General features: G+C 43.8%; 1 protein-coding gene and 1 long non-coding RNA gene across 5 annotated transcripts; one reads left to right on the forward strand and one right to left on the reverse strand.

Annotated features, from left to right (window-relative positions):
- Window positions 1-32079: 32079 nt before the first annotated feature.
- Window positions 32080-37666, forward strand: LOC118250197 (uncharacterized). The gene is made up of 3 exons (XR_004779355.2): window positions 32080-32482; window positions 35088-35200; window positions 36737-37666. It is a non-coding gene; the product is annotated as an uncharacterized LOC118250197 (long non-coding RNA).
- A 23461-nt stretch (window positions 37667-61127) lies between these two features.
- ETV6 (ETS variant transcription factor 6) lies at window positions 61128-207711 on the reverse strand. Of its 4 annotated transcripts, none has more exons than XM_035551068.2 (8): window positions 207386-207711; window positions 160947-161076; window positions 103304-103468; window positions 99382-99516; window positions 93992-94534; window positions 68832-68974; window positions 65943-66043; window positions 61128-62525 (listed from the first exon to the last, which is right to left on the reverse strand). In XM_035551068.2, the coding sequence occupies exons 1-8, from the start codon at window positions 207416-207418 to the stop codon at window positions 62420-62422; spliced, it is 1356 nt and encodes a 451-aa protein (XP_035406961.1). In that variant the 5' UTR covers window positions 207419-207711; the 3' UTR covers window positions 61128-62419. The 4 variants fall into 4 exon arrangements, with proteins under 4 accessions (XP_035406961.1, XP_035406960.1, XP_035406962.1 ...); XM_035551067.2 differs by having other exon boundaries at window positions 160893-161076; window positions 207386-207694; XM_035551069.2 differs by lacking the exon at window positions 207386-207711 and adding an exon at window positions 205174-205363 and having other exon boundaries at window positions 160893-161076.
- Window positions 207712-239152: the final 31441 nt, after the last annotated feature.

A 239152-nucleotide genomic window follows, 5' to 3' on the forward strand; every position in this document is an offset into this window, starting at 1 on the left:
TTGACCCAAACCTTAGCAGTTGAGACAAAAAGAAGATTAGGATACATTCACAGAGGTCACACAGCACATCAGAGTCAGAAAAAGTACAGTCTCCCCAGGTCTAGACTATTTTCTGGTACCTCTGTCCTACCTACAGCAGAGCAGAGTTGATTACCGTGTGAATGAGGAAAGCTGCTGGAAGCTGCTGGACTGCTATCCCTAAGTGCAGCCCCATGGCTACATGACAAATAGCATCTTTTACCACTATACTCAGATATAGTGGACAATAATTTGACAATTAAAAGTGGCCTTTCCTCTTACAAACTCCATATGGGCACTCTGAGCATTAATGAACCATTACATTTCTCATTCCTTTCTCCTCAGAGAGGAAATCACTGGGGTTTTCCCCTTCTTCCCCACTGACAAACCAGTTCTAGCACTGCCCATCTGCAGCTTTAAGGATCTCTATACCACTTTTAATGAGAACAAGGCCATCAAATTCCAAACTGAGTAACTTAACTAAATTTATTTTATTTTATTTTATTTTATTTTTATTTTATTTTATTTATTTATTTTTTGTCCTAAAGCCAGTGCTGTGATCTGCTAAGGATTTTAATTAAATATGGTGTGGTGATTCAAGGCGGGACTGTTCTCAGCTGCCCGTTGTTCCCTCTGGTGGAAGGAACTGGAAAAAGGCTGGGAAGATGAGTGGCAGTTTGGATGCTCCACTTCAGGAAAGTGGGTCTGGGCTCATTCAGGGAATGTCAAGGTAGAATCCCTGGGAATCAACTAAGAAGCAGAAAGATGCTCAGGAGATCTAGCTGATTTATAAAAATAAGGTATGAGAACTCAGGAGCACACCATCCCATTGTGGAGGAAGACAAAGAATTTTGCAACAATCCTTTTATGCTCCAACAAAAGACAACTTATAAAAGCATTACTTAGGTACTTACAGACTCAGAAAGCTACAACCCAGCTTGAGCTAAAGCTAGAAGTGAGCATTAAAGGTAACAAGAACACTTGCTGCTTGCAAAAGGGAATTGAAAGAACATGGTTCCACTGATGGATGCAGTAGACAACCTAGAAACAGATAATACAGAAAGGCAGAAGCACTCAAAACCATTTTTGCATCATTTTTTCACAGTCAGAGCCTGTTCCCAGACTTCTATGTGTATCAGTACAGTTAGGGAAGGAGAGGAAAAAAGCTTATATATATGATAAACCCATCTTCTGTGGCATAATTGACCACACAGATAGCCGGGTTCTTTAAGGATCAATAACTTCTACTACTTTGTTGAGGCAATAACTTCAACACCCTTTATTGAGGACGTAACTTCAACCTCAACTCTTTACTGAGGACAGGCTCCCTTCTTATGCCATTAGCTCTACAGCAGTACTTTTCCACTAACTATTCATTGGTTAACAACTTTGCCCAGCAACAGCATACACTTAGCAAATTCCATGTCTTAAGGGCTGGAGAACAAGTAGTTTGAGACAGCAAGGCATCTCCTGATTCACCCTTCTTTGTTCCTTCTAAACTCTTTACATTCCTCATGGCCTCATCATTAAGAGTCCGATGTTACCACCAACCATGGGGCTTGTCCACCCCCATGGCCACACTCCCACATCTCCCTGTTCTTTATTAACAAAGAAAGCATGATTAACACAAACAAAGAAAACACAATTAGCACAAATCAAAACACAGAGAAAAACTAACAGACTTTGTAACCACATCCCTGGGAGAGGCAGGCACTGAGTGCTGCCCAGCTGGGGGACTCTGGCTACCCCTCCAGCTCCTGGAATCCTTGTTTGTGGGTCCTGCATGTGCCAGTGGGACCCTCCCACATGTTGCATTTTGGTTGAGCTGGAGTCCAAATCGCTGAGGAGAGTGCTGTGGTCATGTTAAGGCAGAAGCTGAGATGGACGACCGGACCCATCTTGGTGCTGACACCCATCTTGGACTGGCTCCTGTTGAAACACAAGCGTAACCTCGGCCCCAGGTTATCAGAGAGTAGGGCCCTTCCCAATAAAGTATAGTAGGGCCCTTCCCAATAAAGTATAGTGATTACAATGCTTGTGAATTGGAGGACCTTCGTCTGTCCATCAATTTAAAAAATTAAGAACATAGCATGCTTTAGCTATCCTTTCCTGGGGGGTCATACCCATACTCCCCCTTTTTTGTTTTTGAAGCATAGCTTTTAGGGTACCATGGGCCCGTTTGTGAGAAACACTCTGTTGCCAGTAACATAGGCTCAGGCAAGGATCTCAGTGAAGTAGCATTTTTATTCGCGATTGCAATGGTGGGCATCCCGCAAGCAGGAGCACACCTACTAGTCACATAGTACAGTTTATATACTTTCTTTCTCGATGACATCCTCCCCTCGTGGGAGGACGTGCTCCAGGTGCTGGAGCTGAAGCCCCCCTGCGGCCTGTGGAAAGGCACCTGGTGGAGCAGGCTGTACCCCAAACCCCACCCCCTCACAGCCCATGGTGTACCGCAGTGGAGTCCATGCAGGAGCAGGTGATAGGGGAGGGGTCCCCAGGGGATCCCAAGCCAGACCAACCCACTCCTGATGAATAGATCCCACGGCACAGACCCACACCTGGAGCAGCTCCCAAAGAGCCACTGCCCGTGGAGAAACCCACACAGGACCAGCCCAGGCAGGTCAGCACCCCATGGAAGGGACCTCACACCAGAGCAGGGGAGAGAGCGACTCTGAAGGAGCGGTAGAAACAATGCACCATGGACCGACTGCAGCCCCACTCCTCCCCAGCTCTCCTCCTGATCACTCCCCTTTCTTCCCCTGTAAACAACATACTTAGTATATACATAATTCCCCCCCCAAGAGTATAAGTTAGTGTGGGAATAGAAATGTTGTTTTTGCAGTGTTACGTTGTTTAGAAGGAAGGAATGTGATATTGAGATATGCTTACAGTGATAAGAAAGCTCAGCAGGTGACCTCGTAAATGCAGACAACCAGACTCCTTAGAGCAATCAGGTGAAAATCACTATGTTAAGTCAAGCCAGATAAGGGGAGAAAACATTACCACCTCAAAAACAGGCCGGCAACTGAAGGCCAGGCATTGTCTGTGAAGCATCAGATAGATTGTGAACCTGGATTACCCACTCCAGTGGGGAAACAGGGGAGGGTCCTGTCATCAAAAAGTATATAAACTGTGTTTTGGAACTAGTAGGTGCGCTCTCCTGCTTGTGGGGCGCCCGCCATTGCAATCGCGAATAAATTACTACTTCACTGAGATCCTCGCCTGAGCCTAAGTTATTGGCTACGGAGTGTTTCTCACAATTTGGGGGCTCGTCCGGGAGCCAGTCACCTACCGGGGAGCCCCACCGCTGCAGCAGCAGGAAGGCATGCCCTGCTGATTTCAGTGGTCCTGTGCATCGACGGTGGCGGCTCTGCGGAGAGCTGACAGAGGGCCCGAGACTGATTAAAGAGGCAGGATCCGTGAAGTATTGGGGAAAGGAAGAAGGTAGGCACTCCGGGTTTTAAGAATTGATCCGGTAACTCTGTGCACAGACCAAGGTAAGAAATATTAAGTATTGCCTTGGGGGTCGGGTGAGACTCTGTGTGATGTGTGATTGAGACGTACTTTTGTACGAAGCGAGTGTGGAGTCCTGATCCGTGGTTCCGTAGCTCTGCGAGGGGCGCGGCCGGAGATGGACGAAGTGTGAGATAAGGGAGAGAAAGGAAGAGTCTCGGGAAATTTGGTGTACGGTAAGCCCTCGCACAGGGAAGTGCTTGGCAGTACACCAGGGAAATTTGGTGTGCGGTAGTCCTTGCACGGGGAAGTGCTTGGTAGTACACCCCCATTTTCCAGAACAGGAAAAATGGGAAATATGAGTTCCAGGGGACAGGGAGATATCCCTGGGGGAGTGCCTACCAAAAGTTCTTCCTGAAGAATTATAAGAAATTGGAAAAAGAATCTCAAAATTAGAGGAGATGATAAAAGAAAAAAAATGGTTAAATATTTTGTATTAGTCTGGACAAAAGAACCAATTAAGGAAACAGCAGTATTTTGGCCAAAATACAGGTCTGATGAAAATTCAGGCTTTAAATTTATATGTAAACAATAAGATTGATTCCTTTTTCGGAGAAGGAGCCAAGTTATGCTCCCTATAATCCTAATATTGTACCGGTGGCAGCAGCAGTCGCTCCAGGAAGGGAGACAGGGACTGCAGTTAACACCGTCCCTAGAGAAGAGCGTACTCTAGGCTCTGGCAAGAATTAGAACAAGGTAGAAGAGGTACTGAGAATTTTGCCTTCCCTGATACTAACAGTACTAACACTGTGTGTCCTCTTAAGTGAACTTCCCCCCTCCTTACCAGCAGAGAGGTTAGGAGTTTTAAGGAGATGAAGTCTTTAATTGAGGACCCCAACAGGCTAGCTGAACTATTAGACCAGTTCCTAGGACCTAACTTATACTCTTGGGGGGGGGGCGGAATTATGTATATAAATATGTTGTTTGCAGGGAAAGAAATGGGAATGATCAGGAGGAGAGCTGCTATACAAAAATGGGAAAGAGCTCATCCTCCAGGACCAGGGGTAATACCGGCAGGGCAGAAATAACCACTTGCCAATCCTGGCTGGAATAATAATAGTGTGCAACACAGAAACCATATGAGAGACTTGGGGTCAGAATGAGAAAGTACTTGGGGATGAATCCTGAGGACCCGGTATCCCAAGGGCTCTTGAAAGTTCATTTTGCGATTAAAGCCTGGCAAGATACACAGAAAATGCTCCAGAAGGTGGGGGGATGTAGTGAACAGTCACTGGGGGGCCCTCCTGCGGGAGGCCCTGAAGGTGTGTGTCAGAAGGGGAGATGGGAAGGAAAAGCAGAGAGTGAAACTAATGGTATCGACAGTGTAGCAGGTAGTCAGGCAGAGGGTTGGAGAAAGAGGAAGAAAATCTTCAGGGGGAGTCAGGGCCAGGATGGAAAGGAGAGGAAGAGAGATGAAGGAATGACAGGCAAGGAAAGTACCTGTGTTGCGGCCTGAATCCTAGCAGGGACAGGCTTTGATGGGATGTTTTAAGCGTGGCCAGGCTGGCCACTTCAGGTAGGAATATCTGGAGTGGAAGAAGGAGGAGAGAAGGAAAGTGGGATGAAATATGTTATACTGATATGTTGTTTCAGCATCCTGGAGGGAGAAAGGTATGGAATTAAGTTGGCCAATGACTGAGACTTTGGTGAAAGTACAGGCTGGAGAACGATAAAAAGTGTTAAAAAGGGTTATAGAAGGTGTTAAAGGTGTGGTATGTAACGTTTGACAGAGCTGTTTTTTGAATGAGTTGGGAAAGTTGAATGAGCAGGGAAAGAGGATGTAGGCATTGTCTAAGTAACAGTCTAGAAGTTTTGGTATATTTGCTGTGGTGTTTGGTCAGTTTCCCAAGTATCGAGAAGGGGGGGGGACAGGGGGGCGGCCTGCTCCACCAGGGGCCTCTCCACAGGCCGCAGGGGGCTTCAGCTCCAGTGCCTGGAGCGCCTCCACCCCCTCCTTCTGTGCTGACTTTGGTGTCTGCGGGGAGGTTTCTCACTCCTCTCTCTCCCAGCTGCTGTTGAGCAGCAGGTTTTTGTTTGTTCGTTTGTTTTCGTGGATGTGCTCTCACAGAGGCACGGACTGTGTCGCTCATGGCTTGTCTCTGGGCAGCGGTGGGCCCCTTTGGGGCCGGATGAAATTGTCCCTTATCTGCCACGGGGCGGTTTCTGGATTCTCCTCGTGGGGGCTGCCACTGCAGCCCCCCCAGAACCTTGCCATCGAACCCAATACACTGGGGCAGCTAGGTCATTACTGGCCTGTAAAGTATCAGGGATTCAATTAACTAATGAAACCCTAAAAAGTGATGGGGGTAGAAGGGACTGGGATAACAGTGCCACCTTTGGGGGATACCAGGCTGAGACTAGGGGATAAAATGATCACTGGGCAATTATTGTATGTACCCAAGGCAGGGACTAACTTGTTGGGAAGGGATTTGATGATGAAATTGGGCATTCGAATAGTAAAGTGTTAGACTGGAATAACAGTGTTATTAATGGAGTGCTCTCAGGCCCTGAGAGCAAAGATATATTCACTTCTGACTGGAAAGACCCTGAAATGGGGGCGGAAGCAACAATCCATATGGACAGTTTTACCTCAGGGGTTTACAGGGCCACCGATTTATTTGGGCAAAGTTCTAGAACAGATTTTGGAGCAATTATAACCTCCAAAGGAGGAATTACTGTTACAAATATGTGGATGATCTTTTATTGTCAGGACAGGAGAAAACAGTTGTGAAGGAAGCTACTAACAACCTATTCAACTTTCTGGGAAAGCAGGGCTTGGGAGTATTGAAAAATAAATTACAATATGTAGAAAGAGAAGTCAGGTATTTAAGACATCTAATGTCTGAGGGAAAACGGGGAATAAATCCAGAGAGGATTCAGGGAATTGTTGAAAAATAAGAAAGAACTAAAAAGTTTTAAGAGAGATTTTTTTTTTTTAAGGAATCAGGAGCCACGAAGTCTGAGGGAAAATGGATACTCCCTGATGGGAGAGAAATGCTGAATAAAGCACCAATGAGGCAAATATGATGTTTTACACCAAGAGAGTCATTGGGAGGTGCAAGCAATGTTTGATGTTGTGCTAAGAAAGTATGTCTGTGTAGGAATATACACTTTAGTGAAGCAAATATGCAGAGGATGTACCATATGTCAAAAGGCAAATAAAAAGGTGTCCTGGTTTCAGGTAGGACAGAGTTAATTTTCCTCCTAGTAGCTGGCAGGGTGCTATGTTTTGGATTAGAATGAGAAGAGCGCTGATAACATGCTGATGTTTTAATTGTTGTAAAGCAGTGCTTACACCAAGCCAAGGACTTTTCAGCTTCTCGCTCTGTCCTGCTAGCGAGCAGGCTAGGGATGCAGCAGGAGCTGGGAGGGGACAGACCCAGGACAGCTGACCCAAACTGGCCAAAGGGGTATTCCATACCATCTGACGTCATGCTGAACAATATATAGGGGTGGCTAGCCGGGGTGGTGGGGGGGGCCGGCTGCTCGGGGATAGGCTGGGCATCGGTCAACGGGTGGTGAGCAATTGCATTGTGCATCACTTATTTCGTACACATTATTATTATTATTATTATTATTGTTATTCTTTTCCCTGTCTTAATAAACTGTCTTTATCTCAACTCACAGACTTCACTTTCCCGTTTCTCTCCCCCATCCCGGAGAGGGAGGGGGGAGGGTGAGCGAACGGCTGTGTGGTGTTTGGCTGCCAGCGGGGCTAAACCACAACAGTCCATTTGGCGCCCAACGTGGGGCTCGAAGGGTTGAGGTATCGACAGATTTGACCAGAGAGTGTTAAACTAAAATTGGTATAAGTATTCGACCTGCTTAATAGTTGCTAGTCACAATGTTGATTGCCTTAATCTCAAGTCTGCTGTGCCTGTTTCCCAAATTGAGTTTTATAGCACGTTACTTTCTGTATGTGCTCCCTGTCGTGCTGTTTATCCTTTCCGGGCCCTGGTTTAAGATTGTTATGGTACTGTGTGGTGTAACAATGGCTTATGAAATGATGAGATTTCTGGTCATGACTCTAACCTGGTATTTGTACTCAGCACTGTCGTCGACTCTATACTTCGGAAACCATATCTCAGAAACTATTAGCAATTACACCTATTGCCTTTTTTCATCAGGGAGTCAATCTGTGGAGGGGACAGGGGAAGATATTTTTTCCTACCTGTTCACTCTCCCTTCCTCCTTCACCACCCTCTTATCCCCCAAGCTAGTTACGGTAGCTCTCCAAGATGTTGAATATCCTTGGGATACTCAGACCAGCATGTTCTTGTTGTTATGTCTCCTGAATACACTTCAGGTTTTGTTTAAGGTTAAACAACTACTTAGGAATCTCATCCGGAGATCTGTCTTGAGGCGGGATATTTGCGAGTGGCAGGGAGTGTGGGAGGATATGGGCAGGTTTCTAGAGCAGTGGGCACCTCCAGTGTTTTGGACATTCACCCCTGAACAACTGCAAAATCCTAAAAAACTGGTAGAATGCTTGAAAAAAAGGTGTCATGACTCTGGCAGTTCCAAAGTGACACAAATCACTGTGGCGTGCTGGGGTCTGGCTTGTGCCTATCCAGCTGCAATTGATGCTACTATCAACCTAGTGACAGACTCCGCAGCCGTCCCGGCTCCAGCTCCCGCAGCCGTTCCAGCCCCTGCAGCTGCTCCAGCTCCTGCAGCCGCTCCCACTCCTGTGGCTGGGTCAGAGAAACGAACTGTAGCAGTGCAAGTTGCCCCTGCAGAGGATACTCCAACCCCTGTGGCAGACCCTGTGGCTGGGTCAGAGAAACGAACTGTAGCAGTGCAAGTTGCCCCTGCAGAGGGTATTCCAACCCCTGTGGCAGACCCTGTGGCTGGGTCGGAGAGGCAAGCTGTAGCAGTGCAAGTTGCCCCTGTAGAAAAGGTGAAAAAATGGTATAGAAACTCAGGTCGTTTAGAACGCAGAAGGTCTTCTGCTAAGTCTGGGTGTGGAGAAGATGAGGCTGGGCCATCAAGTGTGCAGGAGGATGAAGATGAGGATGGAGGATGTCAGAAAATCAACAGTAACTACCCGAACCCTATACCAGCGTGAGCTACGAGATGTGCGAAAAGATTTTGGTCGCTGTATAGGTGAACAGCTTGTCACCTGGCTGCTCCGGTGCTGGGACGCTGGAGCCAATGGTGTGGAATTAGAGGGCAGGGAAGCCAGGTGGTTGGGATCCCTTGCTAGAGATGCAAGCATTGACAAAGCAATTGGAGATGGAGCACGATCTCACAGCCTCTGGAGGCGTCTTCTGTTAGCTGTGAAGGGAAGGTATCCCTACAAGGAAGAACTTGTATGTCTACCAGTCAAGTGGACCACCATGGAGAAGGGAATTCAGTACCTGAGGGAATTAGCCGTACGGGAAGTAATTTATAAGGACCTAGACGACGCACAAACATCCACAGATCCAGATGAAGTCAAGTGTACTCGACCCATGTGGCGGAAGTTTGTACGGAATGCACCATCATCATGGGCCAGCTCATTGGCAATAATAACCTGGAAAGACGGTGAAGATCCCACAGTGGGTGACATGGCTAAACAACTCCGGGAGTATGAAGGAAATCTCTCCTCTTCCCTACAGGCCTGTGTCTCGGCTGTGGAGAAACTCTCTGAAGAGTTCCACCAACTTAAAGAGAATTTATCTTCCCCCCCACCTGAACAAACCAGTGGCCACCAACTAAAAGAGAATACTTCGGAGAAACTTTCTGAAGAGGTCCACCAACTTAAAGAGAATTTATTTTCCCCCCCACCTGAACGAACCAGTGGCCACCAACTAAAAGAGAATACTTTGGAGAAACTTTTTGAAGAGGTCCACCAACTTAAAGAGAGTGTATTTTCTTCCCCACCTGTACAAACCAGCATCTCGGCTATTAGGGGTAAACGTGCATCCGTGCAAAGAAGACAATATGGTGGGTACACACCCTGCACCACCCTGTGGTTTTACCTACGTGACCATGGCGAGGACATCAGAAAATGGGATGGAAAATCTACTGAGACCCTAGAGGCACGGGTACGTGAGTTGCAGAAGAAAACAATCGGGAGAAAGGGGCTCTCTGAAAAGTTTGCTGCTCCAACTTCCAGCAGGCAGTCTTTTAAATACAGAAACGAAGATTCTGACCAGGACTAGAGGGGCCCTGCCTCCAGCCAGGGGGAGGAAAGGGACAACCGAGTTTATTGGACTGTGTGGATTCGATGGCCTGGCACGTCTGACGCACAGAAGTATAAGGCTTTAGTAGACACCGGTGCACAATGTACTCTAATGCCATCAAGCTGTAAAGGGCCAGAGCCCATCTGTATTTATGGTGTGACAGGGGGATCCCAGCAGTTAACTGTATTGGAAGCTGAAGTGAGTCTAACCGGAAATGAGTGGCAAAAGCACCGTATTGTGACTGGCCCGGATGCTCCGTGCATCCTTGGCATAGACTATCTTAGAAGAGGATATTTCAAGGACCCAAAAGGGTTCCGCTGGGCTTTTGGCATAGCTGCCTTAGAGACAGAGGACATTAAACAGTTGTCTACCTTGCCCGGTCTCTCAGAGGACCCTTCTGTTGTGGGGTTGCTGAGGGCTGAAGAACAGCAAGTGCCAATCGCTACCACAACTGCGCACCGGCGGCAATATTGCACCAACCGAGACTCCCTGATTCCCATCCACGAGCTAATTCGTCAACTGGAGAGCCAAGGAGTGATCAGCAAGACCCATTCACCTTTTAATAGTCCCATATGGCCAGTGCGAAAGTCTAATGGTGAGTGGAGACTAACAGTGGACTATCGTGGCCTGAACGAAGTCACGCCACCACTGAGTGCTGCAGTGCCGGACATGCTAGAACTACAGTACGAACTGGAATCAAAGGCAGCCAAGTGGTATGCCACAATTGATATTGCTAATGCATTTTTCTCCATCCCTCTAGCAGCAGAGTGCAGGCCACAGTTTGCTTTCACTTGGAGGGGAGTCCAATATACTTGGAATCGGCTGCCCCAGGGGTGGAAACATAGCCCTACCATTTGCCATGGACTGATCCAGTCTGCGCTGGAGCAGGGGGAGGCTCCTGAACACCTGCAGTACATTGATGACATCATTGTGTGGGGTGACACTGCAGAGGAAGTTTTCGAGAGAGGGAAGAAAATAGTCCAAATCCTTCTGAAGGCCGGTTTTGCCATAAAACAAAATAAAGTTAAAGAACCTGCATGAGAGATCCAGTTTTTAGGAATAAAATGGCAAGATGGACGTCGTCAAATCCCAATGGATGTGATCAACAAAATAACAGCTATGTCTCCACCAACTAGCAAAAAGGAAACACAAACTTTCCTAGGTGTCGTGGGGTTTTGGAGAATGCATATTCCAAATTACAGTCTGATTGTAAACCCGCTCTACCAAGTAACTTGTAAGAAGAATGCTTTTGAATGGGGCCCTGAGCAACGACAAGCCTTTGAACAAATTAAACAGGAAATAGTTCATGCAGTAGCCCTTGGGCCAGTCCGAACAGGACCAGATGTAAAGAATGTGCTCTACACCGCAGCCGGGGAGAATGGTCCCACCTGGAGCCTCTGGCAGAAAGAACCTGGGGAAACTCAAGGTCGACCCCTGGGGTTTTGGAGTCGGGGATACAGAGGATCTGAGGCCTGCTGTACTCCAACCGAAAAGGAGATATTGGCAGCACATGAGGGAGTTCGATCTGCTTCGGAAGTGGTCGGTACTGAAGCGCAGCTCCTCCTGGCACCCCGACTGCCGGTACTGGGTTGGATGTTCAAAGGAAGGGTCCTCTCTACACATCACGCAACTGATGCTACATGGAGCAAGTGGGTTGCACTGATTACTCAGCGGGCTCAAATAGGAAACCCCAGTCGCCCAGGAATCCTGGAAGTGATTATGGACTGGCCAGAAGGCAAGTACTTTGGGATATCATCAGAGGAGGAGGTGGTCCGTGCTGAAGAAGCCCCACCGTACAACAAACTACCAGAAAATGAGAAGAAATACGCCCTGTTCACTGATGGGTCCTGTCGTATTGTGGGAAAGCATCGGAGATGGAAAGCTGCTGTATGGAGTCCTACATGACGAGTTGCAGAAGCTGCTGAGGGAGAAGGTGAATCGAGTCAGTTTGCAGAAGTGAAAGCCATTCAGCTGGCCTTAGATATTGCTGAACGAGAAAAGTGGCCAGTTCTCTATCTCTATACTGATTCATGGATGGTAGCAAATGCCCTGTGGGGGTGGTTACAGCAATGGAAGAAGAACAACTGGGAGTGCAGGGGCAAACCCATCTGGGCTGCTGCATTGTGGCAAGATATTGCTGCCCGGGTAGAGAACCTGGTTGTAAAGGTATGCCATGTAGATGCTCATGTGCCCAAGAATCGGGCTACTGAAGAACATCAAAACAACCAGCAGGTGGATCAGGCTGCTAAGATTGAAGTGGCTTAGGTGGACCTGGACTGGCAACATAAAGGTGAATTATTTATAGCCCGATGGGCCCATGACACCTCAGGCCATCAAGGTAGAGATGCAACATACAGATGGGCTCGTGATCGAGGGGTGGACCTGACCATGGACACTATAGCACAGGTTATTCATGATTGTGAAACATGTGCTGCAATCAAGCAAGCCAAACGGTCAAAGCCTCTCTGGTATGGAGGACGATGGCTGAAATACAAATATGGAGAGGCCTGGCAGATTGATTACATCACACTCCCCCAAACCCGCAACGGCAAGCGCCACGTACTTATAATGGTGGAAGCAACCACCGGATGGCTGGAAACATATCCTGTGCCCCATGCCACCGCCCGGAACGCTATCCTGGGCAATGGACTGTTGTGGTTTAGCCCCGCTGGCAGCCAAACACCACACAGCCGTTCGCTCACCCTCCCCCCTCCCTCTCCGGGATGGGGGAGAGAAACGGGAAAGTGAAGTCTGTGAGTTGAGATAAAGACAGTTTATTAAGACAGGGAAAAGAGTAACAATAACAATAATAATAATAATAATAATGTGTACGAAATAAGTGATGCACAATGCAATTGCTCACCACCCGTTGACCATGCCCAGCCTATCCCCGAGCAGCCGGTCCCCCCCACCACCCCGGCTAGCCACCCCTATATATTGTTCAGCATGACGTCAGATGGTATGGAATACCCTTTTGGCCAGTGTGGGTCAGCTGTCCTGGGTCTGTCCCCTCCCAGCTCCTGCTGCATCCCTAGCCTGCTCGCTAGCAGGACAGAGCGAGAAGCTGAAAAGTCCTTGGCTTGGTGTAAGCACTGCTTTACAACAATTAAAACATCAGCATGTTATCAGCGCTCTTCTCATTCTAATCCAAAACATAGCACCCTGCCAGCTACTAGGAGGAAAATTAACTCTGTCCTACCTGAAACCAGGACAAAAGGTCATCCGTAACTCACCTAGAGGGGGACGGGAGCCAGGGATTCGACCTTTCCAAAGTATACAGGTAGACTTTACTGAGTTACCTAAAGCAGGAAGACTTAAGTACTTGTTTGTCCTAATTGACCACGTGACTGGATGGGTGTAAGCTTTCCCCTCCGTATCTGCCACTGCAAACACGGTGACTAAGGTATCACTGGAGGAAATAGCCCCTAGATATGGGATAGCTGAAAACATTGATTCAGATCAAGGAAGTCATTTCACTTCACAAGTACTGCAAGGGTTAATGCAGGCCTTAGAGATTGAGTGGGATTTTTACACCCCCTGGCACCCCTCCTCTTCTGGGAAGGTAAAGTGAATGAACCAGACATTAAAGAAGCAATTAACTAAATTAGTGTTAGAAACCCAACTTCCTTGGGTAAAATGCTTACCTTTAGCACTCCTCCAGGTTCAAACAGCACCAAGAAACGATATAGGAATTTCACCGTATGAGATGCTGTTCGGATTACCCTATCTGGGCAGAAGGGATGAGATACCACAGTTCGAAACAAGAGAGTTTTCTTAAGAACTGTATTCTGGGGTTGTCCTCTTCTTTGTCATCTCTCAGGACCCGTGGGAAATTGGGTCCTGATTCAGACCTGGAAAAGATCAACTCTGGCCTGAATGGGAAGGACACTTCCAAGTACTACTAACCACTGAAACAGCCAAAGGAACTGCGGAAAAAGGTTGGACTCACTATACTTGAGTGAAGGCATCCGTTGACCCTAGTACCTGGGAAGCTGTTCCTACAGAAGACTTGTTGGAAGCTGAAATTGAAGAGAAAAAAATCTCATACTGGACTCTGAGCTGGATAAAAGCTTACAATTGTAAACTAACCTTTTATTTTCACAGGTAGCTAATGAGTGTGACTTGTGCTTGAGAAAAAGGACAGACCTATAGTGAATTGAAGTGCTCCCAAGGGGGGTTTGTTATAGTAGTAGTGTACATCTTATTCTTTGTATTGATAATTATTTGGAAACCTAAGGTTTAAAAATAATGACAGGGAAAAATCAATTATTAATTTTGTTTTTAGTGATTGTAGGCCTCAGAGAAAGCCTTGGTCAATTGGCAACTTGGAAAAGGTATGACCAGATAATAGTAAGACGGGATACCCCATAAAAATATGGGTGAATGTGACAGAGGGTTATGTACCACAATCTGTCATGTTTGATGCTTGTGAGGTGTTAGCTTGTGGAGATTTCAATGCCCAACGACAATTGAGCAGAGAGAACAAATAACTGGGAGAGACCCAACAGCCAGATTGAGAATAGCTGTATGGAAACGATCCTCTATTTCCACCAGAGAAAGGGAGAAACTCAAGGAGAAAACAGGAGAGAAAACAGGAGGCCCTCTTTGAAATGAGGCAGTTGTCACAGTTAAAGAAATAAAAGATCTTAGGCAAACATTTGAGATTGAAACAGGGTATGGGGATGTGAATGCCTGGATAGAATGGGTCAAATATACTGTCCAGAGTCTCAACCATAGCAATTGCTATGCTTGTGTCTCAGGATGACCGATTGCCCAGATAGTGCCCTGCCCATTGAGGTGGACCAAGGATTCCCAGGGGATGCGATGTATGATTGCATTGTACCAAGAGAAGACTGCCTGGGGAAATGAGGCCTGTAAGTCCCTCTCTTTGCTGTTCCCTTCCTTGCGTGATAGCAATATCAGGATTCCCCCTGTATTCTCTACAGCTATAGGTAACCATACAGCTTGCCTCTCACGGCAGGGTGTGAGTGCTACCTGGCATCTGGGAGAATTTGCCTTGTGCACGAGGACCCTGAATGCTACCAAGGACTTGATGGGAAACTGCTCAAGACTTGAGATCCCCAGGGCAGATCTCTGGTGGTACTGTGGAGGGAAGATCTTACGGTCCACCCTACCATCTAACTGGGGAGGCACTTGTGCACTTGTTCAATTAGCTATACCCTTCACCCTGGCATTTGAAAGAGAAATATCACAAATACCCAGAACAAGTAAAAGAGGCTTAGGAATATCATTTGATGATAGAGTATACATAGATTCTATTGGGGTGCCTAGAGGAGTTCCTGATGAACATAAAGCCAGGAATCAAATTGCTGCAGGGTTTAAGTCACTGTTCTGGTGGGTAACAACTAATAAAAATGTGGATTGGATTAATTATATCTATTATAATCAGCAGAGATTCATAAACTATACAAGAGATGCGATAAGAGGAATCGCTGAACAACTAGATGCCACCAGCAAAATGGCTTGGGAAAACAGAATAGCATTAGATATGATTCTTGCGGAGAAAGGTGGTGTGTGCGTGATGCTGGGCAACCATTGTTGTACTTTTATCCCTAACAATACTGCCCCGGATTGCACAGTAACTAGAGCATTGCAAGGGCTTAGCACCCTTGCCAATGAATTGGCAGAAAACTCAGGAGCAGACACTTCCATCAGAGGATGGTTGGAATCTTGGTTTGGTAAATGGAAAGGGATGGTAGTGTCCATATTTACATCCTTGATTGTAGTAGCAGGACTTTTGACAGCCATTGGTTGTTGCATTATCCCCTGTGTAAGGGGACTTGTCCAGCAGTTAATTGAAACTGCACTTTTGAAACAAATGACCATGGATCCACCACCCTACTCAGATAAGATGATGATATTAGAGGAAATGGAAAGCAAAGAAAGTGAAGAAGAGGAAGACATCTACCAAATTACACCTTAGAGAAAAATTTTGCAAAAATCAACAAATTATAAAAAGAGAAAAGGGGGGAATTGTGGGAATAGAAATGTTGTTTTTGCAGTGTTACGTTGTTTAGAAGGAAGGAATGTGATATTGAGATATGCTTACAGTGATAAGAAAGCTCAGCAGGTGACCTCGTAAATGCAGACAACCAGACTCCTTAGAGCAATCAGGTGAAAATCACTATGTTAAGTCAAGCCAGATAAGGGGAGAAAACATTACCACCTCAAAAACAGGCCGGCAACTGAAGGCCAGGCATTGTCTGTGAAGCATCAGATAGATTGTGAACCTGGATTACCCACTCCAGTGGGGAAACAGGGGAGGGTCCTGTCATCAAAAAGTATATAAACTGTGTTTTGGAACTAGTAGGTGCGCTCTCCTGCTTGTGGGGCGCCCGCCATTGCAATCGCGAATAAATTACTACTTCACTGAGATCCTCGCCTGAGCCTAAGTTATTGGCTACGGAGTGTTTCTCACATTAGGCCCTAGGAACTGGTCTAATTGTTCAGCTAGCCTGATGGGGTCCTCAATTAAAGGCTTCATCTCCTTCTTAAAACTCCTAACCTCTCTGCTGGTACGGAGGGGAGGAGTTCACCTAAGAGGATACACAGTTAGTGTTAGTACTGTTAGTAACAGGGAAGGCAAAATTCTCAATATCTCTTATACCTTGTTCTAATTCTTACCAGAGCCTAGAGTGCGCTCCTCTAGGGACAGCGTTACTTGCAGTCCCTGTCTCCCTTCCTGGAGCGACTGCTGCTGCCACCGGTACAATATTAGGATTATAGGGAGCATAACTTGGCTCCTTCTCCGAAAAAGGAATCAATCTTATTGTTTACATATAAATTTAAAGCCTGAATTTTCATCAGACCTGTATTTTGGCCAAAATACTGCTGTTTCCTTAATTGGTTCTTTTGTCCAGACTGATACACAATATTTAACCATTTTCTTCTTTTATCATCTCCTCTAATTTTGGGATTCTTTTTCCAATTTCTTATCATTCTTCCAGAAGGACTGTCGGTAGGCACTCCCCCAGGGATATCTCCCTGTTCCCTGGAACCCATATTTTCCCATTTTTCCCAGCGCTTGTCAGGGTGCTGCTACAGAAACTTACCTCCTGCAGGGTGCTGACTTGTGGAAATCAGACTCTATAACCTTGGAATGGTTATAAAGCAGGTATGTTTATTCAGTGCTGCACACACATGCCGGATGCAAAGGGGATAGCTCCACCTAACTTGCGCACCAACAGCTACTGGCAGTGTGCTTATATAAGTGGGACAAATACATATTCATTTCATTTGCTCTAAGTCTCTTGTATATTCATCAAGTCTCGGAAGAATCATTAACGTAGGTTATGCATTCTGGTGGTCTTTTGTTGAAATCCAGAAGTCTTCCTGCTGCTTATCTTCAGATAAGCAGACTTCAGCAGTCAAGCCAGTTCTTGCAGGTTCCATTATCTATACATACAGTCTTTTATTCCCTTATCTTTGGGTCGTTAACATACAGTTGTGCTAGATAAGACCTAGGAATCACCATCCTTTATCTTGTTCCCTGTCTCAATACCACATACTAACATTCCGATTCTGGAAAATGGGGGTGTACTGCCAAGCACTTTCCCATGCAAGGGGTACCGCACACCTATGGGTTTACCAGATTCCCTGGTGTACTGCCAAGCACTTCACCATGCAAGCGGTACCGCACACCAAATTTCCTGAGACTCTTCCTTTCTCTCCCTTATCTCACACTTCGTCCATCTCCGGCCTTGCCCCTCGCAGAGCTACGGAACCACGGATCAGGACTCCACACTCGCTTCGTACAGAAGTACGTCTCAATCACATGTCACACAGAGTCTCACCCGACCCCCAAGGCAATACTTAATATTTCTTACCTTGGTCTGTGCACAGAGTTACCGGATCAATTCTCGAACCTGGAGTGCCTACCTTCTTCCCTTCCCCAGTACTTCATGGATCCTGCCCTTTTAATCAGTCTCGGGTCCTTAGTCCTGGGCCCTCTTATTCGCAATTGCAATGGCGGGCATCCCACAAGCAGGAGCACACCTACTAGTCACATAGTACAGTTTATATACTTTATTTCACGGCGACTGGGACCCTCCCCTGTTTCCCCATTGACTTGGTAGTCCAGGTTCACAATCTATCCAATGTGTCACAGATAATACATGGCTTTCAGTTGCCAGCCTGTTATTTTTCAAATTTCTTTTGACTTTTTTTACTCTTTGAGGTGGTAATATTTCTTCCCTTATCTGGCTTGACTTGATACTGTGAATTTCACCTAATTTGCACTAAGGAGTCTGGTTGTCTGCATTTTACAAGTTTGTCTGGTAAGCTTTCTTATCACTGCAAGCATATCTCAATACCACATTCCTTCCCTCTAAACAATGTAACATCTCTAGAAAAAAACTCTTTCTTACACAGTCACATACACCCAGTAAATGCTTTTCTGTTGAATATCAATTTAGTACTTGTCTTTCTTACCCCTCCTGGCACCCATACATTGGGCATTCCCAAGAAGCAGCATGTCTGGTACTTCCTGTGCTTATGTTACCAATTCTGGTGCAAAAACAACATTTTTGTTCCCACACATTCAATAATTGCTTGACCTGTGGGAGAATGGGGCATACCCGTCAGATGTTGGATGCCCCACTGTAGAAAAAAAATGGGTTGCATGGGCCACATATCCTGGCCCATTATCTGTTTGAATCATTTTTGGCACTCCCAATGTTGTGAAAACTGACAGAAAATGTTTACACACATCTTTTGCTTTTTCTCCTGCATGGACAGATGCAAAAATACAGGCAGAAAAGGTATCGATTGAAACATAAACATAGCAAAATTTTCTGAATTCTGGCAAATGTATAACATAAAAAACGGTCCTTTAAGTCTATTACTATTAGTATCCATGACTGGGGGAGCATAGTTGGAGATGGTAATCCCAGTTGAAGTGCTCCCGTATCTTCCATGACTTCATTAATTTTTCTCAGATCATGTAATAGTCTCCACTTTCCATTCCTTTTCTTGATTACAAACACCGGAGAGTTCCAGGGCTAGTCGTGGGAACAATATGTCTCGCTTTAAGTTGTTAAGCAACTCGGCCTTTGGGCCTTATGTATCCTATTCCTCCCAGATCGAAGGGAAACAGATCCGGCTCCTTTTCAGGACCTTTAGGGCCTGGTTCAAAAGGAACGTCCAGGTCATCAGGGGGCATAACAGCAAAGGCCTGCGATGCCAGTACCGTCAGATAGGTGGATGAGCCCACAGCTCCCTCACTATCTGTCAAACCAGATGTTTCTGATTGTGGTTTCACATGGCTCGTTAAGGCCTCAGAGATCACTCGCCAGGCGCCGAGCAATCCAGCTTCAACCTTGTCATTTTTAGTAGCAGAGTCCCAAAGCTTGACCTCAGTTTGGTCCCATGTTTCAGGATCATAAACTGTCTGATTCGTAATAAAGGGAATAAGCTGGAAGGTTACCAGGACATTCTTTTTTTCTAAGGACATATAATTCCCCATGGTGCGCAACTGCTTACCTTCAGCCAGTGAGGGGCAGTTGTGTGCGCGGGTCAGCTTCTCTCAGCTTGAGCTTCCTTTCAGCTTGGGTGCGCTTCCCTTCAGCGACTTTCAGTATGAGCTTCCTTCCAGCTCGGGTGCGCTTCTTTTCAGCATGGGGTCCACTTCTGTGAGTCGTTTGCTGAGTTCGGCCAAACCTATCTTCATGAGGTGATCAGTGTCCCTGTTCCTGTCCTGGTCCCTGTTCTGTTAGCCTGCCCTGTGAGTGCCTGCCTGAACTGTGCTGTCTGTAGCTATCTTCTGTCCTGTCTCCTGTATAGACCTTGGACCTATGTTACAGCCTTGTCTCTGCTACCGTCTCCTCACTAGGCTTCCTGGATGGACCCTGGAGCTAGTTCATCATGTCACCTGGCTGGGGGCTGCTAATGGACACTGTTCAGATCCTGTGGGACTGTGCTTACGATGGGGGTGCAGGGGTGAGGTCATTGCCTATGCTGTGGTTACCCATAGCTCCTAGTTTGTCCTTTCTTGAGGAGCAGTTTCCTTCCCTAACCCTTGTCACTCCTTGATGTCTCATGGACCTTCAGTATTAAGCTGGGCGCCTCAACGTAAGATGGAAAGATGTGGACCTGTTCGAGCAGGTCCAGAGGAGGGCGATGAGGATGATCAGAAGGCTGGAGCACCTCTCCTATAAAAACAGGCTGAGGGAGTTAAGGTTATTTAGACTAGAGAAGAGAAGGCCCTGGGGAGATCTTATAGTTGTCTTCCTGTGCAGGGGGGATGGAACTAGGTGTTCTTTAGGGTTCCTTCCAACTCAAACCATTCTGTGATTCTCTTACCTCTGTTTTCAAGGCTAGAAGTGAGCAATTATAATATATACTCAGACCTTTAGCACAAGGAATAAACCTGTACCTGACAGAACATTTGACACTAATAGCCTTTGACTGACTGAATGTATCTACTAGAAAAACACGTTTCTGGGGTTTCTTTGCTTCAGCTATTTCCCTTGTTTAAATCTAAGGTAACGCTCAAATCATGTTGGATTCCTATCTGCAAATTTTAAGGCTTACTTAATGAATGACTATATTACAGATTTCAAATTATATTTATTACAGGAATATTTCTGTTTGTTTAAATCTTGTAGTTTTGTTATAGCTTATCTTACAGTTAAACATACACACACACACTCAGTATCTATTGCAGCAGTTGAGCACTGGAGCACTTCTCTTTTCTTTAATATGTGTCTTAGAAAGCCAGAAGGGAGAGTCACAGAGACAAATGAAGAAACAATCACTCCTCCAGAAGACGGTAAGATACCCATACCCTGAAACCTCCTTATCTTCTCTCTAGTATGACTATCTTCAAAAGTGATTTTATTCATGGAGAGAGCCCAGGACAGCAACCCAATGTTTTTCTCTCTTCATATGAAGTTTTGCTTTGTAAATGCTCCTTTTTCATAACGACTTGCAATGTGATGGGCTAGACACTGGTCTTGTGAGGACTCTGGAGAAATGGGACAATGTGTTCTGCAGAGACACAACCTTTAGAAGCTGAATTGCCTCCCAGGCCATTGCAGCTTGCTATCCCAGACCTGCAGCAACTGCCTGTCTTATTTACATAGGAGTTGCAAGTGTCCTAATTATCCTCAAGCCTGGAGTGTTTATTTAGGTGCCACATCAGAACTGTGGGCAGAAACTCATCTGGTCTTTCTTCTCCTGATGTTTGATTTACAGCCTAGAATTAAGTTTATCCATAGCTGGATAAGGCTGGGTCCAAAGACATACCAAGCTTTAGGCACCATGGATTTTAAATCATGTTTTAGAAAAATGAAATTCATGACTGAATAATGATGTCAAAAATATTTCACTACTGTGAACACAGTTTACACAAACATATACTCACAAATTCCCCCTCTATTGCTTGGGAAAAAATAAATAAATCACACAGTAACAAGTCAGTCATAGATGTGAAGAAAATCACAAGGGAGTCATTCCAAATGGTAGAATGGTTAGCCTATTATTTTTGCCTTTCTAGAGTATGCTGCCCTTCTGACACCAAAAAACAACTCAGCAAGCCAAAAAGTACCTGGCCTGCTAGAGTGGGAGAGCAGGATGGTCTTTATACTTGTATACCAGCAGTCTTGTACTGGTTTCTTGAACATAACCTAGAAGTGGCAATACCAGCCATGCTTTTGCATCCTATTGCTGTATCATAGCACTTTTTCATTTCCAGTTTCATTACTGCACCATTGTCTCAACAGAGAATGTTTGACATATCAACCTTACTACAAGGTAATGCTATGTGGAGCCTCTCCTGAGAAATGGGTGACCTGAAACAGAAGATAACAGTAGAGTTATTACTGCAAATGTTATGCATGTTTTAAGATAGGAGGTAAGAATATTACTACTGTTAAAAAGCAGGAAAAGCTGAGAGGCAGAAATAATTATGCTGGAATTTAGTTAGGCCTATCTTCAAAGTTCAAAAAAGGGGAATTTAAGAATTTAAATCATCAGAATCTTTGACTTCACTAAAAGATGGCACTTGCAGCCAGGGAGTCACACCCCTATATCCTTTTTCTTCATACAGACACAGCAGGGTATTAGCTCAGCACTGCCTTGCAGAGTGAAATCTCCTGAACTGCCACCCTGGCTCCCTGTGGTAGGCAGATGCGCCTTGCTGGCTTCCATTCAGCAACTGTCAGACGACAAGTGGTGCAGGAAGGCTTCTCAATTTCTGAGGGAAGACTCTTTCTTTGGCATTGAAGATTAGACTTTCCTTTGTCAATGCTGTGTGTTATGCAGCCAGATATCCTCATCTGACAGGGCTTTGCTTAATATGTCAGGTTGTTGGTAAAATTCTTAGAAATACCTGTATCACTTTCAAGTGCTTTCACTCACCATTTCCCAAGGTGACACAGATTCTTTGATGGCTCACTGAGTATCAGAAGGACTCGATAAAAGCTGGGACTTCAGCTCCCAAGGATTTGTTCAATTTTCTATGACAGCACAGCAAACTAGCATGTATTATATGTTACTGCAGTATGTTACCAGTGCCTGCTTGAGCTGGTTTAATCTACCATCTAAATTATTCTCTATTATTCTGCTGCAAATTCTTCTGTGCCTGCTGTAAAGCTGTACTACATGCATCAGCTTGAGTGGTTTGGTGAATTTACTCACTGTATCCAAACAGTTTGTAACCTCACAGCAGCAGAGGCAGGTGAATTACACAAGTAGGGCAGTGTGAAGGGATTTGTGATGTTGCTGAGATGAGGCAAGAGAGAGATGGGTGACAGAGATGCACAAAAAGTCTTTACCATTTATGTTATATTGCCTCCACCTTGAATTAGGGGGAAAGCCTGAACCTGTCACAGGAGAATGACAGAAGTACCAGCTTGTGCCAGGAAATAAATTAGCACTTTTTCCATTCGGGTGATGGAGAGGGAGGCCAAATGTACAGCACTGTGAGAGAAATGTAGGTGCCCTGATGCAGTGGTAGACTAAAGATGGTAATTCCCAGAACACAAAGCCAGAGCACGATGTACCCACTGTGTTGGTGCACAGTAAAAGACAACACGCCTGTGGCTTATTTGCTATTCGGATGTAGAGGAGCAGAGAAGATGTCGGGAGTCCCCTCTGGCCCTGTCAGTAGCCCCAACTCGAGCAGCATCCCCTGTCCTTGGGCGGCCCCCTCCCGCAGCAGCCCCCTCCCGCAGCAGCCCCCCGCTCCTCGGGGGCCAGCCGCCATCCTGCCATCCGTCCTCCGGCCGGCCGCAGCCAGGGCTGCTGCCACCCTGCCTGGCCCGGCGGCTTGGGGACGCGGGGCCTCCATTTCCCCGGGCCGCCACAGCCCAGCCGCCAGCGGCGCCAGGTGGCGCCATGGCGACGTCTAGCGGCATGGCGGGCGGCGGGGCGGGCCGCGGCGGCCTCTGCCGGGCCCTGGGGCCGCAGGGTGGCGGGTGGGAGAGGGCAGGTTAGAATTTGGAGCTGTTCATGAGGGGCAGGGGGAGCGGCTGTGTGCTGCTTCTCTGCCCCACTGACCTCCCTACGCTGGGGTGACAAACGGGGTGCTGGTTGCTTGTGGCTGGGGTGGCCTGGTGGGTGGTAGTGGCAGGATGCGGGTGTTGTGTGTGATGTCACGCGTGCTCAAAGTCACATCTCCAAAGTCCTAACCCCACCAGGAAAATACTAAGAAATAGGACTTTTCCCTCTCTGATTTCACATTGGTTCGAAACTGGTGGAGGAAAAGAGTATATCTGAAAAAAATACCCGTATGGTGGGTCTATTTTCAGAGAACAGACTCTACTTTTGATGCTTTTTGCCACTGGGAAGGAAAGTGCAGGTGATTTCATTTTTTGTCTTCACTGGAAAGAAAATTTCACCATGTTTTTTTGTGTGTGTCTAACCACAATCTTTCCAGCGTTCTGCTCCTGCTCTTGCACGCTATGGTTGTGGTTGTCATTACTTGCTGTCTGTTCAGGTCTTGTGCTTTGCTGTTTTGTTACTGAATTTAGTTTGAAGCCTCACACCACTTAATTCCTAGGATTAAATTCCACCTTCAGAGGTGTACATGCTGTCTCAAAAAATAAATAAATAAATAAATAAATAAATCAGGGGTGATTCAACCAAGCTGGAAGACTTTATCAGTTGCTGAAACATAAAGTACCTTAGTTTTGGTGGAGCACATAGAAGAGCAGAGCACAGGCCCAGAGAGGCTTAAGTACTTCCCTCTCAGCCCACCACCACATGTGGCTTTCCTTCATTTTTACCAGAGGTTTCTGTAATGCCATATTGGTGAAGTGTCCTATGTCAGCTCATTTCAAAACATTTTGATCTTGCTCTGAAGTGTTTATGTGACACGGTTTCCTCCACCATACAGAATCTGATCAGTGTTCGCTTGAAGCGAAGTGTCTAGCAGCACAAGCTGAGTGATGAATATTGTATCTCTCAATGTCTGCCTATGCTCTAATTTCAGTTCAGTCCGATGGTGTCGCTGCCACCAAGAGGAGCAGCCCACTCCTTGCCTTCCACCCCTCACTTGCTGGTACTGCTGTTCATGCACAACAAGCAGGAGATCAGTGATCAGATCCAGCTGAGATCCAGGGAAAAAAAAAAAGGATGGGGGGCATGGGGATGATGTTAGTTTTCAGTGGGAGCAACTACCTGCTCAAAACACTTAAATCAGCACAACAAAGGGCTTGGCCTGGGCACAGGAACAAACAGCATGGGCAAGGAGGGTACACAGTGTTTACATCTGCTAAAACTGCTACTGAAAACTTGTGTGTCAAAGGATACCCCTAGGACCCTTGGCATTAAAGTTGTTGAGACATAATCTTCCACACCTAGACACTTCTGGGCTTATTGTCTGAGTTAGAAATGGAGGAACTGGTAGCGGTGATAGCAACAGACATTTACATAGTAGTTTATTTTTTTCTTCCTTTTTTTTCCCTTGAAATATATACTTGCAACCCTTCTAACTTTAAAAAGAAAAAGGAAAAGAAAGGAAGAAAGAAAGGAAGAAAGGAAGGAAGGAAGAGAAAGAAAGAAAAAGAAAGAAAGAAAGAGAGAGAAAGAGAGAAAGAGAGAAAAGGAAAGAAAGAAAGAAAGAAAGAAAGAAAGAAAGAAAGAAAGAAAGAAAGAAAGAAAGAAAGAAAGACCCCAAACCAAAAACACCAAACATGTCAGCTTTTAAAATATGGCCATTCTATTCCTGGATTGTTTTTCTAGTGCTGCACCATTAAATGGAGAAGTCTTTTCCACTTCCCTTTCCCCTCTCCCCTTCCTGCAGCAATATGCAGATGGACCTTAAAGAGAGAGAGAGGGGAAAGGTGCCCTGTTGATTCTTGTGAAGATGTTGCTTTTGTTCTTTTTTTGTTGTTTTTGCTGGATTATAAGACGAAAACAGATGTTTCTTCTCTTTATAACACAAAGTATGGCCTGTCTAAACATAAGAAGATCAGCACTTCTGCACACAGTGCTGAGTTTCATCTGAGGCTGGAGTCACAGTCAGAAAACAAATGCCATCAGACATCTTTATCATGAGACAATTGTGTTTTGTTAGATACTTTAATGAAATCTGCACACACTCCCACAATAACACGTTTCAGAATTTAGTTGGCTTTTGTTTCCATTACAAATTTATAATTTCCAAGATTCTCTAAAATTCTTGAGTGTATGACAAAAGAGAGGACAGGGGGACATATGTGTTTGTCCGCCTGCCATTCTTTTCTGCATGCAAAACAAATGCACACACATCTGTTTCAGAAAAAATACTTTGCAAGATATTTATCTAACAGCCAGCGGTTCACATGTAGGGAATAATTTTGCAGGAGATTAAATGCTTTATGTCATGAGTGAAAATATAAAGAGTATGAAAGTAGAACAGTACACTTTGCTTTTTAACCCAGGTAATGTTTGTTGCTGAGCTTTAGTAACAATCATTTTTAAGTTGGGATTCCCTCTTTTCACACATTTATCATACAGCAGTTGTGGCTGCCTGAAATAGAAAAGAGCTCTCCTTTGGCAGACAGAAGTACCAGAATGGGCACTGGGTTCATGAATAGGAATGCTGAGGACATGTGGATATTGGCAGATGGGAAACACCGAGTATCAATTGGCAAGAATCATCAGTGCACTTGTAGGAAAAGTCCAGGTCAAATTAATACAGTAATTTGATCAGTTATACAGAAGTTAAACCTTGAAAGCATTCACACTAATGGCCAATCGTGTTTCTTACTTAGCAATTGCATTTCTCCACAAGATGTTCCTGAAAGTTTGCAGGGAAATAGCTTTGGGTTTTGTTTAGAACTAATTTTGCTAACCAAAATAACCTTTATGCTTTTCTTGTGCTTCTGTGTAAGTCTGGAAAATCTTGACTGCTAAGCATCAGATGGGTTAATGCAATAACATTTCAAAATGGCTGATACTGGCCAGGTGCTACTCAGACTAGTGCTCAGTACCAGTGTACCTCTCTCCTCATTTCTGCATTTTTTGGAGCAGCCATATGGTCCCAGAGGCCAAACAGTGGAAGCTAATTTACTGCCCAAGGCATCTGCTCCTTGGCACACTCTATGGGCATCTGCATAGGTGGCTCTGCATAGCTTTTCTTTCTGGCATGTGCTTGGGTACCTGGGGACTCAGGGGGGGACCTGCTTTTCTGTTGCTGTTGTTGTTGTTTTTTTATTTGTTTGTTTGGTTTGGTTTGGTTTGGTTTTGGTTTTCTGGATCATCCTAAATAAACTGAGAGGCATTTTCTTTATAAGGAATTGGCTGTGCATCCCATATGTCCCTCTGTTGTTCATGCTGGGATAATCTGCACTGAAACAGGATCTTCGTTTCCTGCACCCCTGTCTCCCTCCCTGTGCACAGGCTGAAGTCATAACCCTCTCTGTGCGTCCTTAACATCGGTTACTCTAGAAGCAGTTGTGTTTTTGTAGACAGCTGTTTATAATTTCAGGTCTATGAGGGAATTAGTGACAAATTTAAAGAAACAAAGCTACTTGGTAGACTCTACCCTATTCACTGGAATGAAGCAATGAAAGTTTGGGGAAAATAAAACAGCTGGAAGGCAGGGAGACATCGCAAGAAATGGGTAGCTGCAAAATGAACCTTATAAGGGAATAGCTGCTTGGCCTCACCAAATTTAGAGGGCTGGGTCTAGGAAGGCATATTAGGTGATTGTGTTGTGCACCAGTATGAGACAGGAAGCAAGATGAAGCACTCTTGCAGCTCTTGTAATAAGCTACGAGGTGGATAAACTATGTGCTATCTGTATTTTTTTTAAGAGCAGAAAAAAAAAAAGCCTACCTCCACCCCCCTGCTGTCATTCAGCAGCAGGATGGGTTACACGTGGGTTTAGACAGAGGAAAGATTGCCTTACAGCCTCCTGTTGAAGGCAGACCAGTTTTGACTTGGGAATTTTTTGCTACTTAATTTATTGCTGGTTTACCCAAATCAGTGATCAAAAGTTTCTTTTGGGGTGGAGGAGGGAAGAAAACACAAGCAATTAAATGAACACTTACATAAGCTCCTTTCCTGCCCCTTTCACAGGCTCATCCTCCAACAAATACCTTCCTAGGCTGAACTCCCCTTGTTTTCTCTGCAGGTTACCCTCAGTCCCTCCCAGTCTGTTCAATGAGGTGACAGGGGCATGGGACGCTGGAGTTGTGTTTGTAAAGGTTTTTATCCTCTGATCTTTGCTTCTTAGTGAGTGCTCCTTCAGGCTTCCTGGTACTGCTGCTCCAGCATGGAACCTCTGTGGGCTGCAGCCTCCCAGGGTTGTTCCCTCTCCTGTGTGGGTTGTCGTCTTCCAGGAGTGTATCTCCAGCTGTGTCCCCAATAGTATCTCCTTCCACATTCCCCTCCATTTCTCCTAGTGTGCTGTTTCACATATCTCTTCACACATCTTCTTCATGTTTCCTCCATGTCTCTTCATATATCTCCATATGTCTCTTTACGTATCTCCAAACTCACCTCCTCACCTAACTCCTCTCCTAATGGCTGCTGTTCATTCTTAAATACATTTGAGCGGAGGTGCCACGTGCTCCTTTGGCTGGAGTTTTGGCTCACTGTGGGCTGTTCCCATCTGTTTCAAAGCCACGGGAGGCAGCTATGACTGACCCAGGACTGATTGTGGCCTTCTCCCACACAGGTCACCCCCAAGGCCCCTGCCACCAAAAACCTGCCAGTTTTACCAAATATACTGCCTTTCCCCCTTTTTTTCTCTGATCACAACAACCTGCTCAGCTCTTGCAGTGCACTGTGAGCTTCTGTCTCAAGGTTATCCCAGGTTTTACTTGGAAGGAGCACTACTTTTAAATATTGGTGGTTATCTGGTATGAATTACATAGATGGAGAAAAATGTAGGTTTTTTCCTTATTAAGATCCTGTTCCTGGAACCACATGATTAAACTTCCACTATGTTTTTAATGTAAACTCATAACCCTTGCTTAAAAAGAAAATCTTGAAAATGTAAACTGCAGAAGGCAAATATAGAAAGAAATATTATGGGAATTATTTTTGTCTCTTAGCTTTTGGAGCCGGTTCATAATGTGTAAGCCCTAAGGGTTTGCAATGCCATGGAAGGAGCTGCTTCTCTGTTGTGTCCATATCTGCAAAACTATAATAACCTCTATAATTCTTTTGTGTTACATCCCTACCAAATATGTTAGTTTACATTTCAGCACATTTTTGTCTGCTTAGGTCACAGCCTACGGTGCTCTACAAAACACTAGTTGAGCGGATACATGCACAGTGATAGGAATGGACTGGCTGCAAACCATGGTCTGCAGTGGTGATGAAAAACTTGCATTTAAAGAAGAACTGTCACTGACATTGCCCTTTATAGAGAATATCATGGGAAATGAAAATGCTCAGAGTCTCTGAAACTAATCTCTGAATCTCTGAAACTCTCTCTTAATTTTGGGTCTCTTCTGCAAGACATTTTTCCTAAGAAATATCTAGTTCTGCTTTTTCCCCCATAACTCTATTTTTACCTTTCTTCAGTAAGTTCAAAATTTTCTTAATATGCCTGCCTCAAGGATAACTCAGCTGTATCTCACTCACAGAGATATCACTCATTTCAGTCATGTAGTTTAACTTCAAGACAGACAAACCTATCATCCTTTAATGCTAAAAGCTATTTACATCAGAAACGGTGGATCAGGAAACTAATCTCCATTCCAGGAATGACCACTGCTGTACTTTAAACTTCCTGCAAGCATGGAGATGAGTCTGTTAAACCCATGTTTTGGCCTTGAGATTTTTGTCAGGTATTGGGGCCTTGACCATCCAAACAGTGCACACCTAAAGTTTACATGCTGTAGCAGCATGTGTAAACGTAGTCCTGTATTTAAAGAGGAGACCTGCACCAGGCTGTTTACTACTGCTCCTTTTTGGTAAAGAGAAAACCACTGTGGCTTAGCTTGGGGTTTTGCAGGAGCACATCAGCACCAGGGTAAGGCTTCATGAATGACCGTGAAGCCTACCTGAGTAATGCATTCAGATCTCCAGTATGTAAAGAGGATGTACAGGAAAGATGGGGAGGGACTCTTCATCAGGGAGTGTCATGATAGGACAAGGGTTAATGGTTTTAAACTAAAAGACGGGATTACTTTAGATTAGTTATTAAGGTGAAATTCTTTCCTCTGAGGATGGTGAGGCACAGGCACAGGGTGCCCAGAGAAGCTGTGGATGCTCTATCCCTGGAGGTGTTCAAGGCGAGGTTGGATGGGGCTTTGGGCAACCTGGTCTGGTGGGAGGTGTCCCTGCCCATGGCAGGGGGTTGGAACTGGATGGGCTTTAAGGTTCCTTCCAACCCCAACCATTCTGTGATTCTATGATGTTGTCAGATTTTCCCTGCTTTTCCTCAGGGGATTGTTAAGACTATACCTTTAGAAGCAGCCAAGGATAATTTGTTTTAATTTTTTCACTGTTTAAAGCTAACCTGAAGTGACATTTACTTTTTACAGGGATGTGGCAGCCTTACCTTGTGTCTCTTAGGTTCCTTGGCCTCAGCCTCTGTATGCTTTTGAACAGCAATGCAATTCTGGACAAATTGTCCAACTGCGAGATGAATAGGCCCACACTATACTGGATGATGAACTGACTGGACAGTAGAGCCCTAAGGGCTGTCGTGACTGGGGCTGCATCTGTAGGGCAGCCAGTCACTAACGTTGTTTCCCAAGGTTCAATTCTAGGGCCAGTTCCATTCAACCTCTTTACCAGTTATCTGGATGCAGGAGTTGAAGTCATCCTTAACAAGTTTGCTGCTACTACTAAACAGAGAGGTGCTGTTGACGCTCTGGAGGGACAAGAGGCCTTGCAGAGGGCTCTAGATAGACTGTGGCATTGGGCAATCATCACTGGCGTGAAGTTCACCAAGGGTAAATGCCGGGTGCTGCACCTGGACACAGGCACAGACTGGGAGGCAAGTGGCTGGGGAGCAGCTCAGCAGACAGGGACCTGGGGGTGCTGGTCAGCAGCAGGCTCAGCACGAGGCAGCAGCGTGCCCTGGCAGCCATGGGGCAAACTGCATTTTGGGGTACATTAAACACAGCACAGCTAGAAGGTCAACAGAGGTGATTCTCCTGCTATATTAATGTTGGCGCAGCCTTATCTTGAATATTGTGTGCAGTCTGGGCTCCACAATATGAAAAAGACATTAAGGCCCTTGAAAGTGTCCAGGGGATGTCAACAAAGCTGGTACGAGGGCTGGCAGGCATGTCCTGTGAGGAGAGGCTGAGGACACTTGGGTTGCCCAGTCTGGAGAAAAGGAGCCGAGAGGTGACCTCCCTGCTCCCTGCAGCTCCCTGAGGAGGGGAGTGCAGAGGGAGGTGCCAGTTTCTGCTCCCTGTCATCGATGGTAGGGATCGATGGTAGGGAACAGCACAAAGCTGTGCCAGGAGAGTGTCAGACTGGACATTAGGAAAATACTCTTTACTGTGAAGGTGGTCAGACCCTGGAATGGGCTTCCCAGTGAGGTGGCTGATGCCCCATGCCTGTCAGTGCTCAAGAGGCATTTTGACAATGCCCTCAGTGATAGGCTTTAACTTTTGGAAGTGATCAGGCAGCTGGACTCGATCCTTGCAAGTCCCTTCTAACTGAACTGTTCTAATGTCTAACCCCTTCCTGCAGATATGAGGGAAGATTTGGGAAAATAAATGTGGAGGGATGGAGAAGGGCAGCTGGATCAGAATTCGGCTAAGTTGCTGTAAGACAGGTTTGAACTGGCTTCCACAGATTTACCGAGTGTGATACATCTGTGTAGTTCCTTTGGAAGTACAGAGGGGGAAGTGGAGCTGGAGACTTAAGCCTGAAGCCAGAAGCCATGTGCTGTGTGCAAGTAAGCATGTTGTGCTTTTAAAGGGTGGAGGAACCACCTTGAAAGGTTGCTTAGGAAGATGCAGGTGTCCAGGGCTAAATTTGCTACCCCGGTCAGCTCTAAATGCCTTTTAGCTTGAACTATGTTCTTAATTTGAGACATTTGATTTGACATGGTTTAATGAATCCATGTGTCCCCAGTCTGCAGTAAACCTAATTCAAAACAGTACAACTCTGAGGTATAAACAAGACCTACAAGAAAAAAAAATCTCAATTGATTATGTTATTTCTGAGTCTTCAGTCAGGCAGCAATTATTTCCTTTATGTAGTAGGTGTGGTCCGCTGCAGAACTGCAAATCAGCAGAAAAGGTTTTTCCAACAGTAAGACTGAAGGAGGCCATACTCTACCCCATTCTGTGCTCTTACAAACAGATCACCAGTTCCAACTTCTGGAGTCAGTTGGATATGGAAAATAATCTGGGTGCTCATTTAGAAAGAAAAGAGTGTGCAGAGGCATGCTTTGGAAATTTTGGAAAGTTGAAGTCAGACTTACAACTTCTGAAGCCCTGATTCATGGTTCCTGAACGTGTGGGATTACTGATGTGGTAAAAGATTTGAACCTTGAAGCATGAAAGGCAGGTCACATCCTGGGGGACTCTGTGATGAGGCATGTCTTGCTTGTTCAGCCTGCTGGAAGCCCAGAAGCTCTACATTCCCAATGTGTGTATGTGTGTGTGTGTGTGTGGAACAGGGGCAAGTCCCCATTTTGTTAGTCCTTTTTTGGGCACCTTGATGTCTACTACATCTACTAGAGCATCCGTTTCTACTTCATTCTTCCTCACCACCCATCTTCTGTGTAGACCTTGTAGCAATATGCTGTTACTTTCTCCCTGACCTGGGACCCAGCTGCAAATGCTAACAAGCTCTTCTATTCTCTTGTTAATCTCCAGACTGTTCCCAAGCAGTATTCATCAGAGAAGGACTTTATTTCTAGGGGCGGGGAAGTGACTAACCCAAGATCAAACAGCAGGGCAGTAGCAGAGGCAGGAACTGAAATCAAGCCTTCTGACTCAAGTTTCTCTTGGCCACAGCCTCTGGGTTACATGGCAGAACTCATCAGTGCTGTAAGTTTCAGCAGTTGCTGAAACAAAACCTAATTTTCTTTCCCAGTGATATCGTATCTGTGTCATCCTGTTCTCTGCCTACTCGGAAGCAGCTCCTCAGCATTTGACTTTAAAAAGGGAAGGCAAGCAGGAGATGTGTCTAAGTGGTTGCACTCTTTTGATCGATGAGAGAGGTGAGCCAGAATGTGTTCCAGTGACCTCCTGCTATATAAAAGCTTGGCCTGCCTGACAGGACTTCTGGCTGCTGAGTAGCTGTGAGTCACAGCCTTTACTGCTTGGATTTGATGTGGATTTTTACATCAGACGCTGCGGAAACGAGGTGGCCTCTCAAATATTTGCATTGCTTGGCAAGCTAAGGTAAACGGGGGTGGATTCAGGAAGTTCTGGCAAGGGCAAGCACAGCTGGTGTTAAGGTCTTTGCAGGGCTCCTTTGTGTGTGTGCGTGTGTGTGTGTGTTTGTAGGAAAATAGTGAGGCCCCTTGATTTTTTTCCAGCCAGGGTTCCTGGGAAAGGATGAGTAATCTGGAGATTTCCTGTGAGTTCTGGAGTAAAAGAAAAAAACACATCGCCTTTTGGGGGAATCTTCTTGGATCTTCCACCATCTCAGTTTTCCCCTGAGCAGCGCAGAAAGGCTCTCCCCTGGAACCAGCCCCGCTCCATTTATTTCTGTTCATTTGCCAGTGGACGCTGCTGAAGAGCAATGTAAGACATGCCATGTCAACACTGCTCTTTGTCGTTGTCTACCTGGGAAGCTCAGGGTCTGAGCTCCTTATACTGTGCTGGGGGCTTCGGGAGCTAAACTGAGGGCAGGAGGCCAGTGGGCATGGTGTGCCTGGATGGGAATGCTGAGAGCACTCCCCTTTCACTCCTGAGAGCATCAGGTCTCAGAGGGAGGCTGTGAGGTGTTTTGTACAGCACCTAGAATGGCTGGGTTCTGGTTCACGTCTAGTCAGCTGGGTGCTGCTGCAGTTCAACTGAATAAATAGCAATGACAAGAGAGATGTGGGGGTTTCCTGTTGGCTGAGGAAGAAAGGAGTGAGGTTCCTCAACTCTGAGCTTATTACTATTTCTTATTTGACCTGCAATGCTGCCTGCAGATTGCCTTCAGGGACAAGGGCTCTGTTGTGCAAGGCACATGCATGCAGCAAAGGCAGAGCCATTCCTCACCCTAGAAACAGGCATTCTCCAAGTGAGCTGAGCTGCTGGAGCTCTTTGAGAGCAGGGATGCTGAGATGGTACAGGGGCTGGAGGGTGAAGTGGTGGGTGTTGCTGCAACAGAGAGCCCTGCATAAGCAGTTCAGACATCAGGTGTATGTCTGAAGTACCCACTTGTTATTTCTAGACGCTCATCACCACTAGCCACAAACTTCTATAACTAGTATTTCTCGATGTGTGCTTAGCCATTTGATTTTCTGAGTGCTTTACAAATATTATGTAATTAGGAAAATAACGCTGTTTGCACAGGCAATTGCAAAACCACATGTTCAAAATTCATCCTTTGGAAATGTAGTCCTAACTGAAATTTACTTATCTGCTTCTTACACTGCCAGCTGCTCTTCCCAAAATGATTTTTAATCCCCCCAGCCCCATAAATGACTGTGGTGATGATAATTAAAGGAATACAGCTTGGGCAGATAAACTGCTCACCTCTGCATTGTAAAATAAGTGGGAAGTAAGGGGTTGATAGGGAATACGCTTTTTGGATTCTGGTGCCAGTCTGTTTTCTAAATATTTAATATAGGAGAACGGGTGCGAAACAGCCACATCCTCCAGTGCCTGATCTCCACATGCTGATAGAACTGTGGGCTAATAAGCAGTTCACGTAGCAGCTTTGCTTTCTGGCAAGGCTCAGTGCTGTGGCAGTCTGGGGCCAGGGAAGGATTTATCCTTATGACTTCCTGTACAAGGTGCGAGCCCTTGGCACAAGACTTATCGCCCTACCCAAATCCAGGGATTCTTTTTCTTTTTTTTCTTTTTTTTCTCTCTCCGCCCCCCCCCCCCCCCCAAAAGGTTAAGTGGTTCCCACGGGGTGCAAGAAAGTGTTATTGAAAGCAGCAGGTCCACTTTTGAATATTGCACTTCTGGTAAATCTCTGATCCAGCATCTAGTGGTTAACCACTGATACAGGAAATGACATTTAACGTTTTATCACTCAGCCAGAAATGGAAGAACAAGGCAAGTCTGTATGTGGTGAAGATGGATCATTGCCTGCTACCTTCCCCTTAAAGGCACATCATTCCTTTTAAAAGGAAATGTTTTTCAAGCAGACTGAAAACCTGGAAAACAAATCCCTTTCCCCCCTACCAACCCAGCCAGGAGGTTTTGACTGTTAAAACAGGGGTGATGGAGTTCTAACCAACTGCAGTCCTCTTTCCTGCTCTTCTTCTGTGTCTTGGGAAGTGCAGCACAGGCCGGCAGCAGCAGGCAGGGAAGGTGGGGCTTTCAGCAGGTGGCACTCGCTGCTTTGCATCAGGCTCAGCTGCTCCTTGGCACGGCGTGTGGCCTTGGGTGGGGGCTGCTGTCAGCAAACACGCTCAAGAGACGAAGGAAAAAAAAGAAAACAACAAAAAAATATTCATCAGAATACAGGGCCGGAACTTCAGTGCTGGTATGAATTGTGGTTTATTGATTTCAGTGTAACTGCATTGGTTTACAGCAACGAGCACCTGCCCGCTGTCAGCGCAGGCTAACCGCAGCGATGGTGCTTGCTGTTTGACCTGCTCAGCCTTACTCTGCTGACAAGGAGTATACTCAGGAAGAGAGCAAGCAAGACCCAGAATTAAATTATATGTCCCAATCCAACCAGATCCGAAGAGGCTGCTGAGTCTGCCTATGCATATCCTAACAATGTCAAATGTTTTCATTGTATGTACTGAGGGGAAAAAAAAAAAAAAGCGATGAGGCACTTTCCTGCTGCAAATAGGATGTGTGGACAAATGCATTGGTTTTTTACCTGTTCCAGGGGCTCTTCTCACCTAACGAGACAGCACAGGATGTTTTCCAAAGAGCTTTGCAGACTGCCAAAACTTCCCTGAAAGTGAGTACAGAAATCCACTGGAAAGCAGCATATTAAAGGTAGGTCAGCCCTCCTGATCTGTGGAGCTGCAGAACACAGTTTTCATGTGCTCTTGAGCCACAAGAAGCTTCAACAAGGCTGTGGGTGGTGGAGGCAGCAGAGACCTCCATGAGAAGTTCAAAGGCTACGGATGAGGGCAGCTCTCTAGAAATCCTGCTGCTCTCAGGCTTGGCTGGAATTGAAGCTGGAAGATGGGGCAAGCACTTGGATGTCATAAAGCTGGCTTGGTCACACCCACAGCAATGATCTTGGACCACATTAGCCAAAACCTACTAGTGAAGCCCTCCTGTAGTTTAAGCACCAGCTTCCTGAATCTGCTTGAGAGCCATCCTTGCAAAATTACGAGTAGATTGGGCAGAGGAAATCAAAATATCTGTGACCTAGAGACAAGCTCAGATCTATTGTGTACTGGCATGAATCTGAAATGGAGAGCAAGGATCTGCAGTAAAATGATCACTGGGCATTATTAAAAAGAAGGAAAAGAGTGAAGTGTCTTTCCAGCTGTCAGCACACTTGCTGTTCAGTTAGATTGTCACTTCTTCAGCCTGCTAATTTTCCTTTTCAGTTACAGAAACTTGCTTGAATGCAGAATGTAAAATGAGAAAGCTGTGGGAACTGCTTGGAGAGTACAGATGAGGCCCTGTAGGAACACATGTGCATCAGCCACAAAGAGCGAAGATGCACGTGCATTTAAGGATCCGGATTCTTAGCCCTTAATGCTGCATGTCTTTGATAGCATTATGATGTATTTTGCACACCAGAAAGACCATCCTGTGTAGAAAAATCTCTTCTCTCCAGCCTTGCAAAGCAGTTGGGCACTGGTCCTGCCAGAAAGTCTGTAGAGACTTGAGCAGACCTTTGGCCTCTCTGAATGTTTGCCAGCCAACAGCAACTGGCATGATCAGGGCCTTGAGCTACACCTTGGGAAGTGCTGCTATTTATCTCTGCACTTGATTGCACCCAATTACTTGCTAAGAACACGTTCTTTGAAAAAAGATCTGGAGCTGGATCCTTCTCTCATTGCGACTCTGCCAGCAGCCGTCCCCAAAGCTATTTTTAATCAGACAAGCTTCCCTGTCCCTGCCAAAAAAACTCGTAACAATTAATAACAATAAAATGAAGGTAGCCTGGATAAATGAGTTGCACTTGCTCTATAAATCAGCAGCAAAGGCAGCTAGGGAAGATCAGCGCTGCATCGCTAATACGCTGTCCTCCCTTTCGCTGTAGCCTGGGTCTCCCGCTTCACTCTTGGTCCCTCCACTTTGTGGTTCCGCCAGTCCCCGTGCTGCCTGTGGCAGGTAGATCAGCAGATGGGCACAGGCACCTCGGCACAGCGTGTTGCTTTGATCCATCTCATTGCGGATGTGAGATGGGTGTGAATGATCCCGCTTACGTGCCCGTCACGTTGCGCTACTAAGTTCATTAATTCTGGGAGCTGCAGTACTACAAAGAGCTGCACCCACAGCAGGCTTGGTGGTTAGGTTAGGTCTCTGCACTGTCATGTTGCAGCCTCTTGTGTGATTATTTGCCTGCAGGCATGTGTGTCCCTGTGCTGTGATCCTGTCAGGAGTTAAGCTGTGTTGGGCTGGATCAGAGCGTGGACAGGAGGCCTCCAAGGACACACGGCCGAAGCCATTTCAGGCAGCGATCCCATTAAACAGGACCTGGTATGTGCCCTCCGCCTGGGCACAAACTGCTATTGCTTTGCTCACGGGTGGTAAGAAAGCATTCCCTGATAATTTTATTGAAAAAAAAAAGGAAAAGAGAAAAGCATAGAGGCGCAAGTCTGGGGATACTGTCCTGGCCATATCCCAGGCTGGGTATCTGCACATGGTTTGCTTCCGCATAGACTTCTTCTGGGGATTCCTGCTGGACAACATATTTCTCCTCAACCCTAGCTCCAGACTGTTTGATAACATTGCGGTTTGGTTTTTATGCCTTATGCCAGTGGTGGAGGCCCTCCGCTAATGGGTATCTGCACCATTTGAAAGGTTTTGTGAGGACAAACAAATAGCAAATAGAAAAAGAAGAGGAAAAGATAGGAAAGAAGGAACTGAGTTTCCTTCTTTCAGCTCCACCACCTCCAGCACAACAAACCGAGTCTCCTGGGAGTGTGTGGATGCTCCACAGTCAGCAAGGATGACTTACCCATGGAGTGGCATCATTGCCATGTGACGCATATTTCCTTGGGGGAAATCAAAAAAAAAGTGGTGACATTTCTGAACTTGCGGCTGGTGGTGGCCAGGAGAGCCTCATACAAGCCTGGCCTCTGCTGGGCTTTGAGACTTGCATAGCTAAAAACAAACAGAAGAAGATGCATATGTTTTACTTCAATGCTTATACACGTGGATCTCGCTTCCCACAGAAATACGTAAATAAATAAATAGATTAATAATAAATGAATAAATTTAATCGTTAAAGCCACTACTTTTTGCTTCCTTCTGGAGAATAATTGCCAATGTGATGTTCACAGGACCCTGACAGCTGATGAAGTCAAGGTGGGTAGCAAGCTATGGCTTTTGGTGTTCATCAAATAGGCCTGTGTAAGGCAAAACAAAGCAGAAAAGATCGCCCGATGCCTGCTGGCTGTGGAAGCAGCTAACCTCGAAAAGTCTGCACACAGAAAACTCTCATTGTGTTCTCCTATCCAGGGTCTTCTATTGTAATCCATGACACAAGTGTAGACCTGTTTCAGGCAGTGGTTTTAACTTCTTTAAGCAAGTGAGTATCAAAATATTTTCCACTGGAAGTACATTGTTGTGAATATGAAAACTGAGGCATTGCTGGACCTTGCTGAAGTTACCCACGGACCTTCCCCAGCCTCAGCCACCAAGTTAGGGTATGGTTGCACTGTGGGTGCTGGCCTGAAGAAACCGACCTGCTGATCTGCTGGCATGTGGCCATGTGGACCTCCCTGCTACCAAGGTGTTTCATGAGCATCTCAGCACTGCATTGTCACTTCTACACTGCTAGCAGGAAGAAAACGAGTGTAAAGCCAGTTTGAGTATACATGGGCATTTGAAAATGGCACTGTAGTCATACTAAGCATGTGCCTTGCTCTGTGCCTGTGGATAATCTCACCTTAAATGTACCACTTGTTTGCATGACATAAAGTAACACATAAATGGTTTTCAGGCCTGAGATCAGGCTGAGATCAGCTCCTGCCATCAGGTATCAGATTCACACCGTCCCCATTCAGAGTAGCCCCAGGTGGTCATCTCAGCCACACAGTCAATGCCAGCCAGCAGCACAGACACCGAGACTGGGCTGTGGCAACAGGCTGGCATGGGGCGTGAGTAGTCACATAACACAGGGTTTGGTGACGAATTCAAGCTGACTTGACATGTTCTGAAGACAACACCCATTTTTTATTCCATAACTTTGTATTGTAAATTTATGGAAATGAGCTCCATCAACTCGAGCATCCTTATGCTGTTGTAACGGCAGCTTTGGTAGGGATGGCAGTGATTTGCCCATGCAAAACAGAATAAGCAGCACTTTAATGAAATCTGTAGATGTTGACTGCTGTCACTTGCAGTCAGGATGCATTCATTTAAACAGTTTGTGGGCCCTTTATGTTTTGTAAACAAGCAGAGCAGTAGAGGAATACTGTAGCTAGATCCTGTGTATTGAGTGTAGTCATTGCAAGTATTTGGGTGTTCTGATGCCTGTGTGGTTTGTGTATGCATACTTTTTAATGTTTTTTTTTCTTTTTTTTTTTCAGAAAGTAAAAGACACAACAATGCTACACTGGGAAAGGTTGTGAACACCCTTGCAGACAGGATAGTGATATGAAGTAAAGAGAGATTAAAGAATGGGTGGAAAACAACAATACAAGTTCCAACTTGGAAAAATGCAAACTGGAGAAAAACAACATGAAACTCAAATATGCAACAGGAGTAAATAGCATTGAAGAGATCTAGGTGTGATAATGGCTAGATGATTGGAAGTGATATTTCTGAAGCTGCAGAAGTGGGCAACGTGTGGGAAGGCACCCTCTTACATGTGGGAAGGCAGAGCGTGTGGCAGATTGACCTGAGCCCTGAGTTTTAGGCAGACAGAGGTGTACAGGAGGGGATTCAAGAAAGCAACCCCCCCAAAAGGGGGAGACTGTTTGTGAATAAGTTAGCCCATAATTTTTCTGCATAAAGTAGTCAAATGATGAAAAGAAGGGAATCTGGTAACTGTTGCCAGTGTTAGAAAGACATAAATGCTTAATAGTATTTACTTAAGACTGTATGCAGGGGGATAATAAGGAGTAATGGTAGTGCACTGAGAAAGGGAACATTTAACTGAATATCAAAGATCTCCTTGATGGAGAGATGTGCAATGCCTTGCAAGGAAGTGGTGGAAACTTCATCCCTTGGGGACAACTAACACTTGACCACACAAAGCACTAGGAAGTTTATTAGAGGAAATGACTGCACTGGATAGGCGGGGGAAGTATGATACAAAAGATCACTTTCAATTTATCTGAATGTATGATATGAACGGAAAAATATGTACCAGGATGTTTGTGATTTCCACATTCAACAGTTTCAAGCTGCCTTCCATTTATAGTGATGATAGACTAATTTATTCCCAGGTTGTTCTTTTTCCATTTCACCAACTTTACCTTTCCTAATTCATGCTCTGGAGTCATAACCTTAAAGTACGGAGGGAATGGGAGTTTTTTTCTTGGAATAAGTAACAATTTTGATGGAAATTCTAGCTTCCTGCCTGGATAACGTCAAAAAACAAAACAAAACAAAACAAAAACAAACAAACAAAACAGAAACAAAACAAACAAACAAACAAAAACAGAGCAGAAGGTTGTCCTCTTGAATTTGTAGGTGTCACCTGAGTGGCGTGCTCCTTCTTCACTGGCTTGGGAGGAAACTCAGTGTTCTCCATGGAGGTGCATGGCTTTTAGAAGTGCCATCATGGGTATGTGAACCATTTGCATGAATTTCCGTTGTTATTTAACCGGAATGCTTAAAAGTACTGGTGTCCAAACAAAGGGGCAACACAAAGATACACACAAACCAAAAATGTTCACAGCCACCATGTTTTTAAAAACATGAACCAGTGCTTCCCTGTCCCATTGGGCTCTCCTGGCTGATGGAGCTACAGCAAGCAAAGCTTTCCTGTGGGCTCAGAGGACTTTCATTGCTGCCTAGATATTCTGAGATCAGGCAGTCAAATCATAGTTTCAGAGCAACAGGAACTTATGAGAGAGAGGGGAAAACATATAAATGTATGTATGTGCTGGAAACTCAGCCCCACTGCTGAGCAGCTTCTTGAGTGGTGTCCCATTGCTGCAGCTCTGGTTTAACCCTGTGCTCATTAGCCTTGACAGGTTCTCTTGACAGTGTGCCCTCTCTATAATCTAAAGCTGTGCTTGGAAGATAAGGGCTTTGTGTACTGGTTATAAACAGTGAGGCTGGAGTGGAAGTTCACAGGGCTGGAAGTCAAAGAGCAGCTTTGCTGCTACATTGAGAAAGCCTCATAAAGGGTGAGGTCTCCCTCCCTCTGTGCATTCAGAGCAGTTTCTCCTCCAATCTCTTGCTGGGTGCCCACCTCTGCAAGACCTTGTGCTGAATGTGTTTTGTTGTTTTATTCTTGAGTCACTTCGGATGCATCGTCCTCTGCAAAATGCTTTGTACCTTTGACAAAGAAAGGTGCTTGTATACCATTGCTGAAAGGAAGGAAAGATAGTAGGTGGGGAGGAAAAACACTTACTTTACGAAACCTTTAAGAATCCTGGTGGTTTTTTTCTCAGAGCAAATACTGGTTGTCTTTTGAAATGTCCATATTTTCCATGATCTTTGTCTTCTTGCATCTCTTGGCTCTTAATTGGTTTGGAAAATTCCAATGTTTATTCACTACTGAAACATTCAGAGCCCTCCCAGCACCCTTCTTGTTCTGTGTATTGTCAGATCTTGGGGAAAATCTGGACTTGGGGGGGGGGGGTTCTTTTTCATTCAAAAAAAAAAAAAAAGAAAGAAAAGAAAAAAAAAGAAGGAAAAAAAAAGAAAAAAGAAAGAAGAAAAAAGAAAAAAGAAAGAAGAAAAAAGAAAAAAAGAAAAAAGAAAGAAGAAAAAAGAAAGAAGAAAAAAGAAAAAAAGAAAAAAGAAAAAAGAAAAAGAAAAACCTAACATTTCCTGAGGAACCTCTTCTGCTTGGGTGAGATGACAAGAGTTGCAAGTGGTTCTCAGTAAAGCATAGGGGGTGGTTTTGGCCAGTTCAAAAAAAAATATATATATATAGCTTGGGCTTGGCAAGTGAATATTATCTAACAGTCATGGAAGTCATCTAAAGAAATTATAATGAGAATAAAGGCGTCAACTCTGAAAGGGTGCATAGCCTTTGAGCTCCCTAGTCCTTTGTCCTCAAGCCTTGTTTTTGTCCCATATTAATATTCTTTTTCACTCACCCAAATCCTTGGGGGTTTCAGTGGGCTTGTCAAGACAAACAACGTGAAAAATATGGGAACCTAGAGAATAGGTTCCCCAGCAGTATCCTGTCTGGAGCAATATTTTATGGCCCTGAAGCAGATGCAGTGTCTTATTATGTTCAGCTCTGTTCTCAGTGAACACATACCGTTTCTAGAGCAGCTGTAGCCCAGGACCTGGTGGGACATAAGAAATAAAGCAGAGGAAATATTAGAGGTATACCCAGGTGCACAGATGGTCTGTGGAGGTCCTCAGGGTGGAAATTAAAGTAGCAAGCTGTTCGTCTTTGGTTCAGCTGTCTCACTGGACTCTGGCATCCAGGCTGTTTTCCATTCTTGGGGCTTCTTCTGTCATTGTCTCTCAAATATAACATCTCTTGTCTGTGAGACAACACAATGAAAACCTAGACTTGGGCCCTTGGTATTGACACCATTCACTACTGTGGAATCTCTTGCTGTATCCTGGGTGCCTGCAGCAGTGACCCTCTCAAGCCTTGGTCCTAAAACCTCCCTACTACAGCTTGTTGCTCTGCCCACCACACCAGTTGTCCCTCTGCTTCTTTCTGCTGGATGACTCCTCCTCACTTTTACTTTCTAGGTTTTTCAGGAGTCGGCTGGCACTGCCCTCCTTATCTAACAGATCCATCCCACACTGCACTTTTCCAAACATGGCCCAGCTCTCACAGTCAAGTGACCCTCCTTGGGTGGGAGACACTCCTAGCAAGCATCTGCAAAGACATTTTTCTCTCCTTTGAACCTCTGAAGAGTCACCGCGTTCCTCAGCCTACCAGGTACACCAGCAGCTGGGGCTGCTTGGTCACTGGCTCTGAGCTTGCTTGTGTTACTGATACCTTGTCCTTCCCTCTTTCCTTTGCATGGGCCTAAACAAAAGTGAGATCATGCAGAGGATATTCATGTGGCTTCATTAATTTCATGCTACTAAATTAGGTGACTGAGTTAGGCTTCCTACAGAGGCAATAAAGACAGACAACATCTAATAAACATCCCAAGCTCTTCTACACTTTTCCATTGACCGCATCAGGAGCTTACATATCTAACTTAAGTACTAGAAATATCCCCCTGAGTCTCCTTCCCCTTATTCTTTGTTAGTATGTCTAGAGGCATAAAGTGTTGGGGAATTATCTGCATAACAGAGAAAGAAAGGTTGGTGCTGATATAAAGAGGGCAAAGAGGAGAGGAACTGAGGGGAGCTGAGAAAGAGGAGATTGGGATGATGTGAATAGGAAAGCGAAACCAGGAGGTGAGATGAGGGAGTGAGAAGCATGAAGAAATCCCAAGGCAGAAATGAACTTAAGAGGCAGAGGTGAAGGAAAGTTAGAGAAGGAAAAGTGACAGTGAAGGAGAAGAGGAGAAGAGAGCAGCAGGAGGAAGTATGGTGTGTAACAGAAGTGTTTGCAAGCTGGCAGGCAAGTAAAAGCCACCATGAAAGAAAGATGTATTTGAAATGAAACCAAATAGGAGCTTGGGAAAGAAGGGCCACAGGAGATGTTAAAAATCTTGAGGAGAAGATCCTAAAGAGAGACAAATTCAGTGCAGCAAAGTGGCTGGGTTCAGGAAACAAACACTGATATTTTAAGGAATGACACTGTGCCAGAGGAAGGTTTATTTGAACCCAGCAACAGAAATGTTCAGAAAGGGGAAAAAATATTTGCAGCAATAAGTGTGGGACAAACTAGCACAGCAAAGGCACTAAAGGAAGAGTAGGCTCAGAGAGCAAGGGTCTCAGCTTGTTGTCTTGGAGTCTTTCCAGGGAGCAGGTTGGGCCCTGGGGCATTTAAAACGACTATTACACAGAACTTTAGCCAAAAACCATTCTCACAACATCTATGTAAAAATTACCTATCTTCAAAGCCGTTCTGGAGATGTATGTATGCAGCTCCATTCCTGCCAATCCCTGTATTATAAAGTCCTAGATGATTACTGCTCTCCCTGGAGTCTGACTTGGATTTGTGCTCTCCAAGTACACAAATGTTGGCTGCTTGGGTTGCACCTTGCAAATGCAGGTAGCTCCACTGACCTACAAAGCACTGCAGCTTAACTCCAAGTGAAACAGGTGCAGAGCGGGTTGTCACAGAGCTAGACCTAAGGTGGCTCCCTGGAGAAGGTTTTGCATAAATGTTCCCTGTGTGGGGCACACGGAACACAACAGTTTCCAGCCATGCTTCTTTAATTCATGAGTTTTTGTCCGGTGGTTTTGGAAGGTTGTTCCCTTCCGGACTGTTATGGCCCTTTCTTTCCTCCATCCAGCAGCACTCCTTCCTCCTAAAGAATGACCACGATGCCTCTGAAGGCAAATAAAGCACAGGACAGGTTTGGCAGAACCTTTCAAAAGAAAAATATTCCCTCGCCGTCTGAGTGGTTGTGAATAATGATCTCTGTAGCATATTTAGTTCAGACTTCAAAGCCTTTGTCACTGAGGCTGTGTCAAAGCTGATTTGAAACACAGACTGACATCAGCGAAAGAGCTCACAGCATATACAGTTCTTGCCCAGAACAGATTGACAGAGTACCTGTAACCACCTGGGTTAAGCTGCTTTTTGGAAATGATTAGATTTCCTCTCTTAACACCCTCTCCTGGCCTTCCGTCTACAGTACCACCTTCAAAGCAAAGCATGGTTTTAACGCTGCAGCACAAGCAAAGGGTGCAACGGTGCTGAGCGGCTGCAAAAACACCCAGAGGCCCCCGGGCACTGCCATCCTGGTGCAGCACCGGCACTGACCCTGCACCGCATTCCTGAGGGCTGCAGCAGGCTTGCCTGCCTATCGAGCTGCGTTTGATGAACATCAGAGTGTAAAACAAGATGAGATGAAATCTTCTGGGCTTCTTTTCTGTACCCCACCCTCTGTAAAGTGCTCAGCCGCTCGCCCTTCCTCCTCCGCGTGTGGAAGGAGCTGTTGTGGTTAAACCTTCTCTAAACCAAAGATACAAACTGCTCAGATGTCAGGGTGATGAACATGAAACAAAAAGCACATGAAAGCAACCACCCAGCAATCCTGCCAGTGTTGGAGGAAGCCCAGTTGTTTTTAGGCTAACTACATGGGCATGACATTGCCCTTTCCAAACTCTGGCAATGAATTTTCCTTCCCCACGACAAGCACAGCCGCCTCCATCCATACATGCCAAACGAAACCCCACAGGGAAGTGCTGCAGTCAGTGCAGAACTTTCTGGAGTCCACCTTGCTCCAAGAAAATCAGGAAGTGTTACTAAATCTATTTTTTTTTTTTGTTTTTGGCCACAGACTGATGGCATGTTGTCTAAATTCCCCTCTGTTTCCTGCAGCTTTCTGATGGAGGGTTGGTAAGCGCTGATCATGAGCACCCCAGGTTAGTGGTCCAAAAGTGCACAGGCATCACCAAGCACAATCAGCACCAACCTCACAGCATGGAGAAAACCCATGGTCAAAATGGGGCTCCTTGTTAAGCTCTGGGGCAATCTGCTCTTGGCAAAACCGTGTGGTGTCTCCTCAAGAATGACTGCTTTTGTACTCATGTATTTATGTGCACATAGAGATGGCCCACAGGGAGTGTGGAGCAGTTCTAGTACTTTGAGGTTGCCCAGAGAGGTTGTGGAGTCTCCATCCTTGGAGATCTTAAAAATCGGTCTGGACATGATCCTGCTTTAGGTGGCCCTACTTGAGCAGCGGCTTGGACCAAATGACCTCGCTTTTAAACTCAACCATTCTCTGCTTCTAGGCTCTTGGAGAAATGCCTCAAAACAGATGATAAACAAAAAACAAAAGAGAGAACAGAGGTCAACAGGCAGCCTCCAAAATTGTAAGATGGTCTTGGCTGGATTTTTTTAGAGCTAGAAGATGGATTGGGTCCTGCCAAGAGCTGCTGAGACTGAACCCTACATTCGATTCAGTGCACACCTCAGACAAGGGGTGCCAACCCAGATCTTTGAAAAATCCTCTGAACCTGTGTGCCTCCAATTCTGGGTGCCAGCAACCTGGTTTTGCAGAGGCACTGTGTTGGTTTTTTGATCTCAGTAGGAGTTCTGGGTGCATAATATTCATGCAAATCAGGCTGTGGGTATCTGAAGTCAGGCAGCCAAAAACACAGGCGCCCCAAATTTCCAGGCCTCTTATTATGTAAATGCAGCTCAAAAATCTTTCTGTATTTCAGTTTCCCATGTTGATAAAGCTGTGACTCCAGTATGTTCCTCAAACAGAGCCTGGGAAGATAGTGAAGTGATCACCCAGCAGGAGAAAAAAGCATGTCAGCAAGTTATACCCATATTTAATATATTATTGACTAGAAAATGAGGATCAAAAGACCTCAGTTTTACTCCTGGCTCTCCTTGCTCATCATAAGTCCCTAAACATACCGGGTATTTCTCTCTGGTCCCAGTTGTCCAGAACAAAAGTACATTTCTTGAAGAAGTGCTATGAGCTGGTCTTAAGGTTTGCAAAACCCAGGGAAGAGGTGATCAAATTTTTGCTGACTTTGCTAATTTGGTAAAGGGAATGTTTTGGGAAGAAGTACTCTTTCAAGTCAAAGAAAATCAGGATTTTTTCCTCTAGAAAAATATTTTTTTTTAAATCTTATTTGTTATCTTGAAATGTTCTACTTGATCCGTAGTGGTATATTCTCCTTCTTACTCCTTTAATATCTTCTTTTTATAAATTCAGGTCAATTTTAAAATGAAAATTTCCACCCTGAAGTTTCCATTTGACATTTCTGGAACAAATAATTTTGGGGTATGCCAGACTAAAGTTTTTCAATACTATAAAAAAAATCCCCCCATTTATTTTTTCAACTGGAAATATTTGTTTCATTTGACCTGCATTTGCAAATCTTGTCAGCCTCTCTGAAATTCCATTTTTTTCTGGCATATATGATATTCACAAAAATATTTCAGCCAGCTGAAGCCAAGCAGAGGATTTTAGTCTCGTTTAGCTGGTTAGTGATTTGCAAACTGGACAGCAGCCTGCAGCCTGGCAGCCCACTTGCCAAATTGTTCTTTATTTCTGCAGAGCAAACTTCTAGGAACTCCAGTGAGTAACCAGGGCCTTTCTTTATTAAGCACCACACATATGTGTAAAGCCAAGATTACCCATGCTGTACAGAGCACTTGTTTGTGCCAAGTAACAGAATCAGATGGAACAAGAAGGTGTTTGTGTGCTGCAAATGAACGAGAAGCTCCTGCTGGAAAGGCAGTCAAGTGAGGAAGGGCCTTGTCCCAAGTCATTGAAAGCAACAGGATGCTAAGGAGGAGAGACCGGGAGGTAACACAAGCTAGGTTTGGGGGCTGGCTTGCTGTTTTGTTCTGCAGAGAACAGGCAGCAAGACGGACGTCAAAACACAATTAATTAAATGCCCCTATTGCAGTTTTGTTTCTGTGGCATTTCTGAAGCAGGAAGTACAAATGAACATTGAGGGTGGTGGTGGTGGGGAGTTTCCAAAGTGCTTTTGGGGGTCCACAGCGTGCCTGTTGGGAAGCCTGGGTATCAGACAGCCCAGCTGGTTCCTCCAGCCAGCTGTGCCACACCCCGAGCAGCTCTGGCAGCTGGGCAACACCTGTGCTGCCCAAAGAGGGGCAGAAGAACCCACCTCACATTCTCTGATATGCCACCAAAGCTGCAGCACCGCCGCAGAGCGCTTGTGCTTGTGCAGCTCCCCCCAGCCGCCCCACCTCTGCTTCTCCTGGTGGAAACAGCTCCATGGGAAAGTTTCCATGGTGGATGGCATTGGCAGGCAGGCACCCCGTGGCCCCGGGCACGGCAGCACACAAGGAAGGAAGGAGCCAACGGACCTGTTCTGGCAGGCTGCAGAGGGGAGAGGGCTTGCAAGCACCTCAGCTGCACCGCTGTCCTCACCTGGGGTGAAACCCATCCCACAGCAGACAGAGCTCTGGAGCATGTGCTGGGCTGTCCTGGCTCTATGTGGCCCCAGCCCCATGTGGTGACCAGGAGGCCATTCCCCTTCCCCTTCCCCAGCACTTCCCAAAAGAGCAGCAAGGAGAGGCAGGGTAACCCCAGGCGTCGCAGTCCCTCGTGAGCACAGAGCTGCTCCCAGCATGGTGTCCCCAGAAGAGGGGCACCCACTCTGCAATGGGTGGATCCGGCTCTCGGGATGAGGGCTGCCGCTGTGGATCATTTCGGAGGTTGCAACACGGAGCTGGGCTACAAGGAAGCCAAGCTCACCACAGCGTGTCCTCCTCTGCCCCACAATGCTGTCTGTTTCCCTCCAGGCACTGCGCGAGAAAGTGAGCATGTATTTAATTGCCGTGTTGGCACAACATCCAGATGTTTTGAATACTTGTGTGGATTCCTCCTTGTTTGTGATGTGGTTAGGGTTGCTGGCAGCGAGGTGTGGAGTTTTCTTCGTTGTGTCAGAGGGGAGAAAGTGATAACCTGCTGTGATAGATGGGTGTCTGTGCTCGCTGCAGCCGTGCTGGGTAGGAGTGCCTTGGTGCTGGAGGAGCTCAGGACCCCAGAGGCCCCTTGGCAAGGTGCACATGGCAGCCCATGGGTGAAGGTTTCTGGCTCAGCCCCTCCGCCATGGGATGGAGATGGAGGGGGATGAGCAGAGAGTAAGGGTTTCTGCCCTGCTCATCTCCACTGCATCCCAGATGCAGCTCTTGAACAAAAATCTTGCACATATTTTATCTCAAACAAAAACTGACTTTGGTTGGGACACCGGAGTCAAATATCCTGAGGCTGCTGGGTGCAGAGCTGGAGTTAAGCTTCACCTCTCTGGCCTTATCTCCAGCTGGACCTAGACAAACGACTTCCCCATGAAACAAAATTAAGCTCCTGATAGAAATTTTTGCAGCAACTGTCTGATAAGTGCCATGCACTGACCTTAGGTAGGCTCTCATCCTTACACCTTCTGCATTTCTGCTTCTGCATGCCATGGTGATAATGGATGTTGTGGTTCCCTTCTTGGGTCAGGCATTTGATTAGTGTCAATCTGGTTTCATTCTTGCTGTGCCAGTTTATCACACTGGGTTATAGGGCCCTGCTTCCTGGGAGGGTGCTCTGGGGAACAACACAGTGGTGTTCACAGCAGCAGAAGTTGTTGCAAACCTGGGCTGTATTTTCTGTAATCTCCTTCTGTGGTGACTGCATACAGCTGTAACTCAAAAACCTCTTACTGCTTGTATGTTTGTCTCCTTGATTGAATAAACATCTCTTGAGCATCCTTTTCTCCCTTGCTGAGGCTGGAAGAACAGCTTTGCATCTGTGGCTATAGCTATCGCACCAGTAGGGCTCCTCACCTTATCAGCTGATCCAGTTCCCTGAAAACCAGTCTAAAGATCATGCGGGAGGTGTTTGATGGTGGTGGTTGTGTGTGTGTGTTTTGTTTTTGTTTTTTTTTTTTTTCCAGAAAAATGTTTCTGCATTTTAGATATAGTCTAAGGGCCCACACAAAGAAATATTTTCTAATTGTTCCTGATGCAATATGTTTGGCAGTGAGAAAAAATGTGGGTGGGGAGTACAGCACCTATTGCAATATCCTTCTCACCTCCTCACAGGGGGAGGGAAGAGAACAAAAACAATTTGTCTTTGGCAGGCATTTATGTTTTTCTGTAGGACTCAGAACAGGAGAATGAAGTTGTGGAATGTTAATGCAAGCAAAGGTCTGCACACCTAGTGTAATATCTGTGCAAGGGTGCAAAAAAGCTAAGCAGCCTGCGGGGCTAAATTAAATTAACCTGTGATATATTTAGGGGAAGAAACAGAGCAGAGGGACCAGCAGCCAGGACAATTTAGTTGCAAAGTGACTGACTGTGAGCAAGGCTAAACCAGTCTGGGAGAAAGGCTCAGGCCGGGGTCTGGTGGTCTCTGGGTGGTGTGGCTCAGCTGCCAGTGTGCTGCTGGCACCAGCAAGCGGTCATGCTCGGGGGATTTCTGGGGGCAGCTGCCACATGAGGTTGTGGCAACGGGAGCTCCTCATGTGATGCCAGATGGCAAAACCGAACCCCACAAAATCCCCTCACTGCTGTTCTTGGACTTTACCACGCAGCCAAGGGCCAGAAGGTTTCAAGGGAAGGGGGAATTGCTCAGGGGCAATTGGGGACATTAGGAAAGTACCCGTGGCCTCTGCGAGCAGAGCTTGCAACATCCATCGCCTTCCCCTAGCTCACATTCACTGAGGCTGTGAAGATCAAAACAGTGGTGGGAGCTGGCAAGCAAATATCCTGGGGATTTTAGAGCCTGGGAATTACAACAATCTTGTGTGGAGGTGGTTACTTCTGTGGCCAACTCCTGATCCAAGACGAAAGGGCTGGTTTTCGCAGGGTGCTGGAAGTGTGCGTTGCAGTGCCAAGACAGCAGCGTGGAGACTGTGATGTGTTTTGGGTAATCAGATGGAACATGCACTGAAGTGAACTCTCTTTCTGGCGGGTTTTTATCTTGAAAAGGATGGGGTTTCTCTCTAAAGCCGACACTAGGGTGGTCTTGCCACAGGAGACCACCACGGAGGGCAGCGGCACTGTCTGGGAAGACTTGGTGCTCCTGCTGCGTGCAGGAGTAGCGCCTGTGGAAGGAGGCAGTGTCTGGCCACGGGAATGGGGCCTCCCCGTGCCAAGTGTGGGAGTGCCCTGTGCTGCTTCTCCTGCCTTCAGTGCTCCTCTGCCCTGCTCCTCTGTGCGCATGAATGCTCAGCATGGGGCTGTTTTGAAGGACATCAGCCAGCTGCCTGCATCTGCTTGGACAGCAGGACAGACACTAGCTTTATTATCCTGCAATGTGCAAAGGAATTCAGTTTTCCAGCCTGGTTTGCTCGGAAGTGAGGTGCTGTGGAGCTGCACTGGCTAGGGACAGGTGGCGAGACGACAAGAAACACAAAGGAAACAGCAGCATGGAGCTCCATGGGAAGCAGACAGTGAGCTGGCCCATGAGGGGATCCAGCTGGGCTGTGGTTTTCCAGTCACTTTAAGCAGACCGAAGTTTTTCCCATTTCCCACTTTGGGATGCAAATTCCCACTGCCCATCTTGCAACAGCATTAGCATTTGTGCAGTCGGGCAGTGAGTCAGATGGGGGCACTGAAGTGGCTAAAACCCATTCTTTTCTTTCTGTTTGGGTAATTTTTGCCTAGGTCAGTTTGCTTAGTGGTTGCAAAAGGGCTGGTGCTGGCACGAGGAGGACGATGGGAAGGTGGGAGGACCTGGGTTTACCAGAATAATATCTATGGCTAAAGATGTGGGAGAGAGGTCCCTTGCTCTCAGTCAGGGTAAGTCAGGTTCTGTTGGCTGGTCCAGAGAATTGGTCATGGGAGCTGTCAGAGCTGGGAAGCTGTTTTTTTGCAATATTTTTGAGCTTTTTTCCCTTGTTATCCTCAGTTGCAGCTGCGTGTGCTTCTCGTGTCTGCAGCTGCTCCTAGAAGCAGCATGTTGTCTCCTGCTGGTTTGCAACAACTCATGCTTGCTGGTGGGTTGGCACCTCTTCCTTTGTGCTCAGGTGCATCCATTCCTTTATTAGGATGGATTTACCATGTTATGGTCTTGCTTTTGTTGCACTTTAAGATGCTCTTATTCTCCACAGATGGAAAAGGTGGCCTACATGCTTAGGGACATTGCCTATGTCCATGCCTCGTGATTTATATTCAGTTTTACTTCGTTTCTGCATTCATAAAATTTAAATTACAACCAAATAGTTTTTCTCGATTGGTCATGTCATTACTACAGCAGCTGGGATATTCTATGAAGCTGGAGTTAACACCTCCTGGTTTGAGTCCCTGCGCAGGATATGGGGCAGATGCTGCCGCTGAGGAACAAACTCCTTGGGGAAGCTGGGCTTAGTGACAGAACATATTACTGGCCCTCATTCATAGCACAAGGCCTGTGATTTTTTTGTAGCTTCCTAGAGATGCTGTAAACATTGCTGTGAGATGGGAAATAAAAGAACAAAAGATGATTTTGTGGATTGGAAATTGCTCTCTTATTACATACAGACCTCATGTGGCTCAGACCCGCAAGAGGCTTCTGTCTTCAGTAAAAAGTATTGAAGTGGAAAAAAATAGGAGTGAGCGGAAGATTCTCATTTTCTCAGGCTAGAACTGCTTAAGTGGCTCTTGAAGAGGTGAATCAATTGTTTTCCCTTTGCTTTTCTGGCACTAATGAGCTCAATACAAATAACCTTGTGCACGACCAACAGGTGGGGAGGCATTGGACCTCGTTGCACTCCCCACCACAGCAGCAGCTACAGCTGCTTGGGAAACACTGACAACACTTCTTTTTTGCTTTTGTTCTGAAAAATGACTTCTCAACCCAAGATGTGAGGTTTGGTTGACACTTTTTAGATGACAGATGAAAAAGGGCAGAGATGAGACTCTTCCTTTTTTTTTTTTTTAAACAAAAGCCAGGAGGAAAACAGTTGTTTTGAATTTAAAGAAAATGTTTTCATTTGGAAAATGAATAATTTCCTGAAGGAGTTACAACTAAATGAAAAATGTCCCCTTCTTTCTAAAATTCTCTCAGATAAATATTTATTCTTTCCCAATCGGCGTCTCACACTCGTAGCTCTGTGGTTTGCTTTCCAGCAGGGACCAGGCATCTCTCACTCCATCGCTTCTCGTGCTGCGCACGTCTCTGGCTTAGGCCATAGGTGCTGCGATTAAGGCACACCCCCAACCCTTCTGCCGATGGCCTGGAGATGAGATGAGCGATGATGACAAAGTATGAGCCCAAAGCAATGCACCACTTCTTCTGTAAATGTCACCTCAAACTGTCTGTTGGGTTGCACCTGTCATGAAGATGAAAAGGTGCCTTTATCCTCTTGCTAGTGTCACCTGCACTTCCTAAACCAAGATATTTTATGTGGTTATTTCCCTAGTTGGACAGCTGCTACTCCATTGATGTTGGATGAAACTGTGTTTGCCTCAGGAGGCACGGTGCCCATGCCATGCAGCGGAGGAGTCACAGGGTGGCAGGCTCAGATGGACCTGCCAGATGGAGACCCTTCCTACAGACACCGCTTTGGGCTGCTGGAGGCTTCTTTAAAATGCCTTTCAGGCATCCTGCCTGGGCAGGTCACCAGTGCCACTTGGGAAAGGGAGACACCAAAGGCTGAGCCTAGTCACAGGGCCCCTGGGAGGGTTTGGGCAGATCTGATGGGGACACTGCTGACCCTTGCTGCAGTCAGGAGTTGAGTGCCATCTGATAGCTTTTACTTCTTGAGCATGTAATGATTTGACACAAACAGCAGATAAACGCATAGGAAACATGAGGCTAACTGGGTGAGATTTGGTTTCCTGAATGCAGGCATCATGGTTGTCCTAAGATGTTGCTCCTGGCTCCTCCCAAAAGAGTGCACATCTCCAGCAGATCCCACCACACCTTTCCAAATATTTTGGGTATCTCAGGGGGCGCTTGTCACTTGTGTCCTGCTCTGTCCTCTATCCATGAAGACCAGCCCTTGCGCTATGGCTTTCAGTGGGAGTCCCTCACCCAAACCTTTGTACTCCACTGAGCATTGCATGCTTTGTGCTCATTCCTCCACCCAAGCTCCTAAAAAGAAGTAAAGAAGTCTGCACCTGCAAGTGGCAGGGGCTTTACATTGGGCAAGGAAAACTCTGCTAGATCAATTTAGAAAGAGCAGTACAAGGTAAGGTTAATAACATGCACAAATAAAGAAGCGATGGATTTAGGAGCCTAAATGAACAGTTGGATTTCCAAATGAAAAAACTGGTGGCTTCTGTTGAATTCAGTAAAAACTGTGTGTAATCAGTCCTTTTGGAAATCAAGCCATATATTCTTATGTCTTGAGATGGACTTTGCTTAATTTTATGAAGCCTTACTCTTTTGCAATTGAGACTTATCCTTTGGTGTGAAAACATTTCTAATGAAACTCTTCTGATTGGAAAACACATGACTTGATAGCCCTAGACGCATCAGTCCAAGATAATTGTGTTTGAACCTAATTTTATGTGTTCAGTTCATCTGTGCTGGGAGCTGATGGATGTCAGTACCGAATCCAGGTCTCTGCAAAGAACCATCAAAACAAAACAAAATTGTTTTTGACTGTGGGGTGGTAACTGGCTTGGTTGAGAAGGTGCTGTGGGGGTTAAGTTTTGTTTTTGTATCAAACCCTCTGGTTTTCCTGGGAAGTCTATTTTCTGTGGACACTGCTTGGGTCTCTGTATCGCACAGATTTATACAGCCCTAATTTCCATTGGCTTTACCAGAGCAAAGGTGTCGATTCATGCATGAAATTGTTAACACTGGAACAGAAGATCTAGCTATCCTGATTTCTTCCTGTTCTGTATAATGTTGAGGAAATTTGAGGACTGAGTTAGACTATTTCAACTGAATGTTGGGTGAAGTCCTGGCCATGTGAGGTTCAGTTGCCTGTTAATTATTCCTACTTGCTGATGCCACTAAATTTTTAGGAGCAAACTGGGATGTGAGACAGAGAGGAATATGAAGAGGAAGAAATCTTTGCCTGTGAGACAGCATGTTCCTAAGAGTATTCACAAACACTAAGAACATTTTGAAAAGAAATAAGGAAACAGACAGCCTCTTCTGCTGATATATTTGCTACTCTATTTGCAGGCATTTGCCCAAGGGTTGTTTCCAGATCAGAGGAAAACCTCACACCTCATCTGGAGGCTTGGAACAAGCATGGTTTTGGGGTTACCTGTGCTCTCAGGGACCAAAATAGGACCTCAGTGTGGGCTTTCCTTTTGCCTTTCTGCTTCATGTCAGCCGGTTTCAAGGAGACTGCCTTTGCAGCCTTTCCTACAGGAGCAGCCCAGCAGCACCCCAAGAATAAAGCATAGCTGCATCCTGCAGCTCACCACCTTGGAAGCAGTGCCTCTGGGAGACTAATGTATAATGGAGTTTCAGTTCCTTCCTTGCATTTCAAGCATTTTTAGTTGGAATAGAAGAGCTTGAATTGCACTGATTGCAGTCGGTAAGGATCTTAGTGTATGGGTGGGAATACTGTGGTTTACAGGAAGCAAAAGAATAAGAACGAATACAGGAAGAATAAGAAAAAAAAAGCCTAATGATTGGAAATGGTGTTGAGATAGAGTTAAATCAAAAGGAAGTCAAAGATTTTAACACTAGGGATGATTAACCTTAGATGCAAGTGGGGTGGAGTCCTCATTCTTAGGTCTTTGAATGGAGAGTGGTTCATATCCTGCAAGCGTGCACTAGCCAAGCAAGTTACTGACTTTGGCCATCAAGTCCAAAAAAAATGGTCTCTGGTGCATAGGACATGTGGTGACCACCACTCCCTGCTTTCAGCTTTGTGCTTTGTCCAGACTGTCTTTCATATTCCTTCCTTGCCTCAGCTTTCATCTGCCCCGTCTGCTTCTTTTCCTTGCTTTCATCTGAGGGGTCACACATTCACGTCTTTACGGAGCCCAGGGGAAACAATACCTGCTTTGTTTGAACTGTCTTCACTCCAGTTCCTTCCCTTTACCTTGTCAAATACCAGGAAGGGCTCACTTGAAAACTTTGTCCATTTAGCAGAGCTTGGCTTCACATCAACAACCCCGGGCTAACAGCGTTTATCAGGTGGCACTAGATCAATTCTAATTCCTGAACAGTTATCACTCTTCCTGTTGCGGCTGTTCTCCAACACTTTGAGAAGCTGGGAAACTTTATGCACAGGTGTTTGCAGGAGGCAGAAAGATTGATGTGTCCCTGAAGGTTTTACAACTGATCGTATCAGTCATAACGACCTCTGTTGTCTTAGGCGAAGGCTCCATGTTTTCTTTGTTCCCTAAATGTTGGTTGTAGTACCCGGGAGCCTGTTCAGTGCAGCCACAGATGCATGGTCTGCCTGGAGTCACGTCGGTGTCCCAGCCTGGCTCCTGTGCTGGTACATCTCAGAGCTCTACCAAGGCTGGTGGAGCCACGCACACACTTCCACTGACAAACGGACAATGTTGAAGTAAACATGCATTGCCCCAGTTCTCTATAGCGGTTGCCAGATCTGTATTTTTATTATCATTTGTATGCTTAGCCTGTCTGACAGGAATCACAACAAGGAATCCCATGTCCTGCACAGTGAACCATCATATGCAGCCTAAGCCTTACCCTTCAGCAGGTCATCTAGCCAGATGCACATGGAGGGTGAAGACCTGGTCAAGAAGCACACTGGTTGCCAGCTTATAGCAATCAGTGGTGGAAAGCAGTCATTAAGCAACATTAATGATGTCCTTATGAGCAAATGAGGGCTGTTAAAGCAGGGATAGAAGATTATTGCCACAAGGGAGAAAGAAAAAAAGCCATTTCACTGATGTATCCAGCTCCAGCTGAGCAAGCTGGTGTGTGGCAGACGTCTATCTGTGTAGGGAGAGCTGGCTGCTGAGCACCCACATCTTCCCTCTCCTTTCCTTCAGGCAATGAGGTGAAGAAAGTGTGGACTGAAGAGAAGAAGGTGGAAAGACAGGCTCTTTCTCTTTTTCTGCTTTGGCTGCAAAGCAGCATAATTTCTGAGTAGTCTGGGAAAACAGGTAGGAACATCATGAACATCCATGCTGTTGCAGCGCTGCCCTGTGTGGCACAGAGGCTGTGCCAAGGGACTAGTGCAAAAACGTTGTGTAAGGACAATTTAGCAGCCTTCATGCAGTCCTGGGCTCTGCACAACTGAGAATGGACACTGAGGGGGGCTGGTAGGAAATCCTTCTTCCCTTGTTCCCCTCCATTTCCCCTCCATTTCCAAGTGCTGATGAAGGTGATTCTTCTTCCAGTCCAGCTGAGGAGATGCTCAGCCACGTACACCTCTCAGAGCAGCACCAAGCAAGCACACCACATTACCGTTGATGGTGTCACTGAAGAGAGACTTATTGAAGTATTTGTCTATATTGGAAATATTCCCCTATTAGGTTGGTTTAATTTGGCACTGTTTCCATCTCTGCTGTGCTTTGCATGGAGTGAGAAGGGATGCTGCTGTCTGAAGCAGACCTGAACAAAATGATGCCCAGGGTAAGTCCAGCACAGCAGGCACAGCCCAGGGTGAATGAGAGTCCAGCATGGAGCAGCACATCCACGTGGCCCTTTCCAATTTTAATATTTACACTACTTTTCACAGGTGGCTTTTTCTGGATTGCTTGGAAGCAGTGTGGGTTTAAAACTGAGATCAGGATTGTCTGAATCACTTTTGGTCTTTGTGGGGGAAAACAAGCGTGCTTGCTTGCTTGCTTGCTGGTGCCTCACAGGTGGAGTCTCATCTGGGAGCAATGAGAAAGTTCCTGCCAAGTATTACTTTAAAATAGGTTTCTACATAATCAAAAAAATGCTGCAGTCAGTACCTCACTGGCAGCCTTGATAAGTCCTGGGTGCACATAGACAGCAACTGAGGTCCTCTGCCACCCTTGCAAAGTCTCTCCTGGTCGGCACTGGGAGGTGTTACGAAGGGACTTGGCACTGTGGAGCCAGCAGTAGCTGTGGTCTGCAAACGCATGCATCACCTGTGATCCCCTTGCTGGTATTGGCTCGGTAGCTTTCCTTTAGAGAGGAATCAGTGTTGAAAACAGAAGGCAAAAAATGTACTGAGCACATGCTGCTGGGCCTCTCCTGTGCTGCAGCCTCCAAAGGGTGTTCTCTAAGATCTCTGGCTTCAAGAGGCAGCATCAAGCCTATTGCTGAAGGGAGTGATAACCAAAATCACCAAGAACTTCCATACGCCTTCAACCTGCAGTGTTTGCCATTGTTTAGAATGCACAGAAAGCTGAGATAGTGTGTAGGATACATTTATTTCCTCTTCCAAAATGAAGGGAAATGGCCTGAAGGGACAGAATTGTGGAGCAACACACTGTTTCCTTCTCGCGTGATGTCTTAGTTCAGAGGGGTTTGTTTAGCACTTAGTCCTTTGCCTCATGGTTTAAAAACAACAATGAAAGGACAACAAGAAGAAATACTGAACAAGAAGCAGCTGGGTAGATAACCCACAGATCAGCCAGATTATCATGGGTTCATCCCAAGCCATAGCTGGGATCTGAATGACTTCAACCCACCACAAATTGCTCCTACCACAAGGAGCACCAGATGTGGCCAATGTGCCGCAGCTGGGACTCACTGACCAGAGGTATTTGTTGTGACACGTGGTGGTTGTGACCGCACTGCCATAAGCGCAAATAATCCCACTCGGCAGGGGAAAAGCAGTCCCGCAGGGAGTGATGGACAGCAGCAAGAAGGGCATGACGCATCACCTTGCTGTCCCCTCAGCATCCAGGACCTGGTGGCATCAAAGCTCCTGTGTCTCACCTGCTTAAGGGTGAAGACAGGATAATGAGGATGCTCTTTTTTGCAACAGCAGCAGGTTAGGGGGGTTGTTTCTAGACTGGTTTGCTAAGATGAATACTGCAGAAACAATTATTTTTCTCAAATTCCTTGAGCTGGCCTATTTAGCAGGACACAAAAGCTGCAAGAGAGTCAGCACACCTTCTCATTATTTTCTATTTTTTGCTTCTGCATGGTCTCCAAGACAAGGGAAGAGAACCCCGTATCCCCATCTAGGTAATATTGGGGTGTTCTGCTGATCTCTAAGGGCAGGTGGCAAAGTAAATACTCCAAGGGACAGCATAAACTTTTCCAAAGTTTCCCAGGGAAGATCCAGGCTCTGCTTACACATGTTTGGGCATGGGAAGTCTGCGGGTTTCTCTTCCTGACTGAAAGCAGATGCTTTGTACCGCATATACTCAGGTACCATAGTTCTTAAAAAGAAAGGACCTTTTAGCAATGACTGCACCAACAAAATTTGGTATTCCCATTTTTATATTAAATCTTTTTTTATTGAGATGATGTAATTACAGGCATTTTAAAAATTATTTGCAACTCACTGGCCCTGAGAATAGGCTTTTTTGTTTTTGTTTTTGTTTTGTTACATTCGATTCAGTCCCTTAACCCCACACCTTAAAAAAAAAAAAAGCCACCATCAACAAAAAGACTAGAATTTTATTTAAAAAACAAACAACAACAAAAAAAACTCAAACTGATGCATTCTGGATTTGCACAGGGTTGCAGTCTGACAAAGAGATCTGGAGAATGCATGCATGGATTGCATGCATGCACCTGGGGATGGTGGCAGCAGCGTAGTGTTCACAGGAAGGGCCTCAGTAGTGTTCTTGGGATGGAGAGGAGGTCAAAAGGTTTCCAATGTCAAGCCAGAAAATGTTTGTGGTGGAGCTGCAGCATGTCCTACCTGACTGCTTGTGCCTTGTTCAGCCTTGCAGCAAGCTGAAGGCAACGGAGGTCCCACTGAACTGTAAGGTGTGGAGATCATTTGCTGGGCATTTCTTGGGCTCTTTCTCCCTTTTCCCGCTTGTTTTGGTGGGAAGGGCAGAAAGTTTGGCTTCTGTGCTGCTGGCAAATTCTACACTGGGAAATCAGAAGCTGGGGAGAAGAGGCAGGTGTCAGGGCTGGTGGAAAGATGATGTTGCCTTTGCTAAGCCTACACGGGCAGCCAAGTGTTCCTGTAACTCAGCATGGGAACACTCTGTTTGGGCTCCACGGATCTGCCACCGGGAAGTGAGGTAGAGGGGAATCTGCTTACTGCAGCTGCTGCAGCCTGTTTTTATTCTTAGTTATTTTTATTTTATAGTCATAGCTGATACACTTGCTGACAAGACCCCAAGGAGCAGTTCGCACCCTGCAGGTCCCTCACCACGTCCCGAGCCCCTGCAGCCTGCGCAGTTGCAGCAACACCCACGGCTCTGGTGCCCATGCTCCTCCCCACAGCACCAGGGGCAGGACCTGCCAGGATGCGCCTCTGTGGGAACAGCCTGATCCAGACCTCCAGAAAAACCTACAGCTGCAGTGGAGAGGAAGTTGTCCTAAGATGTCCTTTGTGTGTGAACTGGAAGGTAGTTCCTGACAGTCAGCAAAAATAATCTTTTTCCTTTGACTTAGATTCTACGGGTGCAAATGACTGCATTTTTGGTAAAGGTGAATATTTCCTGCACCAAATTTCCCCTACAAATTTTACCTGTGGGGCGACACGTAGAATTTCAGGACTCCTTGCTTTTTCTTGCCTTACACAGTGCTGAAGACAAACTTCTTACTAGCATACATGGTGAGCATATGAGCTTACACTGATGGATTGATTATCTCAAGTTCCCTATGTTTTCCATTGTGCACCTTGACCATAACAAAATCATGGGGCTCAGAAAGCACTTTAAATAGAAGGTTCCTATTGTCTTTTTTTTCCCCAGCATCTCTTAGTAGCTGGAGCAGGAGAAAGAAAATAATGCAGTGCATGTAGGCACCATAGCCCAAGCAGTAATGGACATAACTTGTTCAGTGCAAACTGTGCTTCTTTCTACTGCTGAACATCCTAAGAAACAGCAAGAGACTTTCTTTACATTGACAGTTCTGGTGTTACCACTTCATCTATCATTCACAATCTCCTCTGAATTATTCTTTTGACCACCCCAGGAAGACACGTCCCAATTCCCTCCACGCTACACGTTAAGTAAGAGGACACACAGCACCCTCTTCACTCCAGCTACGTAGGCACAGCCTCAACTTGGGTGCCCTTGAGCAAGGTGACTGAGCAAGGTATCACCTTGGCCCCTTGGTTTCAAGGAACATTTGGTTTCAGGCCTGTGAGCATCGGGATCCCTGTGTCTCACACCTCATGAGCTCTAAGTACTTCAGAGTCATGGCAGTGACAGGTCATCTGCTCATCTTTTCTATGCACACTCCCGCGTCTTTTCTTTTGAGGCACAGAACGTCTAGCACTTGGTGTGCTGGGACTTATAACATATTGACTATAATATAATAAAAAAATGTGGCTGGGAAAAGCTCAGGGAAAGATGTATGCTCCGTCGTTCCTCATCAGATACTGGCTCTGAAAAATCTCTCCTCATTGTACGATGCCTATCTTTGCCCTTAACAAAGCCTTTCCTTCTGAAGTTGCAACTCAATAAAGTCTTTTGTGAGCTTGGACTATCTCTATTTAAACATACAGGCCACTATTCATTGCCAAGTACTATTTTTTTTTTCTTTTGGATAGATTAACCCTCTTGTTAAGTATAGGCTAAGATCAAAAGTCATGTTAGTAGAATAGCTGATAGAAGTGCTATCATGGAAATGTACCTCTTGTTTTTTTGGTAGGAATGGATTAGATTAACCCACTATTTTTTTTCCCCATTTCTAGTACTCATGTTCCCATAAAGAGGTTCTCTGTTTTTAATGAACTGGTGTGGACTTGATTTCTTCCAGACATCATGTGATTCCTGCAGTTTCTCTGCGTATCTTCTCCCTTTGCAAGTATCATTTCTGCTGCTAGGTATTCTTCCCATTAAAAGCCCCACTGCTGATGGATGGCTGGATACCTGGACACCACAGACTTCCCTGTCATGATGGCCCAAGCAATGTGAAATGAAAAAGGCCAGTAGTTTCTCTAGTATCGGACATTAAGGGCTGCTGAGCTTCTGGCAACCAAACTAGGAGTGGCTTTTTGCCTCATGCAAAGCACCCTCATGATGCAAACCAAATCAGAGGTGTAAAAAACAGGGTACCTTGCAAAGAACAAAAACAAAACCCAAGAAAGAAACATGTATCTAGGGTTTCTTTTTTCTGGTCTTTTAAATCATGTTAAAAACAGGCAAGCTGAGACAAGATTCCTGGATGGCAAAGCTGTGGGGTGGGGAAGAGTTGTGAGAGGCATAAACAAACAAAGCCAAAATCAATTCCAAGGTATCAGTACAGCTATTTGGTCTCTAGTTCTCTACCATCAATTTTTAGATTGGTGAATCATCTACCTCTCCAGTGGCACAAAATGATCCTGGAGTAGTTTCTGAGTAGTACAAACCATATGATGGGTCCCTTTGCATTGTCCTTAAGATGTAAGGAACAGTCCTTCACCTTTCACCCCAAAATTGCTAGCAGGTATAAGAAAAAAAAATCCCTTTTGTAATTTCAGATGTTTCAGCCTTTGCTTTTTTTATCAAAGGCTTTGATCTGAAATTCTGCTTTGTGCATATATTGTGGGGTTTACGTATAAACATATATATATATGAAATGTTTCTCTCTATATACATATATATTTATATTCATCCCTGCCCCTCTCCCCCCCACTCCATTCTATCACTTCTTTGCTAGAGGGAGGGACAATGTCAACATCAGTCTATTGCAGAGGTTTGTCACATTTATTTTTCTCCTCCCTGGAGCACTTAGGTGATTGGTTTTGGTCCATATGCCCTCAGTAAATAGCCACTTGCAGGACTCATGAGCCCAAACTACGCTGGAATGCTATCCCAGCCAATACATGAAGGGTGACTCCTCTTCATTTGACAGACGTGTGTGGTAAATTCTTTTGGTAGCTTCAACACATTTCCCAGTCGCATTGATCCAAGCAAACTGGAACCCTTGAGCAAATCCCTCCTGTGTTGCTATTGTTTTATGCAGTGTTACATCATGAGACTTGCACAGAAAATAAGAGTGCTCTATTTCCATAGGAAAGCCTTCCCAAAAAAAAAGCATAATCTGATGTCTTGTCCTATGTGAGATAAGGAAAATCAAACTGCATGTTTATTAGGGGGGGAAAAAAAAAACAAATCCAAAAAAAAAAAAACAAACAAAAAAAATGAAACCAAAAAGAAAGAAAGAACTCAAGGGAGACTCTGTAGGAACAGTGAAGTAGTGCATAAGTCCAGGCTTTCTCCCCTTTACTTTTCTGCCAGCACCACTTCTGCCTGTTAGTTTGTTTTGTTAAGGTGCTTCAGGTCCTGCATGGTCTTCAAGCTAAGTGGAGACCGCAAGTACTGCTTCTGTGTTGTTGCTTCCCCTCCCAAACTGTGCCAGCCATCCAGGCAGATGTTTCTCCCGTGGACACACAGAGGCGGTGCACCAGTTCCCTTCAGCACTCATCTTCTTGGTATGTTTGTTCATCCAGTTCCTGGGACTCAAGGTGCTCGAGGCGGTCTGTTCTGCCACTCATAATCTCATCTGGGGTCTTCATGAACCTGCAAAACAGAGAAACAAGTTGATTTCCCAGCGGTCTCAGCCTTTCTCCTTATCAAGATGCTGAGTCCCCTGACCTCTACAGCTCCCCAGAATCATCTTTGCTGTATCCTCTGGTATGACTTGGTATTTCCCAGCTTTTCTCCAGCCTACTGGTATCTTTAATCCCCATACATGGAAATGAAGTAAGAAAAATCACAAGCATTTTCTCCTGCTCCCTTTTTCTAAAGTCCAAATCTGAAACAAAACCCACAGTCTTTTCCAAAGAATGATATTTACTTCTTTTTCTTCATATTGTTTGCTGTTGCCATGTAAGATGACAGTATGCCACATGTCCACTCATTTACGGAGTCTGGTGACAGAAATGTAAGTGATCTTTATTGTAAGCATATTTCAAAGCAAATCACTTGCAAGGCATGGAGAGGCAGAAGGCTACTCATTTCTGCCAGCTTGTGTGCAGGTGAGTGAAGATGAATATGAAACACCAAAAGAGCAGGTCTGGAAAAAGCCAAGGACCAAGTCAGAACAAGCTCTGGGAAATGAAAAAAGCCCTGAGAGAAAAAGCTTTTGGGCTAAGCTTTAACTGGGAAAAGGGAACTGTGCACGAAGACAATATCTTCCTGTGTGACTGTAGCGAAGTGTAATTGCAACGTAGCAGTGTCCTCTGTAAATAAATGCCACAGCTCCCAGCACTAATGTCTTCATGCAGTAAGTCTGCAGGGGGCTAGAAACAGAAACTGCCTCTGGGGAGGCATGGCAGCAGTAGGAAATGGGAAAGGACATCCACCAGCCTGCAGATCAGATCTGCAGTCTTGATCTTTGCCAGGGTGCTTTTGTGTACCACTGCATACAGACAGCACAGAAGAGCTCTGCTTTTTCTTTCTGGATTTAATGGCGCAGGAAGAGAAAATGGCACAGGAAGGATGAAATCCTAGTTTAAACACAAACCACTTTCCTAACTTGTAAGTACTTCTGGAAAAATCAGAATAGGACATGTTTATGCTGGAAGTGTTACAAAATGTTGTATTTTTTCATTAATTATGTACTGGCTAACATTCAGCAGTACAAAATGTGTTAATCAGAGGAATTTTACTTAGGTTGATGATATGCTCAGTATCCTGGCCCCAGTGAAAACAAAACCAACTGACAGGAGCCTCATTACTATCAGTGACCCAGAAAAATCACTGCTGAAGCTAATGGGCAAGATTTGCCTCCTCTTCTGCCTCTGAGGTTATAAAGTTTAGGGCTTTCAGTTTGAAATATCCAGGGCCTCTCAGCAAATGCATAGCACTGCCTGGAACTAACCTTTTGCTACCCCTTCTAATTTTGGAAATCATGTGCACATATGCATTTATGAAAAAGAAATCAGCTATGACTCACTTCTGTGTCACTCCTATTTGCATGCTGGAAGAACTCTGCTGATATAAATGGTGTTACGGTACTCAAAAACTAGCATACAGAAGTGGTGAATCAGTCCCTGGCTATCCAGTGAAAACTCACCAAAGCCTACAGGCCAGACCATGCCCTGATTTAAACCCTGTGCTTGTCCTGTTGATCCCGAGTGAAGATGAAATCAAAATGGAACAATACCACTGTCCCCCTACCTTCTGTCTGTTCTGCTTCCTAAATCACGTGGAAGATAGGCTGATAAGAACTGTACAGTATTACTTTGGGAATTCTTTCCGGTCTGTGTTTTAAGTCACGTCATGGAACTCAAAGTATTTGTAATAGCATTTGAATAAATTGAAAAGAAAAACCAACCAACCAAAAACAACAACAAAATCGAAACAAAACAAAAACCCTAACAAACAAACAAACCAAAACCAAAAATCAACCAGACCAGAACTACCTGCCAACGAAGAAACAGTATCTATGACCTCTTTTGTTGCAGAAGGCATTCTGCCCATTTATTAGAAGACCTTCTCTTACTCCATTAAACTTAAAGCTCTGTACAGATATCTGCAGATGACAACTGCCTGCATGTTGCTTATAAAGTCACATTTCCTATTTTTTTCTGTGATTGCGAGAAATGGCCAAGAAAGGCACATTAATGGCTTGATTTTCTGCAGCTGTTCTTCTTTTTCTCTTCAGATATAAATAGGTCTAAGAAAACAACATCAATAAGTTCTTATTGGGAATTGTGCAAAAAATGCTTTGTTCCCTCCCCCCAAGTTTCCAAAGGAAATGAGGTTTGTACACTCATGTTTTTTGCTGCCTGGTGACCTTTGAATCTGTTGGTCAATTCTGGGCAAATCTGACTGATGAACTGAGGTCTCCAAGGGTATTAAGTTTCTACAGTTCTGAGAAAATAGGCAGCCTGGTTGAGGAGAGATGGACTCCTGTTTTGTTTGTGCTCCCACCAAAGGAAAAGCTCCAAGATAAGCACAGGCATTATTCAGCATCACAGAATTCCCCTGGGAAATGCAATCTTCACACAAGGCCACAAAAACCCAGGCTCCTTTTGCACTGTTGCTTATGGATCAACTTTAACTTTCTGCCAAAAAAAATTAAAATAACACAGTTGATTTTGCCTGTGATTCCTTCTTCCCTCCATTATCCTTTCTCTGTCTTAAGTCTCTTTCTAAAATGGTATCGACAAGACATTCCACAGAAACCTCTTCAGCTGTAGGTAGTCTGAGTGCTAATGCAGTTCTGTTAGACATTTAAGAAAACAAACTCCAAGACTGCCTTCCTATTGATATCATTTCCAAGAACATTACTGGATCAAGACCAGTAATACAGACCAGATCCAAAGCAGCCTTTGGCCTGAGTTCAGCACTCTGTGGGTCAGACTTATACACTAGGATTCCCTGATCCTGCCTGCAGAGAACTGGAGTGCTCACACTCAGTGGTTCTGCCAGTTGCACTAAAGTTCATTCATTAACCCTCTGCTTTACACTGTTCAGAGTCCTATTGCCTAAATTCTCAGTTGTATCATCCTATCTGATGTTTTATGAACAGCTCTTGCAGGTCCCTCTCTTCCTTGAAGGCACTGCTGCCAAAGACAAGTTCATCAGCACTTCTCTTCTGCGATGTTGGTGCTCTCGAGGAAATGCCAGATTCCTGATTAGCGTTCACCAGCAGCTGTGTAAGAGTTGAACATGGACTGGATTTTCCAGGAGTTTGGCTGAGATCACAGATCATTTAGCTAAGGTCTTAAAAAATGGCACAGCCTGCTTGAAGTGAGTGAAAAGATTACTACTGACTCCACTGATCACTGAAGCAGGCTTGTATTTTTCTAAATTGGTGCAGTTGTCTTGAAAGCTGGGAAGCACTGGTCTAGACAGCTTTTACAAATGCGTGCCCATTGGCAATGATGTTAGAGCCGTGGCAATGAAGTATCACACACAGAATTCCGTCTTCCATCTTCAAAAACTAATTGTCTGTAGAAAGGAATGGCAAAGAAAAGAAAAAATTACCTGAACAAAAGCCTTTGTCCTGGCTCCTTCCGGATAATATTTAGTTTGTAGTAGTGGCGTAGGGCTCTGGACATTTTCTCATAAGTCATATTTGTTCTGTTCTGTATTTTTCAAAAGAAAAGGGAAAAATGTGTTAAGATGATTCATGAAAACCTTCCTAAGCCCCCAAAGGAATTGCAGAGCTATCACAGGTAGCTAAAATATCCAAGCCAGTACAAGAAATTACACGTTCCATTATTCTGCTGTTTGCAGGCCCATCCTGCCCCTCCAGCCCTCATCAGGAAAATTTTATGGGTCTCTTTTCATACAGTGCAATTTAAGCTAGAATGTCTACCAAAAATTCCAACTGAGGTTTTTCTATAGTTTCTTGGATCACACATAACAAAAGGCTTCAGCAACCACAAGAGGAGATATTAGATGGAGATGCTCATGCCACATGAGATGTGACAGGCCTGTTCTTAATGAAACCACCTTTTGTAAAAGCATAAGAACAGTGGCTAATAGACTGCATTTGTCAGCAATCCCTGCTAAGAGCACTGTTCCTGTGGGAATCCTCTCCATTAACTAGTTGATGCTTACTGAGCACTGTGGAGATTGAGAGCCTGTTTCTCCTCTAATTATAGGGGTGTAAATCAAATGGTCCATTAGGTTGTATACGTGCCTCTGTGACAGAGCCTCCCCTTCATTATGGGAACTGCTGACCCCACAGCCAGAGCACTGCAGAGTGACTGAGGCATGACCCCGCTTTAGCCGAGTGTCACAAGGCAACAGTGATGGGCATAGGCAGAGCTGCGTGGGGCCAGCCATCACAGTACTTGACTGGGTTGGGATAACAGGATCAGTCTCTCAGGCTATGTCTGCATGAAGACCATTTTTCTGGTACAAGAATCACTGGTTACCATGCAGGCAAAGAAACTCCAGCAGAGAGGGAACTACACTGGCAAAACCATGTTTGCATGAGTATTAAGAAGCCGCCTTGCCATAGGCAAAACAAGCCAAACTAGAAGAAGCATGTTTTTGCTCTGTGAGCCTTCATGTTAAGAGTTTGGCTTGGCACGGCTCTGTCAATCCAAGATCAGGCAGAAGTCTATAGCGTTGACCTGCCTTTATTAAATGAGACTGATCTGCCTGTCCAAAACAGCCCCTAGTAACAGACCTCCATTGCTTGCCCTGACCTCTACTCCTCTTCTAAGGAAAGCTGTATGAAGAGCTCCTGTGATAATTAAACACTAACAATGACAATGTTTTCTTTGAAAGATCTAGACCTTGCTCAATGGGAAGCCCGCTGAAATAGTTTTTGTGTTTTTTCCATTTCTATATGCTAAAAGGCCACTACTGTGTGTCCCAAGTGACTAATGGTTTGAAGTAGCTTCAGTTTCAGACAGCCAACATGAGAAACACAAGGCCTAATTATCAGCATGTAGGTGAGGCAAGGGCAGTATTACTCTTCACAGAACTCTTCATCCCATTCCCAGTGCTGCAGCCCAAAACCTCTAGGAGAGATTTAAGTCATGTCACACAAGAAAATCTTGACCATATCAAGATGTATGCTCATACACAGAATAACAGTATGGTTAAAGTTGGAAGGCACCTCTGGAGATCATTTAGTCCTACCTCTCTACTCAAAGCAGGGACAACTAGAATGGGTTGCTCAGGTCTGTGTTCAGTCTAGCTTTGAACATCTCCAAGAATCTCCAAGAATGGAGACTCCTGTCTCTCTCTGGGCAACCCATTCCAGTGTCTGATCACCTTCCTAGTAAAAATGTTCCACACCTAGGGTCATTCCTCCCCAGGTGTGGAACTCTGCAGTTCCCCTTGTTAGGTTTTATGAGATTCCCATTAACATGTTTCTGCACAATGTCCAGGTCTCTCTGCAAGGCAGCACAACCCTGTGGTGTATCAACCACTCCTTCCAGTTTTGTATCATCTGAAAACTTGCTGAGGGTGCATTCTGTCCCATCATCCAGGTCATTAATGAACATGTTAAATAGTAATGGCCCCAGAATCAATCCCTGGGATAATACCACTAGTGAATGGACTTTGTGCTGTTGATCACAAGCCTTTCAGCCTAGCAGTTCAGAGTTTTCAGTCTATTTCACTGTATTCTTGTCTTGTCCATATTTCATTAGTTTGTCTGACATTACAGGAGAGACAGCCTCAAAAGCCTTTCTTAAGTCAAGATAACCAATATCTACTGTTCTCCCTGCATCCACCAAGCTAGTCTTTTTGTTGTACAGGTTGGTCAGGTAAATCTATGTAAATCTATGTTGACTACTCATACACTCAATACGTCTATACTTCTATGTATATACACATATAGATATGAGTATGTATCTGTACTCATATAGATATATGTGTACACACTCAGCCCCATACTGCAAATATCAGTAACTGCTTTCCAGTGAACAAAGAAGAGCAACATCTTACACGGAAATACATAATCCTACAGCATTTGATGTCTGTCACAGGGCAGCAGTCTCTCCTTTTGTGAAATCTGAACAGAAAGGAAGCTTCTGCTGAGGTGTAGTACACAACTCTTTGTAGACCACATCTTACCAGAACATCCTTAGCATCAGGTTTCAGGAATAAATGATTTGCCTTGAGAGAGAAGGACCGTTAATTCTTATGTTCCTTGTAATTTTATAATTAGAAGTGTTTATAACTAAATGCCTTTAAACCAAACCAACAGGTTCTTCATGTGAAGAGTAAGCTTTAGTGCTTGAGGCCGGATGCTTTATATTTCTAATATACGTACAATGAAAGATTACGACCTTCCAGGAGTAGTTTATATGCACACGCTTCCCTTCCTTTCTCCCCTGTTTATAAGTAAATCTTGTGATGTTACGAAAGGTGATGTGCTGTAGGAGGAAAAATGCATTGCTCCCTTACCTTGTGGTTTCCCCACAGCCGGGCCAGCCCGTTGGGATCCACTATCCGAAATATTTTGGATTCCTTATCTTCCCATCGGATGAAATTTTCGTACCGGCTGTCAGAAAGCAGCTGATAAACATAATCCCAAAGCAACCTACAGTCTGTGAAGAGAGAAGAAAGAAAGTATTGATGATTTTCTTTGGAATTAATTCTGGGAACTTCAGGGTGGATTTATAGTGAAAGCACAGTGGGGAACACGGCTGAAACTGCTACTGCAATCTGAAATGCAAATGACCTGGTCGGTATTGACTAATATTTGCAAAATGTACTGGAATATACATAGTCTCTTCTGATGTGTCCTGGTCCTCCTGACACTGACTGAGCATCTTTATCAAATTACAAGCTGTGTGAAATGACCAACTGATCTTTGTTGTGTTTACTGTTGTACTGACACACATAAAACCATCACAGTTAGCCCTGATAATGTTGCAGGCTGTTTCAGGGTGGAAATCAAGAATCCTGCATCCTGCTCTCCCTACTTGAAGTTGCCCCATTCTGTGCCAGCTCAAGGGGTCTGAGGCATGGCCAATGCTATAATTTCCTTTGTAACATAGGGTTTCACTGTTAGAAATTACATAAAACAGACACCTTCTGCCATTTTTGAACTTGCTTTCTATTTTTTAAGGTTCCTGGAAAAAAAACAAACAAACAAACAAAAAAAACCCACAAGTATTATAATTACTTGAGTGCTACTGAGAGGTTAAATACTTTCTATTTGGATAATTGAATTCAAATTTCCTCTTGGCAAACACTCCTTAGGTCGCTAATTAAAGGTCTAACAGATACTTAGGTTTTAGTTTAGTGTTTTTCAGTTTCATGGCAGTCTCTTGAGACGGCGGAAGCCAAGAGCTGAGCTGCTCCTACTTCCTGCTTGCAATGTGTGTTGTGAGAAACACTCTGTAGCCAGTAACATAGGGAAAGGAACTCACTGAAGTAGCATTTTTATTCGTGATTGCAATGGTGGTCGTCCCACAAGCAGAAGCGCACCTACTAGTTCCATAACACAGTTTATATACTTTTTTTTTTTTTTTTTCGACGACCGGGACCCTCCAATTTTCCCCATTGACTGGGTTATCCAGGTTCACAATCCATCCGGTGCTTCACAAACAATACATGGCTTTCAGTTGCTGGCCTGTTATAAGTCAAATTTCTTTTGACTTTTATACTCTTTGAGGTGGTAATGTTTCTTACACAGTGATTTCCCCCTAATTGCTCTAAGGATTCTGGTTCTCTGCATTTTACAAGGTTGTCTGTTAAGCTTTCTTATCACTGCAAGCATATCTCAATACCACATTCCTTCCCTCTAAACAATGTAACTCTGTGCAAAAACATTTTTTTTCCCACAATTCCCCCCTTTTCTTCTTTATAAATTGTTGATTTTTGCAAGACTTTTCTCTAAGGTGTAATTTGGTAGGTATCTTCCTCTTCTTCACTTTCTTTGCTTTCCATCTCCTCAATATCATCATCTTATCTGAGTAAGGTGGTGGCTCCATGGTCAGTTGTTTCAATAGTGCAGTTTCAATTAACCACTGGATTAGTTCTCCTACGCAGGGCATAATGCAACAACCGATGGCTGTCAAAACTCCTGCTATTACGATCAAGGATGTAAATATGGACATTACCATCCCTTTCCATTTACCAAACCAAGATTCCAACCATCCTCTGATGGAAGTGTCTGCTCCTGAGTTTTCTGCCAATTCATTGGCAAGGGTGCTAAGCCCTTGCAATGCTCTAGTTACTGTGCCATCCAGGACAGTATTGTTGGGGATAAAAGTGCAACAACTGTTGCATCACGCACACACCTCCTTTCTCTGCGAGCATCATATCTAATGCTATTCTGTCTTCCCAAGCTATTTTGCTGGTGCCATCTCGTTGTTCAGCGATTCCTCTTATCGCATCCCTTGTATGACTTATGAATCTCTGTTGATTATAATAAATATAATTAATCCAATCCTCATTCTTATTGATTGTTACCCACCAGAACTGTGACTCAAACCCTGCAGCAATTTGATTCCTGGCTTTATGTTAATCGGGAACTCCTCTAGGCACCCCAATAGAATCTATGTACACTCCATTATCGAATGATACTCCTAAGCTTCTTTTACTTCTTCTGGGTATTTGTGATATTTCTCTTTCAAATGCCAGGGTTAAGTGTATAGCTAATTGAACAAGTGCACAAGTGCCTCCCCAATTAGATGGTAGGGTGGACCGTAAGATCTTGCCTCCACAGTACCACCGGAGATCTGCCCTGAGGGTCTCAAGTCTTGAGTAGTTTCCCATCAAGTCCTTGGTAACATTCAAGGTCCTCGTGCACAAGGCAAATTCTCCCAGATGCCAGGTAGCACTCACACCCTGCCGTGAGAGGCAAGCTGTATGGTTACCTATAGCTGTGGAGAATACACGGGGAATCCTGATATTGCTATCACGCAAGGAAGGGAATAGCAAAGAGAGAAACTTACAGGCCTCATTTCCCCAGGCAGTCTTTTCTTGGTACAATGCAATCATACATCACATCCACTGGGAGTCCTTGGTCCACCCCAATGGGAAGGGCACACTATTTGGGCAATCGGTCGTCCCAAGGCACAAGCATAGCAATTGCTATGGTTGAGACTCTGGACAGTATATTTGACCCATTCTATCCAGGCATTCACATCCCCATACCTTGTTTCAATCTCAAATGTTTGCCTAAGATCTTTTATTTCTTTAACTGTGACAACTGCTGCATTTCGAAGAGGGCCTCCTGTTCTCTCCTTGAGTTTCTCCCTATCTTTGGTGGCAATACAGGATCGTTTCCATTTAGCTATTTTCAACCTGGCTATTGGGTCTCTCCCAGTTACATCTGCTTCAAGACCATAAGTATGGTTAGTAATGTAATCAGCTTAATTGTTATAGTTATTGGATTACATTGTAGATGCTGACAATTGGGCTGAACGGTTCCTTTATATATGTTCTTTTTTTAAATTATTTTATTTTTATTTTTCTAACCTCATGAAGTCAACAGCTGACATGGGTGTATGCGACCACCCTTTATGAAAGGTCGTCCACCATACATTAGTCCATCTTGGGCAAGAGGGTCCTTCAAACATCCTGCTAGTCTTAGGTTCAGAACAGAGATATTTGTTCTCTCTGCTCAATTGTCGTTGGGCATTGAAATCTCCAGAAGCTAACACCTCACAAGCATCAAACGTGATGGATTGTGGTACATAACCCTCTGTCACATTCACCCATATTTTGATGGGGTATCCCATCTTTGCTATTATCTGGTTATGCCTTTTCCAAGTTGCCAATTAACCAAGGCCTTCTCTGAGGCCTACAATCACTAGAAACAAAATTAATAGTTGATTTTTCCCTGTCATTATTTTTAAACCTTAGGTTTCCAAATAATTATCAATACAAAGAATAAGATGTACACTACTACTAGAACAAAAAACCCTTGGGAGCACTTTGATTCCCTATAGGCCAGTCCTTTCTCTCAATCACAAGTCACACTCATTAGTTACCTGTGAAAATAAAAGGTTAGTTTACAATTGTAAGCTTTTAGCTTGCTCAGAGTCTATTATGAGATTTTTCTTTTTGATTTTAACTTTCAACACGTATTCTGTAGAAACATCTTCCCAGGTACTAGGGTTGATGGATGCTTTCACTCGAGTATAGTGAGTCCAACCTTTTTCTGCAGTTTTTACGCCTGTCTCAGTGGTTAGTAGTACTTGAAATAGTCCTTCCCATTCAGGCCAGAGTTTTGATTCTTTCCAGATCCAAATCAGGACCCAATTTCCTGGTTGATGGGGGGTGGGGGTGGTGGGGTTGAGCCAACAACCCACGGGTCCTGAGAGATGACAAAGAAGAGGACAACCCCAGAATACAGTTCTTAAGAAAACTCTCTTGTTTCGAACTGTGGTATCTCATCCCTTCTGCCCAGATGGGGTAATCCGAACAGCATCTCATACAGTGAAATTCCTATATCCTTTCTTGGTGCTGTTTGAACCTGGAGGAGTGCTAAAGGTAAGCATTTTCCCCGAAGAAGTTGGGTTTCTAACACTAATTTAGTTAATTGCTTCTTTAATGTCTGGTTCATTCACTTTACCTTCCCGGAAGAGAAGGGGTGCCAGGGGGTGTAAAAATCCCACTCAGTCTCTAAGGCCTGCATTAACCCTTGCAGTACTTGTGAAGTGAAATGACTTCCTTGATCTGAATCAATCTTTTCAACTATCCCATATCTAGGGACTATTTGCTCCAGTGATACCTTAGCCACCGTGTTCGCAGTGGCAGATACGGAGGGGAAAGCTTACACCCATCCAGTCACGTGGTCAATTAGGACAAACAAGTACTTAAGTCTCCCTAGTTTAACTCAGTACAGTCTACCTGTATACTTTGGAAAGGTTGAATCCCTGGTTCCCATCCCCCTCTAGGTGTGTTACAGATGACCTTTTTATTTACCTTTTGACATATGGTACATCCTCTGCATATTTGCTTCACTAAAGTGTGTATTCCTACACTTTCCTAGCACAACATCACACATTGCTTGCACCTCCCAATGACTCTCTTGATGTAAAACGATTAATATTTGCCTCATTGGTGCTTTATTCAGCATTTCTTTCCCATCAGGGAGTATCCATTTTCCCTCAGACTTCGTGGCTCCTGATTCCTTAAAAAAATCTCTCTCTTAAAACTTTTTAGTTTTTTCTTATTTTTCAACAATTCCCTGAATCCTCTCTGGATTTATTCCCCGTTTTCCCTCAGACATTAGATGTCTTAAATACCTGACTTCTCTTTCTACATATTGTAATTTATTTTTCAATACTCCCAAGCCCTGCTTTCCCAGAAAGTTGAATAGCTTATTAGTAGTTTCCTTCACAACTGTTTTCTCCTGTCCTGACAATAAAAGATCATCCACATATTGTAACAGTAACACCTCCCCATGAGGTTGGAAATGCTCCAAAATCTGTTCTAGAACTTGCCCAAATAAATCGGTGGCCCTGTAAACCCCTGAGGTAAAACTGTCCATCCGTATTGTTGCTGCCCCCATTTCAGGGTCTTTCCAGTCAGAGGTGAAAATATCTTTGCTCTCAGGGCCTGAGAGCACTCCATTAATAGCACTGTTATTCCAGTCTAACACTTTACTATTTGAATGCCCAATTTCATCATCAAATGCCTTCCCAACAAGTTAGTCCCAGCCTTGGGTACATACAATAATTGCCCAGCGATCATTTTATCCTCTAGTCTCAGCTTGGTATCCCCTATTCTCCCACGTGCCTGGTGACAGATCGAGGGGGAATGGGCTAAAGTTGCACCAGGGGAGGTTTAGGTTGGATATTAGGAAGAACTTCTTTACTGAAAGGGTTGTTAGGCATTGGAATAGGCTGCCCAGGGAAGTGGTTGAGTCACCATCCCTGGAGGTCTTTAAAAGACATTTAGATGTAGAGCTCAGTGATACGGTTTAGTGGAGGACTTGTTAGTGTTAGGTCAGAGGTTGGACTAATGATCTTGGAGGTCTCTTCCAACCTAGATGATTCTGTAAGTCTGTGATGATTCTGTGAGAAGTGGCACTGTTATCCCAGCCCCTTCTACCCCCATCACTTTTAGGGTTTCATTAGTTAACTTAATCCCTGATACTTTACAGGCCAGTAATGACCTAGCTGCCCCAGTGTATTGGGTTCAATGGCAAGGTTCTGGGGGGCTGCAGTGGCAGTCCCTGTGAGAAGAATCCAGAAGCTGCCCCGTGGCAGATAAGGGACAATTTCATCCGGCCCCAAAGGGGCCCACCACTGCCCAGAGCCCAGTCATGAGCAACACAGTCCGTGCCTCTGTGAGAGCACATCCACGAAAATGAAAACAAACAAACAAACAATAACCTGCTGCTCAACAGCAGCTGGGAGAGCGAGGAGCGAGAAACCTCCCCGCAGACACCATAGTCAGTGCAGAAGGAGTGGGAGGAGGCGCTCCAGGTGCCTGAGCCGAAGCCCCCCTGCGGCCTGTGGAAAGGCCCCTAGTGGAGCAGGCTGTCCTCCCCCCGATACTTGGGAAACTGACCAAACACCACAACAGCAAATATACCAAAACTTCTAGACTGTTACTTAGATAATGCCTACATCCTCTTTCCCTGCTCATTCAACTTCAAACAGCTCTGTCAAACACTACATACCACACCTTTAACACCTTCAATAACCCTTATTAACACTTCTTTTTATCTTTCTCCAGCCTGTACTTTCACCAAAGGCTCAGTCAGGGGCCAACTTAATTCCATACCTTTTTCCCTCCAGGATGCTAAAACAATGTATCAGTATACCATATTTCATCCCATTTTCCTTCTCTTCTCCTTCTTCCACTCCAGATATTCCTACCTGAAGTGGCCAGTCTGGCCACATTAAAACATCTTATCAAAGCCTGCCCCTGGTAGGATTCTGGCTGCAACACTGGTAGCTCTCCTTGCCTGCCATTCCTTCATCTCTTCCTCTCCTTTCCATCCTGGCCCTGACTCCCCCTGAAGATTTTCTTCCTCTTTCTCCAATCCTCTACCTCACTACCTGGTCCCCTCTGAAGACCACTAGTTTCGCTCTCTGCTCTTCCTTCTCATCTCCCCTCCTGACATACACCTTCACCTTCAGGGCCTCCTGCAGGAGGGCCCCCAGTGACTGTTCACTACATCCTCCCAACCTCTGGAGCCCCGCACCCCCACCCCCCCCCACCCCCCCCATGTATCTGACCAGGCTTCAACCACGAAATGAACTTTCAGGAGGCCCCGGGACTCACCCCTGAGCACTCCCCCACCCTGACCCCAAGTCTCCCACATGACCCCTGTGCTGCGCACTATCACCACTCCAGCCAGGATCGGCAAGTAGGCACCCCTGCTTTGCCAGTACTACCCCTGGTCCCGGAGGACAAGCTCTTTCCCATTCTTGTATAGCAGCTCTCCTCCTGATCACTCCACTTTCTTCCCCTGTAAACAACATACTTAGTATAGACATCATTTCCCCCCAAGAGTATAAGTTAGGCCCTAGGAACTGGTCTAATTGTTCAGCTAGCCTGATGGGGTCCTCAATTAAAGGCTTCATCTCCTTAAAACTCCTAACCTCTCTGCTGGTACGGAGGGGAGGAGTTCACCTAAGAGGATACACAGTTAGTGTTAGTACTGTTAGTAACAGGGAAGGCAAAATTCTCAATATCTCTTATACCTTGTTCTAATTCTTACCAGAGCCTAGAGTGCGCTCCTCTAGGGACAGCGTTACTTGCAGTCCCTGTCTCCCTTCCTGGAGCGACTGCTGCTGCCACCGGTACAATATTAGGATTATAGGGAGCATAACTTGGCTCCTTCTCCGAAAAAGGAATCAATCTTATTGTTTACATATAATTTTAAAGCCTGAATTTTCATCAGGCCCATATTTTGGCCAAAATACTGCTGTTTCCTTAATTGGTTCTTTTGTCCAGACTGATACACAATATTTAACCATTTTCTTCTTTTATCATCTCCTCTAATTTTGGGATTCTTTTTCCAATTTCTTATCATTCTTCCAGAAGGACTGTCGGTAGGCACTCCCCCAGGGATATCTCCCTGTTCCCTGGAACCCATATTTTCCCATTTTTTCCCAGCGCTTGTCAGGGTGCTGCTACAGAAATTTACCTCCTGCAGGGTACCACACACTAACATTCCAATTCTAGAAAATGGGGGTGTACTGCCAAGCACTTTCCCATGCAAGGGGTACCGTACACCTATGAGTTTACCAGATTCCCTGGTGTACTGCCAAGCACTTCACCATGCAAGGGGTACCGTACACCAAATTTCCCGAGACTCTTCCTTTCTCTTTCTTATCTCTCACTTGACTCACGTCTGTCTCCGGCCGTGCCCTTCGCGGTGCTACAGAACCACGGATCAGGACTCCACGCTCGCTTCGTACAGAAGTACGTCTCAATCACGTCACACAGAGTCTCACCCGACCCCCAAGGCAATACTTAATATTTCTTACCTTGGTCTGTGCACAGAGTTACCGGATCAATTCTCGAACCTGGAGTGCCTACCTTCTTCCCTTCCCCAGTACTTCATGGATCCTGCCTCTTTAATCGGTCTCGGGCCCTCTGTCAGCTCTCTGCAGAACCGCCACCATCGATGCACAGGACCATGCACAGGACCGCCGGGGCATGCCTTCCTGCTGCTGTGGCAGTGGGGCTCCCCGGTAGGTGACTGGATCCCGGACAAGCCCCCAAATTGTGAGAAACACTCTGTAGCCAATAACTTAGGCTCAGGAGAGGATCTCACTGAAGTAGCATTTTTAGCGCACCTACTAGTTCCATAACACAGTTTATATACTTTTTTTTTTTTCTCGATGACCGGGACCCTCCCCTGTTTCCCCATTGACTGGGTAGTCCAGGTTCACAATCCATCCGGTGCTTCACAAACAATACATGGCTTTCAGTTGCTGGCCTGTTATAAGTCAAATTTCTTTTGACTTTTATACTCTTTGAGGTGGTAATGTTTCTTACACAGTGATTTCCCCCTAATTGCTCTAAGGATTCTGGTTCTCTGCATTTTACAAGGTTGTCTGTTAAGCTTTCTTATCACTGCAAGTATATCTCAATACCACATTCCTTCCCTCTAAACAATGTAACTCTGTGCAAAAACAACATTTTTATTCCCACAGTGTGTATGGAATAACTGGCTCCTATGAAATATGGAAAATGAGTTGCATAGAGCTAGGTAGGTGTTCTGCTGCTGTCAAAAACAACACATTTTCTTACAGTGCAATGGCCAGATCCCTCAGATGGTCTTGTAGTTGCATTTTACTTTGAAAGCAAAACCAGTCTCTGAGACACAGCTTGTTGCAGTGGTTAAAGGACAGGTAACCAAAGGCATCTAGCTTCTAGGTGCTAAAATGAATTTTTGCCAGCCTTTCTTTTCCTTTCTGTCTCAGTTTGATATGTGTTACAACAGGGATGATGATATGTTCATCAGTATGAGAGTATGAAATGCTTTTTGAAAAGGGATATGAATAATACATTCAGTGAGTGCACCTGAAATGGTTAGGGATATTAACATTATTGATGGTATTTCCCACTTTCAAACTGTAAGAGTTATCTCTGAAATGTGTACTGACTCTAAACCCAGAGCTTAGTTTGCTGCTGCCCTTACTATAGACTTCTCCTATGGAGAACAAAGCAGTGTGTTTTGAAGAGATGATGTCTGGCAAAAAATGCAGACTTCTGTCCTAGCTAAAACCTACCACAACGGTAACCTCATCCACAGCCTCTACAAGAGGAAGCATGTAAAAGAAAGGAGGCACTCAGATTTTTTGTTTGGAAAAAACTACCGGCAGCTAGGACCAGAACAGGGCCTGAGAAATAATTTTCTCTTCTGCATTTCCTAATGACTAGCCTAGACTGGTCCCTTCTCTGTGCAGGGATGAAGAGAAAACTTCCTCTCCCCCTCCTCTCATCCCAAGTTGCATATGTAGCCCAGACACCTACCCAAGGCTGCAGATACAAAGCAGGTAGCTGGCTGAAATTAAATGCCAAACACAGCCGCTTCTAACCCCTTGTGCAGTGCTGGGCACAAGTGGCTTCAATCAACTTTCCACCAGTAATTTTTCCCATACATGCACTTAATCTCTCTGATATGCATGCATTAGAATAAATATATATATATATATTTTTTTCTAGATTCATTTGTAAAGAACAAGGGAAGGGAGATTATATTGCTTTACTGGTCTGCACCTTTTAATAACATGGGATGTGCTCAGGTAATATGGTAATAAGTGCCTTCATAAGTGGTTTCTTGACACACACGCAATTCATTCCTGAGCTCTTTCACTGAAAGGCTGTACAGAAAACATTTTTTAGTGCAGAAATCTTTTTAAAAAATCTTTAAGCATAATTTTTTCTTTTCCTTCTCCTTCATTTCCACTGGCTCTGACTCCCCCAAGGCATATTTTGCCAAATGATCACAGTTGGTAATACTGTTGCATTCCAAAAACTACCAGATTTTATTTTTCCTCCTGTGTAATCTTTGTTAACTTTAACAGTAAAACCTGAAAAGTCACGGTCAATGGTTTGTGCTGAATTCACCATTTTAGATTAGTTTTTCCCACAGATCCTCATGCTTTCTTTCTGTCAGGTTCTTCATTAAAATACTGTAAAGGTGATGCCATTCTCTAGGCCAGCAGTGAATCATTCACCAAGGCCACACAAACCATCAGTGGGCAATATGCCACCACGTGCAAAGCTTATCTGCCAACTGGTCTCCACACAGATGTGCCCAAAAGGTACCTTCCACCTCTGCAGGTAGCTAACAGGTTGCTCCACAGGTTACTGCAGTTGGATTAAGGATCGAGGGTGGCAGGAATGGTGACTTAGCCAGGAGCTGTGTCTTGAACAGTGGGGGCTGAATTAGGTCAGAGCAGTGCACTCCATGTGGATCCCAAATACTCCAGCAGCTATGAAGGCTGTCCACATAGCCATGCTCCAGGGTTTATTTCAGTATAGGAGTAACTCTGGCTTCTGCTGAGGCCTACAGGTTCCACACTGGGCTAAAAACCTGTGTTGGGCTTGATCCGGCCCCACTAAGAGGTCTGTCTTGCTGGAAGCTGTTTCAAATTGCAAAACATTCACTTAGCTGATATTAAGGAAAAAAGACACTTTTTGGTCAAGGTGTGAATTTATTAGAAATCTGAGGGGAGAGGAAAGATGTGTGGGTCTGTGGCTGAACCAGTGCTTTCAGGACTGTGCTAGGAGGTTGCTGAGGTTGTTGACGGGCATATCGTCCCAGCATGAGAGTGCTGTATGGTGGAGTCGGTGTCCCAAAGTCAGTCATTTGGGTTTCAGTGTGCCACCACTGCTAGTCCTAGAAGCAGTAGCCTTCCTTGGCATCAGAGGGAGGGGTGGCACTTCCACAGAAACATGTGAATGTCAGACTGTCATATTCCTGAATATGCAACCCATGGCAGATGTTCTCTGATTACAGTAACTTACAGCTAATATTTACATTTCTGCGTATATATCATTTGCCCAAAACTTTACTCTCATCTCATTATTTGCAATGTGCAATGTTATTTATAATCAATAGTGTATTGCTGTAACTATGCTTCAGAAAATTTCCAAGTGTATAAACACAACTTTTACTGAAGGAAATGGCTGACTCTTCATGTCTTCTGTACAGAGGCCCCTGGAAGAGTTTAAAGAACCTGATGTATCCTTAAAAATTGACTGGAACTGTACACACTATGAGCATTGCCAAGGCTGTACATTCACCTGTGTGTGACTAGCAAGTAAATTCTAGTCTAACATAATGGCTTTGGTTATTTTTCATTGGCTGTTATTATTTCCCACACACACAGCTTCTGCCCTCCCTTCACAAAACCAAGAAAGTACAAAAAAAATCAACCTGAGATGTCTGGGTGGCAAATTATTGGACTAACAACAGAGCTTCAGACTCTGAGAAGAGGTCACATTCAAGTGCAGATTTGTTTTATGTTGTTCATTTAATTTTTAGAATAGATTCAGGCTAAGCTTCAATATAAATATTCCTCAAATGAGAACACAGATCTGCATCTTGAGATCTTCATAATAAAATCCCAAGTGATCAAGGGCCTCACCCCATATTCTAAACTGACTGAGCTGCTCAGACTTGCAGAGGTATTTAGTAGGCTGGTAGAACTGCAAAAACAAGAAAACAAAACAAAACAAACAAACAAACAAAAAGCAACAACCACCCAAGTATCTTAGGCCTCTAAATCTCTGTTTGCTTCAACAAGAAAACTGAAAATTCTTGAAAATTCTGCTTGGCTCCTACAACGAATTTTAATCTAGTCTTCAAAAGCTACACTTGTCAATCAGTAAATTTAGATATATGTCTAAGTTGCAATAATTTAATGAGCTGGCATGCATCAATTCAACAATGGAAACTGTGTCTCCAGCTACTGCAAACAGGAAATAAAAAGGATTAAACAGCAGAAGCACTTTGCAGAGTACCTGCATCAGTGCCTTAATTCAAGTTTCGAATGGTAGACCTTTAGGAATGCGAACATTGGCACTCTTTTTTTTCTTTTTTTTTGTAAGTGGGTATCTTTCTCTATGATTTGCAGGGTTAAAAAAAAAAAAAAAAGGAGGTCAAAGACTACTTGATGATTCTTTGCCAGTGTAATGAATTTAGAGTATACTAGAGCCCATGTAGAGTAGACCGCAGCCTATGAAATTCAAGAAAACCTAAGAAAAGGCAGTGCTAGCAAATGCTATAAAGGAGCTTCTCCACTGGGATAGGGACACCTCCACAGAAGTCTGGTAAGAACAATACAGAAGTTGTATTCTCCAGGAAAGTCAAAACTGTTAAATGTTTTTTCAGGATGGATGGAGAAACTGAGAAAGGGACTTGTTTGCAGATGGTTGCTTTGAAAGTTTAAGTCATTTATTTGAAGACACTCTGGATGCTGTGAATGTCTCCAGGAAGCCAAAGCAGTTCCTTGTATGTCAGAAGGCCTCCAAAGGAGCAGTTTTATGGTAGGACTCTCCACAGGGTGTGTGTTGGCTAGTGTGCTATGGCAAGAAAGCACAAGGATGTTGCCGAAGCCTGGCAAGTTTACAAATGTGGGAGATTCAGTCAGGGAGTTGAGTCAGGGCTGGTACCTAAATTGTTTGGGCATGCTGCAATTTCCTGTCTTTTGGCTTATTTTAGCTTTCTTAGAAAGTAGCTATGTCTCTGTAGCACAAGGAAACAACATTTCCCCCCTAACACACACATACTTTTTGTTTAAGTGAACTCAGATTGTTGAAATGTGTACAATCTGAAGCTAAAGGGATTTATCTGAGGAGTGAGCTGGGACTGAGAGGCTTTAAGGTGATGCAGTATCAAACAACCTAGCCAAAGTGGGAAGGTGGCGAACTGTTCAAGCAATGTGGCGGGGCTTCTGAAAGCAGACATTTCCACGTCCCACCATATCCTCAGCTGTACTCCTGGGCAAGACTGAGCTATGTAATTAGCTAGGAATAAGGGCAAGCTATATCTTCATATGGAAAGGCATGGATACAACTTTCTTCCCATGGTTAATGGTTCTCGGGGGATTTTTATACTTAAGCACAAGGTAGTGATGACGTATAGAGTCGCTAGCTGGCTCTCAAAACGTCTCCCATAAGTACTGCCCTACATGTGCAAGATGCAGCAGTTTCACACTTGGGCTAGTAACAGCCACCTATCATACAGTCCCAAGCTCAGCTGAGCTAGAATAAAGCCTGGGGGCTGCCTGGCCACCCAGTCCCTGGTAGCTGCTTGGCTGCCAGGGTTGACACTAGGCACATAAACAATAGGCAGCTGCAGAGCCCTGGAGAGGGCATGGGAGAGAAGACAGGAGGAGTGGTTGGGGTTTGAGGAGCAGGAAGAAATCTCTCCCATAAACAGCAATTACTGACTGTTAAACGCCTTTGACAGCAGCAAGCTTGCCTCCTCGCCCTAGTTTTAAGCCCCCCTTTCACGTGGCAGAAGCACACAAGCCTCAGCCACTCCTCCTTGGCATGATCAAACTCAGTTTCTCTTTTACAATTTCTCAGTTTTTCTGGCTGAAAAGCTGTTTACTGCCCATGTTTACAGCACTCCTTCAGCAATGTTACAGAAAAGGGGAGACTGTAGTATTGTTGTTAAGAATCCCTTGTGACAGTCAAATAGATGCTGTGTGAGTGAAGGCATGTATTATAAAATCTTCATTTAAAATATCCTTTAAGTGTAGGGGCAGAGTCTTCTGAATATATACCTAAAGGAACACTGACATATATATACTTCCTAACGGCTATATGATGGTAATACATATATCCCTTAGACTTGAAATACCATCTCATAATGATCTATAAATTCAACATTATGTGTTTTAGGTTTCAAATATTTTGATCATTGTCCTGTCATTAGGAAATGACTTCTCTGGTATCAATTTGCCAAGGTAGACACACACGATGTTACAGTGGTCAGATAACTCTTAAATATGTGCTCTCTTAGACTCAATAATGCTGCTAACAGAATAGGCATATATATGCAAAGACCTCTTTTGTTCAGAATATAACATTCTTCTGCAATGCAATATTCTCTAAAACATACACTGCATCTGAGACCCCTGTTGTCTAAGTGAGGCCCATGGCACTGAAGTAGAGCTAACTCTCTTCACGTATCAACTACCAAAATCATCTCTTAACCACAGAAATGTTCTAAGTTCCACCCACATCTTGCCCCGAAGATCATTATATAGAATGCACTTAATCTAGCTGATGACTGACTTGGAAGCGAACATGGCTTAACAAAGAGACTATGCCAAAGTAACTTTGTCATACTCCCCTCTAACATCAGCTGATGACTTACCCCTTGCTGAGTAGGTTAGCCTAAAATTTCTCCAGCATGATATCATTTGACTTGAATGGTTCTGTGATTTCTACCAGCTGAAAAGTTTCCCCAAACTCAAGCCTCTTTTTTTTACAAGGCAGTATGTGCTTCAACTGCATTTGTTCACAGCAAAGCAAACATCATGCAAACAGCTGTTCACAACTGATGCTAATCGACAGAACTTATCGAGAACTACTTCTGGTACTCTAGTTTCTGTAAGCACACCTGAAGTGTGGCTAAGATAGTTAACATGGTGATGATCACAGTATCACAGTTATGAAGTGGTAAATTTCAGCTGACCATAGCTGCTGGGAGGATAAGGTCCCAATATCCCTTCTATTTTATCCTTCCTCCTGCTGCTTACCTTGTGCTGGCTCCAATTTTGTTAATTTCTTTGTGAGCTGACTTAATTCACTTGAACAGAAGAAAACCAACCCTGCAAAAAACACTGGCCTGTTTTCTGCCATTTGAGAGCTGTATCTGCTTTTAGGAAAATCTGGTGAATGCTACAGCCAGCACAAAGAAGGTGGCAAGACTACACTGGCAGAGTGGGCAAGGACAGGGAGGAAAGAGGGAGAGGCACAGAAGGTGCCTGAGGACTTTCAGCCTACAATCTGTGATCATTCCCCTTATTCAAGGAGGTCAGAAAGTCTCTGAAAAGAGGACACTACTTTGGGGCATCTGGATTTGTTTAAACTGCAGCCAGAACCAAAAAATCATGAAGTTGTTAATGGCTGTTCACTTGTATGGAAACAACAACAAAAAAAAGACTGGGAGAGAACTCCTGTGTCCTGACTTGTTTTAGGCTTGCCATGGAGATGAGTTCCAATTGCATTTTAACCATATCCTAAACTGTGCATCAGGCAGAGCTTTCTGGACATGCCAAAAGGACCTTCAGGCTACCAAGCTGGTACATCATGCTCACCAGGCTGGCTGATACTGTTAAGTCATTTCATGAGTATGGTGAGAACTACTTTATTAGCTTTCTTTAATCACACAAATGGAGAGGAAGGAAAAATAAAGCTGGTGAGGAGAGGGAAGACATATGGCTGGACCATATCAGATCTTCTTTATATTTGCTGAAAGCCTTTTCTGTGGCTAAAGACAGCAAAGACAGAGAGAAAGAAAGAAAGAAGTGCTACAGTAGGATTACTGCTGTGCTGAGACAGTTCTGAACAATCCATACTCAATATCTATTTAATTACATGTATTTTAGAAGACAAAACTACAAAAAAAACTAGTAAATGAATCTCATTACTAAAGGGTTAAATGGCTCTGAGCACTGGGATAGGATAAGTATCATACTGGATGAAGCTGTCCTGCTCATCACTATCTGGTAATCTGTGTCCAGGTTACCAAGGGAAAAAAGGTTTTCTTTCTATGAACGGTGTCTGCTGTTAGAAGCAGAATGGTAAGCTAGTATAGTAAAGCCAATGTTTCCATGTGAAGAAACCTTCTGACAGACAACTGTTTGTTCAGCTCTGTAAATTCAAGCTGGGGCTGAAGAAAGAGGTTGCCAGATCACACAATAAAACAGTTGTATGTTGCTTCTGTCTTGTACCCAAATGCTGAGTGGGAGACCAGGCAGAAGGAGAACAGGAACCTGAGATTGTCATGCTGTTAACAGTTGTAGAAATAACACAGAAAGATGAGGCCAAGCTCTGTCTTTGGCAGTAAGAATGTGTGAGGGGTAGGAGGCTCCAAAAGGTTCATATCCCTCATGCGACTGTGGAAAAGAGCACTCGAATCACAAAGAATATGTAATGGATGGGCCAGAGACTAGGAAGGGACAGTTTGACAGATAAAGATCTTGGAAGCTAAAGGCTACTGTAGTGAGAAATGTGATCCCTGTCCTATTCTCCTGCTCCATCCCTCTATCCCCAACAAACAGACAAGTATTTCCAGTATTAAGTTTCAAATGTTGTTCTTTACCTGCTCCACCCCAATGATAAGGGAGCACTCTTCCATTTATCTTGCTAAAGGAGTCTGCCTCTGATCCTCCTATGGCTTTTCCTCACTTTTATTGCTCATGAAGGGCAATGACAAGTAACAGCGAGAGAAATTCAACCTCTGCCTGTTTCCATGCACTTTAATATCCTCCTACAAACACCTCATATCTTGTTTGACATCAGAAAAGTGACCAAATGCTTTATAAGGATTAAAGATGAAACTTCATCTTCTGAATTCTACTTTTTGGAGGCAGATAAAAGTAGGAGTGACTTTACTACAGTAAAGTACCCAACAGGGGTAGTGATTTGTGACCTCACGAAGTGAAACACTCCAGTGTCTTCTGTTACAAGCTCAGTTGATCCTTGACTTGTGAGGTATTTGAGCTGTTGTTTTGTTTTTTCAAAAACAGAAAATCATTATTTACTGGAGACCACTGTCCAAGAACCTCACTTCTATGCTCCGTCAGAAAGCCAGTGCATGGCTGGAGGATGTGGCTCCTGCTATGTTCCCAGGAATTCCTTCCTGAAAGGACTTCTTCAAAAGCTGTAAACTTGTCAGTTCTGATGGGCCCCTCGCAGAAAACTGGAATGTGACCTCCCTGTCTTGGGGTTAAACCTCCTCATTTAGACATAGCCAAACCCTTCCCTCAACTGAGATGGAAAACAGTATGTTACAGGGACCTCATCTATATTTGGAGTCCTATCAGATTAAAGGTGTGCATTTGAATTAACATAAAATGGCATAAACTTTTGTATGCCACTTGTAACAGATCAATATTAAAACCAGTCTTAAATAAGCCTATCTCTGAAGAGAGTAAAGTGTAGTGTCAACATTAAGGTGTATTTTCCTGGTTTAACTAAGAGGGTTCAAAGTGATGCAACTACGCTTTATAGAAGAGAATCTGAATTACTGACATGACTCCAGCCTGAAGAAAGCGTGAAATATCAGGGAAAATAAAGGTAATGTTTTCATTAAAAAGCTATGTACTTCAAGTGTTTAACATCCTGCTGAACTCAGTGAAAGCTGAGGGTAGTCTGAACCCACTTACCACATCTGTCTAGCCATGACACATAGATACTACAGTACAGTAATGAGAAGGATGAAGACTAAATTAAATGGTTGAGCATTCCTATAGCTTGGTCAATCCTAACTTCTGAGTAGACCAGAACATGCCCCGGCTGCAATTTCTGCTCCTGTAACTGTGCAGCACGGAGGCAGCTGTAAAGCAAGACACCTCACAGAAAATCTGAAACTATCTATCCAAGTTATTGCCATTCAGCTATTGCTTCAGTGTCATTAGTTAAACTGGCAGGGAAGGCACACTTTCATGCTGAAATTAATTGTTAATGCCACGTTAAGATGACTCTCAAGGTTATAATGAAAACTTATCCTATGAAAATGAACTCTACGAACTTAGTTGTCATCCATACTTCAGTCTCTTTATAGTAGTCTGGATTTCCACTAAGGGCTTAAAATGGATTTGGCATATACTGCAAATCTAACTCTGTACATGACTGCAAGGACAGGTGATTTAACAAGGCCAGAAACATTATCATTGTCAATCCAATGGGAGTGACAGGACATGCCTACATCAAGAATCCCAGGTTCTTTCAAGGCTCTGATCTGTTGCCCTAATACAAAGGAGGTCAGCTACTTGGAAAGCAAGCACTGAACCCCCAACCCTTACAGCTTAGCATGCTAAAGTGAACCTGTATTTTGGCTTTCTGTAGTTTGCCAGGCTGTAACTTCTACTTGTTCAGCTGCTAAGACTGGAAGCGGGTCTTGTCACAGCTGCTCCCAAGCAAAGGCCATGCTTCACAAAAGCTCACCAGTCAGTATTATGTTGTCAGCCCTGGCTGGGATCATGTCTCATGGCGGGTGAAGATAGTCTTGGCGTGTGTAAGTAGACTCCTATACAGCACTAGCAATGATATGTGCTTTCTTAAAGAAAACAGCATACCTCTAGGGAGGCACACAACAAAAGCTAAGCCTCTGCAGCTTGGCTTGTCAGTCCTCATCCTCTGCAAAGGAGGAGAGAGCTATCATTTTCAGTTCAGATATGAATTCACCACAGTGAAACTCATGATGCAGCTCTGGAAGGGGGACAGTAACGAATCAAACAGTGATGCACATCCCTGTCTACATAGTAAGCTTGAGGGCTGGTGCACACAGGGAATCTGACTTTCTTTCCAATATCAAGTGCTACAGTAGGTCTCTGTGGATATGTCTGTCCACAGCAAGTGACTGTCTTCTAGAAGTTTTCTACTAAAGTCACTTACCAACCACCGGATGACTGTAAGAAGGAATTAGGTTCAAGCCTTTACTACTAATACCTGTTGTGCTCACTGACTTACACCTGTAGGCAATCCATAGTGCAAAAAAAAAAGACCAGAAAGGCCAAATTAGGTTCTAGAACCCAAATTACTGTCCTAGTAGTAGATGGGCACACTTTTGGGCAGGTTCTGCTTTTACATAGAAGATACAACTGCAACATTGATGTACAAGTGCCTATTATCACATAGATAATAGGCAATAGACAAAAGCAGGAGCAGATAGCTCAGTAAGGTATGTACCTGGCATCTTGAGTTTATGGCTAGCTCAGGTTGCTCTTATGATGAGAGGCGTAGCAAAGAGTAAAAGCAGGACTATCAAACTGCAGGGTCTTACTTGTTTCAGTTTTTAAGTTGGGTAATATTTTTTTTAAATAAACTGGAACCTCCAAATGTGAGGCACTGTAGCATCACAAAAGGTGTTACTAGTTATTAGAATCTGGAAGTAAATTTAACCTACAACTCTGAGTGTGGGACTGGTCAGACGGTGTCTACTGATACATTTTTTCTGCTATACAGTATAGTTCTCTCTTCCCTACTGTTTCTGATCAGTGCTGGAACTCTTGAAAACACCTTTCACCTTTCTGTGCCCTTCCTTTCTTCATATTTACCTTCTCTGTTTGGACAGTAAACTCTTTGGGGCAGGGACATCAGCACAATAGAGCCCATAGATACTACCGTACTGCAAAGGGAACAGGAAGCTGCATCCCTTATGTGAGGGCTAATAGTATTAGCTGCTGCAAAACTTTTAATTCTTACTTTGTGCTTAGTTTTTGTTTCTTACCACCCTTACTGTGCAGGCATAACTGCTCTTTGACTCCTTTCCCACCCTCCTTCCCTACTACCCAACATAAGCCATTGTATAGCAACCATGCTTCTATAGCTGTTTTGTACAGTAAGGAAAATAAATTGATGTGGTGTAACTGCATTTGTACAAAGGACTTTGCTGAAATATCAGTTAAAAAAAAGATCATCATACAACTTGACGTGGTTGTAAATCTCACAATGACAAATCTGGAGTAAATGCAGGTGCTGGGACTCCAATTCTAGTGGGTAAATTGAGGAGGAATCACCAAGTTGCAGTATTTTGAAGTGCAGTGACTTAGAACGTATAAGCTCTAAATGTTTAGTGTTATGAATCTAGTAGCTCAATCAGCTGAATTTGTTTTTCTTATCCTTCTTCAAAAGAAGCTTTCCAGCTCAACTCCAAAGTAAAAAAATAAGTATCAGTTGATTCACAGCTTTTTTAAGCACTATGTTTGTAAAAGATTCACTCAGTTAACTCCTCTTGTCTTTTCCCCTCCTACACAAGTTTTTAAGAAGTGATTACGTTTTTCAAACAAAGGTAGAGGAGAATCCTTGATCCTGTTCCTCCTCCAACCTCTCTCCACATGCAGCTCTGCAAAACTACTGTCTTTACAGAGCTTTGGGGTGAAAGACGTCCCCATGCTCAGAGCCAGCACATAGCCTACGCCCATTATAAGCACTGTTTTGTAGATTTCAGTAGAACATGAGTCATTCATGGCTGATGTGCTCTCAACAGGCAGGGGACTGCATTTTCAGTTTTGGCAATCAGATTATTTGAGAGATTGCTTATACAAACCTGTGGGTTTCATGCTATGTCCCTGTACTCTCTGGGCTTGTGGCACACCGAGGGACTGAGATGGACAGCAAGTCAGAAGCAGAGCTGGAGGGAGATCTCTTTCATGATTTTGACAGGGTAAGAATCTTGCCTATCTTCATTCCGACAGGAGTCAATAGTTTTACGGGCCAAACCAACACAGGAGTAGGCAATGTGCCTCCGTACACTTTAAGCATTACCTGGCTTTTCCTCACACTGCTAATGGGGAAGAAACAAATCTGGCAGCTCATAAAGCTAAATACAGCCTAGTTGCTAAGGTAACCCAGCTGATAAGAACTGCATACTAATAGACAACAGCAGGCACAAGAGACTCACCTGCCTTTGGATTTTTTTTCCCTCCTGAGAGCGAAGCAGAATCAAAAGTAATATGCAGGGTGGGGTTCTATAGCTATGCTCGTCCTTCCAAGCCGCTTGTACAAATTGGATAGGTCTGCCTTAGGCATACACAGGGAGAACCCAGAGCTTCATGGATTTCATCGGGTTCCAACTCCAACAGGACATGGAGCCCCTGGGAGGAATCCAGCCACACCTACCATTGCTCTCTGGCACCTCGCCTTTCCTACCTGCACAGTCATTCGGTTATTACCTGTACTGGATGAATGGCAATGCTGGAGCAAAGGGGTAGCACAATGTCTGTTCCCAAAGTTCCACTGCCAGTGGTTGCCTGGATTCATGAACAAGCTGTTCAGTCCCAGAGAGCTGGTACAGAAACACACTGGAAGCTGGAAATCACAGAAACCCGCTTGGCAATGTATTTCCCCTCACAAAAAAAAAAAAAATTTAAAAAAATTTAGAATTGTATTAGTGAGTTTTAAGTGACTGAATCAAAAGTGAGGTAATTTGCAACATATCATTAAATTCTCATGTTCCTAAGCCAACCTCTATGTGATAAAGGTTAGGATGAAACCAACCCTACCGTAGCTGCCTTTAACTGCCTCTTGCAGGGACTCCTATGTCTTCCTTTAGGTAAGTGACAGGTTTCTGGTTAGATCAACTATGCCAACCACCCATTTTCCTTCGTGCTAGTAAGCTAAAGTGGACCTTGCTATTGGAAAACGGACATTTTTGACACCTACACATAGTTTTGTGGTTAAAATCAGCCCTAGTTGGAGTCAACAACAGAGCTTCCAAGAAAAGCAATGGGTGCAGAACTTCAGCATGGCTGCAAGGACAGTTTCTGGTGGCTATGGCTCTACCACGGGTGCTGTGCATGCCTCAGTCACGCTGCGCTCAGGAAGCCTGCCAACGCAACAACCCTTGCCTATCCTTGTACCTTGGGGAAGTACCTTTTATGAGATATCAAAGTCCTAAAATGTTTGATAGCAAAACCCTCCCAGTTAGAGGTGTATGGGGAGTGGAATTTCCATTCTGCAGAAAAGCTAATTTCAAGCACCAATCTTGATCAAAACTGCAACTGAGTTTAAAAAAAAAAAAAGAGAGAGAGAGAGAGGTTTTTTCCACGGGGTAGAATTCTTTGAGATGATTCTGGGGGAACCAAGATATACCGTTTTTTTTTAGTCAGCCAGACAGAGAGCCTGCTTGCTAGAGTTCAAGTTAGGGGCTGTCTACCAACAAACACTGTTGTTGCTTTCAATTAGAAGTTCCAGTGGGAAAATTGTCTGTTACACAGTTTTGCTAAACTCCCTTTCTTAGGTACTTTTACTATTTTTAAATGATGTCATAACTAGATGACTATTGATGCCTGAGTGAGTTAGCTTAAATCTTGGCTAGTGTATTTAAAAGGGATACAAGTCTTCCTTTGGATTATCCCAATCCAACGTCCTCTAGTTCTGACAAAGTTACAGAAAGGACTTGTGTATATTGTGTTGATAAGATAGCTAAACACGGTTTTTAAAATCAACTCTAGCCACAAATGAATAATAAATGGAACCTTAATGAATAACATAAAGATACTTTATATCTCTTACTTGCTAGAGAAGTGTAAAATGGCCATAGAGCAAAAGAAAATAAGGCCTTCAATTTTAAATTCTTTGCTGTAAAAGCGAAAGTACTTTACTAGTAAAATTAGTATTTTGAGAAATGATATTACATAAAAAGGTAGGAAAGATTAACCAACCTGTTGTAGAGGTCATTATTTTGTCTGACAGGAAGTCTGGAGCTTTATTGATTGACTTTCTCAAAACAAGAGTATTCATGGATAGCACCAAGCAAAAACATTGTTTTCTTCCTCAGCACCAAATAATTTCATACTGCATTTAAAAACAGACTCTATCTACAAGTAAACAGGTTTATGAGGCTGTGAGGTATCTTAAGTCCAGGAAGAATTCCTTCTACATTTTAACATATCTGATCTTGGAATAGAACACGTTTTGGAGCTCAGCTCAATGTTTTACTCAGCAGCCCCTGGGGCTTCCCTGGTAGCTGCTTCTCATCACTGTCTCCCATGACAATCACCTGCATGCAAATGGTTAAGCCAATAGAAAGTCCAGGCTCCCTTCTCACCAGTGTAAGTAAATAAGTACTTAGCTCTGCAACTGGACTATTGGTAAGTGTTTTCATTACCCTACCCATCAGTCTTTCTCATGCATAACATGGAAATAATGCCAGTGATTTCTAAAAAGCTTTTTTCATCAATACATCTATATTGCCATATCTTCACAATGTAAGAGCCCAGTGCTGAAATTCTCATGGTCTCTCTTAAATCAAAGTGGCAAGTCATGGTTCATCAAAAGCCTCCATGTTACCTATAGCAGTGTCAGTAAAGATAAAGACACTTACTTGAAAAAAGATTTATGTTGACATACAAAAGAAATGTTCATACAATGAAATCATTTAATGTCAAGATCTCTAAATTGAAGGCTATGAGATGGTGGGAAGCAGGTAGAAAGGTGTGTGCTTTCTTTCCAGGGGACCTAAGTATGCTGCCATTGAATTCAACAGCACAGATAAAGTTGACTTCAGGTATGAAAAATGGGCTGTTTACATTTTTGGTAGTAATTCAGGTTTGGCCAGCTTTAAATAGGCTGTGAGCCTTTTATAGGATCCAGCTAGAGTTCAGAATCCAAGAGAAGCCAACCAGAATAGCACTAGCTTGTGCCTTCACAGCAACTGAGGCTTGTTGGTGTTTACAATTTAATTGGGCATGGAGTAGTGATGGAAGAACACAAATTTATCAGTAGAAATCTAAGGTGTTAGCAGGTGCCAGATAAGTAACCCCCCTACCTTTGGCCATAAAGTACTGTCCTCATCGGAAATGAACGCTCAAGTAGGCCTCAGGTCTTTTGGTATGAAATACTTCACCAGTTATTTAAGACATGCTACTGGTTGGTCTAAGCAAAGCCATTAAACTGCAAGTGGAAGCAGCTCAGGCTGTGTGTACCACTTTAAACTACTACACATATTTGCTAAGCAACTGTGTTAGGTCCAAATATCCATGGCATAAGGCACTGCTGCCCTGCAAGCAACACAGGGTTGGAGTGGATGCGAGAGTACTAGTTAGAGGGCTGGTGACATTGTACCCAGTGCACAATGTACACTGAAACCAAAGATTCCTAATTATGTAAGAAAACTCCGGGGTTTAAATTTGAAAATAGAAAACAACAATAAAACAAACAAACATATTTTTTCTTATATTCTTTCTAGTCTAGGCTTCATTGTTAGAGAATGTTTCCTTCTACAAAAAAAGAAACCAAACAAATAATCCTCCTGATCTTCCAATATTATTTCAAGGAAAGGAAAGCTTCAGTAATGAAACCTGTAGGGTACCTTCTCTGCCATAACATCAAGTATATTTCTTAACTTGCTGAAATTAGTATGGGTAATAAAAATCAAAAGGAGAGAGACAAACGTCAGTCAAGCAAGAATGCCAAAAGATTAATTTCCATAACTTATCTCTCTCTTAGGTGAAAGGATCATGATCCTTTTTGTGCTTGTTGTGTGACTAGCTGGTGAGATATGTACCTTTTGATATAATACAATAAGTCTTTAAAAATAGAAAATCTACCTCATTGAAACTGAGGCAGCATTGCATCTGGAACAATTTTAAGGCATGTAAGTACAGAAATGAACATGGTATTTTAAAATGTACCTCTGTGGACACACGTAATACCCCACAGGAACTGGGTATCACTTTAGCTTGCTGCTGACATAAATTTGTGGAACATTTTTGGGTGTGGTATGTATTTACATCTCTCAAAAGAAACTAGTTATTGGGGCATTCAGCATATTTCTGAAGTGGTTGGATTCCCCTTCCCTCTCTCCCTATCTATTTACAGTTCCCTTTCAAGTACGAAAAAAAAATCTGTAACCTCAGCTTCCTGATTCAGCTGCTGTGATGTCAGTTATTTACGATAACAAAAGTGAGACAATGACTGTGGTTTGCGTGGGACAAAGGCAACCTTGTTTCTGTAAAAAGGGACAATCCTAGTGTAAGAAGCACAGGAAAGCCTACAAAGTAGGACTCTGAGGCGTGCTTTCATTAGTCCCACCATCTCAAAGGCAACTGACAGAAGGTGTTTGCCTTTCCATAGGGCTCGAAAATAGTGTGAATGCAACTCTTGGAAAATTACCTTGGTAGGACAGGCCTTTGGAGACAGGTATCTTGGGAAATAAATGGATTGCTAGTAGGTAAAGAGGCATTAAGTGTCAGGACACAAGTGTTTCACTGTTACTAATTATGCATTCCATGGTCACAAGCATGTCACTGCATCTTTGCTTACCTGCCATGAAACTGGTTTAATCACATTTAACTGCCTAAACCACAGATGTGGTGAAACTTGCAGAATGCCAGTAATTTCTGAGGGAGGTCGCAGAGTGGCAAAAGGAAACGAGAAGCTATTAACACAGTATGAATGAAGAGTGTCAACTTTGGTGTAGCCTAGAGAATGTCACTTACCCGCTATTCTTCCTATTGGCATTGCATGGTCCTCAGGAGGGGATACAGACACCATGATGTGGTTCATGTAAGCTAACTCTTCTCGGTGGGACAAGTTGATTGGCTTTACCTCCCTGTGCAGCCCATCCTCAGACAACCTTGGAGGTTTGAAATCGGAGTGCCTGGGGTTCAGTATCAAAGGATGCATGATAGGGCTGGGCATCAGCTGGATGACCCTGGTGTTCTCCTGGCGAGGGCTCGAGGGCTTCTGGAGCACCTCAGGAGGAGGCAGGCAGTGGTTGTTCTCTACTGGGGACACTGAGAGAGGATAGGACTCCTGGTGGTTGTTCTCTTGCTGATGCCTTGACCCTAGCACCCTGTCAGCTGGGGAGAGGCGACGGATAGCGTTGTCCATAGGGGACTTCAGTGGCCACTGATCGGGGTCTGGTGATGGACGGTGGTTGTTGGTGATGGGTGATCTAGAACGATGCAACAGTTCAATGGTTGGGGTATTGTGGTGGACTGTTTCTGTGGATGGTCTTGAAGGTCTCTGGACAAAGCTATCTGTGGAGACAAACAAAAAAACAAAAAATACAGAGAGTCTATATTGTGATCAAGCTGTAGGATCTAACTGTTAAACTGCTAGCTGGGTTTACTGGGTACTGCTGTTAGCTGGAAAATGTTTTTGTTTGTGTGACTTACAGATCCCCTGAAAAATACCACATAAATGTAGATAGTTGTTACTATACTGAACAAAATCAGTACCATGAAAACAATCTCCCTCCACCACCACATATGAGTAGCTCCTGGGGAAATGTGTTAAGAGAAATCCCATTTTGAGTAGCTGACTCGAACACTTGTGAAGAAAGTAAGATCTGATCTAGCTATACTAACTGTATTTCTGTGCAACTGCTTTGAAACTTTTACCCTGTCATTCACATCTCTATGTGTGGTTCCTGTTACTGTACAATGAGCACTGCAATGTAGAGGACAGAGATAAAAAGGAAAAATGTCTCCTGGAAAATACTGAGTGATAAGTTTGGGATGCTAGAGACTTGGGTCAAGGCACAGAATCTTAGTGTGAAATATGGACTGGGTTATCCAAGAAAATTCACTGGTAGGCAGCTCTTCATGAAACACTAGCTAAATTTTATCCCTGCCTTGATTTTAAAAGAGTGTTAACAGCTTCATATGGATATTTTCAACTTGCTGTAGTTAGCTTGTGCTGCCTTGTCCCACATAAGCTCTTGTATTTCTTCAGCAGGAGCACTTCCAGTGTCACTTTTGCATGGGCATACTTCCTTGGCTGTGATTCCTAACAGTTAGGGGGGCATAAATCATGTCTCTGGATCACTGTCTTTAGATACTAATAATCCCCTCACAAAATGAAATGCTTGGCATAAACAGTGCACACTTTCACCTTAGCTAAGGCCATCAATTTTGACTGGGGAAATTACTGACAGAGAGGAAAATACCACCAGGGAGCACTGACTAACAGGTTTTTATCTGAAAAACAAAGATCAAATTTCAATGCTGTTTGTTGAAAGCCTTGGATGATAACAGAAGGAAACTGCTGGGTACATGTCAACAATTGAAACAAGTAGCTGCCTATTTGTGGCTGCCTGTTTGTTCACTCCATTTGGACTGATCCTCTGTAAAAGAATGATTCTCTTGCTTTCTTGCCAAGGCAGTGATACACGTTGAAGACCCTGTAGAGGTGCGCAGGAAATCCAGGGGCTCCTGCCATCCTGGAACTCAGGCAGGCAGCAGGAGCAGGATCAACATGTACCTAGAGAAAGGTATGAACAGGAAAAGCTCTAGTCCTGAGAAAATGCAGTGCCAGGCATTGACACAGCACCAGCCTTCATATCAACTTTTTTACCCCTAATCAACAGACTGCTCATCTAAACAAGGATACTGAAGGCTCCAGGAAAACCTAAAATTTCAGGTGGATACTACATGGCTTCAGAATACTTATTTCACATGCTTGAGGTCCCAGACAAGAAAAATACATTTGTAGAGCTATTTAAGGTACTCACAATGAAATACCTGGATGAAAAGAAACTCCAGAGCCATGTATTGTTCTTGATTAAACACAAACAGCATTAAATACAATGTGGCAAGCTAGTATGTTATAGCCAAAATGATGTGAAGATCAAAGAAAAGGAATTAATCTACGACTGCACCTACCTTTTGACAGTCATTTCTTAAAGTCTCATTTCTTTGCCACAACTGAAAGAAAGCAGAAACTATTCATACCCTTCCCCCCAAGTTGTACTCAGTGTCCTATCTTCTGCAGACTATCTGCTCCTGTCACTGTACTTTTAAATACACGGTGCTCATTCCTGGCCTGTAAGTGTATACTAGAATACTGTACTGTTTGTCCTACTTATTTGAAGTGACGTGTCTGTGGGGAGCAGCTATCCTGAAAGCAGAAAGGATTGTCTTGCTGTACTTTCCACTGAGCTCTTTGCAAACATTAGTTGGCTCTGACAAACTCCAGACAGAAGCAGACCTCTCTGTCTGATTCCAAACCATGGTGATCCTGAGCCAGGATAGGGCAAGAGGAAGAACCAGAAAAGGATTCACACCAGCATTCCCTTCCCTCCACGATCTTCACTTTTAAATACTTAACTAAAGAATCCCCTCATGGCTGAAGTTGCTGTTTACCACAAAACAACCCAAACTCAAACTCAGCTCCAAGCAGTTCCATTGCCACAAATGGCCCTGAACAGAATAAAATCCTCATCACATTCATTCCTTCACACCTCTGATGACTGTGAGCTGAGCACATATGGTGTATCATTTCCTGCAGGAATAGATTCATTCCTCAGTCTGGCTCTTCATTCTGAGCAACCAACAGTCTTTTCTTGAAGGGAAATCTGTGAAAGGGAAATCGTCGCTCAGGAAAATTGCTAACCTATCTAATCCATACAGGGATGGGTGGGGCTGCACGCACTGTGGATGTGAGCAGTCACTGCAGTGGCAGTCCCAAAGACTGGCACTCTGTGCTCACCCATAAAAGAAGTGCAGGGAATAACAGTGTAAGCTTCCTGTATGGCAACCTATCAAATGACTCAGTGCTGCATCAGAAAGACCACTGGAGATGCAGATAATTCACTCTCCATTGCTCATCCCTCTATAGGGCCAGAGACTGATGCCTGGAGGGCAGATTCCAAGACAATGCCAATGCACCTTGGAGATATCCTCAAAGGTCAACTGGTTTCAATCAAGCTCACTTTGCTTAAGTTAGTAAAAAGCCATTAGGTGTAAATGTTGATCCAGACTCAGATGATTCTGGATTAACGAACTTAAAACATTTAGAAGCAGAATCATAAATGTATTGTATAATCTATCAAGAAAGCCGGAAGGGGAAAATGAAAAAGGTCGCTGAAATAAGGACAGACTCTAAAAAAATATCTGTGAACTTTAGCCAAATTTAGCCAATTGTGCCAAACAAACACCTGACCCCCCTGCTCAGTTTGTAAATTAGGCGGGGTTAAGCTCTGCTTCTCACATTTATTCTTTTTTTGTTTAAAAAAACTAAGTTGCATTCCCTTGAGGGAAAATGGTAAACTTAATTGTGCTAGTTTCTCCCAAGTGACTTTGTGGAACAGGAAGAAAGAGGAATGTCAAAGTACATAAATAAATTCACCTGCCTATACATTTTTGGCATAAAGATTTTCTGGTTGGTCAGAGGATGTGGCAGGCAAGCTGTAGTCTTTTTTGTTTGTTTCGAAGTTCCTCTTGTACCAAAACAAAAACTATTTTTTGTTATTGTACGGAAAGTTTTAAGTAACAGCACATATCTCTCAAAAAATACAGCGGTACTATTAGCAGTCACAAAGGAGAATATCATGAAGGAGAAATGAGAATGGTTTCTTAAGCATCCTGTACTCTGTCAGAAGTTGGACTAGAATTCAAAGGGCTTATGTTTTAAGTGACATGTGAAAGACCAACTCAACATCCCAGAAATCCTCTGGGTTTTCTAGTTTGAAACTCAACACTTTTGTTCAGCTGCTCTGTATCTTTAATGCATGGGTGTCTGAGAGGGCAGCCTGTATTTCTGTTTGAAATTTAAAAAGGGAAAACTATGGGTGAATGTCAAGCTTCAGGAAAAAAGTAGAGGTTTTTATAATGGCTGCTGCAAAATGCCTATCTTGAAACATTAGGCAACTTTCTCCTGCACAGCTTTGCCAACTCAATCTCATCCTAACCTGCAGCACCCTCTTCTAATCTGAAATATTTACACAGCTTTGTGGAAACACTTTGGAGTGTCCTGATCCCACCTGCTGCTGTCCTGCTCTTGGCTTAGTCTCAAAGTTTTGTTGGTGCCCTTTGATTCTGGCTTAATCAGGCTGGCTATGGGCTCCTTGTACAGGTCTGACAGTGCCCCTGAATCTTGTTTTGCAATCCCATGTTGAATTCTGAGACAATTTGTTTATCTTTTCTCCAGTGAGCAGAGACTAGGGAGATACCCTAGCCCAATTCTGTTTTTTCATCCTCCTTATTTAAAAAAAGGAAAAACACTTATTTTTCCAACTTTTTTCCAATTAAAAAAAGAAATCTATTTGGTGTTTTCATTGAAAGGACCTCTTGAAAAGCTTAGGCTTTATATTTTTCGGGGTTTGGAGATAACCAGGAAGTTCTTTAGTGTGTTTACTTCCAGAAAATAAAAACTAAAATTTCCATTAAAGGAAACACGCTTATATTTTGATCTCCGCTGATACTGAATAAAGGAAGCCCAAATCTGCAATGCCACAAACACATATCTATTCTTTCTTCACCACCTGTGACAGGCATGGTATGTGTGGACACTACTAGAAGGCTAACTAATAAACTAAGCAAATACTTCCGATGGTAAAAATGAGAGAAAACCTGCAGGGGAAAAAAAAAAAAAAAAAAAGAACAACTTTTCTCAAAATGAATTGTTCAACCATTTCAAAAGCTGAGCAACAAGATGGGCTCAGTGCCAGGAATAACGCGCTGACAGATTGTCATCTGAAGTAACTTTGAGTTAGACATTCCTCTCTGAGTTTGCCTTTTCTCCTACTCTGCAAACAATTGCATCTAGTTGCATCTACAGGATACTAAAAGTCCATGATGCACCTTTTCTACCCAACTGAGAATGAGGAGAAATGAATCAGTGGGGTCAATAAAACTTTCTGGCATGTTTTTTTAAACTACATTTGGCATAGTTTCTAAGCAGGCTTTGGAAGCAGGACTGAATAATAGAAAATAAATGGAGAATAGTTGACTCCCTAGACCAGGTGACTGTTAACAGCTATCAAGACAAAGGGAGGAGAGTAGCTTTATTTAAATAACTTTGGAGCAAGAAAATGACATCATTCCTCACAGCCTTACTCACGTGGCCTCCATAATAATAGCTCCCATAAGAATGAGACAGTTACCTTCGTCATGGTTCTGGTGTAATAGGACCTCTGGCTGAGCATGGATTGAGTTCCCAGGGTGGAAAAAAGGTGGGAACAGCATACGAGCTTTCCTTTGCTTCAGGATATTCTGAAGGAGTTCATACAGAACATCGCCTGAAAGACAAACAGCAGGAAAAAGGAAATGAACACCTACATACTGCTGAGAAGACTCATTTAGCCATCTGATGTATGAATTCATGGCTCCTGGGTGCTATTTTCAGATGCAAACATGCCTGAAGTAAAATCCTGCAGTTGACTGTTTTGCAACATTCTTCCCTGAAAGGAAAAAAAGAAAAAGAAAAGCCACGTGTCACACCTCTGTGTATGACTGTGGAAGAATGGGAGAATGAGAAGTGTCTCTTATAATCCCAATACAGGGCCTTTTCAGGCTACATAACTGCCTGTCCGGGAGTTCAAAACCTTTACAAGCAGCAGTCAATTCAGTGTCCCACCTTCTCTCATCACAGCCTCAGTTTTTTAGCTAAAACACCTCAGGACACATAATTCTTAAATACAGGACCCATGATTATGCAGTGAGTTGCTGGGAGCAAATGCGGTGTTTTTCCCTAATTACTGACCGATTTAGGCTTCATGAGGCAAGGAGAAAGAAGATTTTGTAAAGCCTCTCCATGCAACACTGTTGCCTCAAGTGCTGAGGCAGTGTGCTACTGGCTACTCCAATCTAGGAGATAAGTTACTTTGGGGTGAACTCAGAGACTTGAAAAGAAGAGATTTAACTATCCTGAACTCCCTTGCTGTGGTGACAACTTCTGCAGATACTTGACTGCTACAGCTGCCTTAGGAACTTCTGTACATCATTCTTGGTGTCCCAGGATGGACTTCTGGAAAGCCCAAATGGGGTCCCAAAACTATTTATTTCTTGATACTAGAATCTGTATAGGGCTCACTGCAACAGGCAATATTAGAAGAGGGATATGACGCATACTAAGGAGCTTAATGCAGAGGACTTGGTGCTCTGGATAGGCAAATACCGTCTGCTAGTTGCTATTGTATCACTCTTCCACAAAAGTGTCTGCAGTAGATTCTACTACACCAAGCTGACATGACTTGATCCAAATGCTTGTTTCTTTTAGGGGTGCAAGCAGACTGTTCGTTGCTTCCCCCCCCAATTCCCTGTCACCAGAATTGTTATATCCTTCCTCAGAGGAACACTTCACTGTAGTTATCTAGGAGACCAATGTGTTAACTGCTTCCTTTGTGTCTTCTTAAGTATTACATCTCATACTGATGCCCTCCCTTCAGCAACATCTATATGAAATACCTAGGTACTTACATGTTTTGTGTAATGTAACTGATCGCACATTTCCAAGTAAAAAGGTACACAGGGTAGGAAGTCTCCCAGCTTTAATTCTGCCTCCTCACCTCTGTTTTTCATACCTCATACTATAGAGGACTAGGTTACAGCAGAAGCATATTATCTGAAAAGGAACTCCGTGAAGTTTCAACTAGGAAACCTTGGATTTTCTAGGAAAGTTTTCTCAAGTGTGTGTGGGGTTAGTAATTGTTCCTATGAGACTGTAAGCTGTGTGCCATTCAGTTGTTTCCTCTACAAACTGCCAATGTTCTACTTGTGGGGAAGTTTGGTGTCTTAGCATGAAATAGTTAAAGCTATCCTGCTTTCCACGGTTCAGCTTCCTCTATTTTTAGCATCTTGGCTGCTTTTACTGTCTCAGCAGTGACTTCAGGGCATTTTAAAGAGGTGATTGTAATACCTGAATATCTAATTAAAAACAAAGCCTCGAGAATCCAGTTACCATTTCCATGTTTAGTACATAAAAGTCTAAAAAGTGATTTTACCACATAATTTGCATCTTTGAATGCAATAGTGGCATAATCATAACTAGTGCTGTAACACTCCACGCAATAAGGTAGCAAATTTGTGCCTCTTTCAATTTGGCCCGACAGATTAGTGAAAACGTTCATACAACTGGCAGTCTTTTTCTACCTAATAAAACAGTTATATTTATGCACCACAAAGATGCAATTGTACTAGCTACGAAAGTGAGAAGTCTCTTCCCACTCTCTCCCTCCTCTGCTCTCTCCCTTTCCCTCGCCAGCACTAAACAGGAGAACAGCTGTGGGGCTGTGAGCCCACTTTATTGCTAGGACCACTGGGGGGAGTGGATGCTGTTCTACTGGTTTAACCATGAGTGGAAAGGATACAGCTTTTATGTACCTACACTCCTAAAAAACTTAAAGCTCTATGGCAAGCATTATTTCATAGTTTTTCTTCGACTTCATATGTAATGTGTAGTTTGTTTCTGGGAAACGTTTAGGTAATCTCCCTTTACCTATAGTCACTCACATTTTTAGGGACTTACTGAGATATCCTCTAAAATGCTTATTATCAGTAAGGAATATCTGGAGAAAAAGAGCAGAGAAAAAGAAAGGGTGGAGGCCATTTAAACCCGGATTTAGGTAAACAAGAGTTTAACCTTCTGCACTGAGTGTATTTAAAAGCCAGAGGCTCTTTTCTTGGAATGCTCTATCTCTAGCCTACAAACATTTCAATCCTATTCATTTCAAGAGCCATCACAGCACACAGAGGGAAGAGTAGAGGCATAACTTGTAGGCAGCAAGGCACTGGGATGATAAGAGGAGTAGCAAACAAGATACACACAAAGCTGTCCTTTACCGTCCTTACTCACTTTCAATACTCCTTTTGTCTTAAGGCAGGGTTATTTTATAATGAAATGATTCAAAATGGTGTACCAATATTAAACAGAGGATGTTTCCAGGCATCAGTTTTCACTAATGTATTATAGTGGTGATAGACATGTATGTTTGGCATCTCCTTCCATATAAATTTAGACCTCATTTAAATCACATGCCTTGAAAACTTTGTACAGAATCAATGTAAGCTATAGTTTGGGAGGCAGATTCTGCAGGAGGATGGTTGCAGGGGTGCGTTTGAGGGAGTCACCAAGCAGCTTGACGCAGAATTAGTGCCACTGCTTGTTTATCAGCGAGAGCCAAGCAGCACTAGCTGTACTTCTGTGCTGAGTGAGCCTTGTGCTAGAAGCCTCATAACAGCAGTTCTGCAACCATTTGGTCCAAATTCTTCGATAACCTACAGTGATTGAATTACAAACCTTTTTATTTAACAGGAGTACCTTGTATGGTCATAAGAAAAGCTCACAACTCTTTTTCAGTTAAACATCCCTGACAAAGGAGGGCGGAGGCTTACTCTGACTGTAAAGCTGGTGCAGACAGACCACAGGGGATATAAATACAGGCAGTCCACATAACACATTTCTAAATCTTCTTTGTGAATAAATGAAGACATAATTTGAGCAATAAGCTGATTGATTCACACACCTGTCTGTGTTCTGCCTTGGGCCAGACTCCAGCACGTGAGAGAATATGGCAAAGTAAAGTAAAGCCCACAGGGGCTGTAAAATAGAGGAAAGGTCCCCCAGGGATAAGTTTTGCAGTCACTTTTAGCAGCACATCAGCCAAGCCAACTGTGAGGCAGAATGCTAATACCAGCTTCTTAAGAGGCTGAAGCACTTGATTAACTTACTGCTGTAGTTGGGTCTGTGAAAAGATAAGCCTTTATGTGGAAGAGCTGGAAGTCATGAAGTGCTGCCAGAGAAGCTTGCCTTCTGTGGAGTTCTGCAGGGAGTTTTAATGAGAAACAGGTTGCATTTTTTTGTTTTAGAGTTGCATTCAAATTTGCCTACAATTCAGGTGTATCTGGATTTCTCTCCCACATTGTTCTTTTTGTCCTTGCCTCATTCAAGCAAGCAGCTCTGTCCCTTCTCTCCTCCCTGGCCCAGTCCACCCTAACAAACATGACTGTATCCTCCTCTGTCCCTCTCCAGATTCTGTTCCAGCTTCTTCTCTCTTTTCAGTCATTGCTTCAGTAAGAAATCCTCACCTGAATGAGGAGACCTGTATCGAAAGTCCTCTTTGGTCAGGAGCAGCAGAGCCTTGCCATTCATCTCAAAAGTGTTGCTCTCAATCGGCCTCAAGGAAAACTCCTTCTCTGCCCATCTGAGCCACTGTGCCACATCATCCCTGCTCCAGTAAACGGGCTGCAAACCTGCGGCAGGAAGAGACCGTGATTGTGTTACAAAATTGAGACAACGCATGGGAATATAGGCAAATACCAGTGAAACCCCATTTCTCCCCACACCCTAACATGCAAAGTCTCTGAGCAAGGTGTGGGAGAGGGATGCCATGGTAATGTAGGATTACACTAAGCACTGGACTGTGCAACACTTCATCAGCTTAGGCATCATGGTTTATTTTAGACATTCAGAAAAACAAGAACTGCCTCAGCATCCCCCAAAGCTTATAGGATATTACTTAATTCCAAGTGCCCACTGTGAGATGGAATTGTCCCCCACCTGCTCCTTCTAAGGTGCAGAGCAGGCAGGAGACTAAGCTGTTGGCTCCACCCATCCTTTGTGTGTGTCCTCTCCTAGAAGAGTGTCCTCTCTTCACGCCCCTCGTAAAGCAACAGATCAAGCATAACAAAGAGCAGTCAGATACAAGAGACCTCTGTACTTCCCTGCAGGTGGGTGTGGACTGTAAAGAACGGCTGCTGCACATAGCCTCTCTAACAGTGTATATGTAAGTGGGTATTGTTTAGAGAGGTGCCTTCAGATCGGCACACCCCTCCCACAGATGCAGTTAGGCTAGTAGCTCCTATTCCCACACTGGAGAGGAAAGTAAGTGCTGAGGCTCTGGCACCTTTAGTACTGCTTCATGCTGTGTCTCCTGTACAGCAGTAAGGTACCACCAGTGCAGCCCTGACCATATGAAGGTGGTACGGTGCTTTATTGTAAAGTAGCAGGTGTGGTGCATTGGGCATAGATTTTCCAGGCCTCCAAGGAGAGTCCAGCACTCCATTTCCCCCAAACAGCCCATGCAGCACATACAGCCCGGAGTTTAGCCACAGGGGCCCAACCAAGTTACCATGAAAGTCAAAGATCTTTTGCTAGCCACATTCATTGGGCCCAGGCAGAGAGATATGGGAGGTGTGATAATTCAAGATCTGTTTTACAGTCAGAATAAGACCAGCTTCCTCCTGGAGAGAAGACATCACAGTGAAGAGCTGTTTATACCTAGGTAGACAGATTATCTCCAATCCACTGGGAGATAAAAGCTTTCTTTCCTTTTCCCCCTCATGAGATGACTCATTGTTTAACTTGTTACAATGTGTTGCGTAGAAATGAAAGCTTCACACTGTGCATAAGAACATAAAATTTGCCATATCTGATCAGATCTCTGGTACACAGCCTCTGGCAGGGGCTAATACCTTATGCTTCAGAGGAAGATGAACCTCCCTTCCTCATATTGCACCTGGCTGATTGTATGCTGCACATGGGAAGAAATTTCCTTCCTGGCACACCACTCTATGAAATCTGATTACCCTCATCTTACTGAGTCCTAAAAGAAATCTGGGAGATTCGTACTGTTTTACTGTTTTGTTTTGCCCTTTTTTTTTTTTAACTGCTTTAACAGATAGGCAACCCTGTTTTCTGTTTTAGCAAGAGTGAATTGCATTCTACTGCTATGCCAGATTCCCAGACACAGACTTTGGAAAGTCCCAGCACCACAGCTGCACAAAGAACTGAATCTGAGCTGGAGCAGGCATGGAGATCAAGCCTGAAAAAGCGTCAGGGCCGATCTGAGAAAGGGATGTCTTCATGGCAGCTGCAAGAGTTTCCACCAGCTTCCAACTACCCCTGTAGCACAGTGCCACACAGACATAAGAAGTAGCATTTGCTTATTTATGAAGGACTTAAATTCTCTCCCCTCATATTGAATTGGGATCTGATTGCTGAGGTCAGAGTTTTCTGTAGGTCCTTTCTTTTCGAAGGGAGTGCAGTCAGGTGTAGATCTGCTCAGAGACATACGAACTGTCATCTAAAATGCCAAACTTATTCCTGCAGAAAACACACTGCAGATCCCAGTCTACTGCTGGACAGGATGTACATTGACTGCAGCTAGGTAAAGCAGACAGAAGTTAAATGCAATGCAGCCAGAGCACAACTTGTGAAAGGTATAAAAAACATCTGGGAAGAGCTTGAAATGCTCGTGCATGGCTTCTGCCTCTATCTTCCCCCTTTACCATGCCATGCAAGCAGTAAGTTGCCTAAAGGAATGCTGTAATGTAGAAATCTAGCTGGAGTTTTGATGCGCTCTTCACAAGATGAGGCAAGAAACAAAACATTGCTGGGAAAATCAGGCTGCAGTGAGCAGAGCTGTATGATAACTTAACCTGCATGCTCCCTTACTGATAACAACATAATAAATAAATCACTCCCTGTACAAACATCAATCCTGACTTCCTATGTGCTGGTTGACAGTATACTTTTGCATTCGTTCAATTAATTTAAAAGTACCATGTCTAACAGAGCTTCGACTGATCAGCGCTAGACACCAAACAGCCTACAGAGGCTGGTCTGAGCCAGGTGTGCTGTGCTGGCAACTCAGAAAGAAAACACAACACTTCACAGTGCCCATCAGGTCTCTGCTGGGTTTCAGCAGCATCTCTGTAGCTTGTGAGAAGGGGAGACAGAGTCTTCATGGGAAAAAAAAAAAAAAAGAAAAAAAAAAAAAAAAAAAGGAAGCCAAAAAACGTTATGTCCTAGGACCACCTGGCTTCTGGTTACTGAAAATGAGCATGCAGCCTTTCTAATTCAGTTTGGCTAGCGCTAAAGTGAGTGGGTGGAGGAGCTATATCTCTCCACCCATGGGGTGATACCATAATTCAATGCTTGCATTGTGTTTTGAAGATATGAAGTGCTATAAAATATGTTATCTGCTTTTCCCTGGATGGATTGCCACTTCTCTCATTTCCTTCTCTCCCTGCCATGTCACCTTCCTGGGAAGTTGGTTTCTCCACAAAGCCCTCTGTAGTTGCCTGTCCCCACTGCATGCCCATTTGCTTTGTGAGGCTGAATCAGTTCAGTCACAGGAGGCTTTCCTCAGGGTGCACACCAGCGCTGCCGAAAGTGCTTCAGAAACTGCCATTCATAAATAATTCTTTCAAGTGCAGTACTGCATTTGCTAAACTTGCATGCCACCTTCTTTGCCCTTTCTTAAAAAGAAGCTGTTGGTATCGTGAAAACAAGGGCATGAGAGGGTTGGCTTTGCAGCTGAACAGATTTTACAGCACAGCATAAATGGCTATCAGTAGGTCCTGAAAATGCTTTTCTACACTCTCCATGAAAGAAAACTAATCCTGCTTATACAATTTTTTCTTTTTTGGATGCTGTTTTTTATTTTTCCCTCTCCATCTTCTCTTTTATTGTCATACCCACGGTGGAGGAAAATGGACTCTGTTATCTCTCCAGTTTTCTTCTCTGTGAAAGCTAACAGCATTGTCTTGAACTAACAAAGATATTTACCAAGCAGAATAAAGTGAGCAAAGAGAGTGCTGTGCTACAAAATGAGGACGGGGTTTTGCCTGCTGGACTGACTGGTGAAATCAGCGGGAAGGCTTTGCTGCTTTCAGTAGGTGCTGATCAGGCACAGCGGACTCTGCCTCTCTGCCAGCCTGCCCCCTCGGTAGCCAGAGTGGCCATGGACTGCAGAGGGTGAATTTTGCCTTGGAAGTCAACCTGGCACTGCTCCCATCTCTGCCAGTGCTCTACTAGTTCAAATCTGGCAAGCGTTCCCAACCTCAGTCTCCCTCTCTGTGTAAAAATAAACACTAACAAAAAGTTCTTGAACTCACCAACTGAAAGCAGATTAAAAAGAGCCACGTAAACTGTCAAAATCTGTCTCTGAGAGATCCCAGCATAGTTTCTAGTTTGTCTTCCATCAGCTTCCAAGCACTATCACCAGTATAGTAAACTACAGTAATTTACAGATGTGCTTATGATTTGATAGCTTCATATGCACTAAACAGGGAGCTAAATTCCTGCTCCCCTTTCTAATGCTGCAGGCTGGAGCACTTAGTAGTCTACTGGTGTCTTAGTAGATGATCTACTTCTGTTGCTTGTTCCTCACCTGAAGTCCTGCTTCTAACACCTGTTACATCAGCCAGCTTATAAATGCCAAGAGTGATCAATTTTCACACTCCAGGGGCACTGGCTGATAACCATCTGGACTGCAGAAGAAATCTCTGTTCCTTTACATTCTTGGAGAGCAAAAACAAGTACAAAGGAGAGGGGCTGATGGGTTAATTTACACCTTCTTCTTCGAGTAGGCAGTAAAATTGTTTACATATGTTCAAGCATTTATGCACGCACGCACACACACAGAGCACTTCACTTGCACACACACACACCAGAACGTACTGGTGTGTTGAAGAGGAGTTTAAGTTGATGGTCTCTAAAGGCTTCACTCCTGTTTTTACAGTGAGCCCCTCAGGAAACTTAAGCACGGTCAGGCTTTGAGGCTGGAACGCAGTGCTCTGACCACCTGGACCAGCCTTTGGCACACAAAACTGCAGTGTCAGCCAGCAATATTTGCAACAGGCCATAGACTCCTGGTGGGGTTACAACTTTGTTTTTTAAAAAGATGTGACTGACCTTGAACCTTGCGATGCACTCACGTTTAGCAACTCCTTTCCTTTGGAAAAGAAGGTATGTATTTTATGGTATGAGTTGCTATGTACAATACACGTAGCAGATACGTCTGAAATGTGAAGTGCAATGTACTGTAGGCTGTTTTCACCTTGACTCATTTGGAACAATCTGAAGACGCAAATCCAGTGCAAGATGTCATGTACAGTATAACTGAGAGCTGCTGTTACGCTTTAGTTTCAATATGAGGACACGGCCACACTACAGCCTGCATGACGGAAACAGCACTCGCAGTGAGTTTCGTGTATCTTCTTGTTCCACTTCAGCCCTCCATCCTCTACGCCTGGCTGCCTGGCAGGCAGAATGAGGAGGTGAGAAGGGGGTAAAGACAGACCTCTCCTTTATCCCTGCTTTCTGGAGGGCAGATAGAATTGTTCTCACTCCCACGCCCAAAGCTACTTAGCACAGTTGGGCAAACAGCAAAGCGGCCAGCGCATGCAAATCTGCAGCTGATCTCTGAACACCCAGGGACAGATGCATCCTCACGCTGGCAGCATCAGGCAGCCTGGCTCCAACTATAGGACAATGCTTGAGCCTTTACTGGGAAAACAACTCGGGAAAAGCTCAGAAGACTCAAAAGTCTGCTACCAACTAGCTCTTTTGGAACTGAAGCTCTCTTTTTTGTTATTAATTAAATAAATTCTTCCATGATACCCATAAAGCATAACATGCTGTTCTGCATAAACTGGCGCATGTGAAACAAGACAGAGGCATGGGCATGTGTTTTTCTCTTCATTTCTGTGCAAAGGCAACACAGTCTGGAAGAAAGGCATATGATTAGGTTCTGATCCTTCTCCCAGGCTCTGTGAATGAGACTTTTTAAAGGTCCTCTCCTTCTGTCTTATTTCTTTGTTTGGAAAGCTAGAGTACTAAAAAGCACAGAGGTGTCATGCCAGTTAACATCTGAAGTGCACTGAAAGTGCAAAGTGCTGCACAGCAGCTTTGAGTGAGTCCTGCTTGATATTCCTGCAGTGCTGTCCTTGCTGCTGCCTGGTTCCCCTAGTGCTCAGAGGCACTGATGCTTGATGTAAGCCAGGGGCCCTGCTCTGAACCTGGCAGCACAAACTGTGAGATACTGCTCCCTGAGATGGGCTGCAGCAGTGAGTTCAACAGCTGAGAGCTGATTACGCTGGAGGAAGTTTCAAGTTAAATCACGAGCTGGGCGCTGAGGTCCTCCTGAGAGTGCAATTTTATGCTGTATTTTCTGATTTTCTATTGCAAGTGCCTTCCCTTTGCTAGCAGTGCTGCCAGGCTCCCACCCAGAAAGTGGTCAGCAGCCCTTTAGGCCTTCCTGGACTATGGATGGTAAAGGCAGGAAGATGAAGGACTCTGCTTCCCGGGGAATTTTTTCTAATTCCTCAGAGCTGGGGAGCAGGTGACAGACATCTGGGGCATGCTTAGCTATCCCCATGCAGGTGGGAGCCTAAATAAGTGTCCTTGAGCTGGCCCACATGTGGATGATGCAGCGGAGAGGCAGTAGCCAGTTGCTGCTGCTGGCCCACGGAGACTGCTTCATCCTACAGTAAAAGGCTGGCTCTGTAGTTTGGAGGCCCAGAGATAAGCAAAGATATAAAAACAGGGAAAGGTTAATCCTGGCTAATCCTCAGGGAGAATTATCTGGGAGGCAAGTACAAACTGGTACAAGGGAGATGGATGGCAGCAGAAGAAAATGTGCCTTTACAGACCTTGGTCAGGAAAAAAGCGATTGGATAGGGAACAGAGGACTTGTGTGACGGGCAGGAACGGAGACCCTGGTGGGTCTTGCGTGTCCTTTAAAAAGGTATAAAACTGCCTGTAATCAGAATGACAAGGCTTAGGGAAGCTTCCCACACTGCTGGGAACAGAGGGTGAAACAGCTTTTTTCAATAGTAATCTGAAATAAAAGGAATAGGCTCATGTCTCCTGCTGTCCTGTTGAACAGGGTGTTGGAGACGGAGCACAATTAGACGCAATGCTTTGTGCTGAGTACCTGCTTTGGGGCCCCTGTGTATGCAGACATGCTACAGAAACAAGCCTTGTGAAGCACTGGGACAGATTCCTTCCATGCTGATTTTGCTAGCATTGTGCCCCGTGACCCAGCCTTTCTTTTCCCACTGTCTGTACAGAGACTTGCAAAGTTGACACACCCTAATCCCTTAGGGCTCCAGGGTCATAAAATAAATAAAATTGCTTTTCTAATGCAGCCTTTGGAAAGCCTGTAAGAAACATATTGATTGGAAAATGCTTGATTAGAATGATCAAGCGCTGAGCTCTCATACAGGGAAATAAATCTTTTCAATTCCCCACACCCAGTGCCAAGCTCAGCTTCCTGGAAGCAACTATGGCCCTTTCTGGAACTGAAGTGAAAATCCCATGTTCCATCACCTCTCTGACCTGCTGACATTACACACAGTTTGCATTTGCTGATCAAATGCACAAGCAGGACTCTAAATTAGCTTGCTGGGTTGAGATAGCTTGCTGATTAATGATGGCAGATGAAGTCACCGGTACAAAAACCCCACAAAGTCTGAAGTCAGTTTAAGTGCGAAAGGAGAGACGAAAGGCCACACTCTGCAGAATATAACACGAAGAACATATTCTCACTCTATAGCCAAACCTTTTCTTCACAGATACAGGTTAGTAAAGTAAGTAACTCCCCTATGCAAAATTACTCAGCTATGTCTAAGATCCTCTGCCCCAACAACAGCCAGAAAAGTCCCTGAACAACGCAGACCAATTCCTGAAGTCCTTACAGTTGTAACTGATGTCAGAATAAAGCTTCAAGTGCAGCCACAGTCATTTAACGTGGCCAGTTGTGCTGCACTTCTTGTAACTGAAATCAGTATTTGAGCCACAGTGGCTGCCCCACTCCTTTCTGTTTCCACCTGCATCATCTGGAGTTTGCTTGCAGAAAAAGCAGACCTTAGGATTTAGTGCTCTTTCCTCTGTAAGCTGCCCCTATATGGGATCAGCCACAGAAAATGTTACAATACAGGAGCAGCCTACCTGCTGTGGACAGGCAGTTTGCAGCCTGGATGGAGAATTCATGCAGGATGCCCTCCTCTTTCCTGGGGCAGATCAGTCTAGATAAATGGTGCTGATATGCATGCTGAAGAGGCCACTGTTCTAAGTTCTGGAAGGAAAAAGCTACCAGCCAAAGAAGCAAGCATCCAAAGGGGTGATGAAAAGACCAGCCTGTTTTCTAGGCATTCATTCCATGAGCCATGTCCAAGAGTTTTCAAGAACTGTGCAGAACAGTTCCAGCTTCCTTTCATGCTGTTTGCAAAAACCTTCTTAGAAGCCCAGCAAGAGCGCTCCTTCCAGGGGAGGATGAAGGCTGGCTTTTTGCATCTGGGCACCACATTCAGGGAAGGCCAGAGCGTGACAGTGAGTCAGTGAGTTGCTGACAGCACAACGCTGTTCGGCTGACTGCACCCGCTACCGGAGTTACCACACGCAGCAAAGAACTTGCCTGGGTCCAAGATGACCCCTCTCTTTGCTCTTCTCATGACCACAGCTGGAGAGGGCAGGTGACCATGGGATTCCTACCAGAGCAGCTCATGCAACAGAAACAGCTGGCTGGGGGATGGGGAATGGGGAAATGTTGGCTTGGATCTGATCCCAGTCATAGTCCTAATCCACTCCTGACTCCTTCTCAACCAATTCTTGGCTGTTTTCCACAGAGCAGACATTGCTTTCCTACTGCTCCCTTCCAAAAGGAGCTGAAAGAAATGTCTTCTGTTGCTTTTTTTCCTTGTATGTGCAAAAACTATATCCTAAACAAAACTAGCTGAGCCCTGACACTGACATGGGTTAGCTAGCTCAAAAGACCACACTGCAAGAAGCAAGTGGTTTTGCAAGCAAAAATCACGGAGATTATAAAAAAAATCATTTATTTCTCAGAAAACCTTCACTGTTTCAAAACAATTCATCGTAATCTAGGTCAAAATTCAGACCTAAACACTCTTCACAGTTTTCCTATACTGAATACGGTCACTGCTGCATCCGTGAATTACTACTATTAGTAATGCTTGCACATTTACACTACACAGTGCCTTACAACTGCAGACAGATTAGATTGTTATGGCTTTTATAGATGGGAGGTACAAAATCATTGGACACCTGCCCATACACCAAATCTATTATAGTAGAAATTGAATCTAGGAACTATATTTTGCTCCTTTTTACAACTGGACAACTACAGAGCATCTTTACACCCTTAGTTAACACCCACATTTCCTTCCTACTTCTTGTGGAGCTTACTCAGGGTGTCCTGGCAACAGTAATTTTAACTTCAAATAATGCCCCCCCCCCCAAAAAAAAAAAATATTATAATGGATTGTTAATGTTTTTGTTTTTTTTTTAACACAATATAGCCTTGATCCCTGCCTAGGGTGTTGAAAATTTGTAAGCAATTAGAAATAAATAGATCTTGCTAGTCTTGACCTACATATGGTTTTACTTAAGTCTTTTGCCTGCTGCCTGCTGCGCAGTGGAGAGGGGTGCTAAAGCTATGACCATGCTTAGTAGTATTACTGGTGATGGAACTGAAAGCCCTGATTTTGGGTATCCCATCAGCGCTCCACAAAGATATGAAAAACTGATGAAATAGTTGCTAGTTACCATCAATGCAGCTGCTAAAATTAAGGTGGTTCTTTCAGCAATTTATCAGTTTAACCTCATACCGGCTAGACCACCTTGATCTTCCAAATGGCTGCAAACTTATAGGTGATTATACCATTTCAGAAGAGAGGTCAGGAAGTCCTTTTTGCACAGCTGAATCAAGTGGAAAGTTTTGAAATCTCAGTTTCACATGCCAGCAAAACACCACCACCAACATAGCAAGACACTGTAATCCTCCTGTATTAAGAAGCTGCTTTCTTCTCACAAGGAGATTTTGTTCTCAGAGGCTCACATCCTGATGAAGCTGGGTCCCTTTCCCTTGAGGAATTTTGGCTGGGACTTTGTTTCCTAACTCAGCCATGATTGTGAGAGCTGGGGAGGGGGGAGTGTATACACAAAGAGTATTTTTTCCAGGCTGTTTCCAGGGAACGTGAGGCCAGCTCCGCTACAGAACAGTCTATGCTGTGACAGCAAGATGTCACACGCTGGCTTCCTCAGCACTGGGGCTCCAAGCCTTGTGAGGTGCAGCTGCATTCGTGCTGCTACTGGGAAAGCAGAGTTTGGCAGTGCAGCCAGATCCATGGCATGCTTTGCCTGTAACCATTGAGCAAACCAGTGTAAAGGAAATTTTACCACCAGCATGTGGTCAGAGCATGTTATACATTTACTTCAAACGGTTTCACTTTTGGACCTCTGTCTCTGTCCATACAGGCATTCTCCTTCAGGCTCCTAATCCAGGAGGGCTATAAAAGCCTGCTTTGATCCACCAGTGTATTAGTTCTTCTGTGCTTTATGGAAAGACCTGCCTTCAGGTGACATTAAATATTAAAGAACTGGGGGAAATGGTTAAAATTACAGCTCTAGAGACTGCACGCTATATGTACTCGGTTTTGAACTGTATCTTGGGGGTTGCAGGTAAAAGCCTGCTCTTAGTGTGCTGCAGACATTTTCTGCTCCCAAGATGCTGCAAACCAGAGCTCTGACATTGTTAAAAACATTCAGATTTAGCTTCACTTGTTGATGGTTCCTTAATGAACCAAATCCGTGCAGCTCTTGCAAACTGTCAGTCATTTCTCTAAGACGACATTGCTGTCCTAGAGGAAGGTCAGGTACTTAAAACAACAACTGTAGATGCTGGGAGTCCTCTTCCACGCCCAGGGGGATGCGAAGGCCACCGAGATGGACTCCAAACTGCACTACAACACATTTCCCATACAGAAGAAGTAACTGCATTGCATTTGCATGGGGCCCTTTATCTCTACCCTTCCAATATAACCTGTGCACAGAAAGGCTTCTTGTACTAAGGTACTTGTGCTTGAAATACATTGATAATGAGAACAAATTAAGTGTGTGCTCTTTGATTATCAGATGATAAATTATCATGATTATCTTTGCTGCAGCTTGAGAATTGCTTCCTCTTCAGGGTTTAACTCCTGCTTGCTCTGAAGTTAGCACACTCACTAACTTCTCGTATTAGGACCCCCAAAAAACTGGCTCCCCCCCTGTTATTTCTGTGGAAGTCTAATGAAGTTCAGACAGCTCTTCTATTTGGGGCCACTTGGAACACACTCTCCAAGCAATCAGAAATCAACAAACTTTATCAATTGGGATGGAAGGCAAGATCCCAATTCATCAGCTTACCAGATTGGAAGCAAGCTGCTGTGCTCTCTGTCTGGAAGACATGTGCATGCTGCAGCCAGAGGCATGTCATCCCTGGGACACCCTCTGAACTAGCTCCCCAAGGTCCCTATCACAACAAGGGCTTGAGCATCCACTACATGTTCAGCACACTCTCCCTGACACCATGGTAGCTAGTTCACACTGAGGTCTGTGGTACTATGGCTTTGGCAAGTTCTTGGACACATCTAGGCATGAAAGACTCACCCTGACTGCAGCTATGTTTACCTCTCGGTGACAGCTGAAGATGTCAGAAATATGTGCTTCGTTTCCACCCCTCCAGCTTCAAAGGTGTCTTGTTTGAGTCCTGTGCTTGAGGGAAATATACTCCTGAACTGGAGATATCAGTCCCCCTTTCTGTTATTCTGTCTGGCATGAAGGAGGCAGAAGGAAGATGATGATTTCCATCCTGACGCTGGCATGTCAGCACTCACTACACCATCCTTCAAACAAGCTACTTTCAGGCCACCACTCAGAACTCAGTGGCAGTGCTGACTTAGTATTGTTCTTTGGCTCCTTCCTCTGATATGCCAGTGAAATTGGCAGGGGGCTTAGGCTGTGGACTTGATGAGAGAGATAAGCTGTATTTAAGTATATACATACACTGGATTCTGCTGGATCAGCTTTCTGGACTGATTAAGAGCACAACTGCACTAACAGTCAAGACTGCAGTAACAGGTCAACACAACAGGTGAGGGGTTGACAAACTACAGAAAGAATAATAGCTGGATGTGGTGACAGAGAAGGGAAAAAATGCTTCAACTACTATTGCTAAAGAACACATCATGTCACTGAAAAATGCATGGGATCACTGTATTATTTGAGTTTAATCTTGATGATGTCACTGAGAAAGGCTTGCTTCCAGGACTGGAAAAATTACTGCAATGTCAAATAATTTACCTATGTACTTCCAGTAGAGGATCAAGCTTTGAATGAAAACAAATAGATGAGATAATTCACAAGGAGGCTCTGCCTCATCCTGCTTTTTGTGTTTCTTGCAAAGGTAAAGGTGCTGTGAGAGAGACCGCATACCTAATAGTACTGGGTAACTGATACCACCACCAATTCACTATTCCTAATACTCTGTAAACCCATTGTGCTAGTACAGACACCTGACTTCAAGATCAGTGAAGCTATCTTGTGCTGTCCCTCTTTCAACACTTCCATTCCCACATGGAATGGCCATCCATCCCTGTGCTTGCTATCTCCATCAACCTACTGCAGATGTGCTGTGGGAAAGGGGACCTCTGTCTCTTGAGAGGGGTGTTATATGCAGCTGGGCATCCCAGGGCCTCCACCATGGGGGCAAATGTCCCTGGTCACAAATCAGGGATCCAACTGAGGTCAGATCGACTGGTGACAGAAGAGAGGGGTAAGAAAGTTACCCCTCTCTGTCCCACTAACAGTGACCCCTCTTTTGAAAAGGTGGGGGATAGCATGATTATCTTTCTTCGTTTAAGTATTGTGAAAAAATCAAGTGATATCACCTGTCGCAAATATTTAGCAACACCTGATAGCTACTTTACATTGCTTACAGTTGTGCCTACTAGTATAAAACATTAAAAAAGGAGGAATCCCTGCCTGGAAGACATAACAATATAAAAAGACAGGATAGGAAAGGGATCGAATGTACAAGCAAAGCGAACAATACAATGGTGTGCAGACAATGCTGGTCCCCCTGGGAACCTGCACTCTTCGCTAAGTGGATATTCTGAAAATGTAGTTGAAATACTCTTTCATCAACTTGTCTAATTAAAATTTTCATAGTAGCTCTTCCCCTTACTTTGGCAAATTTTAACCAGCTCTATGACAGACGCTTGTCAAATTACATCTCTTATCTGATGCAGAAATCCAGATTTGTATGTATATCTGTTCACACAATTTCTATTCACAAAAACTCAGACATTCACAATCACATTGGAGTCAGGAATGCAACAGAGGTGTCTCACTATAAGGTAGCAATTTCTCTTCTGTTCTTCCAATCCTTCACGACTTGCTTAGTTTACAAAGTCCAAACCAGTTTAGCTTCATTCTTCAGTATCATAACTTCCAAATCTTCTCAAGTTTCTGCTCTCCTGGGAAGACTGATTCACAACCACCTTGCACAAGAGAGAACATCTTTTAAAAAATCCACTGTTTGGACCTACTGATCATGTGTCTGGACTTGTTTGAACTTGGCCATCCCTGATGCAGTATCTTCTGTCCTACTAAGAAACGCTTGCTTGCATCTCCTCTCTCTGCTTTAGCAGACTGTGTCACAAGTTAAGCACCCATGAAAGCTGCTTTTGCCAACCATACTAGCAAGAGCAATTTTTTGGAAATGCTCTTCAGTATTAGAGCAAAGGAAGGAAAGTTTCTTGATAACCAGAGCACAGATTTCAACTGCTTATAAGCTGCTCAGGCTGTGGATTAAAGTGTGCATTTGTATGAGAGGAAGATGACAGGGAGTTGAAGGAGTAGAAAGAAAGACTTGAGAAGTAAGAGGGTAGGAAGTGAACAAGCACATTAGGGAAGGATAGTGAACCATGTTTTGAAGAAAGGATACCTTTTAACCTATCAGGGTGCCTTAAGTCTTCCCTTCATGGCTGTTTCTACAATTTCTACAAGCTAATACATACACGTTATCAGTGCAAAGCAAGTTGATATTCTAGGTCTTTTCCTCCTCCTTAACGACCTAGAAGTGAAAAAATACTTCTGTGAAATCCTTTGCTTATTAATGTGATTTTTATTTTTTTCACGTGACTGGGGTCAACTGGCTTAGCACTGACAGCATGGTACAGAAATGCAGACATGGGCACAGTATCAATTGGGAAGGGGGCCAGGGGGGTTAGCTTAAGTCTCCTTCAGCAATTTCACACAAAATGACATTAGGGAATGCAACGTGCCAAAAATTTTCCCGTGAAGCACTGAAAAAATCTGCAGACTCTACATGTCTCACACACTTTGGAAGATAATAAACAGAGAGCACATGGACTCAAATACTGTATGTTCATGAAAACAGAGTACCCCGTGTTTGACACCATGCTGAGTTTCTGAGAATATGAATGCAATTTCTAAAAAGATTTACGCCCTTGTTATTCAGGTGTTTGGACAACTAAACAATGGAAATTCAGAAAAAGATTTATTTGTGGGCTGGTTTATTCCATAACAAATCATAGCATATTTTTCTTATACCTTCCTCTGAAGCAGCTGGAATGGGCAACACTTAGGCTGGTCCTGTCCAATCTTGTCTCTTCCCTAGTCTGACCAATTTTTTTAATTTCTAGGTCCTGAAACACAACTTGACTTTAAGATTAATTCTCAAAAGAAAGTATGATTTTTTTAAACTTTTTGATTACTTTTTTTTGTTGATGCCTCATTTTAAACTTTTTCTAGATTTCCTCTTCCCCTCATTACCTCTGAGGTGTGCACACTGTGTGAAGAGGAGCTTTCTTTTGGCAGCCCAACCTCACCCTTATTCATTTAGTGCTGTCACAGTCATGCTTTCACAACTCTGCTGACGGAATCGGGTAGGAGGAAGGAGGAGGAGGCTGATTCGGCAAGAGGAGTCTTTTGTTTGCACGTAAATAGCTCGGTGTTATCAGAAAGAAAACAAGGAGTGAGCAGCCTGTGTTGAACAACAACAGCAAAAAAATCACAGCACTATTATTCTGTTTTCCCGTTCTCTTCCAGAAATATAAGTGAGCTTCTGTGTATAAGAGAAGGGCTGGTGTAGATAACAAGAATCGCTTCACTGCCTCCCCTCTGTTACAAAAAGGCATCCTTGTAGCAATTACAACAATTGCTAACATAGAGAAACCATACCGGGAAACAGGTTGTTCTCAGTAAGGGGTATTAAAAACTCCACATAGAAACTAGCTTTGAGGAAAAAAATTATTTAGAAAACTTACTAATGAAGAAGTAACCTAGAGGAATGGGTTTGGACATTTGGCCAATAATAAGGCCAAAGAGTCTAAGACAGTATATGAGCTTATTCCACTCAGCTGAATGTTAAATCAGTGACCAGTTAATACCTGTTCAAGGTTTTAAAAACATTGGCCTTCAGTCCTGAAAAGCATGTCTGCATCTCCTGTGGAAACCAGTGGCAATTTCGACTATTTGGCTGCAGTGTTGGGTAATATATCAGGCACTAGAAGGGACAAAAAAGCTTCCCAGAACATCAGAAGGTCACGTTCCTGATTTTGAACATAATGTCTTTCTTTCGTGTTAATTACCAAAACACTTCATAGATCTTGACACACGCTGCTATTTGGAAAACGCTGCGTAAGGTTAGCCGCTGCTTTCCTTTGCTTCCATTCAGCTTGCCCAACTGTGAGAGTGGATTTAATCATAAACGATAAGACAAAAGGAGAGCAGCACACCTGGATCAGGCATGCTGAGTTGGGCTGCACAGCAGGAATTGTTTCCTCCCTCCTGTCTTCAGAGTGGGAGTCTGAACGGAGGGACATTAGCACAGAAATTTCTGTGAGGCCTTCAAAGAAATCCAGCACTATTTCTGTACCCTCGTCAAAGCCTAGTGGTTCCTTTTGCTCCTTTGGGATGCTAGAATCCATATGAAATTGAAAAAATGTAAGAGGGATACCATCAGGGTGCTTGCCCTCTCCAGGATTCATTTAGCATCTCTGCCAACCTCTTAAAAAGGCATAAAAGAGGAGACTATTTTTAATCTCTTTTCACAGTGTGGTTGCCAACATTGCAGGCTAAAGCTGCATCTCCTCAGGAAGAGGGAGTTGAGTTTGTCCGTAGCTGCTATTTCCTAATTGGCAGGCACAATGGAGAAGCCTTTTGGTTACTCTGATAAGGTCATTTGCATAACTCTACCCAAGTGGCTTTGCATATATTTTTTTCTCTTATTTTTCCTTCTCTCTCCACTTCATCAGTTCTCAGACACTTCTCCCTGTGTCAGAGAACTCTAGGAAGAGCTTGTATGTCGTTAATCCCTATATTCATTCAGTTATACGTTTTAGATTTATTTTTTATTTCTTGGAAATGGTCCATTTAGGTAACTCTATTCTTATTTGCACAATGTTACAAAAGAAAACTACAGTGTTAGTGCAAAAAGAATTCTGCTTTCTCCACATAGGTTTCTTTCAAATTCAGCTAAAATAGCTGTGAGTTATCTTTCTACTTTTAAATGAAAGCCTCCTGATTGCAATTGTTTAAATGAAATAATTGAAAAAGCTTGTGAGCTTTTCCTTACACAAACACTTAAAGTGATTTTAGCAAGATGCCTCACTTGGTAACTGCCTTCCAGGGAAAGAAATGCCTGAAAAACGTGTCTTACTCTTGGTTAATTTTTTTCAGAAATGCATATTTTTAACCTAGAATGGTATCTTTAATTCCAGATTCTTTCTTCTGGAAAGGATTATGATGAAATTTTGACACATTCCAAAGTTCTCACTAACTATACAAGCTCTTGCTTTGTGTTTTTTCACAGCAGCTAACAAATATCCAGTAGCTGTAAATCAGTGGGACTGATGCCCTATTTGTACAGAAGGACAGAACAGTTATTTTACCAACTACAGCAGCTCGTACAATGAAGCCTTGGTCCATGTGAAGGGCCAGAAGGCACTGCCCTAATAGAAATCAAATGATCCTCATCATCTAATTTAATACGCCTGCATTACTATTCTGCTTAATTGTAGTCTCTCAGTTGCAGTCACAGACCAGGACCCCAGTGTGCTTGGTAAAGCACACAAACAGGAGAGAAATTATAGAGAGTTTTCCTAGATTGTAATCTCTACACAGAGCTACGAAGAGGATGTAGTTTATTGGTATTTTACCCAAATCTCCACCTCATGAAAGCTAAATAAAACAGAATGATGGAGTTAACGCTGTAGAGTATGCTACAGGAAGCAGCACCTTTGTCTCCACAGATGGTAAGCGAGGGAAAATGGGAGAAAAAAATAAGAATAAAAAAGAGTTCATGGCACTCAGGAGACTGGTAAGCCTCTAACAATGTTTGAATATACAAAATCAGATCCACTGAAAAAATAAAAAGGCAAAAAATGCATTATTTCATGGCTGGTATTAATCTGTTGCATTTGAAACAGAAACACTTTTCAGTGCTTTCATTTCACAATGTTTACTGTAGTATCTATTTTGAGTTTTGGGGCAAGCAAAATTTTCCATAACTGTTATGAGAATCTTTTTGATAACCACTGCTAAAATCTCTTTTTATCCAACTTTAGAATATTTTGGAATAAAAGTAAAAGTTTTTATAGTACTGGCCTCTTCTAAGAAGAATTTTGTTTCAAAAACTGCTGCTTGTATACTATTAAAAATTAATGCCAAGAAAGTTTACTGACAGATAAGCTCTACTAATGACTTCACTTCTGAACTTCATTATTTGTATTTACAAATTAACAGTGTGAATTCTCAGTTTACTAATCTGCCAGTTGGATCATTTTTTGCAGCCTTGAGCTGTTTCACTTTACTTCACTGAAAATATTTAATAGCCAAGCTGTAGTAAACTCTCATTTCCCCAAGACTTTATTATGTTTACACAATATATTACAGAACATTTCCTAGTGTATTATTAAGCATTATGAATTATTAAAACCAAATTACATTTTTTGAATGAACGATACGGTGCTTTATCCTGGACTTTCTGTAGCACACTTACTCAGTTTGTAAAACCCCATAGCAAGGTATATGTATTACTGCTACAGCATGACAAACACACTTTACAAACACACACCCTAACATACAGATCTCCCAATCACACACCTTATGACCTAAAGGAGTTAGGAAATGGAAAGCCTTCCTCCTGTGATTTGAGTGAACTCAGGTCTCCTGATGAGTGAATTTCCAGCTTGATAGCACATGTATATGTTCAGCAACCCTCACACTGTCTCAGTCAGTTTAGCTTACCAATCCTCCAGCTCCAGCCTGCAAAACACATACTGGTGATCTGCAGAAAGCTGGCTCTACTCCTTGTTTTCTCCATCTGCTAAATTACATTACAGATTACTAAAAATATAATGAATACTTTCCTACTACTACTTTCCCACATAAACAGCTGAGTAATTTGCCACAGGGATACCGAATATGAATGGAAGGGAAGGTAGGTCTGCACAATGCTTCAAAAGGAAGATGCCTCTCTCAAGGACGACATTGGTCAAGGGACCAGAAAAACCTGAGTTCGGCCACAGGCCTCCTATGTGATTTGGCACAATCCACATCTGACCTAACAAACCTGCAGGTACTAAATACAGCCAGGAGGAAACTCTCACACACTTCAAAGACAACCATTCCAGTCCAGCTGTAGTGACCAAAGCTGAAATGGTTATGGACAGCCTGTAAGCTGAAAGAACACTAATCACACTAGACATCAGTGAGGTCTAGACCAAGGGTCCCTCAGACTTAATAAACTTCTCCTGTGATATTCTCCACTGACCATATGCTTACCCTCTTTCCTCTTTATTAGTATTTAGTAAACTTGTTCATGCAGAACCTGGAGTTCCCACTTTACTAGATGCCGCATGTGTTAATGCATATGCAAAGCTTGTGTAATTAAAAGATCAATGTGCATACAGGCAATGTTAATTTTGACATTTCCATGCCTTTACAATATTACTATCTGTAACACAGAGTATATACATATTGTGTGTAATTTTTTCCCTTGTTTTTAAAGTATCAGTAATGGGGAGAAAAAACCTTCAGAAATTCCACCCTGGCATCATAATGAAACCTGCATGGGTCAGCAGAAGATCTATCACTTTTAGATCCAACCTACAGACCTCTGCCATTTTTTTGCTAAGCGGGACACTGACAGCAGCAGCAATATGCTGTCTTGTGTTACAGGATCCAACACTGGCAGTAAGGCATGTAACACTTGCCATGACCCCTGCTCATTTTGCCAGCAGGTTATGCAGATGTCTGTGACAGCAAAGGAAGGGTGAAGTTAAGAAATCCATCCTCCTAGCTCAACTTCAGGTCCTTCTCTCTGCACTTATGGTTGTGGCCAATGCTAATCTCCTCTACCAGCCTTCTTGCTCCAGGCTCTTCCCCCTGCCCGAGTCTGAGCTTTGCTCCTTTTCGGTTGTGAATAGGCAGATTCCTCTCCCATCTGCAGGGCCCATCAAAGGGGACATGGAAACAACAGCAGACAGCCTCTCTTCCTTCAAGTCTGTTCCAAATCTTAGGACGCTAGTTCTTTTGAGAGTTTAACACCAACGTATTGTTCTGTCCTGGCAAAGAAAATATCAGCCAGAGCAGCTAAAAAGTAGAGAAGTTGTAAAACTATCAAAAATAAATTCTTATCATGGGAAGTATCTGGAAACCTGAAAAACAAGTAGTGCTAACATTCACTCCACAATAAGAGCTAGTCATTTTTCCTGGATGCCTTTAGTCCATGGCATGTTACACAACATGAGGACTGGTGGCTATGTATAACCCCAAAGCCCTTTGTTTGCCCTACCAGGAAAACAGAAACAACGCCTTGATCTTGTCTGCCCCATAGCTGAGAAGCAGCACTTGCATTTTGGGGTCCCCTATCAATGAAGAAATGACAGACAGTTGGCCTATCTCACAAACCCAGGTGACTGGCTGGCTGGCCACTTGGCCGGCCTGCATACATTTATGAGTATTAATCAAACTGAAACAGTTACTACTGTTTGATTGAAGGTTTTATTGAAACCCTGCCATATTGAAAACGAAAAGCTTAAAGAATCTACCTTTTCTCATCTAAGGGAAGTGGACCTTAAGAAGTTCCTTCAGGACTTCTTAGTTTAATTTAATTTGATGCCAACATGAATCTCTAAAATATGACAAACAGAATAGCAAGGAGGCAAATTGAATGTATTCATCAGATTAAAGAGGTTAAGCTGTAAAGAAAAACAGGAAGATCCAGGTCTGAATGTCTGGAAGACTATTCTCTTTTCCATCTGTTGGTGTAAAATTGCCATAGATTCCTGGCATAAATCAATATAAAAGAGTTACATGCCAAAAACAGACCGTGTCGTATAAAAATACTTAGGTAACTGACCACAAATGGAGATGAGAGTACTACAAAAAGGAGGTATAAGGAACGTTATCATAAACCAGCACCACTGTAAGAACTGTAAAAATCATTGTGTGGTACAGATGCAGACAGCAAACAGCATGGAGAGCTGAGGTATTGTAGGGGCAGAGGAAAGAGTTAAAGACTTGCAGGGGACACTGCAAAAGGGTAGTTTGGTAAAAGTATTGTTTATGGAACAGGTGTACCACTGCGTTGACAGACTGACAACTCTGAAGTCCTACTTACACACACAGCCACCACTGATCTTAACTGAGTAGATGGTATGGGGGTAGAAAGAAGCACTAGCAGCTGAGGAAGATGAGGCACTGTGAGGTTAAATTGCAAAAGCTGTGGAAGGATGTAGGTCATTTTCAGGTACCTTTACCAGCCTCAGCTTTCCCCAAGGTCCCAACTAACTGCATAAGCAATGTGACATCTATTGGCATTGTGTGCATTTGGCTTAAGAGCTTTGCACCAGGCTGCTTTCCCCAGGCAAGTTTCAGACTGTCAGCTTTGGACCAACCAAACCACTATTGCACAGTTGCAGGTCACTGTTCCTGGGAAGTCACTAAGCTTCAGTCTTGCTGAGCCATATCCCTTGCCCAAAATGGCAAGAGATCTCTGCCAGAGCCTAGGGTGCCATTTTTATTAATAGTTACTTGACATCCAGGCCTTTTTTTTTTTTTTTTTTTTTTTTTTTAACTAATAAAAGAGCAAATTGTGGTAAGTGATAAGAATGCATATTTCACAGACTGCCAGGGACAGCCACAGGCTTGAGAACGGTATGGCTGCAGGACCATCTCTTCAGGAAAGCAATTAGTAACAGATGGGCAACGTTTTTGAAAGGTGCAGTCCCTCCATGTGCCAATGTCTTTACCCTTAACTTGTGAGCTTTAGGGCCATACTTGGTACCCAGCTCACAATGGGATGCTTAACTACACACCTTCTTCAGAGCTTAAGAAATGCTGACCTGGCTGACCCATAAGGAGTCCCGTGTGATAAAATGAATCCCTAGCTTCCAGGACTTGGGCTCAACAACATCAAACTGCAATGGCTAGCCTTAGCAAAGATTTCATCAGTCAAAAGCAGTCACGGGTTTTCCAGTGAGCGGTTCTCCTGTCCTATCGCCCCAGATCACTCAAGAAAGTGGCTGGCTCTTCCTGCCGCCCAACCTCCTCCGGCAGAAAGCACCAGGTGACAACGCCTCTTCAGCTGCTGTGGTTTGCGGGTTCGAGCGTCTCTGTTATCTGCCCCCGGCAGCATCTCGTCTGACAGGAAGTTTCCCCAGAGTTTTCCATCACAGGAAATTTCCTGTGGGGAAGCACTTAGTAAGCAAACAAAGAGTTCCTTGGTACAAAAGAGAAGTGCACACACATACAGCTGTAAGAAAAAAGAATAAAAACAAAACAAAAAAATACCGCTGAAGCAGCTTGGGCAAGGGCGCTAGGTCACAGGGCCCGAACTATGTGAGAAGAACCATGCTACCTGAGATACTGGGGCTTAGCGATCACCAGACGAAACCATTATGCTCAAGCTTGACTCATTAAGTTAAAGTTCAAATGTTAGAGTCAGCTGCTGTTTGACCCCTCTGAAGAGATTCAACAGCCTTAATGCTGCTTTCAACAGGGATGGAGAGAGCACAGACCACAACCTCAGGCACCAGTTCAGTGGTTTTTTCTTTGGCACCTTCTCCAGCGAGGCCAATCACCAGGTACAGGCAAAGGGTGTATCTTCCCAGATTAAGCTGGGATTAAAGTCTAGGACACACTGCCAAATATTCATATTGAGCTCACTCTGCCATCACCTAATAATGGGTCTGATATCCCCTGTTCCCAACCTCCTCTACAGGCTGCTTTGAAAATCCCCTCCCCAGGGCATGCCTAGGTAGTTTGTAAAATCAGCATATGAAAGCTGGTACCAAACTGCCACTGACCTTCAGGTGCCTTCATTTAAGGCAGCTGGACACTGCAACCTCTGAGACAAAGTCTTTTTTTTACCTCATTTAGGATCTACCATTAGGAAAAATACATTTGTTTCCAGAATGCCTAGTTTCCCTTTTTATAAAATCTGTGCTGCTGGTGTCTTTTTCTCTCTCTCCTCTTCTCTTTCTGCCCTTTGAACTATACTAATTTCCTGCTATCATCCAGGGAAAACCCTGCTGGACAGTGCATGCTGACTAGCAATGTCTCATATATCCCACAAGGTAACAGACTCTGGTGGTCTACAAAATGCAGGGACTGAGGATAGACTTCATTCTCAGGTGTGAGACCAATCTTGAAGAGGTCTCCTTCTAGCAGCATCAAACCCTGGGATACTCCCATGTACACCAGGTTAGTCAGAACTGTATAAGGTGGGCATGAAGTACAAGTAGAGACAACCTACAACTCCGCACCATTCTTATTTGCTCTTTCTTTGGTTGTGAGAGCAATCATCTTCAAACCCACAACTCTGATTTAACATTTGCTCATGTATTATTTTTTTTTTAAACTGTCTAGTTCAGACTCCCAGCTTGAACTATGTGCCTGCAAAAGGCAAGGCTATTTTCCACCCTCTTCTAGTTAATTGCAGCTGTGGTAAAGGGACTTTTGCCAACAGACCCACAATGCTCTGCTCCACAGGAAGTTCCCAAGATCTCTTCCTGCACAGGAAATTTCCTGTGGTCCAACAGACATTCCTCTTGGCTTTTATCACTCACATACATTTGTTTTGGCAAATATCTGTTCTTAAGAACAACAAGAAACGGACAGAGCAAAAGCAAACAGTGACGAGAAAAAAAAAAAAAAGGCAGCTATGGTTAGGGTAACAATCATGACCAAATTAGCCTCTGTCACACATGAAAATATATGCTCCTGGAGCTGACTTGTGAGGTTTTCTACTTTAAGCGTTATTCAGAAATAAGGCCTACTTGATATACACAGACATACTGCTTTTAAGAATCCACACACAAGTTTTCTTTGCCTTTTTGAAACATTTTACTGATGCAGTTTCCCAGAAATGTTAGGCACTGTGAAAGGAACTCCGAATCTTACATTTCTTATGGCCCTAGCTCTGGTTTTATCTTGTGATTATCAGCATCAGCAATGTCAACAGAATGATAAGGCTTCCTATACAACTTTACCTCAAAAAGAAACGTTTTGGCTATATTTCACCAGACACATCCTCCTGTAATCAAAGCCCCTACAAATCCTGAAGCACTGTTCATAACCACAAGAAGGATAACAGTTTTGGAAGGAAAAGAGATTTTACTTTCAAGCTTCCAAATTACTAAAGTCATGAAGCCCAGCAGACTTTGGGTAGGATTTTCAGATGCACTTTCACACTTAAAAACAAAGGTAAGAGCCATGGGGGACTTCTAGAAATGCCAAGAGAGTATGAGATCTACTTTGCTCAAACACCCCTTAGAATACCAAAAGGCACCTGGTTACTGGTTAAATACACCTAGTTTTAAGCAACTGATTACTTTTAATCGCTTAAAAAGTTGAAGTAAGAAATTCCAACTGGAAAATCTCTTTCATCACAAGGACACTCAAACACTGGAACAGACTGCACAGACATGCTGTGCTGTCTCCGTCCTTGAAGGTTTTAATGACCAAACGAGCTAAAGCACTGATGGACTGTCCATCAGCTACAAGTCTGACCTTGTAGCTGAAACTGTTTTGAGCAAGAGGTTGGATTAGAGGCCTCCCAAGGTCCTTTCTAACTTGAATTATCCTGTGATCCAAAACGTCTCTGTATATTCAGCCCACTATCCTTTAAAGTTCTAATTTGAAACTACTTCAGCCTGTAATTTTTCTTAAATGGCAATAGCAGAGTTAGAGCTCACCATTCCCATCTAAAAGACAGAACTTTTGAATGGACTTCAGTGAATTAGGAAAATAAAGGGAATAGATGATATCTCATAAACTAGGGTTTCAAATAATTTAGTAACCGCTTTTGATTACAGACTATCCTGACACTCAATTAGCAACTACAGTCACAATCAGTCCTCTCCTCCCTATCTCCACACCTTTTGTTTGGTTTATTTTAACCACCCAGCAGACTAAGGATAACAGTCAAACAGCATGAGGTTTCCTTCATTTTCTCAAGGTTCATCAGCCTGCACATACCACAGAATCACAGAATAGATGAGGCTGGAAAGCACTTCTGGAGACCATCTAGCCCAACCCTGCTTAAAACAGGGTAAGCTAGAGCAGGTTGCTCAGGACCAGTCAGGTTTTGTGTATCTCCAAAGGTGGAGACTCCAAGACCTTTCCAGATAACCTGCTGCAGTATTTGTTCACCCTTCCAGTAAAGAAGTTTTTCTTATGTTTAAATGGAATATTTTGTATTTCAGTCTGTTCCCATTGTTACTGTATACCACTGAGAAGAGTTTAATTCTCTCCCATCTAGTATTTACACACAACTATAAGATCCCTCCAAGCCTCCTCTTCTTGAGGCTAAACAACAGCAGCTCTCTCAGCCTCTCCTCATGTGTTAGAAGCTGTAGCCTTTTAATCATCATCCTCTAGTATGAACATGTGTCTCTTGCGCTGGGAAGCCTGAGACTGGACACAGCACTCCAGATGCCGTCTCAACAGGGCTGAGCAGAAGGGAAGGATCCCTTCTGCCTAATGCAGTCCAGGATGCTGCTAGCGTATCTAGGAGACTGAGGTAGAACAAATGATATGTTTCTATGCCACCAACAGAAATGTTACATCCTAATCGCAAACATTAGATTAGGCTAGTCAACATCAGAGAGTCTCAACGTGGAGGTTCAGAGACAAACCTTTTTCTTTAGTCTCTAAAGAAAACAGATCACTACAAAAAAAAAAGTCATTTTTTAGAGATGATTTGCTTTGGAGAAGATCTCTGAAAAAAAAAAAAAAGGAATAAGTAGAAAAAGAAATTCAGCAAATTTCCAAAGAAGTGAGGAGACTTTATAGCTGACCTTGCTATGCTACCTGACAAAGTCTCTTTGGGGAGTCACCATGCAACCCCTGATGGACTGTGCAGGTACTGGCGCAGCACCCAGGCTTCAGCTACTCTCACACGTCTGGGTAGTGGCTGTAGCTTGCTCTGTAAATACTGGGCCATCCAGTGCAGTAAGAAGTGCCAGACAGTTAAAACAGCAAGTACTACAAAAGATGTTTTCAAGGAAAGCAGTGTGACAGAACTGTTCTACAAGACAGATTCAGCCCACCACTGTCAGTTGGACAACTTCAGTCAGTTCAGTGCTTGCTTATTGTCCTGAGCATCTAATAATACCATGAAAGTTTTAGTGATCTCTTTATTATTATTTGAATATACAATTGCACCATTTCCTGGAATATTTTTCTTTCTGGACCAGACAACTTGTTATGTTGAAAGTGCCAGTGTTACACCCCATCCAGTAAAAGTCATTACCCTCATGTGTTTTGAAAAATCTGTCCTGGGCACAGTGCAATCCACAGAGGACTTGGAATTTGATATACAGATCATTTGTACACGTACAAGTACCTGGGGTTAGTTTCCATTTGGAGTTCCAAGATTTGTAGGGACATCTAGATTTGTAACAGGATTTTGTTTCCCCCATTACATCTGCCTAAAAATGTGCCTGGTTTCTCACTATTTCCATTCTTCTGTCTTTCAGACACTATTTCCTCATTGGCAGCTCCCTATCTTCCTCTCCCATTCTCAGACAGTGAGGCATAAAGGCACTGAATTTTAAATATATACTTAAGCACACCCATCTCCAAGTAAATACGGAGAAAGAAAGAGGAGTAGAGTGCAAAGTACCATGGAGATGGCGGCAGTTGCCAACGTGGGCACAGTATACAGTATAGATAAAAAGCATCAGGTAGCCAGGATGATGACTGGCTATTTGATCAAGACTCATCTTTTGAAATCCACAGTAGGTGACAACAAATTTCTGTAAATCACCAATAGCTGACAGAGCAGACATACACACAATGAATAACCTGAATAACTCAATCAGCATGTTCAGCTATAAACTGAGAACATGGGTGTTTCACTAGGTGCATATACTTATAATCCCTACGTGCCTTCCCACTGACAAGAAATTGCTGACTGACTTTGAGACCTGCTGTGATCTACATCACAACAAAATCCTTCTCACTTATTTATCAGCCGCTGATAAATGCAACATAAGACAATCAATAAGCGAGAAGAGTTATTGGTAGGATGACCTCATTCAGTGCCTCATTCTTGCTTCAGAAAAACAAGCATCCTAGTGTTTGGAGGGAAATACTAGTGGTCAAAGCTTATTATTAGCAATCACAACCATTTCTAAGAGTAGTCCCCCAAACTGAAAAATGGAACAAAAGCTGAGATGTAATTAAATGTGCTTAGAGCTGTGATCAGGAGTTATGTTGCAAGAAACACTCTCAGAGAGGGGCACAGCAATCTAAGAGACTACAGCCTCTGAGCATGAAAAAGTGCTCTGCTAAGAAAACCATTTGGAAACAAGCCCGATAAGAGGAAAATCCTACATTTTTTTTTCTTCTCTGCTCGCACAAACATTCTACCAGGGAACTGCATGTGCTTTATAGAGTGAAGGAGTGGGAGGCGACAGACAGGTGAGACAAATCAAGTCCTGGCATCTCCAGACAGAGCAACAGACAGAAGCCTTCACCAGCTGCAAACCCCGATCTACTGAAGGCTCCATGCCCTCTGGAGCTCCTTGCCCTGCTTGCAGCCTTTATTCCCTGACACCCTACCATCCACAGCAATACCTGAGGTCAGTGCAGCGGTTTTCTGGCAGTCCTGAGAGAGCTTAGGAGAGACGCACACATCCTCTGGCCTCTCCTGGGACTGGCTCTCCCCATGTGATGAGTCACTTGGGAATAAGTTCCTTGCTGCAGTCTCAAATTAATCACCTCAGCTATCTACTCTTTGCTTCCTAAAAGCCGTTACTCCTACCTAAACAAAAAAGTGGACATAAATCATACTAGTGGAGTAAGCATGCAACCTCTCTCATAGTACAGGGAAGGGTAAAAGCCAGAACCTTTGGCATCCAAAGCACAAGGGTCAACTCTACAGTTAAAGAACATAAAGCCCCTCATTTAAGTGACAAAATCTTGGGTGAGGTTTATTGTAGACTTTTGTAGTCTATTGTAGACCAGCACCACAGCTCTGAACTCCTGGATTTTGGAAGAGCTTCCTTTGACAAGCAGCAGAGGACACTCCCTATGCTGGCTAGGTGTGCAGTGTCTACATATGCATCCAGCTCCAAGGGAAGTGTTAGTATTCTCTCAATGTTAGCACCAAAATTCGGAACATTCAGAGCCAACGATGCATGTTCAAATATGTCCCCAACACAGAGACCATGCATCAAACAATGCTTTTATAATGCAGCAAAACAAGGATCTTGCCTAAATAAAGCAGTATAGCAGTGTTGTGTTTTTTTTTTTCCTGAAGTACACATTAGAAAAAAAAATAAAGCAGATGCTGGCCAGATACCTAGTAAAGCAAATTGCTGACAGTTTATTGCCACTTGACTTCTTTTGATCCTCCATCACGCTCCTAAGAAAGTGAAGTTGCCTCGTTATTCTGAGCTGTGTACTTTATTGATACCTATTCAGCTGCTGAGACAAGGCAGGAGGCTTTTACAATCACCCAGCAGTAGGAAATTAAGACATCTTCCTGAGGGGTCTTTTCCAGTCATGTTTATTCTAACTTTCTTTGGGGTGATCTCAGCTTCCAGGATTTTTAAGATTAAAAACATTTTGGAAAATAAGGGGAGCAAATACTTAAAACTTAGTTTTTGTTTTTAATGAGATCTGATACAACCTCACTCCTTTTTTTCTTTTTCTTCTTTGTGTGCGTATGGAATTGAGAATTTAATACCAAGTTCCTCTGAGAGGACAATGAACAACAGCCAGTGTGTCCTGAGAGATTTAGGCTAAGACCAAAGCTCAAAGAGCTTTGGTAAACGTGAAAATGCGTGCAGGACTTCACTCTGCCCTGTACATCCTTTTAAAGCTGAAAATTGGACTTTGCCAGGAAATAAACACCAGGAAAAGTTTCTTCCATGTCCCTTGTTTCCCTGGCTGCTCCTACTTGTAAGGACTAGAGGTGTCACATCTGTAAATCAGATGATTAAGGAAAAAGAAAAAGGAAAAACACATTAGAGTGATTAAATGCTATTATTAGGCTGGGGGGAGTACATTTTTCCATGTTTAGAGAACACAGATGAGAATTAGTGGATTCCACATCTTGTGCTCGACAGTTGCCTCTGAATGCAATGTCTCTGCTCTGCACTCACTGCTTTGACTACAGCTGGTGTAGGCTGCCCAGGCTAGCCACAATTCAGATACAGCAGCAAACAACCTGACTTTGACCCTGTGCACTCTAGCTCACTAGACTAAAGCTGACTTGTGGAAGCCCACAACAGTGGCATGAACAGACCTTAAATAGGCTATTTAATTGTACCTTCGGCCATAGTTTTTATGAGCGGTTTAACCCAGTTTTAACTGGCACTGCCATAATAAATCATTCCTACCTACTCCCATCTCATATTCCAGTTTTCATACTGCTCCTCTGAACATAACGTTCAAGTAGTTGTACAGCAGGCTGATCAAGGAAAAGACTCAGGTAAAATTCACTCTTTTCTCCCAGCATTAGTTTCAACACATAGGAATCTCTCAGTCTGAATATTTGAAGAGAAGAAATAGAAATTTTTTCAGTAGCCAGTGTGCAGGTGGGAAGAACAGAGAAACGGGAGGTCAGGACTGGCATTTTACAGATATAACACTACATTACCCTCGTTTACACTATGTGGGGAAATTACAGCCTTGACTTCCACCTTCTCTGAAATGGGCAATGGTAATGGTAATAATACCACCACCTTCCTCAACAGGGACTGTAAGGGTTTTGGAAGACCCTCAGCAAAAATGGTATTTGAGGATCTTCATATGAAGAGCATCATTGTCATACAAACTCACATGCTTTTATTAGCAGCCAGATCAAGGACTGCATTAGCAAATGATCCCCTCTGAATGCTATTTTGTCAATGGCATGGAGTATTACCAAGGCTTTAACATTGCCTCTATGCCAGGTATAGACAATTAGCATATTGCCAGGGTCTTCGACTCCTTAATTCTGCAAAAATAACGTCAAACAAATTGCCTTCAGCATATCAAACAATTTATTCATAAAAGAGGCTTAATCTCTTAATGGTTATTTGTTGAAGAGCTTCTTGCTGTGTTGAAGAGAATTATGATTGTTGATGGTTGGACTCCTTGTGTATGTTTTGTTATTATTGTTTTACTGATGATTAAAGTCCTAACCGTGAAGGAAATGCCAGGGGGTGGACGGACTGACAAAATGCTGAGTTTGTGCTTATTTTTTAATTCGTTCAGCTGACACGTGAGTTTTTCTTGGCTTCTCTCCCCTCTCTGATGCTGCACCATTTATCTTTATCACTTCCATATCTGAAGGGAAGTCAGTGCTGCGGGAAATCATGGAAAACCAGCTCTGAAGAGTGGCATGATCAACAAGACCTCTATCCCATAGAACAGAAAAGAGCTATATTACATGTCTCTGCCTCGGCCCTGTGTTATCCCTGGCAGAGAGAGGCCATCCTGAGCTGTGAGAACCTGTTTTACTCTAATTCTTCCTGACCTGGCAGATCAGCTATCAGCTCATGGCTTCACCTATACTCGGTTTAACAATGTGGGCTGGACGTGCATGGACAGTTCTTCACTGAGGACTGGACAGAGAACATCCACTCATTTAACAGAAGCCACTGAATCTAAGTGTTTATTTACAATCACTGCTAGCGTGATTTGGACTCAACCCAAATCTATTAAGGTTCCCCTGAGCCAGCTTGTTCTCCCTTCTCACCCCTCCCTCTCATTTCTCCCCCTAGACTGATCCATGACTGGAATGAGAAATTATGTACATTACACGGGTTTTATACCCCATTTGGCAGGCTATCTGGTGGATTTTGGAGAAATGGAGTTGGTGAGGTGCTGAGAGAACAAAGCCTGTACCAATAAGTAGGGCAGAATAATAAACTTGTTTTTTAAAACAAGCAAACAACAAAAACAGACTGGAAGACCAGGACATAAGAAACACCATCTCTGAAACACATCTGAATCCCAGTACATTTGGGGGTATGGGAGGAGGCAAGGGAATATGATGAATCAGAAAAAGCTGTTGAAGTGGAAGCTTCAGCTCTTGCAACCAGAGCTTATTTAGCTGAGTATGTTCAGCGTCCCTGATCGTGGCTGTATAAAAGGCTCTGCATCAGAGGACATGGGTCATCTCACTGGAACAATTCCTTCCGGGCAGTTCGAGATTCCCCATCTATCTTCTTTAGTATCTCTGTAAAGGAGATTCCAGTTTCTATATCATGTTTCTCTCTCAATAAACATGGAATACGATGAAGCAGGACCCGGTCCAGGGCAACCTGGACCACAGGAGTTGAAGATTCAGATTGAATTTCCTTACTTCCTGCAACCTTAAGAAATATCAGAAAGTCTCATGGAAAAGAGCAGACTGGAAGTAGACTGGCTCTGGACAAGCCCCAGCAAGGCTCTCTTTCATTGTTTTCTACGACTCTGAAAGCTACCTGGACTATGAAAAACTTATGTCTTCCACTTAAAATGGTTTACCAAAGCTGGAATTTTCTGCCTGTTACTGGACCGATTCTGTTGAGCCTCACTTAGAACAACCAGACAGTCATCAACTAGCCACAACTTTATGTCAGTCCTTACTGAGTCAGCCTTCTAAAGTTGAAGACACCTCTTTGGCACTGCCAAGGAATTTGGCTTTTCAGGGAGAGCTACTTCCTTTTAACAGCCATCTGTTTATGCTTATGTATTTAGCAGTCATCTTTATATTTACCTGAAAAGTAAATAGTTGGAAGTCTATAGTTGATAGAAACCACCCAGACCAGTAAACTGCCAATAACGTGAGGTAACAAAAGGGAAGTAATTAAATGCAACACATGTCAAGGCTTTTAAAATAAGACAAAAGATAAATATTGGTACTGGTCTCAAATACCAAAGCTTAAATCTCCTTTCCCTTTTACACAAGTTCTGCATTGCTGCAGATCTGCTCAACTTTTGTCTTTCTGAAATGATACCAGTAAGACTGAAATCACCTTTACATCAAACACAGTCAAATCAGTGCCTCTTAAAATGAATTAGATCATATTGCCTTTCATCCTACAGAAACCCTATGGAAAATACAAAATCTGCATTTGTTTTTTACGTGCTTGAAGAGAAATTTGCAACCAAACCCCACACAGGAAACAATGTCAGAGCTACTCTTTCTGAAGTTCCCAGAGTATGCATTCACCACTATCACCGCTAGCAGTAAAAAACCCAACAAACCAACAAGTCTTACTTACAGTAATTGAGCCAAAACATTTTCCAAAATGCCACCATCATCTTTTTCAGTGTAATCAGATTATTGTGACCATTTTGGGAATGGACAATGGAAAAGAATTAAGCTGTCAACAACAACGTATAGCCACATTCAAAGTCTTGATAACTAAAAATAAGGAAAGATCTCCCTGGATCAAGTTTTGTTTACTCTGCTCCCTCCCGAGTTATTGTTGTATTTTACAGACTTACCATCCATCTAGGGATGGACTTTGGAAACACAGATGTGATAAGACATAATGCAGCTCCAGCCCCTCTCAATACTGCACAGTACAAAGGCATGCTCCTGCATTTAGCTACCCTTCCTCAAATGGTTGCAGATCTTACATACTAAAGGCAGGCTTCTCTAGTAGATAAGCTTCTAATTGTCAATGCCTTTTGACCCATATTCCTTATTCTTCCATCTTCTTTAGAAAGAATTATTGCTAATACTCTGGAGATAGTGGAAAGAGGCACCTTTCATCAGCAAATTTCAAAATCTTTTCTAAGTATTAATGTGTTTATCCTTGCAAAGGACCTTTTTCTGGGTAGAGAAAGTGAGTAGCATCATGCAATAAAGTGTCACAACCAGTAAAGGATTGCAGAAGGCTTGATAACCTGTAGATCATTAAACACAGCAAATGGGACAGTTTTTTATCAATAATGCAAGCCTTGGGCAAACTCACGTAAATGAAGAATGACACACAAACTCTCTGTTTGACAGTCAGATAAAGAAACCACATCCGTCATTCTGCTGATGAGTCTCACCATTTGATTATCACCCAATAAAATGTAAGAGTGTATTGATTCATTCATATTCATTGCCTAAGCCTTCAGAAAATCAACAACTTCTGCTGAAATAATGTGTTTTGCACCCATTTGCAAGTCACATGATGCCAAGTACACCAATGTTTCGTCCCAATGCAGGCAGCTTATCCCTAGATTCCTGCCTTTCCTTTTCCACAGAGCAGACTAAAGGTATATTGCATACCCGTTACACTCTCACCTCTTGGCTTCACAGAAAAATCCTATTCTGTATTTTCCTAACTCCCCAGGTATACTTTTACTCATCTCACCTCTCTCTCTTCTTCTTGGTCCTGACTCTAATCCCTTCTACTAATATACACACCTACAGTCTGCATGGGACAAGGGTTTCTGAGGCATGTGATAACCACAGGTAAGTCAATAAATCTCAGGTGTTCCACACATCTCAGGCATCTTCATAAATCTTGACTTGGAAGACTTCACAGAGCACTCCAAATTTGTGGGAGAAGAACACAGCTTTCAGGCCACAAGGCATTGGTTTAGAAGGGACCTCTAAGTGAATCACTCTTCAGAAGGTATCACCAAATTGAATCCTCTCTATGACAATTCTATTTAAAAGCACCTCCATCAGCTGCTTAGGTTGTTTGAGCCACTAATCCTGCTGAATGGCTCTTAGAATCTCATTCCTCTGACAGCTATACACCTTACATATCCCAGATCAATTTGTTCATGGACATTACTGGTTTTGGTTTTCATTCATGCAAAGTCAGAGGTTGGTACTGAGATTTTACTTACTTTAATCACTTGATTATCCTAATTTCTGTAAGACTCACCCCTCTCATTGCTGAGCACCCTTGTAATAATGAAAGTTATAGTACTGAGAGACAAGTAAGACATTCTGCCCTTACAGGCATATCATGCATTACAGGGCCTGATGTGCAGTTATGCAGTGGTAACGCCAGTAAAACAATACAACCTCTAGTTCATTTGTAGGAGCATATGTAGAATATACTCTGGTGGGGAAGATTAAGGTGAGAATATAAGGCTGTCATTTAAGTCTGGCATGGTGCTGAAAGCTGAAATGCAGATCTTTGCTAGGTTGGGGTACGTTGCATCTTTCACAGAAATTTTTGTGGTGGCGTTGGAAATTGCTATTATGTCCTAGACCTAGCTGTCACCACAGACCATACAGAACCCTATGGAAGTAGAATAAAATAAGTGATCCACTAGGAAGCACTTTAGAATCTCATCGCGCAGCTTTAACACCTACAGCAGCATTGCTGGCATCTCCCTCTTAGTGCTAGTTCTTTGACTGAACAGTAAATCTCATGCACTAGTCCTCAGAACAATCCCTGTGGTTTGGCACCGCACACAAACACTTAGGCAGGTACTATTCATGCCCACTTGTGTGTTCAGTCAATGAATAGGGAAGAGGAAAGGTATATTTATTCTCTCTGCTCCAACAGCTGCAGAGAGTACACGGCCCTTCAATGCTAAGGGATCAGCACTCACATTTATTTAATAGCTGAGATTCTTTCTTGAAATTGTGCAATTCAGCCCATGGAAATTTCCTTGTTTGCATAATTCTGTCATGTTGATATTGTTGGGGTTAAACTCAAAATGTTGCATGATGATGACTGAAAAATCTCTTCTGGTAGAAGTAAAGGGAGGGGGGGGATTTTTTTGTTGTTGTTGTTTTTCAAGTTAACTTCCAGTAAGGCTTGGAGGTCATTTTGGGTTGAATAAATTGCAGGCACAAGTCATCCTCTTCTGAGTATAAGCAGTACAATTCCCAGAGTCTTAGGCATAACAGCTAAAACAGTATTTAGAAGTTCTGGCTCATCTGCTCCCAGATTTCCTGGACAATGGTTTAACACATGCTAGAAAAACCTGAATCAGTAGCAATGGAACACAGAAGTTCAGTTCTGCTGCTCTTCTCTTTCCTGCCCAGATTTTCTCAATGAGGCATAAAAGTCCATCGTTAACCCACAGGCAGGGACTAACAGAACTCCCTGAGGGTTGCCACTCACCAGTATTTAAAGGATCACTCAGATTTTCATAGGAGATCTGACTGAACTTCTGTCATGCTTGTTGTGTCTCTTTTGTGCTTCTGCTCTTCCTAGCTGATTTTCAGGCTGTGACATTACCCTGCAGGGGCTCACTGCTGGCAACATAATGGCAAGCAGGCTTTGATTTTACTTTTTTGTTCTTGTAATGTTACATTACTTTACATCAGAGTACTTCCATATTCAGGGACATGAATCTGTAGCTGCTAATGACGTAATAGGCCAACTGACAATGGGTTAAAAAAAGCAGAACTAGGAAATACCTAAGCCCTATGCCTTTAAAATACCGTTGTCTTTTTAAATAGTTAACAGAAAGGAGCTACTTCTAACAGACAAGTTTTCATTAGTCAATGGTACGTCACCAACGGCCTTTTCCAGGAAATGTGTAATCAGGGCACTCCCTCGACTCATACTGGATTTAAAAATAATAATAATAATTTTATATGACTAACTTCCTTAGAAAGGAAATTTCCCTAAGAAAAATACCACTTTGTTTTGCTTACACCTGAGAAAAACTGTATGAAATTACTGAGACAGACCACCTCCTTCACCTGCTGCAGGAATGCTAACTGTCCATCCCTAAAAAAATTTAAAAACAGTTATGGTCACATTACTCTAACTATGACATGGGTAAAAGGGACAAGGGAAATTCAGATGATTTTGGTTTCAAATATCCCAGCTCTTGATCTGCATTGTTTTTTAAGACTGCTCTTCAATGTGAGCGTGCCACAACTCCTGCCCTTCTGCTACATTCCCTGGCCACCAAACTGAGCAGATATTCAAGTGAAAATGGCAAATACTTTCTTTTCGAATTCTACTTTGTGTACTTCAGGGGGTCTTTTGAACTACGTCCAAGAAGGCTTTGGGAGATAATTGAAAAAGTAAACCTATAGTCAATAAGCCTTGCTTAGCGATACAGGGATCGCCACCTGCCCTGGAAAAAAAAAGTGGGAAGAGCAGCATTGGAGAGAACCACAAATTATTGAAGACTATGAAAAGTCTGACTTGGCCCATCTTATCTGTGCCTTATATTGAATTTAATCCAGGTCTTCAGTACTAAAAAAAGTAGCGTACCGATTCACTGTATTATTCACACTTTAACAAAGTGAGGTGCATGGGGAGTTGCATCTTTTTTTCACCCTTTTCCTTAAATGTCACTTTAAAGTAACATTTGTTCAAATACTGGGACAGAGATTTCCTGGAGGAGATCATTACGTCCATCAGCAGTTAATAAGTTAAGCATCTTTATACACAATCAGGCCTAGGAATTGAAAACCCCTAAAATCAGGGACCGTGCGAGAGAAGAAACTCACATCCATAATTTTCACTTTCAATCCTAGGGTTTTCTACGAGAATCCATTTTCTCATGGGAAGTCTCATGGGAAGCAAGTGCAGCTGGTGTAGAGCTGATGCCATGTTGTAATGCAGTCATAGTGACAGCTTGGGCAACATACCAACTAGCATTGCCGCACATGTAGTTCTCTCTCCCTCCGGATCCCCAAGAGAAGAACCTACCTCAAAGTTAGGCTCTCCCAGGACTCCCTGGGAAGCTCTATTTTATTCTTAATCGAATAACTCCCTCAACACAAACATATAGGTATTTAGAGGAAGTCAAACAGAGTCAGTGTTTACATCTCTTTCCTGTTAACATTTCTTGCTGCAATAGATCTGTGATGGTAAATTACACTGAGGTGAAAAAGGAAGCATTTCAAATGATCGGGGCAAGATCCAGCTTGATAAAATACCAGTTACTCTCCTGACAGTCTACAAGCCAGAATAGGACAAGAATCTGAAGAATGGTTACCTTGAAATGATCTTTAGCCCAGGTATTCTTTCCCCAACTATTCCAACACCAGATCTGCTGAGTTTTCTAAAACATTGCACATGTATCATGCAGCACTGTAGCAGAAGCAGTGTAGTAAGAGAAATGCCTGCACACAGCTGGTATCAACACCATGCAAGCAGAGATTTTGAGCGGTCCAAGTCAGTGTAATTCAGAGAATGGAAACTTAGCATGACCAAAGGAAAATGGAGGCTGAATGCCATTCTCCTATGGGTGAGACTTACTTGTCTCCCAAGAGAAGTCACAGAGGCTCCACCAGAATGGACAAGCATGTAACAAAATGAACTGTGCTGGAGTGGGAACACGTATTATACCCCTCACCATCTCCAGCTTCTTTCTCCTTTCAAGCAGAAATATATGCTACACAGAGGGACAGAGCTCAAGATAAGGACACAGAATGCCACCAGTAAGGGCAGAGGCTTTGGGTAATAAGTTCTATCCTACCTCATCTCTCCAGTCTTTCCTTTGTCCTCAAAGACCTTGCATTGTAGCAGCTATTCCTATGATAGGATGAATTGCCTACAATTTATTTAAACTCCATTGCTGCTAGTTCTTAGCTGATTAGAGAAATCCCTATTGACCCACTATTGCCAGAAGTGAAATATAAGATTTCCATCCTCTGCCAACCCAGCAAGAATGTCTACTAGGAATCTTTGGGCTTTCCATGTGGAAGTAGGAACAATATCCTTAGAGATCAGTCGTGCGGTTGTGATTTTCATGTCTTTTTTCTATCTCATTTCCTTTCAGCACTCTTTTGATATCATGCCAAGAACAAACAGTGAGTGTGTTTAAAGCAAGAAAAAAAAGAGCACAAATTAAGTGTCCTCCCACCCGCATTTTACTGGAACTCACTATCGTTAAGCTGAATAGTGAGCTTGGAGTGGCACCTGATTAACAATGTAAACCTCTGTTATAAAAGAAAAAAACTGAGTGGAACTGTTCTGTCCTACGTGTAGCTCAACAATTGTGCTCCCACTCAGATTTCCTCCTGGCGTGGCCACGGCTGCTGCCACTGCAGGATATTACCTAGATTTTAGTTCTGACTAGATTGGAAGTAATTCAGTTTCGTTTTTACTCAAAAAAGAAAAATACAACAGAAATTAGTTCTGTGTTCTTTGGGGAAAGATGAGAGATTAGGAGTTCTCAGTTTGGGAAGCAGGGGTGGTAAATCGCAGAACTGTTTGAGGCTGCATCAAGTACAGAGAGAGGAACAGTTCACTCTAGCCTAAGAAAGAGGCAGGCAGGCATTGCAATTGCAACGAAGTTTCTTTAGGTGGAGATTAGCCAAACAAATTATGTTAGCAAGGACAGAAAGAGGAGCAACATATGTAAACAGCATGATGTATATTGATTTTAATCATTACTTTAATGCTACCAAAGGTGGGGACAGCATGAAGGTCCTGAGCAGGGTGTTTATCCATGCTTTGCAGTCAGATTGCCTACTACACTTCTGGGTGCCTCAAAAATCAACAGTAAGAAACTGGCCAAGCAGTAAGCCTGTTAAACGTCCCACACAAGGTCCCATCCAAGGTATGTCATCCACTTTAGCCAAATGTTAACAATTTAGCCTCTAAGACCTTTCAAGCTGAATAGACATCGTATCTGGCATGGAAGCCGCTTCTGAGAGGTCATCCTCAAATTCCAAATCTGCTTCTGAAAGCAACAGCACTGCAAGTAAAAGTTAGCAGGTATCTTACAAAACAGATTGAAAACAAAGTATGTATTTCCATACTGTTCTTTGCTGGTCTGTATCTCGGCTGCAGAAACTGTCTTTTTAAAACCAGCACTACTTACAACTGCATTTGACACTGCCATTTAAAATATTCTGTTCAGGATTTTCATTGGGTCAAGAAGTAGAGCAACTCAAAATGCAAGTGGTGGTAAGGATTTTTCTGCTCTGAACTTAGTTTGCAACCCTTTGCAACCCACTCTGTCTCGATAATACAGCTGAATGGAGAGCCTACAAAAGCCTGCCTCCCCCAGAAACACCTATATACTGTAGCCCTGTGGCTGCACATCCTTTGTACAGGTTACCGAGAACGGATCCTTCCTTACTTTCATTTAAGATGCAGTACCGTGTCTTCCAATTGCTGTAAGACAGCCCTGGCCACAGCACAGCACGGTGTCAGATTTGCTTTCACAATGCTGTCATGCATTGTATGCATGTGGTATATAGTATGCCAATCACGATGAACAAAGTTCTGCATTTTGAACTTTACACTTTGCATATCTGTACAATATAAGGAATGATTACAAGTCGTTATTGATGAGACAATCTCCTGAACGAGTAGCAGAGTTCTGTTTCTTCCATAACTCCAGGACTACCAAACCCAAATATCTGAAAATGAGGCAACTGGACTTCAATGAAAAGAAGTTAAAACTGACAAAGCTGTAAAAAAATAAGTCATACACATACGATCTCACACATGCATATTTTTTCTTTGGTGTCCTTCGTAGCTGGCTTCTGAGTATTGTGAATCACATTTCCTTGCTTTTCCTTATGCAGTCCAGCAACTTGCTTAAAAAATACAAATAAAATCTCAAATTCTTTCAGTCATGTGACTTTAGCAGCTGCAATTTTGGAGAAAAAAATCCCCAAACTGACACACTCACTATAAAATCCTAACAGAAAACAATGTTCTGCCAATGATTCAAATGTCTCAAAAAGCCTAAAATAACTACTGAAAAAAGTGAGAAGGCCTCCTTACCAGAAGGCGGCACATAATACACACCAATTCAGGAGGCTACTGCAAAGTACTAAAGCCGTTTTAATTACCAGCTGAATAGGAGGCAGGGAATAAAGGCCCACTCTCAAAGGAGGAAAAAGAAAATGCTGATTCTACACTTGTTAGAAGTGCATACCAGATAAATTTGTACAACTAGGTATTATTAGCAGGATGATCAATATATTTTACAGATGAAGTAGATGAGACAGAGAAAAGAGTGAACTGAAACTTTTGTATGTTCATTTCCCCTATACCTATGTCATCTGAAATCATATCCTCCAACTCCATCCCAGATGTGTTCAGCAACCCAAGCAGTCTCATCTAAGCTCTTTGCCCAGTTTACCTGAACTCCCAGCTCTAGGAAACCCATAGGGCACAGTGACCCACCAGTGCTTCCCTTCCCACTTCTCAACCAATTAGGATGGCACAGAGCAGGAAAATAACATAAGCCAATTTGTGCCTATTGAAAACTCCGCTGTAACAGCCTGAGCTCTCTGGGGATGCCCTCCCTCCATTGTGTCTTGGCTGGGATGGAGCAAAGGTCCTTTTTTTCCTCTGATTTAACAGGAAACACATCTGCAACCCCTCCTCCCTGTCATTTTCATGATCACGCTAAGATGTTCCTTTTTATAGGGACTGACTTAAACTCCTTGGTACCCCTAATTTCACCTTACACAATCACATGCACAGCCACGGCATACAGTTCTCATGGCAGCCACTCGCAGTTTCTAGGTCCTACGTCCGGGGCTCTGGTAGCACCAGCAGGGCTTAAAGCGGAGCCATAGGAGGCGGAGCAGAGCGTCTCCTCCATTTAACAAACCATCTCCAACATCACACCCATCTGCCTCGTTGGTTGGAGGGGGTTGTAAAAGATATATGAGCAGCAGCAAATAGCAGGGGAAAGGGAAAGGGGGAGGCAGGAGAGGAAAGTGAGACTTACAGGGAGGAAGGCTGGGGGGAAGGATATGCTCTGCTACAGAGAATCCAGTCAGGATGCAATTTATTTTCATTTTGTGCAGGAGTATAATGGTGTACTGCCTGAGCTCCCTCAATAGCTGTTTTGAAGCGAACCAGGCTGGTATGTCTTTAATTTATCATTTCATTATGAAACAGTTTCCCTTCCAAGAAGCCTTCAAGTCAGGAAGCTCTGTCTGCCCACACAGGAAATTCCTTTGCAGCAACTTCCCCAAAAAGGAAATTTCCCTCAGAAGCGAGCCCAGCTCACGCCTTTGAGCAGAGCTGTTTGAAGAGGCTCTGGCATGCGAGCCCCACAAACACCCCTGGCTTCTCCCTGCAGCCGGCGTGCTGGGATCTGTGGCTCTGCCTTTGCAGTGGTGTGCACAGACCCCGCTGCACTTGACTTTTCTCCTGCTTCCCCTGCCAGAGACAGCCAGAAGCACTCAGAGGAGACCCATTTCTGAGCTTTTACTAGAGAAAAATCTCTCTGTTCAAGAAAGAGGCACAGGATGCATGCACACAGCTGAGACTGCTGTGAAATAGCGGTGGAAGAGGACAGTATGCTGTAGGAAAACTTCCCAGACTACTCCAATCCCCTAACTTGGAAATCAGGGGGAAAATCTGCAGTGTGTCTTAGAGCTCTTCCAATGGCACCCCAGAGACTGCACTCCGGCCCTTACACGTACTCTGGTTTTAATTCAGTGAACTTTTGCAGTGAAGATTTGCAAGCAAAGGGGAAGGGAGGGGAGAATATATGGATGGAAAGGGGAGGAAACCACATTTACAAAAATGAATCTCACAGACATCTTGTGAATCATTAAGTGGGAGAGAGCCAAGAACATCCAAGCCAGAGTGAATAACAACATACAGCATTTTATGAAGCACCTTAGCAAAGGGGATGGACATAGATCAGAAGCACTGCCAGACTTCCAGTAAGTTTTCAATTTACCGTGTCAAATCACAAGTAATACTGAATAACTTTTTTTTTTTAATGACTATGCCCAGAAACCCAAACTGGGGCGAGAGAGGAAGCAGAATTGAATTTCACATTACACATTATAGGGATGAGACAGGGCCACATAAGGGGCACATGCTGAACTGGATCTTGGACTGGATGACAACAGGAAAATGAAAGCAACCCTCTGAGAGCATGTGGGAGAAACAAGTGCTAGGGATGACAGAACCACCTAAGGGGGTGATTACAGTCCACTGGAGGCCTATACGCTAGGAAGAAATACTCTCAGCCTTTCCCCCTCAGTCTCTACTTTAAAATTTGTTTTTCCAACACTTGATGGGAGATCTGGTCCTTGAACCCAAAGCTCCAGCAGGCAGCTGCCTGCCCTCCTCTCTCATTCCCTCCTTCACCAGATAGCTTTGCCCTGTTCCCTCGCCAGCTAATTTACATGACTTTTTTTTTTTTTCTGTCACTGCCCTTGGCATTACATTCAGTGATTCAGTCAGCTGTTGTGTAAAGAGACTTTTGTCAGAATTGCTTAAAGGCAAATCCCCCCACTTCACTTTTATCCACAGCCTCTAGCTGATGAGTTAGTTATCACCTAAAAGAGCCCTTCGGCATAGCAGATGCATACTGAATACTTATTTACTTGGATGACATCCACGCTACTGTCAAGCCACTGGAGAAGGTTATGAGATGGGGTAAAATTTTAAAAACTGCCACTTTAGAAAAGACCGCTGGCCCATCTAGCCAAATGTCTTTGGGAGTGGTTGCATAAGCAGAAAGTCCAGGGAGTAAGGAAGCATTAAGTAATCTCTTCTATAACACATTGCTTATCTCAGTCTCTGGTAATCCATGCTTTAAGGACCTCATGAGCTGTGGTTGCACCCAGAGCATTGTCTGGATAGTATAAACATAAATAAAGTATAAAATACATATACATAGTGTAGAATATACTGACCAAGTGACCTACCCCTTCATAGGTTTATTTTGTTCTTCTTAGATCCAATTACACTTTCAGCCCCCTAAATATCTTCTTGCAACAATTTCCTCCATATAGTGATGCATCCTTATTCATGTATCTTTTACGTATGCTGTCCAATAACTTACCTCAGTTCTCTGGATTTGTTGTTCTGGAAAGAACTGTGAATACCTCTTCACCTTCTTATAGAAAGTGCAATTTCATAGCCGCATGGTAACTAACATTCTTTCTCCGTGTCAACCCATTCACTTAGGAAACTATCTTATCCTCAGACTGCAAAATCCTATCGTTGTCTTTAGTCTCTTGGGAAGCAGAAAACTGGGGAAGCAGAGAGTTGTGGTTAGGTTCCTTATCATAGTAAAAATGACACTGTGGATAAGACCACAGACTAAGTGGGACTGAGTTTGAACAAACACAAGGTATTAAAAAAAACTCTCTAGAAGTTCACGAGACTCAATAAGGAACTTCTACTTCCTAGCAATTTTGGTACAAAATCATGGAATTGATGCAGAGTTGCTCATCAAATTGAGACTGGTGACTGATTTTTGACAAATATCTTTGCTTCACTTTGCACTCAAGGGACATTCACAGGTTATAAAGGTTATAAAGTAAACCCCCATCAAAATGTCATGAGCTACTCACATTCTTAACTGTTTTCTACTGAACAGCCCCAACAACTTTCTGGGTGAGATTTCCCTGTACTGTGGTCCCATACAAACACCAGGAGCTGAGCTGCTGTCTCTCAAGAAGAAATGAGGAACTATTATTAAAATAAGAATAATTTACTGTCATCCCTATTCTGAGTGACACTTGGAGCAGTTAATTTAGCAGATGACCATAACTTCAAGTGGTAAAGACATGCTAGGCCTTTTATTCATACAGAAAACGATGATGTCCATGCTCTTCCAGTTGTCAGGATATATTAAAGTGTGGTTCTCCTCAGACTCAAATTATATAAAGTGTACGTGCAATTTAGAGCTGGTTAAGAAACAGGTTTTGTACCACTTTAACTGTATTTTTACAGACTTTGCATTTTTGATGTTACATCAACTTACAATTGTTGTAAAAATGCTTCAGAGTGGGGACCGTGTAATTTCCGAATAAAACTGTCAACGTAAACTACCTTTATTTACTTTCATAGAATCATAGAATATCCCGAGTTGGAAGGGACTCACAAGGATCATCAAGTCCAACTCACACAGGTCTACCCAAAAATTCAGACCACGTGACTAAGTGCACAGTCCAAACGTTTCTTGAACTCCGCCAGGCTTGGTGCAGTGACTACTTCCCTGGGGAGCCTGTTCCAGTGTGTGACAACCCTCTCGGTAAAAAGCCTCTTCCTGATGTCTAGCCTGAACCTCCCCTGCCTCAGCTTGACACCATTCCCGTGGGTCCTCTCACTGGCGCCTGCCCCTCCACTCCCTCTCGTGAGGAAGCTGTAGACCGCGATGAGGTCCCCCCCTCAGCCTCCTCTTTTCCAGGCTGAACAGGCCAAGTGACCTCAGCCGCTCCTCATATGTCTTCCCCTCTAGGCCCTTCACCATCTTTGTAGCCCTCCTCTGGACACTCTCCAACAGTTTTACATCCTTTTTGTACTGTGGTGCCCAGAACTGCACACAGTACTCAAGGTGAGGCTGCACCAGCGCAGAGTAGAGCAGGACAATCACTTCCCTCGACCAACTAGCAATGCCAGTTTGATTATTTCAGTTTCCAAAGCAGTGACAAGACTGTTTGTGAATTAGTCTTCACATTAGCGGTCTTTAGGAAGTGGCCAATGGAGTGCATTCAGTAAGAAAGTACTACATGCAGCTGACTGGGTTGCACCTGTAACTCTAATCTAACAGATTTCAAACCATATGCAATATTGCCAACTCTGTGCACCTGATCTCATAAAAACAGATTGAAAGACCATTTCACCTGGGCCTCTACTTTCAAACACAGGCTAACTCTCCAGAGCCTGCTTCATGCAGCTGAGATATGGGGAGGACAGCACTGCGAGCCTACTGGGGAGAGCACGTAGCACAAGAGGTGCTGTCCACCATTTTTGTGTCCATTTTTTCTGATCATAAGCAATAATTTTACAACTTTGCCTAAAAGGGGTGGTTGTAACATGCTGTGTTAGTCAGCTTCAAGGGAAAAATGGAGTAATAGAATCTGTGTATGAATCTTGAGCTAGCCTCTTCTCCATCAGATCTAAGTATTTCAAACATGTACATACACATGATGTGTCAAAGTAAAAAATAAAATAAAATTGAAGCTTCTCAGCTTTGACAAATTTTGACTGCTAACTCTTCTCTGGGTTGAATTTTTTTTTGTGCATACATGTTCTCACTGCAAACAGCGGAGCACCAGAAAGGCCCAGGGTGGGAAGCAGTGCTTTCATGGTCACGCTGGATTCTCCCAGAAGTCACACAAGAAAATCACAGTTACAGAGGACTCACCACAATACTAAATATCCAACCAATTTGAGAGAGAGACGTTTGGATTTACCTCTGGGCATTCTGTTGAACCGAATCAGATGCCAAACTTTGAGATTCAGCCATCATTACTGCACATGCTGATAATGCCGTGGTAGGAAGCCAACAGCAAACATTGACTCTTTACCAGTCCAGCTGCTTCAGGTCTGCCCACCACAAATACAGCTACTCTTGCTGTCACCCTCAGTCCCTCTGCTTGTTTTTCATTCTGATTTTAAAATTGAGAGAGGGTTTAAAAGTGGATGAGGACTGTAAATGTTCCAGCTCTTACAGACATTGAGTGCTATCCCTTATTTGCATTCTGCTGAGCTCCAAGGCTCTGATTCTGAACCAAATCTTGAACTTCTACTGTGCGTGACCCATTTGCTGCCACCATACACTGTGCATTGCATCTGTGAGAACGATACAACATGGAAGTAGAGAACGACTCCTGTGATTTGGCTATGCTCCCTTTCAACAGGTGAAAACCACCAAGCAAGTTGCAGAGCAGTGATGAAACAAGCTCAATGTATTTAACAATGGTATTTGTCACCATTGCTTATTAGTATTTAAAGAGCATTAAAAAAAAATACCTCTAGTAAGAAGATCAAGGTGCCTTAAACAATTACACACCCAGCAACACAGTAATGACTACCCATAGTAATGCAGCTAAAAGCCCAGAGGTAATAGGACTAAAGACGTTTCCAAGGAAGCGATATACAAAGAAGTATGACACAAGAAAAAAAAAAAAAAAAAGAGGGAACAAAGAAGTATCTGTGTTTTTCTGACAAAAAGCCTTCACTAAAGCACAGAGAGGAAGTGAAAGCCAACAAGGAGGTTAAAAACTGAAGGAGACAGATTGCTTGGAAGAAATCAGAACGGAAGAGAGACTAGGAAGGAGGAACTTGTATACATAAAGGGAGATTTCCCCCACTAGGAAGTACACAAGGACACACACAAGTGGCAGAACTGAAATGAGTAACTGGTCTGCGGACCAGCAGGGACCAGGGCTAATTCCTTCTGCACTACCGAGAAGGAGGAAGTGGAAAGGGAGAAATTCTCAGTATTGCATAAGACCAAAGTGGCACAGTCGTTCCTTCCTCTCTTCCCCCAACCACCGTTCAAAGTAGAAGCACAGCACAAAACTCCACGTTTACTTCCACACAAACATTCTGAATAAAGCCACGGCAGCTGCTAAGGCAAAGACAACTATTGACAAGTGGATCCAGAAGGTCACACACTTTTTTTCACCCTGCAAGTATCTATTAAGCTGGCTTGACAAACCCTTTCTGGTTCAGTACCAATGTTTTCATCTAGTATTTGTGCATTTTTACTCAGGAGAGTAGATCCACAGTTGTGCTTCCTGAACCTTTCTTTATCACTATTATTGATATCAGAGCCCAGGGCGGCAGGACTTTGAGCTCTAGAGTCTGTAAGGAGGGAGGGCTTAAATATCACAGCATCTCTCTGTTGGCTTGAGTTGGTGGAAATGTTCTTTAAAGCTCAGCATCAAAGCATTCACTGTATAAGCTGGAAGCTTTGGTTCTTGTGCCAGCAGTGACTTCTCCCCATAATTAATTAATACCGTATTAATTGTGCATGTTCCACGGGCCTGTTCAGGAGGTGTGGCAAGACCTGCACACACAGATCAACCTTCTGGGTGCAGCCCCAGCGCACAGGAGGGAGAAGGTAATGACATTTCAAGTACTCTCCAAGGAGAGCAGATTACAAGCGATGTGCTCAGGAGGCCGTGCAAGTTGCTTGCAAGCCCTGCAGTGGCACTTTAGCACGTAACACACAGCAGGGGCAAGGAGGGATCTTCTACCAGCTGCACCCTTGTGCAATCTGATGGGATCCAGGCCAGCTCTGAGGACAACCAGCAGGCCAAGAGGAAGGGCCCATGGCAGCTGAGTACCCTTGTGGGTAAGATTTGGCCACAAGTCATAAGATCCTGCAAAACTGCTGGAAGGAGAAAGGGGTGGGAGGAGGAAAACAGAGATGAGTTGACCCAGTCCCTGCCATGCTGGGACACATCTCTCAGGTAACTGCCATTGGCAAGAAAGTCACACCCATCCAGTTGCTTTGACCATGGAGGAACCTCTGCTCCCCCTCAGAAAACCAAGCGGAGAGTTGAGACAGAAACCAGGGAGAAAAGAGGACACAGCCACCAACGCCACCTGTAAAGCTGCATGTCCTCAGACACACTGCAGGACACTGCTGGAGATGGCCACCCATCAGCAGCCACATGAGACGCTTCAGCCCGTGGGCAGATGCGAGGATGGAAACCAGCACTAAGGCCTACCTGTTGATGAGGGTGATTTATGGCATGGACTCATCCTCCATAAAACAATCATGCTGGTGGACACGTATACATTTTCAATTGCAATCTGAACGACAGGTACAGCTGGCCTGAAATCTAGCCTGTAAAGAAGTTTTCACTCTACTGCTTGCACCAGATTATCTCATCTCTATAAACTTTTGTGTAGGTAAACAATTATTTGCTTTTCTGAAGGTATTGTGTGTTTGGCACTGCTAAAAGAACTATTTAAAAGCACAAAGAAAAACAGGACTAGCAAGGGAAAATTTTAGCTAGAGTCCAAAACCAAAAGCTGCAACATTAAAAATACATGAAAAAGAACCATAAAAAAAAGGGAGATAATACAGAAAATTTGTAAGGCTTATACACTAACAGCACAAATTTATCCCAACAAGTTACTTTTAGAAAAAGGGAAATTTATGCCTCACTATGAACGTGCTACAGCACATCCATAGAAAATACTAAAAAAAAAAAAAGTAGTTAAAAAGAAGTGTAGATAAAGACCATGCTACCTATTCTGAGATTACAAGTCACCTTAACAAACTATATATAGAAAGAGAACCAATAAAAAGCAGGCTTATAGCAAAACCATTGTGAATTCTGCTTAAAGCAGGTAATATTTTTTTTCTCATGAGGAAGGCTAAAGGCAATTTATGTTAACCATATAGAAAAGTAGCAGAAAAGTAGCATTTTTTTCCTTTACAATGGCATGAGAAAGACAAGCAGAAATAAACAGACACCTAAACTTTATGTAATGTAATTAGTTGCATAAATACAGATTAAAAACTTAATCTGTGGATCTGGAGATCCAGTGAGTGCCAAATCTAAGACTCCAATCCTATACCGTCCCATTCTTCCATCAGTTTGAAAGAAAGGCTAAACAAGTCTCTCTATATTTTAAAAAATAAAAAGGTAGCTATTTATAGCTGCATTTATTGGAGCTGTTTCCTTATCAGGAAGCATGTAGCTGGGAATTACTGTCTGCCTACATCGGAAATTCTTTCAGAGATACAAAAACCCAAAAAGGAAATTTCCCTTCAAAAATATTCTTTTTTTTATTTTTTCCTGCTGGTGGGTTGAAAATAAAAAAGTTAGTGCTCTGACCAGGTCACTGCCCATTTGGGAGGTCTGTTCTGCCAAGAAGCTTCAAGACACCTGAGGAGAACGTTAAAAAATGCTTCTATAGAACTGAAAGAGCACTTTGCCATAGAAGGAGTCCCTCATCCCGTCTCTCCCCTGAACGCATACCACACTACACCTGTGGCCTCTGAAGGCAGGAAGGACAGCTGGTGAATCACTGGAGATATTAATTTTAACTTGTCACAGCTTAATTTGACAGTTTCATTTTCTGGTCTGTATAATTGCTGTAGAGTTACTTGACCCTGCTGTCAGTGGAGAACAGACACTTTTACTCAGTGGGATATAGAAGTATACAAAGATCAAAATCACACAGGCATATGTAATAAATAAAGCAGGTTGCCCAAGGCTATTCCCAGGGTATGATTTTTATGCGTAAAGATCTATAAGCAAAGATTTGGAGCTGAGCAAACATCCCAGTTCTTTGACCATACAAAGGCCATCAGTGGTCACTGTTCATTAACTCCCAGCATCACTAATTGTATTCATACTAAATATATAAACAGCTCCACAGATCTTGAACAAAGATCGCTGGTACATCAATAGTAGCATGCTAGTCCTGTACAAAACAAAGTTTGAACAAATATGTTCATTTCTTGTGTAAACATATTCATTCCACAAAAGGCAGACAGTGCACAAGCATCCACAGCAGAGGACTGGCTGACTCACAAGTGCTCTCCCCCTCCAAATACATTTGGAAAGTGATTTGAGAAGAAATTCTTAACTAAGGTGTTGGTGGCTGGGCCTCCAAATCTGGATAGAACCATCTTACAAAAGACTTCTTCAATGAACATACAAATCACTGAGTCCTTCTGCTCCAGCAGTAAAATGAGGAGTTGTAAATCAAGCATTTAATGGAGATTCTATCAGGCTGTACTTATTAAGTATCACAAGGAGTGCCAGCACAGGGGAAAGAAGACATACAAGTAGTGCAGAAGGAAATCCAATGCAATAAAAAGGACATCAAATAATTGGTGTGTGTGCGCGTACACACACATCTCATTACATTAATCCCAAGTGCCTTGAATCTGTAGTAGGTTTCTCCTCACAAACGATGAGCCCCTCTAATGCTGAACAGTGGTGTTCTCTTCCAATGTTCAGAGGCTCAGCCCTGTTTTATTATTACAGGACTGGACATAGCATGCATGGCCTGTTGCTTCTGAAGTTTTGTGTGTTTTTTTTTTTTCAACCACACTTCTGTTTTTTGTTGCAAGGTGCTCAACACAAAATGGTTTGTTACTGTGGAGTTTCTAGTCATGACTTACAGTCTGTCTTCTGTGTCTTCTTTAACTGCAGCATTATTGAGTATTGGACTCTTTACATTAATTTTAGTTCTTAAAAAGATTAACGTAGAAGCATTTGTAACATAACGCAAATGAAAAAAATAAATAGACACATTTGGGATGGAAAAAGAAAAAGCAATCTAATTTTAGATTCAGTGATCTTGACAGCATCCCTTTAAGACAAAGCTAAAAATGCTTCAAACACAGCAATACCATAAATGTCCTGCTGCTTTTGATTCTTATTCCTCCCCACACTTTCCAGGGGAATTCCACTAGGGATCGGCTTGAATCCCACATTAAAGGGACAATGCTTCCTTTCCCCTCTGAACAGAGGTGAGTCTGCGTTTTGAAGACTTAAAACCCTGGAGTGAAGATTTGCAGGAGTATAACAGACTGGCTTAGTACCACTGGGAATCCCACACCACAAGCTGTATATGCCCCAAAGCATGGGTCTCACCCTCCCACCTTGGGGCTGCTTTTCAAGTTCCCTCTAGGATAGGAAGGATCCTATCCTTCCACACACTTTGACTGGGATTGTCACTGCAGGAAAACACTGCACTAACTTTGTCTGCGTATATATATGTGTGTGTGTATACAATACAATATACACATACACACACAAAAATATGTGTATATATAAATGCATATATAAATTAAAAAACAAACAAACAAAACAACACTCAAGTCCAAAATACTCTCTCAAGAAGCAGAAGCCAACTCACAGCACTGTCCCTCTAGGACACTTTTCACACTTGATCTGGATGCCTCTGCCAACAGTAACTAGGCAGCGGTAAGGAGATTTAGGGTTCAACTCGCCTGCTGTTTGTATCAGGCGTGACACCTAAATGGTCCCCGTGTCACCCCACTGTAAACCTTGTGACAAAGGGCTCAGTTTCCCAGAGGTGATGAAAAAAGACCATGTCAGAAAAATGTAAACCAGGATTTTCCTGATGCAAAGGTCACGGTTTTCACAGCTGGATCAGTAATGAGGGTTTAGCCCTCCCAATCCAGCATATTCTGGATCAAGTTCTTTCAAGAAGAGTGGCTGCATCTGTACTGTGTTCAGACATGGTGCCAGAGTGAATCTGAGACTGGGCTTCCCACCCATCCAAATTACCGGCCTGTATGATTGCTTCAAAGCTGGCTGGATATTCACTGTAAGAAACACCCAGGAGGCAGGCTGTGCTTTATAACACACCCAAGAGGTCAAAGGCCTGCCATATTGATAAACTACATTTTGCTAAGCTTTAGCATACATCCTTTGCTTTAGTGGCACGATCTGAAGCAAGCAAAAATACAGACAGTGGTCCCTGATATTAGAGAAAATCTGTAGACGAGTTAAATTCAGATAAGCCACTGTGGAAACTGGCCTTTTAGGCAAGAGACAGGTATAACTGACCTCTCAGAATCACAGAATCATCTAGGTTGGAAGAGACCTCCAAGATCACCTAGTCCAACCTCTGACCTAACACTAACAAGTCCTCCACTAAACCATATCACTAAGGTCAACATCTAAATGTCTTCTAAAGACCTCCAGGGATGGTGACTCAACCACTTCCATGGGCAGCCCATTCCAATGCCTAACAACCCTTTCAGTAAAGAAGTTCTTCCTAATATCCAACCTAAACCTCCCCTGGTGCAACTTTAGCCCATTCCCCCTCGTCCTGTCACCAGGCACATGGGAGAACAGACCAACCCTCACCTCGCTACAGCCTGCTTTAAGGTACCTGTAGAGAGCGATAAGGTCGTCCCTGAGCCTCCTCTTCTCCAGGCTGAACAACCCCAGCTCCCTCAGCTGCTCCTCGTAAGACTTGTTCTCCAGACCCCTCACCAGCCTCATCGCCCTTCTCTCGACTCTCTCGAGCACCTCCATGTCCTTCTTGTAGCGAGGGGCCCAAAACTGAACAGAGTACTCGAGGTGGGGCCTCACCAGAGACGAGTACAGGGGGACAATCACTTCCCTAGCCCTGCTGGCCACACCGTTTCTTATACAAGCCAGGATTCTGTTGGCCTTCTTGGCCACCTGAGCACACTGCTGGCTTATATTCAGCCAGCTTTCAAACAATACTCTCCCTTGTTCATGCTTTTCATCCTAACAACTAGATGTAATTCACAGTCATGAAGGAGCCAGGCCCAGTCACTTCACTAGGGCTGACCAAAATAATGGTCACTGAGGCTGAAAGGACGGCTAGCTAGCATTTCCGCAGTCCAGCCAGCCTGTCAATAGATTATGAGTTATAAATTGTGCCTTAAGACCACAAATGAATTATGATCTACTAAGGGAGGCACTGCTAAACAGTGTAAACAGATAGACCCTGCCCTTAGTAGCTCACAATATAAATGTGCAAGAAAAGCCCACAGTGGAAGAAGATGCAAACAGCAAAGAGATCAAATATTCCAAACAGCAAGGTGGTAGTGAACAGTGCAATTATTCTGGTTTTTTTTATTATTATTATTTGTGTGGGTTTTTTTATTTGTCTGTTTTTTTGTTTGTTTTTTGAGTGGATTGGGATTTCTTAGAAAAGTACAAGCTACCCAGAGAGAGAATAAAACAAAACATAGAAAGGAGATGAGGGGGAGAGGCGAGCCTATAAAAGACAGCAAGAGGGAGGAATGAGGCTTAAGTGGCCATATTGTGAGAGAAGAGCAAAAAGGGGTATGGAAAAAGCCAATCATCTCAGAAAGAGGCCAGTTCAGATCCTGTTAGATTCAGTGGGAATCATAGCACTCATTTCAGTGGGACCAGGATTAGTCTCAGAGTCATTAATTTGACATTCTGGCCACCTCGCACAGTCCCTTTGTCTTATGAAGCTTTTATTTTATTTTCCCTGAATGTGCGTCAGTTAGTTTTGTTCCACAAAGATCCTTCCAAAGCAAATATTTTTATTGCTTGCTGCTCTAAATGTGGCTTAGGGTGAAGGGCTTTTTTTCCCGTCTCACTACATACTTTCAGTCCAACGCACTAAATATTCTAGTAACTAAATAACAATATGCTTAATGCTTCAAAGTGGCTGTTCCAGCTGCTAGCCAAAATTGCAGAATAATTAACAGGTGCCAAAGGATTAATAAAAGGAGTAGCATAATTAATAGACACTACACAGAAAAAATGGATCCTTGGCAACCCTGACAGTGTTGCTGTTTCCTCCTCCTTCTTAATTGTTTCCTGCATTCCCTTAAAAAAAGAAAACTGGTGCCCTTAAAACACAAATGACGCATATAAACATCAATGTATGATCAGGAAAGAGAAACTCTTGCTTGCTTGCTTTAAATTAATTTTGGGTCTGATAGATGCCTTAGGTTAAAGTACCCACCAACTGAAAGCTTGGCCTGCCCTTCTACTCACGTCCTGACTTAACCGTGACAAAGAGGGCCTTTTTGCAGAATGTGGTACAGCTAGGGTCATGAAGATATACAACCAGCACAGAGTCACCAGACTGTTCTCCACTGAATTAGAGTTTCAAATACCAATAAAAAAAGGCATGCAGGAAGATTCCTATGAAGTACTCACTTAAAAGTTAAAGCCCTTAATACAATCATGTCAGAAAACTAAACAGATTTCCTTTCTGTCCTCCTCAATGAAGGCAGTAGAACAGACAGTAGATACAAGGGACACAAAGATGTTAAGATAAAAAATATGATCAGACTAGCTGTATATGACCAGAACTATATGCTCTGAAGTTCATCAAAATCATCTGTAGCCTGGAACATATCCCAGACTGGAAAACCAAAGACCAGAACCCAAGCTTACATTTGAAACAAGGAGTTCTCAAAGAATTTTACAAAGAGGTTTCCATCTTTCTCTGCCTCCCAAGCCCCCATCCTAAAAAGTGAGTGAAGTCAACATGATGACAAACACCACATTCCCTATGTAAAAGGTCTCCCTTTTGAGGCGATGCATGTACTGTGACCTCTGGGGGTGCCTTTTTACTCTGAAAATCAGTGCAGGCTGTCAGGAGTTCAGAGAAAGGCAAGAGCAAGAAAAGTTAGTTGCTGCCAAAAATAATTGGTTCATGTGTACAGAAAAGAATGTGCAACGTGCCTTGCTATGACAATGGGCTGCAGACATATAAAGGATGCCAACACTAAAGAAAGAAGAGTAATTAGTGCAGAGGAAGAAATGAACTCTTGTTCACGCTTGTATCAATAGAGAACACTGTGAAATCTTTGCCTGTGAGATAATGTCCATCTCCTTAAACAAACACATGCGTTCCCAAAGGAAGATGCCCTTCAGAGATAAAAATCAGACCGTACAAATTGACAGAAATGTGTAAGGGGGAATGCTGCTCTACAGGCAAAGACACAGATCAGAGCATGCAACAAGTCCTTTTTCAGCACTGATATTTCTCTCTCTCTTCTTAAAGAAGTTTTATGTTCTCTCTGAACATAAAAAAAAATAATCATGAAGCCTTTAAGCACATAATTACAGTTGCTGTTCTAGAAGAGAAGGCAAAACACCTTATTTTTATTCTGTATATTAAAAAAAAGGAAAAAAGGTTGTTTTCTCTGACTCATTGCATATTAAGACATATCCATAACTTAAATGGAGTTCCCTCTATTCAGCTCCAAGAGTTTTTTACGCCAAGGTTTTGGCCATAGCAGAAAAAGAGTAACTAATGACACTGAACCAGATAAAAAAGGTTTTTGTTTTTGTATTAAAATCTGTTAAAAAAAAGGAGAGAAAACTTTCTCTCCGTTGTAATATGAAGTAAGCTTCCTTGGAGTTAAGGGGTATGCAAATAGTTTCACAGCTTCCACCTATCTCAGCATTCTCCATTATCACAGTATCTGGGCATACACTTGATTAATCTTCACAACTTTTAAAAAAATCTATGCAATCACCATTTTTTCATTTTAGAGTAAGGAAGCTAAATCAAGATGCCCAAGGTCACAGAAGACACCAAGGGCAGAGCCTTGTAAGAGAACTGAACTTGCTTCTCTGGAGTCCTTGGTAAACATCTCCATTTTCCAAACGTTCTCTCTATCTGACTTCAGTGCAGTCTGGTAGAGATCAGATTTGCTGCAAAGTTACCACAACACACACACCAGGGACAAAGAGCAAACTGGAGATGACTGTACATTCTGACTACATACTTAAAATAGAGGAAAACAGTCTCCAGCTCTCCACTGACAGTTTATTTACAATGCTCCCAATACTTATTTAATAGATAAGAAGTGGATGTTAGGCTAATGTCTATGTTTATAAGTATGGGTCAAAAGTCTCTTATAGAGAAGTACAATACCAGAGAAAATGTTGCACTATCAGGAAATTATTCTCACTATTCCACAGCTTTATAAATAATACAGCTGATTACACTGTAGTTCTATACTACAGGAGTAGTAGCTGGGAAGAAACTTGCTAGTTAAAAAAGAAAAGGAGGTGTAAGAATGGAAAAAACTTTTCACATCAACCCCAGGATAAGGGGTTTCTCTGTAGACTTCAATCTGTGTTGACCAAAGAGAAAGAAGTGCTCTGTATGCTTGCAGCTAAGAGGGATATGCGTTCCACTCTTCCAAACTTTTCATTTCTCCTTTCTCCAGTCTCTGGATCAAGTCAGGTCAGCATAGCTAAGAACCATGTGCTCACCAAACAGTGAGGAATAATTTATAGAACCAAAAAAAATTGCTCTACTAATTGTCCAGATACTATCGGCTATTAGCACCTTTGAAGTGCTCTTAAACATTAGCAAAAGTGAAATTTCTAATAGGAGGGCACAGAACACAGTCCGAATCTATCGAGTGCATTTCATGGTCCATCTGAAACATTTCTCTCTTGTTCTTCTCCCCCTACATTGCCACTGAAGGTGAAAATCAGTGCTTGGGCAAACTGTTACTTTCACAGTTGCACTTGTAGCACAGCTCTTGAATTTACAAATTGGCAGAAATGAAAACATACAGTTTAGGACACTGAACTCTTGCCTTTGGTTTGGTAAATGTCATCAGAATTTCATGGAAATAGAGAATGAGGGGAGCCCTCTCCAACTACCAGTTCTGTGCATGGCTGCAGACACTTACCAGATTTCTCTGTTGCATTGGAGTGAGGGTTAAAGGAGATTATTAATCTTTATATAATGCTTTATCTAATCAACAAAAACAATAATAAGAATGGAACCAAACAAAAACTCAGATTTAAAAAACCCTCAGACTTTGGATCTAGATCTAGTCTTCATACATAGTAGCACAGTCTGAATTAGAACATGGCTACTTTCCCTTTTAAGGTAGTTCAGATTTGGGTCCAAATCTGTGCCTCAGACATCTCTAAAAAGTGAGAGGGGTACATGCACGATTTGCAAAATCCCATGTTAATACCTCTTGAACCTCATGACCCCAAATCCAAAAGGTACTTAGCTTTTTCTATACCTGGTATTAGGAAGACTGCTCCTGGAATATGATCTTGAGCTCTGATGTCCTCATTTTAAGAAGGATGTCTTAGGTAAGAAACAGTTCACAGGAGATGATACAAAAATAATTTGAAATCTAGAAGCTGTACAGGAAGATTGACAGCTTTGAGACAGCTTCCTATCCAGTTTAGCCAAGAAAAGGTTAAGAAGTGACTTTATCTAAAAAAGCACCTATATCAAGAGTAGTCTTTTGACAATATTTAGCAGGAAAGGCGATAATGAGATCTAATAGTTTGAAAATGAAGATTGAAAAATTCAAACTATAAATAGGGCACTTAAAAAAAAGCAACAAATAGGGAGGATAATTAAGCATTGAAACAACTTATGTAGAGGCCTTCTATCCTCTTCATCACTTAAGTATTTACATGGAGAGAAGAAATCTTTCAGCATAACATGCTCAAACACTTACTGAACTTAAGGCTACTATAACTCAGGTAATAACAGAAATTATTTTAGAATGGCATAACGGTCCCTTCTGGCTCAGCTATGAATCTGTATACTTTAAACGGTGGTTCTGAATGTGACAATTATTGCATACTGAGCTAAAAAACACTATACTGACATGCACCATAACTAGTAAGGCTATGTAAACGTGCTTCACATTGTTTATTATCTGACACGCCGACTTTGTGGAAGGATATTCCACAGATGCTTAATGATCAATCTTCTATGTTTTTACACTATAGCACATCAGACTGGTGTGGAAGTATTAATGGGATGAAAGCCTCCTTGCAAGTTTAAAAATACGCCAATCAAAACAAAAATAAATAAAAAATCGAGGCAAAAGTTGAATCACACTTAAAATAGCAGATAAACAAGCTTTGACTGAAAGAAAACCCTTTAAACTTCACACTTTACCTAGCGTGCCGGCTAGCTGATGGGAAGGAAGCTGGTAGTAAATACATTGAGTGCCCCACCTCTTTCAGTATCAAGGGTCTCCACCCTCCTGTCTTGTGCATCTGCTAAACCCAGTTGGGAAGGCAATAATTAATTCGAAAGCCAGCCATGATCCTAGGTTTGGAAAGGGCAGTGACTCCCAATGAAGAATTAAATAGCACCAACTAATAGGATGAAAAGGAAAAAAAAAATCTCGGGCTAAAAGCCACGGTGTGGAGAAGCACTGCTTCTGTGCCTGATTTTTTCCTCTAAATTTTTGACATAATCTTCAAAATGCACTCTAAGTGCCACAGCAAGTCCTCCCTGGACTGGGGAAAGAGGCCAGCAGCCACATGCACAGGCAGCATGCTCTGGGAGCTCTGGAATACCGGCAGAGGCCAGAGCCAGTCAGAAAGGCTGCGGTGCCAGCTCGCATTCCTGTGCATCAGAAGTACAACCTGGGCTATGCTGCAGAGCACAGGCAGAAGGGAGTAAGAGGCGACAGCAGGCAAAATCACAACTGTGCAGAAAACAGCATGGGCAAGGAGTGATCCTGGGGCAGTGCAACTCACTGGCCTGCAAGTGAGCAAGCACAGGATTACTGAAGTGCTGGGAGAACAGTTTGCATCCAGAAAAGGAATGTGCCTGAAGATTGCTGAGGACAGGAATGAGAACATCTCGTGATAAACATGGACTTTTTTTTTTTTTTAAATAGACTACCTCAAAGACCATTTCCTTTTCTAAAATCCCAAAGACGTCTGTGGGATAGCAACACAAAGTTAGTTAGTTTGCTGCTGACCTTGTTGCTGCTTGTTGTTCGACTACCCCAGGAATGTGACACCTGAAAAAAGTTTTCTTAAAACCTCTCTATTTACATTAGAACTGTTTCCTCTCTAAAAAGGAAAATTCCACACTTCCTCATCCCAGCCCTATCTCACTAATTCACCTCTCACTGGCCAACAGCCCTTGGCCTTTCCTATTCCTCAAACATTAAATCATTTCAGTAAGGAAGTGCCTGGCTCTTGCCTCGCCCCCAGCTCCAGCTTTTGTTCCAATGTCAGGGATGTGCCCTTCCTCCTTTGCAGCATCCTTTTGTGCACAGCTAGGCCCTTTCTTCCTCCTTCCCCACTGCTTCTGTCAGTGCCGTAGTAGTGTGTCTGGGCACCAGGAGCGTTTACTACTGAGACCCGTAACAGCCTAAAAAATACATTTGTCAGTTTGTGAAACTGACCTTGTGCCACAGCACATCACTGAGCAACTCCCACTACGTGGACAGATGCACAGTGCTTCCCATCAAAATAAAACCTCCATGTTTTTCCCTGTCATGAGAAATAAGCCCAAACTTTGATGAGAAGTGGCGGGTGGAAGATGACAGAAAATAACATTTGCACTGTAACTGAGTGATTTCCATTTTTTAAAAATAATATATAGAGAATCAAACTAGCAAAAGCTTAAAAAAAAAGTCTAAAGCCAAGGGCTTCCCCACTTCTCTTCCATGAAAATAAATAAGTAAATAAAATCACCCCCTCACCCTGCCCGGCACCCTCCTCAGCTGAAGGAGGCATGCCTCCGCACTGACACTCACGCAGGTGTGCTGGCAGTCTGATCATGTCTTCCTCCATCCTTATCGCTCGAGGCACTGGGACATGTAGTGGTGTCGAGGAAGTGTGATTTGGTACCGGGCTCGCTGGAGGTGTGTAGGAAATTCTTTCCTGCTGTTAAAAAGAAAGCAAGGGGGAGGGTAGAAAAAAAAGAGAGGACAAGGTAAACTTTGGAACAGAGGTGTGAAACCGAGCCGGGGAGGGGGATGCAGGAGGAAGGATGGAGGGGTGTGCATGGTGGGACCGAACAACACTGGGGGTCACAGCTGGACCACAGCCTGCTCCGAGCCTGCAGCCAGAGACTGAGCAGCTTTTACAGTGATGGTTTTAATTTTCAGGAGGCCCAAGAAGTTTCCAAGGGTCTTCTCAGAAATTTGCTAGGGGAGGAAAGGGAAGTGACACAGAAGTGGGGAGCCTGAGTGGGTTTTATGTCGGTGAAAATCTGACAGCAACTACATTATATGTGCAGGCGTACTGTTACAGAAAGCACTAAAAACACTTAATCTTGTGCTAACAAAGATCTGAGCATGTTTATTAAGTATTCAACAGTTCACACCTTCAGAGCATTTTAAAGACATTAGTTTTGTCTTCGCTACAGAAAACCAAACTATCACTGAAAAGTACCCTATCTACCACTGAGTAATGTGGCACTTTTTTTTTCTTCTCACCTAAACTAGTTATTAGCACTTTCTTTGAAGTAGTTTATCTTGCAACCAAATAAATCAGCATACAGAAAGCAGCTAAGCAAGTACAGCAAAATAGAGTTAAAGGACAATCTGCGAATGTTGTGTTAGGTTCATAACTGTCACTGTTTTTTTGTTTTTTTGTTTTTTTGTTTTTTTTTTTTTTTTTTAATTCTGAAAATGTCTGCCAAGAAATTCAAGACTGAAATTTCATCTGATCTGATGGGAAAACTCTTCCATATTCTAAACATGACCTCCAATCACAAAATAAATTTTACCCTTTGTAAATAAACATAGCCACAATTCAGTAGAAACATAAAGAAATCATTATCATATGTTTCTTGGAAGGCAGTGCATGCTATGCCCCAGAATTGGGCTGCCAACATTTAATGATGGCGGTGCAAAGAGCGTGGATTTACATCCACATTCTGTAGAAGCAAAAGGAGCTGCTTTTGCTCCCAAGTGTTTGCAGGACAGTATAGGCCCAACTCCCTACCCTCACCCTGATCTCTGGCAAGTGGAAATGACAAGCCCTGTTGGAGAAAGAAAAAGTAATCACTTCCATTACAAACTACAACATTATCATGGCTGTGCAACAGGGAGTTGGACTGACACTGATAGAGGCACCTGTACAACATAACATTAGCACCCTCACTGCCAGCAAAGGGAAGTAGAGCTTTGTACAATATGAGTAAATAAATATACTAAAGCAGAAAACTCTTTGGGCAGACTAGGTGACATGTCCAAAGAGAAAAGGGACATGCAACACCTAGAAAGTCCCGTGTCTCTCAGCCACTGCTTCTAACCAAGCCCAGGTCAGCCTGGCATAAGGTGCTGCTATCAGGTACCTGCTCAGGTAGAAGCAGGAGTCTCACCTCAATGTCTGGATTCCCACCACTGTACTGTAGCTACCGCTGCTGACTGTCACATGGAGAATAAGCAATCCGTTTTAACACTACTTGTTCTGGGTTTAGGCTGAGTGGAATGGCGGGCTGATTCTCACTCCACCACCACTACGTTGCTAATTCTGTGAGCACAGCCTCCCCGGCTTTCAGCATACTACTTGGTACCGCAAATTGTTCACTTTTATGTTCCAGTCTTCCACAGTGTCTTACTCTGTCCACTCAGGCTCGGCTTTTGTCCATCAGCTCTTATGAATTTAGGTATTCTTCATTAACAGGGATGTTCACTAGGACATGGTTGAAAGACACACCTGTGGAACTATAAAACATTCTGCTTCTAACTTACACAGTTCATTCCCTGACCTGAAATGGCTCGCTCTAGGCCTCACACTCCTGGGAGGTTCAGATCCATGCCCAGAGCACATCCTGCAGCCTCACTGGGAATTTGCACCTTCTCACCAGTGGTGTACATACAAGTGATTAGCAACAAGACCAGCCACTTCCTAGCATTTCCTGCTGCAATCCACAGCTCAGATAATCGAACCACACTGCAGCTGCTCGCTTTGTTTATAGAATATTTATAAAAAGAGGAACACTTCTGAAACACAGCCACACAGATGCTTGCCTCTGCAAACAGGCACTAGAGGACAGATGGGAAACCTGAAGTCCTTTTCCCCCTGGAGAACACAGGGTGCAGACCGACCTCAGGTCCCACTTCATGCTCACACAAATACTCAAATCACCACTGCAAAGTCAAGTGCTGAGCATCTTCAAAGGGCCTTCTCACTGGCCAACAGCAGGAGGAAAGTAAAAGAAGCAGATGAAACTAAATCTAGAATCCAGCGCATTTCCCTCAACACCCAGAAGGTGCTGTACCAAAACAAGATGTAATGCATGCAGTACAAGCTGCCTTTCCCTCAGCACTGATTAACCTCCTAAAGGCATATGGTAACCTGATTAATACCAAGACAGTTGCATGGAGATGTACTGTTTTAAGTAAATACATTTGATTCATTGTTTCCTAGTATTCATAAGAACAGGACAGCAGAAAACAAAAAGAAGTTGTGGAAATGCAGACTCATTCATTCTGTCCCAGTTATTTTTTCCACACAACTTAGATATCCACAGTAATGTGTGAATTGGTAATATTTGCAGAAAACATTTTAAGGTACAAAGGGGAATTAGCTCTCTGGCTCTTATTTGTGCTTTTGAAATGTCCTCTCTTACTAATTCTGCATTTTTTCCAGCACCTTTAACCCAAATATCAAAGCAATCTGCAGACATTAGGTAAGTCTTTTTCTTTTTATCAGACACATAGGCAACCTGAGTTACAGAAAGAGCAAAGCTCAAATGAGCTAAGTAATTTCAGAGTTAAGCTGTCTTGAAAAAAGACCGCATGTGCCTCTCAAGGGCAATAGACTTAACAAGTGCATCCTGAAAGAGCAGCCCTCATAACTGTCCTGGCCAGATTTCCAAAAGGTGTGGAATAGTAAAGTCACAGGGAGGTCAAGTCACTGGGCTGGTGGAAAAAATTATCATCCCTGTTTGCAGCATGAGTCAGTAACATGGCTGGAAGCAGAACTGCAAACATCATTCCAGCCCTGCAACCTACCATAGCTCTGTGCTTCAACCATACACAGCACCCTGCCTACACAGGAGTGTGAATGCATGAGGTCACACATCCTTCTCCAGTCTTTTTGAGGCTCTTAAGAGTCACGCTTCCACGAGATATCTGTTGCCTTCATACCAGTAAAAACAGACTGTTTGAGAATGTTTTTTTATCTTCACAACTCCACAACCGAGTGGTACTTTTCCTACAGGATCCATCAAACAAAATATGGCTGGTATCTCATGCTCTTACGGTTATGCAACCAGATACTCTGCTACAAGAACTTTTTCTGAAAGAGTTTCGTAACCAGTCAGTTAAATATTTCCCTTTGCATTAAGGCCAAGAATAGACGGTTCAATGGTAGGGTTGTTCAAGCAACAGCCTGGGAGGCAGGATAGGTAGCACAGGAAGCAGAATCAGGATGAACCTCATTGTGTGTACTTGAGCCTTGCTGCAGTTTAGTCTACTAGTAAAAGAGGCTAAGTCAATACACATTTGTTGTGGTCCTCTGAGATTATTGGCGATGAGTGCTAGGAAAGAGTTTGGCATTACTGCATTCCAGATTCACCATGCACCAAGGGACTCTAGAAAACCCACAAGGGATCAAATGCTCAGCCCCAAACAACTAGAATCTACAAACAACTTCAAAATAGCAGATCCCTAACATTTCGCCAGTAGCCACAACACAGTAGATAAAACAAATGGCATCTTGCCTGCTGTGATAGTTTTTGAAAGGCTTTCTTTAGCTCACACTGAGTCAGGGAAGTTTCACCATGAAATCTCACCTTGATTACAGGAAGTCAGCCTTCACAGAGTTTACTCCAGGGGTTGCTCCAGTGGCTGGTGCTCCAACAGCACCACTGAGACAACCACCCAGGCAGGACTGCTGAGACCACAGAATGCTTTCAGCTGCCCAATTTAGTAGGGACTGATTTAGATATATGCTTAAGAACCAAGACAAGGTACCTTTTTGTTTTCTTTGTACTAGGAAAGTACGAAATACTAAATATCCAGGTGCTGAGAAAACCTCAGATCTAACCATCCTGTCTAAAAAAAGTAAGGTAACTTAACAAGCTGTATTGATCATGACTACCAAGTGGAAGTGTACTTAACAGCTGACCAGACTCCTGAAGCCACTACACACTGATTTCACATTGAAGAACTGAGACAGATCCTTTACTGACAAAACCTAAACAATTAGAAAATTCTGGTTAGGAACGCAAATTGTTCATACTGCTGTGTTTTAAATATACATGTATATCCAAATCGTACAATTAAATTTGTAGTCACCTTTAAATAATAGTTTAAAAAAAAAAAACCAAAAGTCTAGCAGTTGAGGATGAGTGACGTTGCAATTAAAAAAAGCTTCACACCTTTGCTAAATGTACACCCTCCTAAACTCTGAAACAGTGACCTTCATTACAAAAGTTCTTCAGCTTGCACTCTAACAGTCTTGTGCCTTTATTAAGTCTTCTCTGATGGCACACACACAAGACATATATTTTCACAGAAATTAAAATAAAATACATAAGAAAGCATGGTAAGCAAGCCCCTATGTTATCCCAATGACATGACATTGAAATAGCTGGATTGAGTGGTATGCCAAAATGACTTTTTTATTTATTAATAAAGCAAAGAAATATGTTACCTATGCAGCAGCCTCCAGGAAATCAAAATGGCCAATGTTGTCTGCAAATAACCTACGTTGGATATAAGGCAGCTGACTTATCACTGCATAAAAACCTATTCCTGTACTTAATGCAATGATACTACACAGGGCAAGTCAACCAAGAGAGAAAGTTGATATGCACTTCCCAATCAGGCTGCTGGTGTGTGTCCATCACTCTGTGCCCATCTCATTGCATTTCCTGCTTACCCTAGCTACTCCAAATGGCCAAGGCTTCCTCCAGCTTCCCATGAGAAGTGGGTGGTACCACTAGGTCGAGATATGGAGATTTGGGTTGTGGTAACTATCGGGGGGCAAACAATTAGAAGTAAAAGGGCAGAACATACCTGTTGTGTCCTCGCAGGCTGTCCTTACTCATAGGGATGCTGCTTTAAAGGGAAGCTCCCAGCTGCCTGGGTATCATCCTATCACCCTGCTCCAGTTCCTCACCTGTGGGACGTGTTCAGAGAGGGCAGCACTAGCAGGTGTGCTGAGGTTTTGGTACCCTCTTTGATTCTGGGGAAGCCCTGGCTTAAAAAACCCTGAAGTAACACACTCTTGGATTGCGCAAATCCAGGTTTGAAATGTATGGTTGTAGCTCTCGGGACCACAGAAGCCAATGCTCTGCACATACAACCATACACCCCTAATCATGGAGGATGTTCAGCTCTGCAAGAACACATCACCAGGGCTTCCACCTCCTTCAGCAAACATATCTAGAAATGGAAAGTGGCAAGACAGGTTCTAGGGACCCAGAAAGTATGGGGCGGGGGGGGGGGGGGGGGGGGGGCTGTCTTTGCTACTGTGACTCTTCTTAGGCATAGGTGCCTTGGGTAAGTCAGCAGGAAAAAATGGCCTTGGAGGAGAGTGCTGCTGGTGGGAAGGAGCTGCTTGCAGGAAAGCCTCAGAGGGCCCTGTATTTCTGGGTACTCAACAGGGCTATGCCAGCAAACCTGCCAAAGATTAGCACAGGGGTCGATAGCAAGAGAGCAAGCATCATTAGGAAAGAAAGTCAGGAGAAGAAGAAAGGGAAGGAAGATGTATGCAGTGTTCACCAGTGTTTTGTGTGCAATGCTACAGCTGGATATAAAAGTCCAAGAGACCACCCACAGTTACAGGGTCTAACGCAGGGAGAAGGGAAGAAATCGGAGCCCCTAAGAGTCTGTACAGCACTGGGTATACAAGTAAAATATTGTGGGATTTTGGTCAATGTTGTAGCTTGCATACTCTAACTGCTGCCAGGGAAGAAGGATCAGGCTCCAGAAAAAGAGAAGTAGAGCTCTGCAGTATCAGGTTATGAATTAAACTCTCCACTTCCCTCCCTTCCCCCAGTTGCTGTCGTCTCCTCAATTTCCATGGCAGACTTCTCCTCATTTTTGATCCCATTAATACAGCAATTCACGTCAAATCTATAGCAGCATAATCAGCACACTATCAGTAATTAGAGAAATTAAAACAAACACAGCTCTCTGGAATGGACCTTATGCAAAGCAGCACTGGGAAAAGATTAACATCTCATTTCCTGCACACAGGGAGCAGAGATTGTCTCAGTGACCTTAGTGATTTTGTGAAGTTCAGTTCCTCCCCGCCTCCTGCCTTCAGCCTGCCTCTGATGAAACTCCCAGCACAGGGGCAGGAGATGGCTACTCCCTCAGGTCTCGATCCTCACTCAAGCAGATAAAAGACACAGAGGTGCAAAAGAAAGGGAAGGGGAAAGGAGATAGTAAGGAAGTTCATGCCTCTCTCAAAATGATTACAGCCACTGCGCTAATTAAATTTAAGTCTTACAGGCAGCAATATTAATGCATTCATGTGTTGTGAGAAGGCAGCCTGCGGAGGTCAATCTTGTCGAAAATGCCACGATAGGGTTCTATTTTTGTCTGAGCACCTCAAAATATCTCAAACAAGCAAACATAAATGAAGCAAGAAACTTGCTGAACCACATTCTCAAAAAGTATCTATTCACTAAGGTCACTGCTAATATGGTGGAATAGAGGGTAGAAACAGGCTGCAGGAAGATAACATCAAGTAAAACTACAAGACAATACTCAGGCAAAGAGCTTAGTAAGATTTAAGAAAGGATTATTCATTACTATGAATAAAAAAAGACTGTTGTCCATAGATATCCAAGGGAGGCATCATAAAATATATATGGGAGGCATATCCTGGTTCAAAAATTGCAAGAGGAATTGTCAGACCAAGATGGGAGTAAAGCCTTACCAAGTCGAAGCAGGAGACCCTTCCAGGCTCCACAGAGAGGCAGCAAAGCTCACAATTGGCCCACCTGGCCTGCTACTTCAAGGCAGAAGTCAACCTTGAATTCAACTGCCTGATGTTAAGAAGAAACTCCAGCTCCCTTTGGTCTCCCCGACTCCCTTCCACCTGTGATTACGAAGTTTGCATTATGGGGTTATCATCTCAAATTCCTCTGAAAAATCTGCTGCTGACCTCTGTTCAGCCAAGATATGGTGAAAGATATGGCTGCTTCTGTGATCCAAACAGCAACCCCTTTTGCACCTAGACCATGATCCTGCTTGCACATGCTCTTAGCACAAAGCACCACAGAAGGCTTGAGAGAGAGGTTACAGCAGGGCTACAAAAACACATGAGGCTTTAAAGTGCTGTGGACAGTGAGCAAGAAGCAGGGAGAGCAATTGAGAGACATTCCAGGCTGAGATAGCTAGCTGCACACATCAGGGATTTTACTGCACTTTTTTTTTGCATTCTCCTTTGTAAAGCAGGGAGTGCTGGGGAGCTTCATCTCTAGCATATGGAGGTTGTACAACCCTGCCCCTGCGCGTGGGAACTCACACCCTCAACACCCATCATGGGAGTCATGCACTCATCACTTGAGTGCAAAATTTCCGGAGGCCATGAAACTGAGATGGGAAAACGAAGGGGAAACATGGTGTACAAGGAGCTGCCCTCTCTCATGTTACGGGAATGGGCAATCCCAGAGCTACCCTGTGGTTTCTTTGGACTGGCATGGCAGCTCAAGTGTTTCTACTTGGTCACATTAGGGAGCTGTCAGGATACTGGAAAGCTGCAACATTTTTACTGAACCTACAATTACCATGAACAGGATCTTTCTTGATAGGGGATATTAAGCACTTCCATCGCGCAAACCCCATGTCAGAACCATCACACGGACAAGTTCAAGTCATTCACTGCCATGGATTATCCATGTGCCCACCAGTCAAGCAGAAAACCCAGGGGAGAGTAATTCGTGTAAAAGTCACAGTTTCTTTTAACCATCAGTCATTAATAGAAACAAAATTCTTGAGCAGCTACAACATTGCAAAATAGACATTTTTAAAATACCATAAATATAAGAAATGGCCTATCTCAATCCTGTTGCATGGCTGGACTCTGCTCTCATCTGTACCTGCAACATTCTCCAGTAGTTTTCTGTAAGCAGCAATTCTGGGCCTGATTTAAACCATTGGAAGTAAAGTCCACATAGGCATCTCACTCAATCTTTACCTTCCCCAGCAGTCACTTAATTTTACTCTCTCTCCATATCTACATGAAATCAGTTGGAACCCGAGGGTGAACGGTGTGTATACCTGTTTGAAAACAACTTGCATCATGATATGCCATAATTATCTTGTAACTGTTATCACTCAAAAGTACAGGCACACCCAAAAATCAGCTACTATAACAAATTGAAAAAAAGTCGTTCGTGTGTGATCAGGTAGGTGCCTGCCCTGGTAAGTATGAGAATGTGTCCTCTTGAAGAAGGTTATCAACTTCTGGAGGCACTGAGAAAGCAACCCTGACTGCAGGCTTGGCTTCTGGCACTAGAAGACCACTTCAGACCAGAGAACAGTTGCACCAACTGATTATCCCACGAAACTACAGTTTAACCCTGCAGGGTTGAGGTCTTTACAAGTTGCCTCACCAGCAAAATGAAACGTGGCATACACTGCACCACCTCATATCCATGATGGCATTTTATTACACCTCAGACTTCCCAAGAAAAAGGACATACCAAATAAATACCCAGAGAAACCCGAGGGTGCCATGACAGGGTCTAACCCTACACCTTACAGTTGCTGCTCCTGAAGGTTCAAATGGTACAAAAGCAACTCAGCATAGGCAGCCGGGCAGAGAATGTGCCATACCCTCCTGTTCAACACCACCTCTAAGTAGGTAAAGGCAACTTTCCAGAGGGAATCTAGGCCAGTCCTCCCTCTCCTCCCCCAGCCCGGGAAGAGGAGAGCTATAATAAGGGCTGTTGGTGATAGAACAGGCAGACCCACTTGGGTGCTCAGGTAAACCGAACAGAATCCAGGGAGAGAGAAAGACAGCCACATAAAATACCCATTCTCAAAGATCTTCTTAATAAGCCAGTGCAGAAAGAAGTGGAGATGGATATTTGCCACTATAAAATATCAGGTCGATTCAGATTATTTGAAACCCAGCATACTGAATGCAGAGGGAGTTCCTAAAAAGGGCCATACTTGCACTGACCTTGTCTGCTGTACAGAAACTGGATATGGAAGAAACATCAAATTACAATCCTTCCCTCCCACTATCTTACACCTACTCCAGCCACTTACTTTAAAGTGAAGAACATGAGATCAGTGTGACTAAAAAGGAAACTCTGACAAAAGTGTATATAAAAAACAGCTGGCAGGATTTCTCGTAGAATATTGCATCCTGCACATTTGGTGGCTTTTCATTCTGCATTTTATCCTATATGTACATATATATATATACACACACACACATATATACATACATGCACACACACATATATACACACATATCCATGTATGCAAGAAGACAACTATTACAAGAGTCAGAAGGTCTAGCTTATAAGGAAGGAATAAAGGAGCTACAGAGACAAAGAGGGATATGACAGATACAGCCCAACAGCCAAAAGGAAATAAAAACAAAGGAAAGGAAAGATATACCGTGAAGACATTGTAGAAGGATGATTAAAACATTAAGATTCAATGGGAGACCACTGAAGAAAGCTGAGTTACATCAGAAGAAATAAAATCTGCAGACAGGTTAACCTGTAAAAGAAACATTTTTAGCAGCTACTCAACAACTTCTTTAGCAAGCTATTTAACAGCTTTTTGAAGGTCCCTCCAGACAGCAGTCTGTGAGTATCAGAATGCACACTAGAAGAAACTGAGCCTTCTGCTGATCTGATCAACACATCAGATACAAACCATTACTTAGAAAAAGTAAATAAACCACCTTGGAGGATAGCTTGAGGCACAGCAAAATCTTTAATTTCCTCCAAAACATGGTCCTTCCAACACAGAACCATCAGCATTGGCAGAACTTTAAGGAGACTTTTTAAATATGTTTGTAAAGAAACAACTGGCATGGCATAGCATATCTGATTTAAAAGAAGAAAAGATGAGCTTTCACATGGGCTTGAAAAGAAGCTGAAGATTCCGAGCAAGCCATCCTTTTAAGAAGAGGTGATAGGATGAGAGCAGGGACTGAATTTAACAATATGGTCTGGGGACAATGACAGGGTCGAGTGATGTCTCTCTATTAAATGCTTTCTCCTCCACTAATGCTGCACACTCTAATGATCTGGCCATTAGCATTAACGAATCTGCAATGTCCCTGCCTGGAGCTAATAAGTAATGAACTAAGCGGGTGAATATTCTGTTGTGTAAGGAGCGCTATTAGCAATCCTTTCCCAACTGCTCTGAAAACAAGAGATGCCTTCCAGGTACAACCTGTCCATGTGACAGGGTACATCCCACACAACCCTCACGCTGTGGAAATTCCACAGGCACTCCCAGCACTCCAAAGGGGAGCAAGAAGTGGATCACCCGCTGCACAGTGCTGCTGCGTGGGGCTGGGCAGCAGGTGCTGCACCACAGGGTGCAAGACGAAACATGCTCCACAGAAGAGGCTTGAACAAAAATGGTGAAAAGGACAGGAGACGGGAAGTTCTGTTCCAAAACTCACTCTACAAAACAAGTTGTGACATTACCACAGCCCTGTGAACCTCTGTTGTGCCAGGGAGGCAATGGGATAACGCTGAGCCCACAGGCCTGTCGAGCCTTGGGATGGCTAAGTGCAAAATCATCAATTCAGCTATTCTTCTGCTATTGCTTTTCCTGGTCACTGAGTACCCCAACTTTTAATTGTTCCTTTCAGCCTCTGCATCGTGTCTTGTTCTTCCTCAAATTATTATTTTGTTCTAGTTTATAATCCCAAAACATTGGTTATGACACTGCTCCTGGCAAAAAAAGAAGTGCTAAAGTTTCTCTCTGGTTGTCTTTGGCTTTTTTTCACAACTAAGAACTGCTGGTTCATACCGGAACGGACACTGCAGTGAGATCCCCTCCACCATTACCGTAAGACTGCTGATGAGCTGCAAATATTGCCTCACTACAGAAATGACAAGCTTGGGAAGTGAGCCAACTGAAATCTTGTAAATCGATGTCATCTTTAAGAAAAAAGAGTGAAATGCTAGTTCTGGGCCCATTTTGGCTCAATATGAAAGCTTGTTTATGGGCCCCACCACCATGCTATATCTACATAGACCCCATAACATCATTACCGCTTTCCTGCAATGAAGAGAAGTGTTCTTACACTCACCTTTAAAAGCAGAGAGACCCAAACACAAGGAGACTAGGCGATTAGCCCATCAGGAGCACAGGGCAAAGCAAAAAGCTACTTTGACACCTTAGCAGATAATATTCTCTCCTAAGAACACTATCAGGATCTAAAACCAGCTATTAGGACGTGACCATTACACAGTGATAACACTCGGAGGCAAACCAAACCATAGTGCTGTTGTTCAAGGCGCTGCAGAAACACAGCAAAGGACAGCCCCAGCCCTCGAGAGCTCAAAGACAAAGCAGTTGAGATGGAAAAGCACCAGAGGAAGAAAACCTTTTGAATCCTATTTTACAATCAGGAAATGGAGGTGCAGGAAGTAACAGGAAGTTGCCTACTTCCCATCCTGACTCTACCCACAGTGTCATGTTTCTGCGGTTACGCTGCTGCTCTAGTAACAGAAGGACAAAGTTGAAGGGAAAAGCTGACTTCAGGGAAATCAGGCAGGCGAGGTGGCATGCAGGTATCATGCAAACCCCCTCAGAAGGCATCATTTCATTTTGCATTTTAATATTGATTTTAAATACCCCTCAACCTCCAAAAGCACTTCTGACTTCTTAATGCTCCTCCTTGCCAAAGCATCGACCGAAACCTTCTGACAAGCACATAGCAGAGCTCATCTGCACCAAAGAAAGCCGTAAGCCCATTCCAGAAACATGTCCCTCCTCTGCCACAAGAATCGGGATAGAGGCGCCCCAACCCTTCCCCCAGTTATGCAACTCCACAGATCCAGTTCGGAAGGCAGGTTTCCTTACCCGACCCAACTGTCACAGCACAAGTGCCTTGAAAAGCAGCACAGCATTTCTCAGGCCCAGGCAGAGCGAAAAAAACAGAGGGCACCAATCACCCCCGCCTAACCAAGCGGGGTGTGTTTAACACCCGAGCTGCACTGTGAGACTGTCAGGGGAGATGGGGTGGAGAGGGGGAACCACAACAAACTGCTTACAAGAATCACGACAAAACACCGCTTCTGCTCCTACAACCAAGAAGGTGGCCAGGACAATTGCCCAGCACATTCCCAGCATCTGAGGACACACGTGTTCATTCTAGCAAGCGTCCCCCAGCCCTTCCCACCACACACCCTTCCCCACAACCCTGCTCACACATAGCAATGGCTGAGGTTTTCGTTAGGGGAAAATTAACCGGATTTTTTTTTTTTTTTTTTTTCAAGCTGGCAACAAAGACGAGCGACTTTTCCTGGCATTTCTCCTGTTTATACAGGACCTGCCAAACCGGTTGTGTGATTTTTATGCTGCTTTCTTTTCCACAAAGTCCTTCGAAAGGCAGAATAACAGAAAGCAAATAAGGAAAAAGTTTGGTTATATAGGTCCAAAGATCAACCCTTGGTAATACAGTTGAAAATCAAAAATTAACTAGAATCTTCCTAAATTTATTTTGAATAACCAAAGTTGTTTATGCTTGTTAGGACTATGTCAAAGCAGAGCAGTTGCTCTGACTAGTGAGAGGCAGTCCTACTTCTAACTGTTTAACATCCAAACAGGTAAGGTATGCAGCAGATAAAATGGAAAATGAGGCACGGACCAGTCAAGTGAGTTGCTCAAGGTCACACAGAGCCAGGGAAGGAAAGCAGGTCTTCTGATCATCCACCAAGCTCCATGGATATTGGGTCATGCCATTTCCCTTTGTGCATGCGTCTAATTCCCAACCAAGGTTGGCCTAGTCTATGTGGGTATGGCTGCCTTACCTTCAGCACAAAATAGTTCCTAAACACGGAGAAGTATGCTGCCTTTCCTCCTACAACGCACTACACAAGCACTAATTATCCATTGTAACTGCCCAACGACAAATCCACTGCCAGGGATCTGAAGACCAGAAATGGTAACAAATTTTACAGTTCACATTTCTCTCAGCACCCACAATCTTGCTAAAAAACAAAATATTCCAACAAAAATAGCTATTTCAATTGCTACATAACTTTTTTTATTTTTATTTTTTCAAAATAGCTTATCTTGATTGCAGTGGCACACCGTGCTGCTGCACTTTCCAAGTGGAACATTTGGTCTTTGACTTGGAAGAAACTTCTATTTTGATATTAATTTTGCTACCCGCATTCAAAAACCTGAAGCAAAATGAAAAAAAAAAAAAGGCAGCCATGCAAGTCTAGCTTTCGATTTGGAGCACTCTTGTCTTGTTCTACTCTCAGAATTTCCCCACAGGATGAAAACACTACAGGCATTAAAAAAAAAAAAAAATCAATCAAATGTATCAAACCGGTCACTCTACCTACAGGGCACTGGGTGCCCAGTGTTTACTCAGGTGTTCCCCTATCTTCTCAGATGGCACAGAAAGCACAGCTTTCTGGCAGAGAAAGCACAGCTTTCCCCTCCAGCACTGGGGTATTGTGCGGCTCTTGCCTATGAGGACACCTAGTATGCACGCAGCCTGTCACTCAGATGGCCCTGGTGTAACTGACACAGTAAATATTCATTTTCACTGGGCTGTATAACAAAGGATGAGATAAAACCTTGAGCAAACAAATGGGCAAAGTTCGAGCTTACAGCTGCTCCTTGTGGGCCAGTTTGTACTGACACACCTGCTTCTTTGGCAAGTGGTTTTGCTCCCAAAGGCTTGGACTTTGCAAGGCTGCTGCAGCAGGGCTGGATGATGTGTTTATACAGAATCTGCCTGCCAGCCAGAAGGATCCTGAAGTGATTTACAAACAATTTAGGAGCGCTCACTGCACAACAAGTGAACAGGCACCACTGCTTAACAAATTGCAAGTAAAGAAACCACTAACCAGGTTCCAGTTACACCAGGAACACAACTGTATGGGAGCTCTTAAATTGGCTTAGATGAGAACCACCAGCCCTCCTGACCCCGCACACTCCCCGGGAACACCATCCCTATGGCTGTAAGCTGTCTGAGCTGCTCCTGGTCCCTCCCAGCACCCAGCAGGGCACATGCACAGGCATAATGCAACCACCCTATGCAGAATCTTCTATAGTGTGCATCTTTTGAGCCACTTCTGGGCTCAGGCACAGACACCCCACCCATGGCCACTGCGCTTCTTGGCACCACGAGAACACGGTCTGAATTAGCGTGGTGCACGCTGTACACGTGATGGGATGATGTCCACGCAACAAACTGTGCTCACCATGCAAGCAGCAACTATTCCACTTGTCTCCTGTCTGCTAATCTGCTTCTACTGTGATCAGTGCTAACATTACATAACTTTGTGAACTGCCACAAAAAACGTATTTCTTCTTTCCCCTTCTCCAAAAGCTTCTCCTCTTCCTATCCCCAAGGCCCCAGACTGGAAATGCTAAAACTACTAACACATTTAAAAGCAGAGTTTGTAAGGAAACCTTTAACTTTTTATTGGATTAGTTGGTGTCATTGTCAGAGTGGACAGGCTCCCAGGCAGAGATCCATCTTTCAACACATGCCTGCATGTGTGCACATACAGGCATGCTGTACACACATATCATTACATACCTCCACCGCAACTTTGACCTTAGTGTTGAAACTTATAGTAATGACCTGTGCTGAAACTCATCTAAACCTGAGTCTGTAAAAATAAAAGCAAGATCTTAGTCTTTGATGTTGAATGAACTAATCTATAAAAAACTGTGAGTAAGCATTTGTGTTACTACTGACAAAAGGAAGCTACAGGTTTTGCTGAACACTGGAAAATACAGAAGTGGGAAATGGAGATACCGGTATCTTTAGTGAGCAGAACTACCTGCTATTACTTGCAATAGCTGGCTGGTGACATAGTCTGTGATACATTGCAGCATGACAATAACCCTTGCCATAGCTAAGCCCATAATTACAGAACAGCTGAAAAAAAATGCATCAACCCTGTGGGGAAAAGAAAACAAAAGAGCGAGAACAGAGATGCATATAACAATCTTGGCACAACAGAAGCGATCCTTAGATGTATACTGAGCTCCTCTCCAGGTTTGGGGAGAGAATAAGGAAGCCTGTTACTGAGAGGGGAGGATTTAAGGGCACATATTCCCTTGCACACGGAAGAAGAGAAAAATGAGATACACTGCCCGCCCTAGCTATAGCACAGAACACAAAAGAGAATCACATCTTACCAATGGGCAGGGAAAGGAAACACGAGGTGCCCAGGAGGGCAAATGGGAGGAAACCCCATGAGCTCTCTGGTCTGAAGCAGCAAAGACTATTACTTTCAGGGTATAACCATGAAAGGTGTGAAAGTCAGAAAAAAAAGCACTCTTTTAAAAACATTTTTAATTAAAGATTTTTCTTTTTCTTTACGGAAACACAAAGCTCTAAGGGCACTAGACAGGCAGACTTCAGACAACTACAAATTCAAAAAAGCTCGCAAGTCCTAATGAACAGACACTGAAGTATGTTTGTGCCTACTAATACAATGAACAAAGCAAGTCTTTTTTCCTAAAAAAAATAAATAATGTATTTTACAACACCCACGTACCCTATCAAAATTAGTTCTTCTGCTTAAACGTAAATTTGTAGATTTCTTTTGGTCAGTGTGGATTCATTAACACCAGCTGCCTCTGAAATACTTAGACAAAGCCTAGCCCCATTCTTTATAGAGAGACAACTCAATGCTAATCTTACGATAGAACTCATTGCTGTGCTGGTGGTCATATCTAGAGTTTTGTTCTCCTATATTAATTCAAAACAATTTATCTCAGTACATATGAGAAGAGACATTGCAGGTACTGCAACAAACATATCACATGCCGTCAATCTCAGGAAGTGGTGTATCAGCCTAGGAAAATCACCCACAGCAGGCATCCTTAAAGAAAAGTTCATGGTTTTTTTGTTTGTTTTTTTAAACAACTGTTAGTTAATTTCAATTTATACTGGACTGCAACTTCCAGTCCAGCCAAAGCACAGGGTTCAGCAAACAACTGCAGGGGTTTAATTGCTGCTCCTTACCACCCTCCCATCAGCAGTCACTAACCCAGAGCAGACTAGGCAGAGTGCGAGTGCTCTGTACCCACTCAAGCGCAAAGTCCTGCACTGGGGGGGGGGAGCAGTTCAAGCCCAAGCAGGAATGACCCCCAGGTTAAACAGAGCCATTTGGCTAGCAGCACAGTGACTGCATCAGCAGCTGCAGAGTTAATGTAACTATGACTGCTCTCTCTCAGCCAGGTCTGTAACTTGAGCTTCGGCAACAGAGGAGTTTCAACGCTTAAGCTCAAGGAGAAGGCAACACTCAGGTGGAGGGAAGGATATGCATATAAACAGGAGACAGCAGAGGAAAAACTGGAAGTACAAGATGAACTCTCAGAGCAGTGAGGACAAATCTTTAGTGGCCAGCCTCTCTTGAGATTGTTTTTTTCCCACAAAACAGGTGCTAGTTACACCATACAATCTGCATCATTAAAACAAAAACCAACACACTCCCCAACTCCAAGAATTCTAGTGCAAATCAGACAACCTGTGTTTTGACATATTGTGTATACATTTAAAATACTTACCTCCCTCTTCCCCATTTCCATGCATGATCCCTACACTCCTGGCAGCTAACCTGTTCAGCGATGAGGGTAATTCCAGGTGCAAGCGCTTTGTTCCCTGACACAGATTTACAGGAGCAATTTGTATCATTAAAGAACATTAGCTGCCACATGACTATTTGCCTATCTTTTTCTTTGCATCTTTTTCTACCTATCAGTTCCAGAAACTGTGAACACAAAAAATAGTGGCTTTGTTCACTTCACACACCGACACAAGGTCTCGGCCAAAAGTCAGTAAATCATCAGCACCCAGAAACCATCCATTCCTAGTTTCTGAACATACACCTTAGGCTGTGGTTGCCCATGCTAACTCCTGTGTGACACACACTGGCGTAGATAGGGGAGAAAAAAAAAAAAAAAAAGCTTTGATGGCTGGGCAGCACAGCCCGAACAAGCTTTGAAAGTAGAAGCAGTACGGCCACATGAAGCCTCGCTGTCCTCACATTGCACTATGCTAAGGTTATGATTCCCTGGTGCACCTATACAAACATTGACCAAAATGACACCTCAGCCTTCAGAAACCTTCAGGTCTGTATAAACAATCCTTATCTCATTATTCTATATGATGTGCAAACACTTCTAAGGATGTTTGTACAAACAGTAGCTGTCACATGCTGTTTTGTTGTTATCATTCAGCTAGAATTTAGAAGTTCAGAGTTTTATTCAAAGACCCCTGAAGCCCATGGGAAAAAATAAATAAATAAATAAAACAGGGAGAAAAAACAAATGAGCTTTTCAGTTAGATTTTACTTACACTGATGCAACAAATCTCCTCCACCACTGCAAACCCACTGAGTCAGGCTGAACTTTGGCCTCATTTTCTTCAAGTTTCATGAAGAAAACAGGCTTCCAGACTACTTGGACATGGTTTTGTCCTTTACAAGTACTTGAACCACAGATTAAACAAACTTTGACTCTTCTTAATCTCTTTACCATGGGGATGACTGTTCGCACTTCTCTGGGCAGCTCGTTGCTGCTCAAGTGTGTCTCCTGTCACTCAGGGTAGATTAAGATTTCAGGTGGGGGATTAGCAGCAGGGGCAGACAGATTCTTAAGAGGCAAATAACATTGTTCTCATGATGGCATTGTTTGCAAGGAAAAGCCACTGGAGGAATCTCCTCTCCCCCCCTCAATTATGTCAAAGCAGAATTTTGTCAAGTAAAAATCTTGTCCAAAGTTTCTTGCTGCTGGCCTTTTGGAGGAAATACTACAACATACTTCCTTTTAAACCACTGTCACCTGCTTCTATCAGACCACAAACATCTGATTACGGAACCCCTAATAAAGGCTCAGCACCAGACAATTTCAGGAGGTGACTAAACTGCCACAGTAGAACAGCTCCGCCGCTCAAGGAAAAACCTGTTGTTACAGGATGGGTTACAGCCACCTCCCTTCAGCCAGAGCTGGAAGGGACCAAGCCTGTCTCTCAGCACAGTCATCCTGCTAATGCTCATGCTCATTGCTTAATCCTATCTCGAAGTCCTGTGCAGCATCCTTCCTAGCAAAACATGAAATCAGCAGGATACAGAGATGGTTTATGGACCACATGCTGCTGAGCACAAGCCTTGCCATTTGCATCGACAGTTAAATTTAATATAAAAGAAAGGGCCTGAAAGAAGGGACACTTTGCCCCACCAGACTGATGAGACCCTCTGCTTCTAACTCTTTTCCTTACTCTCCCTAGTCTTTTAGAAAAAGGAGTCACTTTCTCCCTAGTTAGCAGAGGGATGAAAATTGAGCTTGAACAAATGTTGCAGAGCTTGTGATAGAAAGTGATTAACATTACCATACAGAGTACACATATAATCGCCATGGAGGCAGAGGAGCCTGGTTTTGCATGGAAGACCTCCTGACCCCAGGCAGTAACTCTGCCCAATCAAGCCAGGAGAACAGCAGCAGCAGGTCAGCTAGAGCAAGGCTGGGATCAGAAAATACATCATGGCAATGAATTACCTGCTGATTAAAGCTGCAGGGTGATAATTTCAATTACCTGCAACTCTGAAACCCAGCCTATAAGCAGATGGGAACAGCACCTCAGCTGCACAGCTCCTAAACTAAGCCATGCTCTTTGTGCCAGCTGCAACTTAAATCTGCAGAATGGTTCAGGCTACAAGGGAGAGGAGTCTCTTCATCCCCAGCTGCCCACAGACAGGACAACACTACAGCAAGGCAAAGCCTGCACTAGTAAAGCTGAGAGACCACGACACCACCCTGGCTGCTGGGGTGCCATGCAGTACAGCCCAAGGGCAGGAGCAGGCTGGCTGTGTGGAGGTGCCCTACAAGCCCAGCCGATGGAAGGATAACTGGCATCCATGCTCATTACTTCTGGTTTCAGCCTGTGCGCTTTTGTTTCCTCTGTGGCTATGAGAAAGTGGGAGCTCGCAGCAAAACATCCCTTTTGCACCAATTAAGTATCGACATCCCTGAACAGATTTCAGGCACACACGCCCAGCCAGACACAACACATCAATGCCAGCAACACTACCGCCTTGTCCATGCAGCGCCTTACAAGGGAGATAGCACCCTACACCCCCCAGAACAGCATGCAAGCAAGCAAAGGGTGCCCAGGTTCACCTCTCTGGCCAGTGGCCAAGCCAAGGGAAGCAGCCCAGCTCCCTCCTCCCATCACTGCAGCCTGGTGATGCCACATCAGTGTGTTTGCAAATATGGGGTACACCTGCAGCACAGGCAGTTGCCACTCCAAGTACCGCTTTCTGAGGAGCCACAAGGTGAAAACACCACTGCTTCTGAAGAAAAGGAGAGATGCAGGCTGCCCGGTGCTGGGATGGCTGGGGTATTTTCCATGCCATCACTTAACCCCAAATCGGCCCCACAGGAGGGGCAGCGGAGGCACTAACAGCAGCACTGCTGCTAGTTTTCCTGCCTCGGGGGTCCTGTGTGCCCCAGCTTTCTGGCCAGCAATCCCACGGGATCAGAGATAGGGAGCAGCATGGTGACAGCACAGCGCCCCCCAGCACCCCAGCCTAGGCAGCCCCCAGCCCACCTCAAGCCATGGCCATAGCGAGGGTCAGGACAGGCCTTGGGCAGCTGTGCAGCACCTCAACAGGCAAGCCAAGACCCTCCCCACACCCTTACCAGAACAAGCCATTCCCCAAGAGCAAATAAAGTAACGCACACTGCCAAAAATTCCTGCCATCTGCTTTCCATATTTTCCTATAATGGAAAAATAGATCCTCTGCTATTTTTAAACTAGACTTAGTTTGCTGTCTTAAGTTCTTTTCTTTTTAACTAACGTATTTACCTCAATATATATGTGCCACTCAGAAAACAGGCTTTAAATACAGGAAAAACCTGGCTCAGGAAATCAGAAGGGACCCTAGGACCAGAGGGAAGTAAATCCTCCTAACCTATTCTCCATATTGGAAATACTCCCTACCCCAGGTTGAAGCCACTCAAAATACACAGCTACCAGGGGCAGGAGGGGAAGGAGAGTTGTGTTAGGAACATGGGAACCTCAACTTCCCAAACAATTTCACCATTTAACTTAAAGAAAATGTCAACTTCCTAATTAAAAATAAAACAAAATCCAGTATCTAGAACACATTAACAATAATTTTAAAAAGCAAATAATTTCATATAAGTGGATTAGGAAGCAACTACAGAGGCAAACCTGAGAGAGTAAGAGTCAGGTTGGAGGTGGAAAGAACAAAATAATATAGCAAGAAGCCTTTGAGGCAGCATCTCTTCAATCCAAGTTAGTTGCAGGCAGAACATCGCATATGACCAGCTCTTCAACCTGATTTCTCCAAGTCCTGTGACATGCTGATAAGCTTCCATATCTATTTGAATTGATAACAGGTGAGGGCACTCACCAGTTTTTATGACAGATGTTCATAGCAGAGATCAGAGCAGATGGAGAAATGGCTGATTTTCTGTTGTGGTTTACAAACTTAAGTCCTTGTTTTTATGAAAAGCTGTGTTTCTTCTGAAAATTGACGTAAAATAATGTGTTTTTTAATTAGAAAGGAAAACCTATAAAGATATCATTTCTTTTGACATTTTCCATGGGAAATGCCACTTAATACTACTTCTATTTCTCATCCTGCAAGTTCCATACTCATATATGAATTTAAGTATTACAAAAGGAAGGGACCAAGTAAGTTTTACTTTAATCCCCCCACCTTTTTTTTTGTTGTTTTTTTGTTAAACTCCCGCTTTATTCCTGAAGTGGGTGCTTTAACACATCATCATGTGGGTGATTTTCTAAAAACTGGCTTGTGAAGTATCTGGAATTAACATCATGCATGTGCATGTGTGTAGTGTATTAGCCAGTATTGACATTAATAGAAAAGTTAGAGAGGTTAAAAGTACAGCTAAAATAGAAAGGAGTCATGTAAAAGCTTTGCAAATGAGCCCAAAATGCTTAGGCCTACAGATCTTGTTAGATCCATGGGATTCAGGCACAAACGATGGAAACTGTAAAATCTCATCCTTGGGGTCTGTTCCAAGTCCATTTGTAGGATCCAAACATGTTGCAATATGAGTTAATTTATTGGATATTCTTCTTGTTCTGTACTAGTGCAAAAATGCAATGACAGATAAAACTTGCCCTCTAGATTGCTTATCAACATCTCCATTGATATGTGAGAGTGGGTAACCTTGCTCAGGGATCTCAAAAATAACACCGTTCCAATGCTTTGAACCGTCTGGGTCACACCCCAGATTCCCCATGCGTTCACCCCCAAAGCAACAGCAACACTTATGCTCTTCTACTAGTATGGGGCCACAATTCTACAATCAGATCGGCGTAGGTGGGTATCTGCACATGTAAAGAGTCCCACTGAAGTAACAGGCACAGAGGTCCACCTACACAGATCGGATTGCAGGATCAGAAGTTTGTCTGAAGTCCATAGTAAGGGCTAGTCTACACTTGGGTTTGGGGTTGTTTTCTTGTTTTGTTTTTGTTTTTTAACTAGAATAACTACAATTCAGCAAAACTTCACAGCAGGAGGGCTGTGCTGATATAAAAAGGGATTCTTATCACTGCCTTTCACCTCAGTTTAAAACACACATTGCCTACAGAAGGCAACTGAGCAGCATAACTATTGCAGATGAAGCTGTTGCCCAGTTTTTATTTCAGAGTAGCTACCCATGTGGAGACAATTCTGGAATCAAAGTATTTTTGTTCCAGAATAATTATGCTGCTAGTAACGTGGGTAATCTATTCCACAGTAACTAAATTACAGCAGGATAGCCATTCTCGAGGAACTGAGGTAGTTAAACATCCCACCATCACCCCATACACCCAGTAGACTAGGCCATAAGGAATACGGGATAGATCTGAACACCAGTTAAAAACAGTGGGAGCCTTCACAATGACTTCAGTGGGCTTTGGCTGAGGCACTGTATCAAGGAAATTGCTAAATTCCTGTGTATTTTTAAAAAGGACTCAAAAAAAAATAATCATACAAAACTGAGCTGCAAGCCTGGAGGCATTCAGACACGTGAGTAATCCCACCAAACCCAGTGGGAGTAGTGTGCATTTGCAGAACTGTGTTCTTGGTGTGCGAAGCCTACATCCATACATCAAGAGCAGCCAGAGTAAATTATTAACCCTTAACTTTCTTAGTGAGAGACAGTCCAAGAGAAAGTCTCAAAACCTGTTCAACCATGACATACACCTTGCTTTCATCTACCATCCTTCTCTTACCTTGAGCAATATGAAATTAGTATGTGAATTAAATATACCATGGTGACAAGCACTGCAATCAATTCCTTTAAAAAAAATCACTCCATATAACGTTTTGTCCTTCTTGATGGATTTATTTTGTGGTTGTTTAAGCATCAGTGATTTTTTTTAAGGATAAATTTTTTCCATCTAAAAATTCTAAACAGATGTGGATTTCAGACTTCCAAATTTGGGAATGTTCAGATCAAGAGCTGTTGTTTTAGTCTTTTAGCCATGATCATTACTATAAACATAAAAGTTTTCAATTATTTCACCCCCAAACCATCAACAGACTCAATCTATATTTGGCTAAAACTAAGTACAGGTCCATAAAGATCTCAGTAGATGTTTACAGGAGCTAGGCCTAAATCATAAAAACCTTTGATCGCACACATTTCGCACAATTCTGCTAATTTGATTATGAAAGTTCAGCAAAATTCTCTGATGCAAATCTAATGTATGGCAATTACCTGGGTGAGTTAAGGACAAATGTCAAAATTGGTTATCTGTGCTCTCCCCCCCCCCCCCCCCAAATTTGCATCACAAATTGCAAGTTTCTAAGAGAGATAAGTATATTCCTTTCTCCAGCAGGTCTCTGTTAATTGTTAATCCTGGTCTTCTGAGATGTTGCAAAGATGATCAATCCCTTTCTGAACTACTAGTTACATCTACCCCATGCATCTCCCAAAACAAGAGAGAAATGAGAAAATATTCCTTTTGTACTATGGCTTTAGCTTTCTACTAACAACTGAAGGAGAGGGGTGGGAGGAAAAAATATGACTATGTTATTCGTGTTATTTAACTAATTATTAACCCTTCTGCCTACAAAATTATAAGAGGTTAAATTAACTTGATCCTTAACAGTTCAGTAGTACCTTTATGGCAGTGATCAATTTCTGTTCTCCTTCCACATATCAATTTTTGCTTTCCTTTTTCATTCATCAGTTTAGACATCAGTGCCATCCCCTTTGATCTTTCACAGAATTTGCTTCTCCTCCCTGGAAACTAAGTTATCTACATGTTTCAAACAGCTCAGACAACATCAGTCCATCCCTGTTACCAGTTTGTCCTTACATTCTGTGGAACAACATGTTTGAGGATTGCTGCGTGCTGTGCAGACAGCAAAACAGTTAAAGCCTCCCAGCACTGTAAGGCAAGAGAGCAGCATTCCTCCTTTTTTAACACAGGAAACTGAGGCACAGAAGAGGAGCACATAGAGGGCTCAAGGAACAGCCCATAAGAGAACAACATATATTGCACATACCATCTCATGATGTATATAATGTATATTGCACATAACAGCACACAGTAGTAACACACAGAGACTCATTTTGATCCCAAATTTAAGAGTAGAAATTTATTTCAGTGGCAATTAGTAATGAAAATTGCCATTGGTTCTAATTGGAATGGATTAAATTTTGATGCTAAGATTATACTGCTCACAAAAATTCTGAATTTACAGATGTAAAGAAACAAAAGTATATATATTCCAGAGGCACGATACTGAAACTTGCCCTCTTGTAAACAGTCTCATTGAATAAATCCAACCCAGGTGAAAACTTTGAATCATATCCTTCCAAAATCAATGGCAAAGGCCCCAAGATGATCAAAATGTCCAGAGGGATATACTGAACTGAGATCGGCCTGCAGAGTAAAAAATGAAGAGTGTCTCACATGATATATGAGAAGAACTCAAGCAGCAAATGGACTTGTAACACACTTTCTAGGCACTGAAATCCCACCATCCTGCAAACAGCTCCCAAGTTGAGATTCTGGAAAAGGTAATTTTCTTGGAAACAAACTGCTGCTCGTACAAATACTAGGCTGGCTGTCAAACCTTTGAGTTCATTAAAGCAGCTTCCCCTGCCAACCTAAATCTGCCCCTTAGCATCATCACAAAACACATTATGCCAGGATGGTTGCGAAGACTGAAGCTCTCTTTGAAGACAGAGAAGCAGATGTATGGAAAGAGTCACTGTGTGTTTGGTTTGGGGTTTGTTGTTTGTGTTCTTAGGTTGTGTTTTTTTGTTGTTTTGTTTTGTTGTTTTGTTTTTTTTTAAACTGAGGCACTGCATCGTTTAAATGCTCAAGGCATGACTAACAGGGGTCACAGCACGGCTGTACGGATGCATCTGCTCAGTGACCCTGTGCTGTCTGTGTGTGACTGCTTTGAGCCCACCTGGAGGATCATGAGCTTCTTTTCAAGCCAGCTCCATCCACGAGCCAACCAGAAGGCCACATTTGTTTGTCTCCATCTCCTGCAACCCAACTGGTAACCTTTCTTACTGGTATGGATGACTCTCTGCTTCATCTCATGCATTCTTACTGGTAAAGCAGGTTCTACAGGCCAGATGTTGACATCCTTTACACCAGCAAATACAGCTTTGTGCTGGCTGACAGCTTGGGCGATGCTAATGGGTTGGCGTAAGTGGAAACGGCCCTGCAGTCTGTGCTCAGCAAACAGCTCTGTTCATGCCGTTCTGAAGAAAGAAGGAACTCTAAGGGCACGATTGCCATGTCTACCATTAAGCATGTGCTTCAGTGCTACCCAGGTGCCCAGAGCACTGGGCTAGGACAAACTAGGTCGCTATTCCCATCTTAGGACGGCATATGCAAATAAGCTCTTCCCTTTCCGCCACTTCTCCTCTCTGCCTCATTTCCTCCAAGCAGAGGAAACAACACTGATTTGCCCTGTAACACCTTTGGAAATAGAGGCGAGAACATGAAACCAAAGCTGGGCCTCGTTTCACTGTGGATGCAAGCCCCAGTTACTGTCCAGCAGATCACTTCCCTCACACCCCACGCTCTTTACCCTGTCCTTTGGTGCCAAGGCATTTTCCAAACAACCCGGAGGAGAAGACAGCCGGTGGATCTCTGTCATTCAGCGGTTACATGGCTGCTTAAGGGGGAAGGAAGGATTGCCCCTCTGACTACGCCATATAGAAAGACACCTTCGTTACTGCAGTATTGAGGATTACATGCCCCATAAAAAAGGAGCAGGAGCTCACTCAACAAGCCAACAGAGAATTGCTGGGCCATCCAAGAGAGGCTAACAGTGGGGCAGGAATGCCTGGAAAACCTAACACAGGATAAAAAAGTGGAGTTTGCCCTAATAACATTTTAACACCCTATGGGGAACAAACTTTGGCTGTCATCCATGGATGAGAAAGGGTCAGGAAAACTCTTGAAAAGGAAGCTCAGAATGAGAGTGAGGTAAATGAAGTCTTGTAAGTTCAGGTGCTGGCTGCTACCATGACTTGAAAGCAAGCCTCCTCCACTGTCCCATCAACATCCAATACCTGACACAACTGGCTTAAAGGCAAGGAGTGCCGCCCTTCTTATCTTACAGAGGCTGGAGGAAGGATGCAAACACTGATGAACCAGTACCCAGCCTGACAAATCACACACTTTACAGATCTGCAAGAGGAGAATACCCAGCTATCTCAGCTCTCCTCCCAGGTGCAGTGTATGTCACAGGATGTGATCTGAGCTGTCCCTCACACCTCTTCCATCATTTAGAAGGGCTGCCCATACAAAACAAGCATGTGCAGACCTACCATTATGCTAGAAGTGCACTCCATGGACTCAGCCATGCTGGTAAAACTACACTCACATTGGAAGAGTATGCTTCACTAGTGGACAGTGGTGATTTTTACAGTGCTACTGCTTTGCCACATGACTACTCTGTCAATATGCTCTGTCTGCTATTCCTGTCTGTGTAAAGAACTGATATAGCTTCAAAAAGATTTCTCTTCCTTTCTCTGGCCTGTACTCCCACACTTTCAGGAAGCTCTTTGAGCTTCCCAACCTCTCATTTTCTGATCTGCTATTCCTACACACACACACAGTCCCCAGCAACTCTGCTTCAAACCACAGGTGGCCAAAAATCCATCACAACTGCAGGACTGTGGGAGTCAAGAACGGTACACCAAAATGTGCAGCACCGCTACTCGAGATGTAAGTGGTAAACAAGCCACAGTTCCAAGAAGCACAGAGCAAGGCACATTTATACTCACCACAAAATGGCTACAAGCACACGCAAAATGTCTCAGGGGTCCCGTGGGAAATGCAAACTTTTCCAGGAACCTATCCTCCCGCCCTTTCTCAAGGCATTTAAGAACCAGCAGTTCTTCACAGGGATATCCCACAGGAAAGGGAAGATGCTCAGAAGGAGCTCCCTCTCCCAGCACTTCAACCACCTCCTTCTAAAGCTCACATTGGCACCTAACTTCCAAATAAAACCTCAGCCCCCCAGCAGAACATGCAGGAACGGTCTTTGGTGGTAAGGGGAAAGGACAGAAAGAAATGACCCACGAAGAGTTGGAGATTATTATTTACAGAGCTGAAAACATCCTCCCACACACATACACACACCTTTCCTTGTCTGCTATACTGGTCCCAAGTAGTAATTGCACAATAACACTGCTTGAGCAGTGCTCTAATTCAAGGATGGATCCAACAAAAAAAGATTCACAGAAACATAAGCAGCAGGGGCAGCTCCAAAATCCTTTGTCCAGCTGCTCAAATAACTGAATAGGGATGCAGATTCTGTGCGTCAGAAGTCTGAAGGCTCAGAAAGTGCCTGTTCTCAAACAAGGTGGCAAAAATTTACCACTTTAGCCTAGAAAAGGAAGAGGAAGGGAGTAATCCTTGGAAGCCAACAGCCAGGACAGAGCCACTGTCCCTTAACAGGCACTACCAGTGAGACAGTAGTGCTTGTAGGATGTATTTCAGAGAAACACGGAGGGCAACACACAGTCATTCAGCAAGGCTAGCAGGGATACTATGTTTCTAAATCAAGCATTTCCATTTTTACATTATTTGCCTCCATCTAAAAAAAAAAAACAAAACACACCTCTCTTTCAGATCATTAGGAGTTCTCTTTGATAATTACAGTGTTCTGAGAGCTAATGGCTATTTGTTAATAGCAGAGTCTTCTAGATAACGCTTCTTTTCTTTCTTAAGCTAAAGAAAGCAAAGTCATTCAGCAGTGGACCTCTTCACTGCCTGGTACAAGTTTTCATTCCATCCACGTCAAACAAGTCTGCAGTACTACTAGTCTGCCCTCACACCAAGGTACCTTTAAATGGTGCAAAGCGATTGGGGAGGAGTAGGAGAAGGGAATCATTTCTCTGAAATAGGACCAGAGACAAAACCAATATAGACGAGTACTGTAAATATACCAGAAAGTGATTTAAACAACAAACAGATTTCTTCCAATCACAATACACACAAAGAACCGATAACAGAATAACAGCCAGATGAATGAGTGGAAATATTCAAGGCCAGGCTGGATGTGGCTTTGAGCAACCTGATCTAGTGGATGGTGTCCCTGCCCGTGGCAGGGGGTTCAAACTAGATGATCTTCAGAGGTCCCTTCCAACCCAAACACTTCTGTGATTCTATGAATGGAAGACAGGTGGATAACAGCTCACCCAAGTAATCAATAGCTGCTGCATCAATTTCATACTTGTCTGAGAGACCTCCTGAATGTTTTACATTTCACAGGAGGGTGAGGAATTGAGAGAAAAAAATACAAATCCAACCTGTCAAAGTCTGTGAGCCTAGTTTTCCAACTTGCAGGAAGTTCAGAGGTCTGGGAGGAAAAGATACCTCCATGTGATGCGCTGAGGTGGGGCAGCGTAAAGCAGCCTTGTATCACAGCCAGCGTGAGTCCCTGCCTCCTTTCTCTCCCATCAACAGTGCACACACATCAAAGAGAGCTGACTCATCCAGTCAAGGTCAGCCTTAATATCTGTCGGGCTTCAAGTTGTAAAATCTTGAGATGGGGAGGAGGCAGGTGATCAGAGAGCAAGCCACCTCTTGTAGCTGCAGAGAAGCAACAACATCAGGCAGAAAGGCTGCTGCCCACTGTATGAGAGCAGGAACAGCCAGCGAGTCGCCCCTTCCCCGAGCAGGCTGCCTGTTGGACAGAGACATTAAGCCAGCTCAAGAGACACAACACCTGCACAGTTTCAGGCGGTCACCAGCCTCACCTGAGACTGGACGTGAAATATGCACAACTAGCTGGGCTGAGGGGCAAGAACAACAAAACAAAACAAACAAAATAAAACAACAGAGGGTTTGTCATCTGCCTGCCATGCAGATGCCATGGGTAGGACGCAAAATACTGGTTAAAAAGACGCAATGGACTCCTCTCGTGGCTTCTTACTGGCCCTCTGGCCTTCAAATTCATATATTAAAAATTAAATTAGAAAAGCTACTTAGTACCACCATTTTCTATTTTTGTTGCTGTTGGTGCCATCAGCTGCAGAGCTAATGAGAAATTGTCTATTAGAAAACAGGTCTGATTTCTGAGGGAAAGGTGATGCTTCAGTCAACTTCCTTAAGCTGAGTCAGGAAGAACAGCTGAAGAATGAATCAGTGTCTTGTCTCAGAATTCCATTCTGCTTTGTACAAGAGTAACTCAAAATAAATAATAATAAATAGACAAACTGACTTTCCTCAACAAATTTCCTTAACAAATACCTAGGAATCTGAACAGACATCCAAGCTTTCTTAACCAATGACATTTTTTTCATCCCATGTTTGAACTTTGGAAGATGAATTAATTTAAAGCAGTGATGTCACCTGTGTAACATAAAATCTGTCTATTGACTAGCTTTCAGTATAGCCAGTGCCACTGCCTAACTTTAAGTTTTCCTTTATTAGTTATCCCTCAATCAATTACCACTACAGGCTTCAGTCAAAACCTCTTAAGTCAGTGGAGCACAGGGATCAGGTCCACTAAAATATTGTCTGCTAATCTCTGGTAAATACTTGTGTCATGAAGAGTGACTTCCCTCCTCCTTTAGCTGCAGAATTTTTTTTTTCAGTTTTTCAAGTAACTCTCAAAGAGGTAGGATAATTTTTCAAGTCTTCACCACAATGATAATCTAAGCTGCTACCATCTGGAAGGAACTGTTTTACTATAATCTAACCAAATCTCCAGTGCTGGGGTAATACAAACTGATGCTCAGCAGTTCTAATACTAAAACGTGCACAGCATAATTTTTGTTAAATTTTAAGTTAATTATCCTAGCCATGGCTCAGGCCTCCTTTCACGTGTGAACAAATACAATAGTATCTTCGGGAGTCTTCAGACAGTTCAAAACAGAAGGTTTAAAACACAAAAAGTGAACTGACCAAATCATATCCAGGCACTGTTAGACCCTGTGTCCTACTGACTATAATCCTGCAATGTTAATCATCCCAGTAAGGGTTACAGCAAGATCATTACTAATTGTTCATATTACAGAGGCACAAGAAGTTTCTACCCTCGATCAGATTGCATTTTGATAGGCATTGCGCTTTATAGAGGGGCAATCACACTAAATGATTTCAAGGACACAGAGCATTCAGTTGCAGAGCAGGGACTGAACTAAAACCTCCTATATCTCTGTATAGTACCTTTAACCCAAGCCTATTCTTCCTGTCACGGATAACAAAGTATACGTGCCAGCCTGGTATATTTTTATAACCATGTCACAAGGCCAGCATATAAAACATAAGAAAAATAAAACAAAAAATATAAGCTGCCCTCGCTTTCTATAGAGAGGACGTCAAATTCCTTTCATGCCAAAGCCAACACAAGGCATCTATCGAGTTGCCAGGAAAGCTGTGATGAGTGTGGATCACGAAGAGCTAGTGTTTACAGGCTGAACGAACGTATCATTTCCCTGTTTGCATGTTTCAGGAACGCAATTTTAATAGATAATTGAAACTCTGAAATGACCTCTAGATTAGGTGCACGGGACGAACTTCGTCCCCTGACCCAGAGAGGCTTCACGCCTTGACGCATGGTTAAGCAGGTCCAGACCGTCTGTCAGCACCAGCACTACAGAGCAGCATAAATTTGCAATCGTAAAGTGTGGGGGGCTGGCATTCGGAGTTCTCAGTCCGTCTCTGAGGACTCGATACATGCAAGTCTTCCTTGTATTAAAGCAGCATTCTCCCACAATTAAATCCAAACACCACAGTCAAGGTGCGTGCAGAAATGCAAAGCAAGCCACAGCACAGTCGGAAGCCCACAGATGACAGCAGTGGGGCCTCACGCTGATACCAGAAGGCTCGCTCATACCTCCAGGCAACAGCTCTACCCTTCACACTAGAAGAACAACCCATGCTGCTTCAGATGCTTGGTGTCTGCTGGCATAAGGAGAGGAGAATCGGTTTCTCAGCAAACAAGGAACTGTGTTTTTAACAGCCAAAAGCTAACAGTGACCAGTCTTCCTGGAGCTACTCGATCTAGCCTGAAGGGACAGTCCCCATAAAGAAAGCAGGTGGGAGTCTTTACAAGCTTTGTTTCTAATTCCAGGTAACACACATCTGGCCAAAGCCTTGCTCTGAGTTTCATCAGCACTTTAATCCCAAATCAACTGACAACACCGCAGAAAAAACGTGTCCTGCCCTCCACATGTTCCCAGCTGCTTGTTCCCACCTCCACACTGCTCTCTGCCTCGTGCTTGCACACGCTGTCCACTTTAATCCTGGTCTCTTGCTCTATCCAGCACACATCCACCTAAACTTTTGTGCCAGCCCAAGGGAAGAGAAAGCAAGAAAAGGTGGGACAAGATCTTCCAGGGTGCTATCACCTTATTCTGCACCGAGGTCCTTATCAAACTACTTTGGCAAAATAGCAATGGTGCACTTTTGTAGTGCCTTTAAAGAATGGTAAAAAGCCTGTGCAGAAGCAACCAGCTTCACATCAGCCTCAAGCTGGACATGGGCAAATACCCCTTCACAGGAACATCTATGGACATCTACATCCAGGACAAGAGGGAATAGCCTCAAGTTGGACCAGGCGAGGTTCAGGTTGGAAATGAGGAGACATTTCTTCTCAGAAAGAGCAGTCAGGCATTGGGACGGGTTGCCCAGGGAGGTGGTGGAGTCACCATCCCTGGGGGTGTTCAAGGAAAGGTTGGACCTGGTGCTTAGGGACATGGTTTAGTGGGTAATATTGGGGGGGATGGTTGGACCAGATGACCCTGCAGGTCTTTTCCAACCTTAATGATTCTCTGACTCTACCTGAGGCAGAGAGGGATGGTATCATATAGCCACACCATAAAAGAATTCAGGAACCTGCAGGTTCAGTGCAGGATGAAGATCCAGGTCCCCTGACCAAGCCACAATTTTCACTTGCCTCACTACATGCTGAGCAGGACTCTTCTTCACATGCTTAAAGTGCCTCACCTCTAACAGTGTCAAATCCCACTACGCTTCAAAAGAGAACAGTTCTACATAGAAGCCCTCACTGAACCGCTTATGGCGTAGCCTGATGAGATAGCCTGTGACCTCCTACGTGCACTTTTACACTAACAAAGAGTCATGGCACAGTTTAGAGAGAATGCCCTTACCCTCTGAAAAGGGAACTGACAGAACATACAAGAGTCAAAAGAGGAGGCTAAACACTAGCTGGCCTGGAGAGAAACAGATGCTTCAGCACAAACGACTTGGGCCTGGAAAAATGCTTGGTTTCCAGGGCTTCTTAACGAGCCCACACCCAGCAGAAGGAACAATGGAAGGCAGCGAGGCCCCGGAACAGTGGGAAGCAAGTTAACGACCTGGCCACACGAGCAGCCTGCTACTTCTGTACACTGGAATCCACACACTGCCCTTTCATTTCAGTGAGATGCTAGGCAAGCCAGCAGCAATGGGAAGTCAGAAAGGCTATGATTACCCTTTCATCTGACGCAACGTTAAGAAATCAAACTTAAGGTACTTTCCATTAATGGTCTAAACCAATCCCAGTTTACCATTGTGTACTGCCATGTAGATTATCAAACACTTGTGTTAGCCTTTTTTCCACTGGAAAAGATCAGATTAGAATATGTCTGCTTTTTAATGCCAGGCATATAATTTAGCTCCTGTTTCGAATGACTTCAACAACAAAAGGACGGACTTTGCAATCTTCAAGGGCTGTGTTTTCCCACTAGTCTTGTCACCACCACTTTTCAGGGCTGGGCTTCAGTGATGTTAAAGGCAAGGTAAAACTTGAGGTACAAACCTGAAGAAAAACACAGCATGGAGACTGTTGCGTGAATGAACAGACTTTCCGTTTGGAAATCTGAGAAAGAAGCAGGCTGAAAGCTGAAAAAGGCTGGCATTAGAAAATTTAGCCCTGCTTCACCCAGCCTTAAAATAGGGTTGTATTTGAGAGTGCATAGTCAACTGCCCATTTGTCCACAGCTGGTGTTTCAGCATCCAGTTCTGTGACGCCTTGAACAACAGTGATAGTCAAAGCCTAAGACTGAGTAGGAAAACTAGAAGTTAAAAAGTTGAGTGCAATCAGCTAGGCTATCAGAAGTCAAATATTAAAGATCATCAACAATACCTGGGCAAATAATATGCTCCTTGGTCACAGGATCATGTTACTACTGTGCTCACACACTGAGACAGGAAAACATAAATGTGACTTCGTATGTAGTACATGGACATATTTTAATTCACTTTTGTATGGAGTGATAAAATTAACTTGCTTGTGTTTAACACTGGGAAAACAGAATTCCCTCAACTACCAGAGTCTTCTGGGAATTTCTGCTTTTGTTTCCGTGCATTGGTAGTGGGTATAACGTCTTCAGACATTTGGGTTCTGTGTACAGCCAGGGCTTGGAAGAGCCAAGGAGGAGCCTGTCCCTATAGGGACCGTCCAGGCTGGTGCAGGGGGAGAGCACTTCAGGAGGCAGTTTAAGGCGAGCAGGTTGTGCGGCACATGCAGACAGCACATACGTACTGCATGAGAGCTAGCTGCTCTGTTACCTGTCTGCTGTGGCACACCACTCCAGATGCAGGGCTTGGTAGAGGACACAAATATTTGCAGGGTTTTTCTTCTCCTTCTTTTGTTTCAGCCAGCTCACCTTTCTAGTTTTTTAATTGCCGGCTAATTGCATTAGCACAGGACAACAATGGTTTGAGAAAGTTCACTTGCACTGATGGAAAACATTTTGTGTATATAGGATCCCAAGAGAAGATCCTGTTTGCCAGCTTACTCATTTCTTAATCATTATGAGTAGAAAAAATGAAGTCCAGGCACTCAGTAAACAACACTTCAATTTTCTCAGCTATTAGGAACTTGAAAAGAATAGTCAGGGAACGAAAGGCAAAGAGATTGAACTACCAAATTAAGATAGTCACTCCAAAGCAGGCTGCAGGCACACTGACAGAGCAGATGAACAGAAGTGCTGAAACTGTCCCCATATCGTCTAACACCGGTTCATCAGCAACACAGTCACACAGTGGCATGTTTGTGTCATCCAAACAAATGCATCCTCATCTTCCAAAGAACTGTGTTCACTTGTCTCTTATCAACCATCAGAAGAGGTGTGGCTGACACTGAATTATCTAACATCTAGCATCTGAATTATCTAACAATCTAATCATTTTTCCATTCTCTGTCAGCCAAATCTTGGGCAAAACCTGGAGAAATAAAACAGGTCAAAGCGCTTTATGCCAACAAATGGCATCACAGCCCAGGAGGAGAATCAAGGACAGGAAAATCCCCAAGAGTTTTCTGGAACAACATTCACTGAGAAGTCCTTCCTAATCTGAAGAACATTCTCCTCATGAATTTCAAATGGTCAGGTTGCCTCTGCTGAGGAGGCACCACAACAAGAGCAAGAAACGGAGCAGAAGGCTTGATTCACGAGTGGTTTTCTCCACTACTATGCTTTCATTTGTCAGAGGTATCAGCACAGCACCCAAATATGAAAGGCCTAGATGAAAACAGAAAAACAGTAGTTCTGGTCACACCAAAGGTCTCTGTAGGCTAGTACCAGATCTCCAGTAACATCCAGTAGGAGATGCTCAGGGAAGGAGCATAAGAACAACCCTGTTGCATGCTCCCCCAGCAATCTACAGGTCCAGGGCTTTCTGAGCCAAGGCCTGTATCTTTGCAATTAACGGTCCCACATAAATCCATCTAGTATGAGCTGTCTTTTGAAAATGGTCTCCGGTTTGGCCCTACATTGCAACTTCTGGCAGTAAATTTGGTAGCCTCACTGTACATTGTGTGAAAAAATACTTTCTTCTGTTTAAAACTATTGGATGGTTCCATTTGATCCTCCTAGTTCATAGGAAGATCTCATACAATGGATTTTTCATATTATGAGAAAAAACATCGCCAATTCAGCTTCTCTCTGTCTCTAGAGAGAAATTCCTTTCAGAGCAAATTTTTATGATTTTCACAGGAGCTTGCAATGGGCCCAACTGCTTGTAGTTGCTGTCACAGCAAACTCCTTCACTTTACTTCTTAAATCCTTTATTCTCAATCCCACCCTATTTCCCTGGCTTATGTTTTCCTTCCTCCACTAACTCCAGAAAACTGTTACAGTCCCATAACTTAATGTAGGCATAGTACCCGATCTGTGTTCGGTTCAGCTACCTATCTATACAGGCGTGGAGAACCACCCCATGTCAAAGCTTGCATCTTGCAGCAGTGCTGAGTAAATTTGTCTGTCTAGCTGTGAAGGCAGATAGGCTTTGAGCTGCATATGAGGGGAGCTCTGGTGGAAATTAAGACAGAAGTTCCAACCCTGAAGTACAGCATTGCTCACGTGGACTTTCCTCAGCACCAGCATACATCTAGAAAAACCTGCAGGTGAACAATTTTTATAGAGCTCTCAAGTCTATGACAAAAAAAGCTGTCTCAGAAAGCTCACAGTGATGAATTCTGAACAAAAATGTCTATTTTTCAAATGTAAGTCCATAGGGGATTAGGAAAATCCACTCCAGACCAAAGGAAAGTAGCCCTCTCTTTCACAAACATTTAAGTTCACCTTCTCTCTGACTAGCTGAAACAACGGCAGTACAGCTCTTTGCCACCTGGGGAGGAGCAGCAGGACCATGAGATACTCTCTTAGTGCTCACCCCAGTAAGCAGAAAGGGAGACCATGAGTGATGGGGCAGGCCACCCCGAGCACTGCATGATCTGCCAAGCAAAGAGCGAGAGGGGAGTCCCAGGTAAGATGCAGGCAAGGGGCCCGAGGAGACTGTGCTGGTAAATCATGGCATTATTTTACTGCAGCTTTAAGTACCAAGAAACTATGTGAAGCCATTCAGCTCCTTACTCGTGAAGCAGGGCAATCGTAGCTCCCCACCTCACAAGGAACTGGCTGTAACACCACACACATTAAAACACTGAGCTAATGGAGACTTTCAAGTACTTTAGAAAGCATACAGACACCTATACTACGGAATGCAAGTTAAAACCTATTCTTTCAAAGCCTTGTTAGTTTTTTGGTTTTTGTGGGGGGTTTTTTTGGTTTAATTTAGAACCAGGAAGCTTGTTTGACATTTATGACTGCTTTCCCCATTGTCTGCAAAATCAAACATTGACGCTAAACTGGAAAAATACCCCTAATGTCAGCTGATATTCTACTGCTTCACACCAACATTGCTCATGATTGGTCTTACCACTAAAGCATTAGCTGAAAAATCACAATAGGAGATAACTTACAGAGGCCAGAAAGACCTTCTGACTAATGCTGTTTTCAAAATCCACCAAGGCATTATGGCTAAACACACATAATTTTTCTAAGGCCCTTCATTTAAACGTGAAACTAAAGAAGTGTATTGAGACCCAGTCATAACTATAATAAAGAAAATAATTTTAAAGTAAATCTGAAGTACAGAGCTATGCCAAAGAACAGAAGTCACGTCACTTGAACTAGTGGGACCCACTGCCATACACCTAGAGCCTAGGCCTGCCAAAGAGCCGAGCTAGCTTTTGGCAACAGGTACAGAGAGAATATTTCCTTCTTTCAGTTTAGTCAATTATCTCATCCCAATGACTGGTTCACCCAAACCTGAAAAATGCTTTGGAGCTGCAGAAATGGAAGGCTTGTTTTCTTCCTCCAGTCAACAAATAAACATGAAGGGTGAGGGAGCAAAGTCTACTAATATTCAATCAGCATGACAAGAAACAATCAGTGCAATAAAAAAAAAAAAAAGACAATATTTCATTTGCTTAATAAGAAAAGCTTGGTTTTTAATCAATTAAATAATATTACCTCAAAATGTACCAGATGCTTCCTTTTCATGTATAATTATCAATTTATTTATTTTATTTTTTAAAAAGATTTACTTTTAACGCCCAGGGCTTTTAGGGGGAAGGTTGCACTTGTAACTACATTTCACTGCAAAGCCATGTGCAGTCTATCATATATAGCATTTTAAAAAATAAAAATTGATCGTTCACCAGATAAAGTCATTCATTATTTTCCAAAATCAAAACATTTAATAAAAAGTTAACTAAGTCTGTATAAGGCTATCTAATTACTTAAACAGATGCTTATGGACACTGTATAGATTAGCAGAAAGGAGAACAAAATTTAGGTTACAGGCCATTCTTAGCTGCACATCAGTACGTTTTAATGGCTCTTCACAAATGTGGATCAGCTTCTCTTTAGGAAGAAGAACTAAGAAGTACACATGTAAAACTGATCAAAATCAAAAACGATGTTGTAAATTAATTCTTCTCCTTGCAGCACAAGCCTGATTCAAGGACTGTACACATGACAGCACTTCTTTGCAAACGAGACAGTTCAGCCGCTGCTCACAACATTTGGTCAGGTAGTGAAAGCAGCTACTCTTATGCCCATCCCTGCAGGCTGCAGTGGGGACACCATTTGATCTGTCACATAAGTGGAAAAGAGTTAATGATTCAGGAACACATTTCACATGGGTGATAATGGGAACTGGGAGTCCTTTGGAAAAGCATAGTTCAACCCACATTTGGCTCCTAGAAGTAAACAGTATCTCTCCCTCAAAACCAGAAAACTTCCGTTTTTCAACGCTGATCTGTAATTCCCCTTCCATGTATTCCCTAAAGGTTTTCCCCTCTTTCATTTGAATAATTAAAGCAACAAAACCAATCTCTTGCTACTTCTAGCAATCCAGACTTCACAAACCCCTCAAAGTCACAGACAAAATCTTCCTCAGCTCTCTTCCCAAATCAGAAGTGCTCTTGAAATGAAGAGCTGGGGGCTGAGACAGAGACTTTGGAAACAATTCAGAGGAGATAAATAACTACTTGAGACCAGTCTTACAGCAGACTAAATTTTACATCAGAGCATCTACATGCCTATGTACCATCGGAGTACATCTATCTTGCCTGGGATCTCATCTCTAAAAGACACAAAGTCTGTTTCAGAAAAGGCTCAACAGACTGAAAAAAAATCAATCTTTCTCCAGTGTAGTGACAGGTATTTTTTCCCCTTAAAGGCTGTCAGGCTTAGTGTCTTCCTCATGTGTGTTCATCTACCCTCCTTTTTAAATCCATTTATACTTTTAGCCTCCACAGCATCTTGCAGCAGTGAGTTCCATAATTTAACACAGAGGGAAAAAGTACTCATTTCAAACTTGCTGGCTGGTAATTTCATTACCTGCTCTAGTTGTGTACTGTCAGAAGTAATTGTTCCCCATACACTACTACTGTGTGATTTTATAGACCTCTGTTATACCTCCCTCAGCAGTCTCCTTTCCCAAACTGAGTCATCTGGTGAGTTGTAGGCAATGTAGCTTTGCCCCCAATGGAAGTTTCCCTGGGCTTTCCCCGCAACTTCACTACTCACTTTTGTTTATTTTTCGGTGCCACTACAAGCCCTCTTAATAACAAAGAAACACTTGCTGTAACAAGAACTGATACGCAGCATGGATTTAAAACATAATAGGCAGATCATTTCTATTTTGCTCTCTGTTCCTTTCCTACTACAGTTTTAATTGCCTGTTTGGCCCCCAGTTGAAACCTGAGCTCAGTTTTCTCTTTCACTTGTCCTCGAAACTGTTTCCTAAAATCAGGTTCCAGGTGCAAGACCAGTTCTGGAAGGCCTATCAGAGGACAGTCCTAAACTAAAACTACCAAGAGGAAAAGGAAATAAACAGGAATACTTCCCTCTGTCTGCTTCTCTGAGCCTGCAGAACCCAGCTACTGCCCATCAGCATGGTCCAGTTGGCTGCGTGCTATTAGTTCAGTTGTAATTTGTCCCAGCTGGGCGGTAATAACAGCCAGCACATGGTCAGTCACGGATGGCTCTGATGACTCAGCTGGTGTGGGGTAGCTTACTAAGGCACTACCTCCGTGGTGCCTGAGCCCACTGTTTACTGTGCAACTTACAACACACACACATCTCAGGCCACATGCCATAAAATATTCTACAGCCCATAACCTTCTACCCCTGGAAGCTGCTCCCACACTCTTCCCCAAATTCTCTTCCAGAGATCGCATTTGCTCGAGTCATTTGCCAGTGACACAACCACTCGGACTGTCAACTGAGAAAAATGTTTTACATCTTACCAGTGGTCCTGTTCCTGTAAACTGGTGCCCTTCCTGGCACCCTGGGACTTGGCAAGATCCTTATCCCTCAGTGAAAACAGTTCAGCCCTTCATTTCCTCAGCTCCCCAGTCCCCACATGGCCCCGGCTGTGCCCCTCATCCTGGCACTCACACATGCCTAAGCCAGGCTGTCCAACCAAGCATGGCGGTGCTCCGAGCTGGAGGGTGCTGGTCCTCCAGGGCTGGGGTGAGGCTGCCGGGATCAGAGCCTCCGCGGTGGAAAGGCAGTGAAACAGCTGATGATGACCCGCCAGTGCTATCCCAGTGGCTCTGCGGGTTTCAAGCTGCACCTCAGTGGTGCCCACTGGAAACACCCAAGGCCGTTCCTCGATGGCGCAGCAAGGAGGGGAGGGCCCACCTTCCAGCGGCCTCCACTGAGGAGTGGGAGCCTCACCACGGAGCCTCTGGTTCCTCACATCCTAACACACCTGTAACCTCAGGCCCTGGACAGGTTGGAGGAGGCTTGTTTCTGCATGTGTTTTTACGCATAGGGTAGCTATGAAGATAAGAACTCACCGTTCAAGGGGCAATGTGCTGTGACAAAGTTGTCCTGGCCTACGCCACCAGAAGAAAGCAGAATTGTATCAGTCATAGGGAGGAATCCCAACACAGACCTCAGATGAATTCCTAGATTGCAGGAAGGAGCTCCATTCCATTGCTATAATACTGGGTTTGCTCCATTTGACCTCCAAGCACATCAGTAGTTTCACTGAGCCCCATCAACAATGGAAGCTTCTTTTTCAGGAAGTCCTTTTTAGGTGGGGAAAAAAAAGGAGTAAAATAAAAAGAAAAGGTGGTTTGCAGATACTGAATGCCTCACTGTGGCCCTACAAACTGGATAAACATGTCTCTGAATTCCAGTAGTACTATCTATGGCGGTTCTATTAAACATTTCATTTATCTGGTAGAACTCCAAGCCCCTGGATTTCCACAAGATCGCATACAATTTAGAAAACATTCCTGCTTTCTGTTAATAGATGTTTTGGAGGAATCCACTGAAAGCATAATGGAAAAATCACTTCATCCATAGTATGTTGAAATACAAACTATATGAATAATCCCGCTCTCTACTACATCCCATCAGTTTTAAGGATACTTCTTATTGGGTGCCAGTTGGCTTCTTCCAGCTTAAACTCTCAAGAATTTTCAAAACAAATAATTTCCAAGCTTGATCAGACCCTACCCGGGCTAGCTGGGGAAAAAAATTCCACACAGCAAGAAATCACTCATAGCTCCTATTTATAGAAGCATTTTATTTTATTATAGAATTAAAAATCCAAACTCTGGATTTAATATTAGCCAGCTGTTAATATTTTAACATGTAAAGCATTGTTGTCACATTCGGAGTATTTTTGCGGGGTTGTACTAACATTTAACTCTCTCGGTCACGCCCAGTGTTACTCTTGGCATTATACACATCTTAAAAACAATTTACAATGCTATTTATTTCCATGTGCAAACATTCCACAGAACACCAACATAAATACCACTGTGCCTGTCTCTCTTTCACACCCATCCTCTCTCCAGACTGTCTTAATGGTGACACTATTTGCAAACTATACAAGGACAACATTGAAGCAAAGGAAACTGCATGCAGTTTAACAAGGAATAACCTTTGGAAAATCATTTGGATGAAGAATCATTTACAGCTTTCCTTAATTGCTATGCCCAGTTCACTTTGGAGCTCAGTGCTATTACAGTGGAGAAGCAATACCATCTATCAGTGAAAAGCTTAACTTCGTTCAAAATCCTTTATTTACCGCAGTTCCAAATATCCCATAAACAAATACAACTTCAGCTAAAGTTTTCTATATTTGTTTTCTAGCCAGCAGTGGCATTTTTGAAGGGGAAAAAAAAAGAAACAACAGGATAACCTAGTTTTGAGTTCCATACGCTACTAAAGAAGTAGGTAAAACAAATAGCTGTCCTCTGTGCTCCAATAAAGCACTGCCTAAAGACAGCTCAGCAACACCAGAAACACTATTGCCTACGTTTGGCTGGTGTTGTAGACCTAAAAAACAACCCAATAGTAGAATCATTTGCCGTAACTCTGCTGTCAGAAGCACAAGCTTTGGTAGCCTGCTTAGTCTCTGTTCAGGCTGAACCTCAGCACGCCCGAGATCAACAAGCACACTTCACAGCCGCGTGCAGAAGTGCAGTCCTAGGACAGCAACCCTACGGTCCCCAGCTTCTTCAAGAGCAGCATCTGCATATGAGCTGCCAAATTTAACAGGGATACGTCCTCCTTCCCCCAGGAAAAACACCACCTGGGACAGCCACGTGCACAGCCCACTTTGCACGTGGCTTTAGGGAGCCCTGGGAGAAACGGCGGAAGGCAGCGGGGATGCTCTGGCTGTGGCAGGATGCCTATGCACTCCGTGGTGCCAGCTCTCCCGAAGCAATGCCCGAGGCGCCTACAGATGCGGCTGAGCTGCAATGCTGTGCCCCCACTGCTCAGCGGAAGTGGGGGGACCCAGCCAGAAGAACCAACAGCCAGAAAACAACCACTGCTGCTGCCCCCCAAAACCCACCATCACTCCCCGCACACCGCGCGACCTAAAAAGCCAGGAGCAAATGGAATCAGCCCGTTGCCGGCGTCTGTGATGAACACCATTTGTTTCCCAACACTCAGCCTCACTACTGCCCTGAGGAGGTAAGCTCATTACTATTTTATGCCCGTTTCACAGATAGGGAAAGCAAAGGCCAAAGCAAACAGTTTCAGAAGCACTTGCGTATGATTTGCTGTCGCTCTGGGGATTCCCAGCTGATGGAACTGAATCACTAAAACCCTAAAGCAAACGCATACAATTAAAGGAAAAAAAAGTTTAAAAAAAAAAAAAAAAAAAAAAAAAGCAGTCAATTTTTGGAGCGTAGGTCAGAACCATACTACTGGCCAAAACCACAGGTTGCCCTCGCTCTCCTATCTCACAGATTACATGGAAGCCTTTTGTCAGAAGACCTCAGGATGCAAGCTGCCATTGGGAAGCACTCGAGGACCCAGATAACTTTTCCAAAAGGCAGAACAATTACTTCTGTATAACCGTATGAGGCTTCACCTCCTGATTATCACCATTTCTATCAGCAGAGCGTTGCTTAGCCACCTCCCTTCAAAAGACACTTTGAGATGCAAGGTGTAATATACATGTAAATTATCATTAAAGTATCCTCTGTTTAATTGGGGCATTTCAGATTGGGACTGCTGTTTTAATGGGTTGCCTCCCAGGAAACTGACTTTGCCTATAATGACACAGTGAATAGTAATGACCAGTGTTTAATTGGGACTGTGTTAGTAAAATTTGGCTTCAGAGGGATTAAATTTAACCGGTGCCAAGAAGTTAAGTGATTAATCAGACGTTAAATATGTATGTACTTCTACACTGGTCTTCTCCCATTCAGTCCTTCACCCTCTGAACTTAATGGGAGTTTTGTCATTGACACTAACACAAGAAGGATCAGCCTCCTAGTACACACGTTTGCTAATAAACATTAAGAAGCGTACTCTGTGCTAACAGATACTCATCCGTGGTTAAGGGTAACAGGATTCTGTCTGCCTGGTGCTCAACAGTCCCTGCTTAGCATGGGAAACTTTCAGTGGGAGAGGATTATTCACAAAAACATCATGGTATTAATGAAATATTAGGAAACATAAAGCACTACTTAAAATTAAAAAAAAAAATCTAGGGAAGCCAGTTAAGGTTGAAAGCTCAACCACTGCGCTGATTCTTTGCCCTTCGGCTTACATGAGCAGTCTTTTTTTTCCCCTTTTCCTTTTCTTTAAATGATTACAAAGTACATCCTTGAATCTGAAATGAGCACTGGTGAGACAAATCCTCAAGCTACAGGGTTGTGCCAACTCCTGCAGGGTCCGTGCAATCACAGGGGCCACGTACAGCTCACTGCAAGGGAGAGCGCTCACATCCACCAGCACACAGCTTCACAAAGGCGATGCAACACGGGAGCCAGCTGTGAAACCTGACTCACAGGAAAACTCCACACATTCAGCACTGCCCACAGAAAGCACACTCGGCTCAAACGTCTGCTAGACACATGCAGGGGAGTTTGGGCTTGGAGCAGCCCTGGTCTCTGCTATCTGAAGCAGCCGATCCCCCGCATATTCCCAGTTTTAGTTCCCCCACAACTCCGCGCTTGTGCCAACACACTTGTTTGTATGGTCACATGGTAAATCAGGCTAAGGAAATGAAAGTGCCGGGTTTATTTTATAGATATATTAACTATGTGTCTTTATACATATATTATGGGACATTTCTATTGGCCTTTGGGACCCTTCTATTTGCCTGCTGAGTTCTGAGCCTCCGTATGACAGCACAGTGATATTCTTAAGGTATTACTATTTCAGTGGAAAAAAAAAAGAAGACCCTTACAATCAGAAAGCTCCAGGTGGGGTTTTAGACAGACCTCATTACCACGTGGATCCTAACTGATCACAAAAAAATCACCATCAGTGTCCAGGCACCAAGCTTGTAGCCCTGGCTCCTGTGCGCCTTTGCTCTGGTGTAATGAGCCTTTGCCAAGATGTTTGCGCTCTCCCTGTGCCTCGGTTCTCTCGGCTGGAGGAAAAGAGGCAAAGCCGTAAGGGTCACTTGCTCATACGGTAAGGAGAGTGGGGGGAACATCACGACAGTATATATGATAATGTATCTGTTCACTGCTAAGGCTCAGGAGCAGAGAATGGGTTTGCTACCGATGTAACATCCCAATGGCAGGGTCAAAAAAGGCATCCAATAGTGACAACCATATATGTCCCTTCTCAGCTCGCTTTGGAATCACAGCCCTTGGGCTGTCCCAGGCTGGAGTCTGCCGCAAGCCCAAAGCCTACCAGTTCCCAGCAGCGAGCCTGCCAGTGCCCGAAGTTGTAGCCAACACCGAGGGCTCAGCCTCCACACCAACCTCTGAGCTCCGAAACGCCATTTCCAGAATGCCAGCAGTGACTGCTCCCTCAGCTGTACACCCTTCACGCAGACACTTCGCTGCCTGCCACACCAGGACAGCAGGGCTCCCGGGGCTGCCTGCCATCAGGCAGGCATGCACACACCCAAGCGCTGGCAAGAGCGAGACGTTAGCCCTGTGCTTCTCCTGGAGAAGGAGCTAGTGCAAGTAAACACACACACACACACACACTTGCCGCAAAGCAAAGACGTATCAATATACGAGCGCACATACACACTGATAAGTACTTGACATGAACCGAGATATTACTGCAAGTTTATACTGATTGCAAGCAGCTAAATACATACCAAAATTTCACCTCCTCAAAGTTTTCCTAAACCTTATTAGAGTGCCTCTCTAATAAGGTAGATAGGGAGACCACGCATGGAGCATCCCGGCATAAACGGATCTCTAGCCTTTACTCCCTTCGTTCAAGCTTTCCATGGTTCATCACCCCAGCTGCTGTGGAATCTACTGCACACAGCCTTGCCCCGTGTCAGGGGTGTGGAAAAAAAAAAAGAAAAACACAAAATACATCCACCAGCACCACCACTTCCAGTGCACAGGCTCCTAATGAAGCCCTGCAACACTCTCCCAGCACACTTGGCTACTCCTCAGGGCAGCGCAGCAGCCGCACCGCAGCACGGCTCCTGCTCACTCCTCTGCCTCTGCCCCGCGCTGCGTGAGCTGGACTGGCGCGCTGGGAAATAACGCATCCTACTTGTACAGTCACACCGTGGCTTGAACAACTCCTCTCGAGTCCAGCTGCCGATCGCAATCAGCTTCCACTTGGGCTGGCTGAAACAAGCGCCCCAAAAAACAAGGGTGTGTGAAAAACTGAAGGGAAAGTTATCCAGAACGGCTCGGTGAAGAAATGTTACCATTTGAAATACGTATTTCTGTCCGAAAGCTTGTACTTCCCATATTTGAAACTATTAAAATCATCACCAGGAGAGAAGCAAAAAAAAACTTCTCCCCATTTTCTCCTCTGTCCCCCTTTCAGTTTTTTCCTCCCTTCCAATTAATCTGCTTTTCCCGGCCTTTGGGACACCCTCTGAAGTACTTCACCTGGACAGTAGTTCCTGTCTCTCTACAAAGACAGCTGCAAGAGTCGGCACGTGAAGAAAATGCATGCTACAAAATAAGTTCAGACTGCACTAAGTTCAGCATGACACTTGAAATAGGCAGCTGCACGTGTAAACATGAAGTCACAGAAGGTTTGAGGTTGGAGGGGACCTCTGGAGATCACCTGGTCCAACCCCTGGCAAGCAGGGTCACCTACAGCACGTTGCACAGGGTCGCGTCCAGGTGGGTTTGGAGTACCTCCAGAGAAAAGCCTAATTAAATGTAATGAAAAATTGGCATTTAAACGTTTCGGGGCTCCAAAAGATGTTTTCTTGTATCTGTCCTGCAAAGTAGCTAATCCTGTACGATAAGACTCTATAATGTACCTTAGGGTTAGGGAAGGAGCAGCGTTACCGTTCCTGAAGTCAACAGTAGTTTTGCTGCTGGCTTCAGTAAGAGCAGAAGTAAGCCTCCTATTTTCAAAATGCCCCATTTCTAAAATAAGGAAACACAACTCATATGCCGCTACTTTTTTTGTGCATGACATTCGCCTTCTCGTGCCTTCACCCCATGTTCCCACAGGATCCACCAGGGAGAAAGAAAGAAAAAAAAAAAGAAAAAGACCAACCAAGCAGCTACTTTATATTTACCGGGATTTGCTTAGCAAACCGCACGCCTGTTGTACACATGGGGTGCTCCACGGCCCCACGCCGCCCCAAACCCGGGTGCCTCTTTAGTGCAAGCTGCCGCCACCCGCCGTGGCCCCCAAAATAGAGCCAGGCCGGCAAGCACCGTGCAGCGAAGCCGGCCGGGTGCTCGCCCCCCGCTGGAGGCTCTGGCGGCCGCGGGCAGGACGGGGAGTGCCCGGCCGGGGGAAGGAGAGGGGTAAGGGCTGCTTCCAGCGGGTTCCTGGGCACACATGGAAAAGGAAAAAAAAAAAAAAAAGGGCAGCCGGGTTTTGTTCCCATTGTCTCCGCTCCCAACACCGGGAGCCGCAGCCAGAGCTGGGCACGGCCACCGGCCAGGAATAAAGCGAGGGGAAGGAGAGGGAGTAAAGGGGGGGAAAGGGAAAAAACAATTTAAACTAAACTAAAATAAAACCGAAGCCCCAGCGCCCCCGCGGCAGCGCCGCCGAGCGCATCCCATCCCCGTCCCCGGGCAGCAAAACTTTGCGCGAAGTTGGCGGCGGGGTGAAAGGAGCACGCAGGGCGCCCGCTGCCGCCTCCCGCCGCCGCGGGGGGAAAAACAGCAGAAAAAGGGAAAATAATAATAATAATAATAATAATAATAATAATAATGATGAAAGGAACACGCGCGGGGCAGGGCCCTCCGTGCGTAAACACAGCGCGGGGGGGTAACACAGGGGGAGCCCCCCGCTGACCGCAAATAAGAGAAATGATTAAAATAATGAAAAAAAAACAAAAACCCAGAAGGTTTGTTTTTTATTATTTTTACCTTAATGCAACACTGGGCAGCGGTCTCAGACATCTTTCAGCCGGAGCGCGGCGCAGCGCGGCGCAGGGGGAAGTTCTCTCGGTTCTTTTTTTTTTTGTTTGTTTTTTTTGCCTTCCCCCCCCAAATTTCCGCTCCTCCGCCGGCCCCTCAGCGGGAAGTTGCTGCTGCCGCCTCCGCCGCCGCCACCATCGCCCGGCGGCGGGCGCGGCCCGCGGAGCTGCCCGGGGGAGGCGCCGCCACCGGAGCCCCGGCCCCGTCCCTCGTCGGGGGGCGCACGATCGCTGCCCGCCCCCTGCCCGCTGCCCCCGGCCTCTGCGTGCGTGTGCGGGCCCGGGCGGGGAGGGCGGGGCCGGGCGGCGAGGGGGCGGGGCCGGGCGTTCCTCCCGGCCCCGCCCCCTCGCCGCCCCGCCCCGCCCCCTCGCCGCCCCCTCGCCGCTGCCCTGTTCCGCATCCCCGCAAGCGACGTCGGTTCCCGGCAGCCGGCCCCGCCCCTTAAAGGGGCCCGGCGGCGAGCGGAGCAGGGCGGGCAACAATAGCCTTTGTTCTGCCGCCGCCGCCGCGGCCCCTTTAAGGGCCTGGACCAGGAAGTGCGGCGGCGGGCACGGGAAGGGCGGGGCGGGGCGGGGCGGGGCGGGGCGCACCACAGGCTCGGGGCCTCCCCCCCGTCTTTGGGGACAGCCGGGTGCCTGCCCCGTGCAGGGGCGCTGCTCCCCGTCCCCGCAGCGCGCCCCGCCTCGCCCCTGCGGGGTTTCCCCTCTTCACACCTTTTTTCCCTTTTAGTCCTTTTTTCCCCTCTTTCCCCTCTTTTTTTCCCCTTTTCCCACTTTTTTCCCTGTTTCCTTTTTTTTCCCTTTTTCCACCCACGTGGCCGCTGCCGGCTGTCCCCGGGTGCTGAGTCACCCGTTACTGTGCACCTCCGGGCAAGGAGCTCTCGCGATTCCTTATATTAACCGTAACACATCAGAACTAGGAATTGGATGAGAAATGTGGAAATATGCTAAGCGTAGAGGTGCGGGGTGGAAGGGGCCTGCTGGGTCACCCTAGAGGATCTGTCCCCTTTACTTTTAAATGGCTCCGGTAGCAGGGCTCCCGCCTCCTCTTGGAGGCTCTTTCACAGCCCCTGCGGTCAGGCAGGTATTCAGCCTGTATTTCCATGTGTCCAGTTTCACCCAATTACTCCTGGTTATAACCATGTATCGCAGTCCCCTAAACAATTTTTCTCCTTTCTGGCAATTCGTGCCTTGCACCCAGGTATCTCTGCTTTTCCTAGCCATTGCCATTCGTCCTGGTTATCTCCTTTCATTAATCATTCTCTGCATACACTGGCGTTAGTCTTCCCTCATCCCCACCCAGTCGGTCCCCATCTCCCCAGCCCATGGATGCCCACATTTAGAGGTAACTACCTGCCTCATCCTTTGTGCACACAGCCCAAACTCCATAATGGTTTAGTTCATCTCCAAATTCCCTCGCAAGCTTGTTCAGAATTTGCCACCTGCCAGCAGCCTGAATCAGCGTTACTGGCATTACAGTGACATTACAGCATTACCGGCCCTGTTGCTCCTCATCATTCCCCTTTGCAATACAGTTGCAACCTGATTTTCTAAGTAGAGGTTATGGTGAAGCTGTGTGTCCTGGATCTCATTTCTCTGCCTGTAGTTTCGGTGTCCATACGTCCTTCCTTTCTGTGTTCACTGGTACCTGCTGTCCCTCCCACTTTGCTTAATGACCCTTACAAATACAAGCCATTAAAATCTTGGCAGACCTCTAAACCAGTACGAATGGATACAATGGATACAAGTGTCTGTCCAAGATAACAGCCTGGTTTAGAGCTGTTCTCTTCCAGCTCCTTGCGCTCCTTTCCCCACTGCTCTACTGAAGGTGAGCACGATGGCTGGGGAGGCAAACGTGTCTGAATGAAGCACAGGCCACACCACCAGCTGGTCCGTATGTGCCTACAGAAGCAGCGATGCCTCAACCATTCTAGCCAGATACTCACTACAGTGAGTCAAGAACGTCTTTGACTCCTTTGAATGAAGAGGGCCAAAATCCTTCTTCTCAGCTTGGTTCTGCTCTTGTTTTCCTGACCTGATTTCCCGCAGTTCCTCTCATTAGTTACATCTCTTGAGACCTCAGACTACGTGGTCCTGGATGCTACGCTATAAGGGAGATGGAAAATGCTGCAACGACTCCTGGTGAGCAGGATGGCCTGTGGTTGCAGGACGGTTGCTCTGGAAATGTGAGGAGAAAGCTTCTTCAGCTGTCAGCTCCCCTTTAGATCTGCTCCATGTGGACATTGCACAGTGCAGAAAGGAAGTGCATTAGCTTATATTAAACATCCAACAGGCTCCCAGCTAGTTTCCTTCCCTCTCACCAAGAGGCTACTGCTTAGCTTATCTCCAGGGAGGATCCTTTAGCAGGATTTACGATCCCACAGAGACACCTTTCATAAATGCCCTAGCCAGAAATTCCCTAACTTTTTGCTTGCGTTGATGGCAGCGATACTAATTCAGGCAAAGGGTAACCACGTTCTGGCCTGTAAGGTGACACCAAGTTCCTGCCTTTCTCAGAGCTCTCCCAGGAAAGGGAGATGGATGGGGTGTTTGGGGGGCAAGAGCAGGAAGAGAAAACCATAAAACAAAGTATGTTCTTCCTCCTCATAGTGGCCTGGAAATCTGGGTTTGGGAGCTCATATTTTCCGGTCTAGAGTTTGTCCCTGAAAATAGAGCAAGCCCTGCAGAAAAGAAAGCAAAACAACCTTTCTGTGGGACTTTAATTTTCAGTCCACAGTGTTATATCTGCGTACCAGGTTCCACCGATTCTCTGTCACCTGGGCCTCTTTTACAGCCCTGAGACTCCAAATGTCGTCCTACATCCACTTTCTCAACAGCTGGGCTAATTTTCTCAAATGTCTCTAAATGATGTTGGAACCTGTTTCCCAAAGGAGACTAGATGCTTGGGAACCTACATCCAGCTGAAAGCCAAGGTTTTCATTTCTCCTTTTGTGTACTGTTTTTTCCAGTTTCAGCAGCGTAGAGCAGTACCTCGGACATATGCAACAATCATTGATTTCACCTCATTTCTTAATAAGGAAACTTTGTTCACATTATTTTTTTTTCCTCTTTATATTTGCAAAGGCACCCATTAGTTGCTGGTGCCTGTAGTTATCATTGACTTATTGTACTGTTTCTCTGCTGTTATCTTTTCCTTGCTTTTATCTTTGCCCAGTGAACCTTAACTGACTCACTTATTTGGTAGTTGCTTCTTTGCTTCTTTTTTATTAGCAGTTTTATTTTCACCTTCCAAAGACTGAGCATACACAAAGAGTCACTTGATGCTTTTTTCTCCTTTAAGTTATCTTGGATGGAAAATGGTGTGCTGTGCCTTCAGTACTCCCTTTGCTAGGGCACATCAGTCCTTGCCCATATTCAGGTTTCCTTCTGCTGCTCACCTCTGCAGATCCTGACCTTGCAGCTGGGTCTGCTGACGTTTCTGTGACTCGACAGGGATTACTCTTAGAGGTTCAGGCACAGGATCAGGCTCTTAAGGAACAAAACGCAGTTGGAGATGGTAGTAAATTCCAAGAATGTGAAAGCAGTTGAGGCATACATTGCTGTTAGCGTGCAACAGAGTTTTTGATCCTCAGGAAAAAACAGGAAATCCATGAGAGTTGGTGCACAGATGTGCTCTGGTAAGGGACCGCCGTTGCACATTTAGCACTAAGATTCTTTTGTCCTTCCCAAATTGGTTTCTGAAACTGAATTGTATTTTATGACCCCAGTGTGCATCAGTCACACTGCTTCTCATCATTTGCAGTAAGATTAGCTTTTGCTTCATATTCCCAGGCAAGTCCTTTTTCCAAGATTCAGCTAGGCTAATGTTTCCTGTGGTAGAAATCTCTAATCCTTGGCTTTTTAGGAATATACATGAAATTCAGTTTGAGGTGTTAGAGCGAGAAATGCTGTATCCGTCAGAGGTATTCATATAGCTTTCCCATTTGGAAAACCATGACAGTCAAAACTGAAATGCAAAAATCCTGGTGTGACACCTATTCGTCCATCAGCCAATATATGTAAAAAATAACCCTGAACATGCTTGATGCTCTAAGGCACGCCATCCTCACACATTGTCACATACTGGATTATTTTGATTCACCCAGTATGTTGCGCCTGTAAATAAGAGAAACAGTTTTCTACTGCTGTGAAAGTGAACATTCTGGTAGAAAAAAGGGGAAAGGGGACTGCGGATTGTACTGATTTAACTCCTCTTCAATGTTCAAAGCAGTGCAACTTCTTCTGAGAGATGAGTTTATGGTTACATTTGGGGAACAGACTTCTTTGCACAAGTCACAGCATAGACACGCGTTGACAGTGCTGCTTCTGGAATGTACTTGGATGTTGCAGCACTTACGAGTGACGCCAGCAGGCAGTGAGTCGCCCTGACAGAACTCCCAAGACAACTAACTCCAGTAACACCAGCCCAGCAATAGCTAACCTGAAATATCAGATTGGGTTAAACTGAGAGCGACCACAGGACCGTCTCTTACCACTGTGGAGCAATGCTGTGGCACCACTAGGCGGTTATAAGCCAAGCCCTTGGCTACCTCTTCTGGGGTACTGGTGAGAGCATAATGCCACGAAACAAAGCTTGCAGGACTAGCGCCCCATAGCAGTGCCCCATCCCACGCTGCAGGTCATAGCATATCCTCCTTTGGCCACACCATCAACTGCCTTTAGCAGTGTGAGAAGGTGCAAGGAATATATCATGTGTGTGTGTGTGTATGTGTCTGTCTGTCTGTCCTTGTATGTGTGCACGAGCATGTTTACAGCTAGCTCAGTTCCCTGAACTGCTCGCTGTGGTGCAAGCAGATGGGGACTGGCAGGGGTACTGTGAACTTGTGGCTTTGCTGGGTTGTCCACACAAACCCAAGGGCAAAGGGAAGTCCTTTGCCAAGGACAGCTGGCGTGTAGACCATCAGGGCCTCCTCTTCTCCTTCCCAAGCTGCAGGAGGAGGGGAAGCCAAGAAGGATCAGCCAGCCCAGCAGAGCCTGATCCTGGCTGGGAGCTGGAGGAGGGAGCCTGGGAATCAGGCGGCCAAAAGCCCCTGAGCTGTGGCTGCCACTGTGGTGTCAGGACAAGAAGGGGAAGCAGCTGAGAGGAACCGGGGAAAGATTGCGGAGGGAAAACCAGTAGCACGCAGCAGCAGAGGAACCACGGTAGGTGAAACCTCCCTGTTTGACCTACTTTAGCAGGGGTGGTTGTTTACATGGAATTTAAATCTCTGCAGATATGTGGGAAACTTTCTGACATCACCCGAAGATGTGCAGTGGCAGGGCTACGCAGGTCACGTGCCCACATGTGCGCAGCCAAAACCATGTCCAAGGCCCTCAATGCCACAGGGAGAATACCACATGTGCAGGCTCATTTCTTGAGCAGACAAGGCTCCACAGGGGACATAAAAACACTGGTAAATGAGGTAAAGCACAAAGGTGTACCAAAAACAGGAAGACAGTTCTGCAGTGCACTAGGTCTCCAGCTACCGATTTCAGACATAAACTGTACCTGCTTTGTTCTTATGTAGTCTGAAACTGTGAAGTGTATGTCAGTATTGCCAACCTCAGGAATCTGAAATAAGTTAGTTGCCTCTCACCTCAATATCACAAGATTTTGAAGGGAAAGATTGTTTTGAAAAAAATGTAAATTGTATATGTCCTCATTTTCTTATCTTGCATCTGGATTTTGTCTTGTAAAGTGCATTTTCAAACTTATCCCCCAAATTTTGAATGCTAGAAAACTTTTTGGTCTTTCCTTCTATCCTTTCTTCTTTCTTTTCTTTTCACTTATCCTTTCTTCCCTCTTCTCTTCCTTCCTCCTTACTTATTCTTCCCTCACTCTCTTCTCTGCCTGACCCTTTCACATGTAATTACATGAATGATACCAGGAGAATTCAGGAAAAATAGGATAGATGACAAAACTCAAGGTAAAAGTATAAAAGCCATCAAGCTGTATGCTGTTACTGCAAAGCATTCTAAAAAATAAAAAAATAAAAATAAAAAAAAAAAAGAAGAAGAAGAAGAAGAAGCTGAAGGTATAGAGTTCATTCTGTGTCAGATAAGCCCAAACTGATTTCCATTTTATAGGTACTGTGGCTGATTTTTCCTTCTCCAGTTCACTTACCTCAGCTGAAGAGGTGAAGAAAACTTTTCTCAAAGCCTAATCCTCCCTATTAGTAATATTTTCACAGGCTAGTTCCCCTCCTCCTGCCCTTTTTCTGCATCTTTTTCTCCACAGGGTGACAGGATTACAGTGCTCATACCCGTTCTGAATTGTGGTGCACACTCTGTCATCCATGTCATTGTAACTCTATATCTTGCTAGCAGTAAAAGAGTGACACAAATTGTTTTGCTGCCAGATTAACACTGTCTAGTAGATTTACTGCTCATAATCTAAAGTGAGGAATAATATTATATTAGCAACAGCAGTCAATCTACTTACAACAATTGCCCAGCATTGCTGAAAAATAAATAAATAAATAAATAAATAAATAAATAAGCCCTGCATTTCCATCTCTGTGAAAACAGAGCAGAGCCCAGCCCTGCACCCTCTGAGGCAGTGGCTTACAGTGGCATGACTACACAGCTGTAAAGCCAGCAGGATGAATTGGAAACTCAGCTCAGGAGAAGGAGAAGGAGAAGGAGAAGGAGAAAGAGAAGGAGAAGGAGAAGGAGAAGGAGAAGGAGAAGGAGAAGGAGAAGGAGAAGGAGGAGAAAGAGGAGGAGGAGGAGGAGGAGGAGGAGGAGGAGGAGGGGGAGGAGGAGGAGAAGGAACAGCAAACTCAAGGTTGATAAAGAGTAGTGCATGTGTTCAGCAAAGTAGAGAAAGAAACCCTGGCAAATGGGGAAAAAAAAAAAAAAAGCAGTGTGAGTACAGCTTGTTGCACTGAATTGTGATTTATCTGCTTTTATTTTCAATAGTTCCAGTGGCATCATGATGTAGGATTTTATAGCCTATTAAATCATGTCTGACATATATGTATATAGTTTAGAGTGCATGCATTATGGATAGGCAGTAGCTTCTCCTTAGCTGCACAGCAAACAGTTTCCACTTGGAGACCTTATTCCATCTTCATGCCATTTATAACTTTACCCCGGAAACTGTCAAATATACACCAAAGATAAAGACTTTGGCCAAGAATACAAAAAAAGAAATAAACACTTCCGAATTCCCTTTGAACTGCAGGTCATTTAGATTGCCCTGATCAGAGGTGGCCTTAATTTACATAGTTGTCTTCCATTTCTAAAAGCAAATCTGCACCCAGAAGGGTTAACTGCAGTGCTAACAGGGCTCTGCATGTTCTTCAATCTCCATCAGAGCAAACAGGTCACCCTTTCACAGGAAAGAGGTGGTAATCAGCTTAAGCCACTCACCATTTTCTTTGGTATGTGTAGGGAGTGGCATAATTAAGACCGGAAATTTGAGCTGACCCCAATATTAGGTTGGGAGATGACTGAGAAGAGGCATAGAGGTGGGTGAACCTGAGTGCCAAGGTCATGTCCTTATCGGGCCCAACACATAAGATGTGCACACATCTCTGGTGTCTATGGAGGGCCCCAGCCCCTTTCTCTTGATGTTGGCCTGGACGTTGCTCTTGGAAACATCCATCCCTGCAGCATCGCCCTTTTTGTGTGCCATTTACTTGCATGGAAAGAAGTCTTGGTCCTACTGTCATGGGGAGCACTGCTGGAAGGTAGCAGTGCTTGTTTGGCTACTGGTGCTGGAGGACCAGTCACTGTCTGCACAGACCACAGAGGCTCCGTATGAATGTGTGAGAGGACAGAGGCCTCAGGCACTGGGCGTGTTGCCCCCACACAACCCGCAGTTCGTCAGGGGTGGCAGCAGCACCACCAGCACCTGACCTGCGCGTGGTCCACTGCCCCTTCCTGTCCTCATGGGCAGGCAGCCCCCTGCTAGACAACCCCATCTGTGTGGCAACTGCCTCAAGAAAGCTGAAGCCAAGTCTTGAGTTATACTGGTTGAGACAGGTTGAGAAGACAACCAGGAAGTACTGCAACAGGGAGGGTGGCATGGACAAGCCCTGTCAGTGGCAGCAGAGCGAAAGGGAAGAGTGAGACAATGGATGAGGATGGGAAAGACTGTGGAGAGATGAGGACCAGGGTCCTAGCTTAGGAGATGCTGGACCAACAATTTCACGGAAAGAGAGATGGAAAGAGTAAGTGAAGGAGCAATTGGAGGGGTAACCTTGACCTTCAGCCTACCTGCGTGGCATCCAGGAGGGAATGGGCTGCAGCAAAGGGAACTTGTCCGTGTCAGAGGACTATGGCACAGGGACTTTTGTGATCAGAAGCAGGGGAGGCTTCAGCTACACAGGGAAGAAAATTTTATATGCCAGGGCCTGAACTAAGTTCAGATTTCAGTGGTCACAATTACTGTGTGAGAGATAAAGACATATTTCACTCTTAGATAGCATCTTACAAGTGGTAATTAAATTTTTACAACACCCATGTGAGGTAAGTGAATAATTATTGCTCCTATTTTAAAGCTATGAAAGGAGAGAGGTTAAGTGGCTTGCCAAGGGCCATGCGGTGAGTCAGTGGCAGTGCCTCCATTAGAAGTCAGGAGCTCCTGGTTCTGAGGCCGGTCTGCAACCCACAGCAGCATTGCAGCCTCCCCGCCGAGAGATGAGAACAAGCTGATTTCCCAAGCACTTTGATGAGAGAAGGAAGGTTAGAAATAGCCCACGGCTGTTTCTAGAGAAAGTGTCACAATGGAGAGAGAATTTCTAAGGAGGGGAGTGGAAAAGTGCCAGGCTCAGGAAAGGGAACGGTGGTAAAGTAACTATAGATATGGGTGGTTATGAAGGGAACAGAGCTGACAAACCAGAACCAAATGATGGGGAAGAAAAATAGGTCAGTGGCAAAGGTAGATTTCTCAGAGAGTTTTATGGCATTTGAGAGGCCTGAGGGGAGAAGTGGGGAAGGAATAAGAGAGGAAAAAGAGATGGGAAGGGGAGAAATTCTGGTGAGAATGTGTACAGCGGCATTTAAAAGCTGTTGCACTGGGAGATGGGGAAAGAAAAGCCACCAAGTGTGGGTCCTTGCAGCGCCTGCCCAATTATAATCATGTGATTGTCTTCTCTTGCACAGCAGCTGTAGATCTGAGTGCTCTGCTGAGCGAGGTAACTGTCAGCACCGTCATCTCGCTTATGGAAGAACCAGGGCTCAGAGCAGTGAAGAAACTTGCCTATAATCACACAGCACGGCCAACAAATTATTCTGGTGTAAACTATTACAATAAATGCAACGTGAAATAGGAGGACAGGCAGGGACACGCAGTTCTTACAGCATAGGAGAGTAAAAGAAAAAAGACAACCAAAATCAACAGCCCAAATCTATTTTTCATAGCTCTAGAATACATAATGCCAAGTAAGATGACAGGTAGAGGTTGTGAGATTTGGATTATTTGTGCTGCAAACTACAGGCTAAGGAATACCAGCAGGCAGATGCTCAATATACGCACACACACACAAATGCATATGTACACAACACAATTGCCCTGACACTGGCTTTGGTGTGGTATATGCCCTTAGACAAGTTATTTCTGCAGTTCCTCAGCTTTCCTCCTTTCAGCAAAATTACGGTAACAAGTTTTACCTACAAAATGGAGACACACCTATAGCCCAGAAGACTTTCACAATGCAAAGTGTGCTTAGGTTCCCCAGGTGCTCTGTGACCCTTGGCTGAAAGCTGCAGTTGACCACCATCCCAGTGGGATCATTTGTTTGTGGTCATTTTGTGCCACAGAGCACAAGCCACATGTCTGACAGCTTGTGGCTGCCACACCAGGAGGAGTGTCATCTGAAAAAGTGGAACTCCAGAAAATAGCTGCCAGCATTGCTGGTCGACTCCACCATCTGAGTGTTTTCAGGGCCTGAGAAAGTGAGATGCTTCAGAACAAAAGTTCCCCTTAGTTTCAAAAGCCACCCTTCCTCACCTCTGCTTCCTCCTTCTCCTCACAAGAAATGAAGAAGCCGCAGATATTTTTGTCTTAATTTGAAAAGGGCAAAGAAGTATCCTCCAGTATAAAGTAAGAGGGAGAAAGAAACCCATTCAGCATCTGTTGAAAGAATCAGGAAAGAGCAGTGTAAAAGATAAAGCCTTTTATTAGTAACCGTCATTTGGTATTGAAGCTTCGACCATTTATTCCAACTTCATCACCTCTTCTTTCTCAACTTCACAGGAGAATCAGAGGCTTCCTCACCCCACCTCTCCCTCCTCCCGGTGCAGAGGGCCGTGGTATTTCGGCTGTGCAGTGCTACCACCCTCTGGCCACCTTCAAAAACACAGCCCTCCGTCTGCGGATGTGCCCCGAACATCAATCATCTGCCGTCTCCTCCGTGAGACGAATGCTGCCTTTCAGTATACCCAGTGAGAGAGAGATGGTGATTTAAGCCTTCTGATGTGGCTCTACACGACGCCTGTTTTGGTTGCTTCTTTTTATAGAGGAATTTCATCTGGGTGTAGGATGCAAAGGTTGACACAACTGAATGTGTTCGTCCTCTGCTGGTGCAGCACATGTGGCAGGGGGAGCCTTCTAAGAAACCATCATACACATTAGAGTTGCAGCTGATTCCTGCTTGGAGGATGTCTTCTGTGGAAGGAGATGTTCCTGGGTCATTTTGAGATCAAACTGTTAGAATGGCATTTCTCCTGGTACCTTGACCAAGAGATTTTATCCTTCAGCTCCTCAGCCACACAGCTGTAAAACAGAGATCATACACCTTAGCTCTTGCTTATGGTATTGCCAGCACGAGCTTATTCATGGTTTGGATTGCATGGGTTTGAAATTATAAAAATGCCAAGTTATGCAGCAGTCCACCCAGGTCACTCTGTACTGACACTACCAACACTGAGACTGCTGCAGATATATTTGTCAGTGGGGGGAGATTCTGCCCATCTGAAATTGCACTGAGACCACTAGCTCATTTCCCAAAGCACAGCAAGAAGTTATGGGGTGGGAAGAACTGGATAAGTAAAAAAGAATTTGTGAGCAAAGCCCAGAGTACTTGGAATATGAGAGCCATTTCACATACTGGTGCTGAGTCAGAACACTGAGCTTATTTTGCTGAAAAATTCCCAACTTTTCATATTTTATGCAATAAAGAATGCCATGAAAGCAAGTGTAGAGAGAAAAACAGGCTCAAAAGCAAAAAGGTTCAAAGAGCATGTTCTAGCATGATGCTTTTTTGTGGCAAGCAAATACTTTTTTCAGCCTTTATGGGACAAGGAAGTGTGAAGAACATAGGTAACAAAGTGTTTTCTTGCAGAATCTTGCTAGCTTTGTAAGTCTTCGGGAGTGATGGAGGATCATTCTGGCCATGTCCTGTTTCAATGGAAAGCAGCCATTGTTCTTTATTATTTCCTTGTCACAGCCTCGCCTTACAGGTGACAGGTTGGCACACCCTTTCCTAGAAGTGTTATGGGTAAAGAGGGCTTAAACTGTGTAGCACTCACTGGTACTTCACTCAAACTCCTCACCTGATCTCCAAAATTTCTTTGAAGATGCTATTAGGTTTGTGATGGAAGCATATAGGAGGGAGCCAAGAGGCAGCGTGCTGACATGTCCCTGTGACCCCATAAAGAACCTGGTTCGATAACATGTCAGAAATGACCATTTCAATCACGTAAGAATTTAGCTGCCCCAATAAGCCATTCATGCCTGTATGTAGATTTTTCTATTGGTAGAGCAATTCATGCTGAAAGTGTTTTTTGTTTTTAGTGTTTTTATTTGTTTGTTTGTAGTTTATTGGGTTTTATTTGTTTGTAGGGAAGGGAAGGGAAGGGAAGGGAAGGGAAGGGAAGGGAAGGGAAGGGAAGGGAAGGGAAGGGAAGGGAAGGGAAGGGAAGGGAAGGGAAGGGAAGGGAAGGGAAGGGAAGGGAAGGGAAGGGAAGGGAAGGGAAGGGAAGGGAAGGGAAGGGAAGGGAAGGGAAGGGAAGGGAAGGGAAGGGAAGGGAAGGGAAGGGAAGGGAAGGGAAGGGAAGGGAAGGGAAGGGAAGGGAAGGGAAGGGAAGGGAAGGGAAGGGAAGGGAAGGGAAGGGAAGGGAAAATCCAGTGACATCTCTACATTTCTCAAAAAGAAACCACCCCTTCTTTTACTCTCTTCCACCCTTCTGCCATAACCAAGTGATCCAAGTGCTCATTTTCTTTAAAGAACAAAAACAGAAGAAAAAGAAACAAAACTCATAAACTCGGGGGGGGGGCGGAACACATCTACTGGGCCCACCATTTTGCTATGGAAATGTGCTTCACAAAATGACAAACAAACAACTTTCAAAGCTGCAGCTCTTGACACATCAGAACTCATCTTTCCCTTTTTCATGCCCACCCACGAGAGAGATCCTGGCTACCTGCCTAGAAGAAGACAAAGCCATGGCAAAATGAGACATCTTGCATCATGCCTTTCCATGCCCAAAACTGGCTTGTTGCAGGCTGTGAAAAGGAATAAATTTCAAAGGTGAAGGAACTTTTTATATAGACTGTGCTTTACCTTTCATTCCTCTCTGGGGACAAACAGAAAATCTGTCTTCAGTTGGTGATATTTGTGGCAAGTAAAGGTATTGTCTCTTTACACCATAGTTTGACTTTGGGAAGACTGGTTCTTAAGCCATTTTCTAATGTTGGTAATATGATGTCCTAAATAAATAATAATAATAATAAAATATCAATAAACCACAACTTAACCATCCAGTGAAGAAGATTAAGTTTATCAGTAAAACTTCTGATAAAAGGGAAATTTCCCATACTGTGACTTATTTTCTCAGCTGATGTGGATTCCTTTTGAGAGACAGATGTTAGGCTACAGTTGTTATAATTTGGTGGAAATTTCTCCACCTAGTTGTAACCAAGATAAGGGATAGGATTCTCTTGCTCTATGGCTCTAAATCTCTCATTAGCTGAGTGGGTAAAACCATGTACAAGGCTGAATGATGCAGCCTTCTGCTTCACAGATGGATGTCTCTTCCATTATAACCTACTCAGACACCAGAGGTGAAGAGGGCATGTCCTAGATGTCCCTCCTTGATATGCCTTCCCACAGATGAAGGCATATGTCCCACAGACATAGAGAATCCTTTCTCAAGTTTCCTTACAAGCTGGAAAGCTTCCAGCAACTGTCTTTGCAATAGAAATAACACTTTTTTTCCCCCAGCAGCTTGTGTGGTTCCTATGACGCTTTTGTCTCCAAAGATCCCAAATCAACAGACTACCTCCTAAATTGTTTATTAGGCCCCAGATTCTTCTAGCTGCCCACCAGCCAGCAAGTCTGACCAACACCACATAGGGGAAAGAGTGGGAAAAATTGTTATGCATTGCAGTTTAAAGACACCAAATCCATAATGTGGAAAGTGAGGAAATTCACAAGTCCTCCCTGAAAACACTTGTCACCAGCTGGTTCTATTTCAAATGTCTTGTTTAATGCCAAATGCCACATTATTATACAATAAATAAATAAATAAAATAAAATAAAATAAAATAAAATAAATAAAAATGCTGATTGAAAGGTTGCTTCCTAGTTTGTGAGACAGAACTCAAATCATCTAAAACTATGAAGGTCGATGCCATGAGTGTTTGACGAGTGACAAGATATTCTGCAGTTTGCTTCAGAAATACTATTTTGAAGGATATGTGTGCATGCTCAAGTGGGAAAAAAAAAGTTTCATTCCGATTGAAAATAAAAATTAGAGGCTGGCTTTTGTGAGATGTTCACCTCTTTTCCCTGTCAAAAAAGATGAAAGGAAAGAAGTAGGTGGAAAAAGCCCTAAACTTAATAATACTTGTTGACTTAATTTAACTAAAAACACCTAATGATCTAAACTGCTTGTGAAGAATTTGGGGATATTTTGAAAAAAAAAATCAAAAGAATATTTAGCTGCTTTTTTTTTTTCTTTTTTTTTAATGAAAAAGCGCTTCTTCGTCTTCCAGAGGCTAAATGGCTGGCACCAAGACCAGCAAAGTCCTGTTGTACTCCTAGGGTGAAATACTGTTTAACTACGCATACAGGTTGCTGCAGCAAATGAATCTCTTTGGCAATATAGCAATACAGAACAAGCTTGTTTCATAATTTAACATTTTAAAATCCGGACTGTCTATAAATCCTCAGTTTATAGATGCTTCAGTGATAGCAAATGGAAAAGAAGTTACCTCAAGCTGTTTGTAAAAGAGTAGGTTACATGGATTTGTGAAGAATCTCTCAAGATGTACAAGAGGTGATTTTTCTGAGCACTAGGACTAATATGAATTAAATTCATCTTTGGGAACAAGATAACTTACAAGGGAAAATGCCATAATCTTATGTCATTTTTCTAGAGGAGGAAAATTGAAACAGCTGATCTAGTCAAGGTATTTTAACCTATTTTGCACAGGAGAAGGTCTAATTCAATGGAACTCTGTTAATAAATTTAATGTTATTAATCAGTCATTTAAATCACAGGCCTGTCTACCTACACTCCCTCCTCCCTCCCCCATGGATGTGATGTTGGTTTTGCTGAGGCAAAGGCAAGGAGACAAATGGGAATAAATGTGCAAGTAAGTCACGGGTATGCTGGCCCCAGAGGTGGGCCGTCTGATCTCTTGAGCCTATGGTTACCCAGGCCATGCTCCTAGCCACCTGACAGGACAAGAGCCAAATCCCTCCACAGTAGGTCATTTTGGAGGGGAAGAGGTGTCAAGGAAGGTTTCTCATTTTCCTGTCCCCCTGTGGGGCTGCAACTGCCTTGCACAGCCTCCAGAGCCCACAGACCTTGCATGGCTAGTCAGCAGGTCTGCAGTTGCCAGCTCACAGCTGGAAGAAAAAAAAAAAAAAAAGGCAGAAAAAAAAAAGCAGAAAAGTGGCAGCCCTTGGACCCCAAAGGCTGCAAGAGAGGCTGATAAAACAGGGACATGATTTTCTCTCTCACCTTATGAGATTTGACAGGTCTCTGTCCTTGAACCTGGTCAGAGCTTTAGATTAATTGTTATTGTTGTCCCAGCAGTAACTTTCCTGTTTACTGAGGCCCTAACTGGATTACAACATGTTGGATGTACAAATACCCTGATTCTGTAGATAAAGTAATTAAGAGATTGATACGGCATGTGCATATTTCATGTTCCAGCAATGCTTATGCTGAAACATTCTTATCTGTGGGGGAGGACCTTGTTGGCCTCTTTGCACCATGTGGAAAGCACAAGTCTTTGATCTGAGCTCCAGGAGCTGAAGCAATTTGGATGCCTGTGCAGAACATGCACTTATGTGGCACAATGAGGGTTGACAGATCCCCGAGGTCTGAAAAATCGATTCTTTTTTTTTTTTTTTAAGTCATTATTATATGGATGCAGTGAGCCACAGTGGGTAAAATGCCCAGTTGGGCAATTGTCCTCCAAATGGTGCTGGTTGATTGATTACAAAAAAGATGTTAATGGCTCCTCAGCATTTTTAACTAGGTGCTTGGTTTCAAATCACAGCTGCCATTTCGCCCATTGCTGATCATAAATTTGTTCAATGTGCCTGGAGGTGTTGGTCAATGCTGGAGATGGTCAGACCATACAGCTGAGAACTACCACATTGTTATCAGCAGTGTGCTGAGAACTACTGTGTGAGAACTACCACATTGTTATCAGCAGTGTGCCTTCCTTACTTCCAGATCTCAGAGAACACAAAACCTTGGGGTATGGTACCTTGCTGGGGGATTTTGTGCATGTGAGTTCATCTCTCTGTAACAGCTATTAGAGCTAAACATAAATGAGAATAACAGCAAGCAGCTGAGCACATACTGTGGAAAAAAAACAGCACAGGAGCTAGATATTATCGTTGCCTTAGAGAAAAGTTTTATATTGTGACTTAATTTACCACCCTCAGAGACACAAATTCAGAACCTACATAAGCTATAATACAACCAGGTCATGTGATTTGAAAGGTGAATGTGTTTATATGGATCTGACAGGTGTTAATGATGGCTTTCTATAGAAAAAGAAATCCTGGAAGATAAATTGCTCGTTAAACAGGTCCAACAGCATTAATGTTTTCTAACAGCATTGGTTTCTGGATCCAGGTGTTGCAAAACAAAGCGTCCAGCTACTTTTATTTAGGAGAAGATCCTTATGAATGTGATAATCTTTTAAGGTCCAATTGTATCATGTAATGTGTTTCAATCCATGTTTCCTATGTAAGGTCCATAATGAGATTACTGGAGTGTAAATCTTTATACAATTTAAATAAATAGTCTCTTGAGTGTCTGGCATTAGAAATATATTGTTCTGTATTTCCCTACGGGCACTGATGTTGCATCCTGTAATTGTGAAGTATTTATCTGTGTCATATTACAAGGTATTTGATTTAATTTTAAATGCGAGAGTTTCATCTCTTCTTTCGACCGTCACGTAATTTGGTTAATTAAAATTTGTTGGGTATTTCTTTCCACTTGCCACAAAAAGGCCAAAGTGTGTCATTTGGTGTTTCCAAAGTAGCCATATGGAGTGTCATTGGGTCAGTGCGAGGAACAGCCCAGTACAGATATCACTGCTGTAATATAAAATTTACCCCATTAATCTCATCCTTCTAGATTTTTATTTATATAATTTTAAATTCACACAATCTAAATGGTTAATTCTCTTATTAATATTCTTAAGTGTTTGTTCTGATACCTGGATGTTTCCTAAACCTATAGACACATTTAGTATTGATCACTTCTTAATTACGGCCAAACATAGATAAAAAACATACCAAATTCAGATGCCTCTTCCTTCCTCAAACCGGGTTTTATTCTGCTGTCAACTTTACTGATGAACTCCCAGAAAAAAAAAGAAGAAAAAAAAAAGATAAATAAAAAATCATTGCAATCAATAGAGCTGGCAGGTACAAATCTGTTGTTCCCCTATGATTTTGTGACATTGAGGGGGAAGATCTTGCATTAGTAACTGGAAGTTCATGTCATCCTACCACAGACAGCTGAAACAGGACAGAGGAACAGGTGAACTTCCTTTTTCTCTCCACTGACTACAGAAGGAGTTTAAACAGTTAGTCAATGTCATGCAAACTCATATTCCAAACTGTCCCATTTGTGTTCACAGTGTATTTTGCTTTTACTGTGGCAGATGAGATGGACCACACTCTTCCAAGACTAAAAATATATTCAGCAGGGGAAGCAGTGCTGTCTGGCTCCCCCTGAGGTGCAAACAGTTACAGGACCATGACATCTGTTGTAATAAGGCAAGTGGCTTAGCACAGAAGGATTTATATCAGCATAAAACTGCAGTAAACTCCAATGACTTCATCAGCTCCTACCTCTGTTGTGATCATCTCATCCACCCCCATGCATTTCACAGGATGTATGGATTTCATTTGTTAATTCCTGCACCAAGCTCCAACAGTTTGAGGCTCAAAAGGACCAAATTCTTCAGAAAATTAATATCCCTTCTTGGTTCAAACCCCACCCCACAACGTGAGTTAGCTCATCTACATCCTCAGTGGGAGTTTCCTGTAGCTCATTGCCCCTGCATTAGAAACCATAACAGTATCATATCAGTTCCCAGTAATATTCTGCTGGGGAAAGAGTTTTTCTAGAATTTGTTGTTAATTTTGTAATTATTCCAAGGAAACAAAAGCTGCAAAGGCATTGTCTCACAATACAGGACATAGTTTTTGCTAAGGCAAAAAAGATGGGTTCAACAGTGTTAACAATCCCTGTGATTATCAATCACGATAATGGCTGATCAACAATAAAGGCTTTGCTCCCCATGTAGACACTTGCTTAAAAACAGCCAGCTCTACAGCATCACCAGCAAGATTTACTTCATGGCATTGTTTTGCCAAATGAGGGATCTGCAATTAACCCACCATCCCCTGTCTCCTGTTCCCCTCTGCAAGTGTTCATAACTCACTGGTTCATAACTTACTGACTGTGCAGGAGCCAGGAGAAACAATGAACCAAAGCCCATGGCCATGGGAGAGGGGAGGAGGAAGGGACCTTCCTCCCTGGGTGGCCCAGCCTCCAGTGTATGGCCTGGTGGAGGGGACGGTGCTTCCCCTCCTCCTCACGTCACCAGGTCTGGCATGGGTCCTCATCGCATGGATCGGTACTGAGGTGTTCCTCCTCGGGTGACCTGGTGTAGGGACATGCCACCCAGGATTGCCCAGCTGGCCATTATTTACCCTTCTCCGTACCCATTCAATGCATCTGCCTCCCCCCCCCCTCCTTTTTTTTTCCATTAATTTTCTTGTTTTGCTTGTTAGAATATTTCCAGGTCTCTATCCACAGCTGTTATTTTTAATTATTTTAATTTATTTTAAAACAAAAGCTGTGCTTCTCAAGTAATTACCAGGCTCTAGGACCTGAGGCTTTAAGAAAAATAAATAACCATGGCCACTGACTGACAACAGATCCACAGCTTCTTTTACATCATTAGAGAAATATAACTAAAGCCTTAGAGGATTTTTTTTTGTTTGTTTGTTTTCTGACTCCTCATCTAAACTTATTTCACGTTCTCTGGATCAACGCCACGAAGGGGCTGAGCAAGCAAGCACAGTTCCCCTGTGAAAACCCATGGGACTTTACGCCTGGGAGGAGCAGCTGGTGCTGGCACAAGTGGCAATGGAGGGGGACGGTCTGGGCAGTGAACTTACAGGGATGTGTGCCCAAACACAAGCAGATAGCCAGGGCTGGAAAGCCTGTCTGCAGGCAGCTCCTCCTCAGCTGGAAAAGGCAGATGCTAAGGAGACTTTGCTAATTTCCCCTGCCTGGAAATCTGTAATGAGCTCAGAGCAGGAGAACAACAAAAGGGCACATCTGTTAGTTTCTCCTAAGCTGGAAAGGGCTGAAAGCCAAGAGAGATGTCTAGGGGCTAATTTGCTGGCCTGTCTATGGCACAGGAGAAAGTTTCAGCCCAGGAGAAAGCCTGGTGTGTTCTGCCTGGGAGCAGGGAAAGCTGGCAAGTGTCACAAGGAGCTCAGGGGCAGTACAGTTTATGGGATGGGAGAAAAGTGTATTCTCTTCCTTTATGTTCACTCAGGACTCCATACATTCATATTATACACATCCAGTGGATTTTACCTGGTCTTTCCTAGTAAGGTTAGTTAGCCAGTGCATGTAAATTGTATCTGGTACTCTCAGGTAACACGTATACCAGTAAATTTAGTGTCCATGAGACAGCTCTTTTGTCCCGTTATGAATGATATGGGGCAGCCAACAGTCCCATGCCTGTCCAAGTGATGACCAAATCTGAAGGAAAATTGTGGGAAAGATACAAAAAAAAAAAAAAATTAAACATTGATTCCTACTTCATGCCACAACCTTTTCTGCCCTACACTACATTGGTTTGATGATTTCCCACATGCCCAAAAACCATCAATGCTTTTTTAATCCAGAGTGAATGTTACCATAATCTCATTTTTTTCTTCTTCCTTTCAGCATTTTGACTGTTTTAACACACATTCCTACACAAGTTTGCTATCACCCTAATGCAGACACATCGTGGCTGACCAGCTGAGTCACCCTCTGGGGTCCTGCAGCTATAGCATCAAGAACTATACCTGCTACGGAGACCAGGGAGCACGGGCGCCCTGCACACTTCCTCTGGCTCAGTCCTGTGTGCAGAGCTTTGTCACTACTGTGGTCAGACAGAGCTTCACAATGTGTAAAAGGCCTGTGTCACCTAGTGTTGTGGATTTTGACTCATAATCACAACCAATGGCTGAAAAACAAAAACATTTTTGTAGTTGTTGTTGGAATCACCAGAACTAAACCATCCCGCTCCTGTTTCTTGCATCTTGCTTCTGATGCCAACACTCATCATCTTTTTACTTGGCAGGGGTTCAGAGCTAGAGCTAGTAGCATCTTGATGCTGGTGAGATCCCACAGTTGCAGTATGTAACCCCCACGAAATTTCCAATTCCTTCCCAAGCCTAAGAGGACAGACCATGTGGAGAAACACATGATAATATACTTCATTTTTAAACCTGTTGTTGTTTGTTAAACTATTATTTGGAAAGTTAGCTGTTCTTTCCTAAAGACAGAACAATTTCAGAATAACTGGGATGGGATTAAAGTAAATGTAAAGCCTTAATCACTTGTGAATGTTGCACAGCAGTAACAGGCTTTCTTAATAGGGACTTGTGTCCTCCGACGAACAGATGCCTGCAGATCACAGAAAATAAGCAAGCCCAAAGTCTAGGAAAACTGGCTCCAGCAATGACCACAGGGATTTTATAATTAAGCACAAGCTGTGAATGCATGTCAGTAGTCTCAGTCTGGAAGATAATATTTCTGTGGTCACTGTAAAACACAGTTTTATGACTGTGAAGAAAAAGCTGAATGGGCATTTATTATTTACTCTCTTAGGAAGATCAGAAATTAGTTGATAAAATGTTACTTGTTGTTTTAAAGTTATGTCACTTTATATCAGATTAATAAAACGTATCATTACTCCTTACAGCCACAGTCTCTTTTAGATGTTGAGACTGTTACAACAACCCTACTATTTTTCACAATTCATTTGCTCTCTTCATTTCATTTATGTCCTTATTTCCAAGAATACTGCAGAAAGTCTCTGAGACAAACTGCCTATTTTTCCAAAAGCTGGAGCATGGAGTTGTTCATTTGTTACTGTTTGTGAAACAGGGGGAGAACAGCACAGACTAAAGCCAGAAAATTCAGAATTCATGTGCAGAACAAGCCTCCATACAACAAATAAATAAATACTAACACCACCCTTCTCCCCCCCCCCCCCCCCCCCAATAAAATTGTTAAACCTATTCTCAATCTGAGCACTTCATTTGACTGTTTTCCTCTAATTGCTATCATTGCAAAGCAAAAGTTTTGTGTCTTGCTTTAAAAATATTGCACAGACGGGAAGAAATGCCAACACTGGGAAATGCAATGGTCTTAGATTGGTCTGTTAATCAGGAGGACTGGCTTTCTGGTGGCCTGGCACTCATTCTGTTTCTTTTTCCATACCTTTTTTTGTGTGAATGGTACTAATTCAGCCTGGTAATGTTTTATCTCAAGTTTTACTGTCCCAGCTGAACCCCTCCAAAGGAAATGTCACTGGCTTCAACTTAGGTTCTGTAAACTATTCATGTTAAGCACACAATCTAATTTTGGAAGTCTAAAAGACTAAACACTCTAAAAACTTTAAAGTCATAATTTTTGACTGTTCAATTATTAATCCACGTATTTCATTTAAGCTGTCTAACTTCGCTGCTTTCCCTGCATGCACTCTGCAGTTGGTTATACGTACTTGTTAAGAGGGTTGGCTTTTATTTCTCTGAAGGACAATATACCAGAAGGACCACCATTCTCCTATAGCAGACTTTCCTGCTCTATTCTCAGTGTTTTGATGTATTCCACCAATTTCTTGGCATGTCTTTTGTTTATATATACAAATTGGTAATTATTTTTTTTTAATCTTCTGCTCAATACCTCATAAACATTTCTCAGATTAGTCAGTGGTTATACCCATTTTTTTATTTGGAAGGTAAAGTGACTGTTGAACAATATTTTGGGACCATCCAGCTCCCATGTGTTTTGAGAAAACAAATATCTCCATATTGATCTGTGTTACATGACTTCTATTAGTGTAATCATAATATCACCCCAATGCAGTTAAGGAAAAAATAATCTTTAGTGTCTTTTGTAGGCTGCTAATTCATCTGGAGCAATACATTCAGTTCATACCTAACTCAGCTGATGAAAGAATAGAAATATATCACTCTGCAATCAGTGAGAAAACACAGCATTTAATGATCAAGCATTGCTTAGAATATGCATTTATTTTTAAAACTTGCTTGGTAATAGCAAGACTTCTACATTCCTTCCATCTCTCCCTTAAAACCACGACCTACAGCTTTTTGCTGAACTAGGCTTTCTTCCAGCTATGTACGCCTATATGAAATCCCAGCTAGGTTCGTACAAGCCACATACAATGATGTTCTGGCTGAGTCCTTGAGGACCACAGTCTGAGACGAGCAAGCTGATCTTCCAGGAGCTGGCCGGTGGGAAAGCAAGCGCATGAAAAGAGAAGCCCTGTGATGAGGGTTCTGAGAATCTGGTTCAACTCCAGGCTAGACTTTGAATATGACATTAAGAAAGACACCTCGCCTACCTTAGGCATATCCTTGGCGGCTATAAATTGCTGTCAACTCACAACATCAATGGTGCTGTGTCAGCTTTACACCAGCTGCTGATCTACTCTTTTCCCTTATGTTCCCTTATGTAAAACGATGGTTTGTTTGCTTTTAGGAGTGCCTTGCTTGCTTTGTTTGTCCCCAGGCACATTTTGCCTATGAAGACCGTAATCTGCTTAAGGGAAGGAATTCCTCTTACTTTGCATTCGTACAAGACATGGTACAACAGAGACCTGATCTTGCCTGGGGCCTCTAGGCTCTGTAATACTGGTTGTTATTTAATAACAATTAGACTGTATCTGCCTTTAAAAAATGAGCGGTAACTCTTGTTTAGCTTGTTTATGTAGGGGGCTGTAAGGAAGTAAGCCTGGAGTCTCCTCTTCCTCCTGCCCAGAAACCTGGAGGACGGCAGAGCACAGGATTTGTGGCCAAGCAGCAGTTTCTAGACAACCACATTTCTGTCTGCCACTGCAGACGAGCAGGATGTACCCTTCCCAAGGATATTAAATCATCTCAGGAATAACACACTTGACACCCAGCACACTTTGACGTAGAGGGTTTCAAAATTCACTTTAGCGGTGGTGGAACCAAGCCACAGGCATGTTAAATTACTTACCCCAAATCGTGCTGTGTTCTCCCTAATGGAGAATGCATCCCAGAGCTCTTTGTCAAATCACTAGGGTTTTTAGTGTCATGCAGTAGGAACCAGTCACATTCCCATGGTTTGGACATAGAATATCCAGCATCCCTGCTCAGCCGCGCAAATGAATTATTGACCCACATTTAGGAGCTCTCTGTGTCTGCACGAGCCCTGTACTACTGTGCACAGGTGTTGACACGCAGCTACCGGAGCCACAGCGTTACCTAAAATTAGGACTAACTGCCTGCTGCTGGTGAGCGAGTCAGTGAAAAGAGTTCGGGTCCCACCTAGTGGTCAAAAGCTCACCAGCAGAGGTGCCTCTGGGATGGACTGCTTTTATTGAATGCCTCTCTCCTCAGGAACAGTGAGGAAGGTGTGACACAACAAATTTTTTGCTGTGTCACCACCACAGAGTTGGTCCCTCATTTAGTTTCTGACCAGTCTTTGACCCCCCACCCTTTCTGAGGCATTACACACCAGAAATTACAGATTTTCTCCTAGCAGCCACTGCTTTGGTTTTGTTCCTTTCTCGGGGCTCAGGGCCAGGAAGCACCTACTGAGGAGAGGTGCTCCAGCCTGGTACCGCAGCTATATGAGATGCCGACCCTGCAGCTGGAAGAAGAGATTAGGAAGACCTAAGTGACAACTTTGTATGCTTTGCACTGTCAGCATGAGGTTAGTGGTCTGTTATAAACAATCTAGCCTGTGAATTGCCCTCTTACTCCTAATAGTTTTTTTCTTCACTCAGTTTTCAGCCTTTGTGACTGGTATTTCTGTGGATTTTAAAAAAAAAATAATCTCAACTCTTGTTTTGGGTTGGAGCTTAGTTCATTTTCATTAGCTTAGTTTTTTTTTTTTTTTTACTTCTCTTTAAATTCTTGTTTTCATCTACTATTAGCTTACTCCACAGGCCCTAAATCATGATAATATTTCATCTAGCCAAAAGCGCTGCAAGCAGCTCCTGCAAATTTTTAGCATCCCACTATCTCACAGCAAAGGGGATTGCTGAAGAGAGGCTGAGGTGCTCAGGAAGCTCTCCATGCTGCCGTTGCTCTACGATTAACTCTTGTGAATTCAGGCTTATGCTAACAACTGGTAACTATTAGCTAATGTTTGTAGAGATTACCAGTACAGAAAGTGAACAACTGTGAAAAATGACTATAGCAGAGCATGCTGGGCACTGTAACGAGCATCTTTAGCTGATGGCTGGAAGGTTTTGACCTGTGCAGAACTAGAGTGTTAGGAGGAAATTGTAGTCTAGGACAATGCAAATATAAGGGACCTGGCTGATGAGAATATTGGAGTACAAAGGCCAGTCTGTCTGTCCTTCAGAATCTCAAAGATAGATAGATAGATAGATAAGAAGAGCAGGAGACAAGGTGAGTTGTCCTCTTTCAAGAAAGCAAGAGACCCTGGAAGCCCCCCCCCAAAAAGGGTATCTGCAAAAAGGCAGGTCGTAGAAAGCTACAAAAAGGCTGGAGGCAATGCAGCACAGTGGGGCCCAGATGTCAATGTGTCATTGGAGAGAGCAATAGTTGGCACTAGAAGCATTAGTTCTTCTCCCAAAGCACAGAACATGATACTACAGATGGGAACAGCATGTTCTTTCTCACTGTCCTGTGAGACAGGAGAGAACATCCTGTTCTATATGCACCGGTATTCCTGTGACTGAAAGGTCAGAGTCCTTAGTTTCAGAGTCCTGGTTTCAGTTAGGATAGAGTTAATTTTCCTCCTAGTAGCTGGCAGGGTGCTATGTTTTGGATTAGGACGAGAAGAGTGCTGATAACATGCTGATGTTTTAATTGTTGCAGAGCAGTGCTTACACCAAGCCAAGGACTTTTCAGCTTCTCGCTCTGTCCTGCTAGCAAGCAGGCTGGGGGTGCAGCAGGAGCTGGGAGGGGACAGACCCAGGACAGCTGACCCAAACTGGCCAAAGGGGTATTCCATACCATCTGACGTCATGCTGAACAATATATAGGGGTGGCTAGCCGGGGTGGGGGGCCGGCTGCTCGGGGATAGGCTGGGCATCGGTCAGCGGGTGGTGAGCAATTGCATTGTGCATCACTTGTTTGTACGCATTATTATTAGTAGTACTATTATCATGATTATTATTATTATTATTATTTTCCTGTCTTAATAAACTGTCTTTATCTCAACTCACAGACTTCACTTTCCCGTTTCTCTCCCCCACCCCAGAGAGGGAGGGGGGAGGGTGAGCGAACGGCTATGTGGTGTTTAGCTGCCAGCCAGGTTAAACCACAACAGTAGACTAGCTGAGGTTTCAAGATGAAATTTCCAATACAGAGTGGCAGCTGTTATCATCTCTTCCCTTTCTTAAAGAATCACAGAATACTTCAGGTTGGAGGAGACCTCCAGAGGACTGTTCAGCCAACCTCCTGGTCACAGCAGAGCTATCTTTGAGGTTAGATGGATTTTGTTCAGGATCTTGCCTAATCAATCTCTGAATGACTACAAAATGGAGATCCAACAGCCTTTCTGGGCATCTGTCCCAGTGTGTGACCACCCTCACTGGATGAGGGTGGTTTTTTTCCTCATATCTAATTAGAATCTCTCTTGTTTGAGATCTGTTGTCTCTTGTCCTTTCCCTGTGCATCATAAGAATCTAGCTCCTTATGTGTAACCATTTCTCTCAACACTTCTGATAGAATACACAGTAAGGTCTCCCTTTGACCTCTCTTCTCCAGGTTGGACAGACCCAGCTCTCTCAGCTTTTTCTAGTATGTCATGTACTAGAGCTTCAGACAGCTTCTGGTGGTCTCCCATTACTCTCATGCCAATGTGTCAATATCCTTCTTGTACTGGCGAGCCTAAAACTGGACATAGAACTCCAAATGTGGTATCATATGTGCCAAGTAGAGGGGGAGGATCACTTCCTTGGGCTTGTGTCACTGAATAAGCCCCAAGGAGAGGAATGTGACTCACTGAATAAACCTCTACAATGGAAGAAGGCTTGATGGAGATGAGCAAGGGCGATGCATGCATGAAGGTCAGAGAATGCAGGGTGTGACTGACCATGGCTGTTGCAAGGAACCTAACTTTATCTAAACACAAAGGGGACTGGAGTGTGGCCTGTGTTTTAGATAAAAATCAACCAACAGTTGAGTGGTTTGTCTGGTGACATAAATGTTTCTCCCAGAGTTCATTAAAAAAGTGTGGTTGGCTCCCTGAGTTTGCCAGGAGAGTGAATATGTGGCTCAGACTAACATGGAGTGTAAAAACTAAACAACCAGCAACTGCCTGTCTGAGACCCTCTGAGTGGCAGGCCTACTTTTCAGTATTGTAAGTTCTCCTCCCAGTGTCTGTGAGCTTGGTAAGGGCACGCTTTTTCCCATCAACCAGGTAATTAACAAAGATGTTAACCATCATGTTAAATGAATTTCCAGGAGTGTTTGTGCTATACTCTTCTTGGAGACCTGAGGTTATTTCCACGTGCATGGTCTTTTAACATTGCTTCATTTAAAGGCTTTCACTATTAAGCTTTCCCTAGCATCTCTTTGCTCAGAAGGGTTGAGAAAAATGCTATCCAGAGCTGAAAAATTTCCCTCTCTTTTCTCACTACCACCAACCATGAGAATCCTACCTGAATTAGAAAAAATGCTTTTTGTTTTAACTCTACTAGCACAAAGTCTCCTTTGGCTGACATAAGTTTACCTGGAGGATTTGCAGTTGTAAAGTTCACGTCAAGATTCTTTTGGGGTGCTCATGGCCCAGCCTTGTCAAATAACCTGAAGAAGCTCACCTGTAAGAATAAAAATATGAATTCATATCATGCGTATGGATCAAATACAAAAATTATCTGGAGAGCAGGTGCCCAGAATCGCTTATGCTAGAGAGGAACATGACCATCACCCAGATTAAACAGTAATCTGGGAATTTCAAGGAGGTTCTTGAAACAAAGAAAAAGCATTTAAAGAAGAGAAGTATGAAAATTTGTAACAGGAGGGGACAGACCTTGGACCACAAACATCAGCACTCAAAAGCTGGTTAGGCACTGACAGAAGTCACCCTGCTGGCACCTCAACTCCTGCTTAGGCCAGACAGAGCAGCCTTCCTGGTTGGTTGCTGAGGAGCCTGCAGCCAGTTAGCAGAGCCACAGCACGGGTCCAGCCAGAGGGACCCACACCTGGAAGTGTATGGGAACTTGTGGGGTGTTTTCTCCCCACTGTGGGACTAGTGGGTTGTAGGATATGGTGTGGGTACTCAAGAGGTTGGAGCAACATATGTGCAAACAGGGGAACCTTTACTCCCAGAAGGGTGAAGGGAGAATTGTTTTTCCTGTGAGGGAGGGATTTTTGCATATATCTGCATGACTGTGTGTGTACGTGTGCTTGTGCACATACAATTAGGCCATCTTTAAATTAGTACGAGAAGGATATTTAGAAATAAGTAGCTAGTTACTGAGATTATATGAGTGTCTAGTACTGTTTCTTACCTGTTGTTTCACCATTATTGACCCTGAATGTGTAGTTCACTGACTGGTGGCTAAATGTGTGCCATTAAAAAATGTATAACCCCTTTGACCCCGATCTTGATTTATATTATTTGAACTGAGCACTTCTTCCCTGAGACAACCCTCACAGCACAGATTAGCTCAGATGCACTGACCTTCTAGCAATGATCCCAGCCTTCTCTGATAAAAAGCACCCAGAGTTGTCAGGCCATGAATGTCAGTGTGTGGTTTATAAATGTGGCTATGCCCACTGCTGCTGGCCTTCTGTGGTTCCTCTGTCTTGAATGAAAGAGGAAAGTGAAAACCCCAAAACAATAACAATAGAATAAAAATACAGTCAAGTAGTGATGTCAGAGGCTGGAGAGATGAGGAGGAAACTTCATCCAACAGCTCATTTGGCACCGATCAAAATATTTCATTTGCCTACATTCACACAAATTGATGTTTCAGTCAGCTCTCTCAGGCTCGTTGTGTAGTCCCTAGAGTGTCTGTCTGAAGCACAGGCTAAGAAAGATGCTTTACATTAGATGGCATGAATATCTCCTTCAGTATCTGCTTGTTTGAAGAACCGATGGTTGGTAGCTCTGCCCATATCTGGCTCTCCTATAATGAGGATTGGAATAGTACACAGCTGACAAGAAGAACTAATCTAATGAAGAAGGACTACTGTTTATAAGCTGTGGCATTGTCTGTCATTCCCTTTCAAATCTGTGGGCAGAACGCCAGTTAAAGCTGTAGAAAGTCACTTGCCTGCATAACTAATACATCCCCTGGACATCATGAGTACCTCCTGAAAATCTTCTCCAATACATGTATTCCCCAAAGTGGGAGCAACAGAGAAAAGAGTTCTCATCATCAGTGATTGCAAATGAATTCAGATTTTATAAATGGCAATAAACAGGGAAAAAACAAATGAACAAACAAACAAACAAACCTTTCTGAACTGGGAAAACTTGTAGAGATCTGCTAGTCCAGAGAGGCTGATGAATGAAAGGACTGGTTGGCATACAAAGTACAACATAAAGGCAACTATTAAAATTCTCTTCCACCAGGAAGCCAACAAAAACAGTGACTGGAAATAGTTCAAAAGCAAGTCAGAGATTTCTGAACAGACTTCCCCATGTATAGTAGGCTTAAATTTGCACAGTGTTTGCTGACGCAGCAGAGTTTCAGCTACAGTGACTCTGGATTCTGCATAGGTTGTAGGAATGGTCCTCAAGGCAAAGGGACAGGCTCTTACGACTAATTCTGAGTGAGCGTAACTCCCCAGACACTGGGGAAAGGTTGGGGTGGTTTACTGCCAGGCTTGGCTGGCCTGGTTTCTAATCTGGGACTTCCTGCCAGTACAACCAGGGGGTGGCTGAAAACTATGTCAAATGTATTTGTGGTGGTTGCTGACTCTGCTAACCTTTCTAAAAAGTGTATGCTTTACATGACAGTGTGCTGACTTCTGTGGAAAGCTGAGATTGCCGAAAGCAAAGTCCTCTCTTTTATTAACAACAAAAAATACCGAAAAATAAAAGCAGTTATGACTGCCACAGCATCTGAGAAGCCTGTTACTTTGGGGCCATATGGTTAAACTTTCCTCTTTTGGTGGATTTTTCATCTGGACTTTATTTTGCTTGTAATACCACTTCCTTTTGTTCTCATTAGGGAAGCACTGAACAGCCACAGTTGAAATGATGGCTCCTAGCCCTAGGAGCCTGGCACAGGTACAGTGACGCAGTAGTGGCAGGGCTGTCAGGAAAAGGAGATGTCCCAAGGCATGGGAGAGAGGGGGTAGGAAGCTTTTTAGAGAATAATTGGGATCACTCACTGCTCTGCTCTGTCACACTCTGCTCCCAGCTCCCTGCTCCTCGCAGAGCAGTCACCCTGACACCTGCTGTGCAGTGCAGCAGAGGGAGCCCCATCACCAGCAACTCCTGCACCCCACTTGGTGGCTACCACCCAGGGGCTGTGAGGGCTGGCTGCTCTGCATGGGGAGGGGAGCCAGGCACCACACGTAGTCCCCAAGGACTCAGACAAGGCACAGCAGGTCTGACAACAGCAGCCAGGCACAGCCAAGAGTCCCAGACTGCCAGGCAGGGCCATGGTGACAAGACAGGTCCAAAGTCAAGCACAGAAGTCTGCCTGTGGATCTGGGACAGGGTGTGGGTACGTGGCCAGGCACAGGCAGGGCTGTGATGCAGCTGCAGCCTAGCTCCGGCAAGGGCTGAGGACATGGCCCTTAGCTTAAACGCAGTTCCCAGGAGAAGTGGGGGCAGCCCCAGTGAGACATCTGCCAGCTTTGTCTCGGAGAGCTCTGTTCAAGGGCAGGCAGGAGCTTATCAGTGTTGGCCCAGAGTCCAGGCAGCCCAGTTTCACGGGGTGGAGGTGAATGCAGTGAGGGCCCTGACAGTTACTTTAAACCCTGCAGTCACAGACGCAGGAAGAACACTGCGTAATGGAGGGTATGATTAGATTGCCTAGTCTAGGGAAGGCATGAAGATACTTTTGTTTATACCCCACCTTTTCTCAGTAATGGCTATGCAAACAGAAACTGGTGATGTTTTAGAGAGGCTGAGCTGAAAGTTCTGCAGAGGTCAGAGTCAATAGTTAAAGATGTTAAGCTACAGTTAAAGATGTCACGTCGAATTGAGAGCAAAGTATATAGTGGTTTAATGTAAGAAAGGCTGTATGTTCCCTACTAACAGAGCAATAAGAAGAGTTAACCTTGTTAGGTTTGTACAATAGGTTCTGGAGGTGTTTTTACATCAAGTGCTCTTCAGAGGCAATAGCACAATAAGAGTGTATTTTCAAAGGTATCTAATGTTTGATCTTTGACAACACCATGCCTCTAGTGATACAATACTGATGTGCAATGCTCCTAAGTCACTGTATTCCCACAGAAAAAGATTTACAAGTCTGTTGAGAAGGAACTACCCCTTAGATTTTGTTTACAAATGCACATGCATAAAAATGCTTAAAGAGAATCTCCTTTCCCCAGGAGAAAGCTCCAACATACATCCTGTCTCTTATATTTACCAGGTCTGACGGAGTGGTTAGATCTGCTAAGGGTTTGGTTTTGCAAGAAAGCTTTCATAATGATCAGAAATTGTGTTAAGCTGATTAGCCTTCCTTTTGCTACCAGTGTCTCTATAGAAATGCTTCCTGCTGCCCTTCACCTCTCTTACTGGTTCCAGCTCCATCTGAGACTTGGCATCCATATCCATATTCCTACATGTTTGTATTACTCCCAAATAGCCTGTCCCTGCTTCTATGTTCCGTATATTTCCTTTTTGTGTCTCAGTTTAGTCTGGAGCTCAGTTTTCATCCACATTGGCCTTCTGTCATGACTGTTCCACTTCCTGCACATTGTAACAAGCCATTCATGGGCTCTGAGGAAGTTGTGCTTGATGATCAATCAGTTCTCTGGGGCTCCTTCTCCCTGCAGGGCAGTTTCATATATGATCCTGCCAAGCAGGAACCTGAACAGACCAAAATCTGTTTTCCTGAAGCCTCTGCAGTCACCAGAGCTGTGCTACAACGCATTTTAGTGGTTGGATTTGGGTTTGCACAGTCAATCTGCACTGCTCGTTCGCTAACCTGGTACGTGTATGGGTCTGTGCTGGTATCAGTGTTGGTGTCTACATCTGTATGTCAAGATCTACATGTGGAACTGGGTGATGCATTGGGAGGTGTGGGTTTTTGACTGAAAGGGCAGAACCCCTTTGCTGCATACCAAGGAATATGGTTTGGAGGAGGGAAAGGAGGGGAATGACCGCCCTGCAATCCGTCACCAGAGCTTTCACACATCATTGTACTATGAAGTGACATACACAAGGGCACTAGATTTGTTGTGATGGGAATGTTAATGATATGAGGAAGATATCTGCCCACCTGGGAAGTCCTGGCCAGCTGTGTGCATGACCATCTGTACCAGTAGTTGGAGTAGGGCTGTGACCTTGGCACGTCATAAGCCCAGGTGCCAACAGCTGGGAAGACTGAAATCTAGGGGCAGCTATGTAGCAGACCACGTGTCTGAGACCAGCTGCTGGAGGGATCCACCTTGTACACATATATGTTCCCACTGGTGGACTTCCATTCTGCTCACCAGAGAGGGGAGCAGGTGGAGGCCTATGGTGCTGTTTATGTTCATGTGAGTGCCTTGAGAGTCTGTCTGTGAACCGTGTGGCCACCCCTGTATATATATATACAGATGTGGTGTAAGCATGTGCTCTGCATGCACATGCTTGCTGGGAATACATTTACAGCTTCACTGCTGGTTGGACCTGGGGGCATGGATCTGCAGCAACCTCACCTCTCAGGTTGTTGCTTCCAGCAGGACATGTTCTCTTCTAAAAGAAACAATTCTGCTGGTTGTAACTACCAGACATTACCGTAGAGTCTTTTGTTTCCATGCTTTTAAAATCTCTGCTGGGGAAATGACTTTCCTTAAAAGCAGATTGCACTCTGATTTTTACTTCATAACATGAACGTATTCCTAGC

The sequence above is a fragment of the Cygnus atratus genome, chromosome 1, assembly GCF_013377495.2.
Source record: "Cygnus atratus isolate AKBS03 ecotype Queensland, Australia chromosome 1, CAtr_DNAZoo_HiC_assembly, whole genome shotgun sequence".
Lineage (NCBI taxonomy): Eukaryota > Metazoa > Chordata > Aves > Anseriformes > Anatidae > Cygnus > Cygnus atratus.

What these genes read in the sequence shown, in the direction of transcription:
- ETV6 (XM_035551067.2), bottom strand. Translation starts at nt 207,418, where the DNA reads ATGTCTGAGACCGCTGCCCAGTGTTGCATTAAG. An exon ending in TGAGGAGGGTGCCGGGCAGG is followed by an intron (nt 103,469 to 160,892) that starts GTGAGGGGGTGA and finishes TTCCTGCCGCAG; the next exon opens with GTTTGCAGCCCGTTTACTGG. An exon ending in GGCTGTGGGGAAACCACAAG is followed by an intron (nt 66,044 to 68,831) that starts GTAAGGGAGCAA and finishes TGAAAAATACAG; the next exon opens with AACAGAACAAATATGACTTA.